This window comes from Cyprinodon tularosa, unplaced genomic scaffold (genome assembly GCF_016077235.1).
Source record: "Cyprinodon tularosa strain WSP-4 unplaced genomic scaffold, ASM1607723v1 ctg82, whole genome shotgun sequence".
In the NCBI taxonomy this organism is placed as follows: domain Eukaryota; kingdom Metazoa; phylum Chordata; class Actinopteri; order Cyprinodontiformes; family Cyprinodontidae; genus Cyprinodon; species Cyprinodon tularosa.
The window spans coordinates 1-213186 of NW_024039585.1; the positions used below are offsets into that span (position 1 = coordinate 1).

General features: G+C 38.6%; 6 protein-coding genes across 13 annotated transcripts; 4 read left to right on the forward strand and 2 right to left on the reverse strand.

Moving 5' to 3' along the window:
• Window positions 1-2027: 2027 nt before the first annotated feature.
• dmap1 (DNA methyltransferase 1 associated protein 1) lies at window positions 2028-17926 on the forward strand. The gene is made up of 10 exons (XM_038272241.1): window positions 2028-2343; window positions 3296-3387; window positions 3929-4124; window positions 4237-4395; window positions 4509-4676; window positions 8966-9151; window positions 9715-9786; window positions 12540-12612; window positions 15623-15984; window positions 17209-17926. The coding sequence occupies exons 1-10, from the start codon at window positions 2248-2250 to the stop codon at window positions 17266-17268; spliced, it is 1464 nt and encodes a 487-aa protein (XP_038128169.1). The 5' UTR covers window positions 2028-2247; the 3' UTR covers window positions 17269-17926.
• A 45975-nt stretch (window positions 17927-63901) lies between these two features.
• rnf220b (ring finger protein 220b) lies at window positions 63902-99805 on the forward strand. 5 transcript variants are annotated; one of them, XM_038272225.1, is made up of 16 exons: window positions 63902-64238; window positions 65497-66095; window positions 85453-85579; window positions 86475-86517; window positions 87411-87503; window positions 89850-89892; window positions 90187-90276; window positions 93956-93999; window positions 94306-94387; window positions 94708-94804; window positions 95747-95806; window positions 95913-95971; window positions 96071-96155; window positions 96897-97005; window positions 99066-99140; window positions 99220-99805. In XM_038272225.1, exons 2-16 carry the CDS (start codon window positions 65516-65518, stop codon window positions 99289-99291), a joined length of 1659 nt encoding a protein of 552 aa, XP_038128153.1. In that variant the 5' UTR covers window positions 63902-64238; window positions 65497-65515; the 3' UTR covers window positions 99292-99805. The 5 variants fall into 5 exon arrangements, with proteins under 5 accessions (XP_038128153.1, XP_038128154.1, XP_038128155.1 ...); XM_038272226.1 differs by having other exon boundaries at window positions 95916-95971; XM_038272227.1 differs by having other exon boundaries at window positions 87438-87503.
• Window positions 99806-99977: 172 nt separating this feature from the next.
• guk1b (guanylate kinase 1b) lies at window positions 99978-109911 on the forward strand. Of its 3 annotated transcripts, none has more exons than XM_038272232.1 (9): window positions 99978-100088; window positions 104630-104746; window positions 104909-104950; window positions 106130-106240; window positions 106913-107009; window positions 108525-108663; window positions 108794-108878; window positions 108955-109040; window positions 109120-109911. In XM_038272232.1, exons 2-9 carry the CDS (start codon window positions 104635-104637, stop codon window positions 109147-109149), a joined length of 702 nt encoding a protein of 233 aa, XP_038128160.1. In that variant the 5' UTR covers window positions 99978-100088; window positions 104630-104634; the 3' UTR covers window positions 109150-109911. The 3 variants fall into 3 exon arrangements, with proteins under 3 accessions (XP_038128160.1, XP_038128159.1, XP_038128161.1); XM_038272231.1 differs by lacking the exon at window positions 99978-100088 and adding an exon at window positions 103352-103507; XM_038272233.1 differs by lacking the exons at window positions 99978-100088; window positions 106130-106240 and adding an exon at window positions 103352-103507.
• On the reverse strand, window positions 109759-179249 carry obscna (obscurin, cytoskeletal calmodulin and titin-interacting RhoGEF a). The gene is made up of 83 exons (XM_038272234.1): window positions 179075-179249; window positions 176973-177064; window positions 176615-176881; window positions 175692-175853; window positions 175454-175558; window positions 175062-175328; window positions 174596-174865; window positions 166797-167063; window positions 166418-166681; window positions 166061-166327; window positions 165665-165934; window positions 165316-165582; window positions 164307-164573; window positions 162470-162742; window positions 162120-162383; window positions 161764-162030; window positions 161205-161471; window positions 160844-161113; window positions 160310-160576; window positions 157697-157972; window positions 157286-157552; window positions 157148-157186; window positions 155007-155273; window positions 154402-154668; window positions 154052-154318; window positions 153705-153971; window positions 152797-153063; window positions 151262-151528; window positions 150910-151179; window positions 147391-147669; window positions 147046-147303; window positions 146660-146926; window positions 146295-146561; window positions 145917-146183; window positions 145506-145772; window positions 145154-145420; window positions 141205-141471; window positions 140836-141102; window positions 140060-140326; window positions 139655-139921; window positions 139297-139563; window positions 138857-139123; window positions 137650-137916; window positions 135413-137572; window positions 135259-135331; window positions 135078-135172; window positions 133868-133980; window positions 133558-133758; window positions 132784-132866; window positions 132485-132658; window positions 132239-132398; window positions 132017-132121; window positions 131576-131740; window positions 131176-131334; window positions 130875-131052; window positions 130685-130798; window positions 130402-130569; window positions 127715-127817; window positions 127499-127628; window positions 127299-127404; window positions 124960-125068; window positions 124384-124505; window positions 124195-124307; window positions 122008-122176; window positions 121754-121841; window positions 121482-121682; window positions 121338-121398; window positions 121184-121261; window positions 120923-121095; window positions 120705-120731; window positions 120444-120596; window positions 119816-119861; window positions 119655-119732; window positions 114286-116026; window positions 114075-114191; window positions 113840-113953; window positions 113316-113483; window positions 113067-113172; window positions 112541-112780; window positions 112070-112293; window positions 111838-111934; window positions 110670-110819; window positions 109759-110567 (listed from the first exon to the last, which is right to left on the reverse strand). Exons 2-83 carry the CDS (start codon window positions 177010-177012, stop codon window positions 110390-110392), a joined length of 19356 nt encoding a protein of 6451 aa, XP_038128162.1. The 5' UTR covers window positions 177013-177064; window positions 179075-179249; the 3' UTR covers window positions 109759-110389.
• Window positions 179250-179816: 567 nt separating this feature from the next.
• zgc:153738 (uncharacterized protein LOC558115 homolog) lies at window positions 179817-191072 on the reverse strand. The gene is made up of 19 exons (XM_038272136.1): window positions 190933-191072; window positions 190049-190376; window positions 187567-187686; window positions 187196-187369; window positions 187046-187105; window positions 186260-186465; window positions 186083-186167; window positions 184601-184678; window positions 184352-184427; window positions 183444-183550; window positions 183029-183115; window positions 182883-182944; window positions 182708-182790; window positions 182131-182238; window positions 181831-182030; window positions 180913-180999; window positions 180648-180825; window positions 180315-180550; window positions 179817-180226 (listed from the first exon to the last, which is right to left on the reverse strand). Exons 1-19 carry the CDS (start codon window positions 190941-190943, stop codon window positions 180086-180088), a joined length of 2427 nt encoding a protein of 808 aa, XP_038128064.1. The 5' UTR covers window positions 190944-191072; the 3' UTR covers window positions 179817-180085.
• Window positions 191073-193958: 2886 nt separating this feature from the next.
• Window positions 193959-211115, forward strand: alkal1 (ALK and LTK ligand 1). 2 transcript variants are annotated; one of them, XM_038272134.1, is made up of 6 exons: window positions 193959-194587; window positions 194833-195114; window positions 202848-202901; window positions 204882-204965; window positions 208067-208140; window positions 210644-211115. In XM_038272134.1, exons 2-5 carry the CDS (start codon window positions 194844-194846, stop codon window positions 208129-208131), a joined length of 474 nt encoding a protein of 157 aa, XP_038128062.1. In that variant the 5' UTR covers window positions 193959-194587; window positions 194833-194843; the 3' UTR covers window positions 208132-208140; window positions 210644-211115. The 2 variants fall into 2 exon arrangements, with proteins under 2 accessions (XP_038128062.1, XP_038128063.1); XM_038272135.1 differs by having other exon boundaries at window positions 193960-194587; window positions 204885-204965.
• The last annotated feature ends 2071 nt before the right edge of the window (window positions 211116-213186 follow it).

Here is a 213186-nt window from a genome sequence, read left to right on the forward strand (position 1 = left end):
AGCCGGGGCCCCCACAGCTGGTGTTGAGCCAGAGAGAGAGGGCACGAGCGGTGGGGAGGCGCGAGCAGAGACGGATTCGAGCACGCGCAGAGATGAAACTGAGCGCGGGAGGAACAGTGTGTTTGAGAGGGTTTTTCAGAGTTGAGCGCGCGCCAGACCGGTTTTGCGCGCGCGCGTGTTGTCTCACTGCGCGCTCGGATTGGTTCCTGCGCGCTCAAACCGATGGCACAAATATCTCTCCATACACATTTTACTCTGATCAGCTCAGAAGCGAGATCCAGGGCTCTTGGGGAAACATCCGGGGCTGCAGCCCAAGTAGCCACCCCCTAGATCTGCCACTGGATGTGATAAACTTTGATCTCATGAACTAACTTTAACCATAAGCAAATTCAAAGTTAGGTACTCAATCTTTCATCTCCAAAGAAAATTTGGTTGAAGTGAATTAATTGTATCCCGGTTAATTAGAAATCCGAAATTCCCCATCAGTAAGATAATGGATCAATGAGCTTGTATCTTACTGCACACCCCAAAAGATACTGTTTAATATTAGAGGAAAACATGCAATCTTTGAAAAAATCTGGGGCGCCTTCATAGAACATTCTGTCCTCAGCTGTCGATGGTGGGGTGAGCCTTTCTGGACCGGCTTCAAATTAGCCCTTTGCAGACTCTTCTTATATAACTTTTCTTCTTATATAACAATTATGTACCTTGATAGAAGTAGTGTGTTGAATCATATAGAGATGAATGTGCTCAGATGGATATGTTGTGTACAGAAATGAAAGGATATTGAGAGCCATACAAGAAAGGAGGGTGGCAGGGGAGAAGTTTGTTATATTTTGTTTCGTTTTTTTCTTTTGGTATTAAAAATCCAAAATCATCTTCCTTGTATGGTGTGACTGTAAGACTATATATCAAAAAGTTTGTTTTATAAAATACAATTTTCAGTATAACTGTAAATGCTTGCTATACACCATAAATATCTTGTAAAAGCTTCTGTTAATATTAATAAAACAAATCTTAAAAAAAAAGAAATGGATTGATTTGATAACTCATAATACATTCGATATGTATTATAAACTAAATTAATACTGATAATCTTCTATGCTAGAAATCATTAATGAAGTTTAAATTTGAAGTTTTTCAGTACTTGTACAATCAAATTTAACCAGACTAAACCTGGATTTGGACAGAATATAATATAGTTTTCCAGTCCCACATATGCAAGCCAAGTGTATTTGTATAGCACAGATCAGTACAAAGATAATTCAAAAATGCTTTACATGAATTAAACAATAAAATAGAAGAGAATAAAAGCAGCAGATAACAAGTATGACTACAAATATAGTTTGTCAAATTTTCAGTTATAATTGGTTTTAAACAATATGTTTATGTAATCAATAGAGTATCTATCTATCTATCTATCTATCTATCTATCTATCTATCTATCTATCTATCTATCTATCTATCTATCTATCTATCTATCTATCTATCTATCTATCTATCTATCTATCTATCTATCTATCTATCTATCTATCTATCTATCTATCTATCTATCTATCTATCTATCTATCTATCTATCTATCTATCTATCTATCTATCTATCTATCTACCTACCTACCTACCTACCTACCTACCTACCTACCTACCTACCTATCTATCTATCTATCTATCTATCTATCTATCTATCTATCTATCTATCTATCTATCTATCTATCTATCTATCTATCTATCTATCTATCTATCTATCTATCTATCTATCTATCTATCTATCTATCTATCTATCTATCTATCTATCTATCTATCTATGCAAAACTGACATTAATCAGAACCTCCTGTAATTGTTCTCCTCCACACCACTAGGTGGCGACTGTCAATTCTCCTCAGTATAATCAGAGCGGCATGTTCGGCTGCTGTACTTAGCTACCGCTGGTACTTCAACAACATATCTTCTTGTTTATTTTATTTTTTAAGTATTTCAAGCGTATTTCATATGGTGAAGTAGCATCAATACCAATATATATATATATATATATATATATATATATATGTAAGCATTTTCAGGTATTTGCTGCATTCTAAGGTTAAAAGCTTGAGAAATGATGGACCGGGTTAGCTTTTAGCTTTGTTGATGTCTGTTGTACTGAATCGTTCAGGGAATGAATGAGCGCCTGAGAATAAGTAAGCGGTAATTCTGCTTGACATATTGTAAAACGCATTTATCCACGGCTTAATAAACGCCATATAACAATGGCTACCGGTGCTGATGTTCGGGATATTTTGGAACTTGGCGGAGCTGAAAACGATGGTCCCATCAGTAAGAAAGATCTCATCAACTCGGACAAGGTGAGAGAAAGTTGCTATAAATGTTGCAAAAGGAAATGTATTTTATGTTTAGTTCGTTAAGGATGTTCTTTTTAAATTCTTACAGGGCTTACAGCATTAAATAATAAATATATATATATTTTTTTTACAGATAGATCAATTGTTATCAGTTTTTGCAACAGTGCTGTACTAAATCATGTAAATGAAAAGTTTAGTGGAAGGAAAAAGTGACATCAAAGTGTGCATTAACAGTTTGGATAACCGCCTTGATAGGAGTGAAGCAACGGCCACTCAGAGACAGACATTCCCTTTGTTAAGACAACTTTAAACAGAGATAACATCAGAAAAACTAACCTGCGCTGCTGATTAAAAATATATTTTGTTTCAATGACCTCTTTTCATATGAAATTACATGTTTTTTTTTTATTTTATTTTTGATAATAAATGTCATGGAGTCTGGAGGACAAGTGGAAAGAAACAATTCAAGTTGCTTTAGATTCATTGACCGTTTGCTATTGTCAGTCAATTAATCAGTTGGTCCACTTTATCGATTTGAAAGTTAATTTCTTTGCTGGAAATTATAGAACACTTAACAATTTGTATTACTTACAAACTTTATGGAAATGCAGATTTCATTTTTTCAGAACTTTGTCCTTATTCAGGGTTCGTCGCAGCAAGGCATTACAACTTGCTCACAGACTTGGCATTTTATGGTATCAGTTGTAATTACTTTGGTATTTTTGTGTTGAATTTATTAACAAATTAGATTAACCTGAAATGGGAATCTTAGGAGTATTTTAAGAGGAAAATGGGCGATATCCTGATCCATCAATGCAAACAAAGTAAAAGTCACTATTAAAGCAACTTTCACATATATAATTTTAGCCATTGTGTCAAAATAACTGTTGCTTTTTGTATATCTCTACATTGCTCTTATGTCTATTTAATGTGTCCCCCCCTTTACTCTCTGCAGAAAAAGTCCAAGAAAGCTACGGAGACGTTAACCTTCAAAAGACCAGAAGGAATGCACAGAGAAGTTTATGCTCTGCTTTATTCAGATAAGAAGTATGCATTTCTTCCTAAAAAAACATTTACACATTCTTCTGTTAATGTGGTCTATTAAAGCTGCTGTCCAGATGCTGGTGATGTATATTACATAGTTTTCCCTCAGACAGACAATCCTCCCAAAGAATCAGTTGTTTGTTTGGGAGGATTTAGCATAATTCACATTTGTAATTTATTTGCTCACCCGAAAGTCCATAAATTATATGTAGGATGGGGTCTGAACCACTTCAGAAGCTAAGAGGTTGCCTGTTTGTTAGTAATCATTGCTGAGCTGAAACACCTAAATATCTAGTGTTATATTTACACCCTGAGATAAAAAGATACGACAGCCCAAAATACTAAAACATTCTTTCCTTTGATAAGTGTGTATGTATATCTGGTTCAAGCTGTATATCACTGTTCCAAGCCTGGATTATGGCGGATTACTTGATGTCTTGGAAAACACCATTAAGACTTGTTTGTATGGTTTTATAGAAAAATAAATATTTTATGAGATACACTGGATACCATTATATTATCTTTTTTCCCTTTCTATCCGTAGAGATGCACCCCCTCTGCTGCCTAGTGACACCACTCAAGGTTATAGGACTGTAAAAGCCAAACTTGGATGTAAAAAGGTTCGTCCCTGGAAGTGGATGCCTTTCACCAATCCTGCTCGCAAAGACGGAGCTATATTCCACCACTGGAGACGGATGGCTGAGGAGGGAAAGGACTACCCTTTTGCTCGTTTTAACAAGGTATGCTTGACCCGTCGCTTCAGGACAAAAGGAGAATAAAAGAATATTTAGCATTGTGTCCCACCTGTTAAGTATGCCCACTCTCTTTTTGTTTTCCTGTTCGCATGTCCAGACAGTGCAAGTGCCAGTATATTCAGAGCAAGAATATCAAATGCATCTTCACGACGATGGCTGGACTAAAGGAGAGACGGACCACCTCTTTGACCTCTGCAAACGTTTCGACCTGCGCTTCGTTGTTATCCACGATCGCTATGACTACCAGCAATACAGAGTAAAGAGCCCAGACCTTGATTTCCAGAGTTAGAGTTTACTGTTTCCATTAAAATCCTGAGGTTGAGACGTATACTTGGAATGATTTTGCTCGATTTTTTATTTTATTTTTAGAAACGCTCCATAGAGGACCTGAAAGAACGATACTATAGCATTTGTGGTAAGCTGACCAAGGTCCGTGCAGCATCAGGGACTGAGCCAAAGATCTATATCTTTGATGCTGGCCATGAACGGCGCCGCAAGGAGCAACTAGAGAAGCTATTTAATCGCACACCTGAGCAGGTTTGTAACTTTTTACTTTAATCTCTCAAATCTGATTAAATCTGCTCAATTTTATCTCATTATTTCTACAATTATATCTCACCTTATTTCAACATAGTTACAATATTACTTCAGTTAAAACATTCATTTTAATAATTGAATATCTTTATATGTATTGTTTATTTCTTTTTTGTTTGATATAATGTCTTAATACTCAAAATCAAGTGTCTCAGAAAATTAGAACATTGCATAAAACCAATTTAAATAAGAACTTTAAATACAGAAATCTCAGCCTGTATTTCGGCTTCCCTCCCTCTCCTGAAATTAGAGCCTCCTCTGGCTCTTTTTTTTCCTCCCTGAGTTTGTTGTGTTTGTGTCGCTACAGATTACATCGCTGTTTTTGTCCCTTGGTTGTCTTTATATTAATGATCCGGTCCACATTTTGTTGGCAGAACTTAGATATAAACACCTAAACATTCCCACATGCATGTAACTGTTAAAGTAACACATAAGGATAAAATGTTTTAGCAAAGAGAGAGATGCTGCTTCACTGACTGGACTTGATTAAAACATGGTGGACCAAGGCCAGCAGAGGGCATTGCTCCACAAATCGTCAATGACTGTGGAAACGTCATGTTGGGCTTCAGGCTCCTTGAATCCTGTGCCTCCTTATTCAATTCAATTCAATTCAGTTTATTTATATAGCGCCAAATTCACAACACATGTCATCTCAAGGCACTTTACAGTTCAACCAGATCAAATTGATACAAAGTTTTCTATCTAAGGAAAACCAGTTGATTGCATTGACTCATTGACTCAAATACAATCCCCCACACTAAGCATGCTTGTAGCGACAGTGGAGAGGAAAAACTCCCTTTTAACAGGAAGAAACCTCCAGCAGAACCAGGCTCAGTGTGAGCGGCCATCTGCCGAGGCCGACTGGGGTTCAAGGAGACAGAAGCAGAGATACAAAAAGCAGCTGTAAAAGGCGGCCCCGTCCAGGAAACACACAGCCAGGCAGACGAGCTCCAAGGCAGCTCCCATGCCAGAGGACGAAGAAAGCACATCCACTCAGTCACGGTCAGAGAAACAGGACCACACTGGAAAACAGGCCGATCTCCAACATCTATAAACAAGGGTGTTGATAGAAGCAGCACAGCTGATGTTTCTTTCCAGGATGACGTCACAGCCAAACAGGAACAGACGAGGCAAAGCTACTCTGAGGAAAAGCAGAGAGAGCAGAAGGTTAGAGATTGAACTAACAGATTCTGCAGAATAGGAGAACAGAGAGAGAATGAAGCAGAATGATGAAATGGGGGTCCCTATGTCCTCCAAAAGTCTAAGCCTATAGCAGCATAACTATAGAGATAGCTCAGGATAACCTGAGCCACTCTAACTATAAGCTTTATCAAAAAGGAAAGTTTTAAGCCTAGCCTTAAAAGTAGACAGGGTGTCTGCCTCACGGACTAAAACTGGTAGTTGGTTCCACAGGAGAGGAGCCTGATAACTAAAAGATCTGCCTCCCATTCTACTTTTAGAAATTCTAGGAACCACTAGTAAACCTGCAGATTGAGAGCGAAGTGCTCTGTTAGGAACATAAGGAACAATCAGATCTCTGATATAAGATGGAGCTTGGCCATTTAAGGCTTTATATGTGAGAAGGAGGATTTTAAATTCTATTCTTGATTTAACAGGAAGCCAATGAAGAGAAGCCAGGACAGGCGAGATATGATCTCTCTTTTTAATTTTCATTAGAACTCTGGCTGCAGCATTTTGGATCAGCTGAAGGCTTTTAACTACAGTTTGTGGACTTCCTGATAGTAAAGAATTACAATAGTCCAGCCTTGAAGTAACAAATGCATGGACTAGTTTCTCAGCATCACCCCTGGACAGGATATTTCTAATTTTTGCAATGTTCCTCAGATGAAAGAAGGAAATTCTAGAAACCTCTTTGATGTGGGATTTAAATGACAGGTCCTGATCAAAAACAACACCAAGATTTTTTACTTTATTATCTGAAATCAGTTTAATCCCATCCAAATGAAGTGACTGGCTAATCAGTTTCTTTTTCAGAGACTCTGGTCCAAAGACTATAACTTCTGTTTTGTCTGCATTCAGAAGCAGAAAGTTAAGAGTCATCCAGGTTTTTATGTCTTCAAGACATGCCTGTAATCTATGTAATGGGTTAGCTTCATCTGGATTTATAGACAGATATAGCTGGGTATCATCAGCATAACAGTGGAAATTAATCCCATGCTGTCTAATAATTCTACCAATTGGGAGCATGTATAAAGTAAAGAGAATTGGTCCTAGCACTGATCCCTGTGGTACTCCACAGGTAACCTTTGAGCGTGTTGAAGATCTATCATTAACATGAACAAACTGAATTCGATCAGATAGATAAGATTTAAACCAGTCTAGTGCTGTTCCTTTAATTCCAACAAAATATTCAAGTCTTTCTAAAAGAATATTATGGTCAACTGTATCAAATGCAGCACTAAGATCCAACAGGACGAGCACAGATACAAGTCCATTATCTGAGGCCATGAGAATATCATTAGTGACTTTCACCAGAGCTGTTTCAGTGCTATGATGAGCTCTAAAGCCAGACTGAAACTCTTCAAAAAGTTCATTATGGTGGAAGTGATCGCAAACTTGTTTGGCAACTACTTTCTCAAGAATTTTGGATAAGAAAGGAAGATTGGATATAGGTCTATAATTGACCAAGTCATCTGGGTCAAGAGACGGTTTCTTAAGCAGAGGTTTAATTACAGCAACCTTAAAAGCTTTAGGTACATATCCCTGTAACAGAGATAGATTAATCACATCTAAAATGGAGGAGGAGATCAAAGGGAATACCTCCTTAAATAACCTGGTTGGAACTGGATCTAACATACAAGTTGAAGGCTTAGATGAAGACAATAATTTTGCTAATTCAGAGAGTTCAACTGGATCAAAGCAGTCTAAACCCAGTTCAGATTCCATGACTACCTCAGGTACAATCGCGGATAGAGGAGTGCTTATGATCTTATTTTTAATAAGATCAATCTTATTTATAAAGAATCCCATAAAGTCATTGCTGCTAAGAGCAGGTGGAATGGACGGTTCAACAGAGCTATGGCTCTGGGTGAGTTTGGCAACTGTATTAAAAAGAAATCTAGGATTATTCTTATTCTCCTCTATTAATGAGGAGAAGTATGCTGCTCTTGCTTTACAAAGGGTCCTCTTATACAGCAGTAAACCATTTTTCCAGACTAGGAAGGACTCTCGCAGGCCTGTGGAGCGATATTTTCTCTCCAGTTTCCTAGCATTTTGCTTCAAAGTACGCAGCTCTGCATTAAACCAAGGAGCAAGCTTTCTATTTTTAACGGTTTTCATTTTCAAAGGAGCTGCGTTGTCTAAGGCAATACGCAGAGAACTAGCAACCCCATCAACAAAATCATCAACCTGTGAAGGGGAATAAGCTAAACTTTTGCACTCTGCAGCACTGCTCAGTGACACAGAGGAGAGAGAAAGTGAAGCAGATTCTTTAAAATTTATAACTGCACTATCTGATAAAGATCTACTAAAATTGAACCTTCTTTTGGGGGAGGAGAACTCTGTTAAAGTAATCCTGAAGGTTATTATGTCTCCTCCAAACTTTTTGGTTCAAGATAAAATGCATGCAATGAATGCAGGACTTTAGACAACTTAGCAAATGTCCATCCCTTTTCCTTTTTTAACTTAAGCCAGGTAAGATGTTACCTCTGTAGCTGATGTCCTGGTTTCATCTGTGCATGGAACTTGAGCTGCATCTACACTCTTAACAGGTGGTGCAGCACAATCCTCCTAAAGCAGAGGTTATTTCTGCTGCCAATTTAATGTTTTTCTATTACACCATTGCATTCTAATGCCTTTATATTAAAATGCTAAGATGTGTCATTTGTGAATGACCAGCAATGATTTCAAAGAGCTTTTGTGACTCTTTGCAGAGCTTGTCAGGCATAAGTAATGATAATGTGGCCACAAAATAACATTCCTGTATTAATTCTTTAAATTATTAGTTAAATGTAATATTCTAATCTTCTGGGCAACAAAGTAAAGGATTTTTCATTAGCTGTAAAACATTATTGTCTGAATTAAAAGCTATACTTATCATATCTTTACCCTGTTTGTAATGAATCTATGAAATAAATAATGCATTTCACATATTGAATTGAATGACCAGAAAACATTCAGATTTTTATGATTTTCAGATTTGAAAGATATTGTTGATGTGTTTTGTGAGTATCTTTAATTATAAAGATGCATCTGTCTTGTTTGTCCTTTAGGTGGCAGAGGAGGAGTATCTTATTCAGGAGCTGAGGAAGATTGAGAATAGGAAGAAGGAGCGGGAAAAGAAAGCCCAGGATCTGCAGAAGCTCATTAAGGCAGCCGACACCACGGCAGAGCTGAGGCGAGCGGAAAAGAGAGTTTCCAAGAAGAAGCTCCCTCAGAAAAGAGATACAGAAAAACCAGTAAGCAAATCTGCTGCCCAAAACATTAAAAAAAGTCTCAATCATATACATAATGAATTAAAATATAATTATATGTTTGTTGTTTTAAAAAGTCTGACTGAAAAAATATGTAAAATGATCTTTTCAGTCTTTAAATAACTCTATTAAAGTAACAAATTATTCTTATGTATTCTAGCATATTTATTCGATTTGGTTCCAAAAGCTCAAATTGAAATAAAATACCACTGATGCACCATATATTATTATTGAAATCAACATTGGTCACTGTAATCTTTAAGATTCCAGTACCGGTCAAGTAAAACTGGGCCTATATTAAAAAACAATATTTATTTCCATTTATTTGCTGACTTTGTTCCCTGAGGGGGTCAATCATGTTATATTTGTTTGATTATGTTACAGTAATTGTGGCCTTCTTGGTTTTCAAAGGGTAATATATGACATCAGTAAATATCGGTTATCAACAATAGCAGCAATAGTAATATTGGATATTGATTTCCCAGATTTTCACATTGATGCATCCCTCTAAAGTACCATTTATTTATATATATTTTTTTCCTCTCCAGGCTGTTCCAGAGACAGCTGGCATCAAGTTCCCCGACTTCAAGTCAGCAGGCGTCACTCTGCGCAGTCAGAGGGTGAGTGTTGATGTTGACTGGAAACCTCACAAAACTTTGAGAATCTTAAAGATTGTTCTTGATCAAAGATCTGACCCAAGACTGCACTACTCTAAAATAATAGCACAGTTTTCTATTTAAAAAAAAAAAGCAACAAAGATTTTTAAAGCCGCAAAGTTATTCTGAGACAGTTTTACCATCAAAGGCATAATTTTTTCTGATACTGTTTAATGTACAACCCCTGACAAAAATTATAGAATCACCGGCCTTGGAGGATGTTCTTTCAGTTGTTTAATTTTGTAGAAAAAAAGCAGATCACAGACATGACACAAAACTAAAGTAATTTCACATGGAAACTCTGGTTTAAGAAGCACTAAAAGAAATCAAGAAAAGAAAATGTGGTAGTCAGTAACGGTTACTTTTTTAGCCCAGGTAGAGGTAAAAAATATGGAATCATTCAATTCTGAGTAAAAAAAATATGGAATCACCCTGTAAATGTCCATCCCCAAAGCTAACACCATCATCAAATTGGACCTGCTTGTTAGTCTGCATCTAAAAAGGATGACCTTGGAGATCTGCTGCATCAAGTGGAATGACATGAATGAAACCCCAACACAAGAGATCTCAACTGAGACAAAGGAGATGATTCTCAAACCCTTAAGAGGGTAAATCATCACGCAATGTTGCAAAAGATGTTGCTTTTTCTCAGTCAGCTGTGTCTAAAATCTGGACCAAAAACAAAAAAAGAAGGAGAGGTTGATAAAGGCAAACATACTGGTAGACCAAGGAAGACATCAAAGCATCAAGACAAAAAAATTAAAGAAATATGTGTAAAAAACAGAATGCACAACAAAACAAATGAGGGTCGAATGGGAGGAAGCTGGAGTCAACGTCTGTGACCTAACTGCAAGAAACCACCTAAAGGAAAATAGATTACATACAGAAAAGCAAAATGAAAGCCATCATTAACACCTAAACAGAAAAAAAAGGTTAAAATAGATTAAGTAAAAAGGAATGATGGACTGTTGATGACTGGATGAAAGTCATATTCAGTGATGAATCTTGAATTTGCATTGGGCAAGGTGATGGTGCTGCAACCTTTGTCTGGTGCTGTTCACATGTCTTTGATGATATGAGGCTGCAGGTCAGGTAAAGGCACTGGCTGTCATTGCGTCCTCAATAAATGCACAAGTATACATTGAGGTTTTGGACACTTTTCTTATCCCCTCAATTGAATGAATGTTTGGGGATGATAGATTCATTTTTCAAGACAATGCATCTTGCCTTAGAGCAAAAACTGTGAAAACTTTCTTTGAGAAGAAACGCATGGAACCAATATTATTGCCTGCAAATAGTCCAGATCCTAATCCAATTGGAAATCTTTTGTGGAAGTTGCAGAAAATGGTCCATGACAGAACGCTCCAACTTGCAAAGCTGATCTGGCCACAGCAATCAGAGAAAGTTGGAGCCAGATTGACGAAGAGTACTGTTTGTCACTCATACAGTCCATGCAACAAAACATTAGTTATGAGTTGGAGCGTTCTATTCTTTTTCATGATTCCATAATTTTTTCCTCAGAATGGAGGGATTCTATAGTTTTTTTTCCTTCTGCTTGGTCTAAAAAAAGTAACTGTTACTTTCTACCACTTTTTTTAATAGATTTTTTTTAGTGTTTCTTAAAGCCAGTTTGTGTCATGTGTGTCATCTGCTTTTTTTTCAACAAAATTAAACTACTGAATTAAAATCCTCTGAGGGCTGTGATTCAATATATATTTTGCCAGGGGTTGTATATAGATAACAGAACTAGTTAAAGAATAGTGTTTTAGTCAAGACCACAGCAACCGAGACTAGGGCTGCGTATTTTCGCCAAAGTCCTGAATCGATTCGATTTTGATTCGATCTGTTTTTACAATAATGAAAGTGGTTCAACTGTGTTTCAAAATACTCATGTATTTTATTTTTTTCCTGTCATATTAAACACAAAGTGCAAACTTGTAAATCGGACAGTTTAAACTTGAGATGTGAACTAAACTGTCTCAAAAGTGCAAACGTGTTTGTGAAGCCTCACTCTAGTGAAGCCTCACTCTAGCAAGCAGACGTGACGCAGCAGACATTCATGCGCTGCATTATCTTCACTGTACAAACCATATTTGCAGCGTTGTCTGTAACAACTACATTTGTTAATGTCTTCAGTCAACCTATTGGGTATATATTTGCTGCTGTCTGGCTTGAAGTCATCTTGAGAGCATCTTTCCTGCTCCTTTGAATGTGAACCTCACGTGCGTCACTATAAAACAAATCGATCTCATTTCCTAGACATCGATTTTGCAAAAATGAAATGGAATCGATTCAAAATCGAGACCAAACAGTACAGAGACAAGGCCAAGAGGTTTACAGACCAAGAACATATTAAGATCTTGGTTACTACACTAGTCCAAACTTATCTCTTATTATCACTTTGCTGATTAAATCTGTTAGCAAACAGCTAATATCTGTAAAAGCAGCGAGGAGGACCCTTATTTATCATGAAGACTGATGAGGAGCTCCTGATCTCCATGGAAAATGCATTAGCACAGCTGAGGAAGTGGGGAGGCCCTGTAGCCAATCAGTCAGATGCAGTTCAGTGGATAAAGACATTTTGATCTGACCCACTGAAGTGCATTTCATACGAATTAAACGCCCTGAGGTGGAGCAGTTTATCCTAATATTGCCAGTACCTTAAATCACAGCCCTGCTCTGGTGCGTTTCTCTTTCTCTGTTTGTGTGTCGTTCAGATGAAACTGCCAAGCTCTGTTGGCCAGAAGAAGATCAAGGCCATTGAGCAGATCCTGGCAGAGCAGGGAGTGGGTGAGTATGAATAAATGTTAGTAATCGGTCGACATTTTAGAAATTGTTCAGCAGTAAATGTGAATTTTGAGTAGAGAAGGAAAAGGGGCAACTTCAGTAGATTAGCAGGGTTAGTATGCAGTCCAGAAATGAAGGGGGGTTCAGTATTTTCATGGTCTTAATAAGTATGTAAAAATGTTTTTATTTCTATGCTTCATTCCAAATCCCATCTTCCACCTCTCCTCTCACTCTTCTTCCTTGTGTCGTTACTCCAGATCTCTTTCCTTCCTTCTTTATTTCTATTTTTCCTTTTCTGTCCTTCCATTTGTTCTTTGCTCATTCATCCCTTCTCGCCTTGCTTCCTCTTTGTCCTTTCTTTCTCTCTGTTTCTCATCTCTTCAATTCTTTCCTTTTTTTGTATTCTTTCCTTCTTCCTCTTTTTTTATTACTTTGTTCCTTCCTTGCGTCCTTACTTTCAGCCTCCCACCTTCCCATCCGGTTTGCCCAATTCCTTTTCTTCATGTCCTTGTCTTTCCTTTCTTCCATCTTTCAGTACACCTTAGTGTCCTACCTCAGTTCCTATGATCATTTGCTCGATCCTTTCTTTCTTACTGCTCGTTTCTCTCCTCCCTTCTTTACGTCCTGATGCCCTAAGCCTGTAGAGTAATAAATTCGTGTGTACATGTACAGGAAAAATTTGTTCATCACTAAAAGTTGTTTGTAAAAAGTTGTGCCTCTCCGGCTCTCCACAACCACTATTGAGCATTTTTTTTCTATGGTTAAAACTTTACATGCACAAGTTCACCCTCACAAACAACTACAGGTGCTAGGCTTCAGGTACTTAGAGATTCACTTCCAAACAGAAACCCCACATTCATATCTTCAGGTAACACAGAGTACATGTCAGACTTAATAATATTACTTTAGTGATAGTTTCAAGGTGTTTGCTTTATTGTATATCTCGTACCATGTTTTTTGGTTGTGCTGTTCTTTTTTCTTTTTTTTTCTTTTTTTTTCTCCATCTCATTACAGGTGTTGAAGCAGACTGAAAATGTTTTGTCATTGTCTCCTTCCTATCTCCTCTTTCTTTCATCTTTTGTCCTGTTTTTTTCTTTTTCTTTTTCCTTCTTCTTCTTCTGTTTTTCTGCTCTACTTACATTGCAGTGTCCATATGAACTGTAAAACTCCCTGCATAATTATAATAAAGCAATTTATATACATGAAACAAGTGGAGCGGTATGGCAATTGCGATACCGCTACACTTGTGAAAGTAAAATCTGTTGGGCTCCTTTTGGCATCAAGACAATTATTCTTATTGCCACCTTGCCAGACAGGACACTGTAAAAAAAAAAAAAAAAAAAAAAAAAGTTGTTTGTAATAAAAGTAAGACCCACCAATAGTAGAGTAAAACAGTTAAGAGTGACAGCTGAAGTACCTACTTCTGATATTCCATAATAAAAAATAGATAATTTACCAACAATATAAACTCTTAGTCTCAGCTCTAATTCATTCCATTGATGTTCAGTTTCTTTGAGGTCAGGTCAGGCCTTGCTTTGTACACTGGTGCACAGACATGTTAGAAGAGGAAGGGGCCGTCTCCAAATCGTTCTCACAAAGTTGGGAAAATGGAAAATCTTTGATTGTTTATATCATTCAAAATTCCTTTTCTTAAAACTAAGAGGCCAAGCTCAGCTCCTGAAAAAACAAACCTACAGCATAATCCTCCCTCCACCAAATTTTACACCTGGCACAATACAGTCAGACGAGTAACGTTCTCCTTGCAACTGCTATATCCAGACTGGGCCTTCAGATTTCCTTATGGAGAGGCTAAATTTTTAATTGCAGGAACACACCCTCTTAGCTCCAGGAGTCCAGTTGTGACGTGTTCTGATCCACTTTGTCTAACCCTTGTATTGCATTTAGTGATGTATGGCTTGGATGCAGCTGCTTCGCCATAGAGACGCTTTCCATGGAGCTCTCTATGTACTATATCTAAGCCAATCTAAAGGCTACATTAGGTGTGGAAGTCTGGAGCGACTGACTCTAGAGCAGTGGTCTCAAACTGTAGTCGTCACGGGCCGATGTTTCAGATCGGTTTCAACACACCTGACTCCAATATGAGGTCATTAGCAAAGATTGGGTGGTTTAGTCATTTGATTCAGATGTCTACAGTAGTAGCCATTCAAAATTCCTTGATGGGCCCTTGGCTGGTCCCCCTTCTGTTCTTTTTTAAACATCAATATTTGTACTAAAATAGTCTTTCTGTCATTATTTGTGGGCATTGAGATCTAAAAAGAAGTGTCATCTCCTGGTCAGACTCTGTAATTCAGTGAAATGATGGAATCAGAGTAAAAAATATGCCAGAGGGGGTCACTCCAGTGGCTGGAAGTTGGAGGGAATTTCGCCGGGAGTTGGAGGGATGTGGGCTGCCATTCGGCTGGCGTTTGACTGGGAAGGGCAATTGTGAATGGCTCCTACTGTAAGACAACATCTCAAAGTTCCAGGACACGGACAGTGGAGGGTTTTAGGCCACTGCTGTAGAGGCTCACTAGGGTTCCTCAGCACCTGCTGGACCCGCTCCACCAGTTTACATCCTCTACTACCTAATGGCTGAGTTACTCTTGTTCAGTCTTCTCCATTTTGTTATAATAGAGCTAACAGTAGATTTAGAAGCAAGGAGAGATGAAGATTAGACCTAAGATCCTATCCCAGTATCATGTTGGAATTCACTGATCTCCAAAACCTTCAAAAGAAAAACAAATGTTTGCAGAAACAGTCTCCATGCCTAGGTGTCTGATTTTATACACCTTTTGCCATTTACCTAAACTGACTGAAACACCTGATTCAGTGATTTGGATGGGTGAGCGAATACTTTTGGGAAGACAGTGGGAATTGTTTTCAGAGATAATAAATCTGTGTTTTCTCACCACATGCAACCTGTAACAGCACAGCAGCTTTTTTCCTTTAACTCTGTCCAATCACATGTTTGACATTTGTTTGTTTTGTCTTTGCCTCATTTCTTTGGATAAAGATCTCAACCCAATGCCCACAGAGGAGATTGTGCAGATGTTCAATGAGCTTCGCAGTGACCTGGTGCTCCTGTATGAACTGAAGCAGGCCCACAGCAACTGCGAATATGAACAACAGATGCTACGACATCGTTATGAGGCCCTGCTCAAAGCTGGCAGTGGGACTGGAAGTGGAGGTACCACAGGAGGGGGAAGCGGAGGACTCTCTGGAGGCCCACAGGGTGCAGATATCAGTGCAGCAAACATTACTGCATCATCCACTCCAGGGGCAGAAGCTCAGTCATGGCCCAACATAGATGATATCAAGTTGGAAGCCAAGGAGCAGATTATTGATGTTGTAGGAGCGCCACTCACCCCAAACTCGGTAAGCATAGTTCATTCAAACCTTTCATTAACCTTTCTAACACCTGATTCTTTAATTTGTTTTTCAAATGCTTAAATTATAACTTTAACACTTTAAATGACTCTGTACTAAAACTGAATGAATGCTGTTTAACAATGGCTTTACTGCCACTTTGGTTTTCATACAAATTTCCATAATCTGCTGCAACTAAACCTGCAAAAGATAACTCTACTATCAACTGTCCACTAGGCCTTTTTAATGTTAAAGGAGGTAAAACAGTACAGAGCATTAGAAAAGAAACAGTTTCAAAGATTCTGCATGGAAATGATTTTGATTTGGGTCGATTGGGTCAGTTCGGTAATAGCAATCTCATGATGGAGAAAATTAAACCACTATGAGAGAACATTTGTTGTTTTGTCACTGTACCACTTGAACAGCTGTGGCATGATAACTGTGTTAAATGATCAAATTATTTAGAATGTATTGTTTTATTTTTGCACCATTAAGTAGATGATCTGTACTTGCCTAGCCTTTTCAAGTCAGGGGGACTTCAGAATGCTTTACACTACATTCAGTCATTAATGGAACTCATTGACAGAAGCGAGGCTGCTGTACACAGGTCCCACCGGGTCCTCTGACCACCATCAGTAGGAAATGCGGGTGAATTATCTTTTCAAAGGACACAACAGAAAGGTGGAGCTGGGGTCACACTGAGCCTGGTTCTGCTGGAGGTTTTTCCTTTCTACTGTCGCTATAAGCATGCTTGGTGTGAGGGATTGCTGAAGAGTCAATGAGTTGATGCAATCACCTTGTTTTCCTTTTAAAGAAAACTTTGAACCAATTTGGCTGTATGATCTGGTTGAATTGTGTCTGTAAAGTGCCCTGGGATGATGTGTTTTGAGTTATAAATAAACTGAATTGAACTGACTGGAAATAAAAATGGATAGATAAAATAAAAAACATAAATCTATTTTTCAAAATAATTGTTAAATTATTTTCTATATCATCCATCTTTAATGCCTAAAACACCTTTAAAATAGCTTTCTTAAATAACTTAACAAGGGGTAACAACAGGATGACAGAGTATGCAATTTGTTCATGAAAAAATGTTAGGGAACATGTTTGGGAAAGATGGCATATTTAGTTACAGAAATCGTCTTAGTGGGATACACCTGGCTAATCTTTCACAGGATATAGTGAACTCTGACATTCTCTAACATGATTGTCTTTCCGTATCCCATACAGCGAAAACGGAGAGAATCTGCTTCCAGCTCATCTTCTGTTAAAAAGGCAAAGAAACCCTGATGAGAGCTACAGCTCATACTGTGTGGAGGACAAACGGCTGGGTTACGTATCCTGATGACCCAGTAGTGGCCGGACAAGATGGACACAAACAAGGCGGCCGCCATATTACTGTCCATTTACTTAGGCACACCTTCTACTCCACACACACATGCACACAACCCCTCACCTACTAACGAGCCCTCTCCAAACGATCCCCGTCTGGCCGTGACAAAGGCAATGACTGAGTGACATTTCATTCCATTACTCCTTGTCTCCCTGCCTCCTCTGCCGGTTGCCCGCAGATGAGGCCAGAGCAACTGTAAATTGCAAGGCTGAACTAATCGGGGCAGGGCGAAGAAGGTGGGAATAACTGGGTAATTGAAATGAATTGGAATGAAAGACCAGAGCGAGGGAGTGGGTGGACCTGGATCCGCAATGCTCATTGGAGTCATCAGGGGAGTTTTTTTTTTGTAGCCTAATAATACAAAGGTGTTTACTGGAAATGTGTTTGTGTTAGCTTGTAGAGTTGGCTCCTCCTAGACTTGGAAGTGCTTTATTCTCTCTGGCAGACCACCTTCATTTGTCTGTTTTCATGTTTAACTGTCAATGTTCTTTTATGACTACCCTGAATATATTGCAGCTTAAAAAAGAAAACAATAAATGGCTTTTCTCTTTCTAACTGTTGCCGTTCTTTGCAGATATAGTTCACTTGCAGGGTAATAAACTGTTGAACACTTTTGTTAGAAAAGTTGTTGGATCCTGGCGTTCTTACCTGTCATCAAAGTTAATTGACAACTTATGACTCCATTAATATGATAATTAAGCAGGGCCAGTGAAACTTCATTAGGTTTCCCCTTCCGATAGTACTGCTAATTGCTTGCAAATTATGGTGTTTAGCCTGCTTAGGCATTAATATCTATGCAAATGTTGTATGTGCTTGCCAGGAAAGAGCAGCTCTCTGATATGGGTTTATCAGGCCTATGGTAAAGTTGTGATGTACTTTACTGGAATTTTATTGTTGGATATTATTGTTGGATAACTGAATGGAGAAACTTATTTATATATATAATTTTTAAACGTTGCCAATACAAATTCAAAAGTGTGACATGCCTCTGATAGCCCTAACTAAAATCATTATCAGTGATGACTTAGAATTAGAGAAACTTGTGATGTTGTACACAGAGTGTATACAAAACAGAATTTCGCTGCATACAGTGAAATGTAACTTTCCATTTATAAAGTGCAGCAGTGATCAGAATGTAAACAGCGAAGGAGAAGGTAACCAGTTTAAAAGTCATGGTGCAAAAGGCATTAATATGGGAACGTTTAGTGCAGTGCAAAATAAATAAATATGGTGCAAAATGCAGTAGAACATTGAGTTATGTCCTATTTAAAGGGATTATAAAAGATCAGCCAAGTTGGTAGTGCAAATATGTTTTCACGGGTGATACAGGACTTCCCTTTTAGGGGTGAGTCCAATTTAGAGTTTAACAGTCTGATGGCAGCAGGAAAAAAGATTTTGCAGAACCTGCTGGACCTGCGAGGCCTTTTCTCAGTGTGCAGCAGGGAGAATTGTCCAAGGTGAGGGGTCGCTGATGATGTTATGGGCTCAGGACACAGTGCTGGGATGAAATGTCTTTTATGGAGGGAAGAGGAGCCCCGATGATCCTGTCTGCTGTTCTCACTACTCTTCTCACCTTTTTCCAGTCTGAGGCGCTGCAGCCTCCACACCGCACAGTGAGACAGCTGGTCAGAGCGCTCTCTATGGTGCTTCTGTAGAAGGTTGTGAGGATGGGGGCAGGTGGGCTCTCATCCTTCGCAGGAAGTAAGTACAAAGATAAAATCTAGACGGAAAGATAGATTTTCAATTTAGAGGTTTCCTGGACATCATTAGTGAAGAGACAGACACTGCATGTTGTGAAAACCTCTGAACAGGATATTAAGAGCTTTAGCATCTCCCTGATAACTGCAAAACAAAGTAATATAATATTCAAAAGATCATGGTATGATTGGAAAATATATTTCAGTTGCAATTTTTCGAAAAACCATACCTCCTCCCGACACGTGCATCTGATGGGTATTTATCATTTACGATAAATTCAAATTAATGTTAAAGAAATGTTTTTAAAACTCCAGAAACTGGGTTCATTATCAATAGATTTTTAAAAAAAATTTACTTTTTTTTTTTTTTCCTTTAATTTTTTCCCTCATTGGCGTATTGACAAATTTGAAGAATATGATTAAATGCAGTTACTATGAGATGTTTAGTGATATATAACACGTTTTTCTTTATGTAACAGGTTTCCTTAAGAGGCTGAATTTAAATGTTTGTATTCTTCATAAGTATTATTTGTGATTATGGGCCTATGATGGCTGTAGTAAGCAGTTGCCGCCATTCAGTCACCCACGAATGACTGTGAAGAAGTAATGGGTCTTTCTTTAAACTTCTGTTTTGTTATCACAATAAAATCACTAGATATTAGTGCATATTGCCCAACCCTAACTACGGATTACAGCTATGGGGGGGGGACTTTCAACTAGATGTCTTTTAGTCCTTCACTCCATAAACCCTTATTGAAGAGCGAATTAAGAAGGACATTATGGGAAATCATTTTACCACAAGATCACAAGAAAAACATGGAAGAGGTCAAGCAAGATCAAAATGTGACCTTCTGCCCCTGTTATCTTGGAAAACCCAATACCCCTACACTGAAACAAGGTAGTGGCAGCATTATAAGGTGGAAATGCTTTTCTTGAGCTGCACCACGGTGGCTAATCAGTCTATTGGAAGACAGATAGAGCAAGAAAATCATGAAAGAAACTCTGCTGGAGGCAATAAAAATCTGAGACTGAGGTGGAGGTTTGTCTAGCAAGACAGCAACCCCAAGCATACATGCATAAATCCACTGACATCCATTGACATTTTTTTGGTAAAAAGATATATGTTAACATATATATATATATAAATGTCATATAATGTCATTTTTTAAATAAATAATATGTTAGAACTGCCAAGTTAAAATCCTGACGTTTATTTAATTGAGATACTTTAGCAGGGCAGGAAACATGTATTTCACAGATTCTCAAAACAGATTCACACACAGATTTAAAATACTAGGTTATATTGGCATGCCACTCTTATTCTTCTCTATATAAAACTTGAAATATGTTGATAACTTTCAGTTAACAGTTATGCACCACTATGCATTGAAAATTATAAAATTCAGTGAAGGTTATGTGTGTAGAAAGACAACATATGTAAAATGAAGTTTTCAAAAAGTATTATAACTTAAAATAGATTTTATATTTAAATTTAAATTCGAAAATACTTTATTCAATGTTGTGAAATTATCCTCTGTAATATATATATTACATAGGATGCTTATGTTTTTTTAGCTGCCTTAATAAATAAGTTAATCTTTTTATTTTAACATTAAAATAAAATGTATCACATTTCGATAAGCCTTTCTAGAATTGCTAATTTTTAAGCATATAAATTTTATAGTTTTTTCTTTTACATTTATTAAAAGGAGAATGGGTATTCAATCCTTTTAAAAGTCTAAATTAATGGTTTAGTATTTTTTGCTTCCCTACTGATTCAGTATATAAAAGTTTTCAATTATATTTTGTCTAAGCTTTTTGTTCGTAGAGATTCTAACAAACAGTGTTTTTTTAAGATTTGTCATTGAAATTAAGAGTATTATGACAAAATTGAAACAGATGAGGAAAACGGGCTTCAGTATACAAAATCGGGTGACAAATTATTTATGACATTTTTATTTTATTTCCAAGAAGAACAATATTTATACTTCTGAAAGATTCCTGAAAGATTTTGCAGTGTTGGTCATTACTTAAAAAGCATCTCCTCTTTGTCTTTCCCTCCTTAAACTCCAGAAAATAGAAAATTAGACCACCAACTGCAAGATTCCCACGAGCTTCTACAGCTTATAATCCATAATAATAATAATCTGGCTTTTGTGCCTTTGAGGTTAACTTCTCTTACCTCAGAAAAAAATATGTACAGGACTTTGGTTTACTGTTGAAGTTATGCTGTAAACCATAAAATATTTGAAAAGCTTTATTTTTCATTGTTCACTTAATTTTTTTCTAGTTTGGAATCAAAAATGAATGTTTTTGTTATAACTTGAAAGTTTGAACAATTTCCTTTTGTTAATTTGCATAACTCAATATCTAATTAACCTGTTTTTTATTCAAATCTTTAGTGAGTGCTGCTTAGGTTACAGTAGTGAGCTCCACCACACTCTGAAGGCCATTTGATTGAGACGGAGAGAGAAAAAGAGTGAGAGGAGGCAAGTAAACATGGGTAAAATGGATTCCCTGTGTCTATATTTCATGTTGAAAATTGGCTCATAAATCCAGTGGCTTGATCTATGGAACTCGTCGCTGGCTGAAAAAACCTCCGTAAATGTGTAATTTCTCCCTTGACAGAACACAGCCGAAAGGCTATCTTTCTTTTGCCTCCTCCTCCTCCCCTGTCTCAGTCCTTCTTCTCTCTCTTTCTTCTTTCTCTCTCTCAGCAGCAGCCGGTTGTTAGATTAATGCTCTTCCCCTCCTCTCCTTTCATGCACCTCTCATATCTTCTTTTCATCCCTGCCCATCCATTTATTAAAACGGGGGGTTCTCTGCTGTACCTCTCAAGTTTATCTCAAATAACAAGGCTGATGTAAGACAGAGATTTAAAACTCTAGTCTAAACAGAAAAAAGGCAGGTAGAGACTCCCAGTAGCCCCGGTTTAGTTGGCTCAGCCTTCAACTCCATCTAGGCTCTGATGTGAAAAGCATGAGGCAGAACACTATAGGAGTATAATGTGGCTGAGATGGGAGCTCTTTATCAAGGCCAGACTGAAGCTTTAATCACGGCCTAAGAGGTGTTTTGGCTTTTTATCATAATTGAACTGTATCCAGGCTAATCACAGGCATATGTCACTGTCGACCGGCTGCTCGCCTACACCAGCCGGCCAAACTGGTAGAGGGGATTGAAAACCCAGTTAGGGGAAAAGATGTGATGGAGCCATGGCTGTCAAGGTAAGGTAGCACAGGACTAAAGGGAGCTATAATAGTTTTTAGTGTGTCTGGATACATGTTTGATCTATTCCTGTAGAAGGTCAGGACTCTGGGTTGGTAAGAAACCACAAATTTCCCCACTCAAAATTCCAAAAATGAATCCTCGTAATTTAGTAGCTTAAAACGAACATTTATATTAAATGCACAATATTTCCTTTTGGCCTTTTAATAAGGTTTATTTTGGAAGTGCTTAGAACACCTGGATGTGATTTTTATAGAGTGAGGTTGGATTGGAAATGCTGTGAAGATGGACTAGACATCTTAAAAAAAAACAAAAACAAATAAATGGCTTCATTGAAAGTATTCAAATACCTCTATTATGATGGGTCTCATTTGTTTGGCCCACATGCAGAAGCACACAGAGACTGGGAAAAGTTAAACAGTTTATTAGAGGTTAAGCTGTACAGAGACTGGGAAAAAACAGTTCTTCAGCTCGGGGAGGTTCCAGCGATCAGGTGAACCGGAAGCGGAAAATCTAGGAGGAGATCAGAGTGGTGAGTTCAAGGACTTTGGGAAACTGGCCTATTGTCTGTAAACCAGGTTTGACTTGGACTCGCTGTGGGTCAGTGGGAAGTTTGCCGGGGTTCCCATTAGTGGAGGCTTGCTCTGTAGAAGGAGTTGTTCGTTGGAGGGTGGACAGGCAGACTTTGGTGGTCCTGAGGAGCAGCTGAGCAAACTGTCACTATGTTCCTGTAGTGAACGGTGTTCAGATGAGATCTGTCACCTTTTCTGAGTGTGTCGAAAGATTACCTTCCAAGACTAGACAGGCTAGGCTATCCAGTGGATCTGTGATGTCCTGCCGGAGAATCAAAAGACAAAAACTTGGTTAGCGCTGAGAGCTCAGAAGATACAGAGAATCAAAGTTAGACTCTGCAAACTCTGAGGGGTTAGAGTACCCAATACTAGCAAAGACTCGAGGAAGTGAAGACAGTCTGCTGCTTAAATACTCCACAGGAAGTGATGACCAAATCAGCTGCAGGTGTGAGAGATGAGAAGAACACGAAGCGCTCCAGACCAGCAGAGTACAATGGCACCATCTGGTGGATGCACGGAGGAACTGCAAAGAACAAAACAACCCCCACAAACTGGAACCCTGACAACCTCGACTTTATTTAGTAGCTACTTATCAGCAAAAATGGAATAAACTATTTTTTACGTGCATGTATTGACTCAGACAGTTGGGTGCTGAATCTCTCAACAAGTCATGCAGTGGAAATGGATTTGTGCAGTTTTTCTCTTCCTTATTTTTACTATATAAGAAAACAAACTGGCAAAGTCGAACACCTGGAAGCTGTACCAGTACCAGTCAATACCTGGAAAACTTTTAATTTACAGCAGTGGTATTTGTAAATGATCTGTAGCACAGCTGAAAAAAAGACACAGCTTACAGTTCACAGGTTAACGTATCTGCCACTGCAGATATAATTAGATTGCTACTGATTCCTCTGTTTGGTAAAGTCACTGATTCCTATGCAGTAAATGAGGTAGGATCTGTACATATATTCTCCAGCAACAGGCATAAAATGTCCAATCTAGACTCACGCCCTCATGCCCCTCTCTCATCTTCACATCTCTTCGACTTTCAGCTTCCCCTATATTTGGGTCACCTTGAGGGAGCAAACTTTTAATCATCGTTCTACATCAAATTCACCTGTGCCCTCTGGGACGCTGAGCGGCAACAATGAGGAGGGGAGTTGGGGGAGATAAAGTACCCACAGGGTTGGACAGTAGATGTCATTTTCACTGGATGTTTTTTGCTGTTGGGAGGAGAGGCCTATAACAACTCAAACCCAATCACCTGTGCTAAGCAGTGCTTACAGCTAGGAATTAACCCCACCGTCCACTATCTACATTCAAGCCCAAGGGAGGTAGAGCGGAGTGGACTGGTGCAGAGCAGCAAGGTGGACTACATCTGGACTAAATCTGGACTAAATCTGGACTTCCCTTTTTTAGGGCCTGTTGCTCTTTGGAACATCTGCAGGTAGATGTTTTTTCCTTTTAAGATGTCCTTCCTTGAAACGACTGCTCAGGGGGCAGAGGAATAGACGTGCAGTTTTATTGCCAGAACAAACTGAATTTACCTGTAAGGCTTTCTGATCAATTGTTTTTCTAATCAAATATTAACACCAATGTGGACATCTAGTTGGACCTTTTCTATCTCTCCTCTATAAATCTGTAACTTTAAGTAACTTAAAAAAAAAAAGATTAATAGTTTTTTTTAATGTTTGCAAATTCTTGACACATTTTGATTCTGACACATAATAATATTTTGGGACTTTCATTTTACACACACAAAAAACCAATAATAAAATGATTACTAGAGTCCTCCTTGACCAACTTTATTGAGTTTTGAAAATTAAATCATATTTTGAAAAAAATAACTCTTCGATATTATTGGCATGTTTGGTCACGACGAAAGGCAAATTTAGATTTTATTACAGTAGTAAATAGTTGCATACATTTTTTATTGAAAAGTCTAAATTAATCATTTGGGCACAATTTTGTTTAATCCTAGACAAATAATACCAGGCTTAAAAAAAGTTTGATGGAATAAGCAGTATTATAGTGGCCTTTACTTTTGAAATTAAGCACATTGTCTGTTGACGTTTGATTAGTAATCAATGCTTTCCTGTTTGCTTGAGACATGAGTATAATGTGAAACACTAGGGCTCTGTCTCAATGGTAAATGGCATGTACTTATATAGCGCCTTTATTCAAGTTAGGAGACTTGACCAAAGCGCTTTACACTACATTCATTCACCCATTCACACACACACTCACGGTGGCAAGCTACATTGTAGCCACAGCTGCCCTGGGGCTCACTGACAGAAGTGGGGCTGCCGTACACTGGCGCCACCAGGCCCTCTGACCACCATCAGTAGACAATGCAGGTGAAGTGTCTTGCCCAAGGACACAACGACACTGAAAGTCAGAGCCAGGGCTTGAACTGTCAACCCTTCGATTTCAGGGCAAACTCCTACATCCAATGCCAATGTCCACCCTAATCACCATATAGGGCACTATATAGTGGTTACGCCATTTTAAATGAGTGTCCGAATGTCTAGTGCATGAAAAAGTACCGTATTTTCATGACCATAAGGCGCACCGTACTAAAAGGCGCAGTCTTAGTTATGTGTGCCATTACTGTATTTAACACACACAAGGCGCACCGGATTATAGGGCGCTGACATGGTTTCGGATCAAGACTCTGGTGCAGCAGCAGTACGTACGACAGGAAAACTGAGTTTCTTTGAAGGGTTTTTATTGTTCAGACTGGAAGCAGAGAAAACCGGAAATCCAATGTGGTGTCTCACTGCAAAACAGGTCAGGTGATCAGTATGAGTTCCAGCTGATGTTGACATGAACAGTGAGGGCAGACTTACTTCTCAGGGCTTGGAAACAGGCTGAGAGGGAGAGCAACAGTGTCCACAGAGAGGGGGTGAAGACCTTGGAGTTACCAGGTTCTTTGGGCGTTGGAGGGTGGACAGGCAGGTGAGCTCAGCTTTAGCAGATCTTGAAAGAAAGCTCTTGGGGAAGAGTGGAAAGAGCTGTTGAGTGAGGAACAGGAGCCAGCCTTCAGCAGGAGGAAAACTAAAGGAAAACAGAGACAAGACTGGTAAGTAAGACTATCAGAACAAGTTCAACTAACTTGGAAGTCTTGAGGAGGGACCCAGTTACCACTGGTATAGGTAACCATCTGTCGTCTGCCTCAGGGAATCCACTCCTCTAAATACTGCTTCCTTGATTGTGGCTGATGAGTAACAGCTGGGAGCCTCACCTGCCTGGCACACCCTGAAAATTAAGGTGAGAAAACAGAAACAAAAACTCCAAACCAAAGCAGCTCTGTGGACAAAACAGGCGCAGGTTTTATATACCGGTAAATATCCTCTACTACGTTAAAATACCTCTACTGCATATTTAAAAATAGAGCGGGAGCAAAACTGAGTATGTTTGTGCTTTATTCATGTATTTATTACAAAGTATTAATCAAACCTGGGAGCTGGCCGTGAGACAGACACATCGCTGATGACACAGAGCGCTGTGATCACTCCTCTGAAACAGTTTATTGACACATAAATTAACTTAAAATGCAGAAATCTGCCGGCAGAATATGTTTGCTTTTATTATCGTGGTGCCTGCAGTTTAGATCATTTAGATAAAAAACACCTACCAGCTGCCGCGGTGAACCGCGAGGAGGCGACCCGGCCAGAGGCTGCTGTTGAATTGGATCCTACTGACAGTGCACCGCTGTATGTAGGGGTCTGAGCGGCTCCGACAGAAATAATATTGGAAGGCAGGATAGTAATCTGGATGAACTGACTGCAGTGATTACGTTTTCAGGTGTATTTTCTCACTTAAAAACATATTAAAACTACTTTATTCCCACTGATCACAGCAAATAAAGCTGCAAGACAGAGAAAGGATATAGTAGCTCCACCCAACGCGCGTCAGACACACTTTTGCACCGCGCAGCCAGAGCAGCAAAGCTGCTTCAGGCGCGCGTCAGAACTAACTGGTACAAGCAGCAAAAATGAAATAGCAGACGCGATTTTGAAGCTCTTGCTGCGTCCGGTGTGAACGTAGCGTTACTTTGAACGGACGGTTCACACCGATGTCGAGCAATTGAAGTTCCTTTGTCAGACCTCCCAGAATAACAGCAAGCACAGCGGTCATTTGTTTCACCATGTTTTTCACATCAGCTGTGAGATGGGCATGCATGGAGTTACAGATTAACAGCGATGGTGATGAGTGGAAAAAAACACCTGGGCTCCTTACATACAACTCCCTCAGCCACTCTTTCATCATCTGGAGTTCTGCATAAAGCACATACCTGTTCTTTTATACACAATCCACGCCCACACTTCTCCCTTTAACGTTCTCATGGTGGTCTCAAACGTCCGCAGTAACAACACACATAGGGCGCACCACACATTTTGAGGGGAAAAAAAGACGTTTACATGCACCTTATAGTCGCGAAAATACGGTAGTGGAATCCTTGCAAAGCATCATAGGATTTGTTATCACAGCTGCCCGCTATTGCCTACGGCTGACGCTACCCAACAGCGGCGACAAATAAGAAAGATGGTGCAGGCACCGCATGGGAGATGGAGCTATGTGAGTGAAAAGTAGTGATCATCTGTCTGAACGGTCAGTTAACTGAGTTCACTATAAAGTCAACTATACAGTCCCGCTCTAAGTGTTGATTTAGGGATTTAGAAGTTAGGGCGGACGTTCGGACATAGCTTAGGTGTTACTCTAAGTGAGTGCTGAATCAAATCCTTATGAGTCTTCATGAAAATAAAAATAACCTATAGTTGATATTTTATAATGTCAGAAGAAGACTCAAAAGCTGGAACTGTGATAAACCTGACAGAGACCAAAGACCCACAGTTAGGCTGGGGTTGTCAGGTTGTAAGAGGGTTTCTAGAGGACCCAAATGCAGAGATGGATGCTGAGATGATTTCTTGTAGATTTAATAAGCAAAATGTGAAAACTGAAGCAAAGGTCCAAAATCAAAATACAGAAAACCAAAATCCAGGAGATGTAAGGGATATCACACATTAGGAGCAATGAAACGATGTGGAACCGGCAAACAGTAACTGAGGAGGAGGAGTATAAATGGAAGACTGAACAAAGACCAGGCTAATCAGCAGATTGGGAGCAGGTGTGGACAGAAGAATCTAGAAGGGAGTCAGGAGACGGAGTGACTGACAGGGACTAGGGACTGATACAAGAGGGCAACAGAGGGTAAACAAAAAAACAGAAGAGCTCAAATACAACCAAAAACTAACACAATAAATAACACAAAATGCAAATAAAACCAATGAAAACTCAAAAAGAAAACAGAAGCAAAAACATGACAAGGCTGAGGAGGCTGGTCAGGGATTTACAAACATTAGATTCTGTTCTTGCACTCACCAAATCTCCTAACCTGTTATTCATTTTTATTTCTCTATTAAGCTCCCAGGATAACCAATAATGGCTGTACCAGATATAAAACCTGAAACTGTCAGAAACATTTGCTTTTTACCAATGATAGTCTTATCAGGCAGAGAAACACCTTCCAGAAATACAACTTCAAATTAAATTACAGAACGAAAGACGTTTGTTGCACAGAAATCTGATAGAATTTGAAATAACCTATAATCTTTTGAAATAAATCATAGTTGAAAAAAAGAGTAATTAAAACAGAAAACAAAAAACATGAACTTTTAATTGTCTGCACCAGTGACAAAGGAGGTAATTAACAGTTACATGTTGGAATTTGAAGCCTGTCATTAAAGGAAAAGGGTAAATGAAGTTTCTTCCACAATATTCAATTGTTATTTAGAACCAAACTTCCTTTTTGCACCTTGACAGAAGAGGGTATTTCATCAGACTGCCAGCTGTCCAAAACTTCATTTGAATTTATGTAGCACAATTCGTAAGATCTCAGACTTATGGTCACGTTAATGGGCAGTTTTCCTTGCAAAACTACCGGTAATCCCAATTTAAAAATACATTTAAAATGTAGTACAACTAGGTGTTGGTCAATAAGTCTTTTCTCAATATCGTTTGATTGTTTCATGTTTAACTGTTTTGTCTGGGTATGATTTCCTGCAATCTTCTAAAGGACAACAACAAACCTATTCACACTGGCAGGTTTTGGCCATCAATGATGTAAAGTAATGCAATATGTTTCTCTCATAATCCCCTGTAACCAAATGGGTTAATACCAATACATAAAACGAAATCTACTTACAGCATATTTAGATTTAATCAATGGTTTGTGCATAATTTGTCATACATTACGAGGCAAATGAGGATCCATGCCTTAATGAACGGAACCGATTCCAAGCAGTAAAACACATCTGAATTGAATTACATCTAAGATTGAAGGAACCCCTTATCTGTGTGATGCATGAATATTATATTTATTTTATATATATAAATAGATATAAATATATATATATATATATATATATATATATATATATATATATATATATATATATATATATATATATATATATATATATATATATATATACAGTATATATATATATATATATATATATATATATATATATATATATATATATATATATATATATATATATATATATATATATATATATATATATATATATATATATATATATAATTCTGTACAGAATGGTTAGCGGGAGAACCAACAGTGCCAGGAAGCTAAGATGCCTTTAAGATGGACTGTGATTGCAGGCCTACTTATCAACAGGGCCAATGCTCAGAGACAAATCAGTTTGATTTGATTTGTCAGGGACAGAAAGAATATCTCTGAACAATGTGTGACAGGAGTGTATTGACCAAAGCAGTGCAATGAATATCTTCTTCTCTCTTTAACTGCACAAGTTCAGTTCCACCAGAAGAGACAGTGGGGGTTGGGGCAGGGGAATCCAATTTACCATGTGGATCCACAGCTGTCACTGTGAGGGAATTAAACATTAACCATAACTCACAGTTGGTGCTGAGCAGGTCAGCGGATGGCAGGGAGGGAAACATCACTCTGGGGTCCAATAAGAAAGGATTTTAACCTATGACTCCTGCAATAATGCTGCCAGTAAAACATCCTTCTCACCAATGGCAGCTTTTTACGGTGCTAGTTTACAATCATTGAACAAGTTGAAAACTTCACATTCCTCTGTTTTACAAACCAGAGGGAAATGCATAAACTGTCAGCATAAACACAATGTTTTCCAAGCCGCTGAGTCTTGAGGAAGTTCCTGTGATACTCCATAAGGGAAGGGAGGGGGGTTGGTGAGATGCTGTAGCAGCAAGCCGTCCTGGTGTCATCACCCACACAGGCTGACTACTTGCCTGGCTGGTCCGCCAACACCAGAGCCTCAATTACCTGACTGACGTTTCATTAGCGCCTGCAGCTGATCCCGTGGCTGAGAGGCAGCGGGGCGCAGAGGAGCATGGAGGAGGTTTCAACGCATTACATTCCCCTGCGCTGTCAGTGTCACAGCTCCGAGTGCAGCCACACAACCCACTCATTACTTTGCCGTCATTTAGTTCATGCTCTTATTAAGTTGGACTGTGTAAACTAAAATAGAGCTGCATGGCTAGGTTTCATCTTGTGGCACCGTCTTGGAGATGACATTCACAAAACTGTCCCAGATTGTCGGAGAAGCCAAGGGGTGTTTGAGGCTGTCGGGGCATGTATAAGACAAATCAATCTCATGCAGCATTCTGATCAGAAGTTTATTTGCTATCATGTACATGCTTGGGGACCAAATATGTGTGGCTGCACTCCCTGAACTCATACCTGGGTTTGTGCATGGCCTCTCCATCCTCAAGGGTTAGCAGAGGCCATGTCAGAGATGATCCAAGGCGAAGCTGAATGGGGGCTTAGTGAGACCCCCGGCCTGAGCCTCTTCCGCACAGCCCACGCTTGGCTGGCCTCTCCTTCCCATTTGTCATCCTGGGCCAGTAAAACCACCGGAGAGATTAAGGCAGAGCAGAGGGACTGGAGGAGTAGCAGGGAATAAGAGGATCAGTTAAGCTATAAACACAGACAAGTTTGTGTCTTTCAGCCACTCGGGCACAGTGACAGTTTGTAATGGCTGTCAAAAGTTTGCTCCCTGCAGTACATCTTTCTCTAAAGAACGCTGTAGTGTCTGCTGGTGCCAAAGAGCAAGCGCAAGACTTATTTTACCCAATTTTGATCAGATGCTGCATTAAAAGTGGGCCTAGCACTTTAAATGTATTGACCCATATTGACCCAAACTAATGAACCATGGCGCAGCGAGGAAGAGAAAATACAAAGGTTTGGCTATAATTATAAATCTGTGGCACAGACCATTAGTCAAATCCAGAAAGCTTCTTCATTTCCATATTTTTGAATATTGTACTTAATTATGCAAAAGGGACAGTGAGGTAGATGAGAAGTTTTAAGAAAGCCTCATAAAGTCCTTATTAAGAGCAGAGGGGATTAATGACAGTTAATATGAGGGCAATCAAACATTTAATGCAAAGGCCCTCCTGCAGGCAAACACTATTTAAATGACTCAATTAGACATTCATTATCTTGCAGCCTATAAGTGGGGTGAGATCTGCATAAATAATGGTGCAGAGCATTGCTGCCTCTTAAAAAGGGGAACAAATGAAATATTAAAAAAGTTAACAAGTGTGACACATAAAATACACAAATATTGATAGCTAGAGGGCTGGTTACGTGTTACCATCAAACCAAAGGAGAATGCACAATTTTCATTGGAGATTGTCTCATAAATCATAATTATTGAGTTAGTGTGATCTCCTCTTCCAATTAGCTGTGTAACATTGTTGGAGAAGAATGGGAGAGAGGAACAAGGGAAATCCTCCCGATGTCCAAATAGAAAATCCCAACAAATCTTCCACATCCATATATTCAGGCTTGCCAAATCATTCCTTTTCTGATGAACCTCAACACAATAAGCTGATATATACCAAAAACATACCCATTCGGCAGAGGATGACTTGAATAATGTACCAAACTATGTAGATATATCACTGTCAGGACTTCCTCCCTCCACCTCATCCAATCCCTCGTTCTTTCTTTCCCTCTCTCTCAATGTCTGCCTCCACTCTTGTCAGTTGCCCTAGCACACAATTACTGTGTGTGATTGCTATCAGGCGGGACGGTCGGGGAGGCTCCCCAAATTAGGGCCTAAATAGGATTTCCTACATGGCGAAGGGCACAAGCCTGGACATGGTAATGAAAGCCTATACATCACAATCAGGCCGACAATCCTATTCATACTGCAACACATTACTCTCACTCCTCATAATTATAGAGGGGTGACAGACAGGCCTGTGAGGCACAGCAGGAGCAGTAAGGATGCAGCGGGAGGGGTGAGCATAGCTGCAGTGGCGACATGGTTTTTGAGTGGCTTTTTTTACTCGCTTATGTGATCTGATGATACCTACTTGATACCAGACGGGATGGGGTACAGTTATATGACCTATCACTTCCTGTTTGGATTAACTGAGTGTGCAGCTGTTCAGAGGATCTCCATCTGAAGTTAAGTTATTTTCTCTGTGATACCTCTGTATCTAAGTAACTCTAACTGACTACTTTAAAACATAGCACCTTCTGCTGCACTTTTCTACTGAGCACTTGTCAGTTTCACACGGTTTTATTTCTGATAGCAAGAAGTAGCTAGCCTAGGCTAGCGCTAGCTTAGCATTGCTATGGCTTCTCTCTCTCCCTCCCTTGACTCTTTTCCAACTCTTCCTTCTTCCTCTCCTCTCTCCTGCTCTCTGTGTCAGATGTTCAGTTATTCCTCTGCCTCCTTTAGTGATAATGGGATGTGTAATAAGTGTAGTATTTTTGTAGCTTTGGAGGCGAGGGTGTCAGAGTTAGAATCCAGGCTTCAGGCTGTTGAAGTAGGCCCCCCACGTAGCTGTCCTCCAAAAGTGCCTGAGCAGCCAGGCGATTGGGTAACTGTACGCAGAAAGCGTAGTCGTGGATCTCTGCCCACTGGTCACCACCAACCCGTTCACGTTTCTAACCGGTTTTCCCCACTCAGTGACACACCCACTGAGAAGCCCACTCTGGTGATTGGCAGCTCCATAGTCAGAAACGTGGCATTAGAGACACCAGGGACCATAGTCAAATGTTTGCCGGGGGCCAGAACGGGCGACATCAAATCCTACCTGAAACTACTGGCTAAGGATAAGGTTAAATACAGTAAGATTGTTATTCACGCTGGTGGTAATGACACCCGGTTACGCCGATCGGAGGTCACTAAAATTAGTGTTGCTTCGGTGTGTAAGTTTGCCAAAAAAATGTCGGACTCCGTAATTTTCTCTGGTCCCCTCCCTGATCTGACCAGTGATGACATGTTTAGCCGCATGTCGTCATTCAACCGCTGGTTGTCTAGGTGGTGCCCTGAAAACAACGTGGGCTACATTAATAATTGGCAATCCTTTTGGGGAAAGCCTGGTCTGATTCGGAGAGACGGCATCCATCCCACTTTGGATGGTGCAGCTCTTCTTTCTAGGAATCTGGCCACATTTATTAGTCCTCCAAAACCCTGACCACCCAGGGTGCAGACCAGGAAGCAGAGTTGTAGTTTAACACACATCTCTGCAGCTTCTCTACTGTTACCCACTCTTTACTCCATCCAGACAGTGTCTTGCCCACGACCAAAATCTAATAAATTAGCAAAGATTCCCAAAGGAGTAAATCATGATAATCTAATTAAAATCAAAATAACTCAAATTGGGGAAAAAGTTAAAACAATTAAATGCGGTCTGTTTAACATAAGATCGCTTTCCTCTAAAAGTCTACTAGTTAATGACTTGATTTGTGATAATCACATTGACTTGTTTTGCCTTACAGAAACCTGGCTGCAGCAAGAGGATTATGTGAGCATAAATGAGGCAACTCCTTCAAGCTATTTAAATTTTCACATCCCCAGAAGTTCTGGGCGAGGAGGAGGAGTAGCAACAATCTTCCAGTCTGACTTACTGATTACTCCCAAAACAGTTAATACCTACAACTCTTTTGAACATTTAACCCTTAATTTCCCTGATCCAAATTTCAAGGCAAGAAAACCTCTTCTTTTTGTAACTTTGTATCGTCCACCAGGTCCTTACTCTGAATTTTTAGATGAGTTTTCAGAGTTCCTTTCTGATTTGGTATTAAATACTGACAGGGTCATCATAGTGGGAGATTTTAACATCCATGCTGACATTGAAGGCGATAGCTTAAGAGCAGCCTTTAATGCTATCTTAGACACTATTGGCTTTGTTCAAAATGTGAATAGTCCCACGCATTCTCATCTTCATACTTTGGATCTTGTGCTGACATACGGCATAGAATGTGAAGAAATAACAGTATTTCCTCACAACCCTGTCCTCTCTGACCACTTTCTAATAACCTTCGGGATTACTTTAACAGAGTTCTCCTCCCCCAAAAGAAGGTTCAATTTTAGTAGATCTTTATCAGATAGTGCAGTTATAAATTTTAAAGAATCTGCTTCACTTTCTCTCTCCTCTGTGTCACTGAGCAGTGCTGCAGAGTGCAAAAGTTTAGCTTATTCCCCTTCACAGGTTGATGATTTTGTTGATGGGGTTGCTAGTTCTCTGCGTATTGCCTTAGACAACGCAGCTCCTTTGAAAATGAAAACCGTTAAAAATAGAAAGCTTGCTCCTTGGTTTAATGCAGAGCTGCGTACTTTGAAGCAAAATGCTAGGAAACTGGAGAGAAAATATCGCTCCACAGGCCTGCGAGAGTCCTTCTTAGTCTGGAAAAATGGTTTACTGCTGTATAAGAGGACCCTTTGTAAAGCAAGAGCAGCATACTTCTCCTCATTAATAGAGGAGAATAAGAATAATCCTAGATTTCTTTTTAATACAGTTGCCAAACTCACCCAGAGCCATAGCTCTGTTGAACCGTCCATTCCACCTGCTCTTAGCAGCAATGACTTTATGGGATTCTTTATAAATAAGATTGATCTTATTAAAAATAAGATCATAAGCACTCCTCTATCCGCGATTGTACCTGAGGTAGTCATGGAATCTGAACTGGGTTTAGACTGCTTTGATCCAGTTGAACTCTCTGAATTAGCAAAATTATTGTCTTCATCTAAGCCTTCAACTTGTATGTTAGATCCAGTTCCAACCAGGTTATTTAAGGAGGTATTCCCTTTGATCTCCTCCTCCATTTTAGATGTGATTAATCTATCTCTGTTACAGGGATATGTACCTAAAGCTTTTAAGGTTGCTGTAATTAAACCTCTGCTTAAGAAACCGTCTCTTGACCCAGATGACTTGGTCAATTATAGACCTATATCCAATCTTCCTTTCTTATCCAAAATTCTTGAGAAAGTAGTTGCCAAACAAGTTTGCGATCACTTCCACCATAATGAACTTTTTGAAGAGTTTCAGTCTGGCTTTAGAGCTCATCATAGCACTGAAACAGCTCTGGTGAAAGTCACTAATGATATTCTCATGGCCTCAGATAATGGACTTGTATCTGTGCTCGTCCTGTTGGATCTTAGTGCTGCATTTGATACAGTTGACCATAATATTCTTTTAGAAAGACTTGAATATTTTGTTGGAATTAAAGGAACAGCACTAGACTGGTTTAAATCTTATCTATCTGATCGAATTCAGTTTGTTCATGTTAATGATAGATCTTCAACACGCTCAAAGGTTACCTGTGGAGTACCACAGGGATCAGTGCTAGGACCAATTCTCTTTACTTTATACATGCTCCCAATTGGTAGAATTATTAGACAGCATGGGATTAATTTCCACTGTTATGCTGATGATACCCAGCTATATCTGTCTATAAATCCAGATGAAGCTAACCCATTACATAGATTACAGGCATGTCTTGAAGACATAAAAACCTGGATGACTCTTAACTTTCTGCTTCTGAATGCAGACAAAACAGAAGTTATAGTCTTTGGACCAGAGTCTCTGAAAAAGAAACTGATTAGCCAGTCACTTCATTTGGATGGGATTAAACTGATTTCAGATAATAAAGTAAAAAATCTTGGTGTTGTTTTTGATCAGGACCTGTCATTTAAATCCCACATCAAAGAGGTTTCTAGAATTTCCTTCTTTCATCTGAGGAACATTGCAAAAATTAGAAATATCCTGTCCAGGGGTGATGCTGAGAAACTAGTCCATGCATTTGTTACTTCAAGGCTGGACTATTGTAATTCTTTACTATCAGGAAGTCCACAAACTGTAGTTAAAAGCCTTCAGCTGATCCAAAATGCTGCAGCCAGAGTTCTAATGAAAATGAAAAAGAGAGATCATATCTCGCCTATCCTGGCTTCTCTTCATTGGCTTCCTGTTAAATCAAGAATAGAATTTAAAATCCTCCTTCTCACATATAAAGCCTTAAATGGCCAAGCTCCATCTTATATCAGAGATCTGATTGTTCCTTATGTTCCTAACAGAGCACTTCGCTCTCAATCTGCAGGTTTACTAGTGGTTCCTAGAATTTCTAAAAGTAGAATGGGAGGCAGATCTTTTAGTTATCAGGCTCCTCTCCTGTGGAACCAACTACCAGTTTTAGTCCGTGAGGCAGACACCCTGTCTACTTTTAAGGCTAGGCTTAAAACTTTCCTTTTTGATAAAGCTTATAGTTAGAGATAGCTCAGGTTATCCTGAGCTATCTCTATAGTTATGCTGCTATAGGCTTAGACTTTTGGAGGACATAGGGACCCCCATTTCATCATTCTGCTTCATTCTCTCTCTGTTCTCCTATTCTGCAGAATCTGTTAGTTCAATCTCTAACCTTCTGCTCTCTCTGCTTTTCCTCAGAGTAGCTTTGCCTCGTCTGTTCCTGTTTGGCTGTGACGTCATCCTGGAAAGAAACATCAGCTGTGCTGCTTCCATCAACACCCTTGTTTATAGATGTTGGAGATCGGCCTGTTTTCCAGTGTGGTCCTGTTTCTCTGACCGTGACTGAGTGGATGTGCTTTCTTCGTCCTCTGGCATGGGAGCTGCCTTGGAGCTCGTCTGCCTGGCTGTGTGTTTCCTGGACGGGGCCGCCTTTTACAGCTGCTTTTTGTATCTCTGCTTCTGTCTCCTTGAACCCCAGTCGGCCTCGGCAGATGGCCGCTCACACTGAGCCTGGTTCTGCTGGAGGTTTCTTCCTGTTAAAAGGGAGTTTTTCCTCTCCACTGTCGCTACAAGCATGCTTAGTGTGGGGGATTGTATTTGAGTCAATGAGTCAATGCAATCAACTGGTTTTCCTTAGATAGAAAACTTTGTATCAATTTGATCTGGTTGAACTGTAAAGTGCCTTGAGATGACATGTGTTGTGAATTTGGCGCTATATAAATAAACTGAATTAAAATTAAATTAAATATTACAGATACAGTGTACATTTGTGTGCAAAGAATTGAGACACCTGGTAAAAAAAGTTTCATTTTTATTTGGTTTAATCATATGGATTCTTAGACCTGAATGTAGCCATAATAAAAATTTCAAGCAGTCTAAAACATACAATTTTAAAGAAAATAAAAAATGAAATAATGTCTAGTAAGAAGAAAAAGGAGACCCATTATTTACACTTCAGATGGTTTAGTTAGCCAGCTTCTTTATTTATTGGAAGATTGTGTTCAGGTGCCACTGCAACACTCATATGTTATGAAAATACACATCTGTTCAATTAGATAGGTTTCACAAGTTAAACTTTCATAGAAGTTGGACAAAAAGGAAACATTTGTTTTTGAGAGAAACACAAAGGTCAAACCGTAGTTATTCAGATTTTTATGGCATTTGTTTCATGAGGAAAAAACAAAGTTGGTTTTGCTTATTTCATAGAGATTAAACCACTCTTCTATGACCGAGCACTATGTGTGATAGTTTCTTTTACTAAAAGGATAATTAATGAGGTGTTCTCATTTTTAGGCCTTTCTCTGTGGTACAGAGGTCTTTCACTGGGACAGTGACTGCATTTTCCATCAGAGGGACTGACTCAAGCACAAACAACCACCATGTAACACCCTCCCTCATACTGGGACGTGTGATGAGAAGTGTGCGTGTGCTGGGGGGTGCTGCCTTGCGATCAATACCACAAGCAGGAATCAGCGATGGGAAGAATAAGACAATGGCCTATCAGATTGAGGTTGACTTCTCCTTGTATGTGTGGCAGGCCTGCAACAATAGATTGGCCCAGAAATCCGATGGCACTCGCCGACAGAGGGAAAAAAGTGGGGAGACAGATGAAAAGAAAGATTGCTAATGCTCTTCAAGTAGGCATTTTAATCTGTGACACTGGAGGGATTTGGTGAAAGCCATTATCAAACAGCGACCTCACCACCCCACCTTCCTCACTACCCTTTTTCTATTCTGATAAGAAACCTTATCAGAGCATTTCACAGACAACAGGGATGTGTATGTGTGTGTGTTTGCATCCACATGTTTGCATGTGTTTGAGTTGCAAAATAGGATATTCCAAATGTGATTCATAGGGTCGAAAAAAGCTTGAGTTTATTGATGTAAATCAATTTAAGGATTCAGTATAAAGGTAAGCATAGCAAAGTGGATTCGGTTCACAATAACCTGATTCTTTAAAGAAACAAACGTGTCTCACAAAGAGACAAAAAAAGGTTTTGATGCATGCGCTCACTGCCAAGGCTTGGGGGAAGAAGCCACCTTGATATTGTCATCATGAGGGTTTAACCCTTACGAATACTCTTCTCTGACAGAGCGACCATATGAACATAAAGATACATAAGAATAAGTAGTTTCTACTTACCAGAGATCCCTTTTCAACGCATTCAATGCATTGTAAAAGTTTTCAAACCTCTTTCATTTCCAGTTCTTAACATTTTGTCATAAATCATTCCTCATCTTTATTGTGTTTTATTGGTATTTTATTAGCAAGACCAAGAAAATGTATAATTGTTAATTAAAAGGGAAAAAGAGCTGCAAATTTGTTTTTAAAGGGTTCATATAATGACTATATAGGGTATTTGGTGCTGGTCCTTAAGGTCTCTGAATAGGGTGTGTAATATTGGTTGGGCTGAAAATGGCATATTAGCTGTTCTGTGAGCCCTAATGCAAGCCTGGTTTTAAGCCCCAGAATGAAACAACAGGTTTCTTCCTTTTATGGTATGCTTATGAATATTTAGATGAGCTGTGCGCTGATTGGTTTGTTTACTATGAGGGAAGCTGCTAAGCAAAGAGGCATCATAGCAACAAGCACTCACTCATTCAAACATCAAATTTTTAATATGGTAGGGTGACCAGATGTCCTCTTTTTCCTGGACATGTCCTACTATTCGTACCTAAAAAAATGTCTGGGGGGAAATTCAAAATCGTCCGTGATTTTGGTCGACTACAGTGCGACACGTAGTTGAAACACACCGGGCACTCGAACTGAGCTGTCAGCTCTGGGGCTGGTCCCGGAACCCCAGCCGATGGGGGCAGAGAGCCAGCTGGGGATGGAGCGACCGAACCCGACCTAGTGACGGTAGCCTGGACAACTCCGGCCCCGTGCTCCCCCGCCTGCCTTACCCAGCTGGCTCCCTGCCCCCGTCCGGGGTTCCGGGACCAGCCCCACAGCGGCCCAGCAGCACCAGCACCCAATATATCAAGATCTCAAAATTGAATTACTTCTAGACCTGAATTTAGGTTTGAAGAAAAAGAAAGGCACATTACATTTTGCATTTTTCATAGGATCAGAATAACTTCTTTTACATGTTTTCCTTCTCACATGGATCAAAGCTAGAGATGAGATTTGCTATGGCTCTTTTTTAGGTAGACGACTTCAAGACTAACAGTTGATCTCTAAACAGATTCTATGAACTGACCTGCTGCTCCATTCCGCTCCTCCAGAGTAACCAGGGCTCACCAATAGCTCTTCTAACCTACCCTTTTACTAGTAGTGGATGGCCATTATGTGCTGAGTTTGCCATTATTAGGAAGAAGACTAGATTTAAAGAAGACAAGATTATGAGCTTTTAAAAGAGTGGGGAATACTGTTTTCTAGCCTAACCTTTCATCTTCAGAGTTTACTTATTATGTTTTGAATAGGATGTGTTATTGATCTTCCTTTATGCAATAAATAGTATTGTATTTGTATTGGTGTATTATATGAACAACAATAAAATGCATCAGCTTTTAAGATCATTATGTGACAAAGTTAATTCAAATACCAAAACCTACCTGCGTATCATATCTAGTCATCTCTATCTATTTATAACCACACTGCCCCAATCCCCTGATGGCTTTTTGCAGCAGCATGATGTACCTTGTCACAAAGCTTAAATGATCTTGTTGATGTGTAGCCAATAAATTGTAGCATTTGCTTGATGCCGCCATGTCAATATGGACCTTAATGTCTAAAGAATTCTTTCTGACACCTTAATGACACAAGGAAATGGAAAATAAAGGCAGTAGAGGACAAAAGAGGGTTGAACCCGGTACTGCCAGCGTGTACCTAATCCAGTGGCCTGTGAGTGTCTGTCATCTGTCCTGAAACTGGTGGATGTTGATATGTGTGTGCTTTTTGTGAGTGTGCATGAATTAATATATTTGCATTTGACTACAAACTCTATATGTTTGGTGAGCCTCTCTCTTCTCAACATGGTGTCCCTTCTAGGAACAAGACAATCCATCAGCCTTTACTAGTCATTAATCACCAGACAGACACACACCTATACATGCACACACCATGGCGATCAGGGCAGGCAGTGATGAACAGGGAGGTTAGTTTAGGGGAGCACTAACACCTGCACCACAGAGAGCAAGTAACTGCAACATGACGGGACCATGGCATCAACAAACCTGTAGTGACAAGTAAAAAAAAAAAAAACAGATTCCACTATGAAGGATTATCTTCTCTATATTAATTAGACCATGCACTGAATTGACTTGTTTTATTTACACACCATAATAAATTGTTTGTTATGTAGGACAGATCAACATTTTTATGATGTGATACATCTAAATACTTCTTTTCATCTGAGTCTCTGTTTTCATAGATTCATTTTGGTGAGACTAGCTGAGTCCAGAACCCACATCTAAATATTTAGACTTAGATTTATTTTTGTCCTTTTGTATCCACAAGTGTAAACAAAAAGAAATTTCATTTAGAACAGCTCTCTAGACAATTTCATTTTTTAAAGTGCAGCCTTGATAAGGTAAGCAGCAGTTGTTGTTGAGCTGCTACTACTGCCTCCAGCTCTTGAAGCACGCATTTCTCCTGGCAAAGGGGAGGAAGAGGGCGATGATGACGATGTCTGGAGGGTGGTAGCCCCTGGGTTGACCTGGTTGAAGCAGCAGTGGTGCCATCACCAGGTTTAGCAACGACAGACGATGCTGGAGAAGGTGTGGAAGCCAGAGGGGGCCGGAAGGTGGGAATGTTTCAGCATTTAGCAGGGAAGCATCTGGACTGCTCTCTCATTTTCACCTGCAGAGGGCTGTGCTTCCCCTCTAGATGCCGAAGATTGCCTGGGAACAGTCTCAGAGAAGCCTCCATTATTGCAGAGAGCTTTATTTCTATCGGCGCGATACATCATCAGCCCCCCCAAGGCCAACAGCAATGTCCGCTACTGATGGACGCAGCCAAGACACCGTCAGAATGATGGCGCAGCAGTTACATATCTCCTTTTTTAAAGAGAGTTTCGGAAAATTATCCATTATGTTTTCCAACGAGCGGAAGTTGGAGAGCAGGATTAATGGAAGAGTTGGTCTGTGGGAATCTTTCCAAAAGCTTTAAAAGATATGCCTAATTCTGCCATATGCATGAATGCTTTTAATTGCTTTCTTTTATTTAGAACTCAAATGTGTCCAAATGTTCTTAAAGAGCTAATCTAAAATGATTCTGTTTAAAAATAAGGTTTGAAGGTTATGTGGTTTTAATTCAATGTTGGAAATATTCTGGATGTTGGCCAATAGATGTATCTCTACAGCTTGTAATTATTTGCTAACTGTATTGATTTCAACTTGGAGAAATTTACCTCTGCATTTAGCCCATCCCCTCGGGGAGCAGTGGGCTGCCATTGTGTAGCACCCAGGGAGCAGTGTGGGGTTACGAATTATTTTTCAGGAAACCAGAGTGGAGGCTGTGGGGATCGAACTGGGTTCTTGCAGCCCTCTCACAACACAAGCGCACTGCTCTAAACACTAGGCCAACACTCCCCTGTATACAGACTTAAAGGGCCTATTTCGTTCAAAATCGACTATTTGAGCTTTCAACTATACCATAATTCTTATCTTTAATTAGATTATTTCAAAACTGAAATTTCTGTTGATCCACGGATGTCTAAATCTGTATTCAGATCGGGCGTCTTTTCTGTTTCAAAGCATCTGTTTTACATGCAAAGTCTTTGGGGGACAACGTCATGAAGTCCAGCGGCCGTCTGAGTGTACGGGCGTTGGAGCGTCCGAGGGTTCGACGCTTGAGTTAAAAAAATGTTACTTTTGCCAATGGACACCGGAGCATCAACCAATCAGATCTGATCCAAATTTCTGGGGAAGACAGGCACTATATGCTGTTATGATTTCTGAAGAGCTGTCTGCATATGAAGATTAAATAAATATCAATGAGTTAAACACAAAGGTTAAAAAATAGGCCGGAAGAATGGATTGTCCTGTAAGCTACAAGCAAAAGCAAGAGAACTCTCGCTAAAAGTTTATAAAAAAACAAAATAACTAAAAATGTTAAAACCTGCCAATGAAAAATATTCAATTGCATATTCTGGTACTTGCAGTTTTTACTACAAAACTTAAAAACTTGTTATATTCACTTCCAACAGCAGAAGGAAATCCCCCAGGAGCTGGCCCACAGAAGAAAGCTTCCAGCACTGTCTCTCGGTGGTATGCTTGAGGTCTGGCACACCAAACAAGCACTGCATATTTTAGTAGGATCATAATCCTGATGAACTGACTGCACAGATGATGTTTGGAGGTGGACTTTCTCGCTTGAAAACGTGTCAAAACTATTTTTCCAAAACATAAAGTAAATAAAGCCAAGCTGCCCTCAAGGTTGAAGCTACAGAGAGACAACTAGAGCTTCGAAGTGTCAAAGCAACTTGATCACAGCTTGATCCATCGTCCACATTTATGTGTTAAAGTGTTTGACGTTTAAATGCTTTTGGTGAGAACACACCATTAGTGATTCATATGAATTCTGCTCTTTTAGCAGCAGCCCCTCCCTGTCCAGCAAAAAGGAGCGGCTATTACGTGTTCACGTAGGACGGTGATTACATGCCCCCTCCAAGAGGCACCTACCATGACTGTGCCACGCCAAACCAGCAAACAATAATCATGGAGCAGCAATGTGAGCCAGAGCCTGATTATGGCGCAAAGTTAAGATGAACTAACTCTTTGAGCACCTAATCTACATAAGAAGAGCAACTGTCTTGTTTTACCTAATATATACAACCTGTGTAAATTTGCTTTCCAGCAGCAAGAGGTGTTGGATTTTGTCAGCATTCCTAATAAAGAGTCTAATCTCTATAAGGGACATGATACTATGCTGCAGTGGGTTTAGGGCAACATCATGAAATTGGCGACGTCCACATGGGGAGAAGTACCGTGATAATGAAGGCAAGTGTCTTTTTCCCAGGGTGGTCAAACAGCACTAGAAAACAACTAATATTTCAAAACAAACAGATACTATGATGGCCAAAGGCAATATTTCATCATATGTATGCCTGTATTTAACTGTGGAAGGCTTTAAGAACAAACAACAAAGGACCTTTCAAACATTATGCTGCTGGAAACTTTTTCTCCTATAACCAGAGATGGCAAAAGTACTCACTTTCCGTACTTGAGTAAAAGTACAGATACTTGTGTTAAAATATACTCTGGTAAAAGTGGAAGTACTGATTAAACTTCTTTACTCAAGTAAAAGTAACAAAGTACAGGCTTGTAAATTTACTTAAAGTATAAAAGTCAAAGTAGAAACCACTTTTTTCATGCCGTTGCCTACATTTTAAATGGATGTCTGCCAAAAGGACTAGATCTCCGTTGTGTTCATTTTCAATCATCTCGTCGTCCATACTACTATGCTAACGCCACCGCCACCAAGCTGCAATGATTTGCCGCGAATGAATACCCCCGAATCTGTCGATTCATCTTGTAGTGGTGTGTCAAATGCAACATAGATTCCCATCCAATTAGATTGAATTTGGTATTGATGACGTGAAAAATAATAACGGTAACTCCATTGAAATGATTCAAAACTAAAGTAACGAGCCAATTTTTTAAAATGTAAGGAGTAGAAAGTACAGATATTTGTGTAAAAATGTAAGGAGTAGAAGTAAAAAGTCGCCATAAAAATAAGTAGTAAAGTAAAGTAAAAATATCAGAAAAATCTACTTGAGTACAGTAACGAAGTATTTGTACTTCATTACTTCCCATCTCTGCCTATAACCCTGAAACGAACATTGAAATACAGGTTGGCCAGTCTTTGTTATCACTTAGCAAAAAGAAATTTATAAACATTTGACTTTTTATGCTAAATATCTAATAGCAATTTAAATTTGCCAGATTTCTTACATCAAGTGACTGAGCAAGTCATTAATTTAGAATAAAACTGGAAATAAAAGAAAAACAAAATGGGGTTGTGTACATGCTACAGCAGGATATAAACCAAAAGTAACTTACTGTCAGTATTTTTCTTTAGATCTTTCGTATAGACTTTTGATTAGGAATCAGATTACCCTTTATTAGGCTGTGATTAACAAGAGATTATATAATCTAAAAATCTAACAACAATCATACCAATCACAACAGATGTAAATGAGTGGTATGAATTAGGTTCATGTCCCGCTGCATTGCAGATGCTCCTTTAATACATATGGCAAATAAATATTGACGTTGACCACATTCATCCTGTGTTGGTACTGAAGCTGGTCCTCCCTGCTGATAAATGTTTCTAACAAGCAAGTGTCCTTTTTAATCTATAAGAGGTCATATTGCTATGGCTGGGTCTGTCTTTGTTCAAAAACATACTTTGTTTCATTATGCTGTTTGCTTTTGTTTCCTTTATTCATTTGATCAGCCTTCCTGGCTTTTAACAATAGAAAATATGTTGTCTTTGGGAATCTGATTGTGGCTGCTGTTGATCTTAGACATCTCAGCTGATCAGACATTGAGGTTCAAGAACATTTTAATTCAATACTTTCTTGAGCCTATATTTCATTGTGAGTATGTCACTATTGGATACTGGTTGCCACCTTTTCAGTGTGGAAGTCTTGCCTGCCTCTCCATTCATGGCCTCTCACTATGGATCATCAGATCAGAGTAGAACAGCCCTCCATAGAACCAGTGTACTGGCTAATTCAGTATTGATCCTGGCCTGTTGACCAATTTCCACAACGGCTTGGTTTGGGACTTCAGTTTCGGTCATGCTCTGCCTGTCTCTTAGAGGCCAGAGAAAAACCTCTGCTGCTCTCTTATCACTCAGAGAGAAATCAAACTCGCAAAAAAATAAAAAGTGTCTGGATGGGAGAGGGATGAGGAGTGAAAGACGAGAGGACAGAACTCCTAGCTTGCAGAGAAAGAGAGGTCATTAGTGGGTGGTGATGAGTTCTTGAGTTTGAAAGAACCCACTCGACTCTGGCTTTGTGTGAGTTGCAGTGCATTATATAGACCACCTTTGGCTATGCGTTTGGAACAGAAACAGATACAGAGAAATGTTATATCAAACTCTCTTAGAAAAGGGCCAACATACGAGATCTGCTGTGCTTCCTTGTCTAGATGATGCCATATGTTTGTTAATGTTAGCAAAACCTCTAAGACCTTTATTGGAACAGCTGAATTTGTACTGGGAGTGAATTACACACACGTGGACTCTGTTTACTATCTAGTGATTGCAGGAGCTTTTATAGAGTATATCTTAGAAATCTGTACAGAATAAAGGGAAATTAACTCGAAAATACTCCAAAATAAAATATATTCTTATGATTTGTTGTTCCAAACCCAAAAGCAGACTGATTCTTGGAAGCCTTGTGGCATTTTGAGAATTTCGTGAAGTACTTGAGGTAGGAGATAAGGGGATGAACTGAAGAACCAACTAATACTGGCAACTGACTGAAAGCTTAAACATGGAACAAGGCTGGTGAGAAAGATAGACCAAATGAGGAGGAACAGGTGCATCAAATTAGCTGATTAACAGAGAGTTCTGGCTGAGGGAGAAATGTTTGAATGTGGAAAAATAATAGACACAAAACTAAAAGAACAAAAATGACGACAAGAGAAAGAAAAGACAAAACCAACTAAAAACACAGAAATATGCCAGAGAAATAAAGTAGAGAATGCCTGGTATAATAAATTACACAAGCACCAAAAGACAAAAATAACAAAATAACAATAACCATAAAGAACCAAACCTAAACATAATATGCACATACACTAAATTTGGAGTTGGTTTTAGGGTTTGAATATTTTCAGAAGGCCTTGTATGAATTTTTATTTTTATTTTAACCAGCTTTTGTGTATTTTGTATTTTCTTTAATATGACTCTTTCAGTTTTTTCACTCTGGGATAAAGAGTTCAGTTGTTTCTACAGGTTACCATGAGGATTTAGGCAATAAGGTTAAGGTGGGGTAATATGTGGGGTCTATTATGATTGTAGGACCTAAAAACTCTTCTGAAGCATCCATTAAATTGCTTCCTTGCTTCACCTTTTCTGTCCTCCATCTCCAGCCTCCTGCCTCTCCCAGACCAGCTTGCCTCTAACTTCCTTTTTCTTTCAAGGAATAACATTCTTTGGGTAATTGTGATTCTGTCACAGGTAAATGCTTTGTGACCGGTTGCTGACAGTCATGCCAGCCTGCCCCCACCCCCTTTCTTTAGCTGCCTCTGACAGTCATTGTGAGGCAGACGAGACTGCTTCAGCCGCGCTGGCAGTCAGTTAGAAGGCAGTGTATATGGACATGGCCTTACAGCTGAATAGGAAGACTCCAACTGTCTGCGAGGGTGTGACACTCCCATTACTCTGCCACAGAAAAAGGTAGACAGCCAAAGAGCGGCTGGATAATGCACTGTCTGACTGACAATACACTCTACCCCTCACACTTTGCTTCTCACCTTGTCTTTGGGCCGATGACAATGTCGACTTGATACTGTCAGGTGCGGAGGCAGCCCGTGCAACATGTCAGCAGCAACACTGTTGACTCCTGATGTTTAACATGAGAGCAAATGCAAAGGAGCCTGGGTCAGGCAGAAATTGAGAGCGATGATGAATGACAGGTTAGAGAAAATGCAGGAAAAGCAGCATTTTCATGATAAATCCTAACACCTGTCATGTGGAAATCATCTCTGTTACAACCAAACAGAAGCTGAACTAATATATTGATATAACACTGTTGACAATATTTCCTCTGAAAAAATAAACGCTGTCCCACCACAATACTTTGATGACCATGCTCGGCTAATTAAAGGCGGCTGTCAACAGCCGCCTCAGTGTGATCCTCAGCGTGATGCTCCCTAGAGGGTCTTGTTAGCATGCTAATGCTAATCCCTTATGACGGTGGACGGGGCAGGGCTGTCCCCTGAAGCTCCGACTGCTCTGACCCCAGCATTCGGTAGGACAAGAACGGTGATGTGCTAACATGGAGATGTCGCCATGTGCATGTCACACATTTGTAATTAGAAAGAAGGGGGGTGCAGCAGGCGAGCTTGAGGGGACAGTTGTTGCAGGGCCACTTGAAACAGTTCTCAGAAAAAAAAAAAGCCTTAAACATGCTTCAAACAGAGCAACTGGTTTCAAAGTCTTTGAGAAGGAATTTAACTCCAGTGAACTTGTGATAGAGGTTGGATGATAGTGGTTACATTGAGCAAGCCAACACAGACTATGAAAAATATCACTCATTTTCTGTTTGTTTTTTTATTTTTTTATGAATAAAGTCAATTTTCCTTCAAACAGCATCTTAATACCAAAATAATATATGTAGCCACATATTCATTTTGTAGTTAAAGGAAAATTTTGGCACCCTAATCATTGAACACTGGCAGAAATATTTAATTGAGACACTTTCTGCAGCCATCTCCTAATCACTCATCGGACATTGCCCCCTTATACATCCAGCTGTGAGATGTTTCATGGATTTATTTCATGTACAACATGTTCCCCCCACAGCATCTTAATGATATTAAGCTCTGGGTTTGACTTGCCTCTGGACTTTCCTTTTATTTTATTTTTTATTATCAGTCACCCTTTGCTTATTTATGGGATATGTTTTTTGGTTTCTTGTAATCTTCCAGGGCCCAGTTCTGCTTCAGCTTTTATTTTTGGTCTCACATTTTCATGCTCCCTCTGATAAACAATAGCATTTATGTTTATATCCATTATGGTGGTTGACCAGGTTTTGCTAGATCAAACCATCCCCTAACCATGAAGCCCCCCCCCCATCCATGCTTCATTGATGGTATAATGCTATTTACCTAAAATACTACAGTGGAGACAGTTTGTGGAGAACCAGTTAATTAAGTCACACATTTTTAGCAAGAGTTAAACAAGTATTTGTGCCTTTTATCAAGGTATGCCAGGTTACACATTTAACAGAAAGGTGGCTTCCGTGAAAAATGCAATAATGAGAAACAGCATTCCTTGGACATTAATAAACACAGTTCCTGCTCACACCATCACACCCAGCCGGTCATAGCGCCATCTGTTTCTAATCTGTGAACATACAACAATCACAGCTACAACCACAGCCTTATAAGACATAGAGCATGAAAAAGTTTGAAATACGCCTGACATCCAGATGTTGAGCTTATAAAAAGTCCTACAATCTCAACCGTAATTAGATTTTAAACCAAATAAAATGCCCGTGTACAGACAGACTGACAGACTGTAAGGCCTAATTAACTAATTTTGACTTTGATCTTTATTGTATGTAATGTCTATACTACTGCACACACTTCAGCCTTGGCTTCATGTTTTCTGAGAGTTTCCTCCCTACGCACCACTTAGGAATGTAAATTTATGATTCCTCTATTTTATGTACAGGATAATGCTTTAATTTGAACAGCATCAAATGCCTACCCAATGTTCTTCCATAACCTTTTAGTTTTTTGCAGATTTGTTTTTGTTTTGAAGACTGTTTTTGGGGTGTACATAACACTGATAAAATATATATATATATATATATATATATGTGCTGCTTGTTATTGAGTTGTTATTTGAAGTTTTTGTTATTCCTTTAATTGATTTAAAATATCCATCAGTCCAAATATGTTAGAAAGGCATACTGGCTTTCATGAAGTTTCCTTATTTTTCACATGGCCACACCATCCCAACCTTATTATTCCAGCTAAGAGAATAAAAGGACACAACTGTTTCTTTCTCTCTTTTCCTCTGCATTGAAGGTCAAGGACACATGCATATTCATGGAGGAGCCTGGCACAGGATCGATTATTTTTAATTGTTTTCTTTTGGTTGGTAGAGGGATGTGCCAGCATGTATTGATCTATTTGAACAGAGGCCACTCAGAGCACGATGGAGAGACCTTTCTCTGACTGAACACCCATACTCTGTCCATGCGTGTGTGGGGGCTGAGGTTTGTGTGGTGATTAGGATTTTAACACACAAGATCACGGCCTGCATGAAAGAGCCTCGTGGGATTTCGAGAGAGACAAACAGAAATGTAAACACTACAGCAGAGGTGTCCTACAAAGGGCCACTCCCACTACCTTTTTTTTTATTTTAAAGCACATTTAATGTGTAAACCAACGGAACAATTAGAGGTCTAAAGGGATCAAAGTCACCTTTTTTCAGGATTTTACAGACATCCCAAATTCCAAAAAGTCATTTCAGGAAGATGCATAAATAAAGTGATAGCTTCAGTGGTACTGAGATAGGATCCCAGTTTTCATCTGCTAAATGTCTTTTTTTCCACAACAAATAAAAAAAATCCTCTAATTTTTAAAGACAAATCTAACAGTTTTTCTTGAGTTCTAATCCAAATTTTTTAATTTTAAAGAAGACAGTAGTTTTAACACAATGCAAGAATTATTGTATTGCCTGCCTCACTAGCATTAAAAAACACTACAACCCAGAGTCTAAAATCTGGGACAATTTATCCGAGTCGCGGGCATCAATGAACAACTATTGATAACAGGGAGACTCCCGGAACTTCCGGGAAACTTGGGAGGTCTGATTTTATTCTGATATTTTCAGACAATGTTTGTTCAGCATCCCAACAATATGATCAATCATAAACTAATCTTACAATTGACTATTTCCAGAGTTTAATACATGTTTTTAACTTTATTGGAATCAGTATCCCCCCCTTTCATGGTTAAATCTAGGGCTGCAACTAACAATTAGTTTGCAAATCGATTAATCTGTCTTTTTTTTTATTAGTCAATTAATAATCGGATAGCCAAAGGTTTCTTACAGAAGATTTTTTTTTTAACAAAATAACCAGGTGAAACTAAAACTTTTCCACTTGAGGAGTTTCTGCATTGAGTATATTGACAGACAGAAAAGATTTCTTATCCTAAATGCAAAATGTTTATATATTATTTTACAACTCTGGTATAATTACAGCTCTAAGTAGGTTGCTCTGCCAGCTTAAGGCCTGTTCTAGAGTCTCTATACTCCTAACGATTTATTAGTCCCTAAATTAGTTGACGATTATTTCCATTATTGATTAATCACAATTAATCAGATTAATTGCTGCAGCCCTAATTAAATTACTTACAAAATAAAATAATTTTTTTGTAACTGAAAGCCAGCTATTGACAGGAATTGCAAATAAGCTTAGGTTATGTGTTAAAGCATAGAGTGGTTGTTTATACTTAACACTTGTCCCTAAAAATTCATTTAATTAAATCATGAATATTAATCACATTTTAACTGATAAACTCTGGATTAAATATCTAAATACGTGTTTCTCAAAAACACGTATTTAGATACATCCATCACGATGATGGATGTATCTTTAAATGAAAACATAATCATCTTTTAAGGACGGAGGAAATCAGGGTGACATTAATGGCATGTGAACAGGAGGACAACAGAAAATAAACAGAGGAGCAGACAATGAAGAAACAGAAAGCAGTCTTCCACACCACAAGGATCAGTAGAAAACAGGTGAGTAGGATTCATAACGATGTTATGGAAGTAAACTCACGCATCCATCTATCTGTCTGTGCCAGATAACAACCTGTTACTACTTATTGTAGAAGAGATCAGGAAGAGCAATGGATAAGGAGCAACAACCGAATAAACCACTAAAGAAACATGACAACTGGGTTAGGGTTAGGTTTGAAAGGTTTGGCAATAATGGTTAGTCTTCATTTCCTTCTTCTATTTTTGTTGGTAAATGTTAGCAGAACATCCAAGATCCAAATGCCACCCTGTTGGATTACAATCAGCTGACTAGAAATACAAATGGAGTACAACAACTTATTGTAATGTTCTTAAAACTCATTTGAGATGCTTCAAGCTTTGACATGGTGCACTAGCAGCAGCCATCAGAAGATTGATCCACTGTGGTAACAAAGGGATCAGCCTCTACTTATTCTGGATCGCTGCGCACTGGGTAGTCTCTGCAGAAACTTCCAGTCTTCCATCTCTGCGGACATCTCCTTCAGCTCTGCTGGTGGAAGCCTGAACACTCCCTGGCCCGCCTAGAGACATGCATAATCTCTCCATTGTGTCCTGGGCAATTGTCTGAGCCTAATTCAAGTAGGACCTGCCTGGAACACCTCCCTAGGGAGGCATTCAGGGTGCATCTGAAAAATATGTCAGGGCCACCTCAGCTGACTCCTCTGGACGTGGAGGAGAAGCGGCTCTCATCCATCCAAATATTTCCACTTATATCAAAACAAAGCAGTTTGGCCAATATGTTTTAATCTGTTATTGTTCTGTTTTGTTAAGTCTGAGCAAAAATTCTATCTTGCAGCCAAGTCCCCTGCAAATTAAATGCTATGTCTTTCTTGAACTTTCACAGTCTAAGTTTTTATTTGAGTAAAAAAAAAAAAAAACTTAAATCAGATATGGTAACTCAAAATTTGAAGGTAGTTTTGCTCTGTCTTAAAGACATCAAGCCACACAGTGGAATATTCATTTGCTAATTAAAAGACTGGAGAATAATTTTTCATTTTCCATTAAAAGACATACATTCCAAGGAAAATATATGACTGGGAAATCTCTTTTAACAAAAAAAACAAACAACAAATCAATAGGGTTTTGATTGAACTGTAGTCTTTCATAAAAAGGATTGATATGAAAATGTTTGCACTGTGAATAGCAGATGAAAGCTTCCACCTGCCTTTGAAATCAAACAGATCATTCCCCCTGCAAAGATTATCCCCTTCAGAGGTCTCCTCAATTTCTTTCATTTATTCTTCTTTAGCTGACTGAGTTTGTCAATTTGGACAGGAAAAAGTTGGGAGAGCAGACAGCAAGAGGGTGCACAGACTGCAACAGTGACAGGAGGGGCGAGAAGATAAAACAAGATTGTGACAGTCATCCATTTGACCTAGGCTGTTGAGTGAGCGCAGTCTGGCTTGTCAAATCTCTGTGCTAACAGTGAATAGCCATATCTATGCAGAGCATAGAAGGGTGTCATGCACTATGGTTTCATGGTTCAGGATAAGGCTGGATAAAGCCATTGGAAGGATGACACACACACTGTCACACACATACACTAATTTTTAACTTCTTGCTGCTGTCTTGCCCTACAAATGAGATGAGTGAGGACTTATTTCCATCAGTTCAGTCTGTTTATATGGGAACTGGCTGTGGGGGAAAACGGCAGTATTTTAAAGAGAGGAAACAATTTCTTGCTCTCAGATTAAAGCCTGTATCTTACAATTACTGCACAATGAAGACCCTCCACTCCCCCCTCTCCTCTCTCCACGTCTTTGCAATAACCTCCTCATCTGCACCTAACATACACACACACACACACACATGGCCTATTACTGGCTCATTAGCCTGAATCATACAAGAATTAGACTCCAGCCTGCTGACAATTGCAAAGAGAATGGATCTTTTTTTTTTCCGTCTCAGGAGTCAAGGGTTAAGTTACCAATCATAAAAGCCGGGCAGATGTATTGAGACATTTTAATATTGCCCACTCTGGAAGCTCAAAAAATTATAATCTCTCAGTGGTGCTGCTGCCCCTTAAGGCAACTCACATAAAAGAGAGAGGGGGTTGTTGGTGTTCAAAGAATTGATGTACCCGGTGGCATTTGGATAATTGCGTTGGAAATGCTGCCTCCTTTAACAGCTCTCAGGCAGAGCATCCTGCGTTTATTTAATGTCTTGCTTGCTCGAACCACAGGTTTCTTTGTTTTCTCACTAACTATTAAAGGGATTTTGGAGAAAAGCAGTGGACACTGAGTTACTTGGAAGCCAATCATCTCTTGGACAAAGTAGGCCAGATGTTGCTGCATTCAATAGTATGTAAACCGCCAAAGGAGGGCAATGTTGGCTGGCTTAAACAGACATCAGCTCAGACTCACTCAGCGCAGAGCCTCACAGCACTGTTTAGCATGTTTTACAACTGTGTAACTGATTTATTCCTGTTTTACCTGTCAGTGCTCCATTTCTCCTCTTCATTTCCTTCTAACACACGTGGTAGGGTCCTCTTCATCACCCGCACCCTCCCTCCCCATTTCTGTGGTCTTGTCCTCTCTCAGGGTTCAGACTAATGACTAGTGACATTCCACTGAGGGGAGCGAGCTGTTTGCAGTCAGCAGTGCGTTTGTTGGTAATTATTTTCCAGAGTGTCACATTAGTGTCAGCCTCGTGGCTGTGAGAGAGCAGCGGAGGCCCTGGCTGGCAGGGTGGGTGATGCGGTGGGGGAGATGAAAAAGGTGTGATGTTTGGTGGTGGGCAGTATGGTATTTATGTGCGTAAATTGGAGTCGAGGACATGGGCGGTCAGTGCTTTGTCTAACCTGTGGCGATAGATAAAACTTGACTCTAAGGATTGAAAGCAACGGCAGAAAATATATACTTTGCAAGAATTTCCACAACTTTTAAAGATGCAACTGTGATGAGGTACGAGGTCTTATTTGCAGTACACTTTGCTGATATTTGATTGATATTTGACAAACAAGCATTAAATGCTGCATAATTTGGCATCTGAGATAGACAGCACATATGTTTTTCTACGATAATATTCTAAAAGGTTGTTAAGACTCAGAACAGAGGACCCAGAATTTAAGGGAAAGAGACTGGTGGATTACTCAAAAGTGTTTATTAAAAAAAGTCAAATATGCAGTTACAGGAGCTAGGGAGTCCTAGGCAGGAACCTCTGGTTTTATAGTTGACTCCATGCTTAAAGAAGATGGTTGATTCACAACGGTCGGCTGACAACATGACATGGCACAAGCGCCGTTCATAGAGTTCCAGGCGCTGTAGTCCCAGAGGACATAGAACAAGCACTAGATCAGATCCGATCAGACAAAGGAAGGATAATCCAGAGGGTGTAGAGGACGTGCTCAGGATTCAGAACCAGGAGATCAGAAGTCCGAAGAGCTTCCAAACGGAAATCAGACGCAAGCAGATCAGACGGAACAGGTAGGCTCAGTGGTTGAGAGGCAGAACAGGTCAGGACCAGGTAATCAGAAGCACTAAGATATCGCTGAATATCTCTCACCACTGGCTAGAGAATAATCTCACCTGATGACTGAAGGTAGGCAGGTTAAAAAAGATCAGATGGGAACAGGTGGGCCCAGTGTTTGAGAAGCAGAACAGGAAATCAGAAACACTAAGGTAACGCTGCCCCACTCTCCCCACTGGCTCAAGAATAATCTAACCCTGATGACTGGTAGCAGGCAGCAAACATAGAGGTAGAAGCAGGTGGATCAGATGGGCAGTAATGAGAAACCATGCAGAGTAAGATAGGTGAATGAAATGAGTAATAAAGCCAGTTATCTGAGCCAAGATCATGACAAAGGTACGACAGACATATATTCACAATCCCCCAAGTCAATCTTTTCAGTCATGATAGAGAAGAAGAAACAAATATCAACAACAACAAAAAAAAAATATTCATACCTTTTCCAACTCATTAGTTTCCAACTCAAGTTCAATTCCTGTTTTTATGTATGTTATAATAATACCTTTGAAAATTCTGGCACTTCTTTTCAAAGTTATTCACATTACCTCCTTGGAAATAAAAGTGCTGAAATTATCAATCTGCTATTTTTGAGCTGCTTTCAAACTACTTTTCAATAGCTCTAAATCTGATTGAACCTGTTACGTCTTATTAATCCTGAGCAAATTACAATTTACACCAAGTATTTTATACAAGATTAAATAATAAATTATCCTAAGTGTATATATTACCGGTAGTATATTTTTTGCATGCCTTATACCCCAGTGTTTTTAGAGATTTTTATAATTTTATTTACCTATTTCATATTATATGTTTCATGTTGCACGATTGTACCATAAAAAATTCCTAGTTGTGAACTCCTTCACTAACAATGGCAATAAACCCGATTCTGATTCTGATTCTGAATAATGCAAGAATATGAAGCAACAGGTTTCTTAAACAGTGCTGTTAAACACTTCACCCACGATTATCAGTAAGGATTCTAGACGGGAGGCTTTTAACACTTAGGCACTAAAGAGGCAACAATAATGGCTGTTAAAAAACTCCAGAGCGAGTCGATGTAAAAATAAACAGAAAACAGTTGCTTACTGGTGGTTATATGATAACTCACTTCCAATACCTGAAAGGCCTTTGGGTTTTGACAGTTAAGCATCATACAGAAAATGTATGATGCTTAACTGTAAACAGCATTAGTCCAATGAAATCATGTGCTATGTACGTAAAATAATCCCGGTGTGTGTGTATGCGTGTTGTGGCCAACAGTCACCAGCCCTCTTGGGAGGAAGCGATCAATGATTGAGACCATAATGCCCTTCTCTGTATTCATCATCACATCCTCACTCACTGGCCGCTTTGGGGAGCTGTGCGTGTCTCTCTTTCTTTTACATGCACACACAAACACACACTCACAGACACGCTTCCACTTTTACCCACATGCCTGCACACATTGTCACATGTTCGACAGCTCATCTCTCACACGTTCTCTTCCACTCCATCTTGTAGCTGTCTGGTCGATGGCCTCTCTCTGTGCCTCACTTCCCCGATGCTCAGTTTGCTGGCAGACTTCTCTACTCTGGCGCTGTCTCTCCCTATGTTAATTTAGTAGCTAACCTCTCTCCATAGCAGTGCTAGCAGACAGTCTTCTATGTTGATATACTGAAGAAGAGTGGAGCACTGCACTGAACAGCCACAGCTGACTACAGAGGACCTAGAACTCTTGGTTTACAGCACTGATTGTGGGAGAATGCAGATTCATCCAGCACAATTTTTGTTTAATCTCTGAAATAAAAATCCTAGTCCGGTCAGTTACAATAAAAAAACCTGCTTATATGTTATTTTGCTTTTTATTTGGCCATTGATTCTACAGATAGTCTTCAGTAATTAGACCTTATGAGTCTCACAGCAAAAGCAAATGATCACTAATTGGTGTGTGGAAATGATTACAGCAGAAACTTAATTTACTCTCTGAACTGGGAAGGGAGAGGAGGGGTATAAAAGAAATAAAAGCATAATTATTTACTGTTCACTTCTCCAATTACATGCTGAGAAAGTTAAAAGACTGCTTGGATGACCTCTGGCACACTAATAAAAGAAGTGAAGAACTCTCATTGTGCTGATTTAATTAGTCTGAACTCATCTCTTACTTGTTGGGAATTATGCTGTAGACAACGGGAGCTAAGATGTGAAATACAAATATATTAAAACAACTTGAGAATAGTTTGCAGCTTGATGCATAATCAAAATGCAGCACAGTTTTATGATATAAACCACAAATAACCGAAAAGTAAGGCTGCATATGTTAATACGTTGACTGTTTGTAGGGTAGTTGAGAAGACAGCCAAGTGACTCACCTCATGCCAGAAAACGAAAGTGCACAATTAACATCGCGTCCCATCATCCTCAGCTGAGCGGGCAGGCTCGTAATTGGCCGGCTGACCAGCCTGCGTGGCTCCGGGTGGCAATTTATTCTGGGAGTCTTGCAGTTTACCCTGGGCGGCTAACGGCCCCTGTGCCATAACCTGGCTCAGGGAGCGGGGACATCATTAACACTTCACTGGGCCTGCAGGACAGACACCCATCATCCACTATACACCACCCACTGCCACTAGCATACTGGAAAAAAAACTGAAGTAACAGGGAAGAAAATGATAATTATAGTGTCTATGGAGACCCTTGAAGTGTTTGCTCAATGATCAGCTTTCAAAAATCAGGATATTTCTGATGTTTTTTCACTGAAGGGAATTCTGTTAAAAGAGTTCTTCCAACCCGAGGAGAACATTTTAGTACTGATCATGAATGAAAAGGCAGGACATTTTTGTCCTTTACCATATTTTATTTTAGGATTGCTGTCTGTCTGGAGGTCTGCTGGCAAGTGGCTGTCTAACCCCTGAACAACGTGTGTGTGAGTAAGAGGGGCCTTTCTAAGAGTAATGACCTTGCCTTGTGACAAGGAAGACATGTGTTGCACACTCCTGCATCAGTCCGAGGGAAGCATTGCTGCAGAGTCTGTTTCGGCTCTCATTTATTTGTCTGTTTAAAGGTCTGCATCTGCCGTCTGGCCCACCTCTTCACCCAACCGGCTGTCTTTAGGTGTGAGAGAGGAGAAGGCACACATGGGAAGCCTTATCACACTTTAAGGAACAAATGGGCAGATGAGGTGTTGCTCTGGCATGCACTTATAATACTTTGTGGAAAAAAAAAACCTTTGATTTAATTTCTGCATTTAGTCTTTTTTTTAGTAATATTCCACATCTTGATTTTGGATTATATTCCCAATCTGTCATGAAAACGTCTTTAAAGCCTATGAAGACTTCCCTTGTCCACATCACCTTTTAGGTGACCAAACGGTTTTTGTTTTTCCAGATTCAGAACTGAACACTGTCTGGGCCAGTGCAATATGAAGTCAATCTATTGTGGGTTTATTTTATTATTTTTTATGCTTGCATTGTTGTGCAATAAATTCCATATTTATGTTCATTCTTTTAATTTTTTGTTCACAACTGATTTGAATTATAATTTCATTACGTTATAAAGCACTTTGTCTTTTGAAAAACATAAAAAACAACAACATTTAATGCTACTAAAATAACATTCAATTAATTAATTTTTTCTGTTTTTATTCTATTTTGTTTCGGTGCTGTGTATAATTAATTTCGATACCTATCGAACTTGTGACCACACATTAGGGTTTAGTTTGATTAGAACAGAATCCAATCTTCTGCAAAGACTAGTTTTAGCCAGGCCAAAGTTTTCTGCCTTCTGTTTTTCAAACACCGGTTCTTAGAGTAGACATATGAAAAATTCAGCTCTAATGTTCAATTCTGCAGTTCCTTCAGTGTTGTTGTTATGAGCCTCTTGGCAGCCTAGCTGGCCAGCTTCTATCTAGTCTTTCATCAATTCTTGAGAACAGTTAGGTTTTTGTAAAGTTGCTGTTGCCCATCTGGTCGGAGTTTACTGGAAACATTACTTGAATCCTTACTGTGCCTTTGTGTGTATAGATAATTGCATGTTTCATTTAATTTTAGTTTTTTTTTACATGCTGACTGAAACCTTTGAACTGCAAACCAATATAAAAAAAAAACAGTATAAAAACCCTATATACTATGATTTTGGCTGTAGCTGACATCTGTATTTAGTGTTAAGTGTTTTTATTCGCTGTTGTTTTCCTCAGTACTTATTGCCCCAGTTTTGCCTCGTCTATCCATTTGTGTACATTTGTCACAGGCCCTCATTTAGTTAACACTCATGTTTTAGGTGTAATGAATAGACCTTGTTTTCACGTCACTTATCACTTTCACTAAGTACACTGGTATTGTCCTGGTTCTGTTCATGTCCTTGGGAGTTTTAAGTATTATCAATGAAGGTACACCACATCATGTGCCTGTTGTTTCGTCTCATGTTTGGGTCCTGCAAACATGAAAGGATGCCTGGTCCAACTCTCTCTCTCTCTCTCTCTCTCTCTCTCTCTCTCTCTCTCTCTCTCTCTCTCTCTCTCTCTCTCTCTCTCTCTCTCTCTCTCTCTCTCTCTCTCTATTTATATATATATATATATATCCATCCATCCATTATCTGACACGCTTGTCCTGAGTGGGGACACGAGGGGTGCTGGTGCCTATCTCCAGTAGTCAATGGGCGGGAGGCGGGGTACACCATGGACAGGTCGCCAGTCCATCACAGGGCAACATAGAGACAAGCAACCATTCACGCACACACTCACAACTAAGGAGAATTTAGACAAGTCAATTAACGTAACAGTCATGTTTTTGGACTGTGGGAGAAAGCCGGTGTACCCAGAGAGAACCCATCAAACCCAGAACCTTTTTCCAGGATATATATCAGTGGGCAGCAGTGCTACCCACTGCCCCACTGTGTTATATATATATATATAATCTTGCAAGAAGGGTGGCTTGACTGACTCAATGCAAGGTGTGAATTTCAAAAGCTTGAATGGTGGAATAAACATTGAATTAGAAATACTGGATTATGAGAGAAATGAGGAATACTGGATTAACGCAGTGCATACTTTCTAAAATGATATTTGAAAATCCCTTTAAAAATATTTCTCAGAGGTGTGCTTCTTTGGTGCAGTGATTAGTGTGCACGACCCATGTACAGAGGCCTTAGACCTCGATGAGGCTGACCCGGGTTCCGATGTGGTCCTTTGTTGCATGTCTCTCCCCCTCTCATGTAGCCCCTTTCCTGTCAGCCATCTGTACAATAAAAGAGCCACTAGTGTGGTTAAAACCTAAAAAAAAAAAAAAAAAAAAAATATATATATACATATATATTTCTCTGACTTGATGTTTATTAGGGCAGCTGAAAATATCTTGTCATGTTCTTGATGATTACATTTTCTAAGCCAGCGTAGACTATTGTCAATCTATATATATTTTTTTCCTTACTATATGGCGAGTTGTTTGTATAGCAGAACCCACTGATCTTTCACTGTCTCCTCATCCCTGTGTCTTCTTCCGGGGTATGATATGCCCAATTCCCTTATTTCCCATCTTTGGCCCGTGTCTCAACCATTCATTCTGCACACACACTCAATGACACACATGTACAGGCTCACAGCCAAATGGCTGTTCATTAAAGACAGGGACCTGAGGGGAAGCAATCGTCTGAGCGACGGAAATTGCGTGTCACATTAGATTAGCGGTGTAAAGCCTCTGGATTGGCTCCGGGGAATAAGGAATTATTTCAATTACATTATTTCAAAAAGTCTTTAAGCAATACCAATACCGATAAAAACAAATTAAGAGTGATTTGGGCAGATTTGTGGTGCTCAGAGCTGCGCTTTGTGACAATGTGCTGGAAATCAGATATGAATAATGCAGATATTACACAGTGTAATGTGTTACTCTTGAAAGCAGATTATCTGTGACAAATAACGCCAATGCTTTGCATTGTGTCTCATCAAAAGGGAATATTCCTAAGTGTCAATCACACATGCAAGGGGGACTGCATGGGACTGTGTGAGTCACAGAGGAGGGAGAACTCCTTCAGCTGCCAATCAAGTCTGATTTTGGTGAATGAAAGATACAGACCAGAATGGTGCATGGTCCTATTTATCCCTGTTAAAAACATCACCACCAGCATTTTAGTACAGCTTTGTTGGAATCTGGGAGAAAGTGCCAAGGTGAGTTGGCAGCAATCACTTATAATGAGTTAACATTTCATTTCAAAATTAAAAAAACACGTTGACTGTGTAAAATTGTAAACATTTGTTGGAGACTTCTGATAGTGAGGATACTTACAGTGCTTATAACCACCAAACCTTTGTAGTGCTTTTTAGATTGCCATAGTTCAGTTTTGAAGCATACCAAAAGCTGTAAGTCACGGTGACATACTGTAAGAGCAGCAAATTTGAGTTGCATAAGAATAAAGTAACGGCAAATCTCAAAGCACAAAGAGTTTGCAGATGTCTCATGGTGTTACTTGAATTGTTAAAGATGTGCAGGGGCATACCAAAAGTAGCAACAGACACCTAGTGAATCTGACTTTCTTCTTCATTCTTTTTGTCTCAATCAGCTCAAAGCTGGTGTAATTTAGCACTGCAATTTATACAAACAATATTATTAAAACGATGCAATGTTTGGACCTGTCTTGGGTGAAAGTGGTAGTTTTCTCACCATTACTGATCTTTGGACTGGACCAGCAGTGTGAATGGATCCTTTGTTTGGTGCCCTAGGTTAGCACAAGCTAAAGATCAGAGATAATCAACAACATAGATGGGAGTGTCATGTGTTTAATTCTACAGACCCATAGCCCACGGTGTCACATGTTTACATTTCTACAGAGTTGCTTTTTTCCCATAACAAATGGGCATTGACAAAAAAAAAAAAAAAGGAAAGCTAGGAAATCATGGATTTCCAAAGAAATGTTTCACAAAACTCAACATGTTCAAAAGTTACACAGAGTAAAATAACATTCAATCTGTCTCAGTGAGATCACAGGGGCTGCAAGTGTCAAGCTTATTTTCAGGGATTGATTAATATCATTGGTGACAATAGACTTTTAATAGATTTCTACATTCCAGTTGCATTAGAGATGAAAGGGCTTGAGTTTTTTCATATGACCCTCAATACATGATGGATAATGTCATGGATGCCTATGATCATCTTCAGGGGTTTTACTGGTCCAAATCCTGTTACTGCATGAATTTGCTCATTTCTGAAAATTTTATCACCTGTAAAATATTTTTTTTAAAATATAATGCTTGTGTTAGTTGACTGGCCAGAGCAGTAACATTGGGTGCAGTCTGAAGTCAAGCTGCTTAAGTTTATCTGGACAACTTTTGTCTTTCTGATTGCCAGACAAACGAACAAAGTAGTAGAATTTTTGTAAGCTTATTTTTTTTAACCACAAGTAACTTTTCTAAAGTACTTATTGGACTACGTATTTTATTTCCGGTTATAAAAATGCTACATATTATATCTTTGATTTTTAGACTGCTTACGTCTACAGTCTGGTCCGTTCTACACATTGATGTAATTGATTTTAGTTCTACCGTAATTTACACCACAAGCATTCCCTCTATCTTTTTTTTTTTTTTTGCAGCCAGATATAAGAAGTTTTTATCTTTAATGGGTAAATACTCTAAGTAGAAAACAGCTATATTTTTTTAGATTATTGAAGCATTTAAATGTGGTTTTAATGTTTATATTATGCTTGACCATAAATTATTAACTCAGCCGGCACACATATAAACATATACATAAATTGACCTGGGAAATCCTTCAAGAGAAGCTAATGTGTGTTGAGTGAATTTTTTGAAAAACATGGATGTAGTTGAATTTTCTCTTGCTGAGTTGTGATCAGTATAGACTTACTCTGAACTAGCACTGGCACCTGGATAAAACAAATTCTGGAGAACCGATGTAATGCAGCCGCCTTGCAAATGCAGTTTAAATGCTCTAAATGATTATAATGGGTGCACATGGTTGGTATGAAATGTCTTGTGGTTGGCCGCTTAATTTCTTTCTCAAAAAGGTTGACTACCAAACAACCTAAGCCACCCATGCCCAAGCTGCGCTCACATTCAGCCCAGTTGTTTTGCTTGCTCCATAAAACACTATATTGAACACTATTACAGGAGGGTTTTTGATTAAAACCATGCAATTGTTGCATGGTTTTAATCAATTGCAATAAAGGCAGTTTTCCTGTGCGATATAAGAAAGGGTTCAGCTGCACCTTGTTTTTTCTAATTTTTCTATTGATTTATATGCACTCAATGGTGTGTTGGAAACTAAAGGTGGGCTCACCTGTCATAGGGGCGGAGCTAGACGGGGGGCCAGAGGTGGCAATGGCCACCCCTGTCGCCACCCCTACCATCTTTTTTTCGCGCTGTAATACAGATGGTACCAGCAGTAATACTTTCAGGGGAATGTTCAGACTTATTAAACATTTACATTTTTCTTATATTAAAAATTACATGACAACTAATATGCTGTGGTTAGTTATACACATCAAAATACTAACATTAAACTTGATATATACAGAATTCATGCTCACTTCAGAACTAAAATTTGTGTTATATGGGGTAAAGAGTTTTTCCTCTCCACTGTCGCTACAAGCATGCTTAGTGTGAGGGATTATATTTGAGTCAATGAGTCAATGCAATCAACTGGTTTTCCTTAGATAGAAAACTTTGTATCAATTTCACTGTATGATCTGGTTGAACTGTAAAGTGCCTTGAGATGACATGTGTTGTGAATTTGGCGCTATATAAATAAACTGAATTGAATTGAATTGAAAATTAAAGAGAAAAGTCTCTACAAGTCATCTAGGAGTCTTCAGTGGAATCATAGATAAATAACTACTTTAATAATAACTTAAAAATCCATTTAATTTACATATTAGAACATGTAAATATTAATTTTATGCAGAACAGTTTTTGATAAAAGTATGTTCGCCTCAGAAATTTTGTCCACTACCTTATTCTACCTTTTATTTAGACCGCATGGATGTTTAAATATATGCGTCCATTTGTTAGCAAAGGCTGTAGGAAAGTATAGATTGTCTTTATTTAGAAACATGGATGCTGTGATTCCTGTTGGAACGGTGTAGATTGAGCCTGAGTTTCTGGCGCCTATCTGCTTTCGGCCACCCCTCAGTGTACATAGGTTACTGCCTGGCTGCCCCTATTAAAATTTTCTGGCTACACCTGTGACCTGTTACCAGCCATATTAAACAGAGGGAAAAACAACAACATATCTAAATGTTCAAATGACCTCCAACTGTAGCCTCCTATGATAACAGACAATATGATAATATGGTTTAAGATTTGCAACAAAATATAAAACATATTAAAATGGACATTCATTGTTCTATGAGTGGAAAAGTTTATTTATATTAAATTGTATTAATTTTACAATGAAATCTAAGAAATAGCTTTAAAGTTTCTTTTGCAAAATCAAGGTAAGTGCTTCTTTTAGTGAGACCAACAGATTGGATGTGTCCTTAGACAGGCATGCTGGTCTCAGAGGAGGGGTAGAAGAAAAGGGGGGGCTACAGGGAGAGAGGGCAGGGTAATAGAAGAGGGGGTGATTGTCACACAGAGCGCAAAGACCAACAGAGACATAGAGCGACCCGCAGCCAGTGCATCCACTGCTGCCTTCCTTCATCCTGCACAGACAGACAGACGCACGCAGCAGCTGCACGGCTCTGAGCTGCGCTCCTCTCTGCGCCGCTCGGAGGAAAGACGCGCAAACATCTGGAGGAGGACAGCGAAAACCCACAGTGTCCTGCTACGCTTCTTTTTTTCTTTCTTCTTGTTTCTTTTATTGTTTTTAAAGTGCATCGTTTCTGAAAGAAGAGAGAAAAAGTTGAAAAGCCTGCAGGGGGAAGTGTTGAAGCTGAAATAAACGCGCTTAGAGAAGTTCTTCACGGTAAGTAGCGAATCATTGATGGGTCCTGATTACACAACTGATTACTACTTTGTGTGCTTTAATTGCTCTAAGTGGCAATTTTATTCTCACGTTTTCTGGTTGCTTCTGCTTGTTTACAAGAGTCACTGAGAAAAACTTTTTTCTTGGAGACACGATATTGATGTAAAAGACTAGACAAATTATTGAAGAAAAAATGATCAGCTTGATTAATTTAGTTATTAAATGTAGATTTAAAATCAGCATTTATATTGCATGTTGTTCACAAAATATGGGAGGTATTTTAGTAAGTTCTTTAAATTGTTTTAATTTGTTTGGTAAACATTTCTTCTCTTATGCGGGAAAAAAATACAATTTAGTTCAATTTAGTTTATTTATACAGCTTCAATTCACAACATATGTGACCCCAAGGCACTTTACAGAGACAATTCAACCAGATCATACTGTTTCAAAGTTTTCTATCTAAGGAGAACCAGCTGATTCAATTGAACTCATTGACTCGAAAAAACATCTAATTCAATTAAAAGTATTTTTTTTATCCATTTTTTAAAAGCCCATAATTTAATTTACAATTTGAGATGCTGAGTCTTTTTTTTTAATTCGTAACTTTGATATTGCATTTTTTTTTTGCATTTTTTTATCAGTTTAATTATTGTTGATACGTGTTTTGAAACAAATATCTTATTAAAATATTTTACGATCGGACCTTTAAATGTTCAACTTCCAATTATGAAAATAAATAAATACAAAAACAAACACTGTATTGATTTAAAAATTACAATTTTTTGATACCTAAATTGTTTTTTAAATGTTTTTTACTCTAAAGGTGTTCCTACCTCACCTTTAAGAACATTTGCAAGCTTCTTCCCTATGTGTGTTTTATAGGCAATTTATTTACTCTTAATTATTGACAGGCCTCCTTGAAACACCTTTTTTAGTTGATATTATCCTTTAAAGCAGTGATTGTAAAAAAAAAATAAAAATACCTCTAGACCTGCAATTATGAGACATTTGACTTGTGGAGCTATTTGATGTAAAATTGAAAGAATTAAAGTATTTGCTGACGGATAAAAAAAACAACTAAAGTCAATGTATGGGGAAAAAATGAGTTCATATCGCTGTGGGTGGTCAGTTGATATGTTGTGTTTTTGTTGTAAAATAAATAGTTTCCAGGTCAACGGAAAATATTGTTAATAAGCTCATGATGGTTATTCTTTTTAATTTTTTTTTTTTTGTGGATCTGCTGCACTATGTGCCTCAGAACCACCAGCAGGGAGGGAATGGATCTCCATCGCTCCTTCAAGATGGACAGCCCCTCCTATCTCCCTACTCCCCTGGCCTCTCCAGCCCTGATGGTCCTGGCATCCACAGCAGAGGCCAGCAGGGATGCCTCTGTCCCCTGCCAGGCTCCCAGGCCTTTCGGAATCCCGGTCTCTGTGGAAAAGGACCTCCACCTCCCCTTTCCCTCACCTTCCTACACCTTCGCTTCCATGTACCAGCGTCAGGCTCCCATGTCGGGTACGTTTACGTCCCGGGACTTTCCAACATCCCTGCTTCACCTGCACCCTCAGTTCACACCTCCAAACCTGGACTGTTCCCCCCTGGGGATGCTCAACCACAGTGGGTTGGGGGCGTTCCGACCTTTTGCATCCCCGCAAGAGGAAAGAGAATCAGGGGGGTACCAGTCGGCCTTCACTCCTGCCAAGAGGATGAAGGGCTGCTTCCCAGAAACAGAAGGGAAAGAGTTTGACTTTGGACCCCTGAAAACTGGAGAGGAAACAGGAAGGAAGTTGTTCTCCATGTCTGGCCTGCTATCTGACGGGGAGGCTTCATCAAGCCCAGAGGAGCACAAAGAGCACAGTGAGTAGACACACTAAGGTTAGAGAATGAAAAAAACATCTAAAAACAATCTTCATCTGTCTAAACTCAGACACTGACACTCACCTCATGTTTTACCATTGAGAATAGAGCTGGTTATTTTCCGATACGTCATGCCCCCCCTGACCTGACATGATGGGAACACATCATCTATGGCTGCATCCGAAAAGATATTGTCTAATTAGGCATCTGTTTGCAGCGGCCCGACTTCGACCCAAATAAATTGAACAGTGACACTCATTCAGTTTACTGATCATTAGCCACATATGACCATTAGGCCTATTGGAAGTCTGCCGTTTCCAGCAAATATACAGCAGTACATGTAGGGCTGACACAGGGGGAGTGAGAGCGGGAACGAGTGACACCCTGTCACAGATAACGAGGTGGCAGAGACAGAGAGGGAGGGATGGTGGAGGAGAGAGAGAGAGAAACAGAGAGAGACGCAGCATGCGCTCCAGCCCGAGTTTCCCTACCAACGACAACCCTCAGCTCAATACGGCCGCCCACACCAGCCGTCTGATTTGTTGACAAATGAGTGGGAGAGGTGTCAGTCAGCGCGGCTCACAGGGGAGAGACGCTCCTCATTACTCCTGGGGATAATTGCCCAACGACGCGGGGGCACAACTCTTTCCTCAGAGGGTTGACGGAAAGGGAGTGAGTCAGTGGAGGCGATGCTATGCATGATGGGAAATCAAAACTCCTTCAGCGGCGGCCACCGATGGGAGCGCCTGACAGATGAAAGGCAAAAGACAGAGCTGAGAGAGAGGGAGAGAGAGCACCACAGAAGGCTCTGGAGATCAGAGGGGGACACTATCGAAAATAATGACAATGAGAAGAGAAGAGTTGAGGGGATGGGAGGGGGGGTTATTTGTTTGCTCTTTCACACACTCCACCTAAAGAAAACTTTCATCCCATACATAAAGGACAGGAGCATGGATGATTTGTCTTAAGAAAAGTTTGGATTGTGTGTGTCACTTTGCATATGTGCATGTCTTTGTTGAAAGTTACAGAATTTTGTTGCTGGCTGGTGGCTGAGTGATGGGGGGGGGGCAGGGAGGCGGAGTGGCAGCCGGGAATCTCAATATGGAATTTTAATAAGACCAGAAAAAGAATAGATGCCAGCCTGCCTGCCAAGCCGGCACGCTGGTGTGAGAGGTGTGCCTGAAGAGAGAGAAAAAAAAAAAAAAAGGTAGCGAGTTGGCTACACTGAGCTCATGCATGCATGCACAGCCACCTGATTTTTTGAGCCTCGTTTGGGGAGGGAATGTTGACAAGGACAAAAGACTTGATAGAGAAGAAGGAGGATTGTATCGCTCCTACAGATATATATATATATATGGAAAAAAAAATCTTGGGTGAAAAAGAGGATTCATACACACTGGAAGCTGCTTTTACAGCTTTATCCAATTAGACTGGAGCTCAGGCAAACTAAGAGCTTTAATGCAATTGAGCTCCTTCTACTTTTCTAAGGCTGACATACACTTGTTCCTCTTGACTGGGTAACAGACAGTCACTTCAGGAGCAAAAGTCTTAAGTGTTAAGCTTGAAATCTTCTTTGAGTGTGAGTTTCTACCGCTGAGGCACAGCAGCAACAATAGGGCCGCAGATTCAATAGAACTGAAAACTTAAACCCCCAAAACTTTAACTCATGTAAAGTTAACTTTACCAGTGAAATTTGTGTAAAGCTTTTGCATATTGTTACAGTATCTCTTAATTTCCTGAATGGTTTAGGAGATAACTAATATGCATCTTTCTTGAAATAATGAACCAATCTGTTGACCATAAGCGGAATTAGTGTAACAACAGCAAGATTTTAGCTCATATACCTTTCTTTCTTTTTGTTTTTTTAATAGTATTTTAGTGACTTTATAGAGTTTTCACATTTCAGAATAGTTGCTACACCATTTTAGATATATGTTCCTGTGTTGAAGAAGTTTTTTCTAGACAGAATGCAGTGTTTTATAAAGAACTTCTAAGAAAAGGAAGTGGTTGTTTTGGAAAAACTCTACCTATAGATGAGGACTGCAAGCCTTGAAGTTAAATGTCTACCTAACTCTAAATCGATTACACTTAGCATGTAAAAAATAAACATGTATGTGAAAAAATCTGTACTGGTTCCAGCTTAGGAACCTGAATCTTCCATTCACATTTACAAAATCTGTTCCAACAGAAAGTGAAAGATTTTCAAAATTTCTGCATTTTACCATTTGAAGTATCAATATTTCTGTGCATAATCTGATTTTTTAATGCATGGGAAAGTAAAAAAAGGACAAATTTAGTATTATTTGTAGAGAATCAACACTTCCTAATAGAGCTGTAGAAATACTTCTTATTCTGTTTAATTATTTTACTTAATTACTTTGCATGGTTATTGCCTCTTTCTAAGATAACTAGTTGCTTGCATTTCACAGGTCAGGCTATTTTATGGCTTCATTCTCTTCCCAGTATTTTCCAGATCTCCAGCAGTGTAGGTATTCTTCTGCATTGTATTTTTTCCCACTCTGAACTGTCATTCTAGACAACAAGCAGGTACATGACACCTCCTCCCGCCCACCTTGTGTACCATTGCCAGTGGCTGCGTCTTCCTGTCCATCTCGGGTCTTTCTTCTGTCGACATTCCCCATCCCTGACTCCCCTGTCCTCTGTTTTTATCAGGGAAGGGTCTGGGTTGCTCGGTGTGTTCTGACAGCTGTTCAAACAGCCATGCTCACTTTCAAAGGGCAGATGTCTCCACTGGAGCGAGTCATGCTTATTTTCCTCAGGGAGATGCGTTTTTCGCCGCAGGCCTGAGCTGGAATGAAAACGTTCCTTTTTAACAGAAACACGAGTCAGGACTCTCAAGGAGCCCAGTGGCAAAAAAAAAAAAAAAAAAAAAAAAAAAAAGACACGCAATGGCCACAGGCTGCTTGGTTGTGTGTGTGTCAGAAACTCACAGTGGAAGCAAAGCCAAGTGTGATCAGTGATAACTGGAGCCAGATGTGTGAGAGCCACTTTATTTTGTGAAGTAGGACCAAAACCTTAAGTTGTGGATGACAGATGCAACTTTTACAAGCTCTGCATTCATCCAGACCAGCATTGCACAGATATGAGCCGATATTACTTGTATAAATGTGTTTCGTAATGACGCTGCAGAATCTGGAAGGGAACTGGTATGCTTCACACATCACAGCATCCGGCAAATTTGAAGAAAGTTTGGTTTCCTACAATTTATTGTTGTAGCTATAAAATGCGTTGACCATTAGAAACAGAATAACAAGACGTTGTTTCACACTTTGTTGAGTTTTGTTTGTTTTCTTATCTAGCGTGTGGTTTAACAGACCAGCTGAAGTACAGATGCTAATTTGCAAAATACTTTTCCCATACATATTCCATCTTAAAAAAACAAACTTTTTTTTTTCTTTTACAAATATATGATAATTACATGTCCAAGTCAAAATTGGTATGACTGACTTTTTCCGCTGGGAAATTCAAAGTGTTTTCACCCCACTAAAAGTAAAAGGGAGTTGATAGGAGGGAAACAATCAGTCATAATGGCTCAGTGTTCAAGTGTTCTCCAGGTTCAGTATTCATGGATTTATGGCACAACTTCCCTCCAGAACCACTATTACATGTATTCATCTTAAATGAGCCATGCAGATTATCTCCACTCTGAGGTTTGATGGGTGGCGTCTAAAGACAGAACAAATTTGTTATTTGGTGTCTGAAATTTGGCTGTATTTCTGCAGAAAATAGGTTACAGAAAACAGTGTTGATTTAAATAACCTTGATTACAGAATCTTATAAAAAAAGTAGAGATACATCATGAACATTTTTACATGTTGTTATATTACAAAGATAACTTTTTGGGGGGATTTTTTTAATGTACTTGCTCAACACACAGTACTATATAATGATAAAATATATAATACATAATGTTTTAATGATAACAATTTGTTGAGTGTTGAACACACATTAATTTGGCCCCGGTTAATTTGATGCCTCTAAATAAAATCCAATGCAACCGATTGCTTTCAGTGGTCTCATTACTAGATAGAAGTATTTCCCTATGTGTAATTTGATTTCAGTGTAAATGTAAAAGCACAAATCTGGAACACTGACAAACAGAAACTCACTGTTGAAGCAAAGCCATAAGAACTTCTGTTTGCCTTACAAAGCTATACAGGGGAACACAAGGAAAACAAAAAACAAACGTGCTCAATTCAGATGACATTAAATACCGGTATTAACTTTTTGCTCTGGATGAAAAAAGCTATTTTCTGCAGAAATCTCTCAGACTACACCTCAACCTTAAAACACTATAGTTGCAGTTAAACACTGTGGTATCATGTCACTGCTGAAGAAAGCAGAGTCAGAGAAGCTTGCCACGGTTGATGAAAAGATTGATAAAGTCTAATAGAAGCTTTTAAAGACTCAAGAGTGAGTCATAGATTCCTCTTCCAATAGGGGAATGACTCCAAGCAGACAGGAATGGGTTAAATCAAATCTTGTTTCTCCGGATTTAAGTCCAACCGAGAATCACTGACAAAGAAGAATTAGTGGAAGTTTGTCTCTACATGTGCCAACATTGTAGAAGCATGGCCTGAAAGACTTGTAGCTTCAGCAATGACTAAGTTTCATTAAATAGAAGTGCAAAGCTTTTTTTTTTTTTAGATTTGTCTTTTTCAAAATAATCTTTAAGATTATCACTTTTGTCCCCTCCATTTTGAAGTGATTACCCACTGATATAACATTTAAAAAAAAAACTCCTTCCACTGTTGTTTGGAACATGACGAAATGTGTAGAAGTTTTAGAGTTATTTTTACTTTTTTAAGGTACTATATGTTCCAAAACAAATATAGAGGAAATATGCTTTAGGAATCCCCCAGTACCCACACACTTGTCTCCATACTCTCCATCTTTTGTGATTTTTTAACAGGGTGTTGCCTTCTCTGGGGCTGCTGTTGACTGCTGGTATTGACCGGAGCTTCCTGTTGAAAGACACAGTGTTTACATCCCCCTAGCAGACCACAAGAGATCAATAGCAGCCACTCGATGCTCATGCATACACATAAAGTGTCTGCTTCTTGCTATTATTAACATCACTGTTCATGCTCTATAAGTGAAGGACTCACATACACTTGGCTTGCACAAGAGCCACCTTTGACATATGTAAATGTCAATTATTTCTATGTGTTCTTATCTGCTCTGGGAGGGGAGGCTTTTGTCTTGTGACCATTTAGCTGAGGAATTGTAGTTAATTCAGTTTTTACTTTCATGGAAAATGTCGGAAAGTTAAGGAAAAAAAGGAATCATAAAAAATACCAGAGGAACTGGACAGATGTTACTCCAGCTTGTAAATCTGCATACTCTGCAGCCAGCTCTTTCTGCGACCACACCGATCGTCTCTATGTCGATTTTAGGCTCTCGGGGAGAAAAGCATTGCAGTATTAACAATAGTTGTTTTTGATGTGTGTGCACGCCGTGGTTGACTGTTCCCCCTCCTGTTGTGACGGTAGTTTGTTCTTCTAATGTTCTCCCAAGTAAAAGAGGCTTTTATCCTGGCAGGAGGGGAAAGCCCTCTCAGCTTTTTGCCTCCTTCCCTCCGTCTTTTGAGGGCAGAAAAAAAGGAAAAAAACACAGAATTCTCATCTGGTTCTTAGATTTATAGGTTTATTGTATGCTTTGTTTGTGTGTGTTTCTTATATCCTTAAAAAATAAAACAGGACCACACTGCCTCTTCGACAAAGACTATTTTTTTTATTGTTGAAATAAATTTAACCAGAATTGGAGAAAACTTGTGAATTTTGTAAATAGCAGGACATTAAAAACTGAAAGGTAGGGTTTTTTTTTTGGGGGGGGGGGGGGGGGGGGGGGGGGGGGGATGATCAGCATCTGTTAGATGGTTGACATAATGTTCTGTCGGTTTAACAAAATTTCCAAAGAACAAGTTAGACCCTTTACCCATATGCAGAGACATTTGGAGCTTGCACATGGAGATGCAAAGAAAGAAAATGAAAAGAAAGAGGTGTTTAATGAATACAGGGCAATAGGGTTATTAAAACAACAGCCTTGTTTCAACAGACACCATCTTTCCATCTTTTCATTTAGCTTTCCTGTCTGCATTTCTCTGTGTGCACCTGATCGACCTGCATCTTGTCCTCCTGTGATCTCACATCAAAGGCATGGTGTGTGTGCATAAAAAAAAGGTTCAAGCTAAAGGCGGTATTTCTGTAGATTGCATTCCATGTTTTTTAGGAGTAACACACACACAGATACACACACACATGCACATCCTCCGTCTTGTCCCCAGAGCCTAACAAATCAGTCAGGCAGATAGACAGGGCAGGGAGGCCACATTCTGGGGTTAAACACATGCCGCCGAGAAGCAGAGCAGACAGACAGCAAGACCACACAAATTCTGCATGCTTGGGTGAAAGCCAGGGACCTACATATCTAATATAAGGCGCAGAGTATGAGTGCACTGTTTTGTATATGCCAACTGTCACACATAGACCTCATTACAGGATGTCAGCTGAGCTTGTTGCGAATCCCCCTGCTGTCGTGGAGCTTAACAAAAGCCAATGCACTGAGAGCATGCCAGGCGTGATGTTGTTACGGCGCAATACATAACTTTCTGACATCATTTGGTGGCTTGATGAGCAGGACTGACAGCCCTTATTGGTTGTCAAATGTGCCATTTTTCCTCCTTTTTTAAGTAATTTGAATAAAAGGAAGACATCTTTTTGGGGAGTTGCAAACAAAGTACACACTGCTGTTAGCAAACATATTTAACTGTCACTTTAAACCCTGACACACTGATATAAATAACTAGTTTTCTTCTGAATGAAATGCAACACCGTGAATTTGAGAGATTTTTATTAGAAAAAGTATAAAAATACATTTCTGCCTGAAGTCAATGACACTCCAGCAATGCCTTTAGACATGGTTGCAAACACACCTTGGTCACCTGTTAAACCAGGCTGCCATGATTCATTCTGAACCAATCAAAAAGTGTGCAGAAGAGGAGTTTGACCTGCTGTCTGATCAACCCAGCTAATAAAAGTTTGGACACTTGAGGACATCTCATCTACAGAGTCTAAGGAGCATTAAACCTTAATCCAAAGAACAATCGTACCCCCCCCCCCCCCCCTTCTGAGTTTAAGTCTCACAACAAATCAGTCTTTAAAGACTCCCGCTAATATGTCCATCTCGTAACAACCAGCGAGTCAAACCAATGACATGCCAGCAGTGTTTTTGGGGTGGGACATGTAGGAATGACAACAGTCAGAAGGGCCTTGCCGAGGCATTCAAAACATGGCTAGGCTGTGGGACTCAGCTGTCGATGATTGACTCGGTTTTAGCAAAAATAGTGACAAATTCTCGTTTAAAAAGGGAGCAAATGGAAGCACTTTGTGCATTTGTAGATGGGAAACATGTCTGTGCTTTTCTTCCGACAGGATTTGGAAAAAGTTTGATTTATGAGCTTTCTCCGTTAGTTGTGAAAACACTCCCACCTCTCATTCCTGGCGCACATCTGAAACTTCACGATTCGCTGCTACGATTGGCTGAAAGCGTATTACGGAAGGCGAGTACTAGCTGGCATGTCATCCAATCAGCTCGAAGTATTGTACTAAACATCCCTCGTTTTCATGGATAGACTGAACAGAAGCCATCCCAGATGGATGACGTCGAAATCAACTCAGTTCTACACATATCAATCTGGCTGCTGCCAGGTTAGAATTATCTTTGCGCGCTGTGAATTGTACATTGCTCTTACCAGTGCAAATATTATAATATGGTAGTTCGTCATAAATGACAAATTTCATGGTCATAACGGGTAATTTTTCCTTTCTTTGTGCTTAAATGCACTCAGATGCATGCTTTTATATGAATATTTATATTTTATATAAATATATTTATATTTATATGAATCAGTTATTCACAGATTCTACACTATAAAATGAAGTGATTTCAAACACGGAAATAGTGCATTTTGGAGTTCAGAAGAGTACAACTTTCAGATAACCTACACTGTAATGGTAACTGTGAAACCTTTCTGATCAAATGAGTAACTATAAGTAGAATTTGACTGTTTACTGTGTGCACAGCTTGGGAAACTCTGTTATAAAGGGTGCACTTTAGCAAAGTTGACCCTCTCACCCTGATGCGCCAGGGTGTAAACATTCCCCCAATTATTCTCCGAGAATAGCTTTAAATCACAGATCTGATAATTGGTAGAAAAACCAGCAGTTAAGCAGTATATAACATTTTACGTGTCGCCTCAACTGTTTTTTATTGTGCTAATGAGTGGTGGTGGATCATGGCAACAGCCATGAGCCGAGAGGACAGAGGTAGGGGCTGAGAACCGTAAAATTCGGCTACCTGCTACTGGTACAGTGTTGCAAAGCAGATGCTGACACAGAAACCATTAACACCAGTCCGTTGCAGAGCAGAAGACTGAAGCACATGCGCGTATGTAAGCATTCCCTCACAGAACCATGCATATGCAAACACTTGAGCACAAACACAGCTACTGGCTGGCTCAGCAGTGTCCATTACAGGCTGCCATTAGTATGGAGATTGTACTAATTGTCCCCCATAGACCACACAGACAGAGCTCGGCAGGGCGACTGTAGCTCTACAGAACTGAAAGAGAGAGAAGACTCTTTAAACATCTCATTGTCTCGGCTGTGACACCCATTAGTGCACTCACTAATCAATCACTAAATAATTAGGATGCTTGATGTTGAAGATTTCACTAAAGATTAGACCCCTTAAGCTGTTGTTTCACTTAAAAACATGTTCAGAAAATTACCACTTTGTCTGCATGATACTAAAGTACAGACAAATAGGAACTGTAGATATTATTTGTAGAGAAATAATGATATCAAATTTAATTTAGTTTAGTTCTCATGATGTTCTCCCTCGTATGAAGTGTAATGCACACATGGACACCCTCTCTTAGTTGTCATGCCTTATCCTCTGCTCCTGTCTGGATGTATTCTGCTCTGGGTGGGCTGCTTTATGCCCCCGCAGGCTTGAAGAGCAGCCAGTGTGTTTAGCAGTGGTTCAAAAGCTTCTGATCAGTCAAGTAGAGGAGATTGAACTGTGAATGTTGCCTGTGTGACCCCGCTGAGTGAGAACACAAGGAATGAAGATCTATACCCGCTGGCGCTGCTACTGGACTCTTTGTTCTTGTGTTTTTGCTGACAGGAGGGGGTATCAGGGGGGGGCGTATTAACAGGGGGGCCTCACTCACCACGACTACAGCTCTGTGTGTAAGTGATATATCTAAGCAGACACTCTGTGGTCATGTATTTGGCCCCATAAAAGAGACAGCAGTAAACACAACATGATTTCTAGAGTCTAATTTGTCTTTTTCTGAATAGTGTCAATGTGTCTGATGGTGGCACATCTTTCACAACACACAAGAGATATTATGGCCTTTAACCACAGAAGACAACCTGAATCAAAGTATATTTACTACTCGCGGTTGTACCCAGCGGGTGGTAAACACTGCTTATCTGTGCAACAGATTTCAGTCTGGAAACCACATAGGTTCCTGTAAAGGTGAAAAACGTAATCATAATGCAGAGGGTAGATATATACAGTATTGTAGTTTGCCAGCTCTGTTTTTTGAAGCCAACGCAAACGACAATGTGTTTAATACTTAATTTATATATTTCTGTTGCCTTCTTTTTTGATGTAATATTAATGGTAAGGGATGGTTTTGCAATTCTTTACTGTTTTATTTTAACCTTTTTTTAATTTCATAAAAAGACAAACTGTCCCTGTGATTTCCAAAGTATTCTTAGAGCCCTACTGTGAGTACCAAGACAACTGGAGGTCTTAAAATAACCGTCATAAGTCTATTCAATAAAAAAAGTTTTGCCAACATCGGGATAATAACAATTATAATAATAAATATATAATAAAACAGTAGTCATAAATGAGAAATAAAATCTGATGAAAAAAAGTACTGATGTTGTCATTTTCTAGGTCTTTGGTTAAAGCCACTCAGACGGCTGGAGACGGCTGGAGATAGGCACCAGCACCCCTTGCCACCCCGCTAGGGATAAGCATGACAGAAAAACTGCAAAAACTCTGGATTTAGTGTACGATAATCTAGTCTCAATCTGATAAATCTGACATAGATTTTAAAATAAAGTTTAGATGCTGATAAGATGAAAGTGAAGTATTCATTTACTACTCTTCCTAATCACTCTTGAGAAATATCCTGAGAAAATACAGAGAATAAAACACAACATTGTCCTTTTTATTTTGACTTGAATGTCTTCAATGTTTTAAAAGTTTAAAATTCTGAACTGAAGGAAGGTTTATGCAGGGATACACACACATTTTATCTATAGATTACAAGAAATGAAGACATATAAAGAAGGAATACTGCATATTTCATTTACATTGTACATTAAGTTATCGTGCAAAATACTTATCATTTATTTCACCCCATATTTGTTTTCTGGGTAGCTGAAGATAAGTTGTTTGAAGATAAAGCAATTGTCTTCTGACCATTACTGCCTTGCTTATCCAGGCAGACACAATAACATCCTTTAGGAAGTGTGACTAACCCAAACACAGGTGTATCAAGCTGCACCAGGTGCTTGTGGATCACTCAAACCAGCAGCAATCAACAGGGCCTTTCTGACAGTATCAGATGTTATCTTACAAGCTTATCTGTAATGATAAGAACAATGAGGAGAGATGCTGTCCAAAAGTCTAAACGAGTTTTCAGTGAGGGTCTTCTAACATTCTACCATCAAGGCCCAATGTGGGGCCCCTTTTTATTACAAATCAAGCAGATTGTGTTGGGGAAGACAGTGGTTTAGATTTACTTTGAAGTCATCTGCTGGCTCTTATTCTCTCCCTGATCCTTTATGGCTGACCTTTTTGCTGCTTACCTGCACAAATTACATGAGGGACAGGTGTGTAACAAAAAAAGCAGGTTGATGTATTTTCTCTGCTGAGAGGAGGTAATATGTCATTACCAAAGTAGATGAGTGATTATTTCCTTTTAGAGTTTTTTGCAAAACAGAGGACCTTAATCATTGTTTATATCATATCTATTTGTAAGGCTGTATAAAAGTTTATGATTACTGGGGATAAAATTAACATTGCTATACTAGAAATACTAAATGGACAATTTTTTATCCTTTCATCGAGTTGCTTTTCTGAATATTTTTTTTTCTGTTTTTAAAAAGTGAAGTTGGAAAACAAGATGCAATATGACTTAAGAATACAAATGTTAATGATTTAGTAAATTATAATATAAAATTTTATTTAATTCCAACCAGTTGGAAGGGTATATATATTTTTCAAGACTGGATGTCAGATTATATAATTAGACTCACACTCAGTCATTGCATTGAGTCCTTTCCATGTGACTGACAAGGCATCCAAGTCTGAAGCCTTAAAACAACCTTGCAGGGTTCATTTTGTTTTACTTCTCTTTATTGCAGGTTACGTCTTATTAAGGAGTTTAAACTCTTAGCATTGAAAAACAAGATTGTGATCTTATTTCCCAAGAGATGTTCTTGCTTCATTGATGTTTGAGTGGTTAACAATTTTATAAAAGGCGTCCAAAGTTTTGTTTGCTCTGGTACAACCGCTGGAAAACTGTTGGAATGTTGGTAGTGTAGCAGAGAGTAAGGAATAAATAAAGTACCAATTATTGCTGCGAAGGCATTTGGCTGTTGGGTCTGTATCTTAGCAGTATCGGCAACAGCATAAGGTGGGATGAAAAGAGTTGCTAAAGCAACACTGGTGAACTCTGGGTAAAAATATGGACAAAAACGAACTGACAATATTTCAGTATCTGGGCTGCAGTGACAACATTTTACTGTAATATGTCCTGGATGACACTTTGGATGACATCTGTTGTTTACAAGCACCAACCCACCTCTCTTGAGTTTTGCAGTCTTTTTAAAATCTGTCTATATTATATGGTCAGAAAGCCTGGCAGAGAGACATCTGTGTTAAAAAAAAAACGTTTTGCAAGCATGCTTCAGTAAAATAAATAATTCTACATTCCCAGTATTCTGTCTGGGTCCTGGAAGAGCCTGGACTTCTTCTAACTTGTTTCCTAAAGATCTGAAATTTACCATAATAATTGATGGAAGAGAAGGCTTGAGTTTCATCCTCCTTTATTTTATCCTGGCTCTGGCACTGCATACTTTTCCAGTTGGGACTGGAAGTATTTATCTTTGCAAGTAGTTTACATGCTCTCCCGATTTATGTTTTGTTACACTTGTGGTAATTCCTTCCACAGTCCAAAACATTACTGTTACGTCAGTTGATCTCCTTAAATTGCTTTAGGTATGAGGGTGTTCATGCACGGTTGTTTGCCCCATGTATTGCTCTCTAATTGATTGGCAACCTGTCCATAGTGTTCCCTGTCTCTTGCTTGATCACCAGTAGCACCAGACTCTGCACCCTGCAAGAATGCGTATCACAACCCTATTGGGATAAGCGTGAAAATGGATGGATAGATGGATAAACTGAATGATTTGGTAAACAAATATGTTTAATGAATCATTAAAATATGCAGATCCTAGTGATTCTTTTAACTAGCAACTTATGTTCCCATCACTAGTTCGTACTGGTACGGTTATTCATTCAATACTCCTACAAAGTGTGTCCATAGTGAGAAGCAGGCATTGGGTTCTACATTAAAAAAATATTTTGCATGTTTTCTTTGCTGTGTCCTATATTGTTAAATTGGAAAATGTAGTCTTTTACAACTTTGTTTCAAAGGGGTCATAGAATGATTATATAGGGTATTTTGTGATGGACCTTAAGGTCTCTGTATGGGATGTGTAACATTGGTTGGGCTGAAAATGGCATAGCTGTTTGCTGTTCTACAAGCCTAATGCAAGCCTGGTTAAGAGCCCCAGAATGAAACAACAGGTTTTCTTCCTTTTATGGTATGATCATGAATATTTAGATAGGCTGTGCGCTGATTGTTTGGTTGGCAACGAGCAAAGCTGCTGAGCAAAGACGCATCATAGCAACAAGCACTCACTCACTGAAACATCAAATTGTCGATATTGTAGGGTGACCAGACGTCCTCTTTCCCAGACAGGTCCTACTTTTTATACCAAAAAAAATTTCCAGGAGGAATTTCAAAATCCTACGGGATTTTCGTCAACTACAGTGCAGCAGAATGGAGGCGTGAACACCGGGGCTGATCAGGGCTGGGGACGGAGCGACCGAATCTGACCCGATGACGGTTGCCTGGACAGCGGCGGCCCTGTCCTTCCTCCCGCATACCGGGTTCGGTCGCTCCGTCCCCCGGCCACAGGGGTTTCCAGACCACCCCCGGAGCTCACGGTTCGGTGCACCCCTTTTCTCCATGCAACCTTGAACACTGCAATTACTGTATGTTAGTTTCGGGGCTTGGCAAATGTACAGGCCAGAACCAAATAAGGCAACTCCCCAAATTGACGTCAATTCAGGGCTTTGTTTGAATTCGCCCATTTTATAATGGAAGTTTAGAATTGTGAGATTTGCAGAGAAAGGAGGTGTCGATGGGGTTTGAACTTCTCTGTATATCCATTTCACCCATTGAACTATTGTTATTCATTTATGTCAATGTCAATTCGGTTTTGCATTCTATGACCCCTTTAACAGCCGTTTAGATCGCTGTTTAAACAGTGTTTTCATCACCCATTATCATACTGTTTTTGTTTCGATGTTCTCTAAAAAACCTTTAGAGGTTTCACATACTGATCTACTGATAATGTAGTGATGACATATAAGGAAATAGTGAAATTAAATTACACCCATGAACTTTATCTGTTAGGTTACTTCTGTAGACAATTTCATTGGATGTTATGTAGGGCTACCCAGCAAAAGGGGCTTATTTTCATCTGTTTTCATCTGATTGAATAAGTATTTTTTTATTAGTCTGAAAATATTTCAGAGTTGCTAATGCTTTTTAAAAAGACAATGTAGGTAGTTTTTTATTGTCTTTCCCTGGCTCCCAATCCTTCCCTACAGCAGGGAAGTCACTATCAGAGATCATTGAGCCATGCATCTCAATGAGGACAAGATTGATTGTTTGGAACAGAGCAGAGGCAGGGTTCGATCTTTGCCCTCGGGGCTACGAGAAGGGAAACATGGTCACAGAGACAGTTGCACAGGTTCCCAGTGCACTCTGAGTCACCGAGATGATAGAACACATATATGCGGAGCCACGCCCGGCTGGATAGAACAATTGTTGTGATATATAGAGTAGATGAGAGCAAAGAAGAAGGAGAGGGAAATTCTGAGCTTGTGTGCTGATTGACCTGTGCCCACAGAGGCTATGTCCATTGATCTGTTGGGCCAGAAGAAAAGGGCTTCGGCCTGAGGAGCCTCAGAATGAGTCTATTTGGAGTTTCGGCTTCCCATCCATTCCTAGCTGAAGCTTTTTCATCATCTGACTCCCCAGACTCACATCTGACGACTCCTGCTGTACATATAAGCACCAGACACTACAAAGGCCAAAGGCCAATCAATGTGCCACAAGAGGTTGATACAGATCTTATTAGTCAATGAACGATCATTAGTGGTCTAACGAGGCATTGATTTGTGCAAGGGCCAAAGGTTGTGGTGAGTGTCTTTAATACATTAAACACAATTGATTGGAGTAGTAGGGGTGTTATGAGGAATGGCAGAATTAAAGCAGACAGTGAGAGATTTGGGGTCAAGACAGGAGAGGAGTTAATGTTGTTAGGGTTGAACATGCTGCCCAGCAGCAGGTTTGCCTTGTTATGTATGTAGCTATTCTGCAAATTATAAAAAGCAGATATGTAGGAAGACTAAGTTTAAAGCAACTGGACTTGCTTTTTCAAAGGCTCGAGTTGCAGCCTTTGAAAGTTGCGGAAATTACTCTGCTCTTGGCAGATGTGTTACTACAGGGCCTATTATGTTGCTCATTAAATACCCAACCTCTCAATAGGCCATTATTTCCCCAATAAAAAAACAAACGACAGCCTGCATACTTTCCCCTGCTCCCCCCTCTGCTTCAGAGGTTTGTTCTACCTCACAGCTGGTTAAAACCCCTGACTAATATCCTGCATGTGATGCTTTTAAATAGGAAGCAGGCCACTGTGTAGGGTGGAGTACAGGTGTGGCAGGAGCCAATGGATTTTATTGCTCCTTCATGTCCTCTGAAAGTGTGCCAAGAACCTGCCTTTTCTACCCACCACTGCAGCGTTGGCCGCCAAGCGTTAACTTTACTCCCCTCCACCAATCCTTACACGCCTACTGATTATATACAGTCTTTGCTTATTATAGGTTTATAGAGGGATTTCTGATGTGCTTAGAGAATTGTTTGATGATTGGGATAATGATGCCATTTGGAGTAAGTTGTCTCAGGACTTTATTGCGAGAGAATGCCAAGAAACATCAGACCTACCATACGCTTAAAGAATTAAAAAATCCAGATCTTTCCCTTCATACTTTCTCATTTGTCCCCTGCCATTCAAAACCTCCCGATCCTCCTCATGTCAATCAGAATTACACCACGTCCACAGGTTTGTCACCCGGGGTACGTTCGTCACCACGTCTCCCCCTCCAGAGCAGCCTTTTCATGCCCCAGCATAATGTCAGTGGTTGACATCCAGGCCTGATGTGATGTGGCATTCACTAAAGGTCATGTTAGGCATCTCCGCTCCATCTGCATCAGCAGAACTGGCAGCCGTCATATGGGTGCTGGCATCAGCCATTACCCATGGCCTCGGGGGGACTCAATGCTCAGAGTATTTGTCAGCAGGATTCTTGTCTCTTAGGTCTAAGGTGGATACACAACAACAGCAATCAGGTTTTGACTATCAGTCACATGGGGGAAGACAGAAGATGACAACAGGTCTTTTCGATTCATGAGATAAACTGTGTTATCTTATCATGCTCTTTTTACCTTGGACAATGCTGAGGTGTATCACTGTTTTGTCCAAATAAATTTATGCTGAGGGGATTGAAGATTTATATGTATGTTTTATCAGTGTAATCTTTCTTAGTTAAATCTTTAAATATAAAATTGATTAACTTATAGCTATGTTATATATTTTCCACTGAACCTTTATTGCAGCAATGTGCTCTTATACTCAACATACAGATAGATAGATAGACAGACAGACAGACAAACAGACAGACAGACAGACAGATAGATAGATAGATAGATAGATACATAGATAGATAGATAGATAGATAGATAGATAGATAGATAGATAGATAGATAGATAGATAGATAGATGATAGATAGATAGATAGATAGATAGATAGATAGATAGATAGATAGATAGATAGATAGATAGATAGATAGATAGATAGATAGATAGATAGATAGATAGATAGATAGATAGATAGATAGATAGATAGATAGATAGATAGATAGATATTTTAACACCTGGAACTACGTGAATCAATACAGGATGAGGATTTAAGCTTATTTTGCCAAATTATATGAACTGAAGGTTTAGCATTTAAAAACAACAAGCCCACTGCTTTTATATATCAGGTATTTAGGTAACAATCTGCTCTCCTCTCCATTTAAGCTATAGAAAAGTTTTTATTCAAACTTTATGGGATCCGAGACATAATACGAAATCAACCCAGGAATCGTTTGTTGGTCATAAAATCATCCTTTTTCAGAGTTACTCAAACAAACACATATCAAAATATGATTTACTGGAAGATATAGGAGATTATGAAAAGCCCTTATGTTTTTTTTTTTTTCAATTTAACAAATCGTATGAGAAGAAAGAATGTTTCCCTCTTTGGAAAAGGATTGAACGAAGTATTAACTGCAGGTTTGCAATCAGTCATACTACCTCCGGGAATAATTATGATTGCTTTGAGCAACTAATCTATTTACCAGTAAACAAATATCCTTTAATCAAGATCTCGATACTTTGCATTTGCAGCTTGAGACTTCACCTCTGTATCAAAGTTGTGAATGTATTTCACAAGTATGTTGTTATTAACTAGTTGGAAAATCTACAAAATTCTGAATGAACTTAAATTAGAAAACCCCAGTTGAGACATTTTGTTACAGGTGCAAAACCTACTTTGAATCAGAAAAAAAAATCTCCTCTCATGGGGTTTGTGGGGGAAAGCAGCAACTGGACAAAAATCCTAGACAGTCAGGAAACAAGGTCTTGAACTGGCTAGACACAAAGAGAGGAAAAAGTGAACAATCAGGCACAGAGACAGTGAATCCATTTGGAGATGGGCCAGTCCAACTCAGCACATCCCAGAGAGAGCGGGCCAATCCATCTGAGCCAGTTGCCGTAGTGAGGGAGCGGTTAACAAGCCTCGCAGGCAGGTTTTACAGCCCCTGTTGTTGTGTCTTAGACCCCCCAGGCTGAAGAGGGGCTGAGGTTGACTAATACCGACAGGTTTTATGTGGGTAGGGGCCAAGGGCAGCGAAGGGGTGGAGACGCGTAAAAAGGTAGTCGTGAACCAACAACTGGTGCTTACAAGCATCTAGAACGGAAAAGTATGTACACACACAAACACATTCATCTCTGCATCCAAACCACAAACACTCTGGCCCCCACAACATTAAAGCTGATGTCTGTGAGGTGACAGATAGATGGGGCATTGGTGGGGAGGGGCTGTGGAAGAGAAAAAGAGGGGTAGGCTTATCCAAAAAGGGCAGCAATAAAACACCTCAAAATCAAATCCCATTGCTCTTATCGCGGCGCCATTTAGAGACGTTATCTGTGTAGGTAATGTGGTTATAAATTCAATTTCAGCACACAGATTTCATTGTTTACTGATGCCTGCGTGTTCCAGGCGGCAGAGCGCATAAAGCCCGGGAACGTTCAATGCATGTCGGGAAAAGTCATTTAGGCTTCCAGGAGGGGATGCAAAAAAGGCAAGTGAGGATTGGGAGAGAAGGTGGTGATGTTGGTGATCGGTGAAAAACCTGTCACACCTCCAAGGACACCTGACTCAAATTTCTATTTTCCATCGCATGTTTTATTTAGAGGCCATTTGGTCCTATTTGGTTGATTGTTATGGGATCTTCATTGCTCAACTGATGCTCCACTGGGGTTTGAGACAAACCATTTGTTTTCTGTTTTTTGGATGCGGTTTTTTCCTCCTTGATTTGAAGTAAAACGTTATGTTTGATTGCCTGAATAAATCTCTCATTCTTTCATAACTTGTGAAGATAGGGAATTAGGTGTATGGTGCCTACTGGCTCTCTCCTTATGACAGATGGATTTCAGGAGTAAATCACCTCATCTACTAGGTAAAATCTTGATATAGTGGAGCTTTTGAGGCTCCCAGCTGCCTGCTTATGGCAGTAATCCATCAGTTGGGCCCAATGGACCCAGCAGCCCTCCTGGGTAATGTTCCTACTGACAGCCTATAATGTCAAAATGTTGACAGCAGGGTGCCATGATGTTGTATTTGTGTGTGTTTAACCTGGTTTTACTTTCACCTAAAGTGAGAGAAGGAACACTAAGCTCCTTCAGGTCTGGCTTCAGCTACAGAAGGTTTTAAATAAGCTAATAACAGTGGATATCAATGTAAATTTCTTACACACATCATTTATTTCTACCTCACTTAAAGAGCATGGCAGACATTTTTTTAATCCATTAACCTTTTCATACTTTTTCATGTTAAAACCACAAATGTCATCGCTGGGATGCTTTATTATTGGATTGCATTTGTAAAAATTAAGATCACAGCATTTTTTATTTTGCTTCTCAGTTACTCACTGATTTGTGTTTGTCTATCACATTAAAAAATCTATAAAATCCAGTGAAAGAAATTTGTTTAAAAAATAAAACAGGTATGTATTTTTTTCTATTATAATGTGAAAAGTATAAGGGGAATGAATGGTTTTGCAAGGCAATATATTTGTTTGAACAGCTTGCTTGTCATCATCCAAATATCCAACTCCTGAAAGTGTAATCAATGTATTATTCCTTGTGTTTTGCTTTTGTATTTAAACTTAAAAAATAAAATCTTAGAAAACAATTGTAATCATTTTGAAATCTTCCTAGTAGATTCACTTGCATTACAAGCAAATCTGGGGAACGTATTTTGATCATGTAAACTAAATTAATGTAAACAATATGACTTAGACTTAGACAAACCTTATTGTCATTTTGTACACACAGGGTGTATACAAAATGAAATTTCGTTCAATACCGTTCTCAAGACATTTCCATGTTTTTAAGTGCAGCAGTGATATATATATCTTTGCGGGGATAAATTTGGCAGTTTCTTTTACAAATAGTAATCCTGACTTCTTAGTTTGTTTAAATCTAAAAACTTGAATGACATAAAACATTAATCCTGTTTTTGAACTGGAGCTTGTCTGTCTCTTAATTAATCTCCTTAGGTAAGGTGAAAAGTCTCTATGACACTCAGGCCCCAGTGTGTCCGGTCTGCCAGGCCGTACTGCGACCAGGAGAGCTGCAGGATCACATGGAGCAAGAGCTGTCCAAACTTGCCCAGCTACAAATCAGGTATTGCACTATAATTTAAGTAAACAGTAAACAAATAAAAATGCATCTTTATAAGAATATGTTCTTTTTTCTCTTTAACATAAACATGAAAGCCTTTTTTTCCCCATACATGCTAACCATATTGCTGACCACATCCTTTCCTCCTTCTATATTTCCCTTCAAGCTTTCACTTTTTTCTATTTATCATTTTTTCATTCCTCTGTCTGTTTAGCATCACCGTCTCTCTGTTCTGCTCAGCTCCCATGAGATAACTCATGTTGACACATTTTGTATCTAGCGGCCTCTCTTCCTTTATTCTTCCCCGGTGGTATCTCCCATCGTCTTTGTCACCTGTGTGCAGTGTTTACAAGCTGCCTCATTGTTCCTCACATATTTCATATCACAGCCCTTCGGGCCTCCGGGCGACAACTCATACAGCAGGAGGATAATGTCCTTCTAATGGCTGCTTTGAGCCTCTACACACACACTGACGCTTGCACACACATGCAGAGGTGCTTGGTGTGTAAAATTCAAATTTAGACGCACACATTACCTGCTGCTTAAACCAGAAGAATGATTCCTCCAATAAAGACATTACACTCCAAATCTGCTTAACGACCGCTCCATGGACAGTAATGGTTTCAAATTGAACTTTGCCCACGGGGACACTCTGTATGTGTGTAAGAAAGAGCAACAGTGTATGAAAGTAAAGGCTCAGTCTCTGTGGTGTGTGGCAGACATGAAATGTAAAAGATTAAAATGAATTTTTACAAAGACTGCAATTCCAGACAGATGCTGGTGTTAAGAAAAATCAATATTGTGTTTATATACAGTATGTCAAGCTAAACACATTTTTATTTTCTTTTTATTGTCATGTGAAAATATAAGCTTTACTGTTTTTTTCTGTCTCCTTAAGCCTCCCTGGATTGCAGCATGACCATCTCATAAGGACACCAAAGGTCAGCAGAGATGTGATCTCTTTATAAAACCTGATGCCCCCTGTACATTCTGGCATATCTGCCTTTTGTTTTGATAGTAAGGAGGATTCCTGGTATGACTTGTGGAAGATCTTCTTTAAGCCATATTCCTGCTTTCTAAATATTTGCAGATTTGATTTAATTTGGCCTATAATGAAGCTTACTGGGGAAGGAGGCTCACAAGGTTTCAGATTATAACAGAACATTTTTGACCACCTTGGGGACTGAGTATCGAGCATCAATTTCTTGGCCCCAGATGGCCAAGCCGTGGTTAATTATGAAGGGAAATGGGAAACAACATCATCACAGAGTGTTAGGACCATTGTAGATTAAAGAAAAAAAAGGAAGAGCACATTTTTGCTGAAACATTTTTTGATTCATTTAACAAATTTTCTAGAAAAGAACCCCAAAAATCTGACTTTTAAAAATGGTAAATTACCATAAAAACTTCAAAGATGTCAAGATTAATATCACATATTGTCTTTTCTGTAAAAAAGGAAAATCTCTAATCTTAAAAGATGATACCTTTTTGATGTTCTTTAAATACAGTTTTACATATTTTATATAAAAAAAAGACATTTACAAAAACAAATTAAATGGTTAAAGGGTATTTAAGTTTATGAGATGCACTTCTGGCAAACATATGGGCTCTTTCCAGTGTTATAGTAGTGTTATAGGCTCTGCTTTAATAAATGTTTTGAGAAGTCAACATTTATGCAAAGTAATACAGTGTGTGATGTGACTGGGAGCAGCACTATTGCGATTGAGTTAATGTGTTCTGATTTTACTTGCTGCTGGTAGAACAACAGTTTTCTCTCATTTTGCTTGAGTTTTCTTTATTTTAACCCTGTATTGCCTCTCCTCTCCTATATCAGTCTCTTTCCTTCTCTCTGCACATCAAGCGTGAAGGAGGCTCTCCCACTTCACCCTCTCGGCCTTCCGAGGAACCCCACTCAGACCGATACCAGGTACTGTTTCAAAATAAACCACAATTCATGTGAAGTTATTATTTTTTATTTAATGTATCCACTATGTTGTTCCTATGTTTTGAACTATTTCTCTCTTTTTTTTTTAAAAGCACAAAATAAAGGTGACAGCCCCATTAGCAACACTGTTTTCTAGGAAAAATTATCACTTCTCTTAATGATGCTTGGCTTTCAAGACAGCTATCTAAATCAGTGCTGTAAACATTTTTAGCCCTCACATTTTACATTTATTTTGAAAATATATTACAAAAAATGCTTGAAGTGATCTGGTTAAGCTAAGATCACTGACAATGCATGCACACACTAAGATGAATATCTTGCTGTGGGACCTTCTAGTTAATTTCCACCTGAACTAATTGTGACAGAAAAAACTTTTGGGTGTCTTTTCCTTACAATCAAATATATTTGGAGAACTTTGTCAAGGTGAGGAGGGAAAGTATAATCAAGCTATATGACATTGATAGACTAAAGAAGACTGAGCAGAGGTGGAGATGTGGAAAAAACTAGGAAAGATCAAAGATCAGAAAAAGTGCAAAAAAAAAAAAAAAAAAGCAAATGCCAAGAGGGATAAGACACGAGAAACGCTCTGAATAGAATATAAATGTTGATTCTCAATGCAGTGACTGCTAAAGCTGCCAGTGGATGACGACTGTTTAGAACAAAGATTTTGTCTGCTGATTCCACTTGGTGCAATTTTATTTTCAGTGTAAAAAAGGACTGAGTAAACACTATATGCTTGGTGTACAACGTTTTATCTGTACATGAACAAATGGTTTTGGTGCTTTTTTTAGTCATAGTACATGACTTAACATTGCTTAAGGAGCTCTCACACCATGACGATTTAGCCAGCTATGCTGACATACGAAAATTTGGCCAAAACGCTGGCATACGTTGGATAGGTTCTGGGTAACTTTTCTATAACTTATGAGCGTGCTGAAGCACGCTGGCACACATCAACATAAGGCAAGTATGCTCATCCATGGGGCATAAGTTACAGGTAAGCTGTGTGATAGTTGATACATGTTAAGCATAACTTACTCATAAGTCGTGGTGTCTAGCTTATCCAAAAACTATGAGTAACTTGTGTATAACTTATGCGTAACTTATCAATAACTTATCTCCAACGCATAATCATTCAATCAAAGTTTTTTAAGTGTTCCGGACGACCGCTGAATGTGTTTCTAACCTACAGCTGCTGTATAATGGTGAATTGGCAGCGTTTTGGTATAAAAGGGGGTTCACAGCAGGAAACCGTCAATTCTCCTCCAGACTTCAGACATTTCACAAGAGATGGATGATCCAGCAAGGCTGAGATGGGAATACATATTAGCTGTCCTCCAACATCAGCATGATCTCATCAATTTGACTCTGGTCCAGTTGTAGGGTGAGCGTGAGTGATGGACCCTCCCTGTGTTCACGCCCATGGCCACGATCAACAAACTTCTTAGCAGACATGATGCTGAATCTGCTTTCTTTCTTTTTTTTTGGCGGGTGGTAAACAGCAGCTAGGTGAATACCGCGACTGCAAAGTTTAGAGAAATTGTCTTCTTGTTCTTTTTATGCAGACAGAGCGCTTCCAGGCGCATTGCTGCCCCCCTCAGGACAATTGCTTGTGACATTTCATGGGAATTACGCTGCCGTGCCTTATTCATAAGTTAGGCTGTCGTTGCGCAAACGTTTTGTTCTCATATGAATACTCTATACCTTGAAAATTGAAAAAATACATAGAAAGTTGAGTGCATAACATTGTTTTAGAAGATTCTGGGACGTTGGCATACGCTGGCTAAATCGTCAATGTGTGATAGCATTAACATTCAACATGTCGCTTCAAGCAGCAATGTGTAACTTATGCTGAATTTGAGATATATTTAATTATTTTTTTAAGTCAATCGACAGCAGTTGGTGCTATTGATGCTCCTTCTTTGGTTCTTTCATAAAAGTTTTAATCCAGAAGGGTTAATGTGGCCTTGTCTTTAAGTAACTCCTTGACTTCTCAATCTGCTGAACTGAGATTCTAGTTTTGTGACAGTTGCTTTTAGCAGAGCTAAGCCTGAAAGTTACAGATAAAGTCACTCTTTGCCGCTAGAAGTTACAAGATGTTGCTCTAAATCTAACAGCACCACATAGACTCAGTTGATATGATTATTGGTATAGATGAAAATGGCTTGGATGAATATATAACAAATACAATTGACAGTATCTTAAAGAGTTTAGGTAGAAATTTCTGCATGAATGTTTAAAAACCTAGATTGTCATATTGAGTCTCACTTATTGAGATAAATTACAAAGTGTTTTTGATCTCAATACATCCTGTGTTCTTTGTTGCAGACGTTTCTCAGAGTGCGAGCCAACAGACATACACGACTAAATGGTAAGTAATTCAAAGTGGTCTTATTGTTTCACTGCTGGAGGGTCATTTTGTACCCAACACAGTCCAGTGTTTAAAGCCTACAGTGTTAAGTGGCTTCTAATTTAAAAGACTCCATTAATCAGTTTCCTTTGTTCACACACAGACATTTAGCCATGTGTCACTTTTTTAAAGCCCTCCCTCATAAGTAGTGCAGATATTTCCCCTTTTTTTCCAACTAATTCTCCACTGACCTAGCGCCCACACGAGCAGAGGTGCTATTAACCTTTCCAACTTTGACCTCTGATATGTTAACAGTCGACGACCTCTGCTGGTGCAGGTGCTACGTCAAATCCACCCCATTACGCCCACACAGCGCAGGAGCCCATCTAGACTGCATACAAGCTGGTAAGAAGCACAGAGAAGCACTTTTTCTCCCCTATCCAATCAGCAACCTTCCTCGATGTTAGATGAAATGTGCTTTTACACTGACTAAATATTAAAACATGTAAAAAGGAGATGTTTTGATCAAACTATATTGTTAAAGATATCGATTGGTAAATAATGATAGTTTGGATAATCATTGAAGCTAAGCTTATAAAAGTTTTAGTAAAGAATTTTAGGAAAAGAAAAGAAAATGGTATATTATTACATAGAAAATTGTAGTATATCTGTATGCTGATATAATTTGTTAAGTTAAGAGAGATAGTTAAGAGTTAAGAGTGAAAAGTTAAGAGAACGATAAGATTAATTTCTTTTCCTATAAAAGGCCAATCCAAAGTCACCTCATTTTTTTTTTCCTTCTCAATTTCAAACTCCTCTCACACCCTTTGTAAAGCCTTTACAGCTGATCACTGCGTTCAAAATGCCTTTTAGTAACACTGAACTATACCTGATATATACAAAAGTAAGATTTATTGCTCTGGTATCTATTCAATGCTGGGATATTAGATCATTAAGAACACCTTCAGCTTATGTAAATTGTCCCCTGAAATGACAGCGCTGTTTATGGCATACGACATTTTTGAAACAGAGAATTGCCCTTTTTTTTACATTGCATTTTCTAATTGTAAAGAACTGAAATTATCAAATAAAAGCAACAAAAACAAAAGTAAACACTCTGATAGTAGCTCTGGTGATAGCATCTTTAGAATTGAGAAATCTTTTGTCTTGGCTTTTTTCATAGCAATTAATTTACATTATCAATGTATGGCAACAAAACCAACACAGAAAACCAAGCATCTATTCACAAAATTATGCAGATTTCAATTTTTTTGTTTGAATTAACATATGACACTCTGCTTAAGGTTACATTTTTAGATCTATTTTAGATCAATTTTTCTAGTATAGTTAGGTTGTAAACTATAATTTAAGTCATTTTTCACAAATAGCATTTCATAGTTTTTTTTGTAAATGTTTGTTTATAGTCCTTGGTAAAAAAAAAACTGACTTTTTCTAGAACTCAGGTAACCTTTGTTGCTTTAACAAAGTTTTCATTAAGCATAGTTAGAGCAAAACACACTCTTTAGTTCAAAAAAGCTGCAGACTTATCTGAATCCGTCAGATAAGACAGAGGATCACTATTACAATGTATTTAAATATTTCCATTTATTAATATATTACAGGTATTCTCCTGAAAAAGCCTGTTTCTAAGTCTGTAATGTTATTCAAATTAGATTAATTCAGCATTCTGACAATAACTTCCATGATATTTTTGCTAACATTTTCTATGGAGATGCTGTGGCTGTTAGCTGAATCCTAACACTGCTGCTGTCAAGGTCTGTTAGTCTTTACTGGGCTTTATAACCGACAGCATAATGAGCTCCTAAATACACGTCAGAGAGGAAAAAGAAAGGACTGGGGAGGAGGTGCTGCTCTGTTGATTAATCAGTTTCACTCTCTCTTTGTTTGATGAGCTCTTCCTCATCTATGACCATCTCTTTAACCCTCATTATGTGTGCCGGGATGGCGGCGCTTGGGTCACAGCCATGCCCCGGATCCCCATCTAACTGAGGCACACTGTCATCCACCTCGAATTAGAGGGCTCTAAAACTTAATGTCCCCTCATGCGTTCAGCAGAGAGCTAGGTCGTAGCGGTAGAGGAGGTGCTGTTGATGTTCCGCCTTGTTAACTTTAATATTCTTAGTGGGGAAAGTGTCCACAGAGATGACAGAAAGGGGCCTGCTCTTACATCTGAATGCATTATGCAGTTCATCTGAGTCACTTTCATTAAGGTACAAACTGTGGTCGGCTATATTTTAAAGTTGCACCCAGCATCTCTCCTCAGACCAGCCAAATAGCTGTTAGAACCCCATCATGTCTTTTAACTCTTCATGTTATTGATGATTCCGTTACATTAAAATCATGTGAAAATCAATCTTTAAGGGTTGGAAACAAAAACATGTTTAACTAAAAATGCAGGTGTCAAAGTGTTTTGATATCAAAACCCATTAATTTGTGTACATTCTATTTCCTCTATTACCGTGATAAAGGTTGATAGATACATAAATAATGAATATTATTATTATAAGGTAGGTAAAATCTTTATTGACATTTTAAATGAAACATCAAAGTAACCCTTAAAATAAATCAGTATTTTGATGCTTAGGGTTACAGTGTGACTTTAAACTTTGAGATATATAAAAGCTGCGACTGCATTGCAGAAAATAACCTCAGATTTAACTTATTTTCTGTTCTACTGGTGTTATCATGATTGGTACCTTACAAAAGTCCTATAAAATAACGGTAACTAAGGCACTTATTTATTGCAGCCCTGCTTTTTTCTGTGGTGATAAAAAATTGTACATGAGACAGATCCGACTTCTCTTAGTCCTTATTCAAGATGGGAAATATAAAAAGACTTCCCATTCAAGAGAAACAGGTAAAACAAAGAATGGTGAATAAGGAGGCCAGTATAGTTAGACGGCACAAGCAGTAAGGAGGCTGGAAAGAGAGGAAGAGATAAATCTACCAAGTTTGCTTTTTGCAAATAGTGGCATATCAGAGTCACCGACACTTCCTACTTTCTAACAAATATTACCTGCAGACTACTTGCCAAGTAGTTATTTGGGACCCATGGGAGGGAGATGCTTTTTTATGCCTTTCCTTTAGGAATATAAAAAGAAAGTCCTCAAAATTTTACCTGAAACTGTTTGCTGTGGTCAAATTAGATTGGTTTTCAGCAACAAACAATTGCGTATGAAGATTCTCAGTCATCCAGGTCATAGTAATTCCAAAGAAAGTAAAAAAAAAATCCACTGGACTTGGTTTCCTAGTTTGAAAACGTTTTGCTTCCCATCCAGAAAGCTTTTTCAATGCAAAGTGTCAGAATTAGCGTTGAGATTGAAGCTTAACATAGTAGCCCAAACTAAAAGCCACTTTGAAGTATGGAGGATGGGCTGTGATGGTGAGGTCCTGGAAACTATGGATGGCTTTATGGACCGCTATAATAGCCTAATAATACACTTAATAATGTTTAAAAACAGTTCAGGTGAACTATATTTCAAGAACTCTAATCTTGAGTAGTGATAGGTAGTCCTACTATCTCACTGAAGGTTATTTGCATTGTTTTTTTTAATTTGACAATAAAATGTGTTATAGCAGCTATAACTATCGTTAATGAGTTTTCATGTCAGAGCTGCAAGGGTTGGGTGACAGTTGTATTTTTTTCTGAGTTTACCTCATTTTCAGTTTTTTATTACCCTAAAAATTAAACCCAAATAATAACGTTAAAGCTAAATCTATTACATTTGCACATCATGATGAATAGGTTGTGTATATCCATCTATATTAAAAAGAAAGCTCAGATAATTATTATACTGAGTGGAACTTTTTTTAAATGTTCAATATATTAGTAAATTAATCACATATCATTATCATGTGTTGCATGTAGTTAAAAAAACAACTAGTAGTTTGTTCACTGGTGTAATCTAATTTATTCTGTTTTAGTTACATTCAAACATTAATGTAGATTTTGAAGTAAGATTTTCTTATTTCAACTAAAAGATAGTTGATAATTTTAATCTTGTTTTACTTATTCATATTTCTAAAATCTCAATTTCATCATCTTTCTTCTCTCTATGTTTAGTCAAAATTGGGAAGCTGAAGAGGAGAAAACCTGAGGAAGGACAGGTATTTTTTTTTTTACTTGGCATTCAATGCAGACAAAGCCATTTATTTCCCTATAATGTCATAATGGTAAACTTAACATGTCGTCTGCTGATATTGGGTTAAGACAATGTCAAGGGGCTGAATGCACAAACACTGTTGAGCGGCTTTGTTCACATAACATCAGGATCATCGTCAGTCTGCTGTGTATCCATGTAAAAACACCACCAGCTATAAAAACACAGATGCAGATACGTTGCCCTTGGCTATCTGGGGACATATGTGGGTATTCATGCAGAGGGTGAAGCCTTGTTCTTGTGCATGTTCCAGGAGGGATCAGCAGACTTGGTGCCTGCAGAGGACGAGTGGAATGAGAGGAGAAGGACACAGATGGCAGCTGTAGGTTTTAAAGGTAAGCGTGAACCTGTGCCTTCGTGGCTGTGTGTAAGATCTGATTTAGTGGAGGATAAGTGATGTGACTGAGGGACAGTTGAAGAACCACTGAACTTTTCAAACCAGATTATGGCATAGAAAGTTTCCCCCGAAGGCTCTAGATAGTTTCTTTTAGCAGGGAGGAAAGCTGTGTTCTGCAAACCGACAGGCAGAAAGTTTAGCTACAAAACATTGCATTTTTTCTCCAACTGTGACATAAGATAAATAGCGCATAGAAACCAACCTCGTGCAGCTGATAAACATTTTTGCACAAGTTTACTTACAAAATACTTTCATCAGGTGCAACGCTAGTGAGTACGACTTCTAAGGAGTGTCGGGACAGCGATGCAGACCTGGACGTTGATGGGGACGATACTCTGGAGTACGGCAGGGCGCAGTATCCTTTCACGCTGAATGTAAATATTAAAAACTACTAAATATCTGGTTATAGAGTGATCTGAGATTGAAATGATCACTGCAAAGTCAGCAACCTGATGCAATTAGCCAGACTTTCTTTGAAACTTTTTATCATCTATCAGCATTAAATGATCAACTGACTGCTCATACCTGACTTTCAATAAGATCAAACCGCACAGAAAGATGTGTCCCCTTTTACTGGAGGATGTTCAGCAGCATACATCTTCTTTGCCCTGGAAGTATTACCAATTACATATGTAAGACCCATGCACAATATCCAAACCTAACACAGATCTATGTGGTTCTTTACATGTAAAGGATGTTTTTGGTCTGTTTGTAAGAAAATGCATTAAAACTGCAACAGTCTGATTTATAAGAAATAGAAAGGAAACAGGAAGGACTTCATAACTGTGCATATTCCTCCAGATCAGATACAAGTGTAGAAGACATGTTTAACCTGTTTTATTTATTTCAAATCTCAATGAGAGCACAGTTTTACCCAAAGATCCTGTTGTGTTGGAAAATAATTCCAACCTGTCACCTTTAATCAGGAGTTTATTAGGAGGAGAGGTAAGAGCGTTTGCTTTTATTACATAAGCACTCATACTTTAATGTCCAGTCAAATTTATTCCAGCAGTATAAACATTTTTGTGTAAAAATTATACATGTTAAACTGCTATTAGATGATATACAGTTGCCTTTCAAAGTTTACATACCATCCCATTAAAGAAAATTATAAATTCACACCAGTATTTCAAATAACGCAAAAATGAAAAAGTACTTCAGTCAGATAAAATTATTAATTTAGAGTTTTTGGTTAAAAAAATAATTCCAACAAAACAACATCAACACAACGTCATTTTTTTGTGTGTAAATATGTTGCTTTTTTTGGATGTATTTTCTTCCTGACCGTGGTTTGCAGATATAGTGAACTGGATGTAATCCCCTGCTCAGCAGAAAGCTCAAAAGAGAAAGCAGGAAAGTATGTATCTTTCCTATAGTTGCCCACTCAGATTAAATAACTACTTTTACTCTTTGAACTGTTGAACTGAAATGTGATTATATTTCTAATACTGCTTGTGTCTCAGCAGCAGCATGTTGGCTGATTCCAGACTGAAGCTCGACTTTTCCAAATGGTCAAATGATGGTGAGTTGTCCTAAGTGGAGATTCGTTATTTAGTTCCAAACAAGTTTAAAATTGTGTTTCAACAAAGTGCTTGATATTTCATACTTTTTATTTACTCAGGGAGTCCTTCTACAAGTAGTGGGGAGAAGCAGGACCCCAGTATAGCCAGTCTTCCCAGAACCTGCAGAAACACAGAGATAGAGCCGTAAGTTGGGCTTTTCAGTGTCACTTTGTTAATAGAAATTGCTGTCAAATAATCCTGCTTTTCAACACTGCTCAAAATATTAAGTTTTACTCGTCTAGAACCCAGAAGGTTGTTTGGTTTAATGGTTTATCTCAAAGTCATCATAGAGGACTCAGATGCTTCATGTTCACATGGGAGCTGATGCTGGTGGTGCCACTTTTCCCAGAATGCACGGAGAACCAGAACAGTGATAAACATTTTTAGGTGTGAGGAAGCCAATCAGAGAGGAGCAGCTGTAACCATAGCCGGTATTTTGACATCTTGGCTCTCCATTAGATCAGACTACCTTCCTGCCCTCAGCTCCCAGCAGAATGATATACACCACTGTATCAATATGATGATCTCATCCATCAAGGTCCTACCAGGCCATGCAAGCATGTACACATGTTTCATCACACTTAATGCATTGTGTCCCGTCTGTACAGTCAGTTTGCACATACAGTCTATCCTGTAATTGTGTCTGTTTGTGTGTGGACAACCCCCTCCCTCCACAGCCCCTGTCTCCTTCCTATGATAAATGAGACACCCAATGCTGGCAATGTGATTGCCGCTAAATTTCATGCTCAGTGTCCATGTTGGCCAGCGAATAATTTAATCTGTCTTCAATTTTATAAATGACTCTCCAGTGTCAGCGTAACTCACGCACCTTTCGCTCTGTTACCGAGCGCTCAGCTTTGCGTGTGTATGTGTGTGTGCAAGCAGGCTTTCAGAGGACTCCACGCCGACAACGCTGGAAGCGCTTAAAGCACGGATCCGGGATTTGGAGAAGCAGCTGTCTAAAGGAGACAGATTTAAATGCCTCATCTGCATGGTGAGTATGATGGCAAATTAAACCAATAGAGCAGAGACCCAGAGAGAAGGGAGTGCAGCAATGCAAACCCCCTGTATCCCTGCAGGGACCCCTGTTTATGGCTCTAAATTTGTATTAATAGTTTGAACTGTTTACTGGGCTATAAATATGACTTTATATTCAATTATATATGCAACTTTCATCTGCAGGTGTAGATTTTATTTTGCTTTTCATAAAATCTGTGAGTTTATTGATGGCATATTTTGTTATCTCAAAAAATCATATAGCCTAATAGGGAAGTTTTTCATTTCCATTCACTGTTTGTTTAACACAAAGAAAATAAATAATATGAAAATTCTAAAAAAACGTCTAATAAAAAAACACTCTTTCAAATCCCCCCAAATTATAAAAAAAAAGTATGTGACAAACCAAGAATAGTGACTTTTATTAAATGTTTTTTCTTTTTAACTATAACTATACTTTAACTGCTGTTTTTACATCTGTATCTGAAGTCTGGCTCAGAATTTTTATATCAATATAAGTCAAACACATAAACACTTGTGTTAGTATTAATTAACAGAAACACATTTGATTAAAATAGCATTTTAGGCACAACTCTTGAATGAAATTTAAATAAACTGTTAAATAGTGAAACTAAAACAATGCTCAGAAAATCAATATTTAATTCATTCTTTTTTTTTTTTCTAAAGCTGTCATGATTTTATGATTTGGCTCAGTAGATTTTAGGCTTTATATTTCAAATATCTGATCTGATGTTTTTCTGCTTTCAGCATATGTTCTGTAAGGATTTGTTTTTTGCTTTTTTGATTTGTTTCATTTTGTTTTTCTCGCAGCTGATGAATTTATTTGAGAAAACAATAAATCTAAATTTATGATGGGACAATGAATCAATAATAAACTTAAATTTCAAAATTTCAGTAATGCAGTGTTTTTTTCTTGTGTTTCATTAAAACAGGCCCTGGACCTTATCGTTTTCTAACATTTGCACTGAAAGACCAAAGCTCTTACTCTCACCAGGTTAAAAATGTTGCACCTAACTTAGACTCACACATTCTTTTATTTATATTAGATTTAGTGCTGTTTGTTTGCAGATAAAAAAATCCAATCATAATCATTACAGTATTAGTGTATGCAGTACTGTGATGCAAAGAACTGATTGGATGCAATACCTGGAAGGCTATAGAGGGATTTACATTTAAAGCATAGAAACTCCACCTTGTTTTGTTATATTTGTCCACCAAGAATGTTCTTCATTGTCCATAATGCCCACAACTCATAAACTTAAAAATTAAGTGGCTAGGATCAGGATGCTAAGTTCAACAGAGAGAATACAAGAAAATGTGGGTTCATTGTAATTCTCTGGCGGTTTTCAACAATAGTATCTCTTTGTCATGTTTTTCTAAAATTTTACATCACTTCTTGGTAGAAAACCTTTTTTTCCGTTTGTTTAGCGTTTTTTTTGTTTTTTGTTTTTTTTTACCATCGACTGGCATAATGAATGAAAACGTCATGAAACGTCATGAAATATGACATGTCATTAATGAGCCAACATATAAAAACCTGTATAAAAATGTGGGATCCCAAATGTGCACATGGAGGAAAAACCTACGAGCATATACACTAAACAATTGTACCACAATAAGACTGTTTAAAATGATCCCCTCCTGTTATATAAAAAGAGCAGCAAACAATTACGTGGGTTTATTCAGTAATTTCCAAGCTCATAGTTCCTAAATACTTCTCCACCTTCTTCACCTAATTATTGGTTTACCTACTAATATAAAAAATATTTGGTTTAATAATTCTTGTTTTTCCTTAGACAGAAAATAAAAAGTATATTCAGTCTACCGGGAATTTTGAGCCTTAATACCAGTTTTAAAATGAAATTATGCTTTTTTTTTTTTTAGATTCATATTTTTTTTTTATTTCTCTTAGTTAAAAAGCAGAAATATTAGATTTTCTGTTGGTTAATGTAGTAAAACTCTTGTTAAATAGATTCACATGGACATCTAGTGGTGACTTTTCAAACTACAGCTGTGTGTTTCTGTCTGTTTCTGCAGGACACATACACAACACCGCTCACCTCCATCCAGTGCTGGCATGTCCACTGTGAGGAGTGCTGGCTGCGGACGTTGGTAAATCCTCTGACTCATGTCTGCTCACTTTGACAGAAAAAAGAACATGTGTGGACTGAAGATTTCTTTCTGTTTTCAGGGGGCAAAGAAGTTGTGTCCTCAGTGCAATACCATAACATCACCTGGAGACCTGAGGCGGGTGTATCTGTAGCTCATAGGAAACTGTCTCAGTTTCAGCCAATCAGAGAAGGCACTGTTGGACAGCTGGTCTGTCCTGTACGTCTAACATTCATCTTCACAGGCTGCTGTTTTTAAATGAACTACTCTTATCCTCTAACATCCTCCAACTTGGGCAAGTGTCGACCTTTGTGCTACACTGATTCAGAGCTCCAGCACTGGAAATGCTTTTGGGAAATACGTTTTATTTTCTTTTTTCCATCTTTTGTCTGTTTTATGGGAAAAAAATATGAATTTAACTGAAAGCACATGTACAAAGTTTTGTGTTGGTATGTATTAAGTGCTATGTGTATATGATGTTGACTAGCACAACAGCAGGTTGCATTTTCTGTACAGATTAATGTCTTTGCTTAGTTCCTTTCTTATTTGTGATACTTTAGGTTTTAAATATTCACTGTAATCTCATAAGGATCTGTCACATTTTGTCTTTTTCATCTTTGCTTTTCTCTTTACCAATTTATTAAACGTACTTTTTTTAATCAACAATACCACATTAAATTGTCTAACAGTTATTTTGGGTTCAAAACATATTTTGTCTCGTAAACATATGGATAGTGGATGTGAAGGAAGGCAGGTTTTCTAATCTTTGTTAGTAACCTCTTGTTAGGATGACTGGATTGGGTGTGGTTGTCCTTTAAGAAGTGGGTCATTCAGGATTAGCTGGACAGAGCCTAATGCAGCTCATCTGGAGGGGAGGAACATTAAACCTTTGCTATTTTGAGCCTTTGTGGTGAAAGACCAATCGTAGCTTAACACCTAAGCTTTTGAGTGTTGAGTAAACGGCAAAAGATTTTCTCAACAATATTTTCTCTGTCCTATCATTCCTATAAGGAATGATAGGACAAGATTGTTAGTTCATGGCTTCAAGCGTGACTTGTTTTGCTTAAACCTCAAAAAAGTTTTGAAGTGCATCTTTTTTTTTCACTGGGACTCATATATAGGTTGTTTCAACTGTGCCTTGGAAGTGTTTAGATATAGCATGAGAGCTGCTTGTGAAAAAAAAAAATTAAGCTTTTTTTAAGAAAAACTTATAACCCCTTTCACTTTGCGATCTTAAAATTAAACCCACTTTAACTGGCTCTAGAAGTCATCTAATTACACCAACAGGTTCTAGATATCACCCTGCGAGCTGTCACCTAAACATGGTGGGGTTGTTTGAGGGCCTGTATGATCCTAGGAGCTATGTTGTCTGGGGACATCATGCCCCTGGTAGGGTCTCCCATGGCAAAACGGTCCTAGGTGACGGGTCAGACTAAGAGCAGCTCAGAAGACCCTTATGGAGAGAGTAAACTCAATGACCGTGATGTTGTGTTAGAAACACATTCAGCGGTCATCTGGAACAAGTGAGGGGGGGGGGGGGGCACCGCCCAATCTCAGACACTCTAGGGGAGGAAACACAGGTAAGTGACCACGATAAACTGATATATGATTATCTGGGTTGGTCACTTACCTGGTTTAACAGTCCAGACCACGAGTGTCCCCAGTGCTGCAGTCCCAGAGGTCATGCTGGAAGCTGATCCTGGTGAGGGATCCAGAAAAGACAGGAACAGACAGAACAGGCAGGATCCAGATCAGACAGGAACAGAACAGGTGGCAGGATCCAGACTTCCAGGAGGGTTCAGAGTCAGACTGGGACCAGAAGCATGACCAGGTGGTCACGCACAGGAGCAGACAGGATCAGGTGCAGATGAGCAGGCACAGTGGAAGAGGGTAGCCGAGACAGGACGTAGGAACCGGAACTTGAAGCTGGACTTTAAACTGGTCTCCACCCTGGAGCCAGGCTTACTTTGATAAAAACTGAACCTCCCCCCATAATGAGCCAAAAACCCAGAGGACTCCGTGGGGGAGGAACAGTGGACAATCAGGAGACGAGACAAACACTAAAACCCTCCTTCCACTGGCAGCTAGGATCCAGGACATTAACCAAATAAAACTGGACAGACTAACAAAAAGACAAGCAATGATCTGGCACTGAATGCTCAGGCTGAACTGAATATAAACCAGAGGAAACAGGTGAGAGGAATAAATTATGATTGAGGCAGGGAAGGAAGAGGGCAGGTGAGAGGAATTACTAATTAAGGGAGAGCAAACAGGCCAGATCATGACATATACGTTGGAAATATTTTCTTGATAAGTTACGCAAAAGTTATGCACAAGTTCCTCATAGGTTTTTGATAAGCTAGACCACACCACTTATAAGTAACCTACACTTAACTTATGTCAATGATCAGATATGCTGGCATATGCTCATACTGTAAGCATGCTCAAAATTTCTCAATGTACTTTCTGTATGTGGACGTGTGCCAGCTTGTTTCAGTGTGCTTCGGTGTGCTCTTAACTTGTACAAAAGGTACCCATAACTAATCCAACGTATGCCAGCATTTTTGCCAGATTTTCCTTATGTCAGGCATATGCTGTATAAATCGTCAAGGTGTGACCGGGCTTTAGGAGGAGTGATTCCTCCTGTTAAGTGACTCAGTAAGTATGCTGATATGCCTTTAACAGAAAAGTTTGTAACAAATCTGTGTTTATGATTTGATGGAATCAACTTTGAAAACATAATGTGTGATTTTGTGCTTTATAGATGAATTATTAATTAAAAAAATACCCACATTTATGGCCACACTTAAAAGCTTGCTGTTGACAGACTGCTTCCACTTAGCCTGACTAAATCAGAAAGATTTTTCAAAGAAAAAACAATAAATATTTTGGTCTTCAAAGCAGATGCTCAGCTGTTAGAGACTACAGCAAATGTTGATACTATCAAACTTTGACTCAGTCTGAATATAAAGGAAGATCAAATTTTGCTAGACCATTACACTTCACCATGAGACGCTTTGTTGTTTGGTCTATCTCATAAAGTCCAAACACATTCAAATTATGTGTCAAGACTCAGAACAAAGGACCCAGTATTCAAGGCCAGACAGACAGCGGCATTGCTCAATAAGCATTTAGTTAAAACAAAGACTGCATATCTGCAGTTGCAGCGGCTATGGTGTCCAAGGCTGGAGCCTCTGCAGGAGTGAAACACAGGTTAGTGACCACCTAAATCTAACAGAGAAAGATTATGAGCGTGATTCACTAACCTGGTTTAGAAGTTCAGTCCATAGCCAGAGAACGAGGCAGGATTCAGCTGATGGGCTGACAACAACATAAGGCGTAGGCTGCCCAGAGTGTCACAGATGATGCAGCGTCAGAGAATATGCAGGAGTCTGAAGACAGGTCAGGAAAACAGAACAGGAAGAAGGCAAGGTCAGAGGTCCAGGTGTCCGAAACCAGGTCAGGCAACAGATCAGAACAGAAACAGACAGGCTCAGAGATCCAGAAGTCCAAGGACAATTCAGGCAAACCGTTCAGACAGGAACAGGCAGGCTCAGTGGTTGAGAGGCAGAACACATCAGGATCAGGAAATCAGAAACACCAAGGAACTCTAAAAACACTCTCACCAGTGGCTAGAGAGAACAAGAATAATCTGGAGTTGATGACTAGATGCAAGTACTTTAAACAGAGGTTGGAGCAGGTGGATTGGATGAGAGGTAATAATGAGAAAATGGGCAGAGTTAGACAAGTGAATGGAGTTAGTAATTAAGCCAGTCATCAGTGCCTAGATCATGACAAAATTTGCTTATAAGGAGACTACATGTAAAAACTTCAGCAAGTATTAATATTTTGCAAGGCACTGCATATTTTGTGAAAACACACACTCAAACCCCACCAAGTATACTCCATGTCACATTGCATACCTGCTGTTATAGTTAAATTCTTACCCACTACTCTTCTCATTTCTCCTCCATCAGTCTGTCTTACAGTAGAATTGGAGTGATGCGTGGCGAGGTTTGCCCAGTGTACTGAATCAAGTTAAACTTCACCAGAGTTCCTGCTTTCTCTGTGCTGTTTAACTTTACCAAAAGCATGCTCTGCATTAGTCAAATCAATAGGCCTTCATCACCACAGTACAGAAAAAAATATAAAGATTAGCCTATCTTATTCAAAAAGACCAATCCAGAGAGCTTACATGTGATTGGTCACTGAGCTAAATGGAGGTGGTGGTAATTCAGACTGACAGCTGCTTCAGTGTGTCACACACACAGGCACTGAGATTGCACACAGTCCATTAAGATGGCAGGCTTAAGAATTGCTTATTTCTAAACGTCTCTGGATACCTCACGTTTCCTGCAAAGACAGACAAGGTAAGACAGATCTCTCTCAACAGGAAATTGAAAAATAAAAAGTAAATTGTAACAATTGTAGTTTATTGCACAGAATAATATGCAGAAATGCTGCTTTGTACAGATACAAAATCATGGCTGCTACTTGATATTTAGTCTTTGCTGGCTGATGAAATGATTAAAGTTCAAGATTTTTCAGGATAAGCCCAATAAAACAAAGATTTTTCTGTGATTTACTGTACACAGCATGAACATTTTTAGAGTTGGTTAAAAGGAACATTTTACCGTTTAAGCTGTTAACCAGTTAGATAATATTTTATTATTCTGTAAAGAAAAGTATTAATCTACTGATTAGGTATCACACAGCAATAGGTATCACAATAATCTCATCAGAAACAAACATTAATAGATTAGAATAAACTATATTGTCTCATGGTGGAGAAATTTACATGTAGATTTATAGCAAGTAAGGAAAAAAAAGTTTTGAACATTAGAACCATTACTGCACAATTATCATAATGGTTTGAAAGTGCATGTAAGCAGCAAATGTTAAAAAATACTCCAACAATAATAACTAATAAAAGTTATGGAGGTATTTCTGGATAAAAATATAATTTCACAGGAACAGTCTCCTGTATCAATTAATTTGAGCATTAATTGATTTGTTGTGCCTGAAACAGTGTCCTGTCTTTGTGGCAGCAGGTAAATAGGCCACCTGTCCCAGATCTAATTAATCCCGCTGACTGACCCATCATGACTTCGTTAACAGCCACTGCTGATTTACCCCCTGAGCTTCTTGCCGCCTTACAGGCCACATGTTAGGACATAGAGTAATTGCTTGATAAAGAAGCATTTCTTCTTGCCCAGTAATTGTCATTAGGGATCAAAAGCAGCACATTATCAGAGCAGCAACATGTTTTAACCTTCTGTGCGAAATGCTCCACCTGACAGTGCAGTGGATCATAGGATTAACCTCAGTGCACTTCAGGACAGCTAACAGGATAGCTGCTGAGCTTCAGTGCTGAGGAGAAATAGCTTATACAACCCCAAAGCATGGCTTTCTATTTATATTTTTCACCAGAGATAGGTATAATAGTTCCCACAGACGCTGTTTGCTGGTCCTGAACTCTGTGTGTGTCTTAGGAACAATGTCGGGACCAAGACCCGTGGTGTTGAGCGGCCCCTCCGGAGCAGGGAAGAGCACTCTGCTGAAGAAGCTGATGAAGGATCATGAGGGGGTGTTTGGATTCAGCGTGTCACGTATGTATGCTTGCCAACTAGTGATTAGCTTCCAAAGCATGATCTAAAAGGAGGAAATGGTACAGACAGTCTAGTTCCCCTGATTCTGTTATTAGACTGATGATTATGCAGCATCGGGTTGATGACCTGTAAGTGTGTTTAACGGTGGCCTCCTTTTCTCAGACACGACAAGAAACCCTCGACCAGGGGAGGAAGATGGCAAAGGTACAGAGCTGGCTGCATGATGGCTTTTTTAGGTGAAATTCTTTGTAAGGACTGCATTAGACATGGGCTGGTGTTAGATTCTCATTATCATTAGCTAAAGAAGTATCACAGTATCACAGAACTGGACAAATAAACATGTGCAAACATACATGTTCTACATGATAAAAGTGATTTGATTAAAAGCAAAAAGAGTTAATTATATTCCTCTCATATCAAAATCATAAAACATATTGATTTGATCAATTACAGGAAACAGATATATGCAAACAGTGGCACATAAAAAAATTTTCACCACTGTCTACAGACTGTGGGTTTTATGTCCATGAGGATTAAGATAATTTCTCTTTATATTCATCTATTTATCATCTATTTATATTTATATTCATCTATTGAGAGATAAATATTTTCAATAGTTTTGCTTAGTTTTCTTCATGTTCAGAAGTTTGCATATGTTTACATGTTATTTGGTAGAAATTATAGCTGATTCCTCCAGACAGAATTGGTTGAACCAAATTAGATTTGTTTATTATACATTAACAGGTATACCTCAGTTAATCCAGATGAGAAGCTTTCAGAGTCATAGCACCATTACCCAGGGCTTCCCCAAGCTGTTTCAAAGATATTGACATCTTTGTTTTTTAAACCTTTAGATTTAGTAGAAAGTGATAAAATAATAAAATTGATCTCATCAGAATTGGATAGGTGTAGATTTTTCAGCCAGCTGACCGATAGTACATGGGGGAAGGATGATCTGGTACTCTGTGCTTAATGAAGCAACAGTAAACTTTATTGGTTGCTTTGCTTTTCCACTTTCTAATTACATAGACTTCTAACTGCAGAAAGAGCTTGATGAAGGAATTTTGTGGCTCGAATTCACAGGTGTACCTTAAAACCAGTTTCCAGCCTATGCCCAGTCAGCTTGTGAGTCTGGTTTTTCAGCCCTTTAACATTTTAGAATCACTTTGCTATGTGAAAATTCTGCAATTGATATTAACTTGAATTTGAACCCCTGCAATTGTAACACAGGTGGATATCCCTTTTATTTCCCGCCCTTTCTCAACAGCACTGCAACACTTCTTACTCCCAAGTGAACTGCACATTAGTTTTTGTTATCTTGTATAATCCCCTTCATATATAGGGATAAACTTTTTCTGTACCTTTTTTTTGCTCTCTCCATAGGGCTGAACAAACTCCCTATGCTTCTGGGGGCTACATTACTTCCTGTAGCAGCCATCTTTTCCTCTGAAACCTCATTTTCGTGTCCAAATGAATCAGAACCACCAGATAAAGGTGATCTTTATCACTGTGATTCCTTATCACAGCTTTTTAAGGCAGATGAACGGGGGTTACTTTCATCACCCTGGCATGCCATCATTTGGTCTATTAGGGTTCATATCAGTTATGAGCTAAATAAACTAAACCAATATGCACGGGTATCAATATGAGCCAGTTTGCACTTTGGAGTAAAAAGCTTTTGAAAATAGCCCCCTGTGATGCCTCTGTAGTGATTTCCATTTCCAATCTCCCATAAAATGGTACCATCCTCCACTGTAGCTGAGAAATTCATAATCCTTTTAGCATCCCTAAAACATGTTTATTTCAACTCCTTAAAGTCTTTTATTCATTGTGTTGCATTACCTCTGTTGTTCTGTGTCATAATAAAAAGGGTTTAACTAATACCAAATTCAGCCGTTTGAGTAAGATCGGAAAAAGGTTGACTTTGGGACAAAATATTTTATGCATTTATATCAGGCCCAAATCTAAACTATTCTCATTGTTTCCAGCTTGCTTGTTGCTGTCCTTGGATGGTATTCCATCATAGCCATTTTAGTTCATATTTTGATGCTTTGTGCAGAGAAGAGACAAAGGGGTTTGCTTTGGTTCATATTTTGTTATGTCTTCATCTATAGTCTGATTATTATTACAGTTTTCTAGAATCATATCGAATGATGCATCTTTCAGACTATCACTTCACGACAAGAGAGGCCATGCAGGAGGGTATCGACAATGGAGAGTTCATTGAGAATGCAGAGTTTTCTGGCAACATGTATGGGACAAGGTAATATATTTAATTAAGCATATATTTACTTAGCTTTGAAAACCTTTACTATTTATCCAGATTGACACGCCCCACCCCCGACACCCCTATGATGCAAACATAACAAGCTAGTTATAAGCATAAAAAAATATAAAGTCAACCCCAGCTCTGTATATATTATTTTGTAAGTGAGGGGAAAACGAAAGAGCCTTCCTTCAGCCAACTGATTGAATGTGTACGGCAGTAAGTGGTGGAGGTAAAGCTCTCCATAATTTTATGTCCCACAAGGAATAGTTCTTTCTCTGTCATTTCATTGAATGGTATTGACTAGTAAGAACAGTGTTACACTAAAATTATAGGGTTGGTTTTTTTTTTTTAGCAGTGGTCCAAAACATTTATTTAGAGAGTGTTAGAGATAACACATTGTCATGAATACCAAAAATAACACAGACAGGTTAGAATAAAGTGGGAACAAGTTTAAAGCAGTTAGCATATAACACAATATCTCGGGATCTTAAATTTGACAGTGCAGTGTTCAATCAAGAATTATTAAAATAAAAAATTGTGACAACTGTAAAGCTACCATCATCTATCCAAACTGACAGATCAGGCACTGGTAGCGTTTTAAAGAAGGGCAACTATAAGGACCAGGGGAACTCTGGAGAATCTGCAAATATCTGCAGCTCAGATGGGAAGATCTGTTAATCAAAAACCTACTATTTAAACACTGCATTAAAACAATCTTCTCAGAACCCGTCAACAGGTCATTGATGAAAGTAGCCAGTAGCAAACATGTGAAAGATTGGCTCAATCCAAATCCCTTTTTAGCAACTAATAGTAAGAACTTCCCAGGATGGGGAAGGAAGTCTGGAGTGTTGTGCAGAATCCAGACAGCTTTAATTCCTGTGGATGTCATAAGGTGGCAACACGTGCCTGATGTCGCTGGTCATAATGGGACTACAGAGGCAATCACCACTTCACCAAGACCAGGAAAGACTAGTGGAGCTAAATTCAGACCCATCCAGCTGGAAAACCAGGAAAGTGTTGTAAAAAAAAAAAGGATGTATTTCAAGAACTTTTCAAAAATATAAGTTCATAATCCTTAATGTTTTTTTTTTTTTTTTCAAGGTCTTTTCCTGATTTGTTTTTTATTTTTTCTTATAAGATAAAATAACAACAACAAAACAAAGTTGACCACATTACAGTCACCTTGCAGAAAAGGTCCCCTGACTTTTTCAGCAGGGTTATTTATTGACTTGGTGACATATGGTGCTTTAACCTGTAACTTAAAAAGAGCATCACAGCAGCTTAGCATCTTATGAGTCACATTTAATCTCTCCCTCTTATTCTGAAGATAACATTCTGTCACGAAGCTTAGATCAATGCAAAGATCCTCTTACCTCTTTCCTTATGCTTGCAAACGGCAAAAGCATGAATACATGTTCAAAACCCATTTAGAAAAAAACAAACAATAAAAACCTCTCTGTTTGTACTCACTTGATCTACTTCTGTCCCTGTTGGGATTTCTGTTTTCAGTAAGGCTGCTGTGGAAGATGTACGAGCTAAGAACCTGATCTGCATCCTTGATGTGGATATCCAGGGCGTGAAGCGGATCAAAGAAACTGACCTGAACCCCATCTACATCTCCATCCAGCCTCCATCCATGGAAATCCTGGTTAATCATTTCATATGTTATTCTTTGGTCAAACTCTCACTTGTGAAAAGCTTAATTGCAATAAGTAGGGTTTTAAATGGTTCATGGAACAGTTTTATGATGAAGATGATGTAATTATGTGTTATTTCAGGAAAAACGTCTGAGAGATAGGCATACGGAGACAGAGGAGAGTTTACAGAAACGTCTTGAGGCTGCACGAATTGATATGGAGCTTAGTGAGTTTCCCCACAATTCTGATAAAAAGCCCTAAAGTAAAAATAAAAATACTTAAGATTTATCAATAACTTCTAGGTAAGGAGGCTGGAGTGTTTGACATTGTTATCATCAATGATGACCTAGAGAAGGCCTACGAGGAGCTGAAAGAAATCCTTAAAGAGGTATGTAAGCCCTTAAACAATAATTTGATCTGTTTCTGTTAAATTAACTTTAAATATCAAAACATTTCTCTCTCAACAGGAAATCAACAAGGTTCAGGAGACCAAATGAACCAAAACCAATCACCCAGTTGTTTTGCTACTTGTGACTCTGATCAGAGTAACTCAACCAGAGATTGAACACAGTTCAAGAGATCAGAGAAAAAAAAAAGCTTCTTCTTTCTATTTATGTCTCTTGCACCTTTGCATTTTCCATACAGGCCATGAAATGCTGGTGTCTTGAGTGAAAAGTTTTTATTTCTAAATGAGACTTTGTGTTCTAGTTAGAGAAAACAAATATGTGATCTATATGTTTTAATATTTGAAATCTATTAAATGTGACACTTTTCTTCTGGCCTCTATTAAACACCTTTGGCACTTATTTCCTTTAGCAAATCTGGGTTTGCAAATAGTTTTCCATAAATTAGAAGTTATGGGTTCTTTTTGCTTCCTAAGAAGTTCTGAAGCATAAATAGAAATCCTCAAAATTATTTATAGGAGATTTTTCTAATATTGTTAGGCTTGGAATTATCTGACCCACAGAAACACAGCAAGTAAGAAAGGATGGATGGATGGATGGATGGATGGATGGATGGATGGATGGATGGATGGATGGATAGATGGATGGATGGCAGGATTGATGGATGAGAAACTCAAAAACTGCATAGGAACCCTTTGAAAACAGATTTCACCCACATTTTATTTTGGCACAAATATTAGAAGAATAAAACTATTTGTCAAATAAACAAAGTATCTTGTAGATTCCCAATTATGTTTAATATTATATGTCTGTATAGAAACATAGATAAATAAAAAGATGAGAAAGTTGATGACATCAACAGAGTTCTTTTGGTGTCATTTTTTATTTTTTTATTTTTTTCCATTCACTTCAAAATAGGAGGTCATCCATATAACATAGTTTAACTATCAACTATTTCCTCATTGCAAACTTTGAGTTATGAAGTTTGGAACATACTTCTGAAATATTACTGTTCACTAAAAATTGCAAAAAAGGTTTCAAATGTAAGACCAAGCATGTGGATCCATTTGACACTTTAGACGAGGATCACAGCGAATCACTTTACAGCAAAACCGAAACCGTATAACTCGTGCATCGATAATAATCTCTGATAAATATTCCTCAAAATTGATTTTTCCAAACAGACTCGTTAAGACATATTTAAAGTCAGGGTATATCATTTTATGATGCTAAGTTAGACTTGATTTAGCAGAAAAAAGGGAAACTTGAAAAACTTTTAGCCATAATTTTTGTTCAAAACACTGATCGGGGTTTTGTGGATTTTCTAACCACACTAGAAGAACGGACCCTGATGCTTTGTGCACACTTGGTCTCGTTTCTCCTCTTTCTGCTTGAGGTAAGCTCTGAGCTTGTCAGTGGAGAAGCACACTTTGGATGGGCGGACTTTGTGTGGAGTGCGATGGGCACGAAGCCACGGGTGCTGGAGACACTCGGCTGCTGTGGGTCTCCCCCTACAAAGATATTTAGCACATTAATCTGTCCTCTTATCACTCATCTAACATAAATAAAAATCAATTATAAAGTAGAATAAAGTAACCAACTAACTCACTCACCAGGATTTGTTATTGAGGCTGCTCTTCATGAAGTTTAAAGCTCCTTCTGACAGACCAGGGTAGCAGCGGCCAAACTGGATCTTTCCTTTCTTTATGTTTTTGTCTTGCTCCCAGCTGAGCTCGGCATGGAAGGGACTGTCAGCGCTGAGCCTTGTGGTTCAAAATGCACAAAGATTGAAAAAAAGGAAAAATATTGTGGGGCATTAAACAATGGAGTCTACACATGGATCTATCCATCTATAGACTGCAGTTATTATTTTTCATTTTTAATTCTTATGTAGTTATGTAAATTTAACTAGGGATACATTTATCCATTTTTTTCCTGATCCAATCCGACACCGATACCTGGGCTTAGAGTATTGGCTGATATCTGATACCGATTCGATTCAACTGTTGAGTGAATGAATCATACATCTTATTATGTGAGTAAAGTTTTTAGCTATGGTATAAACAATGTTGGAAAACGATAACACATTAACACAGATGTAAATGCACTTTATATTTATGGATAAAAAGCAGCAAAAAGAAACACATAATTCTTTCATGTGAATTGCACCGGATTGGATCTCCTATATCTGCTCAAAATCTGCTCAAAATCAGGAACGATATCGTCTCCAGGTATCAGATCTGTGTACCGTATTTTCCGGACTATATAACACACCTTACTATAAGCCGGACCCACTACATTTTTTGAAAAAACTGGAAACATACATGTATAAGAAGCACTGGGCTATAAGCTGCTGATATCTACTGAACTGTCTCCCACCAATCCTGTAGGGGGAGCTTTACATATCATCCCTGGAGTAAGGAACAAAGAAGAAGAATGGCTTTGTCTTTGCCTTAGCTCAGTCTATTCATTGGTTCAGCAGCTTTAATGCAGTAAATACATTTCAAAATGTGTGAATTCGGGACATTTGTTCTCCCTCGTTCCTGCTGCTAGCATGTTCTTATGCTAAATGAAAATTAGCCCCTCTTTCTTTCATTTCCAACTTTGACCTCCCTCTCTGGCGGTTAGGAAAAATCACAGCTTCTTATCAGCCACCTTGTTCAAAGCGTGAGAAAAGAAATTTGCAGCTTAAATACGGTAGTTCTAATTTTAACTCATCTTATACTTATAATTAGGTTGAATAAAATCTTTTTTTTCTATTCTTGCTTTCTTAGAACTTACATGATAAAGGCCAGGACTCCAATAGCCCAGATGTCAGTCTCTGGCCCCACACCCTGACCCTCCAGGATTTCTGGAGCTTTAGGAAGGACAATATAGACTGAAGATGACAGAGAGACGTATTTTCCATTATATCCTAACTGAATATGTTCAGATTGTATTATATGGAAAATGGTTAAAATTGTGAAAACACGATTTCTTTGTGATACTGCGAAAATAAACATATTGCTAATACCTTTGCTTTCAGCGAAGCCGTGAATGTGCTCAATGCTTAAAGGCTGTCCAGGTATGAAGGACTGGGCTGAGCCAAAGTCAATGATCTTCAGGTGGTTGCCATCATCTACCAGCATGTTGTCAGACTTTAGGTCCAGGTGGATGACTCGACGACTGTGGAGGTAGTCCACTGCGCTCACAACCTGATGCAAAAGCTCTGCAACGTTGTTCTCTGCATAAAGGTCTCTAGGGCATGAAATATGTCTCCATTTAACCTCAGAGAATTTCTTTATTTAAGCTCTTTCTAATCAGAACAGGAGATAAACTTCTGGAAATAGATTTTTTCTTATTCATTTATTTTGTGACTATGATCATTTTTAAACTCTAAATGAAATTATAATAAATTATTTAAACTACAATTTGAAAAGAAGCAGAGGAGTCTCTTATCAGTGTATGTATCTAAATGAAATGCAAAATCAACATTGTCATTTACCTTGCAGCCAGACTGTACAGTAGCTCTTTGCCAGGGCACAACTCCTCCACTAACAACATATAGCATGGGGTGATGAAAGCAGCATGCAGCTGAACCAGGTGAGGGTGGTGAAGCCTCCTTAGCAGCTGGTACTCCCGCAGCACCAGTTGTCTCTGCTCGGCACGGTATGGAGTGATCTTAGCAGCAAACACCTGAGTTGTCACCACATCCCTGCACAAAGTTACTACACTAAAACGACCCCTAAAGATGGGAAAACAGGATTAGAAAAAGCAATACTTTAATTGAACCTGCCTAGGGGGAAGAACAAAAAATTATTGTATTATTTTCGCTAATGAGTTTGGGATAAATAAAAATTCTAGCTTTCCATCCTTCTCTTAATATTCCACTTTGGACCTCACCAGTTTTTTCAACAAGGATCATCGTTAGGCATTTAACTACTGAGCCGCGTTAAAAATCTAAACAGAAAAAGTCCTTTTGTTGCTAAATGTAACAGAAACCACTTTTATTTTCCATCAGTGACATCTACCTGTTAATCTCAGAGAGGAAGCTGTAATTCCTGTTTACACTTTGAGGTTGTGATCCATCGGCCTTTAGTCCAAGTGACTGAGTCTGAACGAGAGGAATCCGTATATCTGCAAAATAATAATACAATAAAAACACGCAGAGTGTCTGTTACCCTCCAAACAGCAGGCCCTGGATGTGTACTGTATGTGCAGGCAAAGACAATAATTAAAATAGTGTGCAACAGCTATAACACACGGTGTGGTTTTCATGCCTTCAGGATAAGTGGGTATGACGGTGGGAGCTGAAGCTTCACTGAAAGGTCCTGCTCCTGTTCTGGTGATACAGCCCACTCTGAACACATATGATGCTCCTTTTGGTAAGTCCTTTACCACATAGCAGCTCTCTGCAACCTCATCTGACAGGACTCTCCACTCTCCACCTGCAAAAATGCACAGAAGAGATGCTATCATTAAGTTCTATTACGGCCATTAAAACAGCTTTTCAAAGTTTTAAAGAAGGCTCTAGTGATGTTAAATATGAACCAAAATAATGAAAACTGATTGTACCACTGTGTACCACACCAACCCAAAGCTCATGATCATAGATGAGGGTAAGAACGTAGATCGAACAGTAAATCCAGAGCTTTGCCTTTTGGCTCAGCTCTCTCTTAACCACAACGGACCGGTACAGCGCCCGCTCCACAACAGCCACCATACCAATCTGCCAGTTGATCTCCCGCTTCATCTCCCTCTCATCCCTGAACAAGACCGTATGATCATCACTGCTGAAACTCACCAGCTGTACAGTACTGCACACAGTAAGTGACAGGGTCAGCAGACTGGACAGGCTTCCACACCAGTAGTACGCCACCCCCGGCTAACTGCAGCACCTCGGCTTTGCTGGGACAAACTAACATGAGGGTAATGGAGAAAAATAAAACAGGTAAAGAAAATATAATCTCCTTTTCCCTAATATATATATATGTTTTTAAATGTTCAAAATGTTGAAATCTAGAGTGTGTTCTTGTAACCTTTCGTCTTTCTGAACGGCGGTATTTTAAAAGATGACAAGAGCTTTGAGCTTCTCTTTTTGGGGCTTTCAAGAGCACTACTCTGAGGAATGGCAGCAGATCCTTTTACAATCGGTCCTTAAAAAAGAAAAAACAAAATAATTTACCTGGTATAACAAACAGGCAATATCTCCAACTTGGGATTATATATAAATTTATAATTAGAGTTTACCTCCTTTACTAACATCCTCCTTACTAGAGGACCTGGAAAAGAGCTTGGTCAGACTGGAGGCGGAAGCCCTCATCTTTTTTCTCAGAGACATAGTAGGTGTATTGGGCTTCATGATCTCTCCCAGTGTCGGTCCCAGCTCCGTATTCTCCAATTGGGTGTATGAGTGGCCGGTCCAGGACTGCCTACGGAAGATATTCAAAAGACCCAATTTTGGGGACTTTCCAGTTTGTGGTTGTGCTTCCAGAGCTGGAGCAGATGCATGTCTTTGAAGTGCAGAGCCTTCTTTCTTATCCCGGGCCCTGGGAGGCCTCTGCGGAGCCTCTAGAGAGCAGAGGCTTGGACTCGGACTTGGCATTAAGGGTTTCTCTGGCTGGCTTCTGAAGGTTGTGGATAAGTTGGGATTGGACCGGGTACGATTACGTGGTGGTGCTTGAGGAAAGGAGCTTCTGTGTTTTATTTCCTGAAATAAGGTAGGGGATGGTGTTATCAGTGGCTCACTCTGTTCATCTTGTTCGTCACTCTCCCCTGATTGGTATGTTCTTCTCACCCTACCATGACTTAATTCATCAAAGGAGCCAATTCTACTTGAGGTCTCAGATCCACCATGCTCCAAAATAAAAGAATCAGCCAGAGACCCTTGGGAGCTGGTTAAAGTATCACCCTCTGTATGGTCCTGACCCAGTCTAGAACTCTTTCTGCCTCCAGCATGGTACTCTGAGGGAACAGACACTCCACTCAATGGTCTCTGCATCACAACAACTGAACCTCTCCGTCCTAAGACTTGATGATCTTTCTGCATACTTTGCAAGTTTCTACAAGTTGCTTCATCATCTGTGAATCCTTCCCTCTTAGTCTGAAAGGCCTCTTCTTCATGTGCCCTTTCAAGGCTGGATGAGCTGGGAGATCGACGGGAATACTCATCCAGGGACCTGCTCCGTCTGTGTGGGGGTAGACTGCTGTGGACAAAGCCCATTCCATTGTCAAATGAAGAGGATTTCTGAATGGTAGGCTGGATGGGTCCTTGTCTCTGCCCACGGGTGCTCTCTGGTTCATCCTCTACGTATTCAATCAGAGGCTCATTGAGACGTCCCGAGAAGCTTCTCCTAAGAGGTTTACGGCCCCTTTCCTGTTTCCTCGCTTGGAATCTGTCCCTTAAAGTCATGTGTCTGGCAGACAGAGGGGAAAGCTGTTGAGAGGTGTTGTAGAAAGTGCTTCGGATGACACTTCTTCTGGGAATGCGCCCACAATCACTCCCTGAACCCTCTTCCCCATCAGAGAGATACAAAGATCGGTTACTATCCTTGCTGAAACGTCGTTCCCTGTGAGGAGTCTGTTGGTCTGTTGTTGTTGAGGATGCTGTTGATGCCCTGCTCATGTTGCGCTCTATAACACTCCTCCTTTCTCCCATCTCTCCCTCTTCATCCTCCCCTAAAGTCCCTTCCTCATCCTCCTCTGAACCTGTGCGGCATTTGGCAATCCGCTCAGAGATTTGTGTCCTCTCCATTAAGTGATCATATTCTTCCTCTGTCTCATCCTCCTCATCTTCAGTCTGGCTGCAGGGCTGGAAAAAGTCCCAGGAGTCTGCCTCATCATATTCTGATGAGGAGCCGCTGCTCAGGGAGGTACTGCTGTGCTCCTGGGGCTCTCGTGGCACTGCAACTGAAGTCTCTCTGAGAGGAGCATCTAGCAGCTCCGGAATGGGCCTCAGTGTGAGCACCGACCCGATGGATGTCAAAGAACGCTGAAGAGACAAATGGAGAGAGACATTGCTCCAATGTTTTGCCATCCCTTCAGAATGTTATGTGAGACTTACAAATGTCAATGTGCTTTTTTGGCGATTTTTTTGTTCTTTACAAACAAAAGAGACTGGATATGCATTATTTTTAAGGGAAACAACATAGAGTAAAAATGGTTGTTTTTTTACTAATAAAAGTCTAGAAATAATGCAGTGAATTTATATCCAGCCCTTAAATCTGTACCTTAGGGCACAATATTTTGATGCAATTAGGGCTTTAAGCCTTCTCGAGTTCATTCTATGTTGCTTGCTCATGAAGAGACTTAGATAAAGTATAAGGTGTTTTTTTTTTCTTTTTTGAAAAACATTTTAAGGATCAGCATCTCTTTAGAACTAAGATCTTAACTTTATTATAGCATGTCATGATCCATTGATGTTTTTGTTTTTTCTTTGGCTTGTCTGATATTATTTGGTTCACTATTGCCATTTAAGTCTTGCGTAATTTAGTTCTCATATATTTATTTTGCAAGATTTTTAGGATATTGCCATATAGTTTAGTTTCTTCCTGCTTAGCTCATTTACTCTTGGATTCTGTCTTTTATGTTTTTTCTACACTTTTTTTTGTGTGGTTGAGAGTGCTGTGTATAATCTATGTTTATTAATTGCCTTCCCTTAGTTCCTCTGTTTTAAACTCTGCCACAGCTGTTTTAAACTACCTCTCACTTGGTTCCCATGCTTTGCAGTCTTTCGTCACTATTCAAACTCTTGGTTATGATTTGTTTAGATTCTTCTGGTATGCTTCGGTCAGTCCACTGTCATGATCTAACTGAGAGAACTTCAATTTTCTTACCTTGCCTTTCTGACTCTGGTCTGCCTGCAGTTGGATCCTACTAAAAATAAACAATAGCAGAGCCAGGCTAACCTTACGCACACACTAATCCACATACACTGTTCACCAACTGTAAAAGTAGGTCAAACAGATTCATGCATGGTAAATGCAAATACTTCCCATCTTACAGCAGTTTAAAAACGCAAGGTTCCTTTTAAAGGTCTATCAAACATGGCCGACTCTACCTGATAGGAAAGAACAGAGGGTGTGTTCTCCCTCACCCCTTCATGGCTGATATCTTTGAAAACTAGAATGTCTAACCTTTCCACAGACATAACGCGTGTCAACTTTTCTGTCTCATTGTTTGTTTTAAACATTATTGCGGACACAGCTAATGATACAAAGGGTATGTCATGACCAGAGGCTATGTAATATTTAGAAGGAGACCTACAACAGAAATTAGTAATTTCATTTAATCACATTCCCTTTAAGAAGTTGAAAAACTGTTTTGGCACATTTCTCTAAATTGTGCCAACATTGCTGCTCTGACCTCTCACACTGCTCAGTAAAAGCTTAGTGCTGCAACTGATTCAGTTCTCTTTTTTTTTTTGCAGTTTTAGTTCAAAATGCCGTTTATTACAATCAGACCTCTACTGGGTTGTCAAAAGAAATCTAATGGTGTTTTTGTATATAAAAAAAATAATAAAAAAATTCTGGGGAGATTGTAAATATGTTCTTTTTTTCATTGTTGGATGAGAAATAAACTAGACACAGTAACTGTTGTAGAAGCAGTGGGCTAGAGTCCTACCATAACAGGGACTATAAGTTTGCATTAAGACCTTCAGTTGGTGGAAATACAGGTGCTGGTCATAAAATTAGAATATCATGAAAAAGTAGATTGATTTCAGTAATTCCATTCAAAAAGTGAAACTTGTATATTATATTCATACATTACATACAAACTCATATATTTCAGATGTTTATTTTGTTTAATTTTGATGATTACAAATGACAACAAATGAAAATCTCAAATTCATCATATCAGAAAATTAGAATATTACTGAAGACCAATAAAAACAAAGGATTTATAGAAATGTTGGCCAACTGAAAAGTATGAACATGAAAAGTATGAGCATGTACAGCACTCAGTATTTAGTTGGGCCTCCTTTGGCCTGTATTACTGCAGCAATGCGGCGTGGCATGGAGTCGATCAGTCTGTGGCACTGCTCAGGTGTTATGATAGCCCAGGTTGCTCTAATAGTGGCTTTTAGCTCTTCTGAATTGTTGGGTCTGGTGTATTGCATCTTCTTCTTCACAATACCCCATAGATTTTCTATGGGGTTAAGGTCAGGAGAGTTTGCTGGCCAATTAAGAACAGGGATACCATGGTCCTTCAACCAGGTACTGGTAGCTTTGGCACTGTGTGCAGGTGCCAAGTCCTGTTGGAAAATGAAATCTGCCTCTCCAAAAAGTTGGTCAGCTGCAGGAAGCATGAAGTGCTCTAAAACTTCCTGGTATGTGGCTGCGTTGACCCTGGACCTCAGAAAACACAATGGACCAACACCAGCAGATGACATGGCACCCCAAACCATCACTGACTGTGGAAACTTTACACTGGACTTCAAGCAACGTGGATGAAGTGCCTCTCTTCTTTTCCTCCAGACTCTGGGACCTTGATTTCCAAAGGAAATGCAAAATTTACTTTCATCAGAGAACATGACTTTGGACCACTCACCAGCAGTCCAGTCCTGTTTCTCTTTAGACGCTTCTGACACTGTCTGTGGTTCAAGAGTGGCTTGACACAAGGAATGCGACAGCAGAAACCCATGTCTTTCATACGTCTGTGTGTGGTGGTTCTTGAAGCACTCACTCCAGCTGCAGTCCACTCTTAGTGAATCTCCCCCACATTTTTGAATGGGTTTTGTTTCACAATCCTCTCCAGGGTGCGGTTATCTCTCTTGCTTGTACACTTTTTTCGACCACATCTTTTCCTTCCCTTCGCCTCTCTATTAATGTGCTTGGACACTGAGCTCTGTGAACAGCCAGCCTCTTTAGCGATGACCTTTTGTGTCTTGCCCTCCTTGTGCAAGGTGTCGATGGTCGTCTTTTGGACAACTGTCAAGTCAGCAGTCTTCCCCATGATTGTGTAGCCTATAGAACTAGACTGAAAGACCATTTAAAGGCTTTTGCAGGTGGTTTGAGTTAATTAGCTGATTAGAGTGTGGCACCAGGGGCCATCAATTTTGAACCTTTTCACAATATTCTAATTTTCTGATATGATGAATTTGAGATTTTCATTTGTTGTCATTTGTAATCATCAAAATTAAACAAAATAAACATCTGAAATATATGAGTTTGTATGTAATGTATGAATATAATATACAAGTTTCACTTTTTAAATGGAATTACTGAAATCAATCTACTTTTTCATGATATTCTAATTTTATGACCAGCACCTGTAGGTGCTTAAACCTACTGGGCAACGCAGGGATATGCTTTAATCTAGACCATTTCTTTAGAACTTTAGCATTTTTTGTTAGTATTTTTTTTGTAGAAGGCTTAATATCCACGTTTGAAGTCTATTGCTTTCTTTCAGTATTGGCTCTGAGCTTAACCCCATAGATTTTTGAAACACTTCTGAAACTAAAATCTAATTTTAGACATTTTAACTTGTAGCTGTAATACAACAACATATGTTCAATGGTTTAGTGTTGTCTTGTTTTATGTTTATGTTTGCAATGCATTGTATTTGTTTTCACCAGGAGCTTTAGATTTAGTAGAAACTCAGCACAGAAGGTGACATACCTGCCATTTCCTTTTAGAGATGAAGATTTTCAAACTCTTTGTGTTGATTTCATCCGTGTCCTCCCCTGCATTTCCATCCTTTGGGGATATTTACAAATGATTTGGGTGTGAGTCAATTAGAAAAAACAATTTTGCAAAAAATATGTCTTATTTTTATTTACCTGAAGCCAATCATGACTCAAGCACTCAAAGGCAGATGGTCGAGTCCTGCATAGGAAAAATGAGATAGCATTACGCGATGACTTTTCTAAAACTTTTGAGCATCTTTAAACCAGATTGCACATTTATATTTGGGTTTGTCAGATGGATACATACAGCATGATGCACAGTTACTGTCATACCAAGTAGTGATTGATATGCTTAAACATTGTATATTTTCTTTATTCCTGTAAAAGTATTTCCCACCAAACTACTAAATGCTTAATGTTTTTTGACAAAATCTGAACTGTTTAGACCTTTTCCGATTTTGAATAGTGTCAAAAATGGTGGAACGGAGGATTTTGTAAATAAACACATAAATAGAAAAATATATACAATTAGTTTAAATATATATAAAATCTAGACTTTTTAGCTGTTTGAAATAAACAAAATCATACTCATTTTAAGGCCTTTTAAGCCTATTACAAGAGGAGACAATACAGCAAACCCTGTGAACACTGTAGGTGTTCTGTCCTTGTTCTGATAATACTTTTAATAATTATGAGTTTGTAAAAACAAACGAAATTAAAGAATCAAGCGGTTAGAAAACTTTTGGCAAAAGGCAAATAAAAAATGAGACAGCTGTAATACTCTGGATCTGGCTGTAGGACCATGTGAAGAAAATTCCTTGCTTCAGGGCTCCTGCATACGACATCTGGAGCATCCCAGTTTATAGTTGCCTCTTCCACCCTCAGCAATGTTGCACGGTCGGTCTCGCTCACAAAAGGGCACCGGCAAACCAGACTGTACACATAAAATTTTTTATATCAAGCAGTTAGATAAAGTGACCATTCTGTTTGAACTTTTTTATGTTTAACATTATATTTTGCACAGACTCCTCTGTATACATACCACAGAAATGCTATGACACCCACAGCCCTGATGGAAAAAATGTAAAATATCAATGAAATACAAATCAAGAAATTACATATAAAACTTTGAAATATTTTTGAGTTTTAAAGGGCAGTTTTTTTACGTTCAGGTACAATCCCTAATCAGCAAGTTTCTGATTAGAAAAATCATTTACAGATTTTATAAACCACAGAACAAAGATAATCAGGAAGTTTTACCAGATGTCAGTGGCCATAGTGACGGGCTCTTGATGCACAATTTCAGGTGCAACAAACTCTGGAGTGCCAAACATACTGTACTGGTGTCGGGAAGTGTCTATTTCCTGGCAGAAGCCAAAATCACAGATCTTGATCTCATCTCTTGGAGGGTAAACCATCAGAATATTTTCCGGCTACGTGGACAAGGAAAGTACACAATGAAGGTAAAGAATGATATGAAAACCTCAGTAAGTTATTTTAAACAATGATTAAAAATCTCACTTTGAGATCCAGATGCATGATGTTCATGCTGTGTATATGACTGACCCCTTCCAGAATTTGCTGGATATATGACTGGACCTGGAAGAAAAAAAAAATGTATTAACATTCTGTTTGTAAAACTTTCATGATTTAGTCAAACACTTTGGGTTTCTACCTCTCTTTCTGAGATAGATCCTCTCATAAACAAATGGTCGAGAAGCCCATGAGAGCAGCACCTGACATTGATGTTAAAGAAACTACTGACCAAAGTGGTGATGAAACCATAAAGAGTTTGGAAAACTCAAAAAAGGGAGGATACATTTCTGTAATTAAGACCAGGGTGCGTCTGGTGCAAAAGAAATCCAGCAGGCAGGCCACTCTGGGATGAGCGAGACGGGAAAGGAGATCTCTCTCCTGGAAGGCCCTGGTCCGAGAGCTGCTCCTCAAGGGTAGAAACTTGGCAGCAAACACTTCACCTGTTCTTCTGTGGATGACCCGCTTCACCACCCCAAATGTCCCCCTAAGTAATAAATAGACAGGTTCCTATGCTGTGTCTAAAACAACAAACATGTAATTCACAGCGCACATCACCTTCCAATTTCCTCATGGACATCATATACTGAGAACAGCTTCCTTCTCTTCCCCAGCTCCACCTCTTTTTCCTGGGAATAAAGTAGACCTACAGAAAAACATGGAAAAATCTGTAAATACATTTGGAACATGAATACCTTTCAAAAGTCTAAAAATAAAAAAAAAGGCTTTTTTTTAGTCGTGCATCATATCACAGCTTTTCATTGACATTGTGTTGGACTGGATCAATGTTATGCAAATTGTTAACGTCTGACCTTCCTCGACTGTTAGCTGAGCTTCACAGGAGGCTTGGCCTGAGTCGTTGTGAGCAAAGCAGGTATATATGCCACTGTCCTCTCCTTCAGGGCACAAAATGGTGAGGCAACAGCGAGCACCATGTTGGACTATCTTCACATTCTCACTGGCTGCAAGCTGCTCCCTATCCTTTAATTAGAAAGGAGATAAAGAGATTTAAGTAGAAAGCTGATGGTTCATTTGATCATAAAACATCTAATAATTACTTTCTAAACCTTTAAAATTTTTTACAAGATTGGAACCACCAAGTTATCCAGTTAAAGGCAAAGTGGAACCCACACAGTGTGTTATCAGTCCTCAGAGTTATAACTCTATTTTAGATAACATTTGGTTCCAACCCAAATCACAGTTTATTCTATAACCTGTCTGAATTTTTTTGTTAATTTTACTCATTGTCAATCAATCAAGAAGACTGTCAGATAATCAGCACCACATAGAGTAAATGTTACACTGCATGGCTGTCAATTTTTTTCCATGACTGTTTTAATGAGGTGAGTGTTGGCCTAGTGATTAGCAGTGCGCTTGTGCTCTGAGAAGGTTGCAAGTACCCGGCCTGATCCCTACAGCCTCCACTCTGGGTTCCTGAGCAAAAACCTTAACCCTACACTGCTCCCTGGGCACGACACAATGGCAGCCCACTGCTCCGCAAGGGGATGGGTTAAATTCAGAGATACATTTCTCCAATGAGAGATCAATAAAGTTAAATTATTATTAACTCCAACACCTGAGCAGATTTACATTCAGTATGGTTACAAATACTCAATTTAAAGTTGAATAGATTGACTGTGAATTTTTTACTGTGAGCGTTAGTTAGGTTGGCCAAAAACACTAGCGGAGGAAAAACCACAATGGATCCACAAAACACAACAACATTGTAATTCAGTAAGGAGGATTCTCTCTAAACATAACATAACAGTGAAACCATCAACAGTCCCAGACACAATCTGGTTCAGCCCAAAGACAGACACCAAAATCAAAGCTGAGTGGTTTTTTTGGTCTACCACATTGAGGACTGCTTTAACTCCTACATCATAAAGGCAAGACTACAAAAACCAAGGACCTTTGACAAGCTAAATGTTTAGATCTTTGACAGAGAGGGTAGATGTTTTGAAAGAGTGGTGAAGGAAGCCCACTTGATTAACACAGAAAAGCAATTACTGAACAGAGTGGAGGACTGCAGTTTCAGATCCCAAGGATAAATAAATGTCTTTGAAACTATTCAAAAGAGGCTACACAAGCAATCTCGTTATGATTAAAATGGGCAAAGACAACAATCATACATAACAATAAAGAAGACACCAATTACCTGGGAGCAGAACTGGTGAGTGTTTGATTTACATATGGCTTAGAATGTGCTTAGGAAGATGGGCTTCTAAGGTGTTTAATCAACTCTCCAACTGGAGTCTGCTCTACTGCAAGTCGCCAAAATTGACAAAAGCTACTTTATAGGTGTTCAAATATTATCAGAAAAACTGATTCTCCTTTAAGCTTTAATTGTAGTGCATGTCATCGAGATTTAATGAGTAGTCGAGGAAAAATAACACATTTTCAACTTTTTTTTTTGTATTTTTTTACAAGAAATGTATTTAGATTTTGAGTGTGTTTGTATTCAGCCCCTCTGAGTCAATACTTTGCAGGATCACTTTTGCCTCAGCTCCTCCAAGTCTGAGCCCATGGTTCTCCTCCAGAAATGGATGGTTTGCCCTTTTCTGGTCAGAGGGGAATTCCTGCCTCAAAGGGAGAAGTACAAGTATCTTGGGGAAAATTAAGCTCTCTCACATTAATCTGATTTTATGGTCCCTGTGAAAGGTTGTCTATCAGAACTGTCGTGGTCATGATGGAAAACAGCTGACAGTCTTTTAACATGCTTGAAGAGAGTCTTAAGTTTCTTGCCACACACAAAGTACATGAGTCCCAATTTCCCATCTCTTCATTCTGACCACAGCACTCTTTTCCACTTGAGCTTTTTGGTTAAAATACAACCATATGCTGAAAAAAGTTTTATTTTACTAAGCCCTGCATAAGATATAAAATAAATAAACTGTAGTGGCATTGACAATAATTGAAAATAGAAAATCAAAACCCCTTGACTGGGTATAAACATCTACCGTATATATGCTTTCATTACTGCATACTCCTCTGCTTACCTTGTACCACTGTATCTTTGGAGTGGGCCTTCCTGTGATGATGACTATGAATGTTGCTGGTTGGCCTGGCTCTACGCAAAGATCCTCAGCAGGCACCTGGATGGAAGGCGGAGCTGAGAGGAAAGTTACATCAGTATTTAGTGAATCAACAATTTATTAACTTTTTCTACATGTAGGAAGCTAAACTACCATCTGTGATTTCATGCAGGGCCTCTGAAATGTAGATCTCCTCTTCTTCTTCCAGATAACATGAAGGCTGCTGCACTGATTCATCCAATGCAGAATGTTGAACATCCATCACTGTACTACATCTGGTTTTAAAGACACATAAAGGTGCTGGCAATAAGATTTCTTAACAAACACAAAATCAATACATTTCTTCTCATTGCTATTAAGTCAAACAAAAAGGCAGTTGAATTGTGAGCATAAAAGTTAGTTCCTGGAACATACAATTTAAGAACCAAATTCTGTTGGTTATGTTTTGAGAACTGGGCCATAATTAACAGTATCACAACTTATGCAAATGCCCTTTACAAGAGGTGCTTCACTGTGATGACAACCAACTCTAGAGTAAATCAGTTATAATTCCATTCTCATTGCATATTTAAGGAAAGATCAGAATTAACAACCAGGCACAGCTTTCTTTTCCTAACTTCACAACGTAAATGACAAGCCGTTAAAGGTGAAGATCCACATTCTATAAAGTTGGTAGTCTCTGATGCTCAGTTACGTAAAAGGGTGAAACATCAGGATTAAAACACTTACTGCACAGAGGATAAAGGAGGACATTGTATCTTGGCCAAAGAAGATGGGCTGAAATCAGTCTGCAGCCATTTTTTAACAAAGGCAGTTGACCATGCCTCTGAATCAGCTTCTAGAGAAACCAAAACATTAATTAGGCATATTTCCAAATTGAAGTTACTATATAATTTGATGACTAGTTACTTTTTGAATATAGTAGAAAAATAAGCTTTTAGAAAGCACATTACCTTACCTTCCAGGAATAGTAAACACAGTTTGCCTTACCTTGGAGAATCAGGGTTTTACCCCTCTAACCCACCACATCAACAAGACATGATCACATGCCCACACCTGCATGGGCAGGAAGGATACACTCGCCCAGCACATGACCATCTTGTAGGAGTGGAGAGTTAGCTGGGCATGCGTTGGCAGGAAGAGAGAGGGGAGCGTTGAGTGGTTATTGGTTATCATGACAATAATGACTTACATGGAACGGTCCATGTGAGGAACCCCCTGCTTTGAGACTAGCGAAGGGAAAATGGGAAACATCATGTAGGTTATAGACAATGGAACGACAAACAAATATGGTGTGGAAAATACAGAAGTAAAATTCACTTCAGTTTCTGTATTCTGATTAGATGATTGCTGATCTGCTCGAACAAATACTTGCTTTTCCTAGTACCAAGTTTTCAATATGATCTTGATTTTCTCTTAGCTTTTGGCTCTTTTAAAAATCCAATGAGCTCTGCATATAAACATTTCAATAAGAACACACAATGTAGCTGATTACAACTCATATCTTATACGGAAAGTGGAAACATGATGATAAAATGTTTAGGGGAGTGGGTGTTGAGGACTACAGCATGATGTATATGGTGAATTAAAGCATCTAGATCCCACTTATTATGGCTACAAAGAAGAAGTTGAAACTGGTATGGTTATGGTAACTTTTTCTCCCCACAATATCAAAACCTTTTCTTCTTCTAAAAAGCTATATATGTTAGTTACATGCATAAGTTCGCCCCTCATTTTGGAGGAAATTCAGAAAAACTATTATCTGTGTAACTTCTGTTGTATGCAATACTCTCCACTGGATTTATAACTGCATTAAATCTACAAGTAAAACAACCAGCTCTAGTTTTTCTGAATACAAGCCTCTATGCTCAGGGTAATCTTTACAAGAATATGCATAGACATGGGTTGACTTACACCCAAATATATATATAATGTCACATTTGATTGAAGCCAAGCTACATGAGGGTTTTACATCGCAATTATTTGTGTGTCTTAGATGGTGAACTGTGACTGAGTTTCTTGCAATTATGGATATCTAAACATGCTAAAAAGATTTCCTGAGATTTCAAATCTTATTTGACCAAAATAAGCATCCAAAACAGTTCTAAAAGTGCAAACGCAAACACACAAAGCTTTGATTTCACTTCAGTTTTGTGTGAAACTGGTAAGGCCATGTAAAAGAATTTCAGAAAACAACCAAACATAAAAGTTGGACATTGATTTTGATAACATACAATAGTAAGGACCACCGATGCATGGACAGGCTGGATAGCGATATTGATTGGATTTTCAGATTTTCAATTAGTACTTGCTCAGTGACTGTCCAAATGGAACAGACAAAGAAACAGATCTTTTCCCAGTTAGGTAATCTCATTCAAGAACTGCTAAGAAGAGTATATGACAATAGATTTGAGAGTTCAAACTAAAGTGATGACAAAACTCAAAACTAGATATTTTGAGAAACAGATGTGTTTGATGTATAGTATCTTTATATTTATTGAGAAGAAATCATCTAAAATAAACTAAAATCTCTATGAGCTGGTGAAAACTCTACATGAACCAGAGTTTAGATATTGAAAACACTCTCAGACGGATGTGTCTGTAGTTAAAATACATTTGTCTTATCTGTCTTTTCTAACAGAAACAGTCTTTTTATATCAGATCCTATGCATGTTCCTCCCAGTGCCATAATAGTTTGGAATCTAGTCATAACAGAAATGACACAACTGGAACTATGTATGATGAAAGTGTATGAAACTGGGAAAAAGGAAAGTGTAAGTATGTGAGTAAAATTTCAAGATACTGCAAACTTTATGGAGTTTATGAATGGTAGTGTTGGAAAAAGAAGTACTGATTGGAACTGATTGATGAATATTGTAACGAATTGTGACATAATGTGATGGAAAAAAGGGTGATAATGTGAAAACTTGCCAATGGCATGTGCTTTAATTATATCCCTTTAAAATCATGGCTAACGTTTAAACCTGTGTGCCACACATATGAAAACCCTTTAGTGGGTTTCCACCTTGTGTGGAAGATATTCACTCCGTTGGCTCTGACAGTCCTACCTTTAGCAGGTAGGCTCTGCTGTTGGTCACTCTCTGTGTCAGCAGGTGGCACAAAGGCAGGACAAAGACCTGCTTTGCACTTGATGCAGCCAAGTTCATTCCAGAGCTAATAAAAAAAAATTGTTGGGATTTTAAGTGACACTAGGTGTTATGAAAAGAAGGTTTAAAAAGTTCATTAAAGAGACATATATATTACATACCTCACATTCATACACTCCAATATCTGCCTCTGTTGCCCCTGTAACTGTAAGAGACAAGATTCCACTCCGGGCATCATTCACAATGGAATATTTATTGCAGTCAGTCAGCTCCCTGCCATTTTTCAACCACCTGCAGGAAAAACAGTTTCTCCAGTCAGTAGACACATGACCATCTGCATTGACACGTAATGCTATTGTCTCTGTGGTCTGCCGTACCTGATTCTTGGTAAAGGGGTAGTGAGAGTGGAACATACAAACTGGATCCCTTCTCCTTCAATCAGACAAGCGCTTTCTAGTCGGGTCACAAATCTGGGTGGAGCTGGAGAGAAGGACAATGTGCATGCAAAACAACTTCAAGACAAACCACCTCACAGTGCCACATTAATAGATACAATGTCTACAAAAATCATTGATAACACAATAAGTGGATTATTTCCGAATGATTTCAGTGACCATCTACCGGCGTTTGTGGTTTATAGCAATTTTTACAGAGATCCTTCTAATAAAGACAGATAAGTTTAAAAAAAAATCTGCTGTAGTCAAAACTGGGATTCAATAATCCTAAGAAAAAATTAAGTCCCTAAACATTTTAAAGATACTTATAAGAAACACTGTCCAGTAAAAAGACTTTCAAAAACTGGTAGAAAAGATCACTGATCCTGGGATAAAATAGAGAGTTGCATCAGGTACCGACAACAAAAACCCCTAACATAATGTTTCTCACAGCAATGGAAGGGGGAGATGTCATAGCTGTTGTTAAAAAATGTATAAAAAAGGTAAACTAACAGTGATAAAAATGACAAAAGTCAGAAGAGTTATTGATGCTATTATTAAACCATGGTAACCTCTCTTTCCAAACGGCTACATTTACAAACAAAATCAAAGCTGCTATTGGGCCATAAACCATGATATTAATTTTGGAAATTGGGGACCAATGTCCATGATGATATTAACAATGTCAGGGGCAGTCCTGATAAGATTGATGTCACTTTTATTAACTTGTCTTTTCACTTCCTGTTTTATTTTGGTACTCATTTTCTCTCTTGTTTTAGGCAGCTTCACTTCCTGAGTTTCTTCCTGCAATCAGGATTTGCCACAGCCTAATGCAATTCACCCGGTGTATGTGCTCCTCTTTTGTTTGTTAGAGTATTTAGTTCCCACCCTTGCAGCTTCCCTTTGCCAGTTCGTCTTTGTCCTTTGAGCTTAGCGTTCCAGCCTTTTTGCCTGTTAGATTTAGCTTTTTAGTGTTTTGACCCCTGCTTGGATTTGGACCTGTCTTTGCCTCCGTTTTTTGATACTTCTTCTTCTGCTGGACTTATTGGTGTTTAACCCTGGACTGAATTAAAAGAACTTTGAGTTTTAATCCACTGTGTCAGGTCTTGCATTTGAGTCCTTTATTTCTGAGCCTTGTGACAAACATGATGATTGGGCTAGGAGGATGCATTGTTGCTCTGCAGTTGGGCCTGCATCACCTCCCACTCTGCCTAACACACTCCCAAGAAGATATGCAATGCTCCTCCATGGACACGATGCTGAAATGTTTTGAGTCGTTTATAAAAGCTAAAGCAAGCTTTATTAAGAGTTTAAAGACTAATATAACATTTCCTTTCATGCACACTCATATGCTCATCACATTGAATTACCAAAATATGATCCTTTGCGAGTAGAACCCTCTTGTCTGCTGCTACTAGCTCAATCAAAAAAGGTTAAGGATCATTTAACTAAAGGTCATTGTTTTCTGATTAAGCAAATCATTTAATAAAAGATTATTTTGCTAAATACTTTTTTATTTACATCTTAGATTTGCATTGTGAATTGGTCTGAACGTATTCCAATCGCTTCAAATTAGTCAAAAGCTAATTTGATCACATTCCAAACTGTTTCTGATAAAATTGGTTCTTAAACATAAAATCCATGCTGCACTGTGATATCATTGCATAATTTTATGGATTAGGATTTTCAACCATGCTTTTCCATCTTCTTTGTAAATAGTAGCTTAGTTTAGTTGAGTTTCAATACTGTAGTTAAGAGTGTAACTTGGGGCATGCTTTGGTGGCGCAATGGTTAGAGCACACGACCCATATATGGAGGCCTTAGTCCTCAACGTGACCGACCCGGGTTTGAATCCGACCTGTGGTCCTTTGCTTTCTATCTCATGTACTCTCGTGTCAGTCTACTGTCCAATAAAGAGGCAATTGTGCTGTAAAAACTAAAAAAAAAGTGTTTGCCTTGGAGCTGAATGACTTTTTTTTTTAATAAACTGACTTTTTTAATTGAAGTTGTAGTGAATTTATTGCATATATGTGCAGAGTTATCCGTTTAACCATTGTTTAAGCTTTATTTTCACATTATTTACAGTTATTATTTATCACAATTTGTGTTTGCAAACCATATATGAAAGTCTGAATATTGTTTTATTAAAGAATATGTTTACCACCGCTACAGGGCGGGGCATTTAAAGAATTCATAGTTGCACAACAATGCAATAATATAATAATATAATAGATAAACACCAATTTATCTTTAATGTCAAATTTGTATATAACTCGACTAATAGGTGCTCAATCAACAGATGATTCAAGCTAACTGCATATCTCTGCAGCCCCCCCAGAGTTGCCATCTTAAGAGATGTGTAAGACGTTGTATATGTCAAATGTAGTTTTTTTCTGTACAAACTACAAGCATATAATTTCCCTCCCTCTTTACAGACAGTGATTTGGCTTATTTTATTGAATTATTTTATTGAATCATTACAAAAAATGTTTGTAGCTTGATTGGACAAAATAGGAAAAGGGCGGCTTTAAGTAAAAGCTAAATAATCAACAGAAAAACTTCCGTAAAACCTGGTTGAATTTGCTGTCTTTTTCTGCATCTGTTTTAAATCATAAGCCCCCATTACTCACCGTGCACCACCACCTTTGCCAGAGTGCCAGCACTGCCCATGGAGCTGGTTGCATGACACATGTACTGACCAGAGTCCTCTGCTGTGAGGCAGTCCAGGACGAGACTGCACGCTCCTGAGCGGTCAGCCACGATGATGTGACGTGGGTCATCCTCTAAGGGAAGCCCATCTGGGATGAAGGAATATAAATTTACAGAATTAAAAAATTTATTATTGTTTGAAAATGTAATGTTACTCAAAAAGGATATTACATGAAAAAAGAAGAAGAGCCAACAAAAACAAACCTTTGATCCAGCTCACTGTGGGTTTTGGAAATCCAAACACTCTGCAAGTCAGTTTGATTGTCTGTCCAATTTGCGCTGAGCAGTCAGAAAGCATTGATTCAAACACTGGAGGACCTGTGGATAGATGCAAACTTAAATACCAGGAGAAATTCTTATTTGGCAGCTTGTTAATGTGTCTGAAAAAACCTACAGTTATTACTGAGGCTGGAGCGTTCCTGCAGCTCCTTCAGGTCTTTCAGCCAGGACACTTTAACCAGTGCAGAGTTGCTCTGTAAAGTGTAACGCCGTATAGAGCCTCTGTGTTCATGCCACAAGCTCCATGACTTTTCCTCTCCACCAACACTTTCCTTTATTTCCACATCATTCAGCTGAACAAGTGGTAGAACCAAAAAAATATCAAATTAAGCAAGAACATTTACACTTATAGGGCAAATATATAGTTTATCATGAAGGACGCAGCTACTTTATTGGAACCTGGATGACTTAGTTACCTTCATTTTGTTCTTAAAGCTGTATGTGTCACGATTCATGCTGCCATCTTTCTTCACCTTACACAGTACTATGCACTCCTTAAAGAGAAACACTTGTCTCTGATGACCTCTGGAAGTTGTTTTCATTTCTGGAGAGTCCTCCCACACTGTTAATACTCCCTGAAGAGATCAATTGCACTGAATGTTTTAATATTTTAAGAACTAAACTCTTTAAGACAAAGATATATTATGAGAGCATAGCATACAAAGTTTTTATTTGAAATTTTGCTTTACTTAAGTATAGGAAAAAATAATTTGTATCCTTCAAGGAAATCTTGAAAAAAGCATTTGTATCACCAAAAGTCAAAATAAGCCAAAATAAAAATATTAAAATCACAGAATAAAAGCATTTCCTCCTTACCTGTCGCACAGGCTCACCCAGAGCTGTAAGAGGAGCTGGATAGTTCTCAATCAGGGACACCCGGTGCAGATTGTCTGACCTCCAGGGCAAGCAGGACACCACAGAGAAGGCATCTTCTAACAGGTAACAGCTCTGACCACTCTTAGCCTTGTTCTTGATTAACTCCTGGCAATAAAATCATTGTATGAAGTGTTTGAAATTAAAACTATGAATAGTAGAAGTTGTATTTTTTCTAAGATTTCTAAAAGTCCCATTAAAAGTAATATGCTTCCCCATTTATGGGATGGATGGATGGATGGATGGATGGATGGATGGATGGATGGATGGATGGATGGATGGAGGGATGGATGGATGGATGGATGGATGGATGGATGGATGGATGGATGCCAATGTTTTTGCACTCTTGAAAATCCCTTATGAAGATTAAATACTTCTTCTGACCTTCAGTAAACTCTGGTAGGTTTGAATTCTTTCTATTGGTTGCTGCAGGAAAGTGAGGACATCCATGACTGGGGTGTCACAAGGCTTCTCATGTGCCGTTACCTCCTGAACAGATATTGGAAAGAAATAAAAATCAGTGCATCTGCACTAAATATCCCTTTCTACATTTTAACCTTTGCATATTTAAAATGAAGCGTACAATAATGAAGTGATTTGAATTACTTTAAAGTATTGCTGAACAGCCTTGTCGCTGATGCAGGCCTCTGCTTGTGCTTGTCCCACCATGTAGTGAAGATACTTCTCAAATTGCTCAGCATGCTTGATTAGGTACATGGCAACGTCATCATCCGTTAAACACTCTCTCAGACCAGGGAGGATCAAACTGAGAATGAATGGATTACTGAGGACTACATCTTTCAAAATATCTCAACAATAATTTGATCAAGTTTGGGGAATTGGGTTTATTACCGTTCATGTAAACCAACAATATCTTTGATGTTCCTGAAGATGATCTCTTTCTGGTTGAGAATATTGATGGGAACATTGTGGCTGCTGTCCAGCTGATTAAGATGGTGAGAGATGAACATCTTCATTGCCTTTACAAACTCCTCTTCTCCATCAATCAAGCCTTGGATCAGCTGACTGAAGGTATCAGGAAATATAAGCTGATTAGTATCAATTCCCACAGTTCATAAAAGACTCGTTTAAATCTAGTAACTGTGATTACAAAGTTCACACTACAGATGTGTTATGAAAAACAAGCAGACCTCAGTGCTCTCCTGTACTCTTCTTCTGTTGACCCAATTCCATCAAGACCCTCTTGAACAAATCTACTTTGTGGGAAAATTTCCTGTTGGAAATTAGAGTTAAGCTTTTATCACAAATCTCTTTCTTGTCTCTGCTGACGGTGTAACAAAACCGGAGAATATTTTACTGTGTTTAAGTACAGCTGAAACGTTATGAAAGATGTCTTTGAATACTAAAGTTTACAAGCATATGTTGGCACATTAAGACGTATTTGTGTAATATGGCAAAGTTTTCTCAAAATAATGACATATCTAGGGGAGATTCTGGTTAAAAAAATTTGAGAAAACAGGGGCACACCTCAAACATGTTAAAACTTGGTTCTTGCAAACTCTTAATGACCTCAAGCACTGCAATTTAGTGAGTGCTGTATTAACAAGATTATTATTTTTTAAGTCCTTTATTATGTGGGCATCTTAAAATATGCATGCCAGCAACCCCATTGTGGGTTACAAACCTGACTTAGTTTTACCAGTTCTTCTAAATATCAAATAACTCCGAAAAGGGAAGGGCAATTAGAACAATTAATATGGAAATGTATTAAGTCTCATGGCTTTGAAAAAAACTCATAAACATAAAAAAAAATCTCTGTCCAATGTAACAATCCAACTGATGTAAAATAGGAATGGTTTAGCCTGACTTTATGTTAAAAAGATACAAATTAAAATGTTATATTATATATTTGATTTCAATTTTGCATATTACTTAACATTAACCAACAGTATTTGACAACATACTTTTCTCTTCTTTTCCAAATAGGCAGGACAGAGCCATCCTTGGCGAGAAGGGTTGGTTTTGGTTGGTTTGGTTTTCACCAACCACCTGTCAGGATGAACAGAGTCTAGAACCTCCACAAATTGTCCCTCCTTCAGAATAAAGCTGTCCTTACTTCCAGCATTAGGACTGCAGTCGGCTCGAGCCACATATATTTCAAAAGTCTGTAGAAGAGCATTCAACAAGTCAGACTTTCTGTTTAAATCCTTTCGATGATCAGATTGTGACCTAATTAGGTCACATTTGATTCTAATACGATCATTTGAAATGTACCTCTTGTCTGCACTCTTCACCGTCTGACTCAGATCTGGACCCTGTACTAGTTAAAGGTGTGTGGGAGCGATGGTGCTTTGGAGATGGTGTTCTTAGTTTAATATCATGAGCACCTTTAAACAAGAACAGAGGGGAACATAATTAATTTTACTTTAAGAAAAAAATATAACTGTAGAAAAAGAATAATGTAAAATATAAAGAAATTACAATACTTAATTTCCTTCTTTATATATAGACTTAAATGTACATGTTTAAATAACCAGGAGCCCCATTTGCAAAGGATGCATTTGAACAAAACGTGTCATAAGCAATTTTCATACATACATCTGTTTTTAGAGTTTGGACTCATTGGTGACATCTAGTGGGCATGCTGGGAAATAATTACTTATGTTGAGCGCATGTTGAATGAATAAAAAAAAATCATAAAAGCTTATGTGAATAAATCATTAGTAAAATGCACCCAAAAATACCCTTAACATAGCTACAGCTTTGTTAATAGTTGTTTGAAATGAGACAAAATTAAGGAAGCATTTGTAGACTACTTGCAAAGTAAAATGAAAACCTAAGGGGATCATTAACCAATTAGGTTTCTAAAGATGAAAACATTTCTTCCTGAACAGAGCTCAAAGCTGCAGCTTCTCTTGGAACACAACATGACAGAGAGTTTGGGCTCCAAAAGTAATAATAGCTGTGTGGGATTAAATTATTCGTAAATCATACATTACCTTCATATGGGTGTAAATGCAAGTATTAATATACATCTTATAAAGAGAACTATTTACAATATTAGTGTATAAAACATATGTTGAAATATGCCTAAATGGAGGTTAAATATAATCCAATCAAATAAGAGTCTGATTTTAGCCAATTTCAGTCATACACAAACAAAAATCACTCCAAGTCATATTGTAATCAATTTTAAAATGTTATACTATATGAAAATTAAAGCCAGTATTTGATATCCTTAATTCAAAATCCTAAACTCCATGTCTCAAACATAAAATAAAAACTATTACTATTACCAATGGCTATTATATTATAGTTTTCTTAGATGTTTCCTATTTTTTAATGTGTCTTCTCACGTATTTGACTTTGTTCTTTTTTCCCCATTTGATTTATTATCTGTACATTTATAAATAAAAGGGATTTTGAAAAAATTTTTCCAACAAATAAAAACAGATGTACTGACACAACAATAAAATGCACTGACCTTTAACAACCAACATTTTCTTAGGAAGTTTCAGAGCAACTGTTTCTTCTTTGTTATCCGTTGGCAGTTTGGTGTCAGCTGCTTTTATCACTGCCCTGTTCAAATATTTAATAAATAGTGGGTTCAAGAACACAATGTTCTATATGAGCAATGAAACTAGGGTTATTGTGAGGAACATTACCGTTGTGTTACTGGAGCAGTCTCAATAGGTTCTATTACATCTGGAGCAGTGTCATACTCTGATGGACTTGACACTGTTTAAAGTAAAAACAGGGAAACATATTTAGCATTACCCCTGGTTGGTGCTTAAAGCTAAATGCATTTGTGGTACTTACAGGAGCTAACTGCAATGAGTGAGGATCTTCTTCTCTCCTGCAGGCGTTTCTGATTGTCCTGTTCTGTCAGGATGTAGGCATCCCACATAGAGACACTTACACTTTCTACATAATTGTCAGTGTCTGCAGGTGCAGCTGTTGGTGTTTGTCTTTGTGTCATATCCTGGGCTTCAGGCCTTTGTGGAGCAAGCTGCAAAGGAGATATGGCTGCAAGTGGTGCGTGTATAGGCTTCTGGGCAGTGGGAACAGGTTGTAGAGTCTTCACTATAGTTATATTTCCATTATAGGAGGTTGTCCCAAACTTATTCACCGCCTCACAGGTATAAACTCCACTGTCGCTGTCATTTAAGTTTTTAACCACAAGAGTGCATTCTCCATTTTCAGCAGTTTTAATCTGGCATCGAGGATCATTTATAAGTTGTTGGCCGTTTTTCAGCCAGCGCACAGTACTGGGTTTTCCATCAATGACACATTTTAATGAGAGCGTGCCATGAAGATCTGCCTTCTGGTTCTTGAACACCTCCTTGAAGACTGGTCGCATTTCTTTCCGAGCTTTGTAGCCTTTGAATACTGCTTGAATTTTAACGGCAGCTTCTTGCATCTGGGGTTCATCCCCCATGTTGATGTCCAGCTCCATGAGAGAAGGTTCTAGCGGCTCTATGCCTTGAATAGAAAGCTGAGCAGTTTGTGTATGAGGCACAGCAGGTCGGAGGTGGGAAGGAGGAAGCTCACTTAAGGCCTCTGAAAATGTTTCTTCCTCCGAAATGTAGAGCAGAGGAATGTCTGCTTCTGTTAATGCAGGTTGTGTTTCCTCCTCTCTTCTCATTGGCTCAACAGCTTGTTTCATTTCTATAACTGAATCAGGCTCTTTCTTGATTGGTTTTACTGGTTGGGTTATTGGTTGCTTGAATTTATCAACTATTTGCCTATCAGCCGTATCAGACTTGTTTCTGTCCAATCTTGAAGTCTCTTTAAAATCTTTTTCCATCGGCGGTTTTGGCTGAGTTTTTGGCTGCTCTTGCGTTGACCTTCCTGCTATACTTTTAGGCTGTGTATAATCCTGATCTGTCTCTGTATCCCTTGAAATTTGTTTTTCCATTTCTATTTTTGCTTTGCTCTTTCTCCTCTCAGGGGGTTTTGGAGCTGTATACTGAGGGGTTACTGCATCCACCTTTTTTGGTTCTTCTACTGAGTGTTTCTCAAGCTGGTTTATTGTGCGTGCTTGTGTAAATACATCCTCTGCAAACTTTTGTCCATTTTCTCTCATCTCTTTATGGTCTTCGATATCTTTTGAAGCAGTCTTGCTTAGCTTAGGAATTGTGCCCTCTGTTCTTTTGGTAATAGACTTGATTGGTTGCTCTCCAGTTGCTACCTTTGGCTTAGATCGTACTGGAGGCTTTGAAGGCTCCTCTTCTCTTACACCTTTGTTATCTGATAGCCTAACATCGCTGTTAGTTGTTTCGCTCCCTTTAAGCTTCTCTTCTACATGTTTTTCACCTTCACTGTTTCGCCAAATCGTTGTTGCTTGCTGTGTTATCTTATGCTTGGCTTCATTTGATTCATCTGATGATTTCACTTGTTTCAACTCCTTTTTAACTTCACATCCCTTTTCAGTCTCTTTCAGTTCAACAGCTTTATTGTCCACAAGCCTTTCTGACTGATCTACTTGAGGACCGACTTGAATAACTTTTCCCACATTCTCTTCTAGTTGGCTTTTTTCCATTCGATCTTTTTCTGTACCCAAAGGTGAAGCTTCTTCAACTCTCCTGTCAACCTTGTAATCCCTCCCTGGTAGTTGAACCGGCTTAATCTCTTGCTTGTGAACCTCCCTCGCTTTCTCTTCATTCCTCTCCATGTTTGTTCCATCCTGGGCAACATCAAAGTGTTTTTCTATAGCTCTCACATGTTGGATATCCTTTTGGACTTCATTGTTGACATTCTGCACAGGCACCTTTAGGCCAAAAGATTCCTCTCTGTCTTTTTCTAAAGTAGTAATAGATGATTTCCTATTAGTTCTCTTTTTGGGCTCTGGGGGAACTGGGTTGTTCTGTGTAACATTTGGCCTTTCATTCTCTGAAGCAGGTGCTGGTTTAGACACGGTGCCTCTCACGTGCTCTGGTGCTGTTATAGATTTAGCCTCAAGTACATCAAGTTGTGGTGCTTTACAAAAGGAAGAATAGTATCATCAATAAAATAATCATCTGATAAAGGTAAGGTAAAAATAAAGATGTACAGACCTTTTATTTGTAATGTTGCAGAGGTTTCTATATCTCCGGCATGACAAGAGTATCTACCCCTGTCCTCTGAATTAAGCCTGTTGATGTTAAGCTGCAGAAAGCATCCATCCTTTTTCATCTCATACTTCTCACTGGGTCTCAGAGACAAAGCATCCTTCTTCCACTGCACAGACACTGCAGGTCTTGATAACTCACAGGACAAAGAGGCTGCACTGCCAGACTCAGCCTCCAAACTTTGTAATTCTTTGATGAACAATATAGCGCACTCTAAATGGAACAAAATCAGATGGGAATAATCAATATACAGTGTCAAATAAAGGGGCTAGTGTATTTTCTAAGCTTTATCTTTCTTGTGTTCAGTATTTGCTATCACATCTCTCTAAAATTCAGACACACATACTTTTTTAAATATTTGTTAGCAGTAACAGTTCATTAAGTTAAACTAGAGTTATCAAGCTTTTGGGATGTGAACATTAGAGAATGAGGAAAATTCTATAAAATATCACGATTTCCCACATCTTTACAGCATGCAAAATGTACTTTAAAGCAATTTGTAATGTTCAGTTTTCTTTCGGCATCACTGTCTCCTCATAGTTCTCTTTTATATCTAAGAATGTAATGAGTGCCTAGGAATAAAATGTTATGCTCAAAGTTCCCTAAGTGGTTAGATAAGAAATAGCCACATTTGTAAGAAAGCAGATGAAGTATCGTCTATTCAAGCATTCAACATACTGTGGTCAGTTAATCTTCATCATAATAGACAGCATTTTCATCGTGTTGGATGACATATATTTTTGGCAGTATGTGCCTTAGGTGTTATAAGTCATAAAATGCATGCAGATAAATAACATCCTACAGCTTGCATAACCAGTAATAATTCTCCAGAATTTCTACCTATGATATTCTTATCATCATTTAATAATATTTCTAAAAGGGGGGCTCTACTCTGTATATCCCAAACAATTTATTTGTGTTTGAAACAAATATTCCTTTCAAAGGTTTATTTTTTTTTAGCTTGCTAAGTCATTTATTATATCTAATTTTATTTATATTTATCTGGTAAAAAGGTAAATCCAACATTTTCTCAGAGTAACACTACAAGTTTGCAGAAATAGATCTGAGTGAAGGTCTTTGTAACCAACAGCAAAACATTAAGAATGTCTTATCAAGTGCATAAATGCCCAATGTTTAAACCAATAAACCCTACCTTGAACCGCCACATTTGCAATACTTTCTGCACTCCCTGCTTGGCAGGTGTAGCTGCCACTGTCCTCAGGTTTGAGGTCTTTGATGTTAAGCTGATAGAGACGACCATCTTGTTTTATCTCATGCTTCCTGCTGGCTCTCAGGGGCAGCCTGTTTTTCTTCCAAACCACTGAAACCCCAGGTCTGGAGAGTTCACAGCACAAAGAGATAATCCCTCCCACTACAGCATTCATATTTTGCAACTCCTTTATGAAATATAAAGGGAGTTCTGTGAAAGAAAGAAAATTCATTGGGTGTAGTAATGGGAATACAAATTACAGTCTCAATATTTCCTAAAGTAAGAATTCTCTAACAGAGAAAGCAGTCATAACAACTAACTAACATATACTTTTCACTGACTAAAATAATTAACAATGCTTTAAATCTTGCAAGATTTCTGACCTTTAACAGATACTGTTGCATTGGTTTCTGCAGGTCCTGCGTGACATGAGTAGCTCCCACTGTCTTCAGGTTGGACATCATTAATATGAAGTTCAAAGCGGCAGCCTTCCTGCTTCATCTCATACTTCTTGCTGGCTCTTAGTGGCCTCTTGTTTTTCTTCCATTGCACAAGCGCTCCAGCTTTGGACACTTCACAGCACAGAGACACTGATCCACCTTCCTCAGCCTCCACACTTTCTAGCTCTCTTTTGAAAATCAGAGGGAGTTCTGGAAAAATGGACATGGGTGAACATTTATTTCCATACACTAAACAATGAAGAGTTTTCTGACTGAGCAGTTCTTTTGTGGGTTTTCCAACCTTTCACTGTCACAGTTGCAGTTGTTTCTGCAGCTCCAGCTTCACATGAGTAGCTGCCACTGTCCTTAGGTGTGACATCTTTGATGGAAAGATAGAGGAAGCAGCCATCTTGCTTCATCTCATACTTCCTGTTTGCTCCCAGTGGCAGCCTGTTCTTCTTCCACTGTACTGGTAACCCTGGCTTGGATACCTCACAGCACAGGGAGGCTGTATCTCCCTCATCAATAGTCAGACTTTTCAAAATGTTCTTGAAGAATGGGGGGAGCTCTAAGGATATAACCAATAATTAAAACAAGAAAGAGACAAACCTGGCATAGCAGGAAAAGCCGGCGTTAACGTCGTGTGATTATAGTTTTGATTATTTGCTGTTGTATTGAGGAAAGGTTTTTTGCAAAATGAACTAACCTTTTACTGAGACACAGGCACTTGTCTCTTTTCCTCCTACTTGGCAAGTGTAGCAGCCGCTGTCCTCCAGTTGCACATCCTTGATGTTGAGCTGTAGTACACAGTCCTGCTGCTTAATCTCATACTTCTTATTGGATCTGAGAGGTATTTTGTTCTTCTTCCACTGAACCAACACTCCAGGTTTAGAAACCTCACAGATCAGAGAGGCTGTACTGCCTTCTTCTGCCTTGATGTTCTGCAGATCCTTCTTGAAGAAAGGTGGGAGTTCTGGGAAAATATTACAAAGTTCGAACGGATTTAAAAAAAAAAGCTTATTAATCAAACCTCATATATGGCATCTTTTTGTGGACTATACTCAGAACTTCTGGACTAAAACACCACATCTTAACCTGATATAAGAAATTAAAATATATAGTTAACTTTTTTTTTAATATTTGCTATAGCTTTCATTACTTGCATTTTATATGTGAGTTTTCTGTCTTGTACCTTGTATAAATAAGTTTTAAACTTATATTTTTTTTAAATTACAATTTCTGAAAATTGTATTTTTTGTTGTCTCATGCATTAGAAGGTAACATTATTAACCATGTTACCTTCAAAGCTTCTTTACTTCTTTTACAGCTTAGCACTGATTATAAGAGCTCGTATAAAGCAGTATTTTCCTAATTTTTAAAATACCTCTAACACCTAATGCAATAATGGAACACATGATTTTATATTAGCCTTATCATAATGATAGGTAGATATGCACAAAGCTGACCTCTAAAGGAACAAACCTTTTACTATTAAGTCAGCCACTGTCTGTATATCTCCTGCCTGACATGTGTAGCTGCCGCTGTCCTCCAGTCTTAGATCATTGATGTGGAGCTGGAGCAGGCAGCCGTCTTGTTTTATTTTGTACTTCCTGCTCTCTCTAAGAGGAAGTCCATTCTTCTTCCACTGCACAGACACTCCTGGTTTAGATAATTCACACTGCAGTAAGGCTGCCCCTCCTTCCTCAGCCTCCAAACTTCTCAATTCTTTCTTGAAAAATGGAGGCGTCTCTGAGGATACAGTTAAACATCACATACAGCAGATGTAGTCATTATATGTAAGAATATGTAGAAATAATAGAATTTTTTTTTTACATTTACAGTTTAACACACCTTTTACAGAGACGGCCCCAGTCGTCTCCACGCTGCCTGCTGCACATGAGTAGGTGCCACTGTCCTCAGGTTTCAGATCTTTAATATGAAGCTGAACAACGGAGCCTTCTTGTCTGAATTCATATTTCTTGCTGGCTCTCATTGGTAATTTGTTTTTCTTCCAAATCACAGGAATACCAGATTTGGAAAGTTCACAGTACAGAGAGACGGTGCCTCCTTCCTCTCCATCCATGTTTTGTAATTGTTTCATGAAGAAAACTGGACATTCTGTAAAATGTTTCAAAAAGTTTAAAATCTTGCTGATTTGTCTGCAAATATGAAATTAACTTAAGGACATATTGCCACAGCTGGCAAATATATTATTTTTTATCCTTCCCAGCAGTGGCGGGCTTTGCTATTTTGGGGACCCAGGCGAAGTTCAGACAGCGGACCCTCCTCCAAATCAGTCTTCACCCCCCAGTCGGCCCTGAGCGTCACAGATCATGTTGATCTACCACAGTGTCCATGCTGCAGTACTGTTAACCAGAGAGCAGCCCGGCTGCTTTTCCTATTCCCTCAAATAAATTCCCAATTGCACCCAATAACAAATATTGTTGACAGCTGTTATTCAATGGGCATGCACCCCAAGTCTTAATACACCATGGGTGATGTGTCTAAATTGGAAACACTGCTTCTCTTTGTACAGTAGGAGGTGGAGCTTTTAGCTTCTTAATAGAGGGGATGAAGACGGTGAAATATCCCTCTATCTCCCCTCTTTAAAGAAGATATACACAATATACTTGTTATTGTTGGGATCCTGAGGCTTGCCCACCTGGGGGCACCAAGGATCCCTTCCTGAGGGTTTGTTTTACTGTTGGGATCTGGGGTTCTGTCTATCTTTCTCCACCAGAGGGCGTACGGGATCTCCTGAAGCTGGAGCTGACTTCACCAGCTGTTCCTCATCTGCTCATTAGGAGACCAGTACTTAAGTGGGCTGAGGACCTCACTCCGGCGCCAGAGTGTTTACCCCTTGCTCACACTGGCTCAGGTGCGGTTACCGAGCCGACGGAGACCGCAACTCCTGCACACCCCCTCTCACACCGCCCTTTTGACTACGGTGCGGTGCGGCTCTGCGGCTCCGGCAACAGGTCCGGAGATTTAACAGAAGTTCACTTGAGTTCACGTAACTTCACGCGATAACACGGCCCAAATAAGGATATTTGCGAGAGCTTGTTGCGGAGGGCTCCGGCACGCCGCAAGGATAGCTTTCTTGCGGAATTTTCTGCAGCGCCGGAGTGTCTCGGTAACCGCAGCCGGACAGCTCAGCAGCCGGTGAGAGAGGTTTACGTCTTTTTAATTACTTGGAATCACTGCGGCGCCGCACCCACCGCACCGCAACAGTAAGACCGGAGTCGGTGTGAGCCTGGGGTTAGTCAGTTACGGTACAGCAAACCCTGAGTCAACCTGTCTGTCTAGTCTCCTTACTGCGAAACCTGAACCTGATCCATTTTGTCTTCTCTGCTTCCCAGGTTGAACCTGTCTGAAACCAGAAACTCCCTGAAGAGTTTCTCTGTTGGAAATCTGTCTGTCTGATCTCAGAAGAATCCAGGAGAACCAAACCTGCCAAAGATCTGCTAGCCTGCTCCCTGAAGAATCTGGAAGAGAAACTCAAACCTGGTGATCTACAAGCTCTAAACTAAGCTCAGCCTCCACCAAGCCCTCAGCCTGCCGCCAGCCTGTGAACCCTCCTGGTTCCCCCTTCTGCCGCTCTGCTCAACCTCCAGAACAGTAAACCCAGTCGTGACCAGCCCTGGACCTGATTACCCCCTGACCTGTATTTGTTCTCATTATTTATTAAACCTTCGAACTTTTTCCCTGCCTCCTGGTTGTGTTTCTGCATATGGACTTGAATCCGAAACCCATCATTACAATTATAAAAAACATTGATAAGAAAATACATTTTCACATATTATTTCAGCAATAATACTTTGGTGTAAATTTATGTTAATGAAAACAAGTAAGTTTAAAAAAAAAACTAAATTTTTTTTTCTTTACTATTTTTAAAAGTAGCTAAAGATGGAAAAAAATGTCACTGATAATCAGGAGGCTTCTGGTTTATTTAGAAAAATATTAATCTGAATTTTTGATCATTCTAATGAGAGAAAGTTTTTAAACTCAGACAATCTCAAATACTCACATAGAATCTTTGTCAAACAGCAATGTCCTAAAAACACATTTAATTATTTTATTTAGGATGAGAGATTTGATTAACACTGATTACAGCATCTGTAGTATCTATAAAATACTTTCTGTATAGATAGAAGGCGTAACCTTTTGGGGCTTAAATTCAATGTAGAGATTCATCCTGGACATTTTTTGGATAGTCTATTTTTTTTTTATCATTAATAATATTATAGTTATTTAGAACTATAAACATAAAAAAGTGTTTATGTTTTCATTTGATTGAAACTGTATATTGGCTTAATTCATTTAATTTATCATTTTATATATTGCACATATTGTACAGAAAAGTAAAAAAGTAAACAAATGAGGGAACTGATTAATGATTAATTGCTATTAGGCTAGTCATTTCTTTGTGCACCGTAAGCAATATTGAGAATCAATACAGAAGATGACACCAGCAACTACCGGTATGTAAAATTTCCCCATTTTATTGAGCAACACTTATTTTGTCAGCATGTAGTCCTGCAGCCACTGATTGCAGCCATTTGACGATCTTAAGGACCTTTAGGGTATTTCTACACATTAAGAGTAAAAAGTTTAAATTTTGACTAAACTAAGGGTCAGATGTTTTTTTTTATTTTGATGCAAATCCAGCTAGAAGCAACCAGAAAGGATTTCTATGTTTTACCGTCACAACCAGAGCTGTTATTGCAGCTCTTGCAGGTAATGTTCATCTACTCTCTGCCCCTCATGATGCCTAATAGAGGGAACCTTCACCTCACATTATAATAAGTTAAGTAATTAGATAAGATACTTAGCTGTAAATTACTTTTTTTTTCCTGGGCTGAGTGAGTTTAATTTTTAACTTTCTTTTGGTTAAACTATTTTCTTTCTGTTCCTTGGCGCAAACAGGCGCCGGGCTTCAAGTCTATGGATGGCATCGCGGCTGTTCAGAGATCAGCCACATTCCCCTGTTATTTGGTTGTTGTTTTCATTTTTTTCACCCCTATTTCTCATCTAATACACGAGGCAGGTCAACATCCATGGACTGAACAGCAGTTTTGGCAATTAAAGGATAGACAGACTGAATGTTAGGACCACGTGTGCTCATATTGGAGTTGTGAAATCGCTGTGCCTTGTGTTCACAAAATACCGTTTATGTCTGTCTTGTTTATCTTACCAATTATTGTCCAGCTAGGGTGGAGCGGGTAGCATTTTATGAAATATGATCAAATGAATCTAATTAGCTTTTCATGAAAAAACATATCTAAATTTGATGTAATATTGGGGCCCAATGTATCTTTCTAAACAGACATATGGGTCTTCTTTCATCAGATCTGGGGCTATTCAGAAAACATGTTTATGCCAATATTGTTATTTTATGGTTACAGTTTATTTTATTTCCTTATTTTCAACTCTGCATTCATAACTGTGCTTCATCCTCCTTTCTGATATCTCCTGCTGCTCCACACTGCATCTCTGGATGTTTTATGAGATTGGAAGAATCACTGTATTCTTTCATATGGAAAGAGAAGAGCGGAAGTTGATGGTTTTTGGAGTCACGATTTTTTGTCATTGTTTTGATGCTAAATCTTAAGTATTTTATTATATGCATACATACATATCTTAAGGGTAGAGGTGTCTCCTCACAGATGGGGCTCCTTGCTGGTTTGGGGCCCTAAGCAGTCGCCCCAAACCAGCCATGCTGCCTAGTAGATTCTCTGCAGTTTTCTAGAAACACAACTGTGCATCAAAGTAATCTCTAAAGCTCTGGGAGCAAACAAACCTTTAACAGATACTGTTGCATTGGTTTCTGCAGGTCCTGCGTGACATGAGTAGCTCCCACTGTCTTCAGGTTGGACATCATTAATATGAAGTTCCATGCGGCAGCCTTCCTGCTTCATCTCATACTTCTTGCTGGCTCTAAGGGGCCTCTTGTTTTTCTTCCATTGCACAAGCGCTCCAGCTTTGGACACTTCACAGCACAGAGACACTGATCCACCTTCCTCAGCCTCCACACGTTCTAGCTCTCTTTTGAAAATCAGAGGGAGTTCTGGAAAAATGGACATGGGTGAACATATATTTCCATATACTAAATAATTATTCCTGATTTAATGTTCTTTTGTGGTTTTTCCAACCTTTCACTGTCACAGTTGCAGTTGTTTCTGCAGCTCCAGCTTCACATGAGTAGCTGCCACTGTCCTTAGGTGTGACATCTTTGATGGAAAGATAGAGGAAGCAGCCATCTTGCTTCATCTCATACTTCCTGTTTGCTCCCAGTGGCAGCCTGTTCTTCTTCCACTGTACTGGTAACCCTGGCTTGGATACCTCACAGCACAGGGAGGCTGTATCTCCCTCATCAATAGTCAGACTTTTCAAAATGTCCTTGAAGAATGGGGGGAGCTCTAAGGATATAAACAATGATTAAAACAAGAAAGAGACAGACCTGGTATAGTAGGAAAAGCCGGCGTTAACGTTGTTGTGTGATTATAGAGTTTTGTTTATTTCCTGTTGTATTGAGGAAAGGTTTTTTTCAAAAACGAACTAACCTTTTACTGAGACACAGGCGCTTGTCTCTGTTCCTCCTACTTGGCAAGTGTAGCAGCCGCTGTCCTCCAGTTGCACATCCTTGATGTTGAGCTGTAGTACACAGTCCTGCTGCTTAATCTCATACTTCTTATTGGATCTGAGAGGTATTTTGTTCTTCTTCCACTGAACCAGCACTCCAGGTTTAGAAACCTCACAGATCAGAGAGGCTGTACTGCCTTCTTCTGCCTTAATGTTCTGCAGATCCTTCTTGAAGAATGGTGGGAGTTCTGGGAAAGATATTAGATGATTAAAATAAAAAAAATTTAATGTGATGAAAATTAGTAAATATTATTATATTTTACATATACAACAGCCTTTAAATTCTCCCTGATTATCACCTTTGACTGTCACATTAGCAGTTGTCTCTGTGCTTCCTGCCTGACACGTGTAGCTGCCGCTGTCCTCAAGTTTGAGCTCATTGATGTGGAGCTGGAGCAGACAGCCATCTTCCTTCATTTGGTACTTCCTACTCTCTCTAAGGGGAAGTCCATTCTTCTTCCACTGCACAGATACTCCTTGCTTAGATAATTCACACTGCAGTAAGGCTGCGCCTCCTTCCTCAGCCTCCAACCTTTTTAATACTTTCTTGAAGAATGGAGGTGTCTCTGCGATAAGATTGTAGAGCAAAATACACAAGATAGCAGAAATTTAAATTCCTCCCAGCGTTGGATTACAAACCCAAAACTGTTAAAGATTGGCACACCTCTGACTGAAACTGTTGCCACTGTTTCTGCTTTTGCTGCTTGACATGAGTAGCTCCCACTGTCCTCAAGCTTGAGCTCCTTGATGTACAGCTGGACGAAGCAGCCATCCTGCCTCATCTCATACTTCCTGCTGGCTCTTAATGGCAGCCCGTCTTTTTTCCACTGAATCGGCACTCCTAGTTTAGACAGCTCACAGTACAGGAAGGCTGAGCCTCCTTCTTCCGCTTCTATGCTTTGCAACTCTTCTTGAAAGAATGGTGGAAGTTCTGGGAAAAAATGCCAAATTAAAAGTCTTTGTAATATAAAAGAGCAAAATTAGGTGAATAAAAGACCACTAAATGAAAACGGAAGCTTAAACCTGTTGAAAAGAAAGGAAAATAATTACCGGTTACAGTTAGTTTTGCATGGCTCTGCATGTCGCCTGTATCACAAGAGTATAAGCCAGTATCCTGGGGCTCAACATCATGGATCAGCAGCAGGTTTACTTTACCCTCCTTACGCATCTCATATTTATCACCACTTCGTAGTGGGATATGGCTGCGCTTCCAAGTAACCCAGGTGTTGCAGTCAGTTGTGGTACAGGAAAGGATAGCTGTCTCTCCTTCCATCACCACAGAGTCTTTGGGTTTCTCCTCAAATAGAACTAGAATTTGAAGTCAGTGTTTATTGTTAAAATGTCAGATGGAAATTGCATATTCAAGTTTTAATTTCTTCTAACTTTTCTACTCACCTTTTGGCTTGGGGACAACAAGCAGTTTTGCAGATGTCCTCTCCTCCCCTACCACAAATGCTACCGTACCCGTCTCCTCTGGAGTGGTCATGGTGAGGACCAGACGGTGCTGGCGGCCATGGCAGGTCATCTGGTTCATCTCATTTTTCTGCAGAGGGCTCGAACCAAGCCACCAGGTGCCCTCGCTCACATCTGCATGGCTCAGCTCGCACACAAACACAGCGTCCTCTCCAGCTGTCACTGTTAAGTCATGCAGCCCTTTCACAATCCTGATGCGCTCTGTGGAGAAAGAGGAGCAGTACTCAGCGGGCTTTTGAAAAAGTTCTGCAAGTTGGAATATCAATGAGAACGATTGCTTCGAGAAAAGATCTCCTTGAAATGCCTGCTAAAATGCAATAATCCCAGGGTGTAAAGCAAGTTAGGTCATAGAAAATGATTAAAAGAAATGTGTAATATGTAACGTAGATAGTTCAACCTAAAACAAATTAATAAACTTAATTGAATTTTGTAAAGTTGCACCTTAGTGGGGTAATGTTCTCCAGAGCTATCATATTATATGGATATAAGAATATCTCCACAGCCCTCTCAAGTGACCACAGATTTCTATCGGGTCTAATTCTTGGCTTTATATAAGCTTTTATAAGGCTATTATTTGTGATTTGTAATTTAGAAATCAGTTTCTGCTGAAAAAAAAAGTATCTCTCTCCATCAGTGCTGGGAAAAGTATTTAACATTACTTCAACAAAAGTAACTAAGTAAGCAACTCAGTTACTGCACAATCAAAGCAACTAGTTACCTAGGCAAAGTAACTATGTATTTATTGCTTATGATGTAAAATGTTGATGAATTTGAGTCAATTAATTTTTATCTGAACTTTAAATACAGCTTGAAGTTCAGCTATTAAAGATTAAGTGTTTCTTTTATGAATTGATCATTTGAATTAGGGATGAACAATTAATTATACTGCAATATAATCAATTTAACAAAACACAGTCTTCAAAACCAAGAAAGACAAAATTTTGGTTACTTTACATTTAGCAGGAGTAAGACTGACTTTTTTCAGCCCTTTACGTGGTGGTAATACAGTTAAAGTGGGTTTTTCTCCACACACAAGAAAAAGAGAGGGTTCTGTTAGCATCCATGCATGCAGCAGTAACTTTACTGTTGCCTTTTCTGCACAACAGTAACAGTAAAGTCCTATGACAATCGACTTTGGACAGGCAAGCTTTTAAAGTCATGACAAAAACAAAAACTCAGGAGCGAATCATATACATGCTTGTGTCTAGTAGTTTAGAGGTAAAGCAAAAATCCCATTCGCAATTTTGGTTGAAAATTGCAGTTTTCATTTTAGTCAAAAATGACTAATAATTAATTATTATTCAGCCCTAAATTTAATCATCAATTAAATAACAATAATGAAGCAAGACACACAATAACAATATATTTCATGATATATATGTTCAATGTTTATAAAAAAAAGAACAAGGAAGTTAAATATTTAAGAACCTATTATTTTTTTAATGTTGGTACTGGTAAATGGCTATAAAAAAAGAAATAATGCTTTTTCAGCACTTTGTAGAAGAAAAAATTATCTTTATAATAACATTTAATAGACGACCAACATCTATATCCAGTGTTTCACAGTAAATCAAAGCAGTAAACCATTTGCATAAATAAAGCTTAACTCTGAAGAATAACAGAGTAGTATATGTTGATAAACTGGCTGCCAGTTTTAAGTAAGTATTATTGAAAAGTGAGATGGTGCAAGAATCTTCAATAAATTAGAATTGCTTTATAACTCATGTAGCTAAAGTTTTTGTCGCCAAACATATTGTGGGTAAATCACTGGAACATTTGACCTTTGACTTTAGGGAGTGTGTCCGGTTCACTATCATTGAATTTGCAGCGCTCTCTACCCTCACCTTGCATCTTTCCTCTGAGTTTCTTAGAGCAATCAATGCATGATGGACATCCACTCTAATTATGGCTCCTTCGCCAATCGGCCTTATAAATGGTGCATGCACCATCCCAGGATAAAAACTAAAAGCAGTCCGGTCCAGCAGCAGAGATTTCTTTAATGGATCAAATTGCCGTATCCACCATGTTAGATTGCATGCAACGAAACCTAAAGCAGTTAAAAAATGTCATTAATATATTATTCTGTAACTACATAACTGCAAACAATGCTCCCTACAAAATTTTCTTAAACACACCTGAATATTTTGGTTTACATTTGAGTAGTTTTTGAAACAGGTTGTAATAGATTTTGCTTTGAAAAAAAACCCATCTAAAGAAAAGGAAGCCCATGATGCCACTGTTATTCTGTGGATATAAGGCTCTGTTGGTATTGCTTTGCCAAAAACTCTGTTTTTTTAAATCAGAGCAGTAAGTTCAAGTTTGATGTCATATTTACCCATTAGCTTCTGGCAGATTTTAAACAGAACTGGATGTTTTCTTTCTCTCATAATAAGTCATTGCTGTCAGATCAAACGACTCATAAACAAAGCAAATGTTTAAGCTTCTGCACAAGGATATTGTAGCTTTTTAAAATCTTTTAGGTTTTCTACTTATCAGAGTTAATTGTTTAAGGCTAAAATACACAGAATGTTGGACACATTAAAGGTGGAATTGTTAGGAATCCAGTTTGTGTGGGTTGTGTTTTTGTGTTGTTCTCTACCTCCACCACCAGGTGGCGCCCTGTTCTCGTTGGTCCTCCCACACACCTGCGGCTGGTTGGCTCATTACTGAGGACTATTTGAGCGGTGGACTGTCACTACCTTGACGCCAGAGTGTTTGCCAGTTTTGGGTACTCTAGCCAAGCTGAGTTTAGCTGAGTCTAAGTTAGTCTTTGTTTACACTAAGCCTAACCTTGTTTTTGTCTTTGCCTTTTCGGCAGGAAAGCCTTCCTGCAAGCTGGATGTTTGGCCTTCTTCCCCTGGAAGGATTGTTTGAGTCTCACACTGAGCAGGTGATTAATCTCCACAAGTTCCGTTCAAGCCCTCCAGGATTCCCAAGTGACAGTCCGCTCAATAGCTCCTCAGGATCCAACCCAGTCTATACCTGTCAGCCCTCCAACGAGTCTCTACCTCTGGATAAACCCACACTTACTGGATTCTGGGAAGAAATACTTCTCCACTAACCTGAGTCACATTTTCTCTGTCTCTTCAGCCATCGCTCAAAATTCCCACAGATCCTGAACTAACCGCTGATACTTCCCTTCTCTCTTCCAGTTCCGGTTCACAAACACACTGAGTTTCCTGAATCAAACCCCCGCTGTCCTTATCAATAAACCTGTTATAACTTTTGCCATGGTTCTGAGTAGTTTACTGCATGTGGGTCAGATCTCTTAAGAAAATCATGACAGGAACATGTTTTGCTAACTTAATCATGGTGTTTTGTTTTTTACAAAGAAACTGAGAATTTTAACAGAAGTCTGTATACTCAAAGGATCCTATCAATATTCAAATTAGAAAAAAGTTTTAAAACATTAGATACAAATTTACTGTTACATTCACCTACCCCTCACTATCAGCTTTGCAGTGGTCTTCTTGCCTCTGCTGATGCAGCAGTACTCTCCAGCATCAGCCAGTTCCAGTTTCTTTATTTCCAAAGTGTGCAAAGGACCTTTCTTTTTTAGTATATAATGCAATCCGTCTTCAACCACAGCGCTGTCTTTCCTCCAAGTGACTGGAACATTAGCGCTGGAAACTTCACAGGACATCAAAACAGATTTTCCCTCCATTGCCACTTGGCTCTCTAGTTCCTTCTCAAAGTACACAGATGCTGCAGCTGTCAAACACAAAATGAATAAAAAATGTGAATTCTCAACCAAACGTTTAATATTCATTTCATATTATGAAATTTCCCTCACCTCTCACGTTGACTTCAGCTGTTGTCTTCTGACCCCCGAAGACGCAGCTGTACTCTCCAACATCCTCTGGTTGTATGTTTCTGATGGTCATCTCAGCTTCCTTCCCTCTCTGTGCCATCTGGAACCTCCCTCCATGGCAGAGCTGGTCGTCCCCTTTCCACCACTGCACGGGCACCCCGGCCCTGGACACCTCACAGCGCAAACACACATTCCCTCCCTCTGGAGCCTCCTGGTTCTTCAGGCCCATTTTAAAAGTGAGAGGAATGGCTGGGGATGTATAAAATTAAAAATATAAATTCACACAACCACTGCATTATTGATTATGACAAAAAAAGTTGGTCATTTAAAACTTTAAAAGAATATAGGATTCAGAATACAACCTTTGTGACAATTATTTTAAATATCTTAGAACTAAAAGCGAATAATGCTCCTGCTGCTGTCTAAAATGTCTGACTTATATATGTTTAATTGTATCAGTTTGCACAAAAAAAACCCTATAGTCCCTGTAGCTTATACTAAACTAAATATCTATCTATATCTCTCTTTTCCTTTTCTCAAATACTATAGTAAGAATATCCTCTCCTTAAAGGTATAGTGGAAGATGTTCTTTTTCGAGGTGGATCATCAAAATAAGTGGTCCTCCTAATTGTCAATCATTCTGGTGATATGTCTATGTAAGGCCGTCCTACATGCTCGTTCACATTTTCACTTACCGGTGGTGAGTCGGACATAGTAAAAAAAAAGCAAATCTTATTTTGTAAAGTAAGCTTTTATGAGCGATGCAAATAGCAACTATTAAACAGAGCGTGCACAAGGAGAAAAGGGCTTGTGCATGCTCTCTTACAAGTTTAAGAGACATTCTCGGGAGCAGGTACAGGGTTGTTTATGTGCATTTCTTTTTAATGTGTAGAAGGCAGATCTTTTCAAAAATCTGCGATAATCCTCCACTGTAACTTTAAGTTGTAAGTCTGCTGTGATAAACACTGACGGGTCCAATTGGTCAAGCTTTGAACACAATTCTTATTTAGGTTTACCAAGGAAAGGCAATCTTAATATATTTAAGTACCATGCATCAATAATTTACATTTTTAGAGCATTAATTACCATCATTGTATCAGTGTTTTATGTTACAGAAGCATACTGTACGCAACAACCAGTAAATCCTGTGATCCAACAGCTCCTCTAATAGAATAACTGATTTCAAGCCACTGTGTTAAAGGCTGTCTGAGGAGGGTGGGCACAGTGCATAATGCTGTAAAAATGCTAACATTGCATTTTCATGTAAACATGATGGGGGTCTGTTTGGCCCAATTTTAGTACGGAGCCAAAAAGTATAATCACTTGTTGGTTTTTTAGATAATCTTTGAAATAAGAGAGAAATTCCTCACTTTCATGAAAGCAGAATAAAGCCTCCTCTATCTGAGCTTTTACAAGCAGTTTTAAAGACTTTTTACAGATTTTTATGATGATCAAGATATTTTTTCTAACATCTGACAGCAAATCAGTTTTCTAACCTCATGATGTTTATTTCTTACGTGTGATTGTGACATGTGCGGTGGTCTTAACATCTCCACAAATACAACTGTAAAGTCCACTGTCCTCCAGCTGTGCATTTTTGATGGTGAGCTCCATGTTGATGTTACGGTTTTTAATCTGGTATTTAAAATCACTCTTCAGCAGCTCTTTCCCTTTCATCCACTCTACAGCAAGGCCGGGCTTTGACACCTCGCAGCTCAACGTCACACTGTTTTCCTCCTCCGCCTGCTGGTTCTTTAGCTTTGTTTTGAATGTTACAGGAGGAGCTGCAATAGGAAGAAATTATGTACTTATTATTAAGTTGTATTATATGTTTAAATCAAGTTTAAAATTTGCATATGCCCCTCTTTCTTGCAAAAAAAAAACAAAAAAACAAATTAAAATAGAGTACACCCCATACCTACTTACGGAAGAGGATTAGGGCCACTGGAAAAAAAAAAGTTAACTGATTTTTAAATTTTATTTCAGTTTAGTGTGGGAAAATTCAGAATTCTGACTTTAATCTCAGAATTCTGACGTTTTTCTCAGAATTTTGACTGAATTCTGACAATAAATAAGTTAGAATTTTTATAATTAAAGTCAGAATTTTGAGATTGAAGTCAGAATTCTGAGAATTCTGAGATTAAAGTCAGAATTCTGACTTTTTCCCATACTAAACTGAAATAAAATGTAAAAATCAGTTAACTTTTTTTTTTTTTTTTCCAGTGGCCCTATTCCTCTTCCGTGCCTACTTTTAGGTATTAGTTAAGTTCTAATATATTAGAACTTTTTTCATCTACTTTCTGAACAAAAAAACATATATATATATTTTAAAGAACATCTACTGACAAAAGCAAAAGTATTTCAGCTTTAGAGGTGAAAAAAAACATTTGATAAAAAACTATATTTTTGTATTCTTTCCTCTAACCTTTGACTGTGAGCTCAGCAGTGGACTGGCTGTCCTCTGTTTTGCAGGTATATTTCCCAGCATCACTCTCCTCAATGTTATTGATGATTAATTTGGTGAGACCTCCTTCTTGTTTCATCTCATATTTATAACCGGCCTTGAGGATCACTCTGCCTTTTCTCCAGTCGACAGGAGCTCCGGGCTTGGAGAGCTCACAGCAGAAAGTAGCACTGTCTCCTTCCTTTACCTCCAAACTCTGAACTTCTTTCTTGAATGTTACTGGAAGAGCTGGAAAAACAAGTTTAGAAAGTTATCTCTGATAAAAAAAAATGTCAACATTTTCCCTTACAGAATCAACAAAAACATACCTCTAACTTTGATGTCAGCTGAAGTCACAGCATTTCCAGCAGAACAGCTGTATTCTCCTGCATCTGCAAGGGTTACATTTCTAATCAGCATCTCAGCCGATCGGCCCTGTTGCTTTATCTGGTATTTCTCTCCATCCAACAGCAGCTGTGCATCTCTCCTCCACTCTACTGCTTGGCCAGGTTTGGAGAGCTCACAGCGTAATGTTAAACAGCCATCCTCCACTGCTTCTTGGTTTTTTAGTTTTTGCTTGAAAGTCACAGGAATTGCTGAGGAAGAGAAAGCCAGAAAAATTACTGAGGCCTCAGTGCACACCATAATTTATTTTCATGATGGTTGTGAAGTGTCTCACCGGTAATTGCAACATTGGCCATAGTTTTAAGATCATCACAAATGCAACTATAAGAGCCGCTGTCCTCTGGGAGACTTTTCCTGATTAGAAGTTCTACTTTGGAGCCGTTTTGCCTTATCTGGTATTTCTCACTGCTGGTTAGAACAATATCTTCCTTCTTCCACTGGACTGGGTATCCTGGTTTGGAGAGCTCACAACAGAGTGCCACTCCATTACCCTCCTGTACTTGAACATTTCTCAGATCTTGAATGAATTTTATCGGCCTTTCTGCAGTAAACAAAAGTAAAATACCCAAATTGTGACCAGTTACATTATAGCAGCATAATTGATTGCATAAGGAATACCAGTAAAAACGAATAAAGGGAGAAATAATTTTTTCTAACTGAATACATTCTATAAATTCTTTCTCGGATTCCTTTATATTTTGAAGTATAACATATAAGGAAAAAATTGGATGGTGTGGGTTATAATAAAAACAAAACAAAACAGGGCAATCTCTAGTGCTCTTCATTTTGTTGTTTTTATGCTGAAAATATCTTTTGAAACATTAATATCAACTAATATAAACCTAACCGAGGAAAATAAAAATGAAATGCTTTACACACCGTTCACTGTGATCTGAGCTGTCGTCCTTTCCTCTCCACATAGACAAGTGTAATCTCCAGAGTCCTCAACAGTGAGGTCAGTAATCTTCATTTCAACCTGCAGGTCTTTCTTCCTCATCTGATACTTGTCTCCATTCTTGAGCAGCACTCCTCCTTTCCTCCACTCCACAGAGGAAGCAGGCTTATTGAGCTCACAGTGCAGAGACACAACGTTGCCCTCTGTGACCTCCTGGTTCACTAACGGTAGTTTAAAACTTGGAGGAAGATCTGTCAATAAGAACAATTAAGATATTCAGTTTTTGTCACGGTGCTGTACTTCAGACAAGATGAAAAAGATGCAGTAATGACAGGAAATGAAGGGTGTCTCAGGGAAAAGGTTTCCTCAGGTAGAATATCATGCTCACAATGAGTTCTTTCTATTTAAGCGATAAGTAGATATTATCCACTTATACCAGACTAAATAAAGAATATTATTTAGGGAGTGAGTTTTTGACAGGCTGGCAGCACAATCCAAGCACAACCTTGCATTGTTCTGGAATGTTCAGTGGATCTCAATAATATACACACCCCTGTTGAAATCTCTGGTGTTAATAAAGAAAAAAGGGGAACATAAAAGGAAGGAAAAAAATCAAATGAGTACAAATCATAAATTTGAAAGTTAAGCTTTGCAATCAGTTACATATGACCTGTTTGGCATGAACTCAATTAGACCAGACCCTTGAACAACTACTATTTTAAATCATATTTTGATTCAATTTCTACGCCCAGTCTTCTTGGGTACACTGATGAAAATAAACCATAGGATAAATGAAATAAAGATGTCTTTGAATTATTTTCCTGACATTTTGTGACAGGCATCCTTTTGATTGAGTCATAGATTTGCAGAAGCTGCAAAGGATCTTATTGCACAAAGATATCTGTCAGGAGAGAGCTACACAAAACTGTCACACAGTACTTCTTACTAAGGAAACTGTCACAGTCTTGATTCTTTTATGTTTTCTTTAGAATATTCAGTTTTACTTTGCTGCATGTTTTCTAGTTTTATTGGTTTAATTCTCATTTTGTTGTTTTTTCTGGTTATTTTTCAGTTTTAGGTTTTTTATTTGTTGCACTCTGCTGCCCTCTTGTGTTCTCCTTTTTCCCTAGCTCCTTTCCAGTCTGCTATGTTTACACCTGCTCCCAATCCGCTCGTTAATCCTCTCTTTGTTCAGTCTCTCATAAATACACTCCTTGAGCAGTTCCTCAGTGCTGGTTTCTCGTCTAACTTCCTCCAACTCTGTCTCACTGAGTCTTCCTCTTCGAGATTTTTTCCCCCTGATGCCTCCATGGTTTCTGGTTTGTTTGACTTTTTTTCACGTTTGACTTTTTGGATTCCTGCCTCTGTTGTCTGTTAACAGTTCATTAGTAATCCAGAAACTTACCTCTGCCTCTCTGCCTCTGCATTTGGGTCCTCAAACCACAACCAAATCCTGACAGAAACACAGTACTGGCCTGATAATATTTCCCAGAAATAATATGATCAACGAAACCAAACTTAATGTTAAGCCTTCTGCCACAATAAAAAATAATAGAAAGAACATGGCGAAACATGAGGGAGGCAACATAATACTGTGGGGTTACTTCTCTTCAGCTGGTTTTGGTGATTTAAAAAGTGCTTTAAATTCTGATCAATTTTGCCTCAAAGATGTTAAAAACAAAAATGTTATCTGAAACTTCTGCCTTGGAATTTTAGTGCCATGCCATCTTAAATTAATAGATGTATCACCATGGGAAACTGTTTGATTATCAAACAAGACTGAATGCTGAAACCGTAAATTACCTCTAATGGTCCTGTTTTAACATCTTTCACAACAGGCATTTACAACAAGGGTGTCTCATTTTTGAAATCCACCATGTTTGACATGTATAATTCATGAACAACTAAAACTATTCTAAATGGTATTATAACAAATGAGTCAAGGAAACCGCAGATATGGAAGAAGTAATTAACAGTGGTGGCAAATCACTGTGACAAAAAGCCATGATTTGGATAAATAGGTGGGTGACAGATATGAAGAAGGAATGTCTGTTTTTTTATGGCTTTCAGATATAATGAAGTTCACTCAGAGAGTGTGATTTTTGGTTTTTATTTTGAGGCTGACCTCTTTGACGTCTGCGCTCAGGTGATGCTGTAGAATACACTGTGAATTGATTTTACAGAAAGAGCATCGTAATCTATGAAATCTTTATTAGAAGGTATTCTGGTGTAAGTCCAGAAGCTATGGAGGTTTTGGTCTCACCTCGGACTCTGAGCTCTGCAGTGGATTGGCTGTGTTTAGTCTTGCAGGTGTATTTTCCAGCATCACTTTCCTCCACCTTGTTGATGATCAGTTTAGTCAGCCGGCCCTCCAGTTTCATTTCATGTCTCTCTCCAGGCTTTAACAGGACTCTACCTTTCCTCCACTCCACAGGAGCATCAGGTTTGGAAAGCTCACAGCAAAAAACTCCACAGTCTCCTTCTTTGACTGTCAGGCTCTGAAGTTCTCGTTTGAAAGTGACAGGAAGCGCTGTAATGGGGTTTTAGAGAAGAAATGGGGGTTCAACTGTCATTTTCTTTCTAAAATGAAAATAAAGTACAGACCTGCTGCAACTCTTATCATTCAGGTCATCATGTAAATGCTTTCATAGTTTATTCTTATGTACAAACTTACGTCTGACTCTGACTTCTGCGGTGGTTTTCTCATCTCCAGTAATGCAGCTGTACTTCCCTGCATCTTCCAGTTGCACATTGAAAATAGTTACCAGCGCTTTCTTTCCTTCAACCTTTATCTGGTATTTGTCACGGCTTAACTCCTCAGACAGAACCTGACCCTCCTTCTGCCACTGAATTGGGACTCCTTTCTTTGACAGCTCGCAGTGTAGAGTCACACTAGTCCCTTCTTCCACTTCTTGGCTCTTCAAACTCGATTTAAATGTGGCAGGGACTGCTATTAAAATAGAAATAATTTGTAGAATTAAAGCTACGCTAAGGTAAGGGGTAACAATAAAAGCTCAAACCCTGTACTTTAGTGCCGGGGAAAAATTGTACACTTTTCATTGGAATGCCATATAGAATATGAGAACATGATGCATTTGAATCGTAGTTTCTCCAGGGTGGAATGGAATATTTGAATAGAGTGTGCAACTTATACATTTATTGAACTTTCTGTAATATACGCATCTTCAAAATTAAATATATACGTTCATATATATAAGTACACCTCTGATGACATGCGGTGAAATGTTCCCCTTAAACTCCATACTTTGAGTAGCCAATAATAACATGCTCTGTTGTGTCTTTGTCCTTTAGTGAGGGAGTGCTGCATCCTAGGAGCACATTGGAACGTCATCACAGATCCTTCCTCCAATCAGCTTTTAGGCTTTACTTCTATTATTGTTCCCATTAAACATGGTGTTGACATCCCTGCGGTTATTGCACAGCTTTCTAATCTCTCCTAAATAGTCCAAAAAACAAATGTGGTTTTACAAGTTGTGTATTTTTTTTCTCCAAATTTCCTCCTTAGTTCTGCTTTTTTTTTGCTCTTTTTCATGTTTTTTCCTATGAAGTAAATTTTCCTTTTTCTAATTCTATGTGCTTTGTCTTGCTGATCACCCTGCTGCTGGTACATCTGAACATCTACTAAGAAACAATGATAATTTCAATTCTTATCTATCTGTGCTATATTTTTGAACGTCATAACTGGTAGAAATAGAACTTCTTTAAAATGTTTTCTGTAACTAACTGATTGATTATTGATATTTTATCTACTCTAAAGATAGGTTTTAATATTGAAACATGCAATTGTTTCCTCCTTTTAACCATCTAGCAGTTGAGGTGATACCAGAGTGTTTTTTTGATAACTTTCTTTGATAAATGTGTTTTTTGTAATGCAGAAGAACCAGTAGCAGCCAAACAGATCCAAAGCAGTGATCTTACTCTGACTAATATTACCCTTGTTTTTTGGTTTGTTTGTTTTTTTAACATAAGATTTGTATTTAACAATTTAATCCCTGAAATTAACAAACATAAAAAGAAAGACAGATTAATAAAACACACACAAAGAAACTCAGTAATCTGCATCCTTCTTCCCATTTTCTTTGATGTCTTTCAGAAATTTGGCCAGTGGTGACCATGACTCTTCAAAATGTGCTCCCTTTCCTCTACAATATAAGTTAGTCACTCCAGAGCAATCCATGATGCCATTTCCTTCACCTATATATGGTTGAAATTGAATATCATCTTTAAATAGTTCAATCTGTCTCCTTCAACAATAAAGCTTTCCTCTAAAAGGAATGTGTTTTTTTTTTCTGGCAAATGTTGTTTAGCTTTTCTTTTCTGATCATGGTCCCTTAACACACATTTAAGCCTTATTCCTCTCCCACGCCTCTCCCTGCACAGATGCATCTCTCACTCACTCCCCGTTTGCTTATTTTTTTCTTACTTTATATCTTCTTATCTCTTAGCCAAAGTGACAGAAAGCTGGAGAAAACAAAAAATTTCCAGGATTCTCTGGCTGAACTACTTTAAATTTTTTTATTTTTGAACATAATGCAGAGAAGCACAACTCCAAGTCAGCGCAAAATACCTTAACCACACGGGACTTTACAAGCTTCTAAGGAGGATGGCTATCTTGGAAATGAAGATTAACTGACTGGAAGTGAATGGGGAAGTAAATGCTAATTAAGGAAATTATGAAACCCTGCCAGTGTCAACCTTACCGGGTTCTTAAAACATTGACATAACCCCACCTGTGGTTTAAACAGCAACTCATCAGAACAACAACTAACCAATGGAACTGAGAAACAAGATGCTGCTTATAACTACAATAACCAGACTAGTATTCCCCGTTGGGAAACACTTGGAGCAAAGCCAAAGAGCAAATAATCCAACCCAGATCTGAAAAGACACCTGACAGGGCGAACCCCACTTTTAAACGACAAAACCTGGCCAAGACTTCAGAGAGAAAAGGTGCAAAAAAGCTGTTCGACATTTATGCAAATATTAGCAAAGGATGTATGTTTGCATTTGATTATATTCATCTTATTCTGATCGAGTCTGAACTTGATAAAACTTTTAATAAATTTCAATTTTCATTTAACCTGTTTTTTTTACTTTTCGATCATGAAGATGCATGTTTATTACTTTAACCTAAAATAATATTGATTGAATGCATAAACTTAAGCAAACATTAATATTGTTTAAATGTGCATTACAAATGCCTGTAAACTTGTGACCATTGCTAAATACTTTTGAAAATGACACACAAAAAAAAGAAAAAACATACCAATAACTTTCACAGTGGCTTTAGTCTTCTGCTCCCTGCACACACATGTATAGACGCCGCTGTCCTCTAACGCAGCATCCCTGATGGTCAGTTCCAGGCTGGAGTCCCTCTGCTTTATCTGGTACTTGTCTCCATTCTCGAGCTTCTCTCCTCCAAGCCACCACTCCACTGGGACACCAGCTTTAGAAATCTCACATTGCAGTGTGATGTTGTGTCCTTCTTCCACCTGCTGGTTCTTCAGCTTCTGCTTGAACGTTATAGGAATGGCTGAAAGGTCAAAAGGGTATGGATAGTTAGCATTTAATAATAAGAGTAACATTCTAAAAAAATCTCTACTTTTATGTAACTTCATCTGCAGTACAGCATTAAGTCTTGCAAGAAAAAATATATTTAAACCTGTTAAGAGCTGTTTAAAATCAAATATGATATAGTTTTTTTTTAGCATTTTTTTTGTTTTCTTTTTAAATATCGTTTATACCCAGCAAGATCTAAAACTTAAGATAAAACTTGAATGAAACTTTGTGGTTTTATTACCATTAACAGTCAGAGTTGCTGTTGTCTCGATGTTTCCACAGATGCAAGTGTAGATATCGCTGTCATCAGGAGTCACATCTAGGATCCTGAGTTCAATATGTGTGTCTCTCTGTCGCACGTGATACTTCTCTCCATTCCTGATGACCCCACCTTGATTTTTCTTCCACTCTACAGTTTGACCAGGCTTGGAGAGTTCGCAGCGAAATATAGCATTGTTTCCTTCCTCAATCAATATGTTCCTTAGCTTCTGTTTAAAGGTGATCGGCAGGGCTGAAAAGTCATGGATAAAAATTAGCTAAATAACCAACTCCAGATTATTCTTAAAATCATCATATCAGCTCATTGCTTAATAACATCTTACTGGTAATCTTGACTGTAGCAGATGTTATCTGATCAGCACACACACAGCTGTAAACCCCACTGTCCTCAGGTACAGGTTTCCATATCAGAAGCTCAAAGGTGGTCTCCCTTTTCCTCATCTGGAACTTGATGCCGTTCGTCAGCAGCTCCTGCTCCTTCCTCCATTCCACTGCTATTCCAGGTTTAGAAACTTCACAGCGCAATATCACACTACTGCCCTCCTCTGCTTGCAGGTTCTTAAGTTGCTGAATGAAGGTAATGGGAATTGCTGGGCAAAAGAAAGTTTTGAAATAATAATCCCCCAGGTCATACAGTAATGGCAAAACAGGCTATTATAAATCAAAGAAACTTTAGTAGATAGGTTATTTTTTTTGCTTGTGTTTTTTCTTCGAAAGATAAAAACCTTAAACATAAAATCTTGCCTGTCTCTTGTTTCCATTAAGATCTTAGCATTTGATAAAATTCTAGAATGTGAATTTCATATTAGAGAGAAAAAGTAGACTTTTTATTATAAGATCTTTGGACAAATGTGAAGGAAAACCCTTCACCAAATAGCTCACCGTTTACTATAAGGCTGGCTGTGGTCTGGTGTTTTCTGCACTGGCATGTGTACTCTCCTGTGTCCTCAGGCTGAAGTGCTTTGATGGTCAAAGAAAGAATGGTTTTCCTCTGTTTCATGACGTATTTATCTCCAGGCCGGATATTCACAAAACCTTTCCTCCATTGAAATTGGACTCCAGGTAAGGAGTATTCACAAGTTAACGTAACATCCTCTCCCTCATTGGCCTCCATGGCATTCAGAGGCTTGGTGAACTCTGCCGGGATGGCTAAAGAAGACAAGAACCTTTATCTGCACTAATTCTACAGTAAATACACAAAACGTGGTGATAATACATAATATATTTCAGGTTTATACCTTTAACGGTGACGATAGCTGTAGTTGTGACATATCCAGCGCTGCACTCATACTCTCCGGCATCACTGTTGCTGACCTCTCGAATAGTCAGTCGTGCTTCACAGCCAGAACGGGTAATTAAGTATCTGGAGGAGTGCCACATCAGACAGCCATCTTTGTACCACAAGATGTGGCATGGTTTGGAAGTGACACAAGACAATACTAAACCACCTCCTTCAAAAGCCTCACAGTCCTCCAGTGCTTTGATGATAGTAGGACGCCTCTCTGATAACATGAAGATAGACTTGTCACCTCTGACTGGAACACTGGTCCACATGAATATTCTAAAAAACTCACAAAAAGCTCCTTACCTCTAACTAGCAGTGAAGCATAAGATCTTTTGTCACCTGCCACGAACGAAATAGTGCCAGTGTCTTTCCGAGCAAGCTGTCTAAATGTGAGAGTATGGAAGCCCCCAGATCCCATCTGAATCTCATTAAGCTCGTTAGTATAAAGCAGAGTCTCATCCAGGTACCATTTGACCCCCAAGTAGTCATCGGGACAAATTCGACACCTGAATGTGACTGTGTCACCTTCAAGACACTCCACATCCTCGAGCTCATCCAAGATTATCACTTTCTGATCTGTAATATAGAAGAGTGAAAAAAATATGGACACAACAAAAGTATCAGCTTTTAACTTTTGCAACATTCAAACAACAAACTTCACTGTACATTATGTTGTAGGATCCAATATTACCTTAGCTAGTTCAATACTTGTGTACTACATACTTTAGAAATAAATATCATATGTTTGTTGAGGTTTTACAAAAAGCCAAGCAGGGCCAACATTTTTCCGAACCCCATGTTGTTATAATTATAGCTCCAGGTCTCTTAGGGTATTTCCCTACCAGTTTTATAAATCTTAAAAAGTAAGTTAGAAGCATCTGTACAGTATTTTCAAATTCATTCAAACTAGTTAGAAAGGGTCGACAAAAATCCGTTTTGAAGTCTTGCATCAGATACACATTCTGGAAGATGATGGTTATTTTATGGAAGAAAAGCATTCTAACAGCACTATGAAGATGACAACACCATGTTTTAGTGGGGTAATGGCAGTCTCAGGTAATGAGAAGTCTTATCTCCCTGCCAGATGGAACATTTTACATGTTGGTCAAATTGTCCATCCAGACGAACCTACATGAACAGACTTTTGGGGTTTCCTACTTCGGGGAGTGGTGGCCTAGTGGTTAGAACATTGTGCTTGGGTCACGGAGATTCTGAGTTCAACTCCCATACCAGACTGAGCAAAACCCACACTGTTCTCCGGGCTTCTACACAATGGCAGCTCACTGCTCCCAAAGGGAATGGGTTAAATGCAGAGGTGAATTTCTTGAGTGTGAGATCAATAAAGTTAAATTATTATTAAATGTTTAGTATCTTCTTTAAACAACAGTTTTTATAGTGACCATTCTTCATCATACGACAAACATTTTATGTCTTAATGCTCTGATCAACCTCCTCCAATGCCCCTTTGCCACACCTGATTGTTTTCTTGCTTTACCAGTGGCTGTACTTCCCTTCTCTACCTTCCCACCAGACGATCAACTGCCCTGCTCCATCAGAAATCCAGGCATCCATTTTTGTTTGCTCTTTTGCCCTCTACTGTGTCTTTTTACCCTCTGGCTCCTTTCCAAGCCCTATACTGTTTATCTGATATCCAGACATTGATGATCATTCTGCCTTACAACATCTGCCATTCTGTAAATGACACTTACCTGAATATTGACCTAAAGTCTGGGACGAGCAGTGTAATTGCAGAATGGCCCTAGTAGAAATGAATTGAATGAATGACCCATTCTGAGAGTTATTCCTTTTGAAATGTATTGATTGCAATGTTCAATTATGTTGCAAAGTGAGATAAACAGTTGAAATTAAAATAGTTAAACTTTAAAGATGGCATTTTGGCATTTAAAGGCAATATGTAATTCACTGCAGTTGACTTTTTTTGTTTTGTTAATGTGCTGAAAAAAGCTGTTAAGGGCATAACTGGAGGAACTGGAGGAGGTTCTGTATCCCAAAATGGGGCCTGGTAGATAAGTGTGGGAACTACCAGTTTAAGACAACAGAAACCTCATTCCATTTCTAAGGGAAATAATGACTTAATTGTGCTCCAAACACCTTCACACTTCATGCATTTTGGCCTCACCCTGCACAGTCAGATGTGCCCGGCTTTGCATGGTACCAACGTCACACACGTAAATATCCGCGTCTGTTTTCTCCAGACAGTTGATGGTTAGGGTTAGAACAACTCCCTTCTGCTTCATGACATACTTCTTCCCAGACCTGAGCTCCAACATGCCCTTCAGCCATGTCACGCGCTTGGCTGGCCGCCTGGTCTCACATTCCAGTGTCACTTTACCCTTTTCTTCTCCTCGAGTGTCCCTCAACTCCCTTGCAAATGTGTGTTGAAGTTCTAAAATAAAATAAAGTATATTCAGTAAGTCAAGCCAAGATGCATACTCAGTTTACATACTGTAGCATACTGTATTGTAGAAAATCTTGCCTATATCAAGGTATGCTCTCTTAAAGAGGGCACTATTCTCAGACGATTTCACAGTGTTACAAACTAAGAAATGGAGAACCTCATGCAATTTTCAGGATTGAAACACTAAATTATGACCCTCCATCCTAATATTGCTGCTGGAATCAAGTCTCATTGGATGAGAGAAAACATTTCCAGTCTGTTGAATGTTACATTTTGGTCAACTAGTGAAAATTGTAGCTTATTAGATAATTTTAAACTTCCTTACCATTTATCCTCTGAAATCAACAAAGTATTTCTTTCCACACAACTGCCATATTTTGCCTTTTTCTGATCATTATCCATAGACCTGAAATGTGGGTTATGTGTAAAAATCCTCAAAAATAAACACTTCTATAAAACAATAAAATCAAACTAGCTGAAACTTTAAATCAAAGGTCAACCAAATGCCCTTCAGTCATCATTGTGGGACTAAGTTTAAACCTAATCAATGATATTTTAGTCTAGAAGCCTTAATGCCAAGGGATTGATTCAATGTTTACTTTAACAACACCTGTGGATAATGGTAAATAATAAAAATGTCAGTAACTGTATCTGAAAATATAATACGTTACTTTTGAATCTGTCTGTTTGTAATTTCTACTTTTACTAAAAGATTAAAAACGGTAACTACCTCTGATCTCCACCTTGGCTCTGGAAGCAACACCGTCAGCTTCACAGCAGTATTCTCCAGAGTCTCTGATGGAGGTATTTTTGATCAACAGCCGGGCCAAGTTCTTCTCTATGCTCATCTCATATTTAGGGCTCTGCCTGATGGGACGTCCATTCTTCAGCCATCGAATGGTGACATCTGGTTTGGTGATTTCGCAGCTCAGCTCAGCATCCTCCCCAGGCACGGCCTTCACATTTAACAGGTCCCTAAAGATGTGCACAGACTTCTCTAAAGAGGGAAAGCAAGTATTTTCTCAATGTTAGAATAAACTGAATAAACATATAAACATTAATGAGACACAGCTTTTTACCTTTTACAAACAACATGGTCCTACAACTCAGATCTTTAATTGTGAAAACCACGTCACCAGCGTCAGAAAGGAGGACATCTCTAATGGTCATCTTATAGATGCGTTTGTCGTTTACTAGCTGAATGCGGCTGTTTGTAACCACCATCTGACCATTGATGGTCCAAAGTGGTTCATCATCCAGATCATGAGATAGATGGCACTCGAAAACACAGCTTTCACCTTCCAGAACAGAGACTGTCTTTATCCGCTGGACAATGCTAATAATAAGATCTGCAAATACAAAATAAAACAGAAGCTTTGGGATCAGTCTTGGTAGCTGCAGACCATTACAGACAGCAATAACAAGTGCAGAAGATTAAGAGATTGAACTGTTAGTGCTGTTTGAATTCCCTTTACCATGTACTGTTACTTTAGCCTTGGACTGACTGGTACTCAGGTCACAGGTGTATTGACCAGCATCTTCCTTGCTCAGTGTGTGGATGATCAGTGCTCTGCACTTCCCGCACTGCACAAACTCATGTTTTTCATCAGGTGACAGGACGGCCCCATCCTTCTTCCAGACAGGAGTTACTGAATCTTTAGAGATTTCACACTGCAGGCAAACTTCCCCTTTCTCCTCTCCAATAACATCCTCCAAAGACCTGAGAAACACAGCTGGACGCTCTGGAGACAAAACACATTCATGCAAGTTCATGTGTTTCCTAAATTCAGAGCTTTTCTTTATTGTGCACTTCATATAATTTTGTTTCTGACCTTTGACCTTTAAGACAGTTGTCTCAGTGAGTAGACCTGCTTTAAATGTGACCCTGCTCTCCTGTGGTCTAAGCTTTTGCATCCTGAGACTGTGCATTGTGCCCATGTGCTGGATTCGATTGATGGCGTTAGAATTGAGGCGGATGTTGTTCAGCAGCCACTCTGCGTTTGCAACAACATAGTTTAGCTCACATGAAAAAGTGGCAGCGCCATCCTCCTCAATTTCAATAGGATCAAGATGTTTGACCAGCTTCAGTGTTTTTACTGTAAGACAAACAAAAGAGCATTATTATTTATTTGTATGTTTCTAGATACAAAAAGTAATTATAAATCAAATCAAACATCATAGGGATCAGGAAAAAGCTTTTTATTGACATACCTTCAACTTTGAGCTGCGCAGTGCTCTGTGAACCTCCAGCCATGCAGCGGTACTGTCCCGAATCCATCCCTGTCAGGCCATGAATGATCAGCTCTGCTCGTTTGCCCTCTCTTTTCATGTTGTACTTGTTTGAGAACTTTAGTGCGGTGCGACCTTTAAACCAACGCACCACCCGGGGTGATGGGGCAAACTCACAGCTCAGGCTCACAGAGCTACTCTCCTTTGCCTCCACATCATCTAAGTGGTGAACAACTTCAAGAGGTCGCTCTGATGAGGATACATACAGCAGACAGTTGGAAAACATCAGCATAAATTAGCTTTCTGCAGAGTGTCATTGCTTGGTTATTGCTATAAACAAGAAATATAACATTTTATATAGGAGTACTTTGTACCTTAAGCAAAAAAGTTTTATCTAAACCAAACAAAGGCTCCAAACATCCATCTAGTCTTACATTTTAATAAACAAATACAAAGACAATACAAAGACAAGGCAGTCATGTAACACAACTTTCCTTGGAATTTTATTTTCTGATTTTCAAATTTCACAGCCTCACTGAATAAAAGTTTATTCTCCTAAAAGCTCCTTCACTTCTGCTGTAGGGCAAATGTTGTCCCTTTAGGATTTTGAAAAACAGACTAAAAGCAAATTGTTGTAACTCACTCAATAACTTAGTAATATATAATTGATAAAACCATACTGTTGGTAAAGACATTTTTTTTACAAAAGAAAGATGCACCTTTTCTTTATTTTCACTACCTTTGAGAGCATATAGTTACTAGTATCTGATCATATTAAGTATTTATTAAATTTTGATATCATGTAAAATAAAAAGCAGAACATAGTTTGTAATAAAAACTAAACAAGAAAAGGTTTTCAAACATGTCTTTTGAGATCAGTTTTCTCTTACAGCCTCAAATACAACACAACAAACCGCCTTTAGAAGTGAGTCAATAATAATAATCTAGCTGTGTGTCTTCAATATTAGTATGAATACAGCTTTAATATGTACATCAATGTTGGGAGCTGGAGAAGTTCCACCTTTCTCCAGCAGAGTCCGCCGTGGATCCTTCTGAGTGAGCCTCCTGCACAGCTGCAGCCCATCAAGATCATCAGAGGATCCACTATATAAGCTGTCTTCAGACCTTGCCTCAACGCCGCAGTGTTGATCCAGTTGGTCAGCGCCTAAGCCTAGTTTCTCAGTGTAACTTTGTGACTTTGAATCCAGCCTGGATTCTAACCGTTGCCTCTGTCTTCCAGGAAACCAGTGTCTCCTCTGTGAAGCTCTGGAAGAGCTAACCTGCCGAGCCGACCCTCTGAGCCAAACCCGAAGATCCTTAGAGAACTTCCATGCTGCTCAGGACTAAGAGCTGGAAAACCCTAAGCCAAGGTCTGTTCATTATTAGACGTGAGACGCTGAAGCAGCAAGCGGACTCTGCTGATCAACTCCTCTCCAGATCCAACAGTGACTCTCCCAAAGCTAACCTCAAGAACCCTCAAGGTACAATCAGTTATCATCTAGAAATCAAGCTCTAGCTTGCAACGCTAACTGAACTGTCTCTCACGCAGACTCCGGTGAACCAGTGTCCAGGCCCGAGCCAGAACCAGTACATTCTGTGTGCTTGTATCAAAATAAACTTGTTGAACTTTTATTCCTGTGTCCGTCAGTGGTGTTCTGCATATTTGGGTCGTTCTTTGTGAACCCATCATGACAGAACACTGCGGCCAAACCTCGAAGATTTAATTCGTCTTACGATCAGATTGGACAATAGAATCCGTGCCAGAAACAGTTCTAAAAAGCAGGGGACACTTTCTTCTGCCTCAAATAACGTGACTGTTTGTTCTTCTCCTACAGAGCAGCCGCCCATACAGAGACCTATGTCCCAGTCTCTACCGCTGCCTATTCAGGCCTCTCATTCAGGCGAAAGAGATTTCGAACTCATGCAGGTGGGACACACTAGGCTCACCCCAGAGGAGAGACAAAGACGTTTTCTAAGCAAATTATGCATTTACTGTGGTGAGAGTGGACACTTCATCGCTTCCTGCCCTGCTAAATCAAAAGCCTGGGCCCGCCAGGGGATCTGAGGAGTCTGGCGGGCCAAATTAACACTAAGAAATCTCCTCGATTGTTGCTTCCTGCCACGTTGTTTTGTTCTAACCAAAGCCTCTCCTTTTCTGCATTCATCGATTCAGGCTGTGAACGGAACTTAATCGATTCAAACCTCGTCCAACAACTCCAAATTGAAACAATTCCTCTGACTCAACCTCTTAGTGTTTCTGCTATTGACGGAAAGAGACTTCACCAAGTTACCCATCAAACTCAGCCCCTCGAGCTACTTCTGTCAGGTAACCACCGAGAGACAATAACATTTTTTGTTTTTCCTTCTGCATGTTCCCCTCTGGTGCTTGGTTTCGAGTGGTTGGAGAAGCATAATCCTCACATTAATTGGACTGAGCGTCACCTGGAATCTTGGTCCACTTCATGCCATGAAACATGCCTCCGTTCGGCTGCCCCCTTGGTGGGGTCTCCTAGAGGTGGGGGGGAGATGGACTCTCCTGACCTCTCTTCTGTTCCTTCCGAGTACTATGACCTAGCTCCTGTCTTCAGTAAGGTCAGTGCGACGTCCCTACCTCCACACAGACCATATGACTGCGCCATTGATCTTTTACTTGGTGCACCACTACCTAGCAGCAGGTTGTATAACATTTCCAAGAGAAACCATCGAAAAATACATAAATGAATCATTAGCTGCAGGAATAATCCGCCCATCTTCTTCTCCTTTGGGCGCTGGGTTCTTCTACGTTGGAAAGAAAGATGGCTCCCTGAGACCATGTATTGATTACCGAGGTTTGAACCAGATCACAATAAAGAACAAATACCCACTTCCTCTACTCGCCTCTGCATTCGAACCTGTACAAGGAGCTACAGTTTTCTCTAAACTGGATTTAAGGAATGCTTATCATCTTCTTAGGATCCGAGAAGGAGATGAATGGAAAACAGCCTTCAAGACTCCATTGGGCCAATTTGAGTATTTGGTAATGCCTTTTGGTCTAACTAACGCTCCAGCCTGCTTCCAGGCCCTCGTGAACGATGTTCTCAGAGACTTTTTAAATGTGTTTGTCTTCGTCTATATTGATGACATACTCATTTACTCTAGGAACCTCGCTGAACATAAGAAACATGTCCGCCTTGTTGTACAGAGACTGCTGGAGAACAAGCTGTTCGTAAAGGCCGAGAAGTGCGAATTTCACCAGTCTTCAGTCACCTTTTTGGGGTTTGTGCTCGAGGGCGGCCAGGTAAAACCATCTGAGGACAAGATAAAGGCAGTGTTAGATTGGCCAGTTCCAGAGAACCGCAAACAGCTACAGAGATTTCTGGGTTTTGCAAACTTTTATCGTCGGTTCATCAGGAACTATAGCCAAACCGCCCTTCCATTAACTTCTCTGACCTCTGTCAAACGCACTTTTCAGTGGACCCCTGAGGCGCAAGCTGCGTTTGATAAATTGAAATCTTTATTTTCCAGAGCACCTGTGCTAATGCAGCCTGACCCTGCTAAACAATTTATTCTCGAGGTGGACACTTCAGATTCTGGAGTTGGAGCAGTCCTATCCCAGAGACTTGACTCGGATCAGAAGATCCACCCTTGTGCATTCTTCTCCCGTAGACTTTCTTCCGCTGAGCAGAATTACGATGTGGGAGACCGAGAGCTGTTGGCCATCAAACTGGCGCTGGAGGAATGGAGACATTGGCTGGAGGGAGCTGAGCATCCGGTTCTAGTATGGACTGACCACAAGAACCTGGCTTACATCCAGTCAACCAAGCAAGCCAATCCTCGTCAATCCAGGTGGTCTATCTTCTTCTCACGGTTTAATCTCATTATCTCCTACAGACCCAGATCCAAGAATGTCAAACCCGATTCTCTCTCTCGTCTTTACTCCGTCGATCATCCCGAGACGCCTGAACCAGTCCTCCCGGCTTCCTGCACTGTGGGAGTGGTAAACTGGGAAATCACTGACCTTATCAACTCCGCCCTGGCTACTGAACCCGACCCAGGTAACGGTCCCACTAACCGAACCTATGTGCCATCTTCCGTCAGGTCCCGTCTCATCCAATGGATGCACGCTGCCAAGTTTTCTGCTCATCCGGGAGTCAGTAGAACCATAGCTTTGATCTCAAGACGCTTCTGGTGGCCCACCCTCCATAGAGATGTCAAGGAGTATGTGTTGGCTTGCTCCACTTGTGCCCGTAATAAAGCCTCACATCAACCTCCTTCTGGCCTGCTTCAGCCGCTTCCGGTTCCCTCGCGCCCTTGGTCCCATATTGCTATTGACTTTGTCACCGGCCTCCCCGTTTCTCGAGGTATGTCCACCATTTTCACCATTGTTGACCGTTTTTCAAAGGCCTGCCATCTCATTCCCCTTAGGAAACTCCCCACGGCCTTCCAGACAGCCCAGCTCCTCGTCAAACACGTCTTTCGCTTACACGGCATTCCCCAAGAGATCCTCTCGGACCGGGGTCCTCAGTTCATATCCCAGGTTTGGAAAGCATTCTGTTCTGCTCTCGGCTGTAAACCCTCTCTGACCTCAGGTTACCATCCACTATCAAACGGACGGAGAGGATGAACCAGCAGCTGGAATCAACCCTTCGTTGCCTCACCTCTAACAATCCCGTGGACTGGAGTCATTTTCTCACTTGGATCGAATGCGCACACAACTCCCTCAAATCTGCTTCCACTGGTCAATCTCCCTTTCAGGTTAGTCTCGGTTATCAACCTCCACTTTTCCCCGAAGACGAGAGAGAGATTTCGGTCCAGTCAGTAAACCAACACATCCGACGCTGTCAGAAGATCTGGAGAGAAACCATCGCCACCCTCAACCGATCTTCAGAAACCAACAAACGCTTCGCTGACTCCAGGAGACGTCCCGCCCCCGAGTACACAGAAGGCCAAGAGGTATGGCTGTCCACTCGGGACATTCCCCTTAAGGGGATGTCTCGAAAACTCTAGCCCAGATTCATAGGTCCCTACAAGATCTCCCGAGTCATCAGTCCATCAGCCGTCCGTCTCTAACTGCCTCAGTCTCTCCGGATTCACCCAACCTTCCACGTGTCCCAAGTCAAACCTGTCGTCTCGAGTTCTCTGTGCCCGCCTTCCGACTCCCCACCAACCGCCCTGGAGGTCGATGGTCATCCAGCCTTCACCGTTCGACGCATCGTGGACTCCCGTCGACGAGGTCGCGGCTGGCAGTACCTCGTCGACTGGGAGGGCTACGGACCGGAGGATCGCCAGTGGGTTCCGGGCTCGTACATCCTCGATCCTGCCCTTATCGAGGAGTACGAGCGTTCTTGCCCTTCGACCTCTTCCGGACCGCCAAGGGGCGGTCGTTGAGGGGGGGGTACTGTTGGGAGCTGGAGAAGTTCCACCTTTCTCCAGCAGAGTCCGCCGTGGATCCTTCTGAGTGAGCCTCCTGCACAGCTGCAGCCCATCAAGATCATCAGAGGATCCACTATATAAGCTGTCTTCAGACCTTGCCTCAACGCCGCAGTGTTGATCCAGTTGGTCAGCGCCTAAGCCTAGTTTCTCAGTGTAACTTTGTGACTTTGAATCCAGCCTGGATTCTAACCGTTGCCTCTGTCTTCCAGGAAACCAGTGTCTCCTCTGTGAAGCTCTGGAAGAGCTAACCTGCCGAGCCGACCCTCTGAGCCAAACCCGAAGATCCTTAGAGAACTTCCATGCAGCTCAGGACTAAGAGCTGGAAAACCCTAAGCCAAGGTCTGTTCATTATTAGACGTGAAACGCTGAAGCAGCAAGCGGACTCTGCTGATCAACTCCTCTCCAGATCCAACAGTGACTCTCCCAAAGCTAACCTCAAGAACCCTCAAGGTACAATCAGTTATCATCTAGAAATCAAGCTCCAGCTTGCAACGCTAACTGAACTGTCTCTCACGCAGACTCCGGTGAACCAGTGTCCAGGCCCGAGCCAGAACCAGTACATTCTGTGTGCTTGTATCAAAATAAACTTGTTGAACTTTTATTCCTGTGTCCGTCAGTGGAGTTCTGCATATTTGGGTCGCTCTTTGTGAACCCATCATGACAATCAATGGAATGCCTACTCCTCTAATCTGACTTTTAAGTAAGAAGATCGATAATAGAAAAAGATACAAAGAAGATACAAAAAGCCATAAGATGTGTATATTGCTGTCTGGTGCAAGCCTTCTGAAGAAATGTACTGTGCAGAGAATTAGGAGTAAAAATTTGCTCTACAAAGTGAGGAGTCAGGAGAGCACAATACAAATAATCACAACAGATTTCCTGAAAAAGAAAAACACTTAGAGAGTGAAGCACATCATCTAAGTTGTACAGTCTTTACACTGGGTCCCTGTATGAATGAGGATAATCGCTGTTAAGCTATAAATCACCGAATAGCATAGCAACAAAATATATTACAGACTTCCTCTCAGTGTATCAACCACCCAGATCTCTCAGGTTTTATTGCTCAAGTCTACTCTGCATACCCAGATCCTGAACACAACATGGAGAAGCAGCATTTACTTCTTATACACCACTAATACGTAATAAACTCCCAAACTGTAAAAATTCTGAAAATCTAGGTCGCTTAAAGTGTATTCTGTATTAGTTAAAATGTATTTGTTTAAAATGGCCTTTGACTGTACTATCTAAAAATAATGAGGTAAGTTTTCAGTAAAATTTTCATTTCATTTTTTTGTTCATCATTCTTTTGAGTAAATCTTGCAGTAATTATTATTTTATATTCTAACATGTGCGTTAACTTTGGAACTTAAAACTTTAAACAGTCTAAATCTACAATGCAGTTTATAAATAAACTTACCTTGCATTAACTCAAAAAAAAATTTTAGGTTTGTCCTTAGATTCACATTTATCCATCGGTTAATGCAACGATTTTTGGCATTTACTTAATCACAAATCACTTGGTTTAGTTACTTTAACACAATTATTTCATGTTAGGAGTGTAGGACATAAAATAGTTGTTTGAGTAACTAAATATGATTAAGGAAATGCCAAAAACGGTTGCATTATTTTCTTTCTGTGAAAATTTCAAGATATTTTTTTGAAGCTTGTGAGCTATTTAATTTAGACCTTTCTTGAGTAACTGGTTATTTGGCCGTCAGACACTTTAGGAGCCCATTATTTTTTGTTAATATTTAACTAAGATTTTATTTTATTTTTTGTGGATAATCTCATTTCGTTTATTTATTTTACTTTATTGTTTAATATTTGTTTTGAGATTTATTTATTTATTTTGGTTATTTAGTTATGTTTCTTTGTTACCTGTTAGTTATGAGTAATTTGGGGAATTACGTTAATAAATAGGCTGACAATGGTAAGGCCAGTATGCATCTGGATGGGCATAAGGTTTTTCACCAGCACAAGAGAAGCATTGAGGAAATCTTTGTCTTTTCCTTTTGCTTGCTTAAGGAGAAATAAAACACAGAACTAAAAGACTACCTGTAAAGTTGATTTCTTTTTGCCTGCATAAATTACTTGTCAATGGTGCCTGGGCCACAACAGATACTTTTTAATTTGTTGTGGCAAATTCAAATGATCACATCAGCTTTTTGACACACAGACCAACACAAATGCACAACAGTTATGTCTATTTTCTTATTCCTCATAAACTTTACAATGTATTTATGTCACAGCAATCCTTTTACTTTCTCAAATTAAATTGTTAGTACTACAAATTATATACTTAAATATTTTTAAGGTGGTTTTCATGTAATCCAACAGTAACAGTGAAAAGAGATTGCATGAGCACTCACCCTTGACAGTGAGCTGTGCGGTGGAACGGCTCTTCCCAGCCACAAAGACTACAGGCCCTGTCATAGAGCTGTCAGTGCTTGTGAAACACAGAGTGTGGAGTTTCCCCTGCCTGTCAATGTTCACTCCTGTAGAGTGCTCCAGGACCTCGTCATTCAAGGTCCACTTCGGGGGCCTCCCTGACTTTAAGCTGGTTTCCACCTGAAATACTGCTGGATTTGGCTCCATTACCTCCAGAGACTTCATCCCCTGCACAATGCTGATGGCCTGCTCTGCAGGTGCAACAATAAAACATCACCATAAAGCTTGTGTTTTTCAGATTTTTACATTTTAAGACAAGAAACATATAAATATATTAAGTTCTATTCATAAACCTCTATTTACAGCTTAAAACTGTTGGAAATCAAACATAAGGCGGCCAATGTTAAATCTATTTCAATATTTTTGCTATAAAAACATATATCCCACCCTCCACCAGAAGCTGACATGATGTTTTATCATCTCCTGCATCACATGTGTAGGTGTCTTCATCTGAGGAGCGAACATCTTCGATGGTCAGCTGCCTGTAGACATCCTGGCTGATTAGCTGATACTTCTCGCCGTGCAGGAGCTCTTTACTGCTCTTGTACCATCTGACCTGAGCATTAGGCCTCGACACTTGGCACTCCAGCAAACCTCTGTGGCGATACATGGCGATTTTGACCCTTAGAGGTCGAACTATTTGAACTGGGAGCTCTACAAAAAAGTAAAAGTAGATTTTGAGATGACGATGGTGAGAAATAATCACATTTAACAGTTTTATTATACTGAGGTTGTACTTTCAAGGTACCTAATTCTGCAGCCAAAAAATGCTGGCTCACCTTTTACTGTGAGAGTGGCCTGAGATGAGACCCGCTCTGCAGTGAATCTGATCCCCCCTGCATGTTCTGGTCTGACTGACTTGAAGAGCAAGGTGTGCGTTTTACCTGAAATCAGATTAGAATGTATACCAGTATAATCGTGCCTTAATCAATCATGTGTATGTTTCTTTGAGTCCTTATTTAGATTAAAACGTGAATGCTATGAATGGCTGTGTTGGTGAATGGGTAACTTTCTCACCCTGGTGTCTTATCTTGATGGTGTCCCCAGGTCGGATTCTGCAGTCATTGCGATACCACCGACCATCCACATCCACCTGATTGACTTCACATAAAAAGCTGACAGGACGACGTTCAAGCGTGTCCACATCCTCCAGCTCCTTCACAATGTATATGTCCCTAGCTGTCAGAAAAAACAGCAGCCACTGTAACTGTCCTGTTATCGATGGAACTAAAAACAATTTTTTTTTTATATTTGTGTAATTGTTTTAAGTTTTGGATTTAAGTTTGGATTGGACTAGATAAAATGAAACAGATCAAATAAAAAATTTAGGTTTATCAGCAGCGATTGCTCCAGGTGGGTTTGGTGATTTGCAGAAGTTAGTAGATGTAAGGTGTGCTTCTCCAAGATCTCACAGCCTCTCAATTATAGGAGAACAATTATTTCCAAACATTCAAACCTAAGGGCAGCAGGTGAAAACAAATGTTTTCTGATCTTTGGGAGATGGAACGCAACAATGTTTAGAAGAGTGCAGCAAATCACTTGGTCTTTTAGAGAGGTGGTTATCCAACACATGTTACTGTGATGCTCAAAGATCCCTCTGTATGCTTTCATCTCCTCTAGAATGTTAAAAAGAGAAAGGTAGAGTTCTATCAACTAAATCAATCATTAACCTATGTATACCTTTTTGTTATTGAATAAAAACTCTAATTAAAGGTCGTTTTTTGGTGTATAACCATACAACTGTGAGCGTATGAATCATCAGAGATGTCAATCACCATATAAAGCCTTGAAATGGCAGAGTGTTGCCATTAACTACATACGGTACATGTTTTACATTATCTGAGTCATTATATAAAACAAACTCATTCTGACTTGGATTTCAACTAAATAGACACCACAGTACTACATGTCTTGGTTAAGTTTGTGCTTTACTGCCTTACCTCTGACATTCAGCCTTCCTGAAGTCTGCACCTCACCAGCCTGGAAACAGTATAAACCAGCATCTCCCAAAGCCACCCGGTTCAGGATGAGGCAGTGTTTCTTCCCATGTGTGCTGATGCGACAGCTCGGCTTTGACTTTACTTTTGTCCCATTTCTGGTCCAAATGCCCTCTATGTAGGCCAAGTTAAGAGTCACCTCCAAGGAGCAGCTCTCACACTCTGACACCTCCACATCCTCCAAACCCTTCACCACTTTCAGACGGTTTACTGGCAAACACAGATTTCAGTTTGAGAACCTCCTTACCAGAGCAGTAAAACCACTGAAAAGTAGTTTTGACAGAAATGTTGTAAAACATACCTGCAGCTGCAACTATCCCTCCACATTTATTATCCCCCATGTGTCCAGCTTTTGAGAAGATGTGTGAATATTTACTTTCAAGAAAAAGGAATCTGCATGGACAAAATAAGTAGTCATCAAAACAATGTCATAAAATAGTCTCAGATGTCTGAGTGAAAGACAAGATAATAATATAATCTGTGTTGGTAATATTGACCTTGGCCTTTTTTCCCCCATTTATTTCATTTAAAATCTCAAAAGGATCATTTTGAAGGTACTGCAAGAGAAGCACAAACACGCTGACCTTAACACAGTTCCTAATTCTGAAAATGTATCTACCAAGGACCTCAGGCTCATTCCTTCATATGGATAATCTTCATGCAAGTGGGCCAGTTGTTCTCTGCATTGAAGAGAAAAGTCCTTTTTTGTCAACTTGAATTACACACTGAAGGAATCTCCTGTTTTTCAACACTATGGTTAACAATGATTGGCACGGGGCTCGGCTTCCATTCTAAAACACAAAAAGTCTATCAGTTTGGGTCCATGAGGTTTTCTATTGTCTAAAGCTTTGAGGACTTCAGTGACAGAGAAAGGCACCAACCTAAGATGCTCAACATAGAACACCAGGTGATTTACACAAGTTAAGGCAGAATCAGTTCCCTTGCAATTAGATGAAAATTCCAATTACATGAAATGCTTGTTAATACAATTTAAATCCTTCATTTGATCAGAACCAGAGCCACTAAGACATAGGTAGACAGCACATGAGAGTTTTTACTGGGGTAAAATGCTGCAGTATCGAACAACGGAGAAAACTAACATTTCTAAATTTCTACATTTAGAGCTAACAATATTAGTTGTTGGGAGATGGATTGAAAGAGGACTGTGTAGGCATCAAATCTTTATGTGACATAAATAGCAATGCAGCCACATTTTCTAGGTCTGTCTGTACAATAAACACTATATCCAACAATGTTTATATTATTGTCAGTTATCGCCTTGGTCAACCAAGTTTCAGAGATTTCAAAGAAATTAGAATCTGTCAACATAACCCAGACTCTAATCATATTCATACTGGGAAAAAAGCTGTGTAAAATAACCATAACCTGACTCTGTAAAGTCAGGCTGGAAGTGAAAGGATTATGCCCTGAATTTTCCTACAGATTCTTAAACATACAGTAGCCCAAAAGGTCTTGGTACTTTAAAGCATAAAAGAACTCTACACCATAATCCCACGTGAACTGAACTTTTAACTTGATGAAATGGTCAAATGGGCGTTATTCTCCTGACAGCTACCAACCCAGACTTGTCTTATGGATTGCCAGACAGCAAAGAGTTATTCTTCCAAACAGAAAACATATCTCCATTACTCTAGTGTCTGGTGCAGGTGCACTTGATACCATTACGTCACATTCTTTGCATTGTACCTGGTGACGTAAAGCTTGAATGTAGCTGTCGGGACATTGAAACCACATTCATGAAGCTCATACTGTTCCAGAACTAATCTGAAGGCCACATTAGCTCTTTACCATACAGAGTTTGTGAATTCTGGATATTACATACAAGTCAATAGCCATTAACCACACTGTGATTTCTCTACTGAGAGCAACTTTGTCTTTTATGGGTCTTTGTAGAAGCAGTCTGCATTACTAGGAACTGGATTTTGTAAACATGTAACCATAAAAGCAAGTGGAACAATTGAATGTAGTCATTTCAAGAGGTGACTCAAACCTTTTGGCAATGTAGTTTATCCCCCGAGATACCAGAGTTGACAGGCTGACAACAAAATGTCAGTAATTGTGTAAATTTAGTAGACAAATAAATCTCCCAAAAGCATTCCAATAAAAAACTAATGGTGTTACCATACTGTTGCCAAATGTACATTCTTTAAAGAATGAAATAGCCCAGAATGTTGTGTAAAACAGGATTGAAGGCATCAGGTTTCTTTTGTTAGCTTGCTTCTTTGGGATACATAAAGAAACTTGTGTATTGTGAAGATGACTTTGAGCCAAATGCGATAATAACACCTAAACTTACTTTTACAGCAGGAAAATATCCTTACATCTTTATATGCTTTAGGGAAATAATAAATGACCCACTGTTAAATGAGCCACAGGTCTTACCTGACATAAACACTTTGAGGTGAACTGCAGACGTTTAACCAACAAAAAGTAAGTCCAGATCGGTTTGCTTCATCTCAGTCTCTTAAGTTGAGAGCATATATTATGCTCACTGTTGTTTTTTCTTGCTGTGATGGAGCACAGTGCTGAACAGCTGACATATCTCTCCCCACATACTAACATCCAAAATAGCACTCTGCCGGTGTGAAGGCAAAGATAGCTTTGGCTTTAATTGTGGTGGGAGGCAACTCGTTCTCAGCATCAATGAAAACATCAGCAGTCTAAATCTAAACAACAGGATTAGGGTATTTGATGGTTTTCTCTGGACATGAATGATTGGCTCATACGTAAATGGTGTTTTCCTTAGTTGTATATTGATAACCCTCTCTATACAGTGTGTGTGTGTTTGGCAGCCTCTGGTTTAAACGTCAGGTCAGCTGAATTCATTTCAATGGATCTCTGAGGGGGGTTTCCATCTATCCCTGCACTAAAAGAACATCGAGGATTAAGGAATATGGAGTAACCCATCTCAATGAATCAAGAGAAAAAAATATTTAAAATGCTTTCATATCTAATGGTTGCATGATGACCTTTATGCAGATCAGGATCTCTTATTAGCCAAAACAACATAAATAAAAAAGAGCAGATACTAATTATGTGTGATTAACACAACACTCAAACTAAATCTATTTGGTATCTCTGTTGTATTTTGATTATTGTTAACAATTTATGGGTCATTCTCATCTGCATGAAACAAAGCCAGCAGCAACCCTAGCTGTGTCTAAGCCCTTTTGATGGACAGCTCCATGTGCTGTGGAGCTTTGTTAAGACCGTTGAAACTCTATCAACAGAATAATCTCTGCTGAGTGCTGTTGGGACATGAAAAACAGCAGAGGATGGCGACATAGGTGTTCTCATTTCACAGACCATTTTATTTTTTAACATGGTTTTTTTACATTTGAAGATAGCCTGATTTTTATTGGAAGGGTTTGATTTTATTTTTTATTCTTTTTATCAGCTTTTTTGCTTTTTTTTTAAACTCTTTTGATGTTTATCTTTCCTCTTTGAATTTTTCCCTTTAGGTGGTGTTTGCTCTTCTTTTCCAGTGGCGGCTTTATATCTCCTTTTTCCTAGAGGTGTCTTCGCATACCAGCTCTGAAATAAAGGAAATGTCTTAAATTCACACCTTAGACGTATAGAACATAATCTTAATAAAACTTGAAATAGTGCAACTTCTACATACTTTTATTGCCTCCTCTTCCTTCTGGAACACGGGCTCCAGCTTGCTCAATGGTGGAATAAAATCATCAGCGATGAAGGATCGTTTTTCCAGCTCCTGGATGTGAACTTCGGAAACTAGGCTGTTGATGACTTGAACCATATGGCCTGGAGTGTAGCCATCAGTTAACCTCGTTAGATTGCTGAGGTCAACTGTCTTTATTTTACCTCCTTGCTTTTCGATAAGTTTTTTCCATAAAACTGAAGTACAAAAAAACAAACAAAAAGAGGCTTGATTCCACATTATTAAAAAATGAACTGTCAATTTTTAAAAGGATTATTGCATATTATGTTTTACCATATCTTGAGCCGTAGTCAGGTCTGGGGATGAGAATGATTTTGCTGTACATTTTAGACAACGCTTTAATATCAGCACTTTGTGGGTCTCTTGTTGTTCCGATTATCAGGACACGATCTTCTCCTTTGATCAGTTTGAGACACTTTGGCAAAACCTTCTTTAGTCGCCTAGGGTCTAACTGTAAAAAGAAAAAATACAATCAATGAACACATTTAACTTTACAATATGACAGTTCTGTAAAAGAGTTTTTATTGTATAAAGGTACCTCTTCTTCCTCCCTGGGAACTTTTCTGTAGAAAATTTTCTCTGTCTCTCCAATCCATATCACAGATGGTTGCAGAAGCCTCGCAACCTACATATAAATAAGTTATGAGGATCTGAATTTGGACTATTTTGCCAACAAATAGTTAAAAAACATTAATTAGGCTACGTTTCAGATTGCTGAATGTACTAATACACATAGGAGGTATAGGCGGCCTAGTGATTAGGACATAGAGCTTCGAGTTCCGAGTTTGAGCCCAACTCCCACAGACTGCCACTCTGGGTCCCTGAGCAAGACCCTTAACCCCACAGCAGCCCACTGCTCCCAAAAGGGATGGGTTAAATGCAGAGCTAGATTTCTCCAATTTGAGATCAATAAAGTTAAATCATTTTTAGTTTTTTCTTTAAGTATACATGACTGATGTGTTCAGGAAACTAAGTTGTGATTTTAAGAGAAAAAATCGTAAAAGTAAAATAAAAATAAAACCAGAAAACAAACTTCTGAATACATACACTCTTGCATTGTACATTTTTTATATGTTTGCTGTCTTTCTTATTCCTTATTTTTTTTATTGAAAATTGAAAACTATAAAATAACAGTAGTAAAAAATCGCATGACAATGTTTTTAATACTCTTTGCAGCGAAGGTATTACTTGGGCACCAACAGTATTTGTGTGATAATATATTTGCCCCCCTGCCAAATTTGGCACTGATGTTCTATTCAAAGCTGACAGTTACAGAGAGTTCTCCTCTTTTAAAAGCTTATATAAACATTTACAGGACATCTTACAAAAACAACAACAATTAAATGTACCTTTATGTATTTGAAGTTTCAATTTACCTAACTCAACTAGCTAAGATTTGTCTGTGGAATCTGTTCTGCTTGTTCCAAGTCAAACAAGTTGGTAAGCAGCGTCCTACCTTAAAGACCATATGAAGCATTATTGTCAGTCCATTCTTGCCTGGGTATTTTCCCGCTGTGTTATAGGGGGACAAATCAAACAGGGTGGCACCTGTCTCCCGACAAACTGCATGGACCAACATGTGCTTACCCACACCTGTGGGCCCCACCAGCAATATGGATTTTACTAAAGGAGCCTTCTCATGAACCTCCTGAGAGCCTGCAAACCAAATACATTTCATACCAAACATGTTCAATGTTTCATGTTACATACATTAATATTTGTTTAAAATACTAAGTATTTAAAATAACTGTCATACCCAATGGTAAAATTGCATATAAGGTCAAGACTTCACGGACATCTAGCAATGATGGCATGGGCTCAACATCATTTTGTCTCAGAACAGTCCCAAGATAATTAGATTCTCCTAAAAAAGAAGAAAATAATTTTAATAACACTGTTTTTGATATTTCTAATGATTAACTGGCTGAGGCTCTTTGATATGTAAAATAGATTGTTTTGGGATAAAGTATATATTGCTATGCTTGATACAAAAATATTATTAATTTATTACAGCAAGTAAATAGACCCAATATTCATAAAAAATGCGGGCACCATCTAAATGTGATATTTATAAGCAAAGCTGAATAAACTAATTTCAAAAATGTATTAAAAGCTAAATATATAGTGTTTTTAACAGTTTTCACAGAAGCTAATAAAGAAGCCAGAAGAGGGCACCACATCATAGCTAATTAAATGACAGACTTTTTGTTTTTGTTTTTTTCCCCTTTCATCCCTTATAACTGTGGGGAAAAATGCAAGCAAAGGTTGAAGATACAACTACAGTATTGATATATTCATGAATTAAATATACATTAAACAGCATACTTTCTTACCCAAGAAATCTTGCATCCTAACATTTTTGGCCTGTTTTATTAATCCTTGCTCCACCAGCTCCTGGCAAAGAGACTCAGAAGTCCTAGTAGATGAAAAGAAAGTTTTCTTTATTGTTGTGAAATTTTGGTGGAAACTTATAAAAAAAAAATATGATTATTAGATGATAAACATCACCTATCAGCTGTCAGATCTTTTTCCTTTTTCCTCTTTTTTCCACCCTTGGATACTTTTTTCTTCTAAGAAATATATGCAGGTAATACTTTTATATATATATAAAAAAAAAAGTTAATATTAATTGAGACTAGACTCTAAGTAGATACCTTAGCATACGCTCTTGCTTTGGCACCCTTGTCTTTATCCACTACTAGCTTTAACTCAGAGAGTTCCTGTCGCATCTCTTCATCAACCTTATGAAAGAAGAAAAACGAGAGAGCAGTGAGACAAAAAAAAACATTCAGCAATCTATCTGTTTTTCCATCCGTCTGTCCATTCATCCCCACAAAAACAGAGCTGAGGCAGTACAGACCGAACAAACAACTGGCTGCAAAATAAGAAACTAAACGTTCTTGACTGAGATGGGGAGAGATAACTTTAAAAAGTGACAGAAGAAACTTCTTAAACATTTCACAACTTTAAAGGAAAAGATGAGCAAATTTTTCTCAGATTTGCAAAATGGATTTTTAAATGTCAATGAAAATAAAAATAAAATCAGGAGAAACATTGGTATAATAATACCTTTATTCGAACTTCTGCTTTTATGACTTTTCTTATTTCTTCTTTTATCAACTCCACCTCGTGCATCTGAGTGAAGTTTTCTGACTCATCACGGTTTTTCCAAACCGCTGTGAAAACAAAGATCAAGCCCAAATTAAAATGTTTTTAATTAATTATTTTTTATTTAAGATGGATGAAAATAACTGCATCAAAGTACATGGTTATAGTATTTCCTGCTTTTGTAAAGGTATACTCATATGGTCATATTTTCATTATTTCTTCTAGTGGTTAGGACATAGAGCCTAATATCCTGAGGTTCTGAGTTTAAGCCCCACTCCCACAGACTGCCACTCACTGAGCAAGACCCTTAACCCCACACTACTCCCCAGGTGCCCCAAGATGGCAGCGCACTGCTCGCCAAGAAGATGGGTAAAATGCAGAGATAAATCTCTACAATGTGAGATCAGTAAACTTCAATTATTATTAAATTAGTTTAAAAGCTGAACTGACTTGATTCCAAACTCTTCAAAATAAACTTTGTTTCTCAAAATAAAAAAATCCATGCTAAACTGTGATATCATTGCATAATTTTACTGATTACGGGTTTCAACCATTTGATTTCTTTTCTATGCATCCAAAGTAACTTACTTTAGTTGAGATTCACTATTTTATTAAAGACCTTTTAACTGAAATATGATTGATCTAGGGTTGAATTACTTTGTTAATACATTCTTATATTTTAAATGGAATTAGCTTTATATTTGTTTCAAATGTGATCTGCTGTTAACTGCACTTCCATGATTTAAACTCAAATTACACTTTTATTTGCTGACAAACTAACAGCCAGTTCGGTGCATGTTATTTGATTAAACAACAAAGTTGCAACAGCATTTGATTGCAAATGCATTTAACATTGGATTTAAACCTACCTTCAAACCTTTTGTTTGCTGCTTCCAAGTCTGAAAGGAAAGCAGAGGGCATCTTCTTCAACCCCGCATCCTCATCCTGTGGCTCAGGACAAAAATCTATTAGGTCTCACAAACAAGCAAGACTTTGCTAGATGAACCAGTGACATGTTGTGAAACATGTTGTGATCTAAATCTAATCTAGATTCAGGATGACTTATGAAGTGGTGAACTTGTGCAAATATTTTGCGTGCTGTAAATTCTTTCACTTACATTTACTCTTACTTCCTCTTTTTTCTTCATCTTGCTCCTTTTTTCTTCATCTTCTGATTCCTTAATTTCCTCCATTAACTAAAAAATGCGAAAATATTAATATTTGATATACACAGGAGGTATTAACCTTTGTGTTTAAGTCAGGATTTTGAAGAGACCATGGAGAAGAGCTATCAGTAAGCCTTATGGCAAACTGTCCATTGTCTATAGGGGGGAGAGCAGTGCTTCTCACTTCCACTGTTTACTGTTTACTATGGGAGTGGAAAGCTGCTGACTTTGACCAAGTACACTGTCTGACAATTGTAGGAATACTTTGAGGATCTCCTCTATGTAGCTGACACACCTTCCCATGATGGAAGCAGGGACTAGGTGCTCTGGGTTGTTTTTGTTTTTTTATCACCTGGGCTGAAGTCACCAATGTTATCAAAAACCTCCGTAATGGAACGTTTTTTTGGTTAGATGAGATCCACCCTGAGTACGTCAGATCTCTGGATGTTACTGGGCTGTCATGGTCTACACAACCATTCAACATTGTATGATGGATGTGGACAGTACTACTAGACTGCCAGACCAGGGTAGTCGTTCCCCTTATCAAGGGGGACTGGAGGGTGTGTTCCACTTACAGGGGATCGCATTTCTCAGCCTCCCAGGAATGGCGTCTGCCAGAGGGCCTAAAGAAGACCAGTGTGGGGTTTTTTTCCCCAGCCACGGAACAATGGACCAGCTCTACACCCTCTGAAGGGTGCTCAGTGATTACTGGGAGTTTGCCCAAATGTTCCACATGTGCTTTGTGGACTGGGAGAACTGATTCCACTGTTTCCCCTGTGGTGCCCTGTAAGGGGCGCCACATGAGTACAAAGTTGATGGCCCTTTACTAGGGGCCATCTCTGTCAAAGCTTAGCGGGAGTCTGATCCACATTGCAGAGAGGGTCTGGTTTGCAGACCAGCAGATTTTATGACTTGGTTCTGCTCATTCCCTCCTACAACATGTGCTAAGGTGGTTTGCAGGTGAGTGTGAAGCAGCCCAGATGATTATCAGCTTCTCAAAGTTTGAGTCAATGGTTCTTGAGAGGGAAAAAGTGGCTTGCTCTCTTCAGGTCAGAGAAGATAATGCTGAAACATAGACGGTTCAACTGTCTGTTGTGGCAAAAAGAGAGCTGAGCGAAAAGGCAAAGCTCTCAATAGACATGTTGATTTCCTACCATCACAATGTTCATGACTGAAAGAACTAGATCATGGATACAAGAGTTGAAATGAGCTTCCTCCACAAGGTAGTTGGGCACTCCTATAGAGATATGGTGAGGAGCTCCACAATCAATGAGTGGTTTAAAGTAGAGCTGCTTTTCCTTCGCTTTGAGAGGTATTAGCTGAGGTGATTCGGCCATCGGTTTGTGATGTCCCCTGGACGTCTTCCTTGCGTCCAACCTGGTCCTAGATAATTAAAAGACCACAGGTACGAGTTTATGTCAGGATGCACTGTACCTGCTGAGGGGTTTTTTCAGAAAATATGAGAGCTGAGCCACCATCCTCTTCACTTGGGTAGTCTGGAAAAACTCCTGTGGCGTCACTTTGAAACAAAGAATTTTAAACATTGATTAACTCATAGGCTTCACTAATTTTGGAAATATTTTCTACCTCATCTCAAATGCCCAACCTCACCGACATTCATAAAACCACTGCCGAATCTGATTTTTCATTGTGTTGCTCATGTCTTGGGACTCGATTTCTCTGAGCTGCTTCAAGATTTGCTCCACTGACTTTAGGTAATCTTCCTCGTGCTTCTTCTGTTGTATTTGAATAGAAGATTTAATAGCTTGGGCAGCAATCTCTGCTGAAGAAGGGGTGTCATATTCCGTGTACGCTACCTAGCAAGTGTAGACACAACAGTATTTTAAAAAATGTACTTATTCCAAGATTTAAGGAAGCAAATTGTTAAAACAAACTAAAAAAATTATTAGAGCAAACAGCAAACAGCTTAAACTTAATGGTATAGTGGAGGATGTTCTTTTTCCGGGTGGATTATCAAAATAAGTGGTCCTCCTAATTGTCAATCATTCTGGTGATATGTTTACGTAAGGCCTTCCTATGTGCTCATCCCAATTTTCATTTACCGGTGGTGAGTCTGACATGGTGGAAAAAGTACAAATCTTCTTTTGGAAAGTAAGCTTGTATGAGCGATGCAAACAGCAACTTTTAAACTGAGCATGTACAAGGAGAAATGGGCTTGAGCATGCTCTCAGATATGTTTAATAGACGTTCCCTCTCAGGAGCAGGTACAGGGTTGTGCACTTGCAATTTATTTTTTTTAAGTAGAGAGGGTGGGTCTTTTCAAACAGGTCAGAAAATCCTCCACTATACATCTAAAGTAAAGGCCAATAGTAAAAAAAACATAGTAGTTTAGAAAAACCTGCAGAATATGTAACAAAATGATGAAATCCAACTTACTATTCCAAAGGAAAACTTCATCTCATCCCTTTTCTTTCTTTCTATATAAGACCTCCAGACCTGCGAATAAATTTCAACCACACCAATTACCAAAGAGATGAAGCCTAGACTGAGAAAATAGCCAATAATACCATGTTTGTGACAAAAGACCTTCTGAATCCGGATGGCAGCAACCTCAGGGCTAAGCGCTACAGTGGTCTTGGCTCTTTTCGTCTGCTTGCTTAACTTAGCTCTTTTTCTGCCCTGCCGCGCCCTCTCTACCATTTGAAAGATCTGTATGGCTTCCTTTTCAGTCATAAGCCTGTCCAGTGAAGTGTGCAGAGACTAAATAATAGGAAAAGAAAATTTTTTTAGACAAAGCAGTAAAAAAAAAAAAAAAAGCTAATCATTGTTCTTGCTTTCGATATAAAGCAAAGTTTTACACTATATGTTTCCAAAATGTTACAACATTTTATATGTACAGAAATTGTACCTTCTTATTTTTTAGGCTTTAATTCAAAAGTAGCTTAATTTTAACTTACAACAGGATTTTCCGTATCCTCGACCTTTTTTAAAATCTCCATCACCATTGTTTTTCGTTCTTCAACTTCTTTGCTGCGTTCATTGAGAAAAAAGTGTGGAATGGGTATCTCAAGTTCGGCCTAAAAATACAAGAGCGAATTTGTGACATCCTCCATATACATTACAATAAAAATGTTTTTGTCCTCTTAAGTATTTACAATAATTTAGCTTTTCGTTACAGTTTAAGGTTTTAGATCAAACAACAGCTATCTGATAATTGTAATAATTCATAATGAATCTTTTATTTCACTGTAATTTAAATTTGTTTGACACTTCTTCCTGGAGTTGTTTAGTAACACTGGAGAGTTATCTCATGTGATCAGCTCATTTAGGGCCAAACCAAACCTCAGGCTTTGAACAAGTTTTTTCATTGCTTTGCCACTTTCAGAGGTACATATTTTGGTGTCATTGGATTATTGTCGTTATTCATAACTAAAGTGTTTTAAGCTTTAGGCCAAGTGGAGAAAGAATACTCTCCTTGAGGATGCTCTGCTGGGGAGTAAAACAACCGGTTCATTCAGCATCCATTTCCTAAAAAAGCCCAAATCATTACGCCATCACCATGACTGACTGTTGGTTTAATGACATATTCTAACATCATTTTTTTTCTGGGGACATTATCTTATTCATTTTTTTGTTAGTTGAAAAGGTCAAACAATGGACTATATTTGGAAATTATCAACTGGCTAGGCACCGCCCATATTTTTTTACCACGTAACTTATGTTTTGTCCTAGATCAAGTCACCCCAACTTACTGAGCTTACTAAGTTCTAAGTCCATGTGTGATCGTACACATACCCTCCAAAAAGTTCCACATTTGTCTCTTCAGTATTTTCACAAAACCCTAAAGTAGTTGTTTGTTTCTGTAAAACGTTTTAATGCCAATTATGAGATGTTCCTTAGTTCTTTTGAGGGAGCGGGGGCTTTCAGCTTGAAACTCCATAGTGAAAGTCATTTTTACCCATTTCATCATCTATTGTTAAAGTCATACTCAGAATTCAAACTTCTGAAAGCACTTTAAATATGATATTATTATACACTTTTCAATAAATGATTATGATATGTAAATTTTATTTGACTGTGCTTTATTGGAAACATTAATGTTTGTCAAAGAACACTACTGCCACCTACCGGTTTGTGACGTCACGGTGCGTTATCGGTTGTTGAGCAAGTCCAAGTACTCTATCTAGTGTTTGTCACAACGCACCATTATCCAAGTCATCTTGAAAACTTTCTTCTTTGAAATGTTGGCTACATATTATGTGTTTTTTCCCTGGCCAGAAGTTCGATGGCAAATCCTCCCTCTTTTAGTTGGCAATCCAACGACGAATCAATCCGTGGAGGATCATGAATCGGAAAGGTGAAATAACTAATTTTTTATCAGTTTCACCTGATGTATTACAGCAGCCAACTGCCATGCACGTGGGCATTGTCCGTTTAACTATAGCTCTTGCAAATTTCAATGGTGAAGTCCTCTCGAAATCCTGAATAATTTTTGCTGATTGCAGATGTGTCTAGAAGCTCCCATTGATTTTGCTTGCAAACCAGTGAGAATTACGCTCAGCTTACCGCACCGTGACATCATTGTCGGAAGATGTCAGGAGTTAGGTGTTACTATATTTGGGCAACTCAGTGATTGCGCCTAATTTTTTTATTTATTTTTTTATTTTTTTACTGATTAATGCTAAATCACGGGGAACGTATTCATTTTAGGTATAGAGAATTATCCATTGTTTATTCCTTGGTGACTGGACTTGCTTTAAATAAATACTTTAACCTGTTACCTGTCCACACCCAAATCACAAAAAACTATTTTGAGATGCCTAAAAACAAAGCATTAATTAAATCAGTTGGTTCATTAATGCTTTGTCAGAGTCTAGCCTGCCACAAAAACCATTGGGAAAGCCGACAGTAGCCTTTTTGAGGAAATACGAGGCTGCTTATTTGGAGGTATCACATAGTCCTGCGGATGAGGTGTGGCAGTTAACGGGTGCACAGAGGGGATAATGCCTGCAGTGCTTTAAAATACTGATGTTAGTTCTGTTGTGAATTGCTTGAGAGCTGAGGTATGGTTGGCCATCGGCTCTTATGAAGGTTGACCATTTTTTCTCCATTGATGGAGCATGGAACTTAGTCTGGTGGCGACGAAAAGCCTTGGAATGGGCCTTGCAGATTTTTTTGAGTTTCTTTGAATCACACAGACAGTTTTTTCAGATGACTTTTTTCCTTCATATAAGTATTTATATTTTCATAAGTGCCTCTTTTATTTTATCGCACTTTCTTTAGCGATAAAATAGCTATACTTTGATCTGAAACTTTCAAGTAGTACTTGAAGCAGAAGCAGAATAACTCTATAAGAGAGGCAAAACATTTTTAGAGCATTGTAAATGTATCCCTGCTTTCTAAAAAAAAAAACACTCTTACTTCAAAACTAAAACTTACAGGTGTGAGTTTCAGCGCATGTAGGACATCATTCACATAGTGGTATTCTGAAAACTCTGTTTCCACCATGTCGTTCTTCAGCTCGAGGATCCTTCCCATCACACCATTCAAAATCACACGAATTAATCGTCTCTTTTGAGGATGGACCAGGCCATTGTGGGCTTCCTCCAGCTGCCTGAAGACTTGAATGTAGCGCACATAAAGTGTTGCCAGTTGCTGGAAGAAGACCAGCCTGTCTCGCTGTGGTGGAGGGGGTTCAGGGGGGAGTTCTTCAGCCAGCAGATGACTTAGCTCTAACATGGCTTCCTTCCACATCTGGCTATATGAACTGAAACAGAATAAACTCAGAGGTAAAGTTGGTCACAGATTAGAAATGTAGTAAGGCATAATATTTTAGACCAAAATTAAGACGTATATTATTAAAAGCTGTTAAGTCTGAATAAAAGTTCTGAAAGGTTTAGATGAAAAAAAAGAAAAAGAAAAACAGGCTTGGATTGATATACAGAGGTGTCAAGTAACGAAGTACAAATACTTTGTTATTGTACTGAAGTACACTTTTTAGGTATCTATACTTCATTACTTATTTTTCTGCCTTCTTCTGACTTCTACTCATTACATTTTCACACAAGTATCTGTACTTTCTATTCCTTACATTTTTAAAACAAACGTTACTCTTGGCTTCGGTTTAATGTTAATAAATATTTATTTCACGTCATGTGTGCCATCCAATGCAGATCATTAGCGCCATTCACATCTAGTGAAAACTAGTGTAATTAGCGGCTGCTAGTTTTTCGCCTACATTATTTCCATTAGCAGCTAACAAAATAAGATTTAAAATGCTACCGAACGAATCACCCATAAATGAGACTGGTTGGAAGGTTTACCTCTGCGACATCTCTCGATATGTCAGTGGCGTGGGAAGTAAAGCAGCTCAGTTATCGATTAAGACGTCAAAAACTGATCATTTTGGCGTTCAGAGAAGGGCGGCCGCAGATTAACTAATGGCGACTCCCGTCTCCATGGTAACGGCTAACAAACGCTGGGCTTGAATGGGTCTCCCCCAAATGTAGTTTCTGGATGTTGTATGATGATGAGATGTAGTACTGTAACTTTTTTCCCCCCTTTTCTGGTTGAAATAACAATAAAAAATAATAAATATAAAAGACAAGAAGCATAAACTCTTACACAACCGCGACGGCTTTATTTATAATAATAAATTGCACGTCTAAAATAGTTAATTGATATACATGGACAGACGGGCATACGTACGAGGGTTAAGTTAACTGATTTTTAAATATTATTTCAGCTTAATATGGGAAAAAAGTCAGACATATTTTTGTCTTTTGTCAGACTTTTTTCTCTGAATTCTGACTTTAATCTCAGAATTCTGACTTTTTTCTAAGAATTCTGACTTTAATCTCAGAATTCAAAAATTTTTCTAATAATTCTGATATTAATCTCAGTATTCTGACATTTTTCCCCAGAATTCCGACTCAGAATTCTGACTTAAATCTCAGAATTGTGATTTTTTTTCTCAGAATTCTGACTTTAATCTCAGAATTCTGACTTTTTTCTCAGAATTCTGACTTTAATCTCAGAATTGTGACACACTGACAAAGATGGGAGTTGTTTGAAAGGGCCAGGGACACATTGGTGGAAAATGACGGAATTAGGCGTGCCCGAGAGGTCCCGGTGATGCCATTTCATTAATGGAGGAGCAGAAGTTGATTGAAAACTAGAGACCTAGTTTAGTCTCTAAAACAGTCATGCCTTGATGCTAACATGTTTTTTAGCTGTCAGAATTCAGCCAGAACTCTGAGATTAAAGTCAGAGTTCTGAGAAAAAAAAGTCAGAATTCTGAAATTAAAGGCAGAATTCTGAGATTAAAGTCAGAATTCTGAGGGGAAAAAAATCAGAATTCTGGGAAAAAAGTCAGACAGACATATCTTTACAAAATGTAAATGAAGGCTAAAAGAACAAAGTCAGTCCCAGGGACTGTATGTCTGAGCAGTACGAAATGCTTCCAGCCCCAAGTTACACTGCATGGATGGAAATAAAATAACAACCTTCTGCATTTAAAAAAAACTCTTACTTTAGCATGAAGTCTGTGTGTGTGTTCATGTATGTGCATATTTAAGTTAACATTTTGAAGACCTGGCTTGTAGTTGAGGTGATGGCAAGGTGGACAGTTAATCTTTGGAGGTAAAAGATAAATAATTGGAGGTAATGACCAAACATACATAGGTATTTTTTTATCAGATGTTTATAAACACAGATAGATATATTTTTTGCATCGATTCTCCTGTTGCAGTGTTTCATTATCTTTTGAGAGGTTCATTTCTTATATCTTACAAGAAACAAAATAAGAGATAGGGAAAATCTCAGAAGATAATATAACAATGTACTACAAGTATCAATATAAAAACATAATCTATTTTTCGCACGTATAGCTCCTTTAGCCATTGACTGATTTTCTTTTAATTCTGGCAAAATTAAGTGTATTTGATTTTATGTCTCAGTAATTGCAGTAGCTACTAGTATTTATGCTTATATCACTGTTTTTCTGAATACATTATCTTATTGAAATCCATGCCTTGGCTATAATTTTATTCTGGGAACTTGGAATGCTTAAGGTATTATTCAGATCATATTTATGTATAGTGACAAAGTATAACTACATATGCCTCTGTATGAATTATATATTTTTTTCAAAATGTAAATCGATGTTGTTTCTGGATTTGGCTTACAGTCACCGGATAAGGTTTCCAATAACAGTGATGGAAAAGTGAGTGGAAGGAAAATCTCTGAACAAGCAGCTAAACAAATACCTTTTAAAAGTCTCAGGGAGATACTTTAAGAGCTACCACAGACATGTTTTCAACATGGGCTTCATCTGTTTTATTATTCATGTTAAGCCACCCCTGAACCAGAGACAACTTCAGAACTATCTCACTATACCTAAAGAAGCACCCGACTGTTGCTGCTCTTTTTAGATGAAAATAAATTAATCATTTTACTTGGAAGTCAATATCCCAGAATCCTAAGCACAAACGGAAACACAAAGAATTTGCTTGAGGTCTAGTTGTAGCTCAGTGATGTCACAATAATGATTAAGGAAGCCAGTGCACCTGTCAACCTGCTGTGTTTGATCAACTCAAGGGTCATTTCAGACATCTTTTTTGTGCACTTCATGTTTCCTTCTATAGTTGTATAAATATCTTGATCTAATTTTCCAACAGGACTTGGCACACCCCAAACTTCCACAAACTTGCCTTACCTTAAGCACATGGAGTAGACATTTCCATTGTCAACACTACACACAAGAAAAAAACTGCCCTGTAATGAACCTGGACTTCATTAACTATTTAACATAGATGTAGTAATTCATCCTAAATGAATTTTACACATGCACATATTGTTAAGGAGCCAAACAAGCATTTTTCATAGGCTCTACAAACCCAAAGATTTTGTTTAATTACCTGTAAGACAAAATCACCTCAATTAACTTAAATGAACACGGGGAATATCTCAATGCATATAGACTATTGACTATATGTTTTACTCTCTAGAATTAGATAGCCTACTGACATGGATACAAGTTAAAGTTATTCTAATTCATTTAAACGCACCGTTATCCTTCAGAATGAAGACAGTTGTTTCTTTAATGTAGTTTGACTCATGCTTGAACTGCGGATTACCAACATTAAGAAGTCCTCCTTTGTGCATTAGTCTTTTTATTTATCGTATCACTAATTGAAGTAGGAAAATCAGAGCTTTATTTATTTATTTATTTATTTTTTACCTTATAACAATTCATGTTTTAAATAGATCATTGCACACAACGACATTTCTTCCAAGTTGGATAACACTAAAAGGCTTGTGATGGGGAGGATCTGGCCGGATGGGTGATCCTGGAGACGCTTTCGCTGCAGCGCTTAGGAGGTCACAAGACTTGGATATCAGTGAACAAAAACATCGGCACGCTGACAGCTCGGTTGGAAGCTTACAGGCCCTCAGATTCTCCAGTTCTCTGCATCCAGCATCCAACAAGTTGCTCCCTTTTGGAAAACTACTTCACTGCGCGCTGTTGCGCTTCAGTCCTTTTCGTGCGTCTGGTTCTTTTTAACCATCTTAAAGCGCGTTTTATTCTCTTTTCAAGACCTTCAAACACTTCATCTCAAACGGATCAACATTTTTATTTGATGGAATCGAACTATTTGAGAATTAAACTCGTCGTGTCGTTGTGCGTAAAAGTGTGGCGCACGCCAATATGAACATATGTTTCTGGGACAAAAGAGGGGGGAAAAATACACACCGAAGATGTCAAGATCGCTTTGCCACCCACTCGAAATCGATTGTATTAGCTTCAAGAAGGTGGCACTTGGTATAAATAGCTACGCAATTTTTCAAGAAAGACGGCGTTGAGCACATTCTGCAGGGTGCTCTTTCTCTCTCTTATCGGAACCGCAGACTACGCCTGGAAGATTTTGCTTAAGACAACTGTGTCCACTCTCCAGGACATAAGGATCTCTTCATCCGGTGAGTTTTAGATTTATTTAAAACAATTGGTTTTATTTAGAAAATCATACACATGTCTTGCCCAACCTGTTTCCCATCAGACAATATCTGTCCAGAATATTTGCTTCTGTTACATTAGATACAGTCCATAGATAGATTTTATTTTATTTTTTATTATTTTATGTTCTCACGCAAATGTCTGTCAGTCTTTTCTTCAAAAAAGCTCTCAACTTTCTTACTGTAATCAAACTTAATTTTGTTTTCAGACAGTCAAGCCATGCATGGGGAGAGGAAATGGCACATACTGTTGACCATCTCCTTTCTGCTAATCACCTCGGGTCAGTGTATGGACAGCAAAGAGGCCAAGCAGAATGAGAGAAGGACCCTATTGGATCTAATTTTACAGGTTATTAAGGACAGCCAGCAGCGGGACAAGCCCATGTCAAGGCGTTGTGGTGGTGGACTCCACACCTCAGCACAAGACTTGAAGTCCTCCTCCTGGGAAAAGCCTTTGTATGTCCCTAGGCTGGATAACAGTAGACTCATTGGTAAGCTGATAGGATTTATTTTTAGGACCTGATGATGAAAGCAAAATCCCTGTTCTACTGTTGGAGACAGCTGTCATTTGTCTGATCAGTGCTGCACAACCAATATAAGGGCTTTCTTTGGTTTGGCCACACAAACTTCAAATTATGTTTATTTTTCAAGTTAATTCAAGAGGTCTGCACACTTTTCTAACTATAAACCATCTTAGTAAAGGGCAAAGTGTCCATAGCTGTTTGACATAATGTGGGCCGTTCAATTTGCAGTGATTATATAATGTATTTAATAGAGGTAATCTTCATATGTGCAAGACAAAGAGTTTAGATCACACTTACTCTGATTAGATATGTCTCCTTCACGTGTTCTGGACACACACATCATCCCCCTGGTTTAACAGTGAATGACTGATCAGTGGTGAAACGTAACATCAATTACTGGAGGAGGAGCGTTGGGGGGTTAAACTTATGAATGAATCATTCAGTGTGATTCATTGGGCATCCTTAAACATGAATGACGTCGCTTATAGTCTTCACTTCCAAGTTCTATGCATAAGATTTGTGATTGATTTCTGTGTTTAATCCTGCCATAAAATGTTTCATTACTAAACCATATAATCGTCTTAGAAAGATATTGAATGTGGCATTCAGTTTCTTAAGCTTATTTGAGCTTTATGTCCAGTTTGTTGTTCATATTTTCAGGGGTTCTCAGGCAGAAACTTTGCTGAGATAAAAAAAAGGAATAATAATGTTCTTAAGTATAGCACCAGACGGTCAGAGATGGGAAGTAACGAAGTACAAATACTTCGTTACTGTACTCAAGTAGATTTTTCTGATATTTTTACTTTACTTTACTACTTATTTTTATGGCGACTTTTTACTTCTACTCCTTACATTTTTACACAAATATCTGTACTTTCTACTCCTTACATTTTTAAAAATTGGCTTGTTACTTTAGTTTTGAATCATTTCAATGGAGTTACCGTTATTATTTTTCACGTCATCAATACCAAATTCAATCTAATTGGATGGGAATTTACGTTGCATTTGACGCACCACTACAAGATGAATCGACAGATTTGGTGGTATTCATTCGCGGCAAATCATTGCAGCTTGGTGGCGGTGGCGATAGCATAGTAGTATAGTAGATGATTGAAAATGAACACAACGGAGATCTAGTCCTATTGGCAGACATCCATTTAAAATGTAGGCAACGGCATGAAAAAAGTGGTTTCTACTTTTACTTTTATACTTTAAGTAAATTTACAAGCCTGTACTTTGTTACTTTTACTTGAGTAAAGAAGTTTAATTAGTACTTCCACTTTTACTAGAGTATTTTTTAACACAAGTATCTGTACTTTTACTCAAGTACGGAAAGTGAGTACTTTTGCCATCTCTGCAGACGGTATTGTGGAAAAAGAACAAAATGTGCTTATACTGATCCCTATGACTTAGATCATGCCTTAATGATGATGAACAGACATCACTAAGCTCAAAGTCTTGGCCCCATCTTGCTCGATTGAAAAAGTACCTTTCTCAGACCAGTGACTGGATGGAATTTATCTTTTGAGGCTGTAAGAGGCAGCGTATTAGCACTGGTGCGTGCGACACCATTAAAAGAACAATCATCAAGCAATGAGGGGAGTTTGAAACAAAGTAAGAAGTCCTTGAGTTTTTCCTAGTGAGTTCTTCTTAAGCCATTGATGTGTCATCAGAATGAAAGCTGTGGTGAAACGAATATAAAACAAGTATAAACATGTGTTTTATATCTGTTTTCTTTGTATGAGGCAACTCCTCATCTTTTATTCTTCAGGAAAAACAGGGGAATGTATGTAGTGAATGATTCATTTGAAAGAAATCTGCATAGGCTTTGGCTACTTAGAAATGTTTGTATGCTTTATGTTTTTGAGTATCCTTGAACGCTTTAAAGGCATACTTTTTTTTTGTTTTTTTTTTACCTAAGAGCTATGTTAAGTTTGCTGGTTTACAGAATGGCCAAAAGGCTCTCTTTCATAGTTTCCTTGATGTGACCAGATTACATTCTACTGACTCTGGAGTCTAAAGTGCAATCAACCAAGTATTACAAGGACCCTTTATGATTAGCATTAAATCCCGAAACAATAATCTCTTTAAGCTGTCAACATTACTGTTGTGTCTTGGACCTTTGCAGGTTATAAAACACATTGAAAAAGCTTTTTTACCCCTTTAACCTTTCACATTTTGTCATGATACAAACTCAAACCACGATCCCTATTGGTAGCATTATATATGACAGACCAATACAAATAAATTTACCGCGTTTTTAGCATATAACATCGCCTCAACATCAGTATTACTATACCTCTATTGAGACTCTTAGTATGAATCCTGATGTTTTAAGTCCTAAAGGTTTGTTTGAAAGTATTAGTAAACAAACAGTATCATTAGAACCAAGAAACACAGCAAACAGGTCAAGCCAAAGTTGGCAAAAAGGTAAAAATGTAAAAGGAGGGTTAGGTTACAGAATAGTATCCCAAAAGTATTGTTCTAATATTTTTTTTTAATAGAAAGAGCATGACATAAGTGCACACTACCTAAACTGACAGATAGGGAAAAAGACATGAGTCAGAGAAGTAACTGAAATCCCATGGTGACTTTGGAAAACCTTCAAAGATTTACAGACTCAAAAGTAGGGGTGTGGGAAATAATCGTTTTGGCGATATATCGTGATATTTGGCTACCCAATATAATATCGATCTTTCACTTCTTAGTATCGATTTAAAAAACAAATGGTTACTGGTACATAAAGCATTGATGGAAAAATGGGCTACCTCTGCACCACCACTCTGGCAGAAAGCGCTGTGGAGCCCTTTAACTGTGCGTGCAGCACCAAATCTGTATTTGAGGCAATTACAGTGAAAGAAAACCCCAAACAACATGGATAATAATACCTAATCAATATTTTCTGATGTAAATATACAGCACTTGCTGTTTTATCTCATCATTTGATTTTGATAGCTGGGGAAAATATGGCAATATATTGTGATACTGCAATATCGTGATAATATCGTATTGTGACCCAATTATCGCGACATGTATCGAATTGCAACACTCATGCCAATACTCACCTCTACTGAAAAGTAAGAAAATGTTGGTAGGAGGAACAGTAGGCTTGCACTCCAGAAATCTGACATTCATGCAACATTGACATAAAATATACTACTTTTGACAGAAAGCCATAAGAACCTATGGTTCAAGTGTATCAAAATCCATGAGTGGGACAAAACAAAATTGCATATAGCATTTACATTGGTAAATGTAAGCAACAGAAAAAAATATCACTTCACACTACCATGAAAACACCATTACCATGGCAAGACATTGAAGTGGTAGCATCACGTTTAGGAATTCTTTTCTTTAGCAGAAAGATGGAAGCTAGGTAAGATCATTACAATAGAATTGAGGATGAGCGAGAGCTTCTTCTTCGAGCAAGGAAAAAACTCTAAGCATGCACCCAGAGCTAGAAATCAAGACTTTAGGACAGAGTAAACCTCACATGGAAGTGGTCCACTCAGTTTTCAGACCAAGATAAAATTGAGAATTTTAATCTTAATGAGCTTGAACATTTTTAAGGAATTATGCTGTTGTGTCTCCAGCTTCCTAGAAGCTCTAAATTAAACCACAATTACAGCCTCTCATGAATAAAGTCCATCATTTCCATGGGCTGTATAAAGTGTAATACAAGAAAAAGGACAAAAAGGAGGAGGTATCATCATAAACAAGACAATCAATTTTTTGAAGGGGGAGAAATTAAATCACATCCCTCTGCAGTGTTTTTCTGTGGTACAGGGGAAATTAAACAGGGAATAGATTAATTAAATTTGCTAATGCATTGTCTGATATCGATCTGCTAAGGTAAAACCTTGATGCGGAGAGCACTTAGTGAATTTAAAGTCAAAGGTTATTTAAAGCAGTTAGATTGGACAAGGTTGTGAGAAAATACTGTTATTTTTTATAATCAATGCCACATGTAGGAACAAGGTCCAAAGTATAAAAACAAATATGTGTGGGTCTGTGTACATTTTGAACAAAGCAACTTGACTCTAAGATAGTATCAGACTGCATTTGAGCTATCATGTTCGTTCTAAACATGAACATTAAAATTCCCCACTATACTGACTTTATCAGTATTTACTGTAACCAAATTAGATGGGAATTTGAAAACAAATCTAAAAAGGAACGTAATGGCCTGATGTACAACACAATCTTACAATTTGGGTAGGGGAACAAAGGGTTACAATAAATAAAGATTGTTGTATTTATTGGTTTTGGATTAATTAATAAATCAGAATAAAGGGTGTTTGCTACCCCTCCCTAGGCCTGAATTTCTTGAAATATGCAAATTTGAATAACTACAAGGAGTTTATTCATTGATACTTATATAATCATTATGTTGCATCCAGGTTTTAGAGAAAAAAAGAAATCAATCTAACGATAAAAAATCAAGTTATCATCTAACATCTTTAGAAGAGAAAGCTCATATTTAATCAGTTGCATATGTCTAATTATGTTACTGAACTAGAGTTGTATTAATTTTCATGAAGTTTTCATCATTTTCTCCATTTAGTTTTTTTCCTCATCTATTTCATTCTCACTCTATTCAATACCTGTGGGTAACAGTAGAGAAGCTGCAGATATGTGTTAAACTACATCTCTGCTTTCTGGTCTTGACTTGGAATTGTCAGACCATATTAGGACTTGAATTTTTCAAAAAAGAAATGTTGCTCCATCCAAAGTGGGATCCATTCATTCTGTCAAAATCAGAAGAAGAAACAATTATCAGTTTAGCCCACGCTGGCTTCAGGACGCCACCTAGAAAAGCAAGGGGAATGAAAAGGTGTAGAAAAACATGTCATCAGTAGTCAGATCAGGGAGGAGCTTGTCAAAATATGGAGCCTGACATTGTTTTGGCAAATCTACACACTGCGTTTGGCCCACATGCAGACACAGTCGGAGAAGAAGGAACAAGGAGCAGTTAAAGATGTTTATTTAGGCTATACACAGATATGAATAGCTCACTACGTGAGCTGCAGGCGAGGTTCGGAACGTCAGAGTTAGGAGCACTGCAAGAGGAAATAGGACACTGATTAACACTAGTAGAGTATGGGAGATCTGCGCTGATGCCACTTCGCTTACCAACAGGTACGGATAACTTATCCGGGGAGGGTGAGTGGAAGATGGGATTCTGTGACTCACTGCTTTCCAATGGGAGGAGATGGCTGAGTGACAGGTGGGCTAGTGTATGCATCATAAGCTGGAGCCCGAGCAGCACCACAGCAGAGACAGTTTCGAGGAGCAGCTGAAGGAACCAGAGGGAATCCAGAAAAGGGGGTTCTCTTGTCCAGCTCGGTAACACCAAGGGGGCTTGAGGGGAATGCCAGAGCAGAATCTGGGCAGCTGGGATTCAGGAACCAGTCCTAAGCGCACGTTGACACGATGGGTGAGAAATTCAAAGCACGATGAACTGAGAGAGACAGGAGAAAAGAGTTAGAACTAGGAATTTAAAACGTTTAACTCACAGGAACAAAGAACTGTCGACTGGACAGTGGCCTAGGCGTACCACAACGGTCTAACATGTCTTTTAGCTGACTGAAAACTCCTTTTAAGCTCCAGCCAGAGCAGCCCCAACAAACCGAAGGTGCGGGGCCACGCCCACCTGTCAACAACAGTCACCTGCGGAAGAGAATCAGCAGAGCACGAGACACAGAATCCTGACACACACCAAAGCAATACTAACTTAAGTGACTTCTGATTGCTGTAATGAAGTGTCCTGACTGTAATTGTGAATAACTATCTTATCATATTTAACCTTGTCTTTAGAATGCAGCTTCAGGTAAGATCTGATGGCGATCATTCTTGAGTGGGTGTGCTGCTGAGTGGATAAAATAGGTGAGAAATGGAAAAGGGTTGGTGGAGACCAGTGGGTAGAGATCTTGAAGCAGGATTTTTTACACACCATTACTCAACCTAAGTAGGGGTTTGTAAAGACCCCATTGAAAGACCTCTACATTAAATTGCTCTTGGTTGCTCCTGTTTTTATTTTTGGGCTCTTTATATTTCTGTGTCTTTAAATTCTTTTCCTATATTCAAATGCGGGAGCTGAGTTTTCTCTGTGAGGCAACTCGGTATGGGCTTCAATCCAAGTAATGCCACTGTTGCCTGTTTAGACTTTGTTGTTATATTCAGTGATCTAGAGACTGAGGGCTGCTCAGTTGCGCAGTGGGTAGTACTGCTGCCTTGCAGCAAAAGGTTCTGAGTTCAGTTCCTACCCTGGGGTCTTTCTGCATGGAGTTTGCATGTTCTCCCTGAGCATGTTTGGGTTCTCTCTGGGTACTCTGGCTTCCTCCCACAGTCCAAAAACATGACTTTTAGGTTAATAGGCTTCTCTAAAGTCCCCTTAGGTGTGTGTGTGTGGTTGAAAGGTTGTTTGTCCTGTTTGTCTCTGTGTTGCCCTGCGATCAACTGGCGACCTGTCCAGGGTGTACCCCGCCTCTCTCCCGTAGACAGCTGGAGATAGGCACCAGCACCCCTCGCGACCCCACATGGGATAGGCGTGTAAGATAATGGATTGATGTATGGATGAACCAGCAACGAATGGATTGATGTATGGATGAACCAGTAACGAATGGATTGATGTATGGATGAACCAGCAACGAATGGATTGATGTATGGATGGACCAGCAACAAATCTAGTGATTACTTTCTGATTCGCTCTGAGTTTACCATCTTTGGCTAGCAGAGAGGGCTGATCCCTCCTCCAAGGCACTAACAGGTGGACAGACTTAGCAGCAAGCCAGGCCTACAGTCTATATATATATATCTGTATGTATATATAATATATATACATATATATAGTAAGACAGAGATTTTTTTTAATATATATATATCTCAATATTTATATATATATATAAATATATATAATTATACATAAATATATATTATATATATATAAATATATATAATTATACATAAATATATAATAATATATAATATATATAATAATATATGATATATGTATATATATATATAGTGAGAGAGAGTGTTATTTTTCTTTTATATATATATATATATTTAATTATGTAATATATGTATATGAATATAAATATACATATATTTTGCCAACAAGTGCGAAGCATTTCTGTGAATTCTTTCCAGACTTTTGGAAAAACATTTCAGGTGACTGCCTTTTAAAGGTGGCCACTTTCAAGAACCTAGAATATGAAACATATTTTCAGTTGTTTTACACTTTTTTGTCAAGTATATAATTCCAAGTGTTAATTCATAGTTGTGAAGCCTTCAGTGTGAAACTACAATTTTCAAAGTCATGAAAATAAGGAAAACTGTTTGATTGAGAAGGTATGTCCAAACTTACTGTATATATATGCTTATAAAGCTACGAATTTTTTTTTTATTTAACATGGGGGTGTATCTGTAAAATATTTATTAATTCAAATTTTAATAAAGTGCCTTACAATAGCATAGGTAAGGTGGCAAAATGAAGAATGAAACATAAAATGAAATAATCCTAAGGTTTTAATCCATTTGTAAGGCAATGCAGTTTTGTCAATATGATTTCTCTCAGCACTAGTTGTCCCTTTGCACCCAAATCTGGTTATAGAAAGGCCTCCAATTAAATACCATATATGATTGAAGGCCTTATACACGGTTCAGCTGTAAAACCTCACGACTGGTTTTTGTTTCAGATATTGTTCCCAGAGATGCACACCTGAAGGACAAATTCATTCAGCATTTTGGAGGTAAGAAGATCTCCACTAAAGAAAATAGATCAAAAGTAAATCCTCTAACAAATGCAAACATTTTAGCTGTGATTCTCTGTTGCAGTTGGCAGGCATTGTAAACTGTTTTATCTGGGAAACAACTTCAAGAACATATTTGGCATCAATCCCATGCAACTTTGGCAGGGATCTCTCAGTTTTGCCCCTCTTAGAAAGACATTTTCATTCCTGCAAGTCAATATACAGCATAGTAAAGTTGTAGAAAGCACTGTTCTTTTTTGGGTCAGAATGGGGTCGTCTGGCATAGCTGCAAGGCAGTAGTTTAAAGAAACAGCACATGGTCTGAAACTGACAGAATTAAGTTGAAGGCATTGCTAAGCTAAGCTGATTATTTGTCTTAGGACCTGTTAGTAGACTTCATTATTGGTATGAAAAGCTGGAAGCATAATCATTGATGCAGAAAATCTTAGATGTAATTATAGCTAACAACTTGGTTGTACTTCACTCCAAGTACAGTTAAAAACTGACCACTTTACAATATTTACAATGGGATACTGCTAGTTTACAATATGGGGTGTTTCTCACTGTTTGTTGTTGTTTTTTTTTACAAAGCATAAGCTGGATAGATATGTGGCCAAATAGATTGCTCAAGAATCAGTGTTAGGTAATACCAGGGCAGCATTTATTCAACACGCTATGCAAGAAAACTGAAGAAAGATTTTTTTTTTTTTTTAATACCCCTTTCTACTAGTTTTATTAAGGCCCAGATCTCCTTGGGTACCTGGAGTATTGTTTAGGTTACTGTTCAGGTCCTTACTTTAGGATACTTTTCTTCTGAGTCACATCTTAACAGAGGAATTGGCTGATGACTAGAACTAGACGACTTTCAGATGGGCTGGATTTTTGGTCCTGGATGGAGACCACTGTTCTAAAAATTTGGAGCTTTTCCTGTCAGTAAATTATACTAATTGTGCATTCTATTTGTATTTGGAAGTCAAATTCCCAGTTGCAAAAAAAAAACAAAAAAAACCCTCTGAAGTTAGAGCTCTGGCTGGGAAAGCAAAGGAAGCACAAGCTCAAATATGGTTGCAGTTACAAAGTACTCATCAGCCCCCGTAAAAGGTTGCAGTGGAATGAATTAGTAGCACACATAAAACAAAAGATGGCCAGTGTACAGTATGTGACCCAAAACACTTGATTTAAATGGCTTAGCCCTTTAGCATACAGAATAATTAAAGACTTATCTGCAAGTAAACAGACAATATGGAGCTTAAGACACTGTTGTCAGAGTGGTTAGCATCAGAGCATAAAGCAAATCCCACAGTTTACTAATTTCAAACATTGTTTGTTTTGCAATTTGAGACATGTCTATGGTTCATAAATGCTTCAGTAGAACGCAATACATTTAGTAGTTAACAGAAAGTAAAGGAGTAAAGAAAAGTAGTGTTTTATCCCTTGAAGCTTTTAACTTCTCTCAGCAATGGAAAAAATTGGATATGGAAATGTTGGCAGCTTGTTCATGTGGTAATATACACAGAGACTGCTGTATTATTATTTTCAGCGTTGCTAAGTTAAGGTATTAAAGACTCTGTAGAATGGCAAAATGATAGTAAAATGTTTTCGTATGATAAGTAGTTACTGAGCTCCTTCAGACAAAAGCACTGGAATAAAAAGCTTTTCAATATTCTTTTTTATATTTTACGTCATATTTCAGAAAGAAAACTCAAAATCTGCTAAAAATAAATAAATAAAAGCATTAGAGTTTGGAAATCAGCCATAAAATTCGTGTCATTAATATAATGTTTAGTTTTTGACCAAAAAAGGATATTTGACAATGAATTGTACATATTTAGGAAAAGCAGTGGATGAAAACCAACTAGCAAAATGTTCTCCAAAGTGAAGCCTCAAAACGACATCAATTCCTGAAGAGAACAAAAATATCACTTTAGTTCACATGACGTCTGTTTTATTTTACCTAATGTGAACTTTTCTTTTCTCAAGCAGGACATGTCAAGTTCTCGTCAGAGTGTAAAACACACTTCCACAGACTTTACCACACCACAAGGGATTGCTCCAGACCAGCATGTGTGTATTTGCCTTTTTTATTCTGCTGAAAATTATTCTTTACAGTCATTTTCTTTTCATGCGCCTAATTTTTTTCCTTTCATGAAATTTTGTCTCTTAATTGCCCAGAAAATATGTTTTTGCTATTACATTGCTGGCATTGTTTTATGTGAGAAAACAGTTGTTGGCAGAACGGTCAAGTTATTTTATCATATAGATTTATGGATGGATTACTAACGGGTTCTTTTTTCTTTTTAATTTTCTTTTCATTTTTTTTTTTTATCTTCATATCAACTTAAGTGCATTTTAGATGAAATTACAACTGTACATTGATAACATACATCAATTTATAATTGACAGTTTTATTGCTCTGCATCAAGACATCAATAAAGTAAAAGAAAGTGTTTAGCTGTTTTAAAGTCATTTCGTGATTCTCTTCATGAGGTCTTACATTTTCAAACGAGGAAACCTCTAAAATAGCAAGTCAAATGCTTAGTATGCTCATTACCCTTAAAAAGAACAAAACCAACAGATTTTTTAGGTGCTTTTTTGTCCTAATTATGTGTTTTAATAACAGACAATAGACTTAATCCAAAAAAGCAGTTTTTGAATAATGTTTCAATATTTTAATGCAAAAAAAGGGTATCTAACCCAACCTGGCCCTATATCTAATAATACCCCAATAATGCTAAATTTGTTGCGCTACATTTGACATTAATGAATGCAATCAACAGTTTATGAAAATGCTGTAAATAGTTTTAGCTGAGCTAAAGCCTGCTCTCACACATGCAAAGGCTTCTCCCACACAGGTATACTTTGTTTTATCCTGTTTGAAAAACTGAGATGCTTTTTTTTCTTTAGAATCTTTCAAATTGTGCCAATGGGAGAGGAAATTCCAGCACACAAACAGTAAAAATGTGGATTTTAATCTAAAAAGGGGCCAGGTAACCCTAATCCTAACCAAGTACTGACGGCCGATAATTGATCCTGACGAATGGATACATTTAATAGCGCACAACTCTATGAGTGTTTAATTGTTTTAAATGCTTTTTGGATGTTTATAAATTATTTTTTCATGGCTAAGTTTACAGTGTAGATGATTCTTGTATTTAAAATGCTCCTGGTTGTCCAGGTGTTTCCCTGCAGATTTTTTTTGTTACATATAAGTTATTTCTTTTTTTGCCTCATAACTTATATATATGATGGCAGCATCACACAAGCTTTTCCATGTGACTGCCTTAGATAGGAAGGAAAGATAGTTTTTAAAAACTACAGGCTATGTTTTAGCAGTGATGGATTTAAAGCCAAAATAACTGAAATTAATAAACAAAAGGTAAAATTATCAAAATTTAAATCCATCCTGAGAACAAACAGCAGGACACAGAGCTCCTTACAAACCTGAACAGAGTGACAAAAGCATAGATAAAGGCTCCATGGATTCTGTCTTAATAGTCATTTGTCTCCAAAAATCCAGCAAGTCCACTAAATTCAAAAGTACCTTCACATTAGTCCAAGTCATCCCACCCATGGACGCTGTGAACTATCAAAGCTGTTGCAACAATTGCTAAAAGCCCAAAGGGAATTGAAAATTATGTGGTTGTATGTGTGTGTTCAAAGGAGGCACAGACATAAATTTATCTTACAAGAGAACATATGTTTATAATATTTTTATCCAGTTCCAATGAGCTTATGTCCATAGAACTTTGCAAGTTTTTCAGCTCAGGTTTTGGTTCCAGCTGTGAGCCTCCTGGTGGTGGATTAGGATGAGCAACAATAGATATCAGGAGCAGTCCTTAGCTCAGGCAGCCAATATTTATCACATTAGCACGATCGCTATAAAGTCAGTTGAAGCCTTATTATCTTTGTAATGTATTTGTTGATTTCCAGTCTAGACTTGTGTTCATTAAGATTTGCCCAGGCACCCTGAATCTTTCCACTGTGACAAACATTTAGAGACAGATATTTGTCTTTAATGTGAGTTTTATGACCTGCCTAACACAAAAAGTCAAATTGGTACAAATAGTTAGATATCTTAACAAAATAGATGAAGACTGCAAGACTTTTAACAATTTAGGAAATTACTTGCACGATATAATGAATCACAACATTTTGTAGATCACAACATTTTGAGAACCTTGTGATAATTTCTTATGCTCGGTAATTATTTTATTTTGTACTGTAGAGCATGCTTTGGCTCCATAAGGAACAGGGCTCACCATTGGCCGACCGAAGAAGCTGAGTGAACATCCTCATCATATCCAGACGTTGTCTTGTAGGGGTGTCTCTAAATTCATGATTCTTCAAAAGACCTAGTCTAAGTGAGCGGGGCCTTCCTCTCAGTGTAACTTTGGTCACCTATCAGCTTTGACCACATGAGGAACAGAGCTATGAAGCCCTTAACGTATTTATGGAAGTAAAAAAAAAAAATAGAAAATACAATATAATAATTATGGCAAAGCTTAAAAAAAAAAAAAAAGGAGGAGAAACATAGGCCATATGACAAACGTTAAGGAAAAACCTATGCATACATTTTTATTTAAATAAAGATGTTTTTCTTTTTCATTATCAACATATATCAGTCAAACAGGAACGGCCTGCAGCATGATATGTTTTGATGAATTTCAAATAGACATTTTAGGTCAACACCCTTGGGTTCTAAAAGTGTAATATTTCAAGTTCTACTTATTTCTATTTGTATTTACCAGCATTATCCGCCATTGCAGCTCGAGGTTGTTGGGAAGTGATGGGTTAAACTGACAAATTAATACAGATGTAAATGTACTTTCTATTTATGAAGAAATAAGCAGCAAAAAAATAAAAATAAAACATTTTTAATGGTTGTGGCCATTGATGCTACTCGCTTAATTTACCCAGTTTGCAATAATTTTATGAACCTTTAAAAAGCAGTTTCTGGATTATTTCTTCATAAAGATGAAAATGAAACACGGTCATTCAAAATCAATTTCTGGCTCATGGCTATTTCTAAGTTATAGATAGTATACTATTCAACAAATATTTTTCATTCTCTGCAGAGTTGCTGTATTTAAGAAACCTGTTCTTTGAATTGTAGTATTTGATTTGAAACTGCTAATGACCATTCTTTCATTGTTTCTTTCTTTTAGATTACAAAAGGTGTGCAAGATTGCTAACAAGATTAGCAATGAGTCCACTCTGCATGCAGTCATAGGTTTTGTATGTGAGTAATCTTTTCTTTATTTCTACTTTAACTCTGGGTTTTTAAAAATTATTTTCTATAAAAGCAATAATTAACAGTGTGATGTAAACTTTGTGTAGAAGAGATTTACTTTAATATGAATCTATTGTTATCCCTTAGCAAAAAGTAGTATACTTGAAGTAAATTCTATTAAGAATACTTAAGTATAAGTTTAGAAAGTATACCGAACAATGTACTTTTAGTGTACTTGAAGTATTACTAAAGTAATACTTCTTCGAACTAAATTGGGACATTTTTAAATTTACTAAAGTATACTTAAAGTATACTTTAGTAAACAATAGTATAGTCAAGTACACTTGACTATACTATTGTTAAATATATGAAATATAGTTTAGAATAAGTAAACTCTAAGTGCACTGCCTGATTTTAATTATGAAATTAGTGCACTTTTAGTATACTTCAATGATTTACTTTTTGCTAAGGGATAAATAACACTGATCATTCCTGTAATCAATAAAAATTAGGATCTTGTATAGAATATGATCTGATCCCTGAAATGTTGTCATGCTAGAATAAAATCTTAACTAATTTTAACACTAACATTTACTTTTAGTTGCCTGTGGTTTTGTTGAGCTTGACCTTCAACCTTGTTGCAAAACCCAGAACCATGTCTCTTAAATGAAAATGCAGAAAAACCCTGACATAGATTCTCCTAAATGAGAAAGTCTAACTGTCTGATTATGACCTTGAGCTCCAACAAAAATCTGTCCTCCAAGTATAACAGAAGCTCCATTTCTTAATGGCATAAAAATATTTGAAGGACCTTATCAGGAAATTGGGACTTAAACATTTGATTGAGATACTTTTGCATGACCTTACAGTGGCCATTCAGGCTTGAAAATCCTTTATTACGTCCAAATAAAATCCTTGTAGTTGTCCAAAATACTCCAAAGAAACATTGAACAAAAACGTGCCTCCTCTTAGAGCGAACAATTATAGGCATATTATAATGACACATCGGGAAAAATACAAAACTACATTTATTTCTCACACAGAATCAGGTTGATTTCAATTATTTGAAACCTGCTATTTGCAATTATTTGGGTAATAATGATTATTTGGGGGAGTGGCGGCCTAGTGTTTAGGGCATTGAGCTTGGAATCCTGAGGTTCTGAGTTCGAGCCCCACTCCCACAGACTGACACTCTGGGTCTCTGAGCAAAACCCTTAACCCCACACTGCTCCCCAGGCGCTCCAAGAAGGCTGCCCACTGCTCCCCAAGGGAATGGGTTAAATGCAGAAGTAAATTTGTCCAATGTGAGATCAATAAAGTTCTATTATTATTATTATTATTATTATAGTATATGAATTTATTCCTGATATTTGTTAAAGGATTTGAACTTGTCTAAGAGTGGCAGAAATTTAAAACAGAAGATGTAAGTAAAGGAGCAAATACATTTTCCAAACCCAAATACATTTCCTTACCTTTCTTTTATAAATGAATATAGTTACACTTTACAATAACCAACAAATATGAATAGTAATGATAGTTTACTAATGTTTGATCATTTATAAACTGCATCTAAAAGGTGAATAGATCATTTATTAATATATTAAGTCCATTGACGTTAGATGGTAAGAGCTACATGACAGGGAGAGTCAGAATAAAAATAAAGTCTAGGTTCAGGTGTTAAGTCCACTGATGTTATGGTTTTTGCTAAACTAACATGGTAGGGCAATACGATCTATTTACCTTTTATAGATGGTTTGGATGCAGTTCATAAATTATTAAACATTACTAAAGTATCTGTTAATCATTAAAAAATAGTATCTTTACCATTTATAAATGGTGTAAGGATGGTTATTGTAAAGTGTTTAATGCCTTTAGATGATACCAAGCATTACCAGGTTTGTCAGAAACATGTGCAGCACACTACATGCCTGAGGTCAAAGGAAGGCCCATGACTGTCGTCAGTGAAATCATTCAGCATATGTAGTCATCCCTTTGTTAAGGCAGGCTTTGAAAAACTGCAATTTCTCTGCTGTCTAGATGGTTTTAAATCTAACATAGGTAAAAGCATGTGTTCACATTGAATGCAATTAGAACTATCCTGATGAGTGATTGCCACGCACAAGTTCATCTTCCTAAGTGGTCATTCATGGTCATTTGGTTTAGGTGGTTATAATATAATTGAAGAGGCTGACACATCCTCAGGAATCAGATAATAAGATCCTGTCTGCTCTGTTCTGAGAGCTCAGGTGTGTCACAATTGACGAAATTCAGAAGACGTATGAAATGAGTCATGATTCAGTAATTCTGGTCATTTTTCTGTGAACTTCGGCTGCCCAATAATGACCCCTCTTTAGAAGCTGACATGACTTCCTAGAAAAGATGTTATCGTGTGAAAAAATTTCCACGTCCAGTAATGAGCAACAGGGTTTAAATATAGAGCTTTGAAACATGCAGAAATCACTAACACTGTTATATTTAATCATACATTTTTGTTTTGCAATTTAAATTTCAGGTCCCCATATAACGGAAGAGGGATCAATGTGTCGCCAAGGAAGTGCCTTCAAATCCACAGCAGACATGAGAGCAGTTTTTTGTGTGTGTGTGTTTATAGTGTCTATATTTTTGTTGTTCTCTGTGTCATAACCTAAAATGAAAATAGACATTTTTTTTATGAAATGCACCATGTATTTGTAAGCAGATAATTTAATATCTAATGCATCTATTTATTGAAAAGATATATATGTACTGTGATGATTTAACAGTCATTAAAATATGATTATTTTGGTTATAAGAGTTGTGAGTGATGGAGAGAAAACGTATTTCCTTTATTTTCTATATAAATTCTACTTTTGCTATTTTGATGACATTATAATCCATCTGTCTTCATCACATTTTATTTGGCACTTGAGTGATTGTTGACAATGAGACCATATAAGATAAGGATCACGGTGATAATTCACTGCATTATTAAATAAAGAATACTGAAGCACAGGAGGTTTTGCGTTTCTTTAAGATTCATGCAAGCAGTGCAGTCAGGAAGAGCGATGGGTGAGTCTGCAGATGGAGCCCTCGGGAGTGGGCCGCTCGTTCTTGGCACAGCATGTGGTGTATTTATCTCCATGTGTTTCACTTTTAACAAACAAAAGCTGTTTTCAGCTCATTAGAATTCGTGAAAAGGCTCCAAAAGAAGCTGGGTTTCATCACAACCATACAAGACGTTTTTTTGGAGGGGGGGTCAAATATTTGGTTAGCCGTTTTCAGCACTATTTTAGCTGCTGCTGGCCTTGCTGCTCAAAGCAGGTGATATAATTCCTAAATCCGCCCCTTAAACTCCCTTTTTACAGGAAGTCATTGCAAAACGTCTGGCAGACTTTAATGTTTGCAGCCACTCACTTAATCCTGGCTATCAGATGGCTTGGACTTAACAGGAGGTTGAGCAATCCTAGCTCAGCCAAAAGAAAAAAAGAATTCTGTAGATAAGAAAAGCTCCCGAAAAACACAAGTTGAATGCTCAAAAACATCTGTTTAGTGCAACAAACACTTCGGTGTGGAAACTTTTAAATGCAGTCAAGGGAAATGACTGATGTTATGTCAAAACTGTTTTAAGTGTTAGAAACGTTGAGCCTCAGAGCACCTGTTGCATGAGAGTGAAAGCTGAAACAGATCTCACACGCATCTCAGTTCACTTGTCTTCAAGCCAAACATTTTTATATCTATTGGAAATACAAAAAAAAATAAAAAATAACACTCTGTACTTAGAAAATACCAAACCATTTATATCAGATATTAAGAAAATCCAAACAAGCAAAGCTAGTTTTATCCTGTAATGAAATTCAAATAGATCGTTAATAATTTAAGTAAGATTCATGAATTCCTTTGCAAAGGGCTATAAAGTTCACTGACAAAAATAGAAATAAGCTAATTTTTCTTCTATTTTGCTTTTTATTCCTTTTCTGGTTTCGAGAAAATTGACAGTGATTTTTTTGTCTAAATAGTGAAACAAACATTGATTCAGACACACAGGGGGAATGGATGGATCAAGTTCTGAAAAAACAAACTACAAGCCAAAGATTACAACAGCCCAGTTTGTCTCCTCAGACTGAGCAGAGAAGCAGCCTTTAGTTTTATGAGGTCATGCAATATTCAACAGTTTGGCTTATTGTGTGATCATTAGAAACAACAACCATGTTTGATGGTGTGTGCAGATCCTATCACTGTGACTGGGATCTCAGTCCAGGAAATGTTTCCACTTTGATATGAGGTTGGCTTGTACTGCAGGGCCATAAACACCATGAAAACCTCTACCCCACAAATCTTACTCCCCTTATAAATTTAGAAGTTCAGCTTTGAAAATGTATGCCTCACCAAACTTCTGCATACTTGTTCAATTTACCAACATAAATCCACTCAGAGCAACTTGTGGTTAACTAAGCAGCCATTACCTGAACTAATTAAGGAAACGACTGAAGCTATAAAAGGATTAGGCTGCTAAAAATACAACATCCACCTCATGGGGATGCACCGGGATCCCTTTCCCTCCGGGTGGGAAGGACAGGGACACAGGATCCTAATCTAAGGAGGATATCACTTATCTGGAGACAAACAGCACAGATTAGGAGAGGAGACAGAAGATGCACTGGGGATAGCATGTGGGAGGGCTTTAACACAATTACACACAAGCATCAAATCCCCTCTCTGGTACCTCTGAGAAATTTGGTGTAATAAATAGTAAACAGAGACCATAGCCTTGCCATTTCCTTCCTGTCAGGCTTGCCAAAGCCCTGGGGGGAAGAGAGGAAACACCTTAATGTTGTCACTTTTGGGTCCAGTGTTATGGTTAACTGCACCTTGCAGGCATATCACAAACTTTAACATGATTCTGAAGATTTTTTTTCTTGTTGTGGATTAATAAAAAGCCATTGCATAATTATAAAAAAAAAAAAAAAAGAAAAATGAGGTAGACAGTTTTATAAAGCTTTCTTTGCTATGATAGTCCTAAAATAGCATACATTCCAATAGATTTCCTGCTATTAAATATTTAATCTCCAGCTGGCC

What these genes read in the sequence shown, in the direction of transcription:
- dmap1 (XM_038272241.1), top strand. Translation starts at nt 2,248, where the DNA reads ATGGCTACCGGTGCTGATGTTCGGGATATTTTGGAACTTGGCGGAGCT. An exon ending in ATGACTACCAGCAATACAGA is followed by an intron (nt 4,396 to 4,508) that starts GTAAAGAGCCCA and finishes TTTTATTTTTAG; the next exon opens with AAACGCTCCATAGAGGACCT. An exon ending in AAAGAGATACAGAAAAACCA is followed by an intron (nt 9,152 to 9,714) that starts GTAAGCAAATCT and finishes TTTCCTCTCCAG; the next exon opens with GCTGTTCCAGAGACAGCTGG.
- rnf220b (XM_038272225.1), top strand. Translation starts at nt 65,516, where the DNA reads ATGGATCTCCATCGCTCCTTCAAGATGGACAGCCCCTCCTATCTCCCT. An exon ending in CTTGCCCAGCTACAAATCAG is followed by an intron (nt 85,580 to 86,474) that starts GTATTGCACTAT and finishes TGTCTCCTTAAG; the next exon opens with CCTCCCTGGATTGCAGCATG. An exon ending in CAGACATACACGACTAAATG is followed by an intron (nt 89,893 to 90,186) that starts GTAAGTAATTCA and finishes ATATGTTAACAG; the next exon opens with TCGACGACCTCTGCTGGTGC.
- guk1b (XM_038272232.1), top strand. Translation starts at nt 104,635, where the DNA reads ATGTCGGGACCAAGACCCGTGGTGTTGAGCGGCCCCTCCGGAGCAGGG. An exon ending in GGCAACATGTATGGGACAAG is followed by an intron (nt 107,010 to 108,524) that starts GTAATATATTTA and finishes TTCTGTTTTCAG; the next exon opens with TAAGGCTGCTGTGGAAGATG. An exon ending in ACGAATTGATATGGAGCTTA is followed by an intron (nt 108,879 to 108,954) that starts GTGAGTTTCCCC and finishes AATAACTTCTAG; the next exon opens with GTAAGGAGGCTGGAGTGTTT.
- obscna (XM_038272234.1), bottom strand. Translation starts at nt 177,012, where the DNA reads ATGGGGGATAATAAATGTGGAGGGATAGTTGCAGCTGCAG. An exon ending in CGCACAGCTCACTGTCAAGG is followed by an intron (nt 167,064 to 174,595) that starts GTGAGTGCTCAT and finishes TATCCTCATCAG; the next exon opens with AGCGACCTCTTGAAGTTGTT. An exon ending in TGCAAAACTAACTGTAACCG is followed by an intron (nt 146,927 to 147,045) that starts GTAATTATTTTC and finishes ATTTTTTCCCAG; the next exon opens with AACTTCCACCATTCTTTCAA.
- zgc:153738 (XM_038272136.1), bottom strand. An exon ending in CAGTGGTTTTATGAATGTCG is followed by an intron (nt 186,168 to 186,259) that starts GTGAGGTTGGGC and finishes TTTGTTTCAAAG; the next exon opens with TGACGCCACAGGAGTTTTTC. An exon ending in TGACTACGGCTCAAGATATG is followed by an intron (nt 180,551 to 180,647) that starts GTAAAACATAAT and finishes TTTGTACTTCAG; the next exon opens with TTTTATGGAAAAAACTTATC.
- alkal1 (XM_038272134.1), top strand. Translation starts at nt 194,844, where the DNA reads ATGCATGGGGAGAGGAAATGGCACATACTGTTGACCATCTCCTTTCTG. An exon ending in ATTCATTCAGCATTTTGGAG is followed by an intron (nt 202,902 to 204,881) that starts GTAAGAAGATCT and finishes TCTTTTCTCAAG; the next exon opens with CAGGACATGTCAAGTTCTCG. An exon ending in GGATTGCTCCAGACCAGCAT is followed by an intron (nt 204,966 to 208,066) that starts GTGTGTATTTGC and finishes TCTTTCTTTTAG; the next exon opens with ATTACAAAAGGTGTGCAAGA.